The sequence below is a fragment of the Tenrec ecaudatus genome, chromosome 4 (assembly GCF_050624435.1).
Source record: "Tenrec ecaudatus isolate mTenEca1 chromosome 4, mTenEca1.hap1, whole genome shotgun sequence".
Taxonomy (NCBI): Eukaryota; Metazoa; Chordata; class Mammalia; order Afrosoricida; family Tenrecidae; genus Tenrec; species Tenrec ecaudatus.
The window spans coordinates 191,145,439-191,377,590 of NC_134533.1; the positions used below are offsets into that span (position 1 = coordinate 191,145,439).

At 43.5% G+C, this 232,152-nt stretch overlaps 4 protein-coding genes, 1 non-coding gene and 2 pseudogenes across 5 annotated transcripts; 3 read left to right on the top strand and 4 right to left on the bottom strand.

Annotated features, from left to right (window-relative positions):
* Positions 1–7,738: 7,738 nt before the first annotated feature.
* On the top strand, positions 7,739–20,149 carry SGO1 (shugoshin 1). Its single transcript, XM_075547169.1, has 8 exons — positions 7,739–7,891; positions 8,793–8,941; positions 9,033–9,229; positions 12,229–12,299; positions 13,890–13,948; positions 15,035–15,853; positions 17,688–17,880; positions 18,089–20,149. Exons 2-8 carry the CDS (start codon positions 8,800–8,802, stop codon positions 18,189–18,191), a joined length of 1,584 nt encoding a protein of 527 aa, XP_075403284.1. The 5' UTR covers positions 7,739–7,891; positions 8,793–8,799; the 3' UTR covers positions 18,192–20,149.
* Positions 20,150–36,011: 15,862 nt separating this feature from the next.
* Positions 36,012–138,070, bottom strand: KAT2B (lysine acetyltransferase 2B). Its single transcript, XM_075547170.1, has 18 exons — positions 137,747–138,070; positions 102,845–102,971; positions 87,855–88,000; positions 81,754–81,846; positions 79,658–79,839; positions 72,201–72,392; positions 67,103–67,209; positions 62,558–62,683; positions 60,666–60,802; positions 57,702–57,910; positions 55,369–55,495; positions 52,193–52,303; positions 45,537–45,680; positions 41,909–42,023; positions 39,934–39,970; positions 39,631–39,694; positions 39,443–39,527; positions 36,012–37,738 (listed from the first exon to the last, which is right to left on the bottom strand). Exons 1-18 carry the CDS (start codon positions 138,053–138,055, stop codon positions 37,545–37,547), a joined length of 2,505 nt encoding a protein of 834 aa, XP_075403285.1. The 5' UTR covers positions 138,056–138,070; the 3' UTR covers positions 36,012–37,544.
* Positions 43,349–43,782, top strand: LOC142447252 (mitochondrial import receptor subunit TOM20 homolog; annotated as a pseudogene).
* On the bottom strand, positions 110,647–111,175 carry LOC142444642 (centrin-2 pseudogene; annotated as a pseudogene).
* Positions 138,071–167,076: 29,006 nt separating the features above from the next.
* PP2D1 (protein phosphatase 2C like domain containing 1) lies at positions 167,077–192,449 on the top strand. Its single transcript, XM_075547891.1, has 4 exons — positions 167,077–167,097; positions 169,790–169,842; positions 179,392–180,437; positions 191,656–192,449. The coding sequence occupies exons 1-4, from the start codon at positions 167,077–167,079 to the stop codon at positions 192,447–192,449; spliced, it is 1,914 nt and encodes a 637-aa protein (XP_075404006.1).
* On the bottom strand, positions 181,117–181,223 carry LOC142447446 (U6 spliceosomal RNA). The gene has a single exon (XR_012784147.1). It is a non-coding gene; the product is annotated as a U6 spliceosomal RNA (small nuclear RNA).
* Positions 192,450–193,159: 710 nt separating the features above from the next.
* RAB5A (RAB5A, member RAS oncogene family) lies at positions 193,160–221,834 on the bottom strand. The gene is made up of 6 exons (XM_075547172.1): positions 221,454–221,834; positions 217,619–217,870; positions 201,116–201,267; positions 198,968–199,090; positions 196,992–197,085; positions 193,160–194,100 (listed from the first exon to the last, which is right to left on the bottom strand). The coding sequence occupies exons 2-6, from the start codon at positions 217,779–217,781 to the stop codon at positions 193,985–193,987; spliced, it is 648 nt and encodes a 215-aa protein (XP_075403287.1). The 5' UTR covers positions 217,782–217,870; positions 221,454–221,834; the 3' UTR covers positions 193,160–193,984.
* Positions 221,835–232,152: the final 10,318 nt, after the last annotated feature.

Genomic DNA, 232,152 nt, shown 5'->3' on the forward strand with positions numbered 1-232,152 from the left:
AAAAATTTTAATTCTCTTCTGTATTAAGACAATGCTTATTTTTCTTCATTAAATAAAATAGAAGTAATTTCTTATATTGAGAACCAAAATCATGTTCTAATCTTCTTCCACATTCCTGATTCTCTTTCTCCTCTCTCATTGTTGAAAATGGGGTGACATCTCAGAATTTGTCATTTGAAATATTATGCAGAAATAAGTGACATATTATTTTTTAAATACCCAGCTATAGCTGAAAAAAATCTTCAGACATCCTCCTCTCCCTGGTCCTTAGTTTAGCCCATAAGAATGGGAAATGATATAGAGTTATCACTTAGCTGCCCAATGTCCTATGATAAAAAGCACTAAATCCCCTACTGCCTCTTTGTTCAGCATTTCTGACCTTTCCGGACTGTGTTAGGCAGGGTTCTGTAGAGAAACAAGACCAGGACACTTATGATTATATACATATAATCTATATCTATCTATCTATCTATCGAGAGGATAGGTTTATACAGCAAGAAGGACTATAACAGCTACTTAGTCCACCCAGCAGTACAGAGGTTTTCAGTTCAACTCACTTTCATAGAACAGTTAATAGACTGGAAGTCCTTCAACTTACATGGGCTCCTGGGTCCAAGGTCAAGGAAGCAGACAGCTGAGTCCTCCCGCCAGCAAGGCAGGCAGGGTCTGCCTGCAGGTGGCAAACAGCAGAGTGGGTCAGCAACAGTCAGTAGCTATGGAGCTTAGAGAAGCAGCCCTGATGGGATATCGAACTCAAGCAATGCAAGGCAACAGGACCCACCGCCCTCGAGCTTAAATGATGTACGCACCAGCAGCTTGTCAAAGCAGGTTTTGAAGGAGCCTCAAGCTGTAGCCACAGGATCCATGAACTGGCTTGTCCCACAGGTAGTGTAGCAACAGTTTGAGTCACAGAACTAGCTAAAGCAGCAGCACGCTGGACTGATCACCAGAGAGCGAGGGGTGGGGTGGGGTGGGGGAGCAGGGTAGGCAATTTATCTCTTTGTCCTCCAATCAAACTACGACCTGATTAATCCCACGTGTTCCTATTAGCCAGGTTGGCACAATAAAGCTAATTCACACTGACTGATGCTGATTCACAAAAGGAGAGTCTGCCATCAAGAAATAAAGAAGGGGGATGGGTGCTGATTTGCAAAAAAGCGTACAAGTCATAAATAAATGATGTTTTAGTTGTACTCTGAAAAAATTCAAATACATTGATTCTTCTTCATATTCCTTATTCAATGTCCAATTTTCACATGCTTATGAGGCTATTGAAAATATCATGACTTGGGCCAGGCCCACTTAGTTCTTAAAGCTTTTCAACAACTTAAAGAGGCCTTGTGCATAAGATTTACCTAATGCAATGCATGATTTGATCTCTTGACTGCTGCTTCCATGGGCATTGATTGTGGATCCAAGCAAGATAACATCCTGGAAAAAATAAGGACTTGATACCAAGGGCTCAAATAGAAAGCAAATGTTTTGAGAATTATGAGGGCAACAAATGTGCTTGACATAATGGATGTATGTATGGATTGTGATCAGAATTGTACGAGCCCCTAATAAATTTTTTTTTTAAGATAACATCCTGGAAACATCAACCTTTTCTCCATCTATCATGATGTTATCTATTGGTCTAGTTGTGAGGATTTTGGTTTTCTTTGCATTGAGTGTAATCCATACTGAGAGCTGCGATCCCTGATCTTCACTAGCAAGTGCTTCAAGTCTTCCTCACTTTCAGCAAGCAAGATTTTATCATTTGCACATCACAGGTTGCATTAACAAGGCTTCCATCTTTTCTCCACTTATGTTACCTCTTGGTTCTGGGTAAGGATTTGGGTTTTCTTTACGTTGAGTTGTAATCCATACCAAAAGCTACTATCCTCAAACTTCGTCAGCAAGTGCTTAAAGTCCCCCTCACTTTCTGCAAGCAAATCTGGCTTGGAGGAAGTACAGCCAGAATGATCCGTAGAGGTAAAGACAGTGAGAGTTCTTCTCATGTACTTTGGACATGCTGTCAGGAGAGACTAGTCCCTGCAGAAGGACGTCATGCTAGGTAAAGTAAAAGGGCAGTAAAAAAGGCCCTCAAGAAGATGGATGGATACAATGCCTGCAACCCAGGACAGGCAGTACTTCATTCTGTTGTAATAGGGTCAATATGAGCTGGGACAAGCCGGATGGCACCCAACAACAACACAGAAAAATTCAAGTAAACAAAAATTCCGTTGTTATTTGAACATTACTTTTCACTAGTATGTAGCACAAGTTTCCATCATGTGGCAAGAGCTTATGTAATGCTGAAACCAAGTTGCTAAATGATATTATATCATTTCCTCACAGCAGCATCCTTTAAACACAGCCACTTCACACTGGTACCTATAAATAATCAGTCACTAAGGAGTTTGTCATAATTCTGTTGTGTGCATAATGTTGTTGATGCTGTTCTACATGCAGAATTAACTGAAAAGAGAGTCAAGCGCAGCGAGTCACTGTTCAGCAGCTGTGCTGGGTGCAATTAATGAACCATGAGCATCACCCATGTCTACTCAATCATGTATGTTCAAGATCAAGCCTCCATTCGAAATTCTTTCACAAATGTGGACAAACTAAGAATCTTAAATACACACACACACACACACACACAACCTATCACACCTGCAAGTGAAAATCCTCTAATTACAAGCAAGTAGAATGATTTGGTTGGGTCGTTAGATTGTTTATATATTTTATATCATCAGTTTGCATAATAGCATATCGATGCAAACGATGGAGATCTGAGTGGAGACACAAAGCCTACCTGTAGACAACTGGACATCCCCTCACAGAAGGGTCACATGGAAGGAACAAGATAGCTAGGGTGCAGTATAGCACCAAGGAAACACAACATTCCTCGAGATCCACAGTTCTCAACCTGTGGGTCGCGACCCCTTTGAGTCAAACGACCCTTTCATCCGGGTTGCCTACGACCATATTTCCGATGGTCTTAGGAACTGAGACACCGCTCCTCTATCCATCTCCAAGTGGGTCTGCCCACATGCAGATGTACCCACATACAGGGTCACCACAACATGAGAAACTGTATTAAAGGGTCATGGCATTAGGAAGGTTGAGAACCACTGCTCTACTTCTTTAAGGCTCCCTCCTGCCCACTATCATGACTCAAGTTCTACCTTACAAATCTGGTTATACCGGAGCATATAGACTGGTACAGACAAGAGCTCTTGACACAGAATCCAGGACATATGAACCCCTCAGGAACAGTAATGGGAGTACAGATATCATGAGGTTAGGGAGAAGGTCGGTAGAGAAAGAGACAATCGATCACAATGATCAATGGGGGGGGGGGGGGAGAACAACAGAAATGTGGGTGAAGGGAAACAGTGGATGGTATAAGATATGAAAATAATCATCATAATTTATCAAGGGTTCCCAAGGGTGGGAATATGGGGAAGGGAGGGGGGAAAAAGTTGCTGATATCAAGAGCTCAAGTAGAAAGAATATATTTTGAAAATGATGCTGGCAACATATGTACAAATGTGCTTGACACAATTCATGTATGGATTGTTATAAGAGCTGTAAGAGCCTCCATCCAGTAAAATGATTTTTTAATTTCATGATGGCTTTTCAATATACAAAATGTCCAGAGATTTTTTTGTCAATAACTATGTTTACCCAGCTATCAGAACTGGATGACATAAAGACACTCTTGAGTTATAGCGTTTTAACAAGGCATGTGGCCACAATGATGGGCCCCTGTACTTATGAAGGCACCACATAGAAAACAGCAGTCACCAGTTTTAAGATAGATGGCATTATGGATGAAACTGTGTCCTCGTAAAGTATGTGGAAATCCTAACAGTGGCTGCAACACTGGGCTCAAACACAAGACCAATCACGAGAATGGTGCAAAGCTGGGCAGTGTTTCGTTCTGTTGCACAGACGCTCACTGTGAGTCAGAACTGACTCGATGGTACCTAACCACAACAACAAACCCACAAGATAAGAGACTTAGGAATAAAGCTTACCAGGGAAGCAAAAGACTTATACAAAGAAAACTATAAAACATTTCTACAAGAATCAAAAGAGTCTATGTGGTAGTTACACAATTTCATGCCAATTTGATAAAAGCATGAAGGGTGGAGTCTAGCCTGTCAATCAGGTCACCGCTTGGTGATGCCTCCTTGTGGGCATGGCCCTCTCATGAAGATTCTGGGAACTTCCTCTGACTCCCTCTGACTTTATCTTCCTATGGATAAGACACTCCGAGACTTGCTGATCCCTGTGAGAACCTCTCTCTCTCTGCCTCAACTTCCTGCTATTGAGTCACTCAGAAAGCTGCCAGAGCCATACTGTGACCTGGAGAGACTTCCAGCCACCACAGGATCCACAAGACTTTATACCCACTGGCTTGTGATCTTCCTGCATTCGGCATCATTGCATATGACTGCATCAGTTTGAAGATGAATGTATAAGCTAATATGGGAAATATGGGCTAATATCAGACTTATGGACTTGATCTGTACTGGGCTCAGATGTTTTCCCCTATGCAATTGTTCTATGATATAAAGTTATACACAGGAGTGCCAATGAATTTGTTTCTCTAGTCAACCGAGTCTAACACTGACTGATACTGAAAGCATTCTATAAATTTAATGCAAAAAAACAAATCTTCGTGCCATTGACTCAATTCTGATTCATGGCGACCCAATAGGACATAGTAGAATTGCTCTTGTGGGTTTCTGAGACTGAAACTCATCATAGGAGTAGAAAGCCTCATCTTTCCCCCCCACAGAGCTAACCGATGATTTTGAACTGCTAACTTTTGGGTTAGTAGCCCAATATGTAGCCAATATGCCAACAGGGCACCTCTTTGATAAAAGACTAAAACACATTAAATAAGGAAGTTATAGCCTTTTCAATAAATGGTGCTGGAAAAAATTGAATCTTCACTGGCAAATGAATAAAACAGGACTCATACCTGATACCATGTACAAAAACAAATTCAAGATGGATTAAAAACCCAAATGTAAACCCTTAGAATCATAAGGATTGTCAATGAAAACATAGGTCCAAATTATGGGCCCAAATAGAAGGTATAATATACCACCAAACATAATTTTTTAAAAGGCCTACATTACAGAAGACAAAACAAGAATCTTGGGCCTTCAAAAATAGAACATTTATGTACATCAAATGGCTTCATCAAAAAAACAAAGAGAACCCAAAGAATGGGGGGAAATATTTGACAATTATATATCAGATAAAGCGCCAACATTAAAAGTGTATAGAAAGTTATGTCTTAATAAGAAAAATACAAATAACCTAATCAAAAAATGGGCACAAAGCATAAATATTTACTAAAGGTGACAGCCAGGCGGCCAGCAAGCATGTGAAGAAATGCTCATATGCATTAACTATAAGAGAAATACAATTTAAAACAACAGTGAGCTACCACCTCACACAGACCCTCTTACCAGAATTCAAAAGAATAGACCCGGATTGGAATACATGCATTGCTGGTGGGACTGCAGAGCTGTGTAACCACCCTGGCCAACAGTCTGCAAATACAAATGCTTTGTGATCCTACAATCTCTCTACTTGGTATATATCCTAAAGAAATAAAGAGCAAAACACGAATCGACATATGTACACCCATGTTGATCGCGGCAATTTCTATAATAGCAAAAAGATGGAAACAACCAAACCCCACATCTGTGTAGGAAAGGGTAAACAATCTCTGGTACACACCATGGAGTATTATGCATCCTAACGAAACAATTATGAGTCTGGGACAAACACTTCACAACATAAACAGAATTGGAGGATATTATGCTCAGCAAAGCTAGTTATGTAATCTCATAAAAATAAATATTTCATAACACCATTATTATACAGGGGGAAGACAGTTTTCACACTGAAGAAAAAACCTTTGAAGATAATGATGAGGCCAGGGAGTGGGGAGGGATGAGACAGAGAGATAAAGAGAGAGGAGAGGTGGGAAAAGAGGAAAAAACCACACCCATGGGGAGAGCAGCTATTTACTGGGCTGCTGTCAGTTTCCATGAGACAGCGGTGCAACTACGGATAGTACTGTATATACTCGATTATAAGCCGACCCGAGTATCAGCCCAGGCACTTAATTTTACAACCAAAATGGCATTAAGTGTGCTGAAAAACTCAGCTTATACACGAGGATATATGGTTTTACTGTGTTATGCTCCACAAACAAGAGGATTATAATAATGAATAAAATTAGCAATGATACTAAAGAGAAAGGGGTCACACATTAAGAGAAAGTGAAGCCATACAACCTTAAACCTCTCCAGATTCCTGACCTATCAGACAGAAAAGTAAAAATGAACCTGACTTATAAATTCTTCTGTGTCACACAAGCTAGTGCCAAACAAACAAATTCAAGGTTATCTTGGACTCCACAGGCTTCACCACATCTGTAGCTTTCCAAGCCTTCCTGAGTACTCCCTCAGCCCTCCCAAGGCCATCGCTCTATTGGGAATCCCCACCTGCTCGGGCTGAACTGTGTCCCCCAAAAATATGTGTGCTAAACTCTTAACACCTCTACATCTGGTTATCATCCCATTTGGGAATGCATTCCCTGTGTTATGTTAATGATAAGGAGTATTTATATCCATCTCTTTGGAGAGATAAAATGAGTAGATCAAGTGAGGGAGGAAGCAGACAAGCACAGATGAGGAAATAGAGATGCCAGGTAACAAGGAAGATCGTCGAGGATCCGAGGTTGAAAGAGAAAGGCAAAAGTTGAGACCCAGCAGGGAGCGAAAGCCTTCCTCTGGGGTAGGCACCCTGAATTCTGCCTTTTGCCCTCCTAAATTGTGAACAAAATAAATGTTGGCGCACACAGACACAAAGCACTCTGGCTACTAAACATATGGGAGGAGAGTTGCATCAGACTCTACTCGGCCCTGATACACTTAGAAAGTTGACAAAAGTGGGTGACTGGGCAGAGGATAAAGAATCCCTAAGACTACTGAAGGGGATATGCTGGTTCCATTTCCTGCAGATAAAAAAGCCAGGCAGAAAAGCAGAAGAATCCCCTACAAGCGGCGAATCGTTCGGGTATCTTAAATTTCCCTAAGAGCATCCTCTTAATCCAAATTTTGGTAACTGTTTCGGTTGTTAATTTCCTTTTAAGTGTAACTGGCTACCGAGGCTGGCAATTAAGATTCTTCTCATAAGAGGGCGCTCTTAAATGCCGCCTCAGAGACAGCGGAGTCTCCATTAGGATGAGCCCCCAATAAAATGATTTAATTCAAAAAGATATGAGGAACCGGGCGTTGCGCGGCCACCTCAAGGACTCCCGGGAACGCTGGGGTACCGGGGTGCAGCGCCCGGCGGCTAACCCGCAGGCCCGCCGGTCACGGCCGGAGGCAGACGCGGCAGTCCGCTTCCGAAAAGATTGGCTTTCCGTAAAGACCCTGTGGGAAATTGTGCTGCCGCACGGATTCTCCGAGACTCCAACTCGACCCTCTGCTTTTTAATCGTCCGAAAAGTCCCCCAGCCGCTTCCGGAGCGGCTCTGCCGCCACAGCACCGCGTCCCGGCGAAGAAAAGTCCCGGCCAATCACAAGACTGGATGAGTGGCCCCGCCCCCGAGCTTGGCGTGGGAATGCCCGGATGTGGAGCCGCCCAGAGAGGCGGGGCTCCCCCGGGCTTGGAGCGGCGGCGGCGGCGTGGTGTCACGTGGTCGTCTCCAAGCTAGCCAATGGGCGAGCGCAGCGGGGAATTTCGAATGTATCCGCGGAAGTCGATCGAGACCGCCGAGCCTGATCCGGGGAGAGCCCGGGTCTAGGGCTCGCGCGTGGCGGGACAGCCTCGCCGAGGCTTAGGATGTGAGGAGGGTGGCGGCGACTCAGGTACTCTTCTTACCGTGCCTGCCGGACCGCCTCCGGCACTCTTTCCCTCGGCCGCGGGGTGCAGGAGTGGAGCTGGGGCGTCGTGCGCCCTGCGCCGGCTCGCTCGGGACTCGCTGTGTCCAGCTGAGGTCGGGCTGAGCCGGGTTCGTACCTGCACGCTCAGCGGCTCATTCCTCCTTTTGTTGTCTAACTGGAGCCCCGACCCTCCCACCCCTCGGAGTTGTGTCGGACAAGCCCTGCAGCAAAGGCCCTGTCGGGTCGTCGTGGCCTGGGGCGCCCGCTGGAAGGCCACGTACGTACGTGCGACTCTGGGCTGGGAGCGTGCTTTATGGACGGACCGCCCTGACCCGCCCCCCGCGCTGTCTTAGCAGCAGGACCCTGGAGACAATTCTAGATCACTCTCGTGTTCTTACTGCCCCTTTTTACACCACACGTCCTTGAAAGGAAAGTCTTTGACTGCTTTTAATATGAGTTCGGATAGGGGGATTGTTAATAACGGATTCATCTCTGTATGCCTCTGTGATATTCCCCCAGAAGCCTTGCACACAGTTGGTATGCAATTTTTTTTATCAAATAAGTGGATTTCATCCTAAATGAGTGAAATGGAAAAGAGGAGGAAACAGCACCAACATCTGAGCTGTCTGTTTACTTTCGCTCTCCCTGCCACACCCCTTTGTAAGCATCTTGCATCGACAGGGAATAAAATTTCCTATCAACAAGTTTCTTTTTTGTTAACTTGATTAAACATCATAGGGAAGATGCTCAAGATCATCAGCATCCCAGTTCAGTCGATACTTTCTGGGTCGACCTGGATTCACTTTCTTTTTTTTTTATGTTTGGGTTTGGGTTTGTTTTTGTTTTGTTTTTTTACCTGGATTCATTTTCCTTTCTTTCTTATTAGGCAGAAGATGGCCAAGGAACGGTGCCTCAAAAGGTCCTTTCAGGACAGCCTAGAAGACATAAAGAAACGGATGAAGGAGAAAAGGAATAAAAACTTGTCGGAGATTGGCAAACGCAAGTCTTTTGTAGCAGCGCCATGCCAGATAACCAGTAAGAGATGGTCATGCTCTCCTTTTGCATCATTTTTAACCTTTTAAGTTTAGTAAGTAATGCAATTGTTGTTTTTTAATTCCTCTAATAGCCAACACTTCTTCACTGCTGAAGAATTACCAGGACAACAATCGAATGTTGGTTTTGGCCTTGGAAAGTGAAAAATCAAAAGTGAAAGAAGCCCAGAATATCATTCTGCAGCTGAGAAAAGAATGTTACTACCTTGCACTTCAGCTATACGCATTAAGAGAAAAATTCGCTTCACATCAAGAGGAAGAACTGCTTCAGGTATTTCCATGGAAAAGGCTGCTTTCTTATGGGGTGGGGGGCAGGGGAGCTAAGCCCATGAATCTATAGTTTTGATAAATTATTTGAAATCAATTCCTGATAGTCTATTATTGGTGAATTAATTCAAACAATCTCCAGAGAGCACTCCAGCCAAACTATTGTGTCTAATCACTTCGAGAGCGTCATGCATAAAGGCCTGTGGTTATCTAACTTAGTTCTAAAAGGAGATAGCAAGATAAAGTGCAGAGGAAATGGTTTGAGCTTTTCCACTGTTGGGCCTTGTGAGACAGAGAACTGGACTTTTGTATTTATTTGTTTGTTTGTTTATAATATGCCTGAGCAATTTAAGGTACATTTGTTTCCCAAACTATTCAAGCAAGTAATTAGGGGCTCCCCAGGCCCTGCCCGCGTAACATCAAAAAGAGAACCGGCATATGCATCATGCATGTTCTTTGATTGGCTAGATCATAATTATGCATTAAGGCTGTTGTCGTGCACACACTTTGAGTCCTCAGGAACGGAGGGACCCTGGGCCTTGGAGCTCTCCTTGGGACTTCCTGGAAACGTGAGAGAACATTCATGCATTAGAGAGGATGCAGCCCTTCCCTGAAGAAACTGGGGGCCCTGATGCTGCAAGTCCCAGACCTGGCCTATGCATGTCTTCACTTGTATCATGTCGGGTTGTAACAAATGAGTGACTGGAAATTTAGGTAATCATCTCTGTGAATTTTGTCAGCTACTATGTTGAGTTAACAAAACTACAAGGTTTGCTGTAGCTAATCCAGAGGAGAGATCTGGGAAGGCCATCTTAGGGACAGAGCTCTAACTACGGAGAAGCCAACTTTTGGTGACTGTTGGTCAGAGAAAGGCTACATAAACAGTTGAAGGAGAACAGTCCTTCGAATTTGGGACTTAGTCCCAGGGGACTAGAGAGAGAGGGGGGCTGACTGATCTGAAATATTGACTCTTATGCCTACACCTGCACCCCCATGACTGAGCCTCATGTGGACAGGGTTGTCTGACCCAGCTTTAGGTAGTCAGGGATAAGGGCCAGGGAGAAAACTTGCCAAGGAAGTGGCTGGCAACAAGATATCAGAGAATGTGGAGAGGTGAATCCTGAATCTATTTCTAGCTATGTATTGGATCCATGCTGATCCTTGCCATGGAATTGATGATAAAGGTGGGATTTACCCACCTAGTAAGGAACCCTGGTGTTGTACTGGTTATGTGTTGGGCTGCTAAATACAAGGTCAGCAGTTCAAAGCCACCAGCTGCTCTAAGACAGAGCTTTTTATTCCCGTAAAGAATTACAACTTCAAAAAAAAATTAAAAAATTTAAAAAAAAGAATTACAACTTCTAGAACTCACAAGGACAGTTATACCGTGTCCTGTAGGGTCACCATGAGGCTGAATGACCGTGAGTTTGTTTTGTTTGTTTATACCCACCTTGCACTTTTGAATGCTGAACTAAGTGAGTCAAAAGTAAGGCTACTATGCTAAAGGTCTAAAAGTGGTAGGCGAATTAGAGTAGTCCAAAGAGTTTACTGCTATAACCCCTAGCTTTGTTTAGTCTCCTTATCGTGTGTGTGTGTGTGTGTGTGTGTGTGTGTGTGTGTGTGTGTGTGTGTGTTGGGGGAGGGAAGGGCTGGCAGTAATATGTACATGACTTGGGGGAATCTTATTTGCATAGTATTGTTGTTAGGTGCCATGGGTCAGGTCTAACCTACAGCAACCCCATGCAATTCAGAACCCAACACTCCCCGGCCTGAGCCCTCTTCACAATTGCAATGTTCTCGTTGCTGAAATAAGGAAGGCTGGACAATGACCTCCAAACAGGCATCCTGAATCCTTTGCTGACCATATTTATTCTCTTTTGTGTCCAAGGTTGTATAGAACGGGATCACATATCTGCCAGCCAAGCACACATGGAGAAAGCTTAATTTAGGATAGTCCTTGTGTCTCGTTACACATTAATACTCAGAGGAGTAATGATGAGCCAGTTTCTCCTTCCCTTTACCCAGAAGCCTTTGCCAGGGAAATGGGTTAGGGCAGAAAAAAGGAAAGCAGTGGTGAGTGCCAGGTTTTAACAAAGTAGAATTTACTCTTCTTTCCATCTCTTTCCTCTGCCAGTGCAGACAGTTGCACTGGGCACATAGTCCAGGAGACTGGGCGAGAAATGCAGACCATAATAGTCAGGGTGTGGGGAAGAGTTGAGAATGGAATTGGAACTGCATGGCCCTGACAGGAGGAGTCAGTGACAGAGTTCATGCATCCATACAACAAAGATACTTATGTACTTTTTACTATATGATATTTGGGGCTGGGGATGTAATTTACCTTCCATTATAACACTAGTTCCAGATCATTAGCGGTACTGACTTAAAAAGGGTAAAATTTAACAGGATTACATTTCAGGTTGATTACCTCATTCAGTTTAGTGTGCATAATGAGGACTTCAAAAAGTTCGTGGAAAAAAATGAGTGAAAAGGCCATTCCCTGTATCATAAACTTTTTTAAAGCCCCTCATTTAGGTGTTATTTTTATCACACTGAAACCAAAATCCAACTCCTGGCTCTCAAGCTCCTATGGTAGCTAACCTCTCCGTGGCCACCTACCATTCATAGACTGTGGCCCAGCCAACACACACACACACACAGCACGCTCTCACGCATACCAGCAAGGTTTTCCCTACATTGTAGCTTTCCTTCTGCAGCTGCTGCTTCCCCGGCTTTCGCTTCCCTGTCCTTTCAGTGAGTAACTCCTTCATGCTCTTCAAATTTGAGATCAAAGTCACCCTGTGCAAAAGAACCTTCCAATATCGACTGACGGCCCCGTCACCCTCGGTACCGTCCACATAGCAGTGCGGCAGCTGTAGCCCCAGTTTGTAGCACAGAGGCCGGCTCCCTAGGCAATTGTCAATAGGGATTTATTGTTGAATGCATGAAGCTCTGTCCTGAAAACTTGTAACATTGGTTTCTTGTGTTTTCATACATTAACAGAACCGGGAAGTAAGTCTCGCCGGAACGGACTGTCCTAACGATGACAGCACTGTGTCTGTGATGAATTTACCGTTAGTATCAAAATTTTGTAGTGATAATCATAAATCGTGATACATTTCTGAAAGGAAATTTGCATTATGTTGAATCACCTTTGGAGTCTACTGTTCTTATTGACAAAATATGGAAGAACATTTCATAAATTGAAAGTCTGTTACAAATAGCCAACCTAAAGCTTCTTTTTTTTTTTTTCCCCCTATTATTTCTTACTGGCCAGGAATTAAAAAGGCTTGTTCAAACTGTTCAAACTTAATAGTATTTTCCTCTAGCATATTCTCAGTCTAAGAATTTGGTTATTCAAACGTTTTTTCTTGCCAGTGTTACAAATTGGGTATAAAATAAGTATTATAAAAAAATCTTTAACATAGTTATTTCACGATTTTGCTGGATCAGTTTATTTTGAATACAGTCAGACTCCCTAATCCTCATCTTCTCTTGAATGAAGTCTGTTTTATCCGTTTATGTTTTATTGGTATAATTATATATGGTAAAATGCAATTTGATTACTTTGAGTAACAAACACCCTTGGAACCAGAGCCTCGGGATCGAAGGGCATTATCATCACTGCAGCCCAGGGCTTCCCAGTCTTGGCACGTGATTTTCTGTTACGGAGTCACCGATGTATGGTGGGATGGCTAGCATTATTCTTAGCCTCTACTCACTAGATACCAGCAGTAACCCCTCATTTGTCACAACCATAAAATTTGTCCACATATGGCCCGTTATTTTCCAGGCCGCCTAATCGCCCTGAGTGAGACGTACATGGACATGTCCCTCCTGTTCTTCTGCAGTCTGTCAGCTCTCCTCACGGAAGTACCCACAAATGTGCTTTCCAGTCCCACTGATTTATTTTCATCCTGAATCGATTCAAATGATTGAATTTTTCCCCCAACAGCTTCATTGGTGTATATTTCACATATCATACACTGTAATAGTTCAATCACATCGAGAGGAGGTGTACAGTCATCACCACAAAAATGACTGCATTTTAGGATTTCCAAAGTCGTTCAGAGGTGGCTACCACAGCTCTGTCACCTAAAACGCTGTTCAATTGTTGAACAAAGAGTGAACTTTCCATTGCAATGAAGCTACCTGTAATCGTGTTAAAGCATAAAGAAATGTTCTAGTCCAATGGACCAAAGCAGGTTTTAAAGACAAGGGAGTGTTAAACAACTTCGTAGGCGCTGCGACAGCAGCACCATGAAAACATGCCACTAGCAGCGCATCGCCGTTCTGATCAGGATGGCAGCTGGCTCCTAAAGACAGAGGGTGATCAAGTGGCTTCTCTGAAAGCATTCCATACGTTCCTTTTGATTGGTGGTTTCTGCAGTCAAAAAGCCCTGGCCTGTTTTCAGGAGGAGCTGTCCAACTGGAATATCTTGGTCCATAAACTTCCAGTAGAAGTTGATTATCATCAAAGCAAACCAGCTTCTATGTAATTAGATGGTTTCTGGTTCCTTTGATACAGAACATATGTACTAATTTGGAGTAGAATTATGAAACAATATTAAAAATAAAAAGCCTTTAATTTAGGAAAATATCAAATTTGTTTTTCTTGCATGATTGTTTGATCAATTTCTTTTATTTACTTTTTTTTTTCAAAGACAAATGCCTCCTCAGGAAGCGGACCTTCCAGAACAAGGAGAATCATTTCAAATAAAAGGTAATTCAAGTGAGAATATAAAGTGTTATTAAGGTCTTTACAAATAACATGATTTAAATTACTTGGGGTTTTTTTTTTTGCTTTTGTTTTTTTAAGATTTTAAATCTGCTCAAAGAAAACCATTTTATTTCACACAGAATAATAGAATTTTAAAATGCATTCATTTGCTGTGCCCAAACTCCTCAGATCCTTGGCCATAACTCAAGCTGCAGTTTACTCAGCCTTGCATGTGCAGGTTCTGCATTCGGCATTTTACATACAGCAAACTTGAAATATAGTTCCTGTCAATCTCATTGTACATAGACCCAAAGAAAATATATCTGAAGACCCCAGCTGGTACAACCTAGGATTTCAATCCAAAATTGAACTCCAGAACTCTGTTCTTCCAGTTAGAAATCGATGTGCCAACTTAGGCTTCACTCCCCTTCACTTGATGTGAGCTTTGAAGGAGGGTGGTGTTTGAGTATGGGGAGCCAGATGCATATGCCCGCTTTTACTAAGCACACAGATTATACTTCTCATCCGAAAGGCTTTCCAACCGTTTACATCGTCCTCATTTTTCAAAGAACAACTTAGATCCCTCTTTATCTGTCCGTCTTTAGGATATGAAGTTCTCTGAGCCTATAATCACAGACACATACAGACTACTCATTTGGAAGTGACTCGTTTGATTTTCTTCATACAGATAAAGTTTATAATTCCAGTGAGATTCTAAGCTTTCTCTTGTTACCCACAGAACCTAGTAATGGAATAGCCAAATAAAATACAAGATTGGTTTTATTGAAGAATAAGTTAGGGGTTTCAATTCAATTGCTCGTTTTTTAAACTAACACCAAGTTAGAATTTTTTTTAATTACATAAGAGTCTTACACTAGTCAGATGTAAGTCATCAGTTGGTCATTGCCAAGTAAATTAAATGTTAATGTTCAAGTTTGAAGCCTTTTATTTACTTAAGTAAATGTCAGACAACTATAGATGGCTTCCTTTTTAGGCGCTCTATTTTAATGTGATTAATATTAAACTCTAAGATTCTTGTGATTACAATTTCCATAAAGTGAAAATATTATTCATTTTTTAAATTCTCAGAGCAGATGCCTCCTGTTGCTCATGAAAGACTAAGATTTGATTTGGATGCACATGGAGCTAAGTTTCCTAATGATGCCTTACCTAAAACTGTATCTCTCCGGCGAGGTTTAAAGAAGCATTTTAACAGTATACAAGAATTAGATACAGTGGGTGGCTCTGAAACCAGTCATTTGAGGGAACTTTTTGAATTAGAAAGAATGACATTTGCAAACCCAATGTTAAACATGCACATACCTGGAAATGTAAAACAAGATGTTTGTCAGTGGAAGGAGGACCTGATTAACTTATCTCCAAAGCTGACTCAACCAGGAAACCTTACTGAAACAAAAGAAGTCATTTTAGAGTCTAAATCTGAACAGATGAAAACTAAGACTAGAACTGCACAGAGAAGAAAAAGAGAAGAGAACAGAAAAGCTGAAAGAAAATCAAAGGCTGTAACAAGATGTAAAGGGAGCAAAAGTGAAAATAAGAAAGCCTCTTCCAAAAAAGAACTGGACAAATCTGTCAGTTCCAATGATGCTTATAATTTTAATCTGGAAGAAGGTGTTCATCTAACTCCTTTCCGGCAAAATGCAACAAGCAGTGATTCTACAAGAAAAGAAAGCAGCACTGAGTCTGATGTGATCAATAGTGAATCAGGTGATTCAGGAGATGATTCAGATGACTTCTATTTGCCTTCTAAAAACGTTTGCAAGACCTTAAAAAATCTCAACACCAAATCAGATAGGAGCCCAAGCACCAGACCTCAATCTAAAAGAACATTAAAATATACGGATGAAAAAGAGATGGAAGATTCCAAGCCAATCCAAACTCCTACCAGTAAGTAATCATTTGTCTGTCTGCATTTTTAATGTTTATGATTGTTCCTGATGCTTATATACCATACTGTACTTGCCATCTGTCTCTCTAGGGGAAGTTAGAGATTTACCATCTGTCTGACTTTGGGGGAAGTTAACAGACTCATCAGACAGTGGAAGGCTGAGGGTGGAAATCACAGTTGTGTTGTACCTACTTCAAGTTAAATCCTCTGTAACAACAAACACTAGAATTGAAAGCATTTTTATTTCCAAGAAATGAGTCCCCCAAAGGAGGTCGGGACTTGTTTTGCATTCAATGGAATTAAGGTATCTTTATACATATATTCCTTTGAACCCTCCCCATGAAAATGAAATCAAAATTGAATCTAGTTATTTGCCATTTTAATGACTATGCTTCGTAATTTTATAGTTAGTGAAGGTGGCCTATTGAAACTAAGAAGCTTTTTCTTCAACTGATAGCCTTAATCATATTTTGTATGATATTTCTAATCGAAAACCTGTACCTCAGAAAGTTTTTTGATTAGGTGAAAGTATGGTGCCCGACCAGGCAGTGCTTCATTGTTCTGCACACAGGGTCGCTGAGAGTCAGGACTGACTGACTGACAACACACTGTAATGCAGATGTTGATACTCCAGCCTGGAGATTCTCATCTGAGAATTCTAGATAATCTAGTAAAACTATACAATGCAGGTTCCACATTTTCCAGGTATTGTTATTTCATGTTATCCCCAGATCAACTGTATGAAGTGTTTATATCAGGATGCCTGTTTTGTTTGTAAATAAGCCAAAGCTTAAAACGGGTTACATTACTTTCCATTAGTCTGAAATCAATACAACAATAGCATACGAATATCATTTTATTTTTTAAGAAGGGAGAAGCTGTTTGTTTTTATGGCTATTTGAAGAAACTGGATTTTTGTTTTATTTTTAATATCCTTACTGTGTGCTGTGTCCTGCCACCCAATATAGATGCAATTCCAAAGATGTAATCTGGAAGCGTTTGGTAGGAAAACCATCAGAAAACTTTTCAGCACAGTAACTTCACTAACGAGAACGATCTCTTGGCGCTTTCATAGAGGCTCTGAGGATTTAGAATTCTCATGAAAACCTCTGCATTGTAACTGGGGGTCCGGAAAGAGAGAGGTCCGGGGCCTCGGTGGCTGCAAGTCAAGATGCGATTCCAATGAAGGTCTGCAGTTAGTTTAATGCATTATGCCAAGCTGACCAAAAAATGGTATTGTTTGTTTCTGCTTAAAGATTTGGCAGAGTTTTTATTAGCTCTTTACATAGATGGTATTTAGTATTTCAGCAGCATAGAGCATTCAAGAAAAGTACACGTTTTTTTTAAATCTGTATAATTGTTTAGTAGGTGCCATTAAGATTTTTTCCATTCACAGCAACAGATTGTGATGGAGTAGAACTGACCCATCGTTTTCTAGGCTATCATCTTTATGAGAGAAGCTCTCTGGACCCTGGTGATGGAGCTGGCCGGCCTCAAGGTCGACAGTTAAAACCCAGCAGACATTCCTTGGGAGAAAATTTAGGTTAACTGCTCTCATAAAGATTTACCACCTTGGAAATCTTATATAAGTTTGCTTATGAGTTGGAATCAACGATGCTAGTGAGTTCGGTTAGTTTTTAACCCTCCCGCTGAGCCACTCGGAGGGTTGGACTCGCCAGCTGTTGGTGAGCCGCCCAGTGCACAGCCATTGCAACATGAGGGTGCCTTGTGATCTGAAATCCTGGACTTTATGTTTTCCCGATATATAGTTGAGTACCACTTTAATACTTGTGACTGTCTTGAAACCATATTCATTAAAGGGTATTTTAATAGGTACTCCACTTAAAAATCAACCATCACCTCATCTTGGTCTGAAGGATATTACCAATGTTTCCATGATTCCTGTAATCAGGATCAGAAAACATTCTCTGTCTCCAAAAAAGAATCCAGGAAGCCCAGCAGCACTGCCCATGCCTAAACGCCGGTGCACTGTCAGCATGAACTACAAGGAGCCCACGCTGTCTTCGTAAGTATTGACTCGTGGGACGTCGTTTTCAGTGATCCGTTTGGGGAGAACACGATTACATGGCTTTGTTCGAGAATGAATCTTACTTGAAAAGTGAAACTTGAGAAAATCAGATTTAAAATGCTAACGCGGGCATGTTTTACAATAATTTTTTATCAAATGTTAAGATGCTCATAATTAAACTTACGATCTCTTTCTACCCTTACAGAAAACTAAGAAGGGGGGACCGTTTTACAGATTTGTGTTTCTTGAATTCTCCTGTTTTCAAGCAAAAAAAGGACTCTCGACACAGTAGTAAGAGAAAAAAGTAATCAGCCACTGCCCTGGAACCTTGGCTAGATGCCGTGAAAGTTATCCTATCCCTCCCCCTGTTGCTTGTGAGATCATATGTCGGGGGACGTGGTCAAAGTATTGCCGTAGAATATTCTCTTGACTAGCCCCCCAATCATGAACTTCTTTTCAAAACTGTACTTAAAATGTAATAAATGTAGTTAGTTTTTTTCTTTGTGGTTTTAAATATACACAAATGGGTTTAACGACTATAATAGTGTAGATTTCTTATGCTACTTAAAACCTTTCATTTTAGCCCCAAAGTGTATTACTGAAAATTAATGATGATTAAATTAAAATATTTTCATTATAAGCTTTTGGCATCCTTCGTCTTTCCCTTAAATGAGGGATACTAGAGTGAATGAATACTGAAGACAAGTTGAAGATCTTTGGAAATCTTTATAATTTGGTTAAAGTAAACCGTTCCAGTGACAGTAGGGTATACGTTGTTCGTGGATCCCTTGTTGCCTTATATTTGTCAGTTGAAATGTGTGTAGTCACGATTAGCTAGCTTATGGTTAGTGACTTGGGCTCAGGAACTAGGTACACTAACTCACAAGCCCCAGCCCTAAGTGTGCATTCAAAGTGCAGCCTCAACAAAATCACGTGCATGGGCTTTCCGAATAGCTCCTCATTTAGTCAAAAATGTCAAAGGTTAATTGTGAAAATATCAAGAACTTTTTGTGTTTGCACTTTTTTAAGTTTTTTATAAACCAATGAGAGGCAATTAGTTTAGTTAATTTGTTTCTTTAAACTTTTTAAGCATTGTAGTTCCTCCATTTTGAAAGACCAGTAAAGTTTCGTGTTAGATTAACTTTGTTTTTCTTTGGTTCTTCAAATACCAAAGATACACTGGATGTCTTACCTTCTAATTGCCGCTGTCCTCTTCCTCCTTGGTCGTGTCTGCTGTGTTCCTTGGGGCGTAGCTTCCCGTCCACTCTCTCAACCGAACAAACTGTGAACAACAGAGTCTCATTTTTAGCAGTTTTAGTGACATAAAATTCATGTATTATATATACAAGTCTGTGGTTTAAATACATGAGAGAACTGTGTATTCGTTGCCACAGTCAATTTTAGATTTGTTTCTTCATTGTCAAATTCTAATTTTTCCTGACTTTTTTTTTACTGTATCTTTATCCTCCTGCATTCCCCATCTTACTCATCCCTATCCAAAATCTTTCATCAGTTAGAATTGTTTGTTTCCTAAATCATTGATTCATACATCTTATTATCCTAGCACAGTCTCTTGTTGAACGACTCCTTACATTATTTTGGATTCATGTAAACTCTAGAGTGGTTAACTTAAATTACATAAAATTTTAAACCTCACGGTAACCACATTTCAAGTGCTCAGTAACCAATCACATGTGGTTAAACCCATTGCCATCAAGTCGATTCTGACTCCTGGTCACCCTGTAGGACAGAGTAGAACTTCACTGCCAGGTTTTGTGAAAAGAAGCACAGCAGCAGAGAGCCTCCTCTTCCCACAGTCTCCAGTGGAGCTGCCGCTGGCCACGCTTCCCCCACCAACGCTTCTGCCACCAGGAACCTACACTGTAGCCACAATTTTGCATTTTGGTTTATGAAACAAAAGACTCTTCTGGCCCTCCACAGAACAGGTGTACCATTTGCTGTTCTAGACCACTGACTGCTTTTGCTTTGTAGATGATCGTTCTTGATGCTTTCTTGGCAACTTTCATCCTCATCTTTTTGTTCTCAGTCAACCAGTATCCTAAAATTCGTCTTAATGTTGCTGTGTATTGTTTTTGTATCTCTGTCATGTCCACAAAATGTTAAGTATTACTTTATATTTTAACATTTATACCATGTCCCATTGTACATACCTTGTAGTGGCAGACTTTTAACATTGTTTTTGAGATATATATATGTATATATTGGCTGATGTAGATTATTTTCATTGTTGTATGTTTTGTAAATAAACCAGAATAAATCATTTCATCTTTTTTGCTTACATGGTTTTAAATGGAATCTATTTCACACATCATACAATTTCGTTGTTCATTCATCAATTTGTTTTTTAAGAGACAGTTTGTTTTCACTTTTTCACTACTACAAACCCATGCGACCGTGAACAGTCTGCATTTGTGTAGCAGCGTGTGTTGGTCTTGGTATGCGTTAGCTCAGATGTCCAATACCAATCTCTAAAGTCCTCATCAGACCCCCGAAACACATGCAATGATGCCGAATGCAGGAAGATCGCAGGCCAGTGTGTGGAAAGTTGTGGATCCAGGGGCAGTGGAAGCATCTCAGCGCTGGCAGGGGTCTCCACGTGGCAATTCCAGCTCAGGGCACTAGTGAGTTCCATGTGTCTTCTCAACTAGAATGTCTCCCAGGGAGTGAGCCTGTGCTCAGATGGACAACAGGTTATGTAACTACCACAGTGCATAAAGTACTACAAAATGATTATCTGGAGAAGTCTCAATAATAAAAAAATATTGACCTCTACAGCAGGTAACCAAATTGCTCACAAACAGTTGTACCAAGACAGTGTTCTGCATTCTACTTAGGTTGAGTAGTGACTGGGGCCTTAGATGCTCACAGCAAACAAGCGTCGAAGTGATAACCGTTGGTCTCAACACATCCAAAGGAAAGATAGTGATGAAAATTGTAAGAACATAAGTAATTAGTCCAATGACTAATGGTCCATACACACATCAGTCTCCCTAACTGAAGCCAAGAGAACTAGATGGTGTCCAGTTACCACTACTAACTGCGCTGAAGAAGACTATTAGGGGATCTGGATAAAGTGGCCAAAAATGTGAAACAAAACTCAAAATATACTAGAGCCCAGTGTTACTAGTCAGATAGAGAAAGGTAGGACCTGGAGACCATGACCCTTAGCATTCACGTCGAACTAAACTCGCCCCTGTGATAGAATAAACCAAATAAAATCAAAAGGCAGCATTTATCCCCAAGTCAAAGTTCAGAGTGTCAGGAAAGGAGGAATGGAAACGGTAAGCAGGGCAAGTGCAATAAGTGATCGTCCATTGAAGGGACTAGTGGATAAGGTCAAGTGCGAATGGACTGTTGAGTGTTCAGTTGATTTCTCTGCTCTAGACCACTGAATTCACAACGTTTTTATAGGTCCTAAAGAGGCAATATAAATCTGGGGTACATATCCATTGTCTATCAGTTGGTGTTACTGGACACTAAAATTAGCCAAACCAATGACTACGAAAAGATTTCTATTAGTGATGGCATTATATCAGTTTAACTGTTTAAATTGTTTATTGACCATTCTCATTCTTTGCCTGGAATATTCTTTGCCTATTTTTCTACTAAGGAGCCCTGGTAGCACAGGGGTAGGGTTAGAGATTGGGCTAGTTAGAAGCTAATGGTTAGAGATCAGATTATGACTTGGATTAGTATTGGGGTTGAGTTCAATGTTTAGTGTTAGGGTAAAAGTTAGTGTTGGGGGTCTTTTTCTTAGAATAGGCTCTTTTTTTTTTAAATTTTAACAATTTATTGGGGCTCATACAATTCTTTTCACAGTTCATACATATACATACATCAATTGTATAAAGCACATCTGTACAGTCTTTGCCCTAATCATTTTTTCTCTTTTCTCCTTTTACATTTTATTAGGGACTCATACAACTCTTACCACAATCCATACATATACATACATCAATTGTATAAAGCACATCCATACATTCCCTGCCCCAATCATTCTCAAGGCATTTGCTCTCCACTTAAGCCACTTGCATCAGGTCCTCTTTTTTTTTCCCCCCCTCCCTCCCCATTCCCCCCCTCCCTCCCCATTCCCCCCTCCCTCATATGCCCTTGGTAATTTATACATCGTTATTTTGTCATATCTTGCCCTATCCGGAGTCTCCCTTCCCCCTTCTCTGCTGTCCCTCTCCCAAGGAAGAGGTCACATGTGGATCCTTGTAATCAGTTCCCAATAGGCTCATTTTTGATACCATTCCTTTGTTGATTTACATCGGTTGTAAATATCTTTTCTGCTTTGTCATCTGTTTGACATTGTTTATAAGGTCTTTTTATGTATTGAAGGTTAAGATATTAGCATAGTATCTTCTATCACATTTTCCTTGGAGTCTTTGTCTAAAATCTTAAACTTTTGACTTTGTCTTTGAAACATGATATTTTGAGGAATAGAGATCTTACCCTCCCCCCACAGGACAGTACAAGTTGTCTCAACACGATACATTTATTATTAGTCTAGCTTTTCCTCTGTGGAGGAGTCCTGGGTTATGCGTATAAGGTTAGCTGATCGAAACCACCAGGCATTCCACAGGAGAAATATGCGGCTCTCTATTATTAACTGTCTTGGAAACCCACAGGGGCAATTCTACCCTGTTCTATCAGGTTGCTGTGAGTTGTAACTGACTCCAGCTGTGAGCTTGTTTTTTTGGTTTCCTCTCTAGTGAATCTATCTTGGTAATCCACCAACTATTCTATTGATGTATCTAACTTTCTTCTAGAACTAGATTGTTATAATTGTTTAATACATAGGTCATTTGCTAATAGTTTATGAATGTGGGTGTCATCAGTAAAAGGTACCTGCATTTTCTTACATGTTGAAGAACTGGTGTGGGGCCACATTTAACCTACTCTGGCTCCCAGGGCTGATTGTCACAGGCAGAGGTCAGACATGCCTCTACCCTCCACCCGTCCTTGCCAATTCTGACATCCCCTGAGGGGCAATTCATTGCAGTGGCCACAGAGAACTCACAGGCTATGCTCATGATTAGGGGTTTATTAGAGAAGTCAACAGGTTACAATTCAGGTGAGTAGAATACAGGTGTTCAGTCACGACACTTTCCTCTCTGTCCTGTCCACAGGTAGGCCACTCTGACCCTTAGCCACTGACCTGGCCTCTGTTCTGCTAGGACAGTGAGACAAAACTCAAAGTGCATGCTCCTCTGCTACATGCCTCAACCCAAGGGCACTCAGCTCCAGCTCCATCAGAGCAAACTTAGCTCCTCTAATTAAGTACCTGGGGGCACCCCACTCCACAAGCCAGCCTCCTACCCCAAAGCACTCAGCTCTGTTTGCTCTGTGGGTTGGAAGGTCCACCACTGTCTCATGCTCTGGCCCATGGTTCTTCTATTGCTGCTCCTCTGCCTCTCGTATCACAGCTGTCTCCTGGACCAAGGAGATTCAATGTACTGGCATCTCAGGGTCCAAAGCACAGGCTCCATTATGTTTTACTGGTAGGAAAACTCCCTCCTTCCTGCTTCTAATATAGCTCATTTTATACCCAGCAGGAGGGCAATCATAATTAATCCTGTTACTAATCACTCACAGCTGAATCATAGGACCCAATCAGTATCTTCCCACACTGTACCCTGACCCATCAGGAATGTCTGAGCCGTTAGGTGGGAGTAACAAACGCCATGGCTAGAAGAGTCATATTAAATGGTTCACGACATTGCACAGACACTGCTTTGTTGGTGTCAAAGTTATACTAACATAAAATACATCGAGAATCTTGATTTCTGGCACAAATTGTACTTACTGAATGTTTGGAGAAACTAGCCATTCAAACCACCTCATTCTGTTTGTTTAGAAAAGTGTAGATATCATGATCATATTTGTTTTATCCTTGACTGAAATGTGTAATAAAATTTTGAATAATAAATTCTGGATTTGTCCATTTTATTTTCTTAGTGAATTATTCCTTTTAGCACTATGCCTGAAATGATAATGCTAGTAATGTTTTTGCCTTGCAATCTAATATAAACATAGCTAAGTTGGCTTATTTGATGCATTTGAATTCTGTTATTTTGGAGAATATTGAATATACCAGGGAAAGCTATAAAAATGAACAAGTTTATCTTTGAAGAAGCATAAGTAGAATGGTCCTTAGCAGTGAGCATGACAAGACTTGGCCTCACTTGCTTTGGATGTGTTATAAGGAGGAATCAGTCCCTGGAGAAGAATATGATGGAGAGGACCAGACCTTCGATGACATGGGTTAACCCAATAACTGCAATGATAGGCTCACTCTTAGCAACAGCTGTGAAGATGACATAGGACTATGTAGTGTTTCATCTGCTGTGAATAGATTCAACAAGTCAGACTTGGCTGCATTTAACAGCCACAACAAGGCAGCTTACATATAGATAATATTTATCTCCATGTGATCGATAGGGCGCCTTAGTGGAGCAGTGGGTTAAACATTTGGCTTCTAACTGCCAGGTCAGCAGTTTAAACCCACTAGCTGCTTCCACAGGAGACAGATGAGGTCTTTTGCTCCTATGAAGATTTACAAGTTCAGGAACTCACAGGAGCAGCTCAACTCTGTCCTATAGGGACACTGATTCAGAGTTGACTCGGCAGCAGTGAGAGTTCGGGGGTACATGCTCTATATTCTCCTGCCTTACATTTTGCCCCTTTCTTTAAACCAACTTGCTTTATATGTGTTTCTGAAAACAGTACAGAACCAGGTTTTGTATTGCATTCCAAAATGAATTGCAATTATGTTAGCCTGAATTGACTAGAGAAACAAATTCATAGACACTCATGTGTATAAGAAAGAGCTTTAAATACAAAACATCGCAGCCCACTCCAGATCAAGTTCCTAAACTCAATATTGACCCATATGTCTGATACTAATCTATAATATCCTCTTCAAACTCACAAAACACATGCAATGATACTGAATGCAGGAAGATCACAGGCCAGTGGGTGGAAAGTCTTGTGGATCCGGTGGCAGCGGAAGCATCTCAGCGCTGGCAGGAGTCTCTACATGGCACCAGCATAGCTTCATGTGTCTTCTCAGCTAGAAGGTCTTCCAGGGAGTAAGCCTGTGTCCCCTCTCCAGCGAGCTATTTATCTCTTTAGCACCTCCAGATGAGGTCATCAAGTTGTGACTTGATTGACAGGCTGAACTCCACCCCTTCACTCTTAATCCTCTCAAATTGACAAGAGATTATATAACTACCACAGCAATTGAACCTCATTTTTCATGGATTCTATATATGTAATGTCACCTGCTCATAAAAATGTATTTGCAGCCTCCAGATTAATACTTAGGTGCTTTTGCAGGTATTTAGTGTGTGTGTGTGTGTGTGTGTGTGTGTGTTAACGGGGTGGGGTTAAGTTGCCCAAAGGACACATTCTTGGGTGAAAAGAAAAAGATAATGCTCTGGTTTTTGTTTCAGCTCTTATACTGTTAAGTATCCTTCTTGTGGCCTAATTAATCCCATGTTTTTCACATTCTTTGTGCTTTTTGTTGGTGTTTATTTTATATATATAAAATGTTCCCCAAGTCTGGTGCTGAAGTACTGGCTCATGTTCCTAATTACAAGAATGCTGCGATGTTCTTTGAAAAGAATATGGAAGTGTCAGATCTAGCAAGAGTTACAGTCCTTCTGGGCCTGAATTCCCTCTTAATGAACCAACAATATATATTAAGTAAGTTGTCTTTCAATTAAAACACATGAAACAAGCTTAAGAATTCATCAGTTGGGGGAGAGGTGAGCAAAGACTCACAGGAACCTGAGTTTGTATTTTCCTCTCTGAGCAAGGATTCAGTGTTCACTCATTCAGTATTTGTGGCAACTTTATAGAACAGACGTGCCATGAATAATGAGAATTTGCCATATCCTATATTATCTAGCAAGTTTGATCCTTTTACATTTATTGTGGTAATATGTTTTTATTTATTTTTTGTCAGCTATCTTGGAAAAGTCAAAAAAGTATTTCTACAAAATCTTCAAAAATTTTAAGAGAATATATACATTATATATAACTATGAAATTATTGTTTCTCTCAACATAACCTCTGTCAGGATCTACACGCTTCTGAAGGTGGTGTTTCCATCTCTCTATTCCCTAAAGAATTCTGTGCTCTTTATTTTCACCATGTCAAAATAAATAATAAGTTTGATATATTTGGGCTCAACTTTGTTCCTTTTCAATATTGAGTTTGAGGAAATAACATCGGATGTCTTAAAGGCTTGTTTTCAAACAAGCAGTCTCTAAGGCGAGGCATCAACTAAGTGCACATGGAAAACGCACCCTAGCCTGTGTGATCCAAGGCTTGTAAATAATATAATCCAAATCTAAAGGAGGGAATGGTGTCAGAGTTTATATTGTGAACACCTGGTTTGCAAAAGGCTCTGAGTGACAGTGAAAGCCCAAATCCATTTGCAGGGTCCACACTTGGATTAAGTGAAAGTTCTAGACAGTGAAACAAAGCAGTGTAAATTGAAAAGGAAAATTTAAGTGCCCTAATTTATAGATGATAAAATCACATGCATAAAAATTATTTTTAAATCTTCTAAGAAGTACTAGAACTAAGGTGAATATCTTTTGCTTCTCAGTCTTGGGAAGAAGCATTTGGTCTTTCAGCTTGGAAACCCTATAAGCCATCAAGTCAATGCTGCCATCAAGTCAATGCTGACTCATAGTGACCCCCTGTAGGTTTCCAAGATTTTAACTGTTTATGGGAGAATAAAGCCCAGTCTTTCTCCCAAGCAGCTACTGGTGGTTTCAAACTGATCACCATGCAGATCGCAGCCTAATGCTAACCACTACATCACCAGGGCTCCTTTGGAAACCCTGTGGAGCAATTCATTCTACTCAGTCCTACAGGGTCACGATGAGTTGGAACTGACTTCACAGCAGTAGATTTCAATTGTTTGGTTTACAATGTTTGTGTATGTTTTCTTTCTTTTTAATAGTCTTATTGGCACATTATCCACATGGCATATAATTGAATAGTGCAATCATAATCAGAAGAGTTGTGCAACCATTACCACAATCAATTTTAGAGTATTTTCTCTTCCTTGGACTTGCTGTTATTCATGTAATTTTTTTAATTGTGGCAGAAGTGTACACAACAAAACATTCTCCAATTCTACCACTTTCACACGTAGAACGACATACTTTTCTAAATTATTCCACCACCATTCACAGAAATCCAATGCCCCCTAAGCAACAACTCTTCCTCCTTCACCCATGGCAACCATTGGTCAAGTTCAAGTATGCTTTCTTTCTTTCTTTCATTTTCTTGATATAATATCAATGTAGCACACATTTCCGTAGTTAAATCGCTTTTTTAAAAGAGTTGTATACATACCACCACAATCAGTTCTGGGGTTTCCTCCCCCACTCCAGTATTCATTGTTTGTACCCCAATTCCCCATACCCTCCCCAGCTCTCCACCCCTGATAAACCATTGCATTAGTTATTTTCTCTTTCCATCCACCCCTTGTGCTTTGTAAACTGGGAAACTTAACAGAAACAATTTAAAAAGCAGAAAGAATAAAATAATAATATAAAGATTTTAAAAACACAAGAAAGAAGAGACCACCAGCAATATTTTGAAAGCCTGAGAAGAAATTTTGGTTGTGGAACAGGTGAGAAATAGTTCAGCCTATAGCACATTCAGGTTGGCACAAGAGGGAGGTCAATGAACCAAGTATCGCATTATACCATGGCTCAATCTTCATAGTCAAGTTCACAACAATCTGTCTGGTCATCAGGCTGTTCGCGTCCCTTACTTGTGGTCAGCGGGGATCTGCCAGACGCTCAATCTGACTAGCTGACTAGCAGATGGGTTTGGGCCTCCCATTCTCCTCCAGAGACTTCTACAAAGTGGGTGTTCACTGTTTAAGCTCTGGGGCTTTCCCTTTAGATTTGGATCTTGTTATCATGATCTTTAGATCCCACAGGCTGGTATGCTTCTTCAATGTGGACTTAGTTGATGCCTCACTAAGATAGCTGCTTGTTTGACTACAAGACTAAGAACCCAGACACTATTTTTTTTTAAAGACCCCCAGACACTATCCCAACTGATAACCGGGCACCATTTTCCCTCTTTCACCACACTTTGCTGTAGCACCCTGGTCTTCAGTGAGCTCTTCATGAAGCCAAGTCTCAAGCAGGGTCATGTTATCAGAACTAAGTGTTCTTGGGTTTAAATGGGAGCCCAGAATCCATCTGCTTGTCCACTGTGTATGTTTTCATAGATAACCTCCATCAAATTGAAGACGCTTCCCTTTATTCCTTGTTTTCTCATAGGGTTTTATATTTTAATTATGGATGGATGTGGAATTGTCAAATGCTTTATCTCCACCTATTAAAATAATAAATTTTCTCCTTTATTCTGCTAATATGGCTAATGGATCTTCCCATGTCAAACTAACTTTGAACTAATGGAATAAAGAGTACTTTAAAAAATAATCTTGCTGGATTTGCTTTATAAATATTTTGTTACAGAGCTCCACATCTGTTTTCGAGAGGGCTGTCGCTCTATGAAATTGGTGCATAGCTTCGTGAAGATCCACCCATATGCGTGTAAACAGGGATTCGGTCCAAATAGCTCCTTCCTTGCTACGAATCTGCTAACAAATTCTGGCTTCGCTAGCCTCACCAATCTTTAAATTCTCCAGTCTTGTGGAAAAATCCTGCAACTGCCTCAGGAAGAATTTGGAACAAGCTCACTCCTTATTTCCTTTCTCTCAGATCACGATCTTACAATTCCTGAAAATAATCTGATCATCTGATTTCTGAAAAGACTTGACCAACATATTTTGTTCTGCAGGATGTTGCTGTGGTTATGGAGGGTCGGGTGAGTCCACAGACCGAAACACCACCCACCTGCGCCAGCTTGGCAATTGTTCGTTCTTCTGTTTGGCAAGTCTTTCTGGGTCAGGCCTTCACGGGCATAAGTGGAGATACATGATTCATCCTGTTGGGCATTCACCGTGACTCTCAACAGTCACACCTTCCATCAGTGTGAAGAAGTCTTCGCTCATTGAATATGGCCTTTTCTCCATTCTCTCCTGAGGTAATTTCTAATAAGCATTGGACTTTTATTTCATGCATATGGAGTGCCCACTGTGCACTCTAAGCCGGAGGGAGGGTCAGCACACTTGTGAGGTGGAAAGAGCCAATCCGGTTCCTCACAGCGAGATAAAAATAATTCAAGAGCCCTATTTTTCCAATCAAATGAAATCACTATTCTCTGAATAATGGCCTTTGAAAGTTTTATCAGTGAAGCTGTGATAGTTTTATTTTCATTTTCAATTTTACTTCAGAGCCATAGGTACGTCCAGACCAAGAAAGCCACATTATGGCTCCTGAGCCACCCAGCTCTCAGCACTTGAAACGCCGCAGTGGAGAACAACCCTGCCCTTTGGTGGTGCCAGAGCGCAATCGGTGCCCTGCTAACAGCAAGGTGGGCATTCAGACCCTCCTCCCAGCTCTTCCTGGGCAGCAAGATGAGGCAATCTGCTCTCCCTAACACTTTACAGCCCTGGAAATGCTATAGAGGGCCTCTCGGCGTCAGCATCGAATGGCAGTGAATGGAAGTGAGTCGAAATCGGAGTGTGAGCAATCGGTCGCAAGGGTTTTTGCAGGTCCTTAGTCTCTTAACCCTTTTTTCAAAAGTCAGCACTTCCCAATTCCAATGCACGTAGGCCAAGGGCTGTATGGTCCGCCATTGGTTACTGGACGTATTGTTCTCTACTCTGAACAATCCTAGGTAGGCTATTTTCTTTCCGAAGGTTGCATTTGCTCCCCTTGGGGTTGTAATCTTGGTTTTTGCTGATAATTGACTATGAGAACTGTTGGCCCTTGTTTTGTGGTTTACTGTGCACTCTGCTTTCCGGGGAGCTAGTTTTCCCTCGGAGGAAGGGAACGTGGCCTGGACCATAAAAACCTTCATAAAGCCTGGTTTAGGGTATGCTTCAGGGGCTACCCTGGAGATGAGACCTCCCAGAGAGCCCTGCCTAAGTTTAGGCTGTGTTTGGTGAGTTAAGAAGGTCCCAACCATGGAGGAAATCACACTGGAAACACATACATACATTTGAGAATCCACACGTGTGAGGTACCAGGAGCTAGGACTTGCAGGAAGCAAGCTCCATAGTCCATGCTTTCACTGGGGTGGGGATGACCCAATTAGAGCGTAAGCCCTTAAAACAAAGATCGTGACTTCTGGGGGGAGGGGGAGGGGAGAGGAGACATGGGGATCAGAGAATCCACAGATGTGCTGGTCTCAGCATTTTGTTTTAAGATCTCTCTCCAGGCTAGAGTTACACCTTGGTCCTTGGCTCCACACGAGAAAGAATTCACGCCGAAGCCTGGCTTGTGATCCAAGTGAATTTAATGAGAGTTAAAAGCAGCTTCAGGTTTTATGCGTAAAACCCATAGGATTCCTTTCGACCATGCAGCCTGGCAGAGACTGCTCAGGTCACGCAAAGATCTCTCTCCCAAGTTCTCCTCCAAAAAGACCTGTCTCAAGTTCTCTCCCCAGTCCAGTTGTTTCTCTCTTCTCTCCCCCTGGCTCCTGCCTTTTCAAGGATTTCAGGGGGAGGCGTGGTGGACGACCCCAGATCAACCCCATTGGCTGAATTGCAATCACCTGGCCCAGGTGGGCTGATCCAGGTTTAACGCCCATCCATGCCCACTGACGGGAAAACCTAGGCCTTTGTTCTCTCGTGCTTGGCTCTCTTGGGCATGCGTCAATGGACATCCCAACCCTGCCTATCTGCCTAACAGTTTCTCCTTGGTTGTGGCCTGGAAGCTTGCCTGGCCTTTCTTGTAAGCGCAGCTCTACCCTGCATGGACGTGTCCAAGGGCTTTTGTGAGACCAGGTTTTCACCTGATGCTAGCCGGTCACATTGTGTAACCAAGCCTCTTCAATCCATTGTCAAGATAAGTCCTTAAGTCACAATTGGATCATGCCTGATAGCAATTCTTTATTTTCCTCAAGTTAAAAAAAACCCAATTCACTTCAATATAATCTGATAACGACCCTGCCCCATCCCATGCCCCTCCCTCCGTTCCTTTCCCTCCTGTCATGTTGGATCCCCCCCCCCCCTTCTTAGGTTCTTTGCCGCCTCTCCCGTTTCTCAGTCCACAGCTTCTCTGCCTGCCCTCCTCTCGGTTTACCTTCAACCGTGCTGATTTCAGGATATGAGCAAGTGCAGGCACCCTGGTGGCATCCTGGTACTAAGTCGGGCTGGTGCCACCAGCAAGGCCAGCAAGTTTGAAAATACCGCCCGATCCTCGGAGAAAGACAGGGCTTTCCACTCCCATCAGCGGTTACCACCAAGGCAGTTCTGTCCTGCCCTCAGGGTTTCATTGAGCCAGCATCAACCGATAGCAGTGGGTTTGGTTGGTTGAATGCTCACTCACCCTGCAGCAGTGTATACTTCATTTCCTTCCGCCGATCCCTAGTTCTCCTTCACGGGGTTGAGTCTTCCAGTTTCCAGCCTCCTCGTACTGCACTAGGGGCTCTGTTGGCACCATGGTTAAGCCCCCAACTGCTAACTGAAAGGTTGGACTTCCAAACACACAGTTTGGGAGGGAGCCTTGCCGAGCTGCTCCAGTTAAGACGACAGCAGTGATGTGATCAGAAACACTAATGGGGTGGCTTTCCTCCATCATATGGGGTCACGATGAGTCCCCATGTATTGACGACAGGCAACAAGCAGCACTGTCATTCTGTGCGCTCCAAAAATTCCCAATGGATAGGGCCTAGGGTGACAAGGTATTCTGTTTCGGATGGAAGTGTGTGTGTGTGTGTGTGTGTGTGTGTGTGTGTGTGTGTGTGTGTGTGTAGTTTAGCACTCAGCTGCGAGCCAGGTCAGCAGTTCAAATCCACCAGCTACTCAGCTACTCTATGGAAGAAAGATGTCAAAGTCAAGGCCTTACAGGCTTGAAAACACTGTTGAGGTAAATTCTGCTCTGTCCATGTCCAGTCGGGTCAGGAGCCTGAATCAACTCTGTGGCAGAGGGTTCCTTTGGGGGTTGATGTTCATGGGCGCGCGCCACTGCAGTGACCCCTCTTTGATGTGATACTCCGCCTGCTTGTCATTAGCCATCCAATGTCTGCCCTTCGGCCGAGAAGGGCACCTTTATCATGATGCACCTACATAAACTTAACTTCCAGGAGTCCTCCAGGACTGTTCAAGTCTGTGCTTCATGACTCCTTCCAACTTAATCCCCGCGATGCTTCCTCCATCAGCCCTCTATCAACTCTAGTGAATTCACGAATTTGTATTGTCACCCTTTACATTTCCTCTCAACCAGTAGGTTTTGGTCTTGAAAGCAGACAATCGAGTTATTTTACACAAAGGGGGTGGCTCAACAAATGTACACAAGGATGAAAACTCTTAATTGAATATTAAAGATTTGGAAAGGAATAGACCCCATGTTGTGGCCCTACTAAGCGGAGATTTCAAGCTGCAGCAAACTTGGACAAAGACTCTTTCGATACAATGTTGGTATTTCAGCATTTAAGAACAGTTCATTCTGAATCCATATCTGAGTCTGACTAAAATAGTTGTATTTCTGGACCTGTTGGGTTTATGGTAACTTTCCCCAAGGAATAGGCATTGTATCCTTGACTCCCAGGGAATAATCTCTAAACCTTGGAACATCTTCCCTTATGGCTTAAGTCTCTTCAATGGGGGCTGTCGGCCATCCCGAACACTGTGCCACTCGGTGCCTGCAGTGGAGGCTAGCTAATCTGACGGATCTCAGTTTCTCAGACCACCTCTCAATGACCAGGATGACAGGGCCAAAATCCTCTCTCCACAACCTGGACACAGACTCTCTTCCATGCTCTTCCTAATTGGGGACAGTCATATACTCTTAGGAAGGTGCCATCCCTGACACACAGAAGCTGTGTTGGGAACTACCCCATACTTTACCTGATTTAACTCTTCCTTACCTGGATCCTAAATGGAATCCCTTACAGTAAAGCTCTAGCCACACATTCAGCACTTTCTGTGAGTTCTTGCAGTGAATTACCCCACTCCAAGGTTGGAAGTGAGGGACATGCAGGACCCACACTTCCCACTCTTCTCAAGGGGTAGTGGGGAAACCCAAAATTTGTAGTGAGCAGGTCAGATGTGAGGGGAGTCCTGGCGACTCCCAAACTCTCGGCAAGCATTTGAAGTTCAGGGCCAGTCTAGCAATCCAGAGGCCCACCGTGTTGCTGGTGAAACGTGACCTAGCTCCAGGATCAGAAGGGGAAAAAAAATGCTGGTGTGACAGCGGTATCAGAACAAAAGTGAAAAGTGGAGATTTTAATGTCATTATTCTCTCAGCATTCTCACTGCAGTATTGAGGGTCAAGTGAGCCATGACACATAAAATACGGAAAAGAACACCCAGCCGAGCTGTAGGCAATTACTTCACGTAGCCTTCTAGCAGAGTTTGCTGGCTTAATCCCATTTGGGGGGTAGCTCTGTTACAGGGTTACGGTGGAATGTACCTTCAGACTCTACTAAAGGATGTGACTTAAATTGACTTTGTGGTCCTTGGGGTACAGTCAGCTGAAAGATAAAACTACATATCCACCATGCTTACCCTTTGGTCACCGGTTCCCTGGCTGGTGTTGGTAGAAGCAGGACTGGCTGGAACTTTTAGAAGTGTCTGGTCTCTGGCTCTGTCTGGCCCAGGCATCGGCCTGCCTCAGTCTTACCTGCAGGTTTAGGTATGAACGGCACTCACAGTCCCAGTAACCCATTTCCCAAAGGTGCTGTGAGTTTCTGAGTGCCACGGCAGGAACCCTGGTGGTATAGGGGTTAGGCATTGGGCTGCGTTCCACAAAATTGGCAGTTCGGAACTGCCAGCCACTCCAAGGGAAGAAGACAGGCCTTTGTACGCTCGTTAACAGTTACAGTCTCAGAAACCCACAGAGAGGGGGCACCAGCAATGACTCGATGGCAGGTGTTTCTTTTTTCAGTTTGTGAGACATTGCAGGGAACTGCAGAACCCAGGGACATGGAGGAATATACTCAAGGAAAGAGTCGGGGGAAATGGAGTGAAATGACATCTTAGGAGTGTAGGACACTTGGGACATCTTTAATCTCCCAACTCCTTGGGACCAGGCCAGTATTAATTCTTCTGAATGAAACTTATTACCACACAGCCACTGCGAGGATCATTTCTTTCAGAAGGGTCAGCAAAAGGCTGGCCCATTTTCGGTGTCTACTAAAGAGGTCCCCAATGTTCATCCTTTCCTGAAGGCTGTTAATAGTTCATCATCTCTGATATAAACTACTGACGCTCCTCCTCCGTCTCTGATCTCCTATCTTAGGGTTCTACCACTCACTGCAATATTGCACCAAATTCATGAACCATCGAGGAAATGCCTCACTCCGTTATGACAAATTGGGACAGATGACAGACCAATGACTCAAGTCCCACAAACCAACTGGAGGTCAGATGGAGGCAAGTCAGATGCAGGATCCAGGAGGAGGAAGCGAAATTTGTCAAGGTGTTAGTGCAGTTCCCCAGGTCTCACTACTCAGCACAGCTACAGAGATGCCAAAAGGCGGAAAGTGAAAGAAAACCGTATGTAGGCAGCTAGTGCAAGGAGTGCACTGGGACGCAAGTCACCATGCAGGCTGAGTGCCCAACGAGAGAGGGGCTTTCCCATGGGCATGGCTGGAAAGGGTTTGTCCTGACCAAGGAACTGTGGTCTAAGCATTTCTGACCCTGTGTTGTAACCTGTTAACTTTCTTAATAAACCTCACAAGGCTGATAATGTGACCATCAAATGGCATATTCTTTTGATTTCTCAGTTGGTTCAAATTCAATAGAGGAAAGAGGTGCGTTTTATTATTGGATCCTCTCAAGTCCCAGGAGGACATACTATATTCTCTTTCTTATAAATATCATTTCTGAGTTACATTCTAAACTCACGAGAGTTTTCTCTGTCCCTCTCTTAGTTCATTTATTTCACAGGGCCAATGTGGAAAACCTAGGCCCCAAAAGAAAATATAGCTTCTTTTGATTTTGAAACCAACAACACTCTTCTCTTCAGAGAAGTTTTTGTTTGCTTGCTTTGTTGTATATAGGCAAGGGCACGCGAGACACAGGGGATGGTTCTACCACCAGTTCTCAACTTGAGGGTCACGATCCCTTTGGGGGTCAAACTACCCTTTCATAGGGGTCGCCTGAGTCATAACTGCAAGCAAAATTACAGTTATGAAGTAACAACGAAAATAATTTTATTGTTGGGGAGTCACTACAACACGAGGAACAGTATGAAGGTTGAGAATCACTGCTGTAGCTGGTTTCCTAAAGTCAGCAATACTGACCCCTGGTGGGCGCTGGAATGCTCCTGGCAGGGAAGCTGTAAACGCAGATACCTAAACTTCATCCTGGATTACGGGCCATGCTACAAAAGGTTTTAATTGCCAGTGGGTGCTGAATAACTTTTTTTTTTTCTGAAAAGGAATCAATAGACCAACAAGTTTGGGACTCAGTACTCTAGAGGGATGGTATGTGTTTCTCGTTTTGAAGAATCTCTCACTGATGGGCTGTGTCTTCTTAGATAACTTCTCATAGAAGCAACGATGTTAAGGCATCCTCAGTGAAATGCTTCTAGCCATCAACCATATCATACATTTAACGTGAACCAGCTTGAAGAAGAAAAATTACACCACCAGATTGGGAGCTTTTTAAAATATAATTTAAAACTATTTTGTACCAGTACAATATATTAATTTTACAAATGTAAAATTTTATCCGCTGTTAAAGCATCTGCAAAAACCACACATCCTACTTCAGCTTTATTGCACAATATCTATAAGAAAATATTAATTTTTAAATTAGAAAACATAAAAATGCTTTCAATATAGAAGTGACCATCTGATTTTAAAGACAATAACTCTATAAGAATGTCTACCCAGAAAATAACAAACTTTCACAGGATACAAAGCTGGACAGATGCTTTGGCAGATACCTGGCCAAGATACTGAATCCAAACTGTATCATAACTCTTCATTAGAAATCTAGATGCCACTCAAGGTGGCTGCTTCTATTTTAAAAAGTTGAGTCTCTATTCTTTTTTTTTTTTCAGTTAAGCATTCAGAATATCCCTTCCATAGCAAAACCCACACTTTCCACTTAACAGTCATTTGCAAGTTGTTGGTTCCCTCCCCCCTCCCCTTGCTTCTCACGCATTCTTTCTGGCAATTGGTTATAGTGACTATTAATAATCATTTTAATGTATTTAGGCTGATATAAAACATCAAGTTAAATACACTTTGAAAAGCTAGTCTTTTTACAAAAATCTGCTTATAAATTTGCATCATAAAAATTAGTGTCAAGACCAGCAAGATGGCCTTCATTCATGTTTCTTTACGCGTTGTTTTTTTTTTCCCCGAGTTGAGATGACAAGAGTCCCATTTTTCTACGTAGTGTAATTAGAAAATAAAACAGCCCTAAACTGTACTCCCAAAGTAGGGTAATAGAGGCTGTACAGTGGATTGTCGAGGGACAGACTCTGGGTGTCTCTACCAATGTTGGTGTGAAAATACCAAGAGTAAACCTAACTGGGCATTTAAGTTACCTCACACAATGAGTTAAAAGGGGAGCTGCATGGGGAACTATGCATACATATATTATCCTTGGGGTTGTATGCATCACAAAAAGGGGGTGGAGGGCTCTTCATTGAGTACAAGGATTCCCCTGATTTTATATCTACAGCTAACAGGTATTTCCACCTACCTACCGGTAGGTATTAAAGCATGAGGATTCAATCTCAAGTGTTTCCAGTGTTTATGACCCTGGAAATTACCTTTTGGAACTCACGTCCTGCATAAGCACAGTCAAAAATGACATCACCTATTTGTGCAGAGAAAATAATTACGAACGTAGTGGTTATGTGCTCAGAAGGTTCTTTTAGGTAGATAGAATTATTTTTAAAACCAGATGCTTACAAAAAAAGTTTGCATTATTTAGAATTCCTTTCTTAGGAATCAAAGCAGTTGCTTTTTCAGAACTGCATTTTTCAGAACTGCTCAAAGCACCTCATCTAGCTGAGTGTTTTTGTTTCTTTTTTAATATATATATAAGTCTGTAATGAGACTTCAACCACCACTTACTTCATTCACCTTTTACGGGTTTCTTTTTTACCATGTATCTCCTTCCTTAAAATCATTCAGGAAACAATACAGATAAACTCTCACACTCCATTAAGAAAAAAGAAAAACATTCACGGTCTGAAAATGTTTCTGGAGTCCCCCAAATCTTTGAACTATGTGCATCTTCCTCAGACACAGGCTTTGAGGAAACCCCTGATGCACTATTATTGAATATTCTGGTAATGGACATGCCATAGAAATGTTACATTAATAGTAGTAAATAGATTAAAATCTATTCCATAAAATTAAAAATGTTCTATGACTTCAATTTAAATACATATCTGTAAATCTAAGAGGAGGTTTGTTTGTTTGTTTTTCAAAAGTGCTAATTATTACACTCACATCAATACATTATATCCAAATCTTTGTCAAACTCAACCATCCTTGTTTTAGGCACACTGCTTGATGAGCTTCTAAGAAGCGGGGTTTTGGGGGGACGAGGCGGTGAATCACTTGTCAATTAACCCAGCTTCCTTAATTTTACTGAAGAAGAATTTCTCCAGGATATTGGCACATTTGTAGTATTCACTCTCTGGGGGATTGTACTCTTTGCAGTTGGTGAAGACCCGCTGTAAGTCCGCCATGAATAATTTCTTAGACACGTAGTACCTGTTCTTGAGGCGTTCACTCATGGTTTTCAGATCTGTCCGGGAAGGAAAAAAAAAAAGATTAGCAATCATTGACTCCTTTTAAATGCTGGCTGATGAAAGTGAGACTTGGGAAGGAATCTACACCATCGATTTGATGATATTTTCATCATACCTATGCCTTGGCATAAGAGAAATTCATATGCGTGTTTATGTTCATTCTTATATGGGAGTTTGGGTATAAAATCCTGGTCATTTTAATTTAAAAGACCATGATTGGTCATCTGGTCTAAACTCCTATTCATAACAAAGAAGCTCAATAGTTTACCAATGATGAGTAGGTGAGTGGGAATAACTGACTACTGTTAACTATTCATTCAGAATTATATGGAAGAGATCATGATCAACACAAAACATTTATGCGGCAGGGAGAGGGAAGAGTCGAGGGATTAGCAAAGAACTTCGGAAGAAGACCAAAGGAGGAGGCTTCTCGCTTCTGGGCCTCAAAAGCAAGTGCACAGTCATAATAGTTACAACAGCTGACACTGGTATAGTGATACATGCTGTACATACCCGAGGATCAGCCGAGTGTTTTCAGCACATGTTCAATGCAGTTTTTGTGGTAAAATTAGGTGCCTCCGCTGATATTTGGGTAGGCTTATACTCGAGTGTATACGGTACATGGACCCATGGAACAGAACAGAAAACCCAGGAATAACTTCATCTGCCTACATACAACTGAGTTTTGACAAAGCGGTAGAAAACATTAAAGGGGAAAGAGAGTCTCTCTCCACCGAATGCTGCTTGCAAAGTTAGGTTCCTATCTGTACAAGAATAAAACAGTCGCCATCCTTCATCCCATGCATACAAACTAACTCAAACTGGATCCAAGATCCTAGATTTAAATCTCACAACTCTAATGACCACCCCTGAGAAAACAGGTACTAACTAAAGGGCCCTATTGCTGGGCATGGGTATACTATCTAATATAATGAAGGAAATACACAGTAGAAGACAAAATAGATGACTGGAACCTACTGAAAATAAGACATAATGTACATCAAAAGACTTCATCAACAGAGGAAAAACAGAACTCACTGAGTGGGGAAGAAATCTTTGACAAAGGACACAACAGATAAGGGACTAATCCCTAACATCTACAGGACACTGCGACATCTCATTTAGAAAAAGACTGGCAACCCAATAAAAGGGGGGCAAATAGATGAATAGATGATTCGCCAAAGAGGACATTCTACTGGCCAACCACACATGAAGAAATGCTCATAATCACTAACCGTCTGGGAGATGTAAATCAGAGCAAACATGAGATATCACCTTATACCAATAAACAGTCAAGTACAAAAGCAAATAAATGCTAGAGAAGCTCTGGAGAGATCGGGACCCTCACTCACGGCTGGTGGGTACATACAAGCACCGTGGAAACTACATATGCTAACAGTCATGACGCACACAGACGCATCCACGTTCATCACAGTACTATTCACACACTCACAGGAAGAGGGAAGCAACCTGAAACGCCCTCAGAAGAAGAACAGATAAAGGCATTCTGGCACATATATACCCCTTCCCCTTGGCCATCTCCTCTGACGTTCTTGCCCTCCATGGGCAGTGGAATACCACCACCAGTCATAAACAGTCTACCATACAATCGGACAGGACAAGTCCACCTGGGCAACCATTTGCTCTGCCCGCCACCCAGCAAGCTGGAACTCTGTACGTAGACAAGATTGACGACATACCCATGGGGAACCTTATAACTTCATAATATCCCGGAGCTTCGGTTCTTTTCACAGGTTCCATGAAGGGCCAGGCGCTCTGGTGGCTCTTGGGTAAAGAAAAGACAACAGATGAGTAGCTAATATGGAAATTCCATATATACAATTATCTCAGAACGTTTGCATGTGAGGTGTGAACCGAGAACACCCACCTTCACCTGCTGGAGGATGCTCTTGAGCGTGCTGTAAAGCTGGTCGGGGTCTTTGGGCTCTTTGCTGAAAGAAGAGTGAACCACCAAGCACAGTTAGTTTTTCACCCAGCCGTCAGCTGACTCCTATACGGCTCGTTCTTATGAAAACCTAACACTGGACTCATCCCAGAACATTTTAGGGCAACTGCTACTCCACATGTTATGCTGGAGATTATGATCACTTAGTTTGTCCTTTTTTCCTCAAAAGTTGCCGAGAAAAAGTTGCCCTTCTTCCATTAACATCCTCTCATCCACTGGGCTTACCTTTTTTCTCTTCCGCTTGGTTTCCAGCCTGTCTCTCCTAGATGTCAATGAAATTAAAGACTGAGTGAGAACTGCATTTGGTCAAGAGAATAACATCGTTACTACTGAATTTTAAATGCAATGAATTACAGCCCAGGCCTCAATACAAGTCGATTTCTGCAAGAAGACTGAAACTGGTGGCAGTTGCTCTCTAGTGTTGCTAACAATAGGACGCATCTCCAAGACTGATAACAGCACCTTATATGTCAGTGGGGTTTGTGTGTGTGTGTGTGTGTGTGTATTTTTAAGAGGCACTTCAACCTGATTGAGGAAAGCATTTAAAAAAATAGTCTGTTTTGGTACTGTGGGTTTGTGCAGTTTGCATCTGCATTTTTCAACGGCAGTGTTTGCTAGTCTCCATGTAAAAGAATTAAGCTGTTGTTTTTGGTGAGACGAGTTCTGTCCTGGTCTCTATTTTATTTGGCGAAGACACTGGTTGTGATAAGAGATGGTTTTGTGTGGCCAGAAGAGGCCACAGCCGTGGATCTGACAGACCTGGATTTGATCTCCTGCTTTCCCCTTGAAATCTAACTTAGCCTGGGTGAGTTCCTTAACCTCTTGTGCCTCGACCTGTAAAGTCGAACTCTTAAAAATTAAGTGATTAAAAAAAAAATTAAGTGATGTTGAAAAAAATAATAATTTATAAATGATCAAGGGTTCATGAGGAAGGGAGGGAGGGTGGTGGCGGAAAGGGAAAAAAATGAGGAGCTGATACCAAGGGCTCAAGCAGAAAGAAAATGGAAAATGATGATGGCAACATACGTAGAAATGGGCCTGACACGATGGATAAATGCATGGATGTGATAAGAGCTGCATGAGCCCCCAATAAAGTGACCTCAATAACTGGAATAGAATTCGGTCATGTTCTCCCGTTAGATTAGCATGTAACAAAGAGAAGGATGTCTGGCTCAAGTGCGCACGCAGCGAACCGGCTCACAGAGTTGAACCCGTGTCGACCCTCACAGGACAGGGTAGAGCTGTAGCGCCGCGTCTCCCAGTCGGTCGTCTTTTCAGAGCAAGCCCTGCTAGTGCAGTGCTTAAGTGCTCAGCTGCTATCGGAAAGGTCAGCAGCTCGAACTTCCCATGGGGGAAAGTTGGGGCAGTCACAGTCTGTAGAGACAACAGCTTTGGAGACAGGGCAGGGCCGCGCTTCTCTGTCCTAAAGCGTCTCCAGGAGCTGGGAAAAGCTCAACAGCAATGGGTTGTTGAAAATTGTACAGGAGCAGGTTGCTGGGTCTGTTCTGGCATCGCGAGTGGCTGCTGGGTCCAGCCCACTGACTTCTCTTTCAGTAGGCAGCTGGGCACTCCATCAGTGGGGCCCCAGGTGGCCTTACCATCTTACTGGAGAGTTGGTTTTAAATCTTATGATTGCCATCACACTTGGCACGCAATCTTTCTTCTTCTTCTTCAAGTTCTGAGAAACTCATTTAGCCAAACTCATTTTACAGAGCCTGAAACCGCGGTGGCATAGAGATGTTAAGCACTAGCAAGATGCCAGGGGCAAGGATGTCTGCCTGAATGAAGCTGCTCCTTGCTTCCTCACAACTGACGGGCTACTTGCCAGGTAAGGTTAAGTGACATTGCCTTTCTGAAATTCAATTTTTCCATTTATAAATGTAGGATTCGCCTTCCTTCTAAAGTGGTCCCGAGCACTGTGCTATCAACACCAGGTTCTCAACAAACAGTGGAGATTAATAGATTACACACACACACACACAGGGGTCAGTCATTTGCACTCTGGTTTGCTTGCATTGAGAAGTAAGACAAAGTCAGATAAACGGTTTCCTTTGCAGCCTCCTTAGACAATTGAAAATAAACACACATGGAGACCCAGAGGGCAATAACATGCTTCAAATCACTGCGCACTTGTAATCCTTTCAAACATGCCTCATGACAGCACCACAATATTTTCTTTTAAAAGGAGGTCTATACATACTAATTCCAGGAATGCTTTCTACAGGAATCTGTCGAACTCCATCTCTAAAACACGAAAGTCCAGGGTAGACTTTTCGAATCTGGGCTTGTTTTCTTTCTATCAGCTTTTTAATGATCTGTAAAGCAGAGGAAGACGTTGCGTTAGAGTAAGATGCCAGTGGTTACAGCTGAACCAGAAGAATCGTTTTCCTGACCAAATCAAGTCTGCATAAGAAGGGGAAAATGACAGAGAAAAGGATGAATGCGATTTAACAGGTAAGACACGAGCATTCTATGATCCCAATCCCATTTACAGCGGCATTAACACAGTCCTCTGAATGACTGCTCATATCGAGAGAACACACTGCCTCCAGAGTCCCTGTCATCTCGAGCATTAAATCCAATTGTTCTGCCCTTTCCTCTGAGAAGGGCATTACCAGAATTACAGAAATGCAGCCCCTGGGCATCAATACACAGAACACCCAGAACTTCTTCCCAGCCTGTAACCGCGGCTTTCCCTGAAGATTAGGGTGGGGTGCAGGTGACCAGGTGAACAAACCTCAGAGCTCCCCCAAAGCCTGTGAAAAAAGGCCTTTTTTCTCATTAACAAGTTTCAAGAGCCCCAGCCCAGGCCAAGTATATTAAAAAAGCAGTTCTAATGACGGTCTCACTGAGTCGGTGGCCTAGAGGGTTACATGTTGGGCTGCTAACTTTGAGGTTGGCGATTCAAAACCACTCATTGCTCCTCAGGAGAAAGATGAGGCTTTCTGCTCCAAGAGAGTTAGTCTTAGAAACCCACAGGGGCAGTTCTCCACACTCCGGCAGAATGGCCGTGAGTCAGAATGGGCCCGATGGCCGTGCGTGTGATTTACTGAGAAAGAGTGTCTATCTGTGAGGGCAACATAACTGATGAGATCCGAAAGGGACAGATGTGGTCAAACTGGCATTTTTTTTAAGAAGCGACAAAATTTTTTATTTTTAATTTAAAAAAAGGCCTTTTACTCTCTTTTACAGGAAGCCTGAAAACTAAATAGAAGGCAGTATTTAGTAGTGAGCATCCACGATGCCCAGACACTGCCCACAGCTTTCAGTCCGTCAGCATCAGCAATGCCTGATAAGTAACTAAGAACGTGGACGAAGGTGCATTAGGAGAAATCGGCAAACAAACATTAATGTAAAACAATGATCTATAGTCACGTTTCAATCAAGAAAAGCATCTTAAATCGAGTGACTAATGCAGAGTGAAACCCATGTGCCGTGACGCCTTGCCTCTGAAGGCCAGCTACCTGGCCGGAGCAATGAGGGGATCTTGGGCTTCAGAAAGTTTATCTGTTGAATCAAGAGCCTAGAGTTTGAGCAAAGCCGTCCATTTGAGGGGAAGTTGCTCCCCTCTAGGGCTCCTTCATCGGCCCACTATTACCCCCTTGTGCCCCGCAGTCAACACTCCAAAGTCGAGAAGATAATGGTGGGGCAGAACAGCGCCATGGCCGCTGGCACATGCAGGGCGCTTGTCTTCAGTACTGCAGTTCCTTGGACCGCGAGAGGTGGACTGAACCTAATTTCAAGACCAGGCTGCGAGAGCGAAGAAAGAAACAGCAGCTTGCCAGGGAGAGAGCTGGGCTTCCCAAGTTACCAGATCTTAAAGATGCTGACGCAGCTCAGAAATTCTTCCTTGAAGAGATTCCGCTGGGTGAGGAGTGACGAGCTCAGGGGGAGCATGAGGACGTGTGTGCCGTGTGACAAACGCAAGTGCTGTGTGTGGGAGGCCCCAGCAGTTCTGGCAAGTGTCACAGCGAACTGTCACCACCAATTTTCCAGATGCTTCGGACTCAGCTCCCAACCGTTAGGCCGAGAGGTGTAAGCACTCAGAGCTTGGCTAAAGATGCCGTGGAATGAGAAGCAAATTTCAACACAAGAAACTAACAATTAAGATTCTGAAGTTGGAAGATAAGCAGCTCTTGGGATATAGGGACAACAGATGCTTGTTATGGACTGTGTGCTCTACTGAAATCTAACAGTTTTACTTTGTACAGATTGATTTGTTTTATTTATTTTTTTCCCCAGTGAAAGTGGATTTCAATAGAGAGTTTTTCATTTTATAAATACACCATGAGTTGCCAAAAAAAAAAAAAAAGCCTCATAATGCTCTTTTCATGGTATTATTTTTTCTGGCTTCCCAACCAAAACCCAAACTCTCATCCATGGAGTCAATTCTGACTCACAGGAACCCTACAGGACAGAAGAGAACTGCCCCTGTGAGTTTCTGAGACGAAACCTTTACAAGAGTAGAAAGCCTCATCTTTCACCCTTAGAATGACTGCTGGTTTCGAACTACTGACCTGGGGGTTAGCAGCCCAACATAAACCCACTCTGCCACTAGGGTGCCTTAGAGAAGTTAAAAACACTATTAGTCAAATCTAACTTTTCCTTTTATTACTTCTATTTTAGTTCATATGCATAGAAAACTAACACATTACAAATAAAAAAACCACTTAATGCCTAGAAGTTTAACTTTTGGAATTTGCAAAATAAAAGGAGAGATGTATAGGCATTAAGACAAATGACTATTGTGGTAAAGTAAAATTGCTGAATAGGGCTCTTCTATCCATAGTTTTTATCATTCCCACCAAATGACTGGGGTGGGGGGCATACGAAAGTTAGGGTGGGGAAGACTCTTGACTAGGGGATTGGTGAGTTTCGCCATCACACCGGATCCTAGAGTCAGCTATCTCAGAAGCAGAAGCCATCGAGAAAGAAGAGCTGCCAGCAAAGTGTGTGTGAGCTGATCCCTGTCTGAAGTGGCAGAGGAGCAGCGCCGAGACAATGAAGCCGAGTGATGATCTTCCTGTCCCACAGAACAAGGCAGGGGCCAAAGGACCACCTGGCTGAGGCGGAGAGCCAAAGGCATCTAGACTGCCTGTAGAAGAGGCACTGTAGACAAAAGAACTACATCCTGAGCATTTTGTAGTCTGTTAGCTTTCCTGATAAACCCCATATTCCTGAGCCTTGTCTGTGAGTTCTGGGTGGGCATGGCAACACATTTTGGACCCACACAGATGCACAGTGCTGTGGGAGGGAGGGATGGTGTCAGAATAAATAAAGAAGGATGGAGGGTGGAGACACGTCTGCTCTCTGCCTTGTGGTGATTGGCCTTGGCCGGGGAGGTAGTTGGATTTCCATCTCCTTTGTGTCGCCAGAGGTCAGACACAGATGCCTTGACATTTCCTCAACTCCGTAAAACAAGGAATAATGAATACAGAAAAAGTAGATTAAATTCAAAGCTATCAGAGTTCACAGGAGGAACTGGACTGTGGACAGAAATGGTCTGCTTGCACGCAGGTGATGGGGCTGGATCACAGTGCCAATCAAGAGAGAAGAGCTCAGTCATGCCCACTGGCAATCAGTTTGAAAGAAAATAGATAAGATTTGGAAGGACGCTTTAGGGTGTTTTTGTTTTCAGTATTAAACCTCCTTGGAATAGGGCCTGAGTGAGAAGACAGATAAAGGATACTTTCAAAGAAATCTAGATAAATCCTACAAACTAAGTGTATGATCCACAGTAGATCTGTATATCCAGAACCCTCCAAAAAGCAACTCCCTCCCGCTAAACCTGGCTCAAAGAGATGAACACGAGTCAGTCGTCTGCTTACCTCCTTCTGCTTCTTAATAATGACCGAAAATTCTGTGTATGGGATTCGTGGATTTAGCTCGCATCCCATTAAAGTGGCTCCTTCATAATCCTTGATGTAGCCGACATATTTGGTTTTAGGTATTTTAATTTCTTTGGAAAAACCCTGCAGATCAAACACATGCATTCAGGTGAGCACCGTCCATCAAATATCTCTTCAGTGCAACTATATGCCAGGTGCTGGGCCAGGCACCAAGACATGTTCCTTCAAGTTCTCAAAATGTTGTCTGGGAAAGATTACTGCATACACCTCTTGGGAAGTTTAAGGAAATATCAGAAGTCAAGAAGTGTAAATAAGACGCATGACAGCCCAAACAAAACACACACACAATTTAAGTCTGAGCATAAATAGCTAGTAAGTAAAATTAAGGTTTAATTTTATGCCATTGTTTTGAATTGCATGGTAAATGTGGTTGATGTCAATTTTCCCCAAAGTGGGGAGTTGGCTCCATGATTAAAAGCAAATTAAGAATTAAAACTGATCTAAATTCTCAAAGAAAAAGTACCAACAATAAAGTATTCAGAACCTTAATGCTGTAAAAATGAGACCCCCTAACTTTATATATAAGAACTGTTTAGCCCATCACAACACATAGCTGTGCAGGGATATCCATGCTTTAAAATATATTCACATCTATCCATCATACCAATACCACATGGTGTGTATGTATGTGTGTACATACACAAATAGAAACATGCACACATTACATATTCTGAATTATAAAAATAACTTTCCTTAAGGTATCGCATTCAGTTCTCTGCAGAAAACTCACTTGGACTTCAGAACTATCATGAGTTGTTTGCTGCTTCACCTTTCAACAAAAGCTATCTCTCCAGTCATGATTTGCAACATTTTCTGACAGGACAACAATTTGAGGACCAGGGTGGAAACCTCTTGTTTTGAGATTCAAGGTCAAAGGGGCAAATGTATTGCCTGGAGTGGATTCCCACTCGCAGCAATGCTGGAGCACAGGGTATAACTGCTCCATAGGGTTAGTGTGGCAGCTACATTATCTCCTGTCAACTTGCGAAGGGGTGGAGTCTAGCTTGTCAATCAGGTCATAGCCAATGAGGCCTCTGTGTGGGCATGGTCTTCTCCTGAGGATTTTGGGAACTCCTATCTTCCTCCCTGGAGGTGGGACACACATTTTCTGCTACACATTCCTGTTGACAAGCCACATGGAGCTATGCTGATGGCAGCCAGAGCCTTGGAGCTGGAGGAGTCACATGGAGACCCACACCAGCACTAAGATGCTTCCACTACCACTGGATCCACAAGATTTTCCACCCATTGGCCTGGGATCTTCCTGCGCTCAGTATCCTTGCATGTATTCTGTGAGTTTGAAGAGGAATTCACAGACTGGTATTGGGCATATGTGCTAATATCAGACTTATGGACTTGATCTGAACTGGGCTTATTACACACATATGAGTGTCTGTGCATTTGTTTCTCTAGTCAACCTGGACTAAGGCGATTGGCAACCCTGGAGAAGAGAAACCATAGGGTTTTCAGTGCTGTAAATCTTTACAGAAGCAGACTGTCACGTTCTTCTCCCTCGGGGTGGCTGGTGGGTTCAAAGCACTGACCTTTTGGCTGGCAGCTGAGTGCTTTATCCACTGTACCATCGGGCTCCTGGTTCTATAGGTACAGCCTGGGAAAGCTGAAGCTAAAGCCCTCACTATGGAAACCCCAATGAGTTTTCTCAAAAGATCCGTATTGCAATGCAATGGCCACAAGAACATCCCAAAGAGCTGAGAATCTGACAGGAGGGCAAGGAGGGCCTTTTACTCAAATTCAGAAGTAATTTTTTAAAGTTATAGTTTAGAATAATAAAATATTTCTAATCCTGTTGAATAAAGAGTTAATCAACATGAAAGCGTATGACAAACAGAGAAGAGCAAATACCATACATCAAAAGATAATATCCATATGTGTAAAAAGTTCTATTAATGTGAAAACTACATAATGTAGCGGAAAAAGACAACAAAATATAATGAACTGGCAATTAAAAAGAATGCAAGTGTTAGTCAATGTAGGAACAAATGAAAACTCAACACGATCAAGGAAATGTCCCTGACCAACGAGGGAGTCCATGTATTTCTAAAGGCTCGGCTCCTTTGCTGGGCAGCATGCCTTGCTAGGACAAAGAGCTGCTGTTGTGATTAAAGGGCACTGGTAGTGGCGTGGGCTACTCGCCACAAGGCCAGCAGTCCCAGAGACAGGCAGAACGGTGAAGTTCTCTGTTCCCCTAAAGACTTGCAGCCTCAGAAACCCACACGGGAAGTCCTGCTCTGTCCTACAGGAACAGACCAAGCGGCAGTGGGGGTTTTGTTCTTGCTGAGCCCGCCTCCATGGTTGATGAAAACTGAAATTGTTATAATAATAGGAAGACACATCAGAAACCATTCAAATATCCGGAAGCAATTCTACATCTGTATATTCTGAACAAATCACTACAGATGAGGGCAACACATACAAAGAGTGAGCGAGAGAGAGCGAGAGCGAGAGCGAGAGAGAGCGAGAGAGAGAGACAGAGAGAGAGAGAGAGAGAGAGAGGTGCGTACTTAAACAAGATTAAAGAAAGAAGGGTTGCAACTACAGTTCCAGCTCATACAAGGGGTACCCACAAAAAAAAGATTTTTTTTCAAAGCTAGGTATTAATTTTTTTTTTTTTTCTTTTACAAACCAACCTATCACCTTCGAAGCACTCTCCATGACACTTAATACATTTGTCAAATCTGAGATTCCATTCTTGGAAACATTTCTCAAGCTCATCTGTTGGGTGGCTGGCAGCGCCTTCCTCATTTTTTTTCTTCACCTCGTCTACGCCGTCAAATCACTGTCTTTTCATGCCCCCTCTTCATTCACAAAAACAAAAAGGAGTCACTCGGAGCCAGGTCAGGAGAGTAAGGTGTGTGGGGCAAGAGAGGCATGCTGGGGTTTTTTTTGCCAAAAACTGGTGCACTGGGATGGCTGCGTGAGTAGCTGACTTACATGGTGGCAAAACCAGTCCCCTGTGTGCCACAAATCAGGGTTTTTATGTTGCTCACTGCTCGGTCTTTTCAGAACCCCTAAATAGAAAGCTTGATTAACAGTCTGACGGGGGAATGAACTCCTAATACATGCTCATAAAAACAAATGAGCATAATCTTGATCAGTGACTTCACTGGACAAGCTTTGGGGGACAAGATGACGATGGTGTCTTCCACTGGGCGTGATTGACTTTTGCTTCTGGGGTTGTAAGAATAGAACCGTGTCTCATCACCAATAACGACCTTTTGGGAGGAAAAGTCTGGGTCATTTCTGAGCTGTTCTTTCAAAGTATGACATGTTTCCACTCAATGCTCTTTTGTCTGGCTTATCAGAACCTGAGCCACAAATTTCAGAGCCCCTCTCATATTCCCAAATCTTCCGTTAGTACTTCCTGAACCAAGCTCCAAGACCGTCCAGATAACTTCTCCGTCTACTCAATGGTTCCTTGAGCCCAAGTGCATGAATTTTATTGACATTTTCTTCTGTTCGGGAAGTTGATGGACGTCCAGAACAAGGTTTGCCATCAGTCGATATTTCAACATTTTTTGAAATGAGAAAACCACTCTTACATTTGAGTTTTTCCCATAGTGCTGTCCTTATAAGTTGTGTTCAACATCACAACACTTTCTGCAGCATTTTTTCCTGAGCAGGAAACAAAATTTCATAGCCTCACACTGTTCTCTTAAATCATCCATTACGAAAACAAAACAAAAAACCTGCTTAGACAAAAAAAGTCAATGGGACCAGAGAGAACCTTCCCAGGAGACACCACTCACTGACCTAGCTCAGCGCGAGCTGCTGGATGCTCGCCTAGTGGGGAAAAATGCGTACTATGAAAGTTCCAACCAGCAGAGCTTTCCCCCTGTGCTTTTTGGGTGCCCTGCTCATATAAACATGGTTTATTCCAAACAAAATGTTTATTAAACACATCTCTGTCATCAGTGGGTAGCTGCAGACAGTTCTCTCAGTAACACACTCCTGTTCGTCATATTAGGGTGCCTTCAAAGAAAAAAAGTTCATTAAAAACAGTATCTTCATGGGCATCTGCTGAGCCAGTCCAACTCAAAACAGCGAAGCCAATTCTGCATGACGGTGGCTGTGTTTTTGATTCCCAAGGAGGTAAACTTGTTAACACAGAATGTGTTATGGACACAGGACACAGAATGATCATGGGACCTTATGGGGATGAAGATTTAAGAAAATGGAAAATTGCCCCAGAAAGAAAAATTGTTAGAAAAGTTTCTCAGATGAAATTTTTCTATCATGACAATACAACTGCTCATTGCTCAAGAGTAAGAAGGGCCATTGATGAATGGCTGGTTATAAGCTCTGTAAGAGCCCTCAACACAATGATCTTTAAAAAAGACAAAAGAGTAACAAGGGCTGTTGGATGAGAATTCCAGCAGGCACCTATCTCTCCACCGGCGGTCCTGGGTCTTCCCCTGGAGAGGGCTTCGTCTTCCCAGACTAAAAGGAGCATCACCGGAGTCCATCCAGGAGGTCAAAATGCCCGTGTCAACCTGATGTAAAGAGTGCAGCAGGGACGGCAGCGCCTTCAACAGGGCACGGACTTAGAGGGAGGCTCTGTGGACAAATCACAGCTTCCTGTTTTTCGTGTTGTTAATCCAGTTTCCAGGACTTTGTAGCATTGCTTTTTGACTTCTCCATGGGCAATAAGACACCTGCATATCCCAAAAACCTGGTAAATAAATGACTTTAAATTGCTTAAATAAATTACTTTAGAAAGGGGTCCTGGTGGCGTACTGGGGACCCATCGGGCGGCCGGTCGCCAGGTCAGCAGTCACAGCATCAGCTGCTCCTTGGGAGAGAGAGGGGATGGGCTCTCCACTCTCACCAGCCTGGGAAACTCACACGGGCAGTTCTCCCGTCCTTTAGGACCGCTAAGAGTCGCCGTGTGATGGCAGGGAGTTTGGGTTTTTAATTGTACCGGGCATTCCAGAGAACCATCAGAAACTTCACAAGGAAATAATAATATATTATGTGAACAGAATAATTAAACCCAACATCCAGCATGACCCGTGCAAGGCCAAGCCCACTGCCACCAAGCCCATTCCAATGCACCCTCACTGCAGAACAGAGTTGAATCACCCACAGGGATCCATGACTAGGATTTTTTACAGAAGCATACGGCTGCTTCTCTCTCCTGAAGAACAGCTGGGGGCTCACATGGCTAACTTTTCAGTTAGTGCTTGAGTGCTTCAACCACTGCAGCCCCGCAGAATCCTTCAAAAGGGGGATAGCGAAGTGTTGGCAGTCCGCTTCTCTGGGTGATAGGACTACAAGCGCTTTTCCTCTGCTTCATGCTTGGCTCTATTTGAAAACGTTTCTACAGTGACCACGCATGCTTCTACAGTCCAAAGCACAAAGAAAAACTTTTAAGGTTTCTAAAAATCAAACCAGACTCACTACTATCGAGTCCATGCCAACTCTCAGTGACCCTACCGGACAGGGTCAAACTGCCCTGTGTGAGTTTCGGAGGCTACGTTTTTACCAAAACAGAAAGCCTTCTGTCGCTCCAGTGGGGTGGGTGGCCTCCAATTTCTGGCCTTTTAGGGGCAGCACAACTGGTAACCACTAGGTCACCAGGCACAGTTCCCTAAGAATGACAAAGTACTATTGAAAATAATAGTCATCCAAACTGGTGAACTGGGTACAGTTTGCTGTGTGCATTCACTACAAAAACGATGAAATAAATAAAATTTCCAAACTGGAAAACAATATCCATCCAGAAACTAATCCTCAAGTAGCTAAGCTGAAAACTCATAATAGGAGAGAAACCTCCCAGCCACTTCTAAACTTCTGAACTTCCTTTTGGCTGTCCTCACTGAGGACTGCCCCACTAAACCCATTTCTCTTGTCCACGGAATGGCTAACGACCCAGGACTTAGAACTTACTCCTAAATTTCTCCTTGATGTGCAAGTATAGGCGGGCTGAAATATTATATTTAATGATGGAGGTTATTCATTCATTGATTTAGTATTTACTTAGTACTTTCTACATACCAAGAACAACTCCTAATCCAATCTGATTATTTCCTTATTCTGAAACCAAAAACCAAACCCACTGCCTTTCAGTCTGTGCAGACCATAGCAACCCTGGGAGACAGAGCAGAGCTGCCTCTCAGGGTTTCCAAGGCTGTGAATTTTCACCTGGGTTCTTAACTGTTGACCTTCTGCTTACAGTCAAGAATACCCAAGTGCTGTACCACCAGCGCTTCTACCAAAAACCCAACACACCCACGGTTATGGAATCACGTCAACTCCAAGTGAACTTACAGGCAGAACGGAACCACTATTGGGTTTCTGCAACAATAAATTGTACGGGAGCAGATAGACTTATCTTTCTCATGAGGGACAGCTCGTAAGTTGGAGCCCCCTACCAAACCATTAGCTGTCCAAAGCTTAACCCACAGTGCTAACAGGGCTCCTAATAGGACTCCGAGGGCACCCAAAGGAATTGCGTATCCTTCCTGCAAGCAGGGAACACTGGGGGTACACAGAGTCCTACTGAGGAGATATTAAGAAGTTACAAGACAGTCAGTGTTGGGTGGTGGAAAACCTACTTGTTTCTTGAAGTACCCAATTGCATATTCATCTGCATATGTGAGGAAGTTCAGGATGTCGTGTTTTATATGATACTCTTTCAAGTGGTTCATCAAGTGTGTTCCATAGCCCTGTGTGGAAGTCAGCATATAAACAAATACATTAGCTTCTACAGGGGGTGGGGTACACCAAAAACTCCTACATATTTATCAGAAAAGACTGGCAACTTTAGGAGGCTGTACATTGGCTACTTTAAGTTAGGCAGTCCCCAGGTTACAAATATCCAATTTTTTTACAACCTACAGTTACAAACCAACTCCCATAAAACAGTTTGAGGTACATACAATGTTTCATAAGAGCAAACAGGCACTACTTTACAACATATGCCAAAACATTATTACTATTGTCTTACTGTATTATTTTAATGATGTTTTTAGCATATCTGGGTTTCTTTAAAAATAGAAAGGTATACTATTCACTAAGGTAAACTATTCCCACATACTGTTCCAACTTGTGTACAAACTCTCCGTGTTACTTTAACCTTGTATAGACTATTTTGAATACAGAATAACCCAGTAGTGATTAGAAGACAAAAACATACTGAGACTGGGGAAGAAGCTTCACATAAATTCCCTTCACACATCATTTAGGTGCAACGGCCACCAATTCAGTTTGACTCCGGAAAGCAGGGCTGCTATTGTGGTGTGCAAAATGTTGAGTGTGGACGTTTAGAGCGGATCAGTCAGCCAGACTCAGTGGTCTTTATTTTAGATGACTCTGAGCCTACAAACAGGTCGAGCACTTTAAGGCAGTACCTTATCTCAGGAGTTGATCCTTAGTCCTCTACTATTTGCCAAGGACAGTAAATACACCAGTAAACTAATTAAGCACTTTCTCGCCCTTTCCTATTCCCATTCAATAGGAGGTTTTTAATAAGACGAAAGGGGTGGGGGTGGGGGTGGGGGAGGATCTGCACGTTTGGCTTTGACCAAACGTGTCCCATCTACTCAGCTTAGAATGACTATTCTTCACTTTCTAAAGCTTAAGTTTAAGACACTTTACAAGAAATGTTTTTTGTGAGTGTTTTTCAAAATTCTCCCTACTGAGTTTGTGATGTTTGGCCACTTTTCTTCAAGTCTTTTGAAAATTACATGGTTTGTGCAAAAAATAAATTGCCCAAGAAAACAAAGTGCTCGATTCATATGAAATGCCTTTAGTTTCCCTACAGCATCTCTAAAATGGTCCAAGTCAACCTTAATTGACCTTTCTAAACAAGGTGCCTGGTATAGCTATCTTTGAAAACCATTTTTTCCCCCTGAACTTACAAGCCAACTTACAAACTAAGCCCTCTCCCTACGAAAAGTGGAACAAAGTGTTCCGTTAAGGAAATGCTAAACTCTGGATATTTGTGTGTCCCGTTCTCACTTTCAGAATAAAAAACAAAACTGTGATAACCACAGCGACAGCACCATCTACAGCCATACAGTCAGAAGCCCTTGACAAAGAGCCATGGAGGAGAGCTTAGTTTCCAGTGAATCCGGGCCTTCACCTTCCTCGGCCAGAAGGGTGAATGTGAAACAGAAGGATGTCGTTTGCCCTTCGACACTTGGTGACCCCAGTCAAAGACAAAAGGCCCACTTGTGCTTTGTGAGAGTAAATGCAGGGCAGAAAGGAGAACCGGCACTGGGAGGGGAGCGTCAAGCTGTTACTAAAAGCAGAAGTGCCCACAGCCATCAAGCAGGGAAGCTTGGGTGGTGACGGAGTTGTGGTTTGGGTAATGGCCATGCGGCTTTGGAGCTGAAGGAGTGGGGCCTGCACTTGGGCCGGCAGTGGTCAATATAACAGCCACTGGCCGCATGGGCCTACCTGAAAGGTGGCCGGGCTGAATTGAGATCAATTATGTGTCAGATAGACATTTGACGTCTCTCATAAATATTTCATGACGAATTATTTCAGGAATGGTTCTTGTTTTCATTAAATACAAGTTGCCAAGGCAATGTAGGTAAGGTAAAATAAAACCGATTTAATAAATTAATTTCACTCATTTCCTTTAACTTTCTTGTTCTGAATGCAGCTCCTAGAAAATGTGCGATCCCACATACGGGTCATAAGGACAGCACACAATATGATCTCTCTCTTATGATGCTGCCCTTCCAACAATTTTGTCTCAGCAGCCTTTCGCCCTACATCTCCTGACAGCACTTCCATGTGGTTTCCTCTAGGTATTCCAAAGCATCAAGAGAAGCGTGTCCTAAGGACATGTTTCCTCGTTCCTCTTCCTAAGAGCACAGAAGGAGCAGACGGCAAAATTAGATGAGAGTACCGTATAGACTCGAGTATACGCCGAGTTTTTTCAGCCCACTTTTTATGCTGAAAAGCCCCCCATGTGTTGTGGTAAAATTAAATGCCTCGGCTTATACTCGCATATATACGGGAGGGCCTTTTGTCTGTGGCCAGTCCAGTGTATGAGGGCGCTTCGCAAAGTTCATGGGGGAAAACTCCATCATCTTCTCATGCGGTTTTCCCACGAACTCTGGGAAGCCCCATACTGCTGCTGGACTGCATCCCCAACAACCACAGTGCCAGTCCCTGCATGTGCGTGTTTGTGTGTGCGTGTGCATGTGCATGTGTGTGCGTGTGCACTCCCCGAGGGCTGGAGGTCGCTTAGACACGGATACCAAAGACAGCCGGGAATAAAAATTAGGCACACACACAGACAGCACAGCCCAAAGAGTGTGAATAGGCCTGACCCTTATCCATCGTTTTTCAATATTTTCATATTGTGAGGCCTGGTCCTCTCTTAGAGACAAAGGCATGAGAATATTTCTGCAGTGCACGCTGCTCCATTTCCTTCCTCATCCACAGCACGCCGTGAGCTTTCTCGGTGGGTCCGTGTCTCCAGCTGTGTGTGCTGAACTTGACACTGCGATTTCTTTTCCAACATTCCTTCCTTTCCCACGGACTGCACATATCTGACATGTAGCATCCCTGTCTCTCGACCGAGGCTCCCACACATCCCTGGCACAACCCTTCCTGCCCACCACCCTACTCACACACATGCACGCGCCTGCGCAGTGCAAAGTATTCGTCTCCCAAAGGCCCTGTGCGTTTGACGCCGCCCGTGGCCCGAGGCCCGCAGCAGTAGCACAAAGGCCCGCTTTCGGCTTTCCTTCTCAAAGTGTGGAGGTGCCCTTACCTTGACCTGCTCGTTGGAGGTGACCGCGCAGAAAACGATCTCAGTGAATCCTTGGGATGGGAACATTCGGAAACAGATGCCACCAATCACACGGCCATCTTTAATTAAAGCCAGGGTTTTGTGTTTCCTGGAAGAGTCAGAGCATGTCAGACTTTACCTGTCTTTATTGTACACATATGCTTCCGGGCATACCTGACGACTCAACCAAGAAGGGAGGTGACCCGTCCCATGTTTTCACGGAACCCTCCTTCCTCTAGCCACTCTGGCTAGACCCCCTTTCACAGGGCTCTGGAAAGCAAGCCTGCCTGCGTTATCAGAGTATCCTTCAGAACTCACGTGTCACATCAGCTGACAACGACAAATAGGAACCAAGGTATGGGGTGCTCTGGGAATAGCGTGCCCAGTTGTGGTACTTATATAATTGTCAGTTAAAGGATTAAGCATGTAAGGGCGGAGTCTAGCCTGTCAACCAGATCTTAGCCAATGTGGCCTCTCTGTGGGCATGGCCTTCTCCAGAGAATTCTGGGAAATCTGGTACTTCCTCCTGAGAGCCAGTAGACACCTCCCTCTCACTCCTTCACTCCTTGGGCATTGACAAGCCACATGGATGAAACCTGACCTCTGAAGCCGGAGAAGCCACAGAGAGACCCCTGCCAGCGCTGAGATGCTTACAACGCCACTGGACCCACAGACTTTCTACCCACTGGCTTGTGATCGTCCTGCATTTGGCTTCATTGCTTGTGTTTCATGAGTCTGAAGAGGACTTTATAGATTGGTATCAGACTCTGGGCTAATATCAGACTTATGGCCTTGGGCTGGGCTGGGTTAGGATGTTTTTTAATGTACAATTACTCTTGTATATGAACCTCTTCATGTGTGCCCGTGGATTTGTTCCTACAGTCCACCCAGACTAGACACCAGTGCTAGCGGACAGAGAGGGGTGTCGGGAGAGAGTGAGGAGACATGGCCAAACAGCATGTGCTTCTGAAGAGCTTAGTTTCACGCAGGACTCTTACAGCAACATTGGGAGCGGGATCCACATGGGAGCTTGATATGCGTCTCTGTATCTGAAACATCACTCTGACTGATTAGCTGCATGGAACACGAGCCATAAAGGCTCTTGCATTCCGTGTGCTGAAATGAATCCGGTTAGAGAAGCTCAGATATTTTTTTATTCTATTATTTTTTAATTGGGATTAATACATATATGAAATCATTCTATAGTTCCATCACATCTAGCAGAATTGTACATTGCTACCACAATCAACTTCCAAACAATCTTTCTATCTGGACCCCTTGACATGTTCACCTCCTCACCCAGCCCCTGGAGGCCTCTGTGTCCCCCTCCCACCAAAACCCTTACTCCGCTTGCTGATGATGCTATAGGTTCAACGGTCCTGGCTTTCATACACCAAAAAAAATGAAAAAATATATACCGAAACTTCAAGAGGGTGACACCCTACACACACACACCAAATGAAATAACACATGCCCCCTAATATGTACAATTAAAAAACAAACAAAACAACACAACCACCCCAAATACTTAAAAGTTTAGAAATTAGACCAGGTCCAGCAAGCATCCTAGGGGAAATCTGCAGACAAGTTTCCATGGTTCAAGTCAGGCTTCTGCCCTTGACCTTCTGTGCTCAGCTCTGCAGTGCGCATGCCCTTGAGCCACCACGTTCCTCTGATCCCTCGCATGAGGACAGAGGGAGTTCACGGAGGTAAAAGCCGTGGGTTTTCAAAGTCAACCTCGGTGATACCCCGACTTTCCCAGTGTCTAGAGTCCTGGGCAACAATGCTACCTAGTGAAGACACTAAGGCGGTGAATGTTTCTACTATTAAAAAAAAGGTTTAAAAAATCCCCCAGTACGACATTCTCTTGATGTGCTAAGGAATGACCTAGTGAAATAGCAACTTAAAATCCAGAGCTTCAATAAATCAAGAAAATGTGTAAATTTGGAACCAGGTAGCGAGGTCTTCGTTGCCCAAACTTATTTAACCTACTCCCCTCTCTTCAGAAAAGCACCTCTCAGCCCCTCCTAGCAATGAAAAGTGCTTGTGCCATAGCCCACAACCCAACGTTGTAGCCCCACCCCGCCCACCTGCCCCTGGAGTGTGCCAGCAGCCCCTGGGGGCGGCATCACCCACTTGGGGAAACGCTGAGCTATGTGCTTATGGATAGGCAAAAACTTGACGTAGCTCTGTATCCACAATGTGGCAGGAGGTGGTAAGACTCAGTGGGTATCAATGGCTGATTTTCATGATCTAAGCAGTGGTGGTTTCATTTTAAAGGGTCGGGGACGAAGGACAAGCAGAGCCCCACTCACGGGTCAAAGACAAGCCGGGTGATGTACTCCTTTGGCATTCGGGGCAGCTGATGCGAGAACACGTTCTGAAGGCCAACCAGCCACATCAGGATCTTCTTGTTGGGTTTCTGGTTCAAGGAATTGCCGACCACGTGGAATTCGATCACGCCTCGGCGTTCCTCCATCCTTGCTGCTTCGTCCCTCGCCGAATGTGCCGAGAGAAAATTGGTCTGGGACGGAGGACGAGAAAGGTTACATACATGGTTGCCAGTCACTTCTTCCAACAGACAATGGGGATGGGACATGTCAAGGCTTCTCTTCTGGTTTCAGGTAAGGGATACATGGTGGGCTTTCAGAGGAACCCACACAAGCATGCATGCACGCACGCACGCACACAAATGAATAAAGGTCAAACAGAACAGATAGGTAAAGCGTTTTAAGGGGTCACAAATGTACACGGATGATATCTGGTTTATGTACCTATGGAGACAGCAAACTTCCTGTGGCGGGCCAGAGTACAAACATTTCAGTCACTGTGTCAATGACTCAAATGATGTCGTGTTCTCAGCTACTCAAATGAAGTGGTGTTAGAATGAGGCAATGTCTAATCTAATAGCTTTGGTCAAGTTCAGATGCAGCCTTATTTAAAAACACAGGGGTGGGTTCGATTCAGCCAGGGGCCCGTATGCCATTCCCTGGTTTGGGGGAACCCCACGTGGCTGAGCTTTAAAAGACTGCTAGCATATCATGACAGACCCGCCTCAATGATCAGTGCAGGCCCACGAGTGCCAACCCTGTGCCTTGTCCTTGTGCAAGACAGCTTGCAGAGTTGTCCCTGAGCGGCACAAATGATTCGACACTTGGCTACTCATCAAAATCTGAAAGTAGGAATTTGCCCATAAACATCTCGAAATATCGACCCGGCCAGTTCCTTCCAAAAGGTCCTTCCTGGAAACATGACGCACCGTTCTACTCTCAAACAAGACAGGTGTCTGCAAGTCAGAACCAACCCCCGGGGAGCTGCTGTCTTGTTCCCCTGCTTTCCAGTGTGTGTCCTCACACACACTCGGGTGCAGCTGGCTGTACCCCCGCTGTGTCCTCAGGTTATGTGCTCTGGCTTAGTGATTCTTGTCAAGGGCACGAGGATAGTAAATGCTCAAGAAACAGAGAAAATAAAAACAAAAAACCCTGATGTCTAGTGTTGGCTGATTTCCATTGTCATAGCTGATGACCCAGTTAATTCTTGATCCATTTCAAACTACAGATATATTTATGGCTGGCTCCCCAAATCCTGTAAATGAAACAACGTGCTGGCCACCAGGATATGTCAACTCCAGCACAGCACATCCGCCCAACGTATTCTGAGCTGTTTCATAGCTTCATGTCCTCTGAAGCGCCCAACACGGGACACATCTGAGCTCAGCGCATCTGTAAAATTACAAAATCCTAAGTGGAGAGCAAATGCTTTGAGAGTGATTAGGGCAAAGAATGTACGGATGTGCTTTATACAATTGATGTATGTATATGTGTGGATTGTGATAAGAGTTGTATGAGCCCCTAATAAAATGTTTTTAAAAATTACAAAACCCCTGAAAAACAAGTTATTAAAACAGGCTACCATTAGCTAGAAGGAAACAGAAAGGGCTGTTGTATATTAAGATCTTTTTCTTCTCCCATCACCTCCATTCTCCGTATTATCCCCCATGCCGTACAATGAATGCCTAAGGAAACAGAACCAATGAAAAACTGGTGCTTTACTCTGGCAGAACTGCACTAAACAAAACTTATTTTTTAAGATGTCTTGAAAAATAATCTACACATCACTTGATGGCAGTTGAAACATGACTGCACTCCTTAGCAGCTGTCACAATCATCCTGAGCTGCTCTCCCAAGGTGCGATGCAATAACAGCAGTACACTGACCCCCAAATGCTCTGGAATCCAACCAGGAGAAAATAATCAGACAAGGCCAAATAGAGAGACACGATGTGGAACTAGTAACCAGGGATTCTTCAGTCCTAAAGAGAGCGGGGGAGCTGGTCTCGAATAAATGAGATGATCGAGATGAAGACATAAATCCTAAACGCTAAGGGCAACATGTGTTTTGCTGTTGTTGCTGCCTTTTGTTGAGTCACTGACAACTCCTACCCACCCTCTAGGACAGGGCGAGCTGCCTTACAGGGTCTCCTAGACGGCCATGAATCTAGGAGCTGTTGGTCAAGCTTTCCCCCATGGAGCAGCTTGATGGTTCAAACTGACCTTTGGGTGAACATGGAGCATGTATTGCACCACAAAAGATACATTTTGGGTGTAAGAGGAATTTGGGTATAGGTTGTACATTAGACCTAGCATTGGCACATTTCTCTGTGAAAGGGTGAGATAATAAATATCCTAAGCTCTGTAGCTGTGGTGCAAAAGTAGCCACCGGCCCCTGTGTTTCAGTGAAACTGTCTTTACTGTGCTCTGTAGGTTGTCCGATGGAATCGTGCTCAGCTTTCTGAGAGTGGCAATGTGATGATATGGTTTTGTAAGGGAGGTATGCTTTGGAGATACATGCAGGAACAGTTGAAGGTGGAGGGGGATGACATTTGTATTTAACTGCAATGGTTCCAAACAGTTCAGAGGAGAGAGAGGGGAAGCAAAGGTGCCCTGATGCTATTAACAATGCGTCTTTATCACTGAAGCTTTGCAATGTTTATGACGGCTTGACGATTTTCAAAATAAAAAGTTGGGGGAAGGATACAAAGGCATTAATTGTGCGGCATGATTAGTATGTGTCCCTGTGACATGATATTCATTCAGGGGAATCACCTGTCAATTAGCCTTTCCAGCCCTCCCCTCCCTGATCACCCCATAAAATGCAAATCAGGGTAGGATAGCATGCTAATGTCTCAGCATTACCATCCCCAGTTCCATTTCCGACAGCTGAAGTGGCCAGGGGAGCCGAGGGCTCTACCAGCTGGCTGCCCGGGTTTACCCTGCTGACCTCGGGTCCCAGCATCGCTGCAGGGTCTGTGATGGTAGACATGACCTCATGGATTAGTTCCATTGGAATATCTCCCGTAACTCGGGGTTTCTTGGCCTCCTCCAGAGGATGACAGTCATTCAGTTTCCTCTTTTCGCCTACGAAGACCAAACACAAAGCAAGTGATGGGTCACAGCAAACACACGTACATGCACTCATAATAGGACCCCATCCAACGCTCCTCCTGAGACCTCCAGCCAGGCCAACCCTCCGTCTCCCAGGGAAAGCGTGCTGATGAAAGGGGAGCAGGAGAAGGGAGGATAGGAAGCGGCTGTCTCACGAAGGCATGGCCCTTGCCAACTGAAGACGACTCCGTAAGTATCACGTACAATTGAACATGGTTTTGTTGGTTTTGTAATTCTGGCATTTTTAAATTGTTTTCAAAGGCGAATGGAATACTTTTTGAGTCATGTGACCCAGAAGCCTTCAAAGCCCTTGGTTCCCCAAGAGTAATGCTGAGATTTCGTTCACAGTTAAGGCTTATTCCTAATATATCCTCATCCTGGTAAGATTACTAGTGGGCCCGGAGTGTGAAGAAACCGGGTGAGGGGACATCCAAGCTCATCAGCACAGAGTCCTTGGATTGAGGAGTGATGCTGCCAGAGAGAGTGAGAGGGAGCAGGGCGGCTCCTGTGTGACATTGTTCATCTAAGGCAATGGTTCTCAACCTGTGGGTCGCGACCCCTTTGGGGAGCAAACAACCCTTTCACAGGAGTTACCTGATTCATAACAGTAGCAAAATTACAGTTATGATGTAGCAACAAAAATAATATTATGGTTGGGGGGGGGCGTCACCACATGAGGAACTGTCTTAAAGGGTTGCAGTTTTAGAAAGTTTGAGAACCACTGATCTGAGGTCTTCTTCTTTCCTTATCACAAACGTGGGAAGCATACAAGATTGTTTGATGCCAAGTCTCTGATCAGATATGCAAACTGCAAAACTTTCCATGACTGTGAAATACTACAAGGATCTGAACATGTGCTTGGGGGTTTGTTTTGCTTTTTGCTCATAAATAGATGACATCAAGTTGTTTATCCCCCCTGCTATCCACACTGTCTGCCAAATGGCTCTGTAGACCTTCCAAAAAACAAACAAACATGTTGTTGTGAAGCGCCCTCAGATCCAACTCATAGCGACCCTGTGTTACACAGAATGAAACACTGCCTGGACCTGTGCCATCCTCACAATTGTCGTTAGATTGAAGCCGATTGTTCAGCCACTGCGTCAAATACATCTCACCGAGGGGCTGTCTCCTTTTTGCTGACCTTCTACTTGACCAAGTATGACAAAAGGCGTAGTGTTCCCCACCACGTATATCTGTTCCACCATGTGGCTTGCTATGGACAACCTAATGAAGTGCACGTGGGGTCCACAGTTCCATGCTCAGGCCACCAAGGAACGTTGTGTGTATCTGCTTGGGCTCTTCTGTTTCTGCCAGGGCCATGAGAGCCCGGTCTGAGAGGACCCGTGGTCACAGGAGGAAGAGGACAAATATGCAGAGCAGAATTATTCTGCTTAGGTCCTCTCACCTAGTCATGAACAGAGTCCTAGAACCAGGCAAACACAAACCCAGCCAAGAGCCAGCGAGGCCAGCCAACTACCAAACAACTTGCAGAGTGTGTGAGCTATGGTGGTCAATGATGACTGTGCTAAGACTGTGCTTCGGGTTGCTTTGTTAAATGCTACTTAGCTGATCCATACGGCCCAAACCTTACCACAAAGCAATGGGCAGCCATTAAAATCTGAGACTCCTACCATCTGTAATTAGTTGAAGTCTAGCTTTGATGCTCTGGGGATAACAGAGTTCCGAGGCCCAGTCCGCAACCCTCTCCTGTTCCCGCCAAGAGCTCACCTGGGTTAACTTCAAGGTCAGAAGCCGTTTTACAGGCAGGACTGGTGCTTCCTGCCTGCAGCTGCTCCAGGGAAGACGGGTTGGGATTGTAGGAAACTGGCCCAGCCACAGGAGACGGATTGATAACTGTCCCAAGAAAAGAAAAAGAAAGTATTAGATGGTTCTTTCTGCATAACCAGGGACCAAGTCCATAGGAGACGGTCCGGCCATCGTTCAAAGAGAAGACGCGTGGGATAAAAGCCCAGGATCCAGTGGGATTGTCAAGGTAATAACAACACTAAGGGAAGAAACAGATCCAGTCCTGATTCGACAATAAGGGAATAAACACATAAGCAGGGAGACGCAAATGCTCACCCTTACAGGTGAACGGTAGTAAATAAGGAAGGAATGACGGAGGTTAACAATTCGCCGTTTATAGCAACCATCAAATCGTAATTGATTTGGGCCAGAGTCATAGGACAGGCTACGCCTTGAGTATACTTTTAATGAACAACAGCCTATTGACCTCGCTTTGAGTTATTTCTCCACATAAGTACCTTTGGACTGCCAAAGGGGGAAAACAGCAACTTGATATTGGAGAAGTCTGCCACCAATTTAGCCGAGTGATTAATTTCATACCCATGTTGATGAAATAATGTCAGCGACAACAGGCAGAAGCGAAAGAAAGCGCAGAGATTAGATGCTATCTTGTACCCATGTTACATTTCCTGAGTTTGATAGCTACGCCGTTGCTATGTATTAGAAGACATGATGGTGGCTTTTTTCCTCAGGAGATACCCAGTGAGAACATACCGGCGTATGATGTAAGCAGGCTGTAAACACTTTGTCCCCTTATAGATTGACACAGTGGCTGCAGCAATGGGCTCAAGCCTAACAACAATTGTGAAGTGGGCACAGGACCGGGCAGTGCTCCCTTCTGTTGTGTCCGCATTGCTGTGAGTCAGAACCAACTTGATGGTACCCAAGACAAAAGTGTGTGTGTGTGTGTGTGTGTGTGTGTACAGTGAGAAAAAGGGAATAGGTGAGTTTGGATAAAGGATATATAGTATAGAGCATATTGGATTTCTTGCAACGTCTGTGTTTCCAAATAAAAGCTTCTGCCGGCTAAATCGTCATGGGGGCAGAACACTGTGTTCCTGGCTGCCGGTAGCTGATGAAAGGAGAGATCGTGATGGGTTCAGGCGTCCTCAGAGACAGTAGTCACACACAGGACACAGTGTGGCAGTAAGGACAGATGCCCAGAGAAGAAAAAAGCTCCTCTCGGTTTCAACGCTGGCACAGTCCTGCCCTCAATAGCACCGTGGTCTGTAGAGAATCAAGGGGCTACGGAGCTTTCTTTCCAACAGACAGGGCATTTGAATTTCGAAGTACACGGGAGTGTTTCTGAACTCCGGGGATTCTGAAGAACTCAGAGTATCCTGCAAGGCTTCAGGGCCATGATTATGAGCATCCTGTATCACAGCGGCAAAGATGTGCAGACATGCCAAGGAAGGGGATGATTACACTCTTCTTCTTGCCCACCCCAAGAGAAAGCGTCACAGCTGCTGCAGTGCAGGCGACAGCCTGCTCCTGATGGCGTCCGGTAACACTGACGTGTCTGTGCCATGCTTCACTGAGGGACGGACGGACGGCCTTCACTGCAGAAGTACACGTGAAATCCCCCAAGGGTCCCAGATAACCTGTCTTCTCCATCCTGCTCTGTGACAGATGACGGCGTGGCCAGAAGCTGGGCAAGTGGGGAGGCATTTAGAACAGCAAGGAGTCACTGTCAGTTCTCACACACACAGCCGGCTCTCCGGAAACCCTCCAAAAGGAAAGCGAAGCTGTCCACTCACTCCCTTTGGTATCCCACTTCCCGAAGGACGGTTCTGTGTTCTTGGCCCAATGCCCGCAAAGCATTTGCTGTTCACTTGCCATGCGCACCAAGGCGGTGTGACACAGTGGCTGGGGGTCGCTTGCCACGCGCACCAAGGCGGTGTGACACAGTGGCTGGGGGTCACTTGCCACGCGCACCAAGGCAGTGTGACACAGTGGCTGGCAGCTGTGAAACGGCTGGGAGCTCGGGAAGACCTGGAAACGCAACTCGATTCCACCCTGACATGCTGCTTAGAAGCAGTTTTTATTAAGGGGACAAAATGGGATCTCTGACCACCCAGGAGCCACACTCGTCAAAGAAAGACAATGCACAGGGGGAGAAACGGGGGCAAGGGCAACGTGAGGTGAGTCCCATACGAGACAGTGGTTCTCATGTGGTGCTGCGCATTGGCGTCGCCTGGGGAGCTTTTGGCAGCAGCGATGCCCAGGCCTTGCCCCAGACAATCACACCACACTCCCTCGAAATGGGATCCTAAACCCAGTGTATTGTCAATCTCTCCCGGTGAGCCCATTGTGCAGCCGAGTCTGCGAACCAAGCATATGATGTGCCCAAGGCTCGGTGAAAGTTTGGGAGAAACAACTGCCATTCCTTGTTGCGGGCATGGGGGAGGGGGCCTAGGAAAGCCTCCACTGGAAATCTAGGTTAAGAGCAACACAGAGCGAGGGCGGGGGTGAGCAGCGCGCGCGCAGCAGACACTGCGGTGGAAAAGTCCGGAGCCTGCGGAGAATGTGTGCAGCCAGCGCCGACCGCTCAGGCCTGCGGCGCAGGCAATAGGCTCGCCTCTCTGCCGGTCTGGAGCAGAGAAAGAAGACCAATACTCTGGGGCTGGAGCAGGAAGCGGGGGGCGGGGGGGGGGGATATACAGATATGGTGGCATGCTTTAGGAACAAGAGTTAACACAATAGGGACTTAATCCCAACCCAAACACTTCTTCTTCATAGGAATATAATAATTCTTCTCCTTGAAACATGGCTTCTAGATGAAACAAGTTTTGAAAGCTCACCTTCTCAAATGCAATGTGCTAAGAGGTGAGGGTTTTGTTTGGTTTTGTCTTAATTCAAGGAACCATACGCCACACGAGTACACTCACATGGCATTGCGAAAAGGCAAAGCCATCAGACTAAAAGGTAGGTCATTGATGGTCCCAGGCGAGGGGCCGGGCAAAGGTGGGCTGTAAAGGGACACAGGACAAATTTCTACAGCAGAGCAATTGTTCTGTACTGCGTGGTGGTGGCTGCATAACCGTAGGACTTTATCAAAATTCACAAAATTGTATATTAATAAGGAACAATTTTACTACATATAAATGCCATCGATTATTTTAAGTAAAAATTAAATCTACATTACCTAGGTGCTCCGTGGCGCACACTGCCTAAAGCACATAAAACTCAGTAAACTACAGCTTCATCTATCAAAATGCAAGATTCTGTCTTTCCCCACAGCCATGTATACATGGCAGCTTTGACATTTCTTGACAAGCCCTTCCACTGATTCTTCTGTCAAAGGCAGGGATGGAGACTCTGCACGGCCTGGCACTCTGAAGGCATCTTCCTTCCTCACCAAATGGCAACCGGTGCCACTGGCTGACGCCAGACAAATGGAAACATGCTGTGGGAGTTGCGTAATCTGTTGTCAATTTGAGACGTAAGAGTGGAGGGGTGGAGTTCAGCCCGTCAATCAGGTCGCAGCCTGATGCCCTCATTTGGAGGCACTAAGGAGATAAATAGCTCACTGGAGGGGAGACACAGACACTCCCTGGGAAACATTTCTGCAGACAAGACACATGGAGCTACGCTAGAGCCCTGGAGCTGAAGGAGCCACGTGGAGACCCATGCCAGAGCTGAGATGCTTCCACTGTTACTGGATCCACAAGACTTTGTACCCACTGGCCTGTGATCTTCCTGCATTCGGCCTCACTGCATGTGTTGTGTGAGTCTGAAGAGGAATTTCTAGATTGGTATAGTACACATGAGCTAATATCAGATTTACGGACTTGATCTGGACTGGGCGGGGATGTTTTCTCAATATTCAATTGCTCTTGTATATGAAGCTCTTTCTATACACAGAATCTGTCTCCCTGGATTTGGGTTCTCTAGCCTACCCGGACTAGCACAGATGCCCTGATGCCACCTGGAACTACCTTCCTGCCCTGACACTTGGGGACTGCCCTCATCCACTCACCATTCTACCCGCATCCCTGACAATAGCTTGAATGTTCAAAACATCAAGATTAAGACATACAGTCAAATTTCTGGACACATTGCCTTCTCAGTGAGGCTTTAAGTGGTTTAGAAGAGTCAGGACTTGACGACAAAGCGAGGCTGCTAGTGTTTTATGCCTCTCCTCAAGAACTGCAAACAGCAAGGTAAGCAAGCTCTTGTCGCTTTTTTCATTGTTGTTTTGTAACGGTTTGTCTTGCACCTGCATGCCTCATTAATAGAGAAACAGTTGCAAGATTCTTCTTTGCATCTGTTCTCTCCTCATTAATAGGGATGCAGATACAAGGTTTTCCAAAATGCTTGTTTTTTTTGTTCTGTTTTGTTTTGGGGGCTTTTTTTTTTTTTTTGCTGGCTCTTCTTCAAATTCCTGATAAAAAGCACAAACAGATGCACGGTGGGCTTCAGCTCACACTTCAGGTTGGTGTCGCATTTCTGCTACAAGACATTTACCTGTCTGGCTTCCAAGCTGGCTGGTTCTGGAGGAGCTGGAGAGAAAATCCTGATCCCAGATGGGAGAGTTCTGACTATAAACTTCTTCTTCTAACATAGACAGAAACCTATAAACAAGAAGAAACACAATGTGAGTGCCAAAAAAGAATGTATTACTAGAAGGACAACAGCCCTAAGCACCTTCTGAAATTGTCTTAACATCAGCGTCTTACCTTTCATGAGAAAGTAGACTGCCGATTTATGACTCGTATGATGAATCCGTTGTACAGCCCTGGTATGTTCAACTGCAGAAATGAATTTCTACAAATGCAGCCTGTCATCTCCTGCACAACTTTACGAGGTGGGCTAGACAGACACGGTGTGTCAGAGAGAATGTCTGAGTGCCCTGCAGCGAGGCCGCTGGGTGGCTGTCATTGAAACTGTCGTCCGCAGCACCTTATTTAGCCAGGGCTCGCTATGTGCCTGCACTGAGCCAAAGACGTGTCACATCCTCACATCTTCCTTGTCAGTGAAAGACTTCATCATTTTGTTTATCACACAGGGATAGCTCTTCCTATATGACAGGCCTTTTCTAAGTGGTTGGGTGACATTAAGTCCCTTACCACTCAGAACAATTGTAAGACATAGAATCTGGTATTATACTCAACTGACACACACACACACAAATCTAAGACACAGAGACCCTAAAGAACTAGTTCAAGGTCACACAACAGTAAGCAGCAGGGTCAGGAGTGAAACCATGTGATTAAGAAACGTGCTACATATGTAATCACATGATGCCGATGAACCAAATGGATATCAAATTTTAAGAACCTATAGAAATCACGTGAAGGAGATCTTTAAAATATACACAAGTAGCACTTCCCAGCTCCCAGTCTTACTGAATCCATCTGTGTGACAGGTTGGATAACCACATTTCGGCAAATGCCCCCAGATAACTCTTATGTACACCAAAGTTGAAAAGCTACGTTAAAGTACCAACCCATCGACACTTCTGGTACTAACATCATTTCCATTAAAATGTCTAAATCAAAACAAAAGCCTAAGAATTATGGCAACCCTGTGTGTGTCAGAATAAAAGCATGCTCCGTAGGGTTTTCTGATGACTCTTATTGCCAAGGAGATGACCAGTCTTTCTTCTGAAGAGCACCTGAGTGGACGCCAACCTCTAGCCTTTTGGCTAGCGGCAAAGGGCATTCACCATTTTCACCACTCTCTCCCAACAAACCAATCTCACTGCCCTGGGGTCCACTGCACTGGGGGTGTTTAACACCACCGGCTACGACTGGTGTGGCCTTGGACCAAGTGCTTCACGTGCCTCTTGCTCAGTTTCCTCTTCCGTAACATGGAAACACCAGAGGGCTAAAAAGGTTTGTGGGAAAACAGAATTAAAAACTAATGAGAAGCCCCTTACAGTAATTGCCACATGGAGCAATAAAGCAGATTAAACAAGTGAATGTGCATACTCAGAATGGGGCTCCCCCCTAAGAAGGGCAGGATGAAAAAAAAAACAAAAAACATGCTTTTCCCTTAAGGAGTTGACTTCCCAAGGCTGAGCGAGGTTGGTGCTTCCTTCACCACAAATCTGAAACTCCAAAGCCCTTAAAAATGAAGGCTTTTTCTTCAGCCCTTTGGACAATAAAATATGACCTGAATGGATGTCATACTAGTTATACTCATTGTGTTTATTATTGGAGTTAATTATGGGGAATGTCCCAACCCCTTACTTAATAGAGTACATGTGTTGTATTACCTTTATAACACTTTGAAAAATTGACTTGTGAAGCATACTTAGCCCCAAGATTGGAGATAATTAGTAGAGCAATCATCCTCATCAGCATCACCACTAGCAGTGAAATTCCGACCAGTCTTCTCCTTTCTGTGGTAAGTGCTTTGGTGGCAGGAGGGAGGGAGGGAGTCTTTAGAAGTGACAATTCATGGGAAAGGTGGGGAAGAATGAGGTCAGTGTGGGGAGGCGACTGTGCTGACATGTTGCTCAGAGCCAGACCCTCTACAAGCTAAGCAGCGTCTGAGTGACTAGCTATCTATTTTGCGGCATCATTGATGGTTAATAAGAACTGTAGAAGTCACTTTCTCCTGTTGAGGCAGGCAGGATTTGCTCAGGTTTAAAAACACTGTATAGGATGTTTCTAACTAAAGTCTGACAGCAATTAATCTCTCCCTTCTCCCCTCCTCTTTCTCTCTCTCTCTCTCTCCCTCTCTCTCGGCCCTTGAGTCGATGCTGACTTACAGTGACCTGCTGTGGGTTTCTGAGACTCACTGCTTACAGGAGTAGAAAGCCCAGTCTTTCTCCTGCAGAGCTGTTGGTGGTTTTAAACCATCAGATCATGCTGCTCGCAGCCCAATGTACAACCACTCTGCCACCAGGGCTCCTGTAGAAGGCAAAAATCTACATATGTTAAGATCACATCCAGATCTTGTTGCCGGTAGATGGAGGGCTTGATACCTTGCTACTTCCTCTAACCTCACCTCCTACAGTACCAAAGATTGGCCCGGATGCCCTTTGTCAGGGAAGTACGTTTCCTTTTTTGCTCTTGGTTGCTTTTTTTTTTTTTTTTAAATAATTCTATAATCAAAACACTCTTCACAAAATTCTGCCAACACTCATCAAAGAAGAATGCTATTCATGTTTCAGAAAAAAATAAAGTGTGAGTATATACACACGCAGGTAAACTACAAACAAAGAACGATTTCATATAACAACTTGGGAAATTGCTTGGCTTATATACACTGGGTGCAAAAGTGGGGATAGGCTAAAAAAAAACAGATAAGGAGGGAAAAAAATCAGAAATACCTAAAAACGCTAACAGCAATTCAGAATGGTTTTGACTGTTTGATTCTTTATTTTCTGGGGTTTTTCTTAATCAAATTTTCTTCAACATCTGCACATCATTTTTAGAAGGAAACCAAGATGTTAAGCTTGTTAAATCTATTGTAAACAGGCAAAGGGGTGAGGTACAAGTCCAAGCCAAGTGGGAGACAGTGCCATCTATCACAAACAGATAGGAGTCAGTCTGTCTGTCTATCTATCTATCTATCTATCTATCTATCTATCTGCAATAGGACAGCAGGCTGTGAGCCCAGAAAACACATCTGAATATAACAGAGTGGGGGTTCTGATCCAGCTTGGACATGAAGAGAGTGACCAAGATTCTACCAGCACCTCCGACTTTGTCATTGGTAACTCTGCTGTCACATCTTTCGGTATCCATCTCCAGCAGCCTCAAATGTTGTCCTATTCAAGGAGAGGGATTTAATGGGAGAAGTGGGTGGTAGTTTTACTCTACAAAGGAGAAGAAAAGAAAGCAGCAATGATTTTTAGCTCAAGTGCATACGCATGCCAGAACTATGGTTTGAAGGAACAAAACACACTATAATTAGCGAATATCTGCAAGAAGCAAAATGAATTTGTTGAGGGTAAAAAAAAAAACCTGTTACTCTGCCAGATCATGAAACTTTCTCTCGAAGCGCCGTAAAGGGAGAGGGGAAGGGTCCTCCCTGTCCCTGGGCTTGGACACAGAGTGGTCCCCGCACTCTGAGAACATGAAGTGCTGCTTGTGTGGCCAATGTAACGGAGAAGTAAGTCAGAAAAGTGAGCTTTGCCCACTGACATATGTGAGCATGCCTGGAATTCATAACCCATCAGAGGTCATAACACAACGATAGTTTAAGGGCTTCTGTGTAGCTACAGGTCCTCAGGAGTGCCGTGACATCCTCTAGCTCAGGCTTAGCGTGTGTATTAAACTGCATACAGAAGTTCAGTCCGTTTCTATCAGGAAACCTGCGTATGTGTGTGGTTTGTGTTTGTGTGTGTGTATGTGTGTGGTTAATGCAGACTTAATTCATTTGTAAAAAAATAAAACTTGCCTTTGTGAGACACAAGGCAAGACCAGTTTGGCAATCCAGTAACTGCACGCCTGTGCGTGCGTGTGTGTGTGTGTTATAGTTAAAGAAAAACCCTACTTTGACCCATAAAACAAGATGTTCTCCATTATTGACCAAGGAAGCCAAATCATATCTAGAGATCTTTCAAATTATAGTTTCTATCTTCTCCCCGCAAATGCTGATGTGGGCAGTGTAACGCCTTGCCAATGAGCGGTCTCGTGCCTCACTGTCCTTGCTCTGTGACAAGTGACCAGCTGCATCTGCACTGCGCCCAGCCCTCGGCTGCCAGTCTCTCAGCTTATAGTTCCCGTCTCAACATTGAACATGCACCCCAAGATCAATGGGACAGGAAGTTGCTTCCTCTCCCTTTGACACATTTTCTTCCTTCATTTGAAAAACATTTAAAAGATGGTTGAGGGGTTTGAGCTTTGGCAGGAGCAAGCAGCAACGGGCATAAGCAAAATGTGTATTTTTCAAGGAATACATAGGCGACCTGCTCAGTTGAGTGATCACTGGGGCCGTTCTCAAAGAGGGCTCTGCTGCCATCCATACCTGCTCTTGGGGGATTGGGGGTCTGATTTGCACACTACGAGAACCAGCCTGTGAAAGCTTCGTGCTTGGAAAGGATTGAAACACCGGGATGAAGACAATCCAGTCGCTTGAGTTCTCGTTCCCCACGTCCTGAGTCCACTTGTTGGTAGGTGCCATCCTGTCAGTTCGGACTGATAGCAACCCTGCACACAACAGAACGCAGCACCGCCCTGGCCTGCGCCATCCTCACAATTGTCCCCAGGCTTGAGCCCATTGCTGCAGCTGCTGTGTCCATCTTTCATTGCGTCTTCCTCTTTTGGGGGGGGGACCCTCTACTGTACTAGACCCCAGTGGATGGAAACAACTTCTACACATAGTCTCCCCAACCCCCTGCCTGGCAAGGGAAAACACAAAACCAAGCACTGTCTGCATTCTAGACACAGACACTACGGATAACATTGGTGGCATGGGATGCGGTGTCCTGGTGGTTAAAGGGTGCGATCGATAGTAAATCAAGCGACTAGATGAAAGGGACAACACGTCAGAAAACTCATGCGTGGAGCCAGGGAGCGAGCGGGCCCTTCGTCCTGAGCCCTCCAAGCCTATTCTGTATGAACGGCAAACCCGAGACCAAAGAAGACTAGCCAACGCTCTCTCTTACTTTGGGAAATGGGTGAGGATTAGCGTTCGTTTCTCAAGAGGCAGTTTGTCTTTTTCCTGTCTTGCTTGTTCCAGCAGCTGCCGCCTCATAATGGTGAAGACTGAGCGAAGCAACGTTCTCCCAAACACCTGTGTGGTTTCGTACCGAGGTAGACTATCGCAGAACTGGGGCACATTGCAATAACACAGCCACCTGCAATGAGATGAGACAAACGCCATCAGTAAGCCACCAAAACGCCAGAGGCGTCTGAAATACTCGATTCGACTGATGCCCAGCCCACTAGCAGGCAGGAGAATCAAGGACTGCAGTGACAGGCAACGACAGGTACCACGACCGGATCATGCAACCTGCAAATTTGATTCGCTTGCCATTTCACAAGCTCAAAATTCCAACTCTGCAGTGTCACGCAACGAATTCTGGAGTCACACAGCCCTAGGTTCAAATCCTGACGGTGCTGCTTCACGGGACGCATGCCTTGGAAACGCAATCACGTTCTTAAGTCTCTATTTCCTTCCTGTCAAATGGAAACAACAAAAACACCTATTTCGGTGGTTTTCCATGAGCACAGTGTAAACCGAGTTCTTGGCACACAGGAAACAGTCAGCGGAATGGTTTAAATACAAGGAGCGATTAAAAGGGGGGCAGCAGAAGTGCCTTTCAGGAAGAGATCAGAACCACACCACCTAGTCCTAGAAGCCAACGGCGCAGGCTTTCTTCAAGATGCCGACGCAGCACTCATGTATCTCCGAAGCTTTGGTAGGAAGATCAAAACCTTCGAGACATCTTAATACTCCGTCGGAATGCAGGAAGTAGGACACTTCCACCATCGACCACTTGGGTGCACTGTCAGTGACTCCAACTCAGAGTCAAAAAACATGCTTCACCACTGCTTGAGTGAGTCGGAGAAGCCTCCAGGCAGGCCCAAGGAGAACTCGGATGTCTGCTTGAGCCCTGGAGATCAACGACTGCGCAGGGCATCTGCTTTAGGTGTTCCTGCAGCCAGTAGAACTGAGGGGATGGGATTCTGTGAAAGCACTACTCTCTTCCTTGGGGGCATGCCCAAGACTGCGGGTCTAAATTCCCCGGGAACCCAGCAACTTGCATTTCACTGTGGGAGTCACAAAGGGTGGCAAATGACACCAAACCGGCAAAAGGTCAAAGCTTCTTTTCATTGATCCTTTCCCCTTGGTAGCACATCCAACCATTCTCTTCCAGAAGACAGTTTTCTAAAAATAAGACCTTCTGTCCTCTCCTGTTCACCTTTAGAGCGAAGCACGCTTCACGAGCCTGAGTTGCTGCTGCTACTTTGAGACCGTTTATGAAGAAAGACTAATGCTTGCCTGGTCTCAGCATATGTTTGAATCTTATTCCATATCATGACCTATTTCTTATTCTGTATCACTACAGGTTGCGGTAGGTGATGATGCTTCATCACTGGGCGGGAAAGCTTCTGTTTGTCTTAGCTTCTCTGCCTGGGTTTAAATCATTTCCAATTCTTCTCTCAACTTGTCTCTCTTGGCGATTTACACTGACATGTCATTTTATGAGGGCAGGGTAGAAATGGGCACCGTAAGCGCTGTGACGGGGGTCTTGCCCCAGCTGACACTGTGACTGTGAAAGGACAAAGAGCTAGAGGCATCCATACCTTGGTGCTTCAGAGAGAAATGCATCAAGGGCCATCCTCTGCCCATTGGTACACCATTTGGGGAACTTAAAACAATATGTTGGACCAGGAGAAGGCTAGCTCCCAATACCAAATTATGACTACAAATGCAGAAAAATTTTTTACACTAAATGTACATTTTAAATCTTAAGTCCTAATCATCAGAACTTCAACCTTAGGAAAGTCAGGCAATCACAGACAATTTAGGAGACTTACACTCACCACGCTCACTCTCATCAAGCGCAGTATGACTCCCTACAACCACACAGGACAGAGTAGAACTGCCCGTGCGTTTCCAAAGCTATCAGCCTCATCTTTCTCCCTCAGAGCAGAGGGTGGGTTTGAACTACTGGTCTTGTGGTTAGCATCCCGATATGTAGCTTACTACGGAACCAGAGTTCCTTATTTGTAAGACTTAATATTTTCGTATCTTCTGCACTGGAAGATTTAAATATGTAAACCAATATTATCTGAGAGTGTCCTATGATCTCAGAAATAGTTCCTCTCTATGCTGTCCTACAGAGAAGCCACCAGTCTTGGATAACTACTGGGCACTTAAAATTGGGTTAGGGCAAAGGATAAATTTCATTTATTGGATTTAATTTTCCTCTGTTTAAATTTAAAACTAACATGATAATAATTTCTCTCATCACGTAACTTTATTCTTTGGTTGTACCCCAACAATGGCTTGGAGCCCTGTTGGTCCAGTGGCGCAGTACTTGGCTAAGAACCGGACAATCAGTGGTTTGAACGCACCAGCTGTGCTCAGTGGGAGAAAGGTGGAGCAGTCGGCTTCAGTAGACATTCAAGTTTAGGAAACCCTATAGCGTAGCTCTACTCTGTCCCTCGGGGTTACTATCATTCGGAACAGACCCGATGATGACAACAGGTTCGATGCCATTTCACTTGTCACCATTTAAAGTTTAGAGTCTGCTCTGAGCTGTGCTGAAGACACAACAAACACACTGGTCTTGGAAGACTTAGAACGACGACAGCAAAAGTAAAAGCGCCTCCCTAACAGATGACTTTCTGCACACTGGGCGAAATAAAGCGTATTATTAAATGAATTTCCTCTTTCGGTTTCATTCTTAATGTTGCTTCCCAGAAATTTTAAAATTACGCATGTGGCTCCTGTTTGCGGTTCACGTTACATTGCTATTGGGCGGCAGTGATTTGGAGTTTAAAGGGCACTTCCATCTGTGCAGGGAGGGCCTGCAGATGTGTCAGGCTGGATTTAAGACTGCTGTCTGTAGCTTCTTCTAAAGAGATGACTGCGTACTAAAAATGATCACGATACAATCATAAAATGTTACCCCAAAAAGTACTTAGTAGGTCACTTCAACCTTCCTACGGGACTGAAAGCACAGGTTGCTAATATCTAGTAAAATTTTAGAAATAATAGGTTTCCATTCATTTCCTGAGAGTCATTGTCTAGTTCTCAATGTATGCCTTTCAGTTTTGTTTTGACATTCAAGATTAACCTTGCTTTATACATCTGTGAGGACACAGAAGAGAAACATAGGAGACTGAATCATTGTGGGACTTTTAGAAGCTGTCTTACTAAAAGACCATGGTCCCTGCATGTAGTGTGGCAGAAAGACCACTCTCTATCCTGTAGAAGAGTCAATGATTACCGTGAATTGACTTAATAGCAACAGATCTGGTTGGAGCATTTAACAGCTTACAAATGCAACCTCTAATTGGCAAGAAAAATATGAACACATTACCACTTTACATGTTTACAGAAGACTGGAAGCAAGTCACGTAAAATCTTTGCCTGCAGTTATGTTGATGGGATCTACGTGGGAGATGAGGCGCTCACTTGCTAATGTCATCCTTTCTGTCTCAGGAACCCTGAATGGGCTCCAACCCCAAACCAGAGGCGAGCTGCCAACTGCACGGTCACTTCTCAGGAGTAAGAAGAGGCTTTCTACTACTGTAAGTAGCTAACGGTCTTGGAAGCTCACAGGGGCAGTTCTACCCTGCCCTATAGGGTCACGTTGAGTCAGCATCGAATGGATGGCAGTGAGTTTGGTTTTTTTTTCTCTGAAAGGTCAACAGCATTGGAAACTTGGAAAGCATAAGGCCATTTATTGGCTGGCTAGATGGAAAATCCTAAGGTTCGCAGGAATGGAATGGCCACAGGTGAATAGGCCATTGAATGGGCAAACTGTTAACGTGCGCTTCATGGCTAATGAAAAGGTTGGCGGATCAAGCCTAGCCTAAGGTGTCTCAGAAGAAAAAGCTGGCAATCTACTGGTTACACATCAGCCACGGAAAACCTCGTGGGACATAGTCCCATTTGCAGACAGCATGGGATGGCCACAAGCTGGGGCTGACTCAATGGTAACCGGCTGAGGGTTAGTTGCTACTAGAGTCCCAACAGGAAGTTCGATGACATGTCTCCTAATCCACTGTCCTTTCAGGCTTTCTGACACTGTGCCCTAAGCTGATACGACAAATTCTGAATGCTCTGTTCTCATCATGTACTGCTCAACTTCACAGAGCACCACGGACATGAAACTGCTTCCAAAATTAAACTAGCTCTACCTGACTTGCCTTGTATTCTTATGAAATCTCTCCCCAGTGTGAAGGTGACCTTGAACTTTCAGTTCTGCACAACTCAAAAATCTAGGGCTAATGATTTGCCAATTTTCTTCCATGGGTTCTGCTGGTCAGATGTATTTTAAGAAATCATATTCCCCTGACATTTATTTTCAGGTTATTTCTTTATGGAGTTATATGAAATTCTATCTGAATTTCTGTCCTGAAATTCTAGAAATGTCAGATTCCCCTTCCCCCCCCCCCCACCAAAACTCCAGGGGTAGATAGAAAGTTTATTTTTAAAGTGTGCCCCCACTCATTATTATTTTTCCCATTCATTATTAATATCAAGCATATGTTAATATTAGCATGTATTTCACACATGTAAAAATATTGACCATTTTTAACATTATTCAGGGCACAGAAGGGAGTTTCCACAGTTCTACTGGCCAACTTATTTTTAAGTTTGTATTGGTTCTGCCATCTGAGGTTAGAGCTGTAATAAACACCAGCACTTTCTGAACCCAGAGTTCTCCAGAGAGTCCGGAGACTTCATCCCTTTCCCATGCTGATGCTGTGCTTCCTGAAGCTTTCGGAGCCTTTGTTCTAATTGCTAACTGTAAATTATATGCTGAACCAGCATGACAGGCCCTGAGGTTCACTTACACATCAAGATAAAGCCCGTAGTGCTTGCAGCCTGTAATAATACCTTTTTTCTTCTTCTGAAGACCACTATCAGTGAATCGCCAGGTTGTGGTGGTGTGTGGGCTTTTCCCAAACATGGTCAGGGCAATGTGTTTTTGCTCTGAAACAATGACTGAATCTCATAATTTGCTGAGGTTTGGGACTTCTACGTCCCTCTCTTCATGACAGGGCCTTGGAGAGGGTGCTGGGTGCTGCCTGCCTTCATTTACTTATTTCTTATTAACAGAGGCCTCTCTCTTGATCTACATGCTACCTCGACATCAGCAGGGTACAAAACCCATCCGGGCATATTCATGTCAGCTTCTCTCAGCGGGCTCCCCTGCCCCGCTGTCTGCCTCCGCTCCTCCACCTTCAGCGGTGGGCTCGGGGGACTGCTATCTTTCTATCCATGGGATCTTAGTTTCTAGAGTGATATTCAAATAATTACGTTATTATTCCATCGTACATTGAATGTGTCAGGTTAACCGTTTAACAATCTCACCTGACGGAGGTTCAGTGTGGGAGGAAGATCATGCCTAGCATCTTCTGAGCACCTGTCCTGTGTGCCAGACACGAGGCGCAAACCACGGGCCGAGTACTCAGAGAGGAAGCCGAGGGCCGGGGAGGTGAACGGACTTGCCTGAAGCTCACAGAGCCACGGAGGCATGGAGTCAGAACTCACACCCTGCACTCATGTCAAGGCTAGTTCCTCTTCTGGGATGTTCCACCTACACCCATTTCATGGTAAATCCTGCATGGTGCACGGATTCGATGTTGCCCATGCATCTCTATATTAAGTTCTCCTTTTTAGAAATAAAACCGTTTCTCTGCTCTGAGGGGCCAATACTCTCAGGGGGATGGCATTGACCAGTAAATTCAGCTCTCTCAATTCTGTGCCCACCCACAGCCACGGCCAGCGAGTCCACTCCAGTTCGTGGCAAGCTCCAGTGGGGTTTGCAAGGCCTTGTCTATTATCCCTGCAGGCGCAGAGAGCCTCCTCTCCCTCCCTCCCAGCGGCTGGTGGGCCAGCACTTCCCCCATCAACTCGGGGCTCCCTCAGGCTTTCACATCAGGATTACAAGACAAATTCTGTTGGAAGAAGGGCAAACACACGTGGCTACTGCTTGCACAAAACCCTAAAATTGAAACCTACTAAAATCAAGATACACTTTTAAAAAATTCTGAATGTAAGGAAATCGGTAATTCTCCACTTTTTAAAAATTCTTACCTTTAACTTTTTAAAGGTAAAATTCTTTCGTAATTTCATTTGTGACTGCTGTAAAAGGAAGGAATGGGAGTGGGTGGGGGCGGAGGAGTATTCCTTAGGAAACTAGGTCAGTGACCTGAAAGGAAAGCTTATCTTAAATTATCCCCATTCGGAGGGACAGGTCATTTGTTCTTAAGAGGAAATGATCAGATAGAAGAGATCGTTAGTTATCAAAGCCATTGCCTTGATTAAAAACATAATACTGAAGTTTCATAATGCCCTCTGAAGCAAGCTTGATGTGCCTAGAAAGTCTAACTGAAAAAAAGTTAGTAAAAAAAGCCAGCGAATGGACGATCCAAGTCACTCTCTTATAACATGTGAAAATAGCTATAGATCATTATATTTTTATGGCCTATGCTTCACGTTTTTAAAGCCAATTCTATTATCTTAGGTTCATCAGCAGTAAAAAAATTCCCACCTTACGAAAAAAAATATTTGTTCATTCAAAAAAAATCTGCAAAATTTACATTTCCACCAATAGGAAAATGATCAGGTGAATTGGGGCACATTAACTCGAAGGAGTAAACTGAGAAGACAAAAAGGATATGAAGGCCTGTATTTTCTGACTGTGGTTATATAAACAGCTATTTAGGGGGGACGATGAAAAAAAAGATGCAGAATAGATCCATTCTATTAAGGAGCTGGAGTGTGAGCAAGCTTTCCTTCTTTAAAAATATTCTATGAAAAAAAATAAAAATTAAATTAAAAAAAATATTCTATGATGCCATTATAAGAATGGTCATGGCCTTTTTTTGAGTGGGATCTCCACACATATTAATTACAGGGCTACAGTATAATCTGGCAATTAGAAATATAATTTTAATAAAAAGAAATTCAAGCCACATTGAGATTTGAAAATTGCTTTAGGAGACACATTAGGAGACAAAGGAAACAGGTGAAATTATTCTAATGGGTTTAATTCAATTGAAGACACCTAAGATACGAATATTTTCCAGATGTGCGCAACATGAAAAACTAGAGAGGCGTTCGGTATTCTTCTGCTGTGTGTGCCGAGTCTTAGAGCTCTCAGTTGGCCCAAGCTCTCAAGGGTCCAGCAGTCACCTACAGCGCATCCCTAGCCCCCTAGAGACAGAAGTGCGCATCATCTGAATGCCTTCCCAAGGAAAGAGACTCTGCTCAAGAGAAGCAGGACTTCAGCCAGTAAATTACACAGGCAACCCTTTCTGAAAAGACAGAGTCAGCATAGCATGATCGCAGGGCAGCCCTCTGCTTGCAGAGGCAGGGGGCAATTTTATGTCTGTGCCATGCTGTACGGAGTGGAGCCAAGGGCCTGATTACCTGGTGTAGTTCTCTTTGTAGCCAGAGATGTCTTCGTTGGGAGATCGAAGTCTGCGTTGAGATGGTGCCTCCAGATGCCAATAGTTGATGCGGTTCAGGAACATTTTTGCCAGCTCCACTATAGTCTGCCTTTCTTTTGATGGGAGGTGACTAAATTTATACTGCACAAAGTTATTCACACCCTTAAAAAGAGGGAAGGCCATTTATGGACAAAGGCATGCACTCACACCTACACAATCAGCACGATTGGTGACTATTTAGCAGAAGGGCAGATATTCACAAAAACCTTGTCCTTTTCCCTCATAGAAAACAGCAGGGCCCAGAGGGATGCTTGTCCACAATCACAGTGAATGAGAAGTGACAAGGCCGAGAGGCCGGGAGGCAAGATGCTCAGCCGACTGCAAACCTGGAGCAGTCAAGAGGAATCAGAGCTACGCGCTGAAAAGGTCAAACTCCCTTCAACAAGAAAATGGACTTGGGCCCAAAAAGGCCTGCCACGCTTTCAGCATGGTAGCTCACATGAAAGGCAGCTTGGGGACAAATATTATATTTTCTTTTTTCCTTTTAATCATTTTATTGGGGGCTCACACAACTCTAGGTTTTCACATTACCCAGATTTTCCATCAAAAGCCTGCCAGCATAGATCCTACAAAACTAAGCTACGGGGAAAAAAAAACAAAAAAAAAAAAAACTAAGCTATGAGAATTTACAGTAACCCTTTACTGCTACTCTTCCCACTTGGCATGTTGTTCAAATATGTCAACACATTCTGAATTTTTAAATAAACCAAGTTTTAAAAATCGCTCTTACTTAAAATCATTGCTTTCAAATGAAGCCAAGGATTAATTCAATCTTTCTGCAGACGACTCACATCACATTGAGTTTGCACATGAAGAACAATGGATATGTATTAACTAGGCTTATGTTACTGGAAACTGACTGATAAAAATGCAATAATCATTGAAACGGCATTCATAATTACATCTCTGGAAGTCATTCTCCGTCAGGAATGTCTGAGTTCTATTTAACCCGACAAGGACAGGCTAGATTTTGATGAGTGCATCTGACAACACCCAGCCGAAGAAGTCTATATATTTTAGACTTCTTTGAGTCAAATGACTTCTTTCCAGGAGTTATAATGTGGCTGCTGTCAGTTTCTGTGTAAAATGCTTCTTTGAGGAGAGCAAATGCTTTGAGAATGATTGGGGCAGGGAATGTGCGGATGTGCTTTATACAATTGATGTATGTATATGCATGGATTGTGATAAGGGTTGTATGAGTCCCTAATAAAATATAAAAAAAGAAAAGAGGGAGGAAAAAAAAGAAAATGATTAGGGCAAAGAATGTACAGATGTGCTTTATACAATTGATGTATGCATATGTATGGATTGTGATAAGAGTTGTATGAGCCCCTAATAAAATGTTTAAAAAAAAACAAAAACGCTTCTTTGAGGGGCAGGGGGTATTTGGGAGCTTTTGCTACAATTTCATTGCTTCACTTACAATTTTTCTCACGCCGCTGATCATTTCCCTCACCTCAATAGGCTTTTGCAAAGGTGCCCAACAAAAACACCAACACAATGTTGACATAATAGCAGACACACACACACACACACACACACAAACCCACACTTCTTATGTTCCTATCAACTACATGCACACCCTCCTTTTTTTCCTCCCCAAATACACAGCATACTCTGAGTGTCCTCAAACTCACTATCATCCAGTCAATGCTGACTCATCGCCAGTGTTACAGGACAGGACCGAAGGGCCCCTGTGAATTTCCCAGACTCCTTACAAGAGTAGAAAGCCGTCTTTCTCCCAAGGAGTGACTGGTGGTTTTGAACAGCTGACCTTGTGGATTGCAACCCAACACATTGCCACTCTTCCACCAGAGCTCCTTCGAAGTATCCCGTGACCCTAAAAGCCAAATGCTAGATCATGGAAGCTGGACACTCAAGCATGATCCAACAAGTCACAATTCCCACAGACTGCTGATTATCTCTAGGCTGAACAAGGTGGGTGGAAGGGAAATGTAGAGCGAGCTGTGGAATGGCAGGTCACTGGGTTTGCTCGGCTTTAAAGCAAGTGTTTACCTGTTCGATACTAGGTTTTTCAAATGGTGGTTTCTTTTCCAAAGATCCTTCAACCACAGGTTTTCCTCTTTGTAAAATAGACTTTCTCAAGAGCTGCAAAGAAAACAAAGGAGCGGGTAAGCCAATTGATGGCAGCTCTCTCTCTCTCTCACACACACACACACACACACAGCCTATGAAGGAAAATCACTCGGTTCTATTTATCTTAACCACATGTAAGTAAATCCTCAAATCAATCAAAAGACTGTCAGGTAAGTCACACCCAAGACCAGAGGTAGCAAGAAATGAACACCCTTCATGTTTAGGGCCTCCTAGAACACCCAGGAGTTGTCTGAATATATGCATCCCTATCATGCCACTCACTGCCCCCTCCTCTCTTTCTGGGTCCCCACAGCCCCAGAGGCATAGTTTATTTACAACCCTGCACACTTCCATCTAGGCCAGAGCAGGTGCACTGAAGCCTGGGACAGTACGGGTGGGGCTTGGGGTTGTTTATTGAACCCCTGAAAGGCCGATGTGCATTCTGCTGAATAAGGACAGGGGAGGGACTACCTCTGGCAGCTGTAAGTCATGTGCAAAACCGAGAGCCAGGATCACCAGGAAGGAATTCAGGGGGGCTCTCAATTGGCAGCTTCACTGTTGCGGTGGTTTTTCATTTCCTCCCCATCAACAGAAGGCTGGCCAACCTGCTGGTATCTCATTGCCCACAAAACAAAAACACTGCTTTTAATCCCTGCCACCGGAATCCAAAGCCCTCAAAGAGCAAGCAGCAGAGAGATCAGGGCACACAGAATCACTTACCAAGGCATTAAGTGAAAGCTAATTTGATGATGAACATTTTTACCTTCAACATTTGCTGGAATCTTCTGCAGCAGGTGAGCCAGGCATGGTGAGGGCACGCACTGATTTCAGTTACACCTGCCCAGCTCCCCTACTTCCCTCTTCACTTACTGCCATTCAGAGGAACTTAGAAATGCCAGTCATCCTCTCAGGCAACAACTGAAACCGAATACACTTTCCAAGCTGAAGATGACCATGTGCCACAACTGAGCTGTCATCTTATAAAGACTTTAATTCTTTCTTTTAAGGAACCCTAGTGGCGCTGTGGGTTAGGCATTTGGGCTGCTAACTGCAAGGATGAAGTTCAAACCCACTAGTTACTCTATGACAGAAAGGAGAGGCTGTCTGCCCCTGTAAAGATTTAGAGCTGGAAACCCTCTATCGGGTCTCTAAGGAGACAGAACGGACTTAATGCAAGTGAAATCCTTCTGGGTGGAGGTGGTGGTGGTGGCGGGGTGCGGGGGGGGGGGTTACTTCATCAAGTCCATTTTGCCTTCAGTGACCCTACAGGACAGAATAGACCTGCCCTTATGGGTTTCCAGGAATACAAATCTTTACAAGAGCAGAAAGCCTCATCTTTCTCCCAAGGAACAGGTGGTGGTTTTGAACTGCTGACTTGTGGCAAGCAACCCAACCTGTAAACACTACACCAACAGGGCTCTTTAGTCCTTTTAAACCAGTGGTTCTCAACCTTCCTAATGCTGTGACCCTTTAACACAGTTTCTCATGTTGTGGTGATCCCAACCATAAAATTTTTGCTGCTTTTTCATAACAGTACTTTTGTTATTATTAGGAATCAGGTGACCCCTGTGAAAGGGTCGTTCGACCCCCAAAGGTATCACAACCGACAAGTTGAGGACTATTATTTTAGGGTGACATATAAATGATTAGCATTGGAGCATTTGCTGATCCTTTCGATGCATTCTGCTCCGCTTTCAAAAATAAATCTGTGATGAAGACAGGTCCTTGCGTGTGCTTCTAAAGATGTACAAAGATCGGTTATGCATTTTAAATATAAATAACCTCTTTAATGTGTTAAAATTCAAAGAAGTCACTTTGAGCACTAAGGTGTGCTTTACAAATGGGGGCGTGGTGTTTCGCATCTTCTGATGTGTGCGCAAAAGCTGGGCAATGAATAAAGAAGACCAGAGAACTGACGTCTTCCCATTACAATGTTGGAGACAAGCACTAGCTGCACCATGCGCTGCTGTGTTGGAAGAAAAGTACACCCAGAATGTTCCTCAGAGGCAAGGGTAGGGACTCCTTGTCTGGGATATGCTGGACATGTTATCAGGAGAAACCAGTACCCAAAGAGGGCTAGCCTGCTTGGTAGGGGCTCACACAGAAAAGGAAGGCTCCTAATGAGAGGGACTGGCACAGCGTCGGTCACAATGGGCTCAAACACAGCAATGGCGGTGAACGTGGCACGTGACCGAGCAGTGTTTCACTCTGTAGTCCATTGGGTTGCTATGGGTTGAAAACAACTCAGCAGAAACTAACAATAACTTTCTCCCAGCTAAAATAAGCCCTTTAGGAATCTGGCTCCTTGTGGGTTTTAAGTGATGGACTGGGGAGATGCTGAACCTCAGTGTCTTAGCTACAAGGTGACAGAGCTGGAGAACATGGGCGCACAACAAGGTTCACAGTGGCAGTGACCATGCCAGGCAACCGTCGTAGCTCTTTACCTTGCTGGTCTCATGCAGCACTGGAAAGATCTCCTGAGGAAGTTGTTGCTGTGTGTAATTTAAATATGAGGAAACTGAGGCACGGTGTGGCTACGATCATATTTACAAAGTGAGGAAGCTAGGTTTGAAACCCAGGTAGTGAGGCTCCAAAGCCACATTTGTAGACACTAGGACAGACGGCAAGATGCTTAGGTGGTGCTAATGGCCTCTGCTGGACTGCTAAGCCAAGTTAGAGTCAAGGTTGGAGGTTCAAAGCCACCCAGCAGCACCACAGAATGACAGGCCTCCTGCTCTTGTTCCATTCAGCTCCCCGCCAAGGAAATCCAGGGAGCAGTTCTACTCTGTGACACGTGGGGAGTCGAGAGAGTCGGAGGCAGCTCAGCGGCAGCAAGCACAGACCATGCCTCTAGCTTCAAACACTGGTGTCTGCTGACTTTCTTTGCCACACATCAAGGCTGAAGGTGTTTTTCTGCTTGTTTTGTTTTTAAGACTACTCAATTTTAAAATAACGCTAAATTTCATTACTGTGACATGAAAGGAATCTAAAGCTACTTCTAAAATGTATGATAAGTTTTCATTGAAATCTATTAAGAAGCTGTGTTCCAAATGCTAAGGAACAGAAGATTTATAAGACACTTAACTGGAAGAATTGGGGCATGGAGGTGGGGGGCGAGGCGTATTGTTAAATGCTTCGTATTTGGTGTCCACAAGCGAATCTATGTGCACTGGTATTTCAGGATGAGAGAAGAATGAAAGAAGCTGTGCTTCACAGCCGAGCTGTGCTTTCTGGCCGGCACTGGAAATCTGGACACCACCTTCACTTCCAGCGGGAGAGTAGTGGGGGGCTGCCAGCGAACTTGCTTCCAAGAAAAAGAATAGCGGCCGTCATGCAGATGTTGATTTGCTTGAACTAAGATCTTTTTCCGAAGAGGCTGTAAACAGTAAGAACCTGCCAGAGTTCAAGCGGATGACTCAGGCCTTAAGGTCAAGTCAACAAGTTGTCACTTGGACTCGTCCAGTACTGGCTCATAGGGGGGTGGGGGGAATTCAGTTGTTCACTCTCTCTCTCTCTCTCTTCCCCCACATTAACCTTTTCTGGTTAACCTTTTAACAACTTCACATGACGCCAAAATTTACAACATAATTCTCTTTCCTACATCTGTCCTCCAGCTACTCCCAAACCCTCGTTAGTTCAACAAAAGACAAAAGCTAACAGCTAAAGAATGATGGTGAAACTGTGTTAACATCCCATGGCATGGATGGATTTGGAAAATATTATGCCAAGTGGAGTTAATCAATCACAGAAGGACAAATATTGTAATGGGCCACTGTCCTAAAAGAAAAAAAAAATCAAAACAAAGGTTTTCATCCCCAAAGAAACAGACTTAGATGATTACCAAGAGTGAGAGGAAAAGGGAGAGAGGGGAGCGGGGAGAGCAATAGGCTAGAGGGTAGACAGGTATTAACTTGAGTAAAGGGCAGGTGGTATTCCACCAGAGAGAGGGCAGGCGGGCAAGGTGGGAGGGGAAGGGGGTCCAGGGCAAACTATTTGGGGAGGGGGCATTGATAAGTTTTTAGGCTGTTTAATACAAAAATGATTATCTGAAATTTAAGTACCCAAGTAACTCACAATAAAAAGGGTTTTTATTCTTAAAGCTAGTAATGGGGAAATTATGCATTTAAAAAACACTGAAAAACAAAATGATAGGAAATGGGTGCAAAATTTTATACTGAGATTCCTAGCAGTCAAGCCAAAGAGAAAACTCGGAAAAAATTTAGGTACCCTTGACATCTAATCTGGGACACTGTGCTCACTCAAAGAGGCAAGCTCTTCCCATCTTTATGTGTGGAATAGAATTTGTTTTGACTTTTAAGATCTTTGTAACAGTTATATTATACAACTGAATGAATTAAGCCCCTTATTATATATATATATATATATATATATATATATATATGTGTGTGTGTGTGTGTGTGTGTGTATGTGTGTGTATCTAGACACACAACTGTTACAGTAAAATTATATCTAATTATTCTATTGATTATAAAAATTACATCTATAAATTTTAAAATCTACATGTGACCATTTTGCTTTGTAACCTCTTTATGAATTTATGTTTAACCATCTGGGACATTTCTGTGAATTTCTACCCCCGGTCCCCAACCATGTCTGGGATCCTAGATGTAAACAGGAGTTTGCGAGGGGGGTTGGGGCACATACATTGGTGGCAACTGGATGAACATTGGCATAAATGAAGTTGAAGTAGAACCATGAGGAAGTCGCTAAGGGAAACAGTAGCAATGATCGGAAGCCGATGCCAAAACAAAGTAGAAAACTTTGAGTAATATGCTCAAGCAAATTTAGAAAGTCAATTTTTTTTAATCTTCCGTAGAAACAGAAGAGACAAGATCTGAGTGCTAACTCTTCATTTATCTCTTCTTGCAGCCTTCCCTGTGTGCCCAGGGCTCGGCCCCACAGCCCCACAATGTCCTCTATCCCCACCACACTCAAACTCAGAAAGTGCAATGTCGAAGAGGGTCTCCCCAGCCCCTTTCATCACGGCTCCTACCCACCACCCTTGTTTCCACTCATCTGAAATCTCCTCCGAACGGCCTTTCCCAAGTGTTATTGCCCTGTACTTTTCACCCACCAACAGCCCTTCCACTCTCCCTCCACGTTATTCTGCTAGGGGTTGACTGTGTCCTCCCAAAACACATGCTGTGACTCCTAACAGCTACACCTGTAGTTAAAATCCTTCATGCAAATGGCTTGCCTTTGTGGTGTTACTGAGGTGCGACTGGTGTGGGGTTCGTTTTACATCAATCTCTTATGCGATATAAAGGAGATCAGACAAGCAACCAAGCAAGCAGAGAGGAGGGCAGACAACTGCCATGCTATGAGAAGATCACCCAGGGGCAGAAGCTGAAAGAGGACGAGGACCTGCCTACAGATCCCACAGAAAGGGAATGCCCTCCCTTAGAGCCAGCCCTCCAAATTTAGACTGCTAGCTTCCCAAACTACGAGAGAGACAGAGAGATGAAAGAGACACAGAGAGAGAGAGAGACATGTTTCCTAAAGTCACCATCTGTGGAATTCCTGTTCTAGAGCAGCACTCCGTAACAACCAAGATTCGCTACTTCGTTGTCCTCACCACACTTAGGACCCACTGCAAAGACAGGATTTAGTAGTCGCGATGGTCTGCCTCTTCTACTCAAAGTTCAACTCCCTAAGCAGCAACGACTTTGCTATGTCCACGGCTCCGTTGTTCCTGCTGCCTGACGTGACTACAGAGACAGAGTAGGTGAACGATTAACACCCAGAGACTGGAGAGGTAGATGAATGAACAGGTGGATGATGAGAAACCTATGCGTAGATGCAAATGCTTGTAGAGACATGCAACTTAGCATACAAGTACCAGGGCTCTCAAGTGCATCACTTTATAGAATCCTTCATGGGGAAACACACGCTTCAGCCAACCCTAAGGGGAAAATGTGTTGTAAGGCCGGAGTCCGGCACTGGAAGACAGGGCAAATTTAAACAAGGAGAGAAAGAAGAAAGCCTTTGAAAAATCTCACCTTGAAAAGGTAGAAATAAACTTGTTTGGTGTCTGCATCTTCTTCCTTGTGGACACAGGTAAAAAGATATTCCACATCCAGCACTATTCCCAGGAGTCTGTTCATTTCTTCCTCTGACACATTCTCCAGGTGGGAAACATGAGCAGCTTATGGCAAAGAGCAAAGGAACACGTGTAAGAAGTCAGCCACCAGTCACGCACGGTCTTCTCAAATACAGTGTTCTCTTCAACCCACTAAGCCTGGGTTGTAAACAAAAGAGGACGCTTTTGAGTCCGAGTACGATCAAAGTTCTCTCACAGTATGCATTTACAATTAAGAGATTGACACGGTGGTGAGGCTGGTACGCACCCCATCCAACATCCAAAGACTAGGCCAGGGCTACTGTGGTCTAAAGCTGCCTATTTCAGAGCAGGGCCTCGTGGGACCCAATCTGGGCCATGGGAGGGTTACTCTCATCTACGTCTCCACGTACGCAAATGAGCTGCCCTTACGGAAGGACTGTGATTCTAGCGATGACTTTTAACTGTGGGGCGTCTACGGTTCAGTAGTGCAAAAATCCAAGCTGTGAGTCCTAAGCCGCATGAACAGCCCAGTCTGCCAAAAGTAGGGTAAACGATTTAGTGTGAAAACTGAGGCCCCTTGCCTCCGCCTTTCTGATCCAAACGCAGGAAACTCCACCAATGTCCAAATGATAATTATCCTCCATGGTCAAGCCCCTAACCCTACTTCTCACGTTGCTGTGAAGTGCTCCTATTGTTTAAATGCACTAACCACCCACCATCCTCCCTCCTCTCAAAACCATTCTCTCTCCAATGCAAATTTGACTATAATTTTCAAGGTTACCGCTTTTCATCCTCACACAATTCCTTAGCACAGGGACAGGGAAGATGTACAGGCCTTCCAGGGTCTGCATATCTGTCTTATGCATAATTTGTAGTTGCAAACTAGCCCACGTCGAGCTTATTATGCAGGTGCATGCTGCTTAATGTCTAACGATATATACATCCGCAGTCCCATAAGGAGTCCCTGCTCCCAAGGGAAAGGCAGCTCTCCTTCTGCATCTTATTCTCCTCTCTCGTTGTCATTGCTAAGTGCCTCTGACTCCATTCTGACCCGTAGAAACCCTGTGCACGACAGAACGGAACACTGCCCGGGCCTGCGCCATCCACACCATCGCCCTTACGCTTGAGCCCATTGGTGCAGCCCCTCTCGGTCCATCCATCTCCCTGAGGACCGTCCTCTGTGCCCCTGCCCCTCCACTTAACCAAGCATCCTGCCCTTCTCCAGGGGCTGGTCTCTCCTGACAACATGTCCCAAGTATGTGAGACAAAGTCTACCATCCTTGCTGTAAGGAGTAGTCTGGCTGTACTTCTTCCAAGAAGGTTGTTTCTTTGGGCAGTCCATGGGACGTTCAATATCCCTTGTCAGCACTCAAAATCCGAAAGCACGGATCCTTCTTTGCCTTTCCTTATTCAATGTTCAACACTCACAGGCATATGAGGCAATTGAAAATACAAATCAAAACAAATTACCATGGCTTGGGTCAAGTGCACCCTAGTCCTCAAAGTAATCTTCTCCTTGCTTTTCAACACTTCAAAGAGTTCTTCAAAGTGCAGTAGATTCAGTCAATGCAGTACATCACTTGATGTCTTGACTGCTAAAGGACACGAGAGGAACATACGGGCACCAGTGTGAACTGGGAGACATCCACATTGGTGCCCATAGTTTCCTCCGGTGGTTTGTACAGGAACCCTGTTGGCACAGTGGGTTAAGCACTGAGCAGTGTCCTGAAGTTCAGTTTGAACCCACCAATTGTTGGGCAGGAAAAAAAAATGAGAGGCAATTTGCTTTCCTGAAGAATTTATAGCCCCGGAAACCCTACAGAGCAGTTCTGCACTGTTCTATAGAGGGCCTGTGGAATCAACCTGAAGGCAGTGGGGGCTGGGTAGTGGGTTTGAGACCCCAAATGAAGACTCTGGCAGCACTGGGTCGCATGTGTAAGGTCGGAAGGGTGGGGAACGAGGACAGACAAGTGAGCGAGTGTGGACTCTCAGCTTTGTACTGCAGGCAGACCAGGAGCAGCACCGACAAATGTGCCCAGGCTGCTCCTGCTGCTCAGGTGGAGGGAGCGGCAGGCAGCACTGGGAGCACTCCCGTCCCTCCCTCCTTGCTTCCTGCCTCTGCTCCAGCCACTGTGCCGTGGTCATCACCCACTCCGCCAGCTCTGTCAGAAATACCAGCTCCAGCAATGGGGATGACTGCACGTGGCTTCCAGTAAGGTGTTCATGCAACATCCAAAACATATCATGGCCAACTTCCTAGTCCATATCGTGAGCACTCAGCCACATATACCTGTATTAAAAATTTGAGGCACATACAATGCTGTGTACCAACAATCTGTGTTTAACAGACAGACACTACTTGGCATCTCACCTCACAATATTATTATTATTCCTCTATTATAATGTAAAAGATGGCTTCGTGTATCCAGAAGTGTTGGTTTTGCACAGAGACTACACACTATACTACACGCTAATACAAACATCCAACTGGCTGGCATTTGATGTAAACTATACAAAACTGTTCCAACTTACTAACAAATTCAACATAAGAGACAGATTTAGAAACAGAATGTTTGTCATCTAGGGACTGCCTACATTTGAGTCACCACAAATCACACAACACGGTTTGGTTTTGTTTTTGTCACATCTTGTCATGACTAATATGTAGCACATATAATATTAAAATATGTCTGAAAGTTTGTATGTAATGTTTACAACTCCCAACGACAACTACAGAGCAGATATCGAGAGAGACTGATAATCAAGGCAAGATTAATGAATTACTTTCCAAGTGGGTTGTTCAGCCTGCGTCAGACCCACAGACCGACTTGCAACACAATTGTCAGATCAGAGCCCAGTCGTAAATCATCGACTGGCTTTTTGTAATCTGATTCTATCCGTGAAGAGACTGGGACTCAGCAAGATTGAATCATGTGTCATCAAAGATCACTCCACCACAAGGCTGAGCCAGGTTCGGAAAGCCAAGAATGTTTGGCCTAAAATATGCCGAAGAGTGGAGGAAGAGTGTACTTCATCTAACCCTCAGCTTCTTGTTTTCACCAGATCCACGAGCTAATCACCCCTCAGACCTGCAGGGAAAGGGCCACTGAGAAACCAAACAATACAAATGAAAGCAAACAGAACTTTTGGCTCAAGGTCTTAAAGCGCCCGTAAACTTTAAGCAATTGATATGTTTTTATTGATTCGTTCATTTCATTTCAAGTCACTTCTCACTGGGAAAGGGCTCTTTATAATCCTTTCATCACCACTAGCCAAGGAGTTCATCTAGAGTAGGGATGGGCAAACTTTGGAGACAGAAGGGTCAATCTTGTTGCTCACAATAATTTTAAAATTATTTGAGTGCCATGAGTGTATTTTTACAACCAAATGAATATATATTGAATATTAAAATATATATTGCTCTGTAATAATCTTTTAATATCCATTTAGTTCAGCTAGTAAAGAAGATCTTTTAAGAACGATCTCTATGGAATCAAAGTGACAACAGCAATTTGGAAGGTTAGATAGGAATCTTAGAGGCAGTGAGCTTATACTAATGTTGGAAGAGCAACTCAGAAAAGGAAGGTGGGATGGCTGGCACAACTGAATACCACCAATGTCACTAAATTGTACAAGTAGATACGGTTGGGTCAGTGTACGTTTTGCAATCACAGCAAAAAGAAAATAAATGATTTACAAAGGGGAAAAAAGAAAGAAAACCAACCCTGTTGTGTGTAGCTCTCGGAAGGTCAGCTTAGAAATGCTCCACCACAGAAATACTTGAGATGGTTTTTAAAGAAATTCTAAGGAATGTCGAAAGCTGGGGGAAGAGTCTAATTCATCTCTCAGCTTTTTGCTTTCACCAAATCCATGAGCTAGTCTCCCCTCTCAAACTTCAATCTCTCCCACATCCTACCTTGCAACCTCCTCACCGTGGAAAACTGGATGCTAAGCCTGACCTCCCACCGTGTCCCTCAAAATGCCACCTCCCCTTTGCAAGGCCTAGTCCTCCCAAGGAACTCAGTATTCATTCCTCCTTTTTCTTATCGCCTGCATCTTACTGAGGAAGCTCAGCTTCTCTCTCAAAGACACAGCTTCTTGCCCTCCCGCTGAGACAGCCCTCACACAGTTCATGGGGAAGTCAAAGCAGGCTTCCTAAAAGAACCGCATTCCCCACCAAATCTACAAATCGTGCCTGCTTCTTTGGGACTGCTACAGAAAACTGGAACTATTAACTTACCCCTGTGGGTACTCCGGGATTCACAATCAACCCTAGCACTTGCTCAGAGGGGCTTACAAGGCAGCCCCCTGTAACTGCAAAATAAACAACTTCACTGTATTAATTCTCAACTCACCAAAACCCCAAACCCACTGTCGAGTCAATTCTGACACATAGCAACCCTATATGAGGCTACAAATCTTTAGGGGAGCATACTGCTTCATCTTTCAGCAACGGTGTGCTTGGTAGGTTTGAACTACTGACCTGGCAGTTAGCAGTCCCACAAGACCAGGACTCCTTTAAACCCAAAAGGATCACACACTATGAAATGAAACCCCTCTTCATATTGTATTAAAGGCTCCCTTCTAAGGCAAGCAGGCGATCTTCAATCATCTAATTTTCTTTCTGAAACAGGTTTCGGCGTTAGGTATCACCAAGTCAATTCCAGCTCATTGTGACTCGAAGTGACCGGATGTAATGGCGCCATGGGGTTTTCTTGGTTGTAATAGTTATAAGAGCAGCCAGCCAGGTCTTTCTCTTCAGACTTGTGGGGTGGATTCAAATAACCAGCCTATTTGTGAGCAGCCCAGCAATTAATCCCTTATATCTGTAAGTCCCCTTAAAGAGATATGCCTCATGTGCTTTATACAATTGATGTATGTATATGTATGGATTGTGGTAAGAGTTGTATGAGTCCCTAATAAAATGTAAAAGAAGAAAAGAGAAAAAAATGATTAGGGCAAAGACTGTACAGATGTGCTTTATACAATTGATGTATGTATATATATGAACTGTGAAAAGAATTGTATGAGCCCCAATAAATTGTTAAAATTTAAAAATAAAAAAAATAAATTAAAAAAAAAAGAGATATGCCTCTAAAAATATATATATTTTTAAAGAGATATGCCTCAATTAGTTTAAACTTTCAGCAGTCTGTGAATTCTTTTGGGGGGGCTGGGGGTGGGGTGGGGTGGTAAATCCGATGCACGAATCCATTGCTGTTTACCTGCCACAGAACTCATGATGCTAAGTCACTGCTTTGTTATCCCAGCACTGACGTGGATTCTGACTCATGGCAACTCGGCAGGACAGGGTTTCCAAGGCTCCAGTCTTTCCAGAAGCAGATTGCCACATCCTTCTCCCATAGAGCAGCTAGTGGGGCTTGAACTCCAACAGCTAGTTTAGCAACCAGGGACTTAATGGTACCACTCCAAACCTCGAAACTCATGGCCATCAAGTAGATCAGGACTCATAGGCACCTGATAGTACCGTGTGGAACTGTCCCTGTGGGTTTCTGATGCTTACATCTTTACAGGAGTGGAAAGCCTCATCTTTCTGCCTCACAGCAGCTGCTGAGTTCAAACTGCAGACCATGCAGCTAGCAGCCTAATCATAGCCACGATGTCTCCATGGTTCCCCACTGTGCCAACGAGAGCTCATGAAAACTGGGCAGTGCACAAAGCACTCACAGCTAACCAAAAACATGATCTATCTGTCCATCCATCCAGGTAGAGCTCTGGGGGCATAGTGGGTTATAGACCAGGCTGCTAACTGCCAGGTCAGTGGGTTCCGGCCTACCAGTCATGGAAAAAAGATAAGGCTTTTTGGAAATAGAGGAAAGAACTAGGTGACAATGGGTATTTACAGAGTTCTAAAGACTGGAACGTACACATGTAAATATATTTATATAAGAATGAGAGGAGGAATGAACAGTGGAGAAACAGAAAAAAAAAAAGAATGAGAGGAAACAGATCTATGTGCATATATTTATAGGTTTAGTATTAAGGCAGCAGATGTGGACATTGGGTCTCCACTCAAGCACTTACTCAATGCAAGAACATGTTGTTCTATTAAATTGGCAGGATGCACACCTTCCCAACACGACTGCTGAAGAAAAATGTGTGCATAAGCAAACGTGGTGAAGAAAGCTGACGGTGCCCGACTATCAAAAGATATAGCATCTGGGGTCTTAAAGGCTTGAAGATAAACAAGAGGCCATCTATGTGAGAAGCATCAAAGCCCACATGGAAGAAGCATGCCAGCCTGTCTGACCACCAGGTATAGAAGGGACCAGTTATCAGACATCAAAGAACTAAAAATCATATCAGTGGATGCCCACCTTCCTGATACAATCACTGAAGACAAACATGTGCATAAGCAAATGTGGTGAAGAAAGCTAATGGTGCCCGGCTATCAAAATATATAACGTCTGGGGGCTTAAAGGCTTAAAAATAAACAAGTGGCCATCTACTTCAGAAGCAACAAAATCCACATGGAAGAAACACACCAGCCAGTGTGGCCACAAGCTGTCGAAGGGATCAGGTATCAAGCATCAAGGAACAAAAAATCATATCATTGTAAATGTGGGTGAGTGCAGAGTGGAGACTTAAAGCCCATCAGTAGCCAACCGGACACCCCCTTACTGAAGGGTTGTTGGGAGGAGATGAGCCATTCTGGGTGCAGGGTAGCAACGATCAAACATATAACTTTCCCCTAGTTCTTAAATGCTTCCTCCCCCCTACTCCCCTACTATCATGACCCCAATTCTACCTTACAAATCTGGCTAGACCAGAGGATGTACATTGGTACAGATAGCAACTGGAAACACAGGGAATCCAGGACAGATGACTCCTTCAGGACCAGTGGTGAGAGTGGCGATGCCTGGAGGAGGGTGGAGGGAATGTGGGGTAGAAAGGGGGAACTGATTACAAGAATCTACATAAAGCCTCCTCCCTGGGGGGTGGACAGCAGAGAAGAGGGCAGGGGGAGACGTCGGACCGTGTAACATATGACAAAATAATAATAATTTATGAATTATGAAGGGTTCATGAGGGAGTGGGGGAGGGAGGGGGAAAATGAGCAGCCGATATTAAGGGCTCAAGTAGAAGGCAAATGTTTTGAGAATGATGATGGCAACAAATATACATATGTGCTTGACACAGTGGATGGATGTATGGATTATGATAAGAATTGTACGAGCCCCAATAAAATGATTTTAAATAAATAAATAAAATTATGGGGGGAAAGTTGGCCATCTTGAAAACCCAAAGGAACAGCTCTACTATGTCCTATAGAGTCAGTATGAGTCAGGACTGACTTGATGACAGTATGTATGGTCTGGTTTGATCTGTATCTATTCATCTATCCTTCCCAATTTATCCCCCAGTAATGTTTCATCAATGCACACTATATCAACACTGTATCAACACTCCACACTATATCAACAATGTGGGGGTGGGGGGGAATACCCCTAGCCTTACTCTTCTGTAGAGAATAGAATCATTCTTAGCAATTTCATCAAACTTTTGAAAATTAATGGGGGTTCCCTGCCATTTGGATTTGCATCCAATGAAATACCCTGGAAGTCATTTGTGTCCATGCGACCGGCCAGCTGGATTCGTTCTTTTGTGTACTGCCTACATGTGTGCTTTGCCTTCCTTTTTAGGGCATTGGTCTTTTTTTTTTTTTTTTACTGCCTGAAAAGAGCTTTATGTATTACCTTTAATCTGTCACATTCCCTGCAAACACTCGTGGATTTTTTTTGGTACCTTTGTTTTGTTGGTTTGATTTGATTGTACAGAAATTCTAAATTTTCTATCCAGTCAAATCTACATTTGGCATTTCTGTAAGGTCATTCTTGCAAAAGACTTTCCTAAAACCCAAAGGTGACAAAAATGTATTTTTCCCCTAGCTCTTTAATTTTAATTTTAAAACATTTCTCCACAAAAATATCAAGGGCATAGAAGATGAAAACAAAGTGAAGAATCGTTTCAGAATAAAAGAGGAAACTAAAAACATGTGAAAATTAAATGACTATGATTCTAGACTGGATTTCTACTGGAAAGGAAAATATACAATAAAGAATACCTTTGGGGTCAACTTATTAATTGTATTATAAATGATGGATTAGATAAAAGTATTGAATTGGTATTAAATTAACTCAAGTTGATAACTAAACTACGGTAACGTTAAGACTACCCTTAATGTAGGCATTGTAGAATGAAATAATTAGGGTAAAGTGCCTTGATTGACATAGCTTATACCCTCAAATGGGTCTAAAAGTAATAGATGGTTACTCATTTGCATTATATATATTTATGCATGGTGGTATATAATATACACAAATGAAAACAAACAAATGAAGCAAAATGTTACTAAGAGATAAATCGGAATAAAGGATATACGGGATAGCCTTTGATATATACTGGTGACTTTTCTGTAAGTCTGAATTTCCAAATAAAAGATTTCAGTAATCCAATGTAAAAGACCCTACCTGCTCATATTTCAAATGGTCCCTCCCAGAAAAGCTCGGGCCTCAGCATGAGCGCCCCCCCACCCCACCCCCAATCAGGGTAGGAGGAAGCAGAGGGAAGCTGTTTCCTTTCTATCCCTCCAGGAGGGTGCACCTTGGCACCTCTCAGGGCTGTGTCCGACCTGCAAGTGGCCAGGGTGCCAGAGCCGCTCGCCAAGAATCAGGGTGCAGCTGTGGCCTTCGTGGGAACCGGAAGTGCCCTGTGGCCGTGTGCGCTGAGCCTCCCGGAGCTCGGGCTCCGCGGGTCACTTCTCCGGCGTTTCCAGCCCGTCCTTAGCGGCCCTGCCACCGAGACGGGCGCCTGGTGGGCAGGCCGCTAGCACGGCTCCCCGGACTGGCAGCCAGACAGCCCGGGGTCCACGGGGTCATGTGCGTGTGCGCTGCCCCAACACCTTGCACTGCACATGGGAGGTCAAGATGAAAGAGGCGGCACAAAATGGCGACAGTGGCACTGATGGGGGAGGAGGGGCGAGGCAGAGGCGGCAAAACGGGCGGTGGCGCAGAACGTGCGGTCGCGTTCCCCCCACCCGAGTCCGCCTGGGCAGCTGCTGCCACCAGGAGCCCACGGGGACCCCAGGCCCAGCCCCCAGCGGGCCAGCGCGGTCACCTGGGTTGAGCCTTCCTGCAGGCCTGCCTTCTGCCTCTGGGACCCCGCGAAGCCCTCTCTGTGAGCGTTGCAGACCCCAGAGGGTGAGAGAGTGTGGGGGGGCTCGTTCCGCCATGAAACCCATGGGCTCAGCCCCCAAGGCCCCGGGGTTTCCTCCCCAGAGACGGAGGGACCCCGGCCTCTGCACATTGGCGATTCCAGAGCTGCAGACACGTCCCGTGGCCACCGTCGTTCCGATCTGCCAGGCTGTACGGACCAAGTAGCCCATTAACAACTCACGTCGGTTTCTGAGTGTAAAATAAAGTCACTGTCCCAACGATTCCTATGACGTCATCAACGGCCATCAGAACTTCTGACCAGCCAGCGCTAAAGTGACCTTACTGAGTTGATAAAAAGTTTCAGCCAGCAAAGGCAGTTGATGTTTCCAAAAAAAAACAAACACAGATTAAAAGAGGAAAATGAGTGACCTCAGTGGAGCCTGTTGAATTAGCTAATGTGAGAAAGCCTTATTGTCAAGTGGTTTCCTCCTCTGTCTCGGGTCTGGGGAGAGAGCGGATTAAGAGCCCTTCCGCTGAGTGCAATCCGAAGAGAAATATAAAGCAAACCACCAGTGTATATTTTGAAAATTCTGGTAGTCAAACAAGGAAAAAAAAGGAAAAAGAAAATGAGTGAACTTCATTGTAATACGTGTTATCCCTGGTGATGCTGTGGGTTAGGCGATGGACTGCTAACCACCGAGGTGACAGTTCAAACCCACCAGCTGCCACAAGGGACAACATAGAGGCTGTTTGCTCCTGTAAAGATTTACCCTCTCAGAAATCCTATATGGTGTCCCTGTGATTCAGAATCAACTGGACGGCAGTAAGGGGGGGGGGGTTAACTTATACCCAGCATTATCATTTTAACAAATAATCAGTATGAGAATTATTAATACTCTACATTCTTTTAGCTTAATATCTTCAAAACTAGTGTGGCACTTTACACTTCAAGCACATTCCAAATCAAACTACCCATCTTTTGTGTGCCTAGTCATCATCCGTTTAGTATTAGTGAATGCATGAATATCTACAATGAAGGAATGAGCCCAATCATGCCCAGGAGAGGAAATATATTAGAACATAGTGAAAAGTTTAAGACCTTGAATGACACAAATGATTAAACATTCAGTTACTAACTGAAAAGTTAGCAGTTCAAACCCACCAGGTCTGGCAATTTGCTTCTGAAAGATCAGCGCGTTGAAAGTCCTATGGGGCAATCAGACTGTACACTGGGATCAGCGTAAGCTGGAAACAACCGGTGACAGCTAACAGCAGAGAACAAGGCAGTCAATCCCACTGCAGTGTGGGAAAGCAGAAACGGTGTAAATAATTACAGTAATACAAGGAGGAACTTTCCAATAGAGTACCGAGAAGAAGGCCCTTATTCTCTTAGCAAATGTCTACCGCAATATCAAACCACTGTGGACTGCAATTGGCAGTGAGGGAAGGCTAGATAGCAGGGGCCTAAACGAAGCTGTATGCTCAGCTAAAGACCAAACTGCATTCTGGGGATGTCCTGAAGCTCACAGCAGCCTCAGCAGGAGGGTGATATCAAATTTAATCATACTCTCCTGGGCAGCCAGATGTGCAAGAATAGAGACAGAAACTCCAGGGGCCGCCAGCCACATAGACCAACACCAAGAAATAGAGGGAGAACCTGACTTCAAGGTCAACGGGGAAGCACAGAGAGAGGGGCTCAGCAGGACTTCATGGTCAGAGGGAGGGTTAAGTAGCTTCTATAAAATGAGCCATCTTATCCCCTTCATGCCAGCTGTACCAGAGACATAGCTCTCACAACTCTGAAACCTCTCTCTGAAAGTCTACACTGTCCAACAGTGGGCACCCAGCCAAGAAGAATATGGGGACTTGATTCAGGTGGCTGAGCCTGCGTGCTAGCTGGGGCCCAGACTGGCTGTTTTGCATAGTACACCAAGCACATTGACAGTGAGTCCATTCCAACTCCTGGTGACCCAAAGAAGGAATAAAACAGCCCCGTAGGTTTCCAAGATTTAATCCATTATGGAAGCTAACTGCCACACCTTTTATCCAAGGAGCAGCTGGTAGGTTCAAGCCACTGACGTTCCAGTTAGCCACCAACCTCTTCATTACTATGCCACCTGGGCTCCTTTGTTTCAACGTATCATCACTGAGATAATATATTGAGATACTTCACCATTTGGTCTTTTCTTTTTTTGTCTGTTTATATACTAAGTCTTCAAATTCTTGTGTGCTACACAACACATCTCACATCTCAATGCAGAGTAGCCAAGGGGTACGTGCTCATTAGCTGCGTGTGGCTAGCGGCTACAATGTTGGACAGCACAGGTCTCTACCATTTCATTCTGTGAAGACACTGAGCTGCAAACAGTTATATACGAGGCTTGGTGTATTGTTAAATTGAGCCTAGAATTCTTATTTCCTAACCCCCAACGAATGCTCTTCTGTCTTGACCAGGCTGCCACATTCCTCTGTTTTTCCACAGCACACAGAAGAGTATCAATCATGGCTGCCAGGGATAAAAGAAACCTCAACAGAGCACATGAAACCAGAGATCACTGCCCAAAGGACACATATGGCTGGGGCCAAAAGGAAGCCCGCAGCTAATCAATAGGGCAGATTCTAGCTCAGCCCTTGAGCCTCGGAGAACGTTGCCTTTTGTCATTCCAGAAGCATTAGGTATTGACACATGTGCACCGTTACTGGTGACAAATTGATAGCCCCTCTGTGTACATAGAACAAGAGTGCATACAGATTAAAATGTGTTTGAGAACTTGAGTTTGCAGTGATACCAATCCCAGAATTCCCTAGACCCCAATCTCTACTTTGTCAATAACAATTGAGAATGCATTTCCATGATACGATGTCTGGAATGTGTTTAAAATACCCTGGCCAGGGAGAAGAAAAATAAACCCAAATTGGTCATTGTTAGTAGTTGTCGAAAGGTGGTTTATTAAACTATTCTTCCTACCCTTACAAATGCTCAGGACTTGCTGTAATAAAAAGGGTTTGCTGTTTTTTTGGTTGTGGTTGTTTTTAAGGGAGGAAGGGGAGAGGAAGGAGGAGGAATCAACAGACAAAATGTTTTCTAGAGCCCTTGATCCCAAGTCCAATAAATAAACCACGGCATTTGAGCAGTTGAAAATGTGCAGGCCTTTCCATTTAGAGTACATCCGGAAGTGGGGTGGGGTAGAGAGGAAGAAAGGAAAGAGGTGGGGAAATAGTGTTTTAAAACCTCTATCACCCCATGATCCTGTGAAAACTCAATCTATATCCTCTCTTTTCTTGTCCATATATATTAATATAAATGTCATATAATCCAAACTAACAAAATGGATCATGCTCAGAATGGACTCGTGTTCTCAAGTCACCAGTCGACATTTGGAGAAGAACCTCTTCTGCGTAATGCGAACAAACTCCAGGTCAAGGGCATGACAAGCACAGTCCGCCAATCAGATCCCTTCCTGGTTGGGAAGGGCAGAACCCGCTCCAACTGAAGCATGCAGGGATAGAGACCTGCACAGAAAGAAGAGCTGTGAACGGGCTGCATCTAGTCCAAACCCATTTTCACTGTTGCCAGCTAGTGCCCTTGTTACATACACACTCTTGTTACATTGTTTCCTTATCTAAATTCCACAGAACTTTTATCTGTTGTGTGAAGTAAAAGAAACTTGACATTATAGTGATACTAAGAGCAACTGCTATTAAAAACAATGTGTTAGGCATTTATGTAGGAAGTATGAGTCTAACATTTTAATATGCATTATCTCATGTAATTCTCACAACCACCCATGGGGTAGATACTATTAGTAACAATACTTAAGGGCTAAAAAATGAAGGGCAGACAGATTAAAAGATCCCAATTCACAGCTACTAGCTACATCCTACAGCCCCTCATCTTACTCTGTGAATTGCTTATTTTGGTTAAGAATTTTTAAAAAGTCTTTCCATGTTCCTTACAAATACATTATTTCTTTTCCGATGTACGTCAAGCCTTAGAACATAGATTTTCATAATTCAATCAATTCTCTACTATTTGGGGATGTTTAGATTGATGCAAAGTTATAATAATTATCTTATTTGTTTAATCTGATTAAATTAAAATACATTATGTTGTTTGAGTAGGGAAAAACTGTGGCAAAGGATACATGCACTTTTTTTGGTTTGTTTTCCTTCTTAATTATGTATTTCCAAGTAAGGACAATTGTTTTCAAAGCTTGTTAAGAAAGACAAAGGGAACAAAGTTGGCTGTCCTTTGTGAAACGCTTTCTGCCTGCGGGTGTTCATGAGTGCTTACATGCCCAGACTGGAGACAATCTGCTCAGCTACGAAAGAAGACCCCGCTTTCAAATGCTGGTTGATGTAGAATTGTGGGATTTCCCAATCAATCTGGAACTACAGTTCCAAACCAGCGCTTACAGAGTGCCTGAGCTCTGATTGCATCATATTGCTGAGGCAACTCTAAAGCGCAATCAGGCCCCATCAGTTGTGGAAAAGGTAGGTCATCGGCCAAGCTGGTCCTCTAATTGATGGACTCTGGTTTCTTTTAAAATCGGAGTTTGCCTTATTTAGAGCCGTGTTCAGTCAACACAGTGATGGATTTGGTGTGTGTTGCCATCGTGAGACCTCTCCTGCACTGTTTTTCAGCATTTCTTTTTTCAGGTTACTCCGTTGCAGTAATTTGCTTCAAAGATCCCACAATCTACATTCTCAATCTTCAATATTAGAATACAAAATAAAAACTGGACCTAGCACCATGCTGGACCTTAGAGGCCGCTGCCAACAAGTAGCTCAAGAGAACTAACAACAAGTAGCTAACAACAAGTAGCTCAAGAGAAAAGAGGATGACAACAAGAAATCACCCGCATACAAATGAGGGCTGGAAATAGTCCAACTATCTCAACTTAGGGAGAATCTTATGCTTCCGCGCTTCGTTTGCTACGCTGGGCAGTAAACTGGACTTGTGAACATTCTTTGGGAGACTGTCTGTCAGCAGGCAGGAAAGTAAGAATACTATACCAAGACCCTTTGTGGCTGAAATTTTCATATCTAGGAGCAACTGCTTCCCCGTGAATTTCAAGGAACTGAAATAGAAGGTCTCTTCCTCTTTTTCACATGTTCAAACTTTTGGCACACAGAACAGCACCGCCACGCAGTTCTCTTAAATAACTGCTGCAGGGCCCCGGGCTGCCGTGTTGACCAAGCTCATCTTGCAGGGGCAGATAAGCAAGCTAAAAGGAAAAGTGGCAAGCAAGCAAGCATGCACCGAACACAATGAGAAACAACACTGATCAAGAAATGGCTATTCCACACAGGAAAATAAGGAATATGAAGATAAAACAAGCCAGAAGGTTCAGGGGATGGAAAAATGACCATAACAATAGAAGAAATTAACTAGTTGGCCGTGGTTTCCACCGTGGGGTCAACAACCTCAGCCCCTCCTGCACCAAGATAAACCAGCACGTGCACTCAGTACTCTAACTGGCTCGTGTCCCGTTCTGGGCAATCTGGCACATTTGAAGTTCAACGAGTTCTTGAGGAAAGGGGAACGAGGTGAACAGAGAGGATGCAGACGGGCCAGTTTTGACTCTTACATGAAGCCCAGCCCAGTCGATTCCAACGAGCCTCTCTAGGCCCACTTGTCTTCTGCTTCACGTAGAAGTAAAAAGTATTCAAGTGGGGTTAACCCACGGAATTTATGTGGGCTCTCGGGCCACAAAGCAGTTGTCAGAATTCCCTGGATGGAGAAACTTACCTAGGGCATGGCTGCAACTTCGACAGGATTCGGTAAGGCTGACAATTATTTGCTGCAGGTCAGCCCTGGGGGGAGTAGGAGAGGGATTGGGGTTTTTCCAGCCATTACATTTGCAAGACTCCTCAGCCTGAAAAGGGAATAGAGAGAGAGAGACAACATTATGTAACCGGCAGCCTCAGACCGACTGTTTTGCATGACAGCAATACACACTCGTTCTAAGATAGCCCCCCCCACTCGCCACCCCCCTCACTGTAGTTTTGTACAAATGTACAAGAAACAAGAACAGAGGAAGGGGGGTGGGTGTTTGATTTGGGTGGCTTCGGCTTTTTGTCTTTTGTTTTCTGCAGGCTGAATAGACACGCAGCAGCTCAGAAAACTGGTACCCCAAAACCAGGGAATATACAGTGGCCAGCTCCGGGGGACCACCAGAAAAGCTTCCCAAAGTGATAAGCCAAGTGCCTGAGGTCCCACAAACACAGCCTGGGCCCACACCAAGACTAACACTTGCAAACCCAGGGCTCCCCCTGCAAGGTCGGCCAGTGGACAAGAAGGGAAATCATCCAAACTCAAAGAATTAACCATTTCAAGGACAGGACAGGGGGCTTGGGCAGCTGAAGGCACATTTGGAGACTCCTCCAAATCCTTTGTGGGTTCCCAGCTTTAAAAACAAGGAAATCCTCTTCACATAAATCTGGAATTTCCACCTAAGCTGAACTCTCCACTTTCACATACTGTAAATATTCCTGAACATTTCCCACAAATTCATCAGACGGCCCTGCCTACTTACAAGCCAAACGGCTGTTTGTCTTAGGTTATGAAGGGGAGGAGAAGCACAGACAGCAAGAATTACATAAGGCTTCTTTCCAGACGAAGGGGGACTAGGAAGAAAGGACTGGCGATCAACTTCCAAAAATCAGCGAAAATTCCAGGCATCTTCATGGTCTGACCCGCAACTCACCATGCAGGTGGTATGGCACAGACAGCATGCTGTTTTAGTGTGTGAGGGGGCATTGCTATGAGTTGGGGAGCAGATCAATAGCAACTTTTTGTTGTTGTTGTTGGCGGCAGCACTATCAAAGCAGTTCCGCTCAAACCACCCTCTGTACAACAGAAGGAAACCCAGCCTGCCCCGCCTGCACCATCCTCACATCTGCTGCTGTGTTTGATCCCAAGGTGGCAGCCACGGTGAAATGGACCAGTTGGTAGCATCATGATAAACAAAGATTGACCTTGTCAGTGATTCAGTCTGGATCACTGAATTGTACTGGGTCTTCCACTTTTTCGCTGCACCTGCATTTGACCAAGTATGATGTCTCTAGGAACTGGACTGTTGAATTAACATATACAATGTACAGAGTTTGAAGCGCTTCAAAAGAGCAGTCTAATTGAACTTCTTCAAAGACAGATTTGAAGTCCATGGCACGTTCAACATTCTTCGCCAGCACCCTGATTCAAATGCATCGCTTCTTCTTTAGTCTTCCTTAATCAATGTCCAACTTTCACATGCATGAGATGATTGAAAATACCACGGCTTGTGAGTTAGTCTGGGTTGACTAGAGAAACACATTCACAGACACGCATATGTGTATAAGAAAGAGCAATTGTACATTAAGAAAACATTCCAGCCTGGTCCAGATCAAGTCCATAAGTCTGATATTAGCCCATATGCCTAATACCATTCTATGAAGTCCTCTTCGGACTCATGGAACACATGCAATGACGCCGAGTGCAGGAAGATCACAGGCCAGTGGGTGGAAAGTCTTGAGGATCCAGTGGTGGTGGAAGTATCTCAGTGCTGGCAGGGGTCTCCACGTGGCTCCTCCAGCTCCAGGGCTCTAGCATAGTTCCATGTGGCTTGTCAACAGAATGTCTCGCAGGGAGATGAAGCAGAGAGAGCCTGTGTCCCACCGCTAGTGAGCTACTTATCTGCTTAGCAGCGACCTAATTGACAGGCTAAACTCCACCCCTTCGCTCTTAATAGTCCCAAATTGGCACCAGGTTATGTAACTGCCACAGCTTGGGTCAGGCGCACTTAGTAGCCTTCCAGCTTTGGGGTGGTGCACAGCAGATTTACCCAAGGCAATGTGTTATTGCTGATCTTTTGCCTGCTGCTTCCATGAGCACAGATTGCAGATCCAGACTGAATCAGTGACAACTTCAATCTTTGTTTATCAGGACGTTACCTACTGGTCCATTTGCGAGCAACTAAGAACAAGAAAACCAAGCCAGACCCAGTCAGGTACTGTCCCAGGAGGTGGTAAGGTGAGGAAGGCTAGTGTGCTCACACAGAATGACCACCCCCCCCCCATACACACTCGAAAACAACAAAAAGCAAACTCCCCGCCATTAAGTCAATTCCAACCAGAGCGGCCCTATAAGGTCTGGTTAGCACTGCCTGATGGTTTCCAAGACTGCAATTCCATACGAGGGTAGCAAGCCCCATGTTTTCCCCCTGGTTTTGAACTGCTGACCTTGTAGGTCACAGCTCAATGTACAAGCAGGACACCACCAGGGCTCCCTTATTCAGAATGGCCCGGACTGTGAAAATGCTTCTGCTGCTTCTTTGCTATCCCTTCACCCCTCTGTCACTCCCCATTTATATATATTTAGAAAAATCTGCTGTGATGAGCAAACCCCCAGATGAAATAGAGTGACGAAACTATAAGCTGATTCCTTCTCGGGGAGCCTCTCAGGGCAGATTCTTCTATTGACACAGCCCCACAAAGATCGCCAGCAGCGACTCATGGCTGCTGACATTTGAAAGGTGAACTAATTTAACTTGAAGTGTACTGCGGTGCCAACACCAGCACCAAGCTTAATTAGTGCGAACAACCCACCGCCGCCCCCAAACAATAAAGTAAAATAGCCCATTCAACATTTTGAGATGGATTCACATGTTATCACACTAATATTTTAGCCACATGAAGCTGACTAAATAAAAGATACTAAAGTTAGTCCCTGATTTTTTTCACACTTATTTTTATGACTTTAATGTAACTACCAGAATCTTTAGAATGACCCAGGTGGCTCCCAAAGAAACCAACAAAGCAAGGTTCAATAAAGCCAAGTGAAGGACGTGCTGCCTGGGTTGTGTGAGATCCTTTGTCCCTCAGAGGTGGCACTTGTTGTTCCTTCCTGCTTTTCCCCTCCCTGTGGCAGCTGGCTGAAGCTAGGAGAATCTGACTTGCAGAAAAATTAAGAGCGGCTGCTGCTTTCCCATCTAAAGCTTGTCTAAGACCATGGAACCCTGGTGGTGTGGTGGTTAAGTGTTGGGCTGTGATCCTCATGGTCGCCAGTTCAAAACCACTAGCACCTGTGAGGGAGAAAGACTGGGCTTCTCATAAGCAGGTAGAGTCTCAGAAACCCACGGGGGGGTGGGGGGGAACTCTGAGTCAGCATGGACTCCATGCAATGAGTAGTCACGGTAAGAGAGAGGCCTTTCTGAGATGTGTATGTATAGAAAAATCAAAGCCAAACTCACTGTATAGGAGAGTTTTGAAAGGAAAAAAAATAGAATAAGCCATTGGTTTAGGTCAGTCGAAGCCTGCTTATGAAGATTCCTTGAATCAAGCAACACCCCTCCCCACATTGGACCATTTCTCACATTCTCCCAGTTTCTATGGATGGGGAATGTAGGGACAGAGAAGGGAGCCTGCTACCCAGCAACTCCGATGCCTGAAACCCCCGACTCGCAGCTCAAGTCCCCCTCACTGGGCCACACAACTGCACACGGGTTTGAGATTGTCTGCAATAAGGCCTCTTCAGAGAATGGAAAGGTCTCAGAGGCCACATGCTTGAGACAGACTCTCAGAAGGACTCAATCCCAACAAAGCATATTGGCAAACTGTAAAAACTCAAAAAGCCAAACTCACGGCCTTCTAGTCGATTCTGACTCACAGCGACCGTACAGAACAGAGCAGTACTGCCCCTGGCGAGTTGCCAGAAGGTAACTCTCTAGGGAAGTAATGACACCTCATTTATCTTTCTCCCTCAGTGTGGCTGGTGGTCTAGAACAGCTGACCTTGTGGTTAGCAGTCCAACACATAACCAGTAATCTTCTTAGGAAGAGAGGAAACTGTCCTGATGGGGGACCACATCTCACCTAGTAGGAGAAAAGCCACTTTCAGGGACTCTTGGCTTTTCCGGGTCATTAGTCATTTCCAGCTGCCCTATCCTGAAGGGTCTTTGTTTAGAGAAAGAAAAATGATGGCATTTCAAGTCCCAAAAAGCTAATGAAACAGAGCCGGCCTACCCGAGAGGAGGGTGGGGACTGGGGCGGGGGACAGACATAACCAAAATTTGGGTTTGGAAAACCGTATTTCTAGTCAAAGAACTACTGTGCATATGAATTCTTTCATTCACCAAATATAGATTATATAATAGATATTATAAATGTATTTATTGAAGGCCTACTGCATGCCATATATTTGTTAGGTGTAAAAACCAGAAAATAAAATGGAATAAAAGCAACCCCCCAACTGCCATCAAGTGGATTCCCACTGATAGGGATCCCATGTAGGGTAGTTTCCGAGGCTACAAATCTTCAGAGGTTCCAAAAACCTCATCTTTCTCCCTTAGAGCAGCTGGTGGGTTTGAACCATCGACCTTGTGGTTAGCAGTCCAGCTCCACCTGACAGCTCCACCACCAGAGAGAGGTATACTGTGAACACACATCTCTGTCTTCCTGGAGTTCAATGTGGGCTGGGGTGTTGTGAGAGGGGTACATTACAGCATAGACTTGAAGGAGAGGGGCAGCTGGCTACACAGATAGCTGGTGGAAGAGTGTTCCAGGCAGAGGGAACAGCCAGTGTTTGGCTTATTCAACAAATAGCCAAGGCCAGAATGGCTAGAGCAGCATGCCTAAGGGGTTGTAACCTAGGTAAACTGAGGACAGGAGGGGTCTTAATCAGGATTTTAGCCTCACTATTTGATCTATTCTCTCCTCTCAAGCAGGACCCCCCAAGGCTGAAAATGGGGGTGAGAAGAGAGCAGATGACATGAGACAATCCTTTCTTGCTTTGGTCTTTTTCCCTGAATCCTCGGGGTCATGTATGTCCTCTTCCTTTTTCCCATACAAGCCTGCACACTCCGTGGCTACAATCTGCCTGTAAGGAGCCCAGGTGGCTAAACCACTCAACTACTAACCAAAAGGTTGATGGTTCAACGCCACCAACTGCTCCAGGGAGAAAGTTGTAGCAGTTAGCTTCCCTAAAGATGACAGTCTGGAAAACCCCATGGAGCAGGGTCTACCCTGTCCCACAAGGATGTTTTGAGTCAAAAATCAACTCAAGAGCCATGGGTTCAAATCTGCCCTTAGGTGGCACAAAGAGTTAAGTGGTACTGAATTATACAAGTAGAAGTTGTTGAATTTGAGGATGTTTTGTTGTGCATCTTTTTGCCACAATTGGAAAAATTGCATTAATAATGGTGAGTACAAGGAAGAAAGAAATGTTCTAAATTTGATTGTGGTGATGATTGTACACCTGTTCTTGATAGGACTGAACTATCGAATTATAAGATATGTGGGCGAGTGTCAATAAAATTGGTGAGAGAGAGAGATAAGTGCTAGACTGCAAAACAAAAGGCTGTAGGTCTGAACTCACCCATAGCTGTCTGAAATCTGCCCCCAAAGGGTCACTGCTGTGAACACCCTTAGGAGCACAGTGATTCTCTGCACACAGGGGTCACCAAGAGTAGAATCAGCTAGACCGAGATAACAATCTTCTTTTTTTGGGGGGGGGGGTTAAACGTTTTATTAAGGGCTCATACAACTCTTATCACAATCCATACATACATCAATTGTGTAAAGCACATCTGTATATTCACTGCCCTCATCATTCTCAAAACATTTGCTCTCCACTTAAGCCCTTTGCATCAGGTCCTCTTTTTTCCCCCCTCCCTCATGAACCCTTGATAATTTAGAAATTATTATTATGCCCTGTAAGACATCTCCCTTCACCCCCTTTTCTGTTGTCCATCCCCCAGGGAGGAGGTCACATGTAGATCCTTGTAATCTGTTCCCTCTTTCCAACCCACTCTCCCTCTACCCTCCCAGTATCACCACTAACACCCCTGGTCCTGAAGGTATCATCCGCCCTGGATTCCCTGTGCCTCCAGCTACAATCTGCACCAGTGGACATCCTCTGCTCTACCCAGACTTGCAAGGTAGAATTCTGATCATGACAGTGGGGGGTTGGGGGAGGAAGCATTTAAGAACTGGAGGAAAGCTGTATTCTTCATCGGTGCTACATCTCACCCTGACTGAGTCATCTCCTTCACTAGACCCCTCTGCGAGGGGATGAGATAACACTCTTATCAAAGTAGATCAGCAGGCCTTTCTTCCACAGCACCACTGAATGGATCGGAATCAACCACTTTTCAACTGGCACAAAACATCTGTGCCGCCCGGGGACCTAAAGCGAAGGATCAGAGCAGGAGGAAAGAGAGGGCGATGACCCCCTCAGCGTCCTGAATCCTCTACAATTTTTTAAGGGAGATCAAAGAGCATGCATGATTTAAAATTGTAAAGTTATCACTATAAACAAATGCATTATGAATAAAATCACCTTTGGTCTTTTTGAAGTCATGATACATAGCTTAAGATTATAAGCTAGATTGAAAGCAGAAAATTAAAAACCACCAGCTTACAATAGGTAGTACTTTAGAATGGAGCCAAATAGATGGTGCAGACCTGTTCTTCCTGAAACTACCTAGCAAACAGCTTCCTGGCAATGTTCCCAGACAGCCTTCTAGAAAGAGGCTGGGTCTTCCTAAGAACTGCTCTGGTCTTTGCAGCTCTATTACCTTCCTCAGACTCTGGCGGAGCACAGAGGCCAGAGATAGAGAAAGGGGGCCAGAAGATAAGGGAGACTGAACATTATCTGTCGCCGAAGGAGACTGCCAAGACTCTCCTAAAGTAGAGGCATTTCTGAGGCCCCTATCCCTTCCTCGGTTGTCCACCAATGCCCTGCCCTCACTAACCCACGCCAGCCACCCAGGAATGAAGTCAAGGGCAGCAAGGTGTTTCAACTTGCAGGGTTGTAGGTCAGAGTTGGGTTGGTAGACAGGCCTCAGTGGCAGTATTAGTGCTTGTGGCTTTGTAAGTTAGAGAACTGTGACTTCAGCTCAACTCAACATTGACTAGCTGTGTGAACCCTGGGCAGGTCCCTTAGCTAAGTTTCAGTTTCCCAATCTATAAAACAGGTATAAAGATAACTCTGCCACCAGGTTGCTTGGGTCCTTGATAATGAATGTGGGCAGGCGTTGACTACATGGACATCATAATAAGGATGATGTTGGCTCTGAGGATGAAAACACGCCAGATTATCTTCTCAGGTGAAGGCTGAGCTCATTACAGACAGCTTCGTTTTGTGCGTGCGTGTATGTGTGATTTTTTTTTTTTGTTCTTATTTTCAAAGACAAACCCAAGAGCATTGAACACCCCAGAGCACTGGGGAGAGAGGGAGGCAGATTTGAAAAAAAAGAAAATGCCAAGCGGGTTGTCAACTAAAAGCCAGAGCCACCACAGGGGGTTCTGCTGCTTGGAGAAAAGGGGGGCATGGGTTTGGAGGGCCATGCAAGGCCAAGAGGGGAGGTGGGCGTCAGCCGTCCGGGCCTCTCCGTGGCTTTCTCCACGTTAGCAAGCGTGCTCTAGTTCGGTTTCGGGAGATGCAAACCATCAGCCCAGCATTTTACAAAGATGAACTGTCAAAGATCGATGGCAAGAGAGGACGAGGGGATTCAGGGCTGGTGTTAAAGCGATACAGGAGGTTGGGGAGAGGTGGTGGAAAGGGTTGGAGTCTTCAAAGAGCTTTCTCAGCCTGGCTGGCACCTGGAGAGATGGACGCTGCGTTAGGAAAAGCTGTCTCCTTCATGCTGCGCACAAGCTCCTCCTCGCTGACCTCCCCGGTGCCATCCCGATCCGCCTCACCGACCATTGCCTGCAGCTCTTCCTCGGTACGATTCTCGCCCAACTCCTTGGCCACGCATTTCAGATCTCTGAAAGGGATCTTGCCAGTTCCACTATCGTCGAAGAGCTTGAAGGCCTTCAAGATTTCCACTTTGGTATCTTTTTCAGACTGTCTGAGTCGTCACAGCCAAAGTCACCGAAGTTCATGTTCCCTGTGCCTTCCTTGTTTGTCAACTTCATAGATCACGTTCTTGATCTCCTTCTTCTTGGGCTCAAAGCCCGGGGCCCCATGGCTCCCTTCCAGCTACATCAAAGAGATCAAGAGCTTCACGGAGCTCCTGCTTCTGGTCCGGCTGATTAGAAGTCATGCTCTTTGCCTGGGAAGTTGACGCCATGCTTGCCTTTGGAATGTTGGAGGCCATCTCGGAACAACCCCACTGAGCGTTGTCACAGCAACAAACATACACCTACAGACAGCTTTGTAAATCCTGGCAAACTATGGGAGTCAAGGGAGTCCTAATGGAGCAAGGAGAAGAGAGCTTATCTACCAAGCACAAGATCGACGGTACAAACCCTTCAATTGCACCAAGGTTCAAGATGAGGCAGTCTGCTTCTATACGCATGCACAGGCTCGGTAACCCTGAAGCCCTTCAGTGCTGTACTAGGAGCTAGAATCAAGGGGCCGTGGAGTCGGTCTTTTTATTCTGTGGAGACACTGAAGAACTAGGTAGATGATGAGAGAGGCTGGTAGCAAAGGAGGGGAGATGATACTCACAGTATATGCAAACTAAATTCTTCTCCACTGTATCTGTAGCTCGTATTCAAGAATTTTTTGCCTTTAAAAAAAATGAACTCAAAAGGAAAAAAAAAAAAAGAACTCATCTGTGGGGAGAAAGTAATTCCAGGAATATTCTAAGAAAAGCAACAGATATTCCAAATAAATCAGATAGAAAGAGGAGCAAAGCCACATCCTTATCACACACCATATTCAGGGACTCGGAGCCAGCATGGCTCCCTGGGGGCCTGCTTAGGTAACACCACTAGGCCACCCTCACTGCTCTCGCCAAGGCTCCAGCCAGCCAGTGACAAGCTTGCACTTGAGGAGAAGATAAGGAGGATTTTCAGAGCGACAGACCATGCTGGCAACAGACTGCATGCCATCAGCCAAGAAAGAAAAATGTGTGCCCTTCTTGTCTGAACAGAAAAATAATAATGGCCGTGCCCACTGGGTTGATAAATGGGTTACACATCTTATAGCGGGGAGATGTGGAATACTGAAGTCTTACCTTCCCACCACTCCATAAAAAATGTTACATCCCAAATACTAAGCACGTTAGGTGACGCGTGATAGAAGCGTGTGGTGAATTCCACCAGCAATAAACACCGCTCCTTGGAAGTGGAACTGAATAAAGGGCTGCACTTTTAAAATGGACGATTGTTGCATTCTTCCATGGCCTTCTGAGAGTCTGGGCGCTTTTCTACAGTGGATTTTTCCTTCCTTCATTCAGAAGAACAGAGACATTGCCCTAATCAATAGAAAGTTCTCTGGACACTAATTAGAGTAAAGGAGGGTGAGAACAGAGAGGCAAGAGGAAGACAGTGTGGGATGCAAATCACCAAGGGTGGTGGACATTTCTTCCAGCCACTTTAACACTTGACTCTGCCGTGCAATAGGCTGAGCCTGGGGAATGAGGCAAGGCCACATTGCGACCGACGTGGTCCAGGGAGAGAAGGGGGCAAAAAAGGTAAAATATCTCATGAGTAATTTTATTATGTCAGTTGCGTGTTGTAATGAAAATATTTTGGATGTATGGTATAAGCAAAACATGACTATCAATTTCACATTTAAAGGGCGAAACCCGCCCGCCCTTTAAATGTAGCTACTACAAGATTTTAAATTACGCATGTGGCTCATGTTATATTTTTGCTAGTCTAAAGTTGAAATGGAGTCCACCCACAAAATCTAAACCTTCACTATGCACAGAACACTCTCAGGATTCTCCAAGGGATTCTACGTGGTGAAAGGTATATAAGCCATCGAGATCTGTGGGATTCTCCTAAATTTGGCTTGTTTATTTTGGAAGGTGGGACATACAAAAGTACTTCCTGCAGATGGATTTACCCCATGGGGCATCCGCAGACTCAAGGGCACATCAAATGTGAGCAGGTGTGGAACTCACAGTCCTATTTGCTGGAGAGCACATACTCCAAAAAACCAACTCACTGCCACGCGGCACACCCAACTTAGAGCAACTGGATAGAACAGGGGAAAACGGCCCCTGTGGGTTTCTGAAACTGGTAATTGCTTACAGGAGTAGAAAGCCTCACCTCTTTCCCTGAGGAGCGGCCAGTGGTTTTGAACTGTTGATGAGGTGGTTAGCAGCTCAATGTGTTGCCCCCCTAGACCACCAAGGGCCCTAAAGAGAGCATGCATACTCAATGCTTTGCATAAAACAAAAACACACACACTGCGTGTCACTGTCCTTCACTGCTACGAGCAACAAAACATTTTCTACCAAGTCCCTCAGGCTGCTACTCCCCTGCCCTCCTCTCTGACCCTCATCGCCCACTCCAGATGCTCAGGCTTGGCCAGTGCTCTTTGAGATAAAAGGTCTCCCTTCACCATACCTTTCCAAAGTCTCTGTAATTAGGCGAGACAGCTGCTAGCTCAGGCAACTCCCAGGGGGGTTGGCCTTGCAGCTTTGACAAAGTACCAGCTGAAGGGCAACATTTTAGGGAACTGAGCTGCCAAGCTAATGACTGCAGCACCTAGCAAGCCGGGCAGGAGGAGGGGAAGGCTGCCCAGATTGCTTCATCTCCCCGAAGAGCAAGTCTCTGCAGACGTGGCAGAGCCAAAAAGGAAGCCAAGGCCGCTGCGCTGCTTTTGACAGGCCTAGGAGAGCAGGAGTTTGCCCCAAGAGCAACCAGGGTTAGAGGTCGGGCCTTTTGTCAGAATGGGCACAAGTCAAGGTGGGTGAGGAGAAAGAAGCTAAACTGGATAAACAAGCGGTCACGGCCTGCTGAGAGAGCAGAGGGCTTTCCGTTCATGTTATGCCCAGTGGGTGTAAAACCACATGGCGGACCATCCAGAAGGGCAGGAGAAAGACAGGTGTGCGGTCCGGCAGGATTCTGGCATGCCGAAAATATCAAGAAGTCAATATTTGCTAGGAATCCTAACTGGGTGACAGGGATGAGCCCACAACAGGAACATACTGAACGAAATTTATGGAGTAAAACTACGAAACCTACGTGTCCTAAATAAATGCACTGCCCAAGGGAACTTTCAAAGTTGCTCCTGTCTCACTTTGCGTGAAGAGGGTACTTAAGAGAAACCTAAGGTTATGCGAGGGTACGAGATTTGCCTGAGGGTGTTCAGAGCTACCAATAAGAACCACATAGTTTGGTTTTGGCAGACACTTGGTCCTGTAGTTGGGACTGGGGACCTCCTCACTAAGTATGTACTGCCTGGTGGCACAGAGGTTAGCCATTAGGCCTGCTCATTGCAAAGTCAGCAGTTCAAAACCACCAACGATCCCACAGGGGAAATCGGAAGTTTTCTACTTGGGTTACAGTCTCGGAAACGCACAGGGGCAGTTCTGCCCTCTCTTGTAGAACTGCTGTGAGCCGGCATCGACTCGATGGCAGGGAATGACTTCCTGCTCCAGGTTGAACTGGCCATTAGACCAGAGACCATCTGGTTGAGTCGGACTCATGGCGAGACCGTGAGTGTCGGGAGAACTGTTGCCATGGGCTTTCACAGCTGTGATCTTCCAGGTGTAGAGAGAGGTCTGTCATCTGAAAGGCCTGTGGGTAGATCTGAACCACCACCCGTGTTAGCAAGTAACCATCTGTCCCACCCAGGGACTCCTGGACAAAAGCAGAAATGCTTAATAGTCAAGGACCATAACCACCTGGAGATACTGTCGACTGGCTATAACTGAAATGTAGACGACCACAACTGTTGACAAGGATGCTTGGTGTTGGTTTGAGGACAATTCTATTATTTTGAGGAAATGGACTAAGTGGTACAGTTACCATCACAATCCACATTGTCATCACCTCCCAGAGAGATCTCTGCCCACTCAGGCTTCATTCCCATCCCCAGTGGTGGGCAACCTTGCTTTCTGCATCAATAAATTCCTTTTCCTGGTCACCCTTACCAATGGCATCATGCAATATGCAGTCTTTCCTACTTCTTATCGTAATGATGTTGAGGTTTATCCACATTGTGTAGCCTATGTCAGAATTTCGTTATCGTCTACAGTGGTGGTTATTTGATGGCTATACCACTACTTGTTCCTGTATGAATGTATATAGCAGTTGAGGACACTTGGCTATACCACTACTTGTTCCTGTATGAATGTATATAGCAGTTGAGGACACTTGGATTTTTCCCTATTCATTGGCTATTATAAATGTCTGCTGTGGACAGCTGTGTGCAAGTGTTTGGGTGGACGTGTTTTCATTTACCTTGATTAGATTCCCAGAAATGAATTTTCTGGAACATATAGTAAATTCATGTGCAACTTTTAAGAAATTTCCAAAGTGATTTTTGGAGTGGCCAACCCTCTTACCTTCCCACCAGCAATGTTTGGTGGGATCCCCATTTCTCCACATCCTTGTCAACATTTGTGATTGTCGACTCTTTCGATTACACCCATTTGACAGCGCAGAGCCCTGGTGGTGTAATGATTGTGACCTGGGCTACAATCCGCAATGTCAGCATTCAAAACCACCAGCTGTTCTGAGGGAGAAAGACAGGGCTTTCTACCCAGTCCTATAGGGTTGCTATGAGTCGGTATCAACTCCCTGGCAGTGAGAAAGTAAACTTCAATAAAATGGGTATGGTTTTGCTGTTGTTGTTGTTAAGATAGTGTGGCAGTTACATAATTTGTCAACTTGAGCAAAGGGGTGGTGTCTAACCTGTCAATCAGGTCATAGCTAATGGTGCCTCTCTGTAGGCATGGCCTTCTCCTGAGGATTCTGGGACCTCCGATCCTCCTCCCTGGAGGTGGGACACACATACTCTCTCTGCTTTACCTTCCCATTGACAAGCTACAGGGAGCCTCACCGATGCCAACCAGAGCTTCCACCACCACTGGATCCACAAGACTTTCTATCCACAGATAGATCTTTCTGCATTGGGTATCATTGCATGTGCTACGTGAGTCTGAAGAGCAATTTATAAACTGGTATCTGACATATGAGCTAATATCGGGATTATGGACTTGATCTGGGCTGGGCTGGGCTGTTCTCTCATTATACAATTAGTCTTTGATATCAAATTCTCTCAAACACATATGTGTGCTCTGCATTTCTTTCCCTAGTCAATCCCTACTAACACGGATGGCAAGAACCACTGGTAACTGATTACCACTTCAAAGATGTGTTTCCGGCAACGTTTCCTTTAAAAGTACATCCTCAAATCGAGACCTATTTTTTCCTCATTTATTAAAAAAAACATAATAAATTACATGAGCAATAACAACAAAAAAGATCATCCTATAAGCCTCTTCCACCTCCATCTTTGCCCCAAACCCGGTCCTTTTCTGAACTCAAGGCAAAGAAGTTCACCTCCAGCTGGCCACACCTCCAGTGTTGGAATTGGTTTCAGCAAAAGAGCAAAGGACGGAAATACATGAGTTATTAAGCACGTTGCCCTGTTTGGAAATTAGTGTTTGAAACAATTATACTTGCTAATAATAAAAACTGACGTTCCTGGTGTCCGTCTCGTCTCGGTCTCCCCGTCACTAAACGTCTTTGGCTTGCTGACATCCCCTCTTCATAGCACTTCACAAATACTTCTGAGCAAAATTAAACTCAAAAGAGAATTCAGGTATGGCGAGTCTAGTGCCCCCTGGAGAGGGACCTGCCATATGGCATGTCTCAAGCCTTCAGGTGACAGTGACCTGCAGGCAGGTTGTAGCAATCACTCTGAGCTGCAAACCCTCCTGCAGGATGACAGATGATTAGGGGGCTGCCTGTCAAAGCGCCTCTCTTCTCCCTGGGTTAATTTTAGCTTTCTATATCCAGATTAGATTCAGTAGGACATCCACCTGGCTCATTCCCAGTCACCCACCCACACCCACCCCACCCCCGTACTTAGAATGTGCACTTCCACCCCACATACTCAGACTCAGCATTCGAGTCACCTGAGAGCTAGAAGCATCAACTGGGGATCTGGCAAAAATGTCCATTCTGACTTATCTCTTAGGGGAGAATGCAACTTCTCAGCAAGAGGAGTGAACCAAAAATGAACAGGTTTTCTCTAGTTCAGCAACCCTTCCTGGGACATGAAGCCATCTTTTAAAGAAATATTTAACTGTGAAACAATCCACACAGACCCCAGGTCACACAGATGTACACAGGAGGCCAACAGACACGACAAAGCTAACATTAGGAACTCAGATTTTTAAAATTTGGCTACTTTCCACCCACGTCACAGTGAGAAGAAAACTGCACATAGTAGGGCGGGTAGGGGGGCTGTCCCCTTGGGGGGAGGAAAGTTGCCTGGAACTGAGTGTGGAAAGAGAAGTAGAAGAGAGACGAGGTAGCAGGTGAAGTCATTCAGTCGTGTCTCTGGAGATGATAATCCAGAGGGCCACTTGGCTCCCAAAGGCCAACTGGAATATTTCTTTCTCTCTCTCTCTCTCTCTCTCTCTCTCTGTCTGTCTCTTTCTTCTCTCTCTCTCCTCTCTCAGACACACACACCACACACACACACACATTCTCTCTGTCTGTCTGTCTCTCTCACTCACTCACTCACTCAGAGGTAAAGATGCCAAAGCAGTCAGCTCCATATTGCCAACAGTGGAAAAATTTGTCAAAATGTTTGGCTGGCACTGAGCAGCGGGGTGGGCAGGCAGCTGACGGGAATTTTCACTCCTCAGTGTTGTGTTGGCACCAACGCAGGAGTGATGCGCAGGATAAACAGTGCCTTGCAGCACTTCCCTGGACAGCTCACGTTCCCGTGGTCCCCGTCATTGTCTGGGGTGATGACTCTCAAGTCCACATAACCGGCCCGACCTGCGAGCCTACATTCCCAACTGCCTATGGCTTGCATCTCTGCCCCAAACATTTGTGTGTTTTTAATGTTTGCTTGTTTGTTTGTTAAGCATTATATTGTGGCTTGAGTGAAAGTGTACAGAGCAAGTCTGTTTCCCACTCAGCAATTCCCGCTCATTAGGTCTCTTGACATTAGTTCCAATTTCCCACTTCCTCCTTGACTTCCTGTTTCCATTTGTCCCTCTTTCCTGCCTTCAGGATTTTGTTTGGGGGCAAATATTGCACAGTTGGTCTCAAATGACTGATTGATCTGAGTGTGAGCCTCATGAGTATTCTTATCCACTTTGTACATCTTTTTTTGATGGTTTGGCTGGGAGTCCTGGGTGGCGTAGTGGTTACACATTAGGCTGCTAACCTCATGGACAGCAGTTTGAAACCACCAGCCACACCACAAGAAAAAGAAGAGCTTGTTCTACTCCTGTAAAGAGAAACCCACAGGCGCAGGCCCACCTGGTCCTCCTACAGGCTCACTGTCAATCATTATCAACTCAAGGGGGCAGTGAGTTTGGTCTCGTTTTTATTATTTGGCTGAAAGGACAACTCTAGGAGTAGGGTCAGCCCCAGAGTGAAAGGTGTGGCAGGGCCACAGTCTTGGGCGTTCCACCAGTCTCTCTCAGACCAGTAAGCCTCGTCTTTCTTATGATTTTGAATTGTGTTTGACACTATTCTCCCACTCTGTCCAGGCTTTTGTGAGGGGATTCAATCAGAACAGTTGGCAGCATTAGCCAGGTACCGTCTCGTTTCTGGTCTCTGGCTAGTGGATGCCGTGGTTCATCAGTCCTTTGAACCGTTCGCTTTAATCTTTGATTTTCTTCGCTCTTCTTTTTTTCCAGCAAGGAAGAGGATGGGTGTATCTTAGATGGCTAATTGCAAGCTTTCCAGACCACAGACTCCACTCGCCAAAACAGGGTGCGAAACATTGTCTTAAAGGACAACGTGATGCCAATTGACCTAGACGTACGCCAAGACTCCGCTATGAACCTCTAGAGTCCAGTGACTCGGCCCTCTGCCGTTGGGTTTTTGCTAATGTGCTCATAAATGCGCCCCTGTGCGCTCTACTACAGCAGTTCTTAACTGGTAGGTTGCGATCCCTTTGGGGGTCTAACGACCCTTTCACAGGGGTCACCTAAGACCAGTGGAAAACACATATTTCCACCCACATATGAGTACCTGGCGTGATGACATCATCATGCCAATCCCATCACATACACTGCATACAAATACAGGTGTATGTGACAGGGTTGGTGCCATAATGTACTTATGTGGACCAGTCACACATGTGTGGAGCGCAGCTTCTGTGTAGAGAACAGGTGCTGTGTAGAAAGCAGCTACTGTGTTGAAAGCAGCAGTGTTGGAGGTAAAATGAATCTTATGAATTATAATTACATAGTGTTTTTGTGATTAATCACTACGGTTTAATATGTTCAATTTGTAACAATGAAAATGCATCCTGCATATCAGATATTTACATTATGATTCATAACAGTAGCAAAATTAGAGTTATGAACTAGCAACAAAAATCATTTTATGGTTGGGGGTCACCACAACATGAAGAACTATATTAAAGGATCACGACATTAGGAAGATTGAGAACCACTGCTCTACTACATACCTAGACACCTGGATGTTCAAGGGGACTTCAAAAAGGTCGTGTAAAAATTCCATGGTCTTTTCATTTCATTTTTCCACACCTTTTTGAAGCTCCTTGTATCTGCAGAACATGCACATATGTATGTAGAAAGTCTCCGTCAAACCGGTATATGCTGTAGCTACGCTCCCATGCACCATCCCATGCCTACTTAACTTACATGCCTACCTAACTCCGCGCACAAATGGTTCTGCTGTCACTGCAGGACTGTATCCGCCGCAGTACCTGCTGTCATCGTCATCTGTTACTCTAGTGTACTGCGTCCTTGATCTTGGTGCACTGTGCAGCCCTTCCCTTTGTCCCAGTTAATACACATGTGGTTAGTAATTTCCCCTCTCTCTTCCCACCTATCCCAGATAACCATCAGAGAGTAGTTCTTGCATAAATCTTTTCTTGATATTAACTTGTATTGACATATCAACTTTTCTTAACATTTTATGTTAGTGGTCTATTACATTATTTGCTCCTTTGTGAGCTGTTTCACTCAGTATAATGTCCTCCAGGTTCATCCGTGACCTGATATTTTTTTTCAAATGTGTGTTATTGGCATCTCTCTGTTGATTTGTTAATTTGGCCATGAGTTTGTCAATTCTCTTAATCCTCTAAAGAATCCAATTGCTAGTCTAGTTGATTCCTTCTATTGTTTTCCTGCTTTCCTTTTCATTTGTTACAGTGATAGTCTTTATTGTGTCCTTCCTTCTGGTGTAGGTGGGCTTCTTGGGCGGCAGGAATTGGACTGTTGTGTTGCTAATCACTTGGAAGGTGGGGGTGGGGAAGGAGCTCCTCTGGTCACCAGGCAAGGGTGGTGGCTTTCCTTGTTGGCTGGGGTCAGCAATCAGAACCTTATTTCAATGCAAAGAAATGGAAATTTCAGAACCCTTAAGTGTGCTCAGGAGGAACCAAAAAGAACCACCGGGTAGTTTCAGAGAGAAAAAGGGAGTTACTGTGTGGTAATACTCCCTGTATGCGGAGCAAATAATCAGAGAGGCAGGACTAAATGGAAAAGATATGGCATCAGAATTAGAGGAAGACTTTGAGGCAACCAATGATATGCACATGACACAACCTTGCTTGAAGCACTTGCTGATAAAGATCAATGACAGCAGCTTTCATTTCAGATTACAAGTCAGTTAAGAAAAATACTCACAAGTGGACCGATAGACAACATCATGATAAACAGAGGAAAAAATTCAAAGTCAAGAATTTCATTTTGCTTGAATCTCCAATCAATGATGCTTACAGAAGCCGCAACTGAGAAATCAAAGATGTGGCGTTGAGGACTAAAGTGTGCCCAGCCCGAGCCATGTGTGATAGTTGAGTTTCATCTTGTCATCTTGTCTGGGCCAGGATTCAGTTTGGTCGTGGGGGACATGTAAACAACCCCATGATGCAATCTGCTGAGAAGCAAAGGAGTTGGAAAATGACTAGAGAGGAGTGTAGGCTCCTTCCTTAGGTCACCATCTTGGGCCAAAAGGCAAGTTCCTTGGATGGGTGTGCTACTCCCGTTTAAGTAGACTGCACCGCAACTTGCCTCTGTCTTTTTAATGATCCAGACTGGATGCATCCACTCCACAGCCTGACTTGCTGCCTTGCTGATCTTGATTCTTGGTTCTTCAGCTCCAGCAGCTACTTGTGGCAGGAAAAGCCACAAGTCTGACTTGCTGACCTTGGATAATCCACCTCTGTTTATACAGTACCAGAGAGGAGTCCTGGTGTGGAGTGGCTACATATTGGGCTGCTAACCCCAAGGGTAGCAGATTGAAACCACCAACCACTTCACAGGAGAAAAATGAAGCTTTCTACTTCTACAAAGAGTTGCAGTCTCGGAAATCCACCGGGGCAATTTCTACCCTGTCATTTAGGGTCACTTTGAGTTGGAATCAACTCTATGGCCCCGAGTTTGGTTTGGTTTAGCTTCAAACCAACTGTGGTCTTCCTGGTTCATCTGTCCTGAAAACTACTTGAGTCAGAAAAGGTCTCCAGTTGAACATCTGACCCACAGGCTTGACCAAAGTAGATTTAACCATTACTACAACTGCGTGAGCCGCATCCTCGATATAAAAGTCTTTCTTTGTACTTCTTTCTAGATATGATTCCTGGTTTTACTTCTCTAAAGAACCTAGTCGAACACACAATGATAATTTCATTCTCCTTATGTACACGTGAAAGTTGACCATGAATGACGCAGCCACAGAAGTGATACCGTTGAATGACAGTGGTGGTGAAGAATGGCGAGTACTGCTGGTGGCCCGAAGAACAAACAAAGCTGTCATAGATGTAGTACAACAAGGATGCTCCTTAGAAGTGAGGATGGCCAGAGTTGGTCTCATATAATTTGGTCATGTTATGAAAGACCAGTCTTTCTTTATATCAGGATATCAGGTCAGCAAAAACCCTTCAGGAAATGAGTTAACACAATGCCTGTAGCAAGAGGCTCAAACATAACACTTGTGAAGATGGTACAAGAACAGGTAGATTTTTTGTTTTGTTGTGAACAGGGTCTCAATGAGTCAGACCAACTCAAAAGCATCTTAAAAACAAACAACATGTCTACACAGTTACTCTACATCCTGTTAGGAATTCCACAAATTTGTCTACTATGTGCCTTATCTAGAAACGCTACCCTTTTCTGCCTTCGTGTTGCTTAATAATCTTTGGTTTCATTGGCACTGGTTTTGCTGTATTTGGGAGCCATGATATACCTCACAGTCATATTTTCGGAAGAAAATTAAGCAAAGAGATCATGACATGGGCCTCATAGACCCACGAACAAGATATGGGACACCGCCCCTCAAGTTGAAGCACACAGCCTTCTGTGGCAAACCCTTTTGTTATAAATAGGGCAAGTTCACGTTAAAATGATGATAGAAAGTACCGTAAGTGCATCCATATGCCAGAAACACGGGCATTTATTACAACTACCAACGCATGTGTATTACAGGTTATATATACATTATTCCATTGTATGCCCGGTAATGCAACTGCTTTGTTTACAAGAAACATGAGAGTGTTATTCCATGGTTTATGAAATGCTATTATAACCTTACGGGACCACAGATGTGATGGTGGTGGGACTTTGCCTGCACAATCATTGGCTCGTGACCAAAATAATTACTAGTACTGCTTTTTAACAGGTACAGTAGCTGACATCTACCAAGCATTTGGCATGTTCCACACTCTATACCAGTCAGCTAAATGGATGAACTGATTGTATTATCAAAACAATACTTGACTTCCTCCTGGACATGGCTAACTCAACACAGCACCAAAGAACTCTTGCTTCTCCCTGCCCGCAGACCAACGCCTCTCACTGTTTCCCTGCGCTTGGTCACTGGAACGACCAGACTTTGGAGTATTCGGGTAAAGAAGAAAACAAAGCCCTAGACACCACCCTTCCATCCCGTCTTTGCTTCACCCCTCGCCACGATCGAGGTCGGGTCCTTTTGCTATCCCCATGAAGAGCTATGCAGGCTGTATTCCCACTCCTGCCGCGGCTGGTCCAAACCTCCGTCTACTCCGAAGCAGACTGCAACAACCTCCACTCATCCTCTCTGCCCACTCTCCCTCCTCTGCGCTTTGTATTCCCCCCCCCCCCCCCCCCCCCCCCCCGCACAGGAGCCTGAGAAGCAATTTTAAAACACAAATAAAGGTGAGTCAATGGAGAACAGCCCAGAAGCTTCTCAGCAGGCTGAAAGGGTAAGAAACCGAGTCCCATCCAGACAGGGGAACTCGGCAATACAGAGAAAGGAAGGGCTGATCCAAGCAGCAGGGATGAATCTCAAAAGCACCATGCTGAGTGAAAGAAAGAGGACGGGCCCTTTTATGTGACATTCAAAAATGCCAAAATTAACCTACGCTGACTCAAGTCAGAACTGTGGCTGTGTCTGGGGGACGAGACTGAGAGGGTAAGAAGCAAGAGAGAAATTTAGAACGTGTTGGACGTGTTCTGTGTTTCAAGGTATACAAGGGGCCTTCAAAAATTGGAGAAAATGCAACTACAAGATAATAGGACTTCTCCTAGCCCCCCTCTTATTTCTCAGGGTTCTTCAAGCCCCTCTTTTTCACCCAAACTAACTGAATGTACTTGTTGAAATAAAAACCCATTAAATCAGGAGAGACCAGTCCCTAGAGAAGGGCATCGTGCTTGGGGAAGTAGAGGGTCGGCAAAGAAGAGGAGCCTCAACAAGACAGATGGATACAACAAGGGCTGCAGCAATGAGTGCAAATGCAGAAATGACAGGCGAACGGCACGGGTCAGGGCAGTGCTCTGTTCTGTTGTCGGAGCAGATAACACTGAAGTTGTGATGTTGGCATTTCACTGCATGAAAATGATGCTTTGGTAGCCTGGGCCCCACCCACCTTTCTCTTCCTCTTCACCTCCTATACTTGCCCCTTCCCAGCCCAATGAAGTCACACTGCCCTTGGGCAGCCCAAGCCATTTCTGGCCCCAGAGGCGTGGTGTCCTTCAGGGGAAGCATCCCAGCAGCAGGTAAAGGCGCTCTCCAATCACTGTCTTTTAGCTCTGTGTTTTTATTCTGTATGGTACCTGCCACTTTCTGTTCTTTTCTTGTTTACGATCTGCCTCTGCTAGCAGAAAGCAAGCACTTGGGGAGGAAGGGCCCGGCTGTTAGGGTCTCCCCTGCATCCCAAACAACGCTTGGCACCGTCAGTCCAGATGTGGTGAATGAATGGAGAGCAGTTGACATTACCATGCTCGTCGATTTTACAGTTCTGAAACTTTTGGAATCCCCCTCATGGTCACACAGCAAGAAAGCACAATCGATGCAAACCCAGACAGTCTAGGGCCTGCGTCCTAGTCTCTCGTTATCCCCAGCTTGGGCCATCTGCTTTGTTTCCCTCTGTTCACTCCACCTGATCCTAGTCTCCCCTCTGGATGGTCACGTGCCCCCAGCTCACCTTGCCTTCTCTCAGCACAGGCTTTCTCTCCAGATCTGTGCCTTTACCGAGACCCATAGCTTCCTGTGGCTTTGAGTTCCTTTTGCACTCACCACAATACCTACTCAATGCGGGGCTCCCGGGCCTAACGAGGACTCTGGGGGTACGTGTCCCCTTGGAGGCAGTGCGGCGATTCAGTAGCCCTCTCGGTAGGTGCGAGTCCTAGGTTACATGATGCATGCCATTTTCTCAAAGTCTGCTGCCCTTGGCTTCCTTGGCATGCTGCCATCCAATTTCAACACCAGCTTGTTGCAGCTGATGCAAAGTAGAGGTGTAACCATCAGTCACTATGATATCACTCAGATCCCACCCCTGTACTTCTGGACCTTCTCGAATAGCATGCAAACCTCCTGGCATGCTGCAAGGGACTCGGATCACGCATGAATTGGGAATGATTGGGATGATGTGAAATTTCATGGGTGCATCCCCGCACGACCAGCCCTGCGGTCACCACAGGTATTACTCAGAGTAGGTGGGGTCCGCTGGGTAGCAACTAACACAGGATCTGATGCAGCCAACTGCATCACTGAAGACATTATTCACTCGATTTCCAAAGTGTATGCATTCATCGAGTTTTAATGCTAAGCCCTGCGTCTGAACTTCTTGGAGCTACCGGAAGAACCTGACTGTCTACTGTAGCCTTTGGCTTAAATCAGGAAGTCAAGCAACAAAAAATTACAAATAGCAGCAAGGAAGCTTGACTTAGTAGGCCATTAATTTCCTTTCCCCCACCCCTAGTTCACTAGCATGAACCCTGGTGGAGCATTAGGCTGCTAACCACAAGGTCCACAGTTTGAAGCCACTAGTTACTCTGCAGGAGAAGGATGGGCTGTCTACTTCTCAAAGAGTTAATAAGGTCTTGGAAACTCACTAGGGCAGTTCTACCCTGTCCTATTGGGTCACTAACAATCGGCATCTACTCAATGGCAGTGAGTTTGGCTTTGGGTTTACAGCGTAGAAGCCAACACCTGTCTGTAATGGCTTACATGTCACCCTGCCAGTATTTCAGATGCTAGGAGGCTGATCCATGGTGGACAGGTTTAGGCACAGCGAAAGAAAGGCCTGGTGACCTGCTTCTGAAAAGTAGCCAAGGAAACCCCTATGAAGGATGTCCAAGTATAGTGCTGGAAGAGGAGGCCCCTGGCTGGGAAGGCACTTGGCATGCACAGTGGCAGCCTCCAGTGAACGGCAGCATCTCAGCAGCCAGGAAGATGACGCAGAACCGGTGATCAGCCCTTCTCTCTTATGGGGCTGCCAGGAGTCAAGTCTATTCAATGGCAACTGGCCACACCAACATAATACGGTCTTTTGAAAAGATGGGGAAAGTCCTTTTTTTTTTTCCTTTTGGACTTCATAGATTTGCATTTACAAATCTCACATTCTCATGAGACCTGGGTGAAAGCGTAACTCTAATTTGCAATAAGGAGACAGTATCCACCGATTTGATATCTGACTCGGAGAATGATCAGAACGTAGGTCGAACCTGCTCTAGGGAGGGCCCAGCCATTAGGCAAGAATGAGATGACATCAGGTCCAATGGGAGCTAATGAGAACAGCACTTAAGCTTCAGTCCGGGGACACTGTTTCCGCTCAAAATGGCTGCTGCCCAGCTGCCAACTACAGGGCTGTTGGGTCAAGTTCCTCAACCTCTGTGAGCCTCAGTCTCTTCGTTAAAACAGCTTCCTTTCCTCCCATGCCTGTGGATATGACATTACCCAGGTGTTCAACAAGTAATTGGAGTGCCTGCTCTATGCCAAGTACACACCACAGTCGAAAATGCAGCGAAACAAAGTCCCCGCTATGAGGCTCCAGTGACAGAAACAGCCATGCGTGATGAAACAAAACCAGATGACCTCCAAGTCCTAAGAAGTGAAGACAAGGACAACAAAACAAGGTACGGGAACAGAGTGATTGGGGACACTGCTGTTTTAGACTTTGATGGGGGCAGGTGGGTTAAGACCATCACTCCTATCAGACCAGGATGAGGTCTCAGAGCAGTGTCCAAAGCAGGGAGAACACACGGCATGATTGACAGGTATGAAAATCACTAAAAGTTATGAGAGTCAACACTGTTTCAGTCATAATTCAGTGATCAGTGGTCACAAGGAGCTACCTGAATAGGTACCTGGGATACCCTGGAAATATTGAGTGACTAAACTAAATGACAACAGGAACAATGCCCCCATCTAAGCGTTTAGACACAATCCTGTTTCATTATATACATCCGTTACAGAGAAGATTCCCTGACACGTGGATGGTCCCTAGGATGGAATCAAATCATCATTTCACCCTGCATTCTCGAGGTGCATTCTCATATGACAGCTGAGTGAGGGCCATGGAGAAGTCCAGCGCCCTGCTGAGAAGGTGGCTGGCACTCGCCGGCACGCGCAGTTCTAGCTCGACCTGGCTCTTTCTGGAAGACACAGGTAGCAGGTAAACCCACTCGTCCAAGCTGGATCTCCTGGATTCCGGCCAGCATTCCAGGAAGTTTGGCACAGTTCCCCACATGAGTTGGACATAAATCACAGAACATAATGTCTGAGAACCCTAGTCCTTCAGAACGAGGGCCCAATGGCAGCAGGACTTTTATCGGGTTATTTACTGGTTAAGACTCACCTATACAGGCTCCGGGGCAGAAAGAATTGTCCCAGCTAAGCATTCTACCAGCTGTGCCCCTCCCACCATTCTTCCTCTCCGTTCCTGATTTACATCTACTGGGTCTGGTGGAGCGCACCTCCTACCCTGGCCAATGCCCGGTCGCTCACTTCCTGGCAGCAGGGCTTCTCCGTGGAATAGCTGAAAATCCAACTCCTGTTCTTTCTTTGAGAAATCTAGTTCAAGTTCATTCCTTGAAATTGTCCACATCTAGTTGCTGTCTAGCCTAAAAATAGCTAACAAATTTTAACTTTTTTTAAATTTAGAAAGCATACCTTTTTTTAAAATCATTTTATTGGGGGCTAGCACAATTCTCACCGCATCCATCCATCCATTGTGTCAAGCACATATGTACATTTGTTGCCATCATCCTCATAATTCTTACATATAGTAAGATATCATCTTATTTCAAACAAGTGGCCATTTTCTCTGCCCCACTACATGATAGGACTTAAATGTTCTAATCTTTTATCCAAGTGTTCTTGATATAAGGTTTGTTTTATTCACTGGTTTATTGTTCTCAGGTACACTCCAGTGCATTCTGTTAGTGATGCCATGGGACATTAAACTGTTCCTTATGGCTTCTTGGCTGTAATCTATATGTGACCAGATTGCCACCTCATGTGATTCAACTGCTTTCATTTCATGGAGCTGCCAATCATTTAACCACCGGAGCAGTAGGGCAGAAAGCATGTCTGTATATGCTACTTGTGCACATTATCGTGGCTACATTTTGAAGCCATGATGCAGCATGGAAGAAATCAGATACGTAAGGGCTCCCGCCATGTGATTTCACGTGTGCGAAATTCAAGGGCAACAAAAATTAATCTTGGGTCATAAAAGTCAGAATAAGGCCCAGGGGGGTGGGGGGATGGTGATGGGTACTGAATAGGGGGGAACCACAGGGAGGCGATCTGAGGTACTAGAGACAGGCTACCGCTTTAGTGTCATGGCAGTCACCTCCGCATTAATGAGGAGGTGTAAAAACATCTTGTCCTGCTAGATACGGATTTGATCACTTTACTGAGAGTCTGGGAAGCATGTTAAGCTAAGAGTTTCCTATTGCTTGGGCTGAGATAATTCTCTGTGTCCCGTCTTCCAGAGACCCCTTTGAGGCACCTAAAGACCATGGAAGGAAGCCTGTGTGAGGAAGTGGGCTAGAAGTTGGGATGCGAGCCTCAAGCTCAGCAGTTCGAACCCATCAGCCGCACCGAAGGGGAATGATGAGGCTTTCTGATCCAGGAAAGATGTCTGGCCTCGGACACCCACAGGGGCAATTGGACGCGGTCTCGTTGGAATCAGTGGAGTTGGAATCGACTCTGTGGCAATGGGCTTGGATTTAGAGTTAAGAAAACAAAATCATTTGGGATAATCCTTGGTTGGGCCACAGGGTTAACTGAAAGGCACTTGGAAAGCAGGTGTGGCAATCGGCTTCTGGAAGAGTTGCTGTCGCAACCCTACCCACCACAGTACTGCTCTGACTCATGAGGTGGCCTGAGCCAGCACTGATGACACAGCAGCTTTGTTTCCCCCTCCAAACACCCAGGTCGTCAAGTCCTTGCCCCTGGCACATTGGCACCATCCATAGCCACAATAAGGTGTTGCTTTCCTCTCGCTTCCCTAGGGCACGCCATCAGGAGACATAGGGCCCGGGCATGAGTGGCAGCTGTAAAGCAATCGAGGGCACCTGCCTGCCCTGAACCCATCATAAAGAACACGTATTTTGGTTGCTTGATGGCCCACACGATGCCATTGAACTAGAAAGGCCTTTGAACACACCTCTCCATCGGAGACCAGTCCATGTCAAAGGAAAGCCACAGAATGCCGGAAACCAATGCCATCCTGTCTAACCGCCCCATGAGAAAGCGAGGAAAGCAGCAGCAAGATGGCACACTGGGACGAGAAGCCTGTGGCCTGGCTCTGTCCTGAGCACACACTATCTCGAGGAACTCCCCCAAATGACCTGCCTCCCCCTGCCCTCCACTCTGGTAAAATAACCTAAAATCCCCGTTACCAATAGAGAGCTCGAAAATGGAATGCAAGTTGAAGAATGTCTATGTTCCAGGAGCTTTTCACACCATTTGATCTCTCCATCCGTCTGTGTGGGAGGGCACGGTGAATGACGACAAGGGAGCCGAGTCCTGCCCGCGGCGGCCCAGGGTGAGGAGGATGCAGGAGTCTCCTGTTTGTGACAGCCGTGTGTGCGCGACTGTGCACGGTCATCGGTGCGCCTATCATTCTTCCACAGTGCTCCTGGGAGTAGTTTCTGCTTGTTGTTGTTGTGGCTGGTCCCCAACTCAAGGTGCCCTCATGCGCAACAGGGAGGCTTGGTCATGCCTTCAACACGTGCCTGATCGGTGGCTGATGGCTCTCTGTGATCCGGGGGTGGGGGGTGGGGGTGGGGTTAGACGTAGATTAGTGGCCCTAGTGCGCCTCCCTAAAGCTCCACTGAAGCCTATTCAGCATCATAGCTGACGGAGAGGCGGTGCCTGCCCGTGGGGTGCTTTGGCCAGGAGGTGACCTTGGTCTCCCACCTGGAAGGAGGCTGGTGGTGCAGTGGTTAAGCACTCAGCTGCTCATGAAAGGGCGGTGGTTCGACCCCACCAGCTGCTGCACGGGAGATAGATGTGGCAGTCTGTCTCCATAAAGATTATGGCCCTGGAAGCCCTACGAGAGAGGCTCTGCCCTGCCCAACAGTGTGATAGTGTCACTGTGCACTGACACCGACCCAGCGCCACCAGGTTCTCTTGCAGGGAAGGTGAGAATTCTACCACGGCATGGCTTCTGGTGGCAGGACAGCACTCGGCAGATCCAAGAGCTGGAAAACATTGATGATGCTCCCTAGAAAGAAAGGGAGTCAGAAGCCACCGGGGCTTAGGAGTTCCCGTTGTAAAGGCACCGCGCAGAGGAGCCAGCTCTTTCATCTGAGAAGCAATGTTCTTGCTGTTCCAAGACACCTCATGCAAAACTACATTGTACTCTCACACACCTCCTGGGACCCCTCATTTGGCCCTGTGGATTTTTCTGATAAACACAGAACTGAAGCCTGCCAACACGAGGGGAGGCAACTGGGTCTCAAAGCTGCTGGATGGTTTAACAATGTAAAACAAACAACAACACCAAAAGCAAGCCAGGCCACACAAAATGCTCTTTGCAAGCGCACGCTTCCTGAGAGAAAACCGTCCCCAGCAAATGTTGTTCTGCTTTGCCCGGTGCACTTCTTTCTCGGTTACAGAAAACTGCACATTGCAATCTGAAGGCTTTGCAGCCGGGAGCTGCCATCTTCTTGAAAGTTTATGTGAAAACAGACTAAACTGTGGACATGTTCCTCCCAGGCTTTTTACCCTGTGTGCCTGCCAAATGAATCGCTTTCCACGCATTCGCCACCTTTGACAGGAGTTACCAGTCATGAAATAATTTCATGCTAGAGATTTACGCGGCTAGACAACCTTTTTAAAAAACAACACTCTATCTAATCCAGCTCAATGTTTGTGTACCATTATTCCACTGCTGCTAATTTGAACAATCTCCAGGAAGGTATCTTTATTTCCGCTTCTGTTTGCAGACCAAAGATCAATGGATGGATACAAAATAACACCTTCAAAAATCGGACCCTTGATCGGAGGGAAACGTTGGGCAATGGGATGGAAACTTCCAGAAGGGGCTGTGACATCGGGAGCCTGACTACTGTGATACTCCCTCCAACGCATCGGTGTGCTTCCCGTGGATGAGTTTTCAGATATCAAAATTATGCCACCACAAAGCTGTTTAAAAATACACCCATATTTTAATTGACTGATATACCGTTTGATCTTTCAGATTTGCCTCGATATTCAGATAAATGCAAAAAGCATTCTTTTTTTTCTATGCAGTAAAATGTGTTTATTACCATAATATGACTCAATCCAATTTTCCTCTCTAACTGGGTTTCCTACTTTTCCAAAAATTAAACTCTGTCATCAAATCGATGGTGACTCGCAGGGACAGGATGGAGTAGCCTCTGGGGGTTTCTGGGACTGTAACGATTTATAGGTGTCAAGAGCCTTTCTCTTAAGAAGAGAAGCCCGGGTGGCTTAGTGGTTATGCATTGGGCTGCAATTCTCAAAGGTCAGCAGTTCAAAACCACCAACTGTGGGTTTTCTACTCCCGTTAACAGTTACAGTCTTGGAAACTCACAGGGCAGTTGTACCCTGTCTTACTATAGGGTTGCTATGAGTTGGCATTGATGGCAGTCAGCTTGGTTTGGTTTTGGTTTGTTTGGGGGGAGGTCTCCTAAGGAGCAGCTGGTGGTTTCAAACTGCTGACCTTGCAGTTAGCAGCCCAGGGCATAACCACTAAGCCACCAAGGCTCCCACCCCACCCTTGGCACTACAGATAATCACCTAGCCATGATTATCAGTAGTTCTACCCTTAGCATTACTGATACCCATGGCTAGATGACTATCTGTTGTGAGATTGTCCTGTATATTGTAAGACATTTAACAACCCCCCTGGCATCTACCCATTAATTTTCCGCTCATGCCCCTCCTTACAAATACTGACAAAAAAATGTCCCCCTGGATGTGAGATGGCTGCAGGGCAAGAGCTCCAACTCTACGTTCTCACCACTAGAAAGGAGTCTACTTTCTGTGAAGTGACTGATGGGCAAACCCAAACAACTGCCTTTGCGCTCTCTCCACTTGCTGTAATGCCCCCCCCTGCCCACCAGCGTTGGGCCAGCGAGGCACATTTTCTCTCTGCCTCTGTGCTCTGCATATTTACAGTGTGACTGCTCTGAGATTATACATTATTAGCTTTTAAATTCAGATGGATTTGATAGCCCTGTGCCCACGTAACTCTCCAAGCATGGCACTCAGCCCAGAATCCAAGGAACTGGGCTCTCATAAGTGCTTTCTGGTCACTCACTCAAATACAATGAGTAGAGCAGCAGGCAATCCAGTGTGGCCAGCGCCAACCCAGCGCCTTCATGTTCCAGGAAATCGTGGGGGCCCTTCTCGCTCTGATTTTCCAGGCTGAAGTTAGGATCACTACTTTACAGATGATGTAGTGGAGGCTTGGAGAGACATGGCTACATGAACCCAGGATGATGCAAGTGGCAGAGCTGGGGCTCGTGTCTGAAACCCACATTCTTGACAGACTGTCTGGTTAATGGTACATCTCCTCCTCTGAGCTGCCATGAGCACTTACCAAGGGCTGGTGCCTCTCAGACATTCCCCCAAACCCCGAACTCAGCCCTGTCAGTCCATTCTAACTCAGAAGGACTCGCTAGCACAGAGTCTACATAACTGCTGCCCTAAAAGCCCCTGCGGGTTTCGGAAACTGCAACTCTTCACCGAAGTGGAAAGCCTCCTCTTTCTCCCATGGGGCAGCTGGTGGTCTTGAGGTTAAGAGCCGAACACATAACCTCTGTGCCACCAGAGTTCCCTCTTGGTTTAAAGATCATGTTATTCGGGGCTCTTACAGCTCTTACGACAATCCACACATCAGTTGTATCAACCATTTTTGTACCATCATCATGTGTTGCCATCATCATTTTCTAAACATTTACTTTCTATTTAGGCCCTTCATGTCAGCTCCTCTTTTACCCTCCCACCCCACTTCCCACCCTCATGACCCTTTGGTCAATTATAAATTATTATTTTCTTATCTTACACTGACCGCTGTCTCCCTTCACCCAAGTTTCTGTTGTTCGTCCCCCTGGGAAGTTGGAGGGTAGGGGGGAAATGTCGATCGTTTCAATCATTTCCCTCTTCTTCCCAGCTCCCCTTTCCCCCTACCCTCCTGGTATCACTACTCCCATGTCTGTTCCTGAGGGGTTTAGCTGACTTGTGTACATGCTCCAGTCGAGCCAGAACTGAAAGGCAGGACTGGGGACATGATGGAGGGTGGGGAAGCCTCAAAGAACTAGAGGAATATTGTGTGTTTCAAGGGTGATATACTGCGCCCTGGTTGACTCATCTCTTCCTGGTGACCATTCCATGAGGGGATGTCCTATTGTCTATAATTCACAGCCATTGAGTTGATTGTTGACTGCTCACAAGCCTAGGTGGACAGAGTCAGACTTTATACCATAGGGTTTTCAAGGTCTGGTGGCACCGATTTTTTGCTAACTCCCCAAAAGGTCAGTACTTCAAACCCACCAGCCGGTCTGTGAAGCAAGATGAGTCCGCCCGCTTCCATAGAGATTCACAGTCTCAGAAACCTCACAGAGGAGTTTGCCTTTGTCCAGCAGGGTGGACGCCAATTGGAATCGACTCGACGGCCGTAGCTTTTGTTTCTTTGTGGTTATATTTTATATCTTTCACCTTTGGGAAGCAGATTGCCGGCTTTCCTTCCAAAGTGTCTCTGAGTGGGACAAAGCTTTTCAGTCAGGCCTTCAACTAGATGCCTCTCCTGGCAGCTCTGTTACGCCATGAGGTAGGTGACTATTACTAGTCCCATTTTACAGGAAAGAAAATAGAGGCTCAGAGGTGAAGCCTTTGTCAAAGCTAGATACCCTGGTTTTGAAATGGGGTTAGCCTGAACTCCAAAGCGCATCTTCTTGGCCATAACATGCTATTAACTCCCTTTTGTATAAGTGGCCCATTTCACTGGGAAGGAGCAGCCCAGGGTTTGGGGTTTTAAGCTAGTTAAATCACACTGTAATTTATAGGAGGCTGTGGACTTTGACCAGGCACACATGCACTTGGGCTTTCTTTGATAGCATTAAAATCCCCTGGTGGCCCAGCAGTTACCATTTGGGTTGCTAACCGCAAGGTCAGCAATTCCAACCCACTAGGCACTCAGAAAGCGAGAAAGAAGGGGCTTTCTTGAGTTAACAGTCTCCGAAACCCACCGGGGCAGTTAGTTCCATCCTCTCGATAGGGTCACGCTGAGTCAGAACGGGCTCAGTGGCAGTGAGTTTGGCTTTTTCAACAGTCACTGTGAATCATCTGAAACTGTCCTACATGGAAAATCTGCTCTGCCCACTTACGAAGAAGTGTTCAAGCTAAAATTCCACACCTGCTATCCTACCAGCTAATTACTTACTCGGCTTTCTCTTCTCTAGTTCAGTCAGTCAGTCAACAACCACACATCACTCAAGAGTATGAGCCACATACATTGTGCATAATCACACTTCACAACAAACCATGGAAACAGTACCAGGAAGGAAGTGAAGAGAAGGGGTTGGGTAATGTATCATAGGAAAGGCTGGCCTGGGAAGTGAAGGCAAGGCAAGGCACCTGAGGCCTGCAAGAGGAGGAGTTGTGAGCGAGTTCAGAAGTGAGGGGTAAGTGAACAGTGTGTGCAAAGGCCCTGAGGTGGAGGAGCAGCATCAGGAAAGGACCTGAAAACTAGCCAAAGAAAGCACTGGCCAGCCAGGTCTTGCGAGACCTTGTTGGTCCCAGTAAAGAGAAACGAATGGGTCACTTTGAGTTGGAACTGAGGTGGCAACCATGGGCTTGATTTTAAGGACAGATTTCAAACCAAAATACTGGCGCTTTGAACTCAGCCAGAGGTGCCTCGGAAGAAAAGACTGGTGAATTTCTGTCCAATATAGGGCACGATTCTGTTCTGCAACACAGAGGGTTATCATCCGTCGGAACTAACCCCATGGTTGGGCTTTGTTGAGGAGGGACTTAACAAGGTTAGATCTCCATTTATAATCATCACTCTGGTTGTGTCAGACAGGTGAGCCGAGTGAGGCAACCTTTGCCAGGACATAGTTCAAAGAACACCGCAAACCTTGAATCCTGCAAAACAAGTCTCCTCCTCCTTCCCCCCTCCTCCTCCCTCTTCTCCCTCCATCCTCCTCTCCTCCCCCACCCCAGGGTGTGGCACACCACCCGTGGCTGTAAACTCGCTGCTGCTTTTTCTGTTTCATTCTTGAAGTTTAAAAGTTAGCATCATTCCTCCTCCTTGCTCAGGCCGGGGACATGATTTTGTTCTTATTTAATAGCCCCAGTAAACCACCTCATCTCATTCCAGCTTCTCCCTATTCCCAAACCTCTCTGCTTTCTTCAAATGGCAGAAAGACCAGTAGAAAAGAAAATATACCGATCTTTGCTTTGGAGCTTTTCATAGAAAGTACAGAGACAAAGTGAGAGCGAACCAGAGTCTGCTCCTGCAGCATTTCACACTTAACTTAGCCCAGTTAGAGAAGAAAAAGGAGGAGGAGGAGGAGGAGATGATGATTTGATATGTCACTCTCCGACTTAGGATGCCCTGATTCCTCAGTACCTTCTTGGCCACACCCCCGAACCTGGTCACCTGGCCAATGGAGGCCTGCTTCTTGCTGGCCTGGCTCCAAGACCCAGAGCTGCTTTCGGTTTCTCCTTTACAAGAAGTTTCACCCCACCTCCCTACTCTGCCAAGAGCCCTGATAGCACCCAATGACACTTCCTCTAGGAAGCCATCCCCACCCTTCTACTGCCCTGTTGAACTGCCCTGCTCTGGGTTCCCACACCACTTCAATACAGTAACTTTTCTGCAACTTTATTGTAACCACTTCACTGGCCACCTTCCCAAGCCCTACCACACATGCACACCCCCAGGAGCTGACCAGGAGCACCAGGGCAGATTCTGAGTTCTGTAGATCCAGTACCCAGCACAGTGCCTCGCACCCAGGTGGGCCCTCTCTCTCTATTTACCAAATGAATGAGTAAATAAAAGTTGATGTCTGCAGAGTCTCCCAAGAGCTGGAAGGGGCAGCTTTAAAAGAAAATAAGCAAGGCTTACCTGTCCTGTAAGTTTGCTGGAAAATAGATACATGAAGCATTCAAGTTACAAACTTTAGAAAAGGTGCTACAGCTTATGGAAATTTGGAAGGATCAAAAACATCAAGAAGGCAGGGCCATTTACTCTGGTTTTCAATAGAACCAAATCATTGGGAAGTGGTCAGTGGCAACATGCAGGTGCTCGTGATGGGAACCCAATAATACACCTGGGCAGAAGCATCAAGCGGACCATGTGAACCAACTCCAGTTGCAAAATGCCTACCCCACCAAGTAATTGACCTGGTTCTTTGTGCACAGCTCTCTCATCGACCTACTACAATGAAGGGCCTGATCGCATTGTCCCATCTAATGCCTTCATACCCAAAACATCGGCCCTCACTTTTCTTTCTATTATTATTATTATTAATTTCTTCATTAGAAATACCAACCATGAAGACAAAAATAAATGCCAACCATGCAATATTATTATCTCACCATCCAGTTTCCTTGGCTGAATTGAAAAATAACATACGATCATCCCGGTTTGAACTGGCATCTTGTTCCTCGGGAGTGCGATCTGAGAACTGCCCTGCTTCTCCTGCAAGTCTCTGAGGTGTGCAGATTCTCAGGCCCCTTCAGACCTCCTTATTCAGAATCCGCATGTTAACAAGGTACTCCGGTGATTGCTATGTGCATTACAGTTCGGGAAGCACCATGTTAGATCCTACATGCGCCCAATAAATATCTATTGAGCCCATGTAGGGTGCACAGTAGATGCTCAAAATATATGATCGCTCTTAGCGGTTGGGATAAGAGCAAGTACAGACATTTCACCATAAAGGCAAACTTGCGTCAGAACTAAAAACAGCATCTTCGGGAAAGTCGAGATGTTCTAGCGGGCTTAATTATCTTTACACCAAAATTCAGCAGGGGTGACTGCAGAGTGGTTGTGGGAATCTGGGAACTTGGCCCCATTTGCAGCAGGCGGGAGGAATACAGGGGAGGCGGTGAGAACGTGAGTGCGTCTTCGCCGCCTCAGCCACAGGCCGCAGGAGCTGACAAGGCCAAGTCCCCGCCCCCCTCAGCTGTCACCCTGTCAAAACAAAGCCGCTGCTGACAGCGCAGGGCCAGCCTGCCCCTCGGCCTCGGGCAATCCTCCCTCCGCAGGAGCGCGGTCCCTACATCTGGGTCTACAGCTGGGGGTGGGGCGGGGGAGGCGTCGGGAGCGGGGAGCTGGGGCTGAGAAAGGCTGGCGAGGAATGTGTGCCCTCAAACTGAGCAGCAGCGCCCGCCGCCAGGAGCTGTCACCTTGCCAGATCCGGTTTACACCCTGAGCAGCTGGGACAGCGTTTTAACGAAACAAGTAATAATACAATAATGACAGGGCTGTCATCACGCGCAGCGGAGCACCCTCGGTCCGAGGCGCTCCAGAACCGAACCCCTCTTCTCGCACGGCGCCCACCTCCCAATCCAGCGCGTTCCGCCCCCTTTGCACTCCCCAGGCGCCTGGAGTCCGGGAGCCTCCTCCACTCTCACCCCTGCCACCCAGCCCCTCCCAACGGGGCGCGGAGAAAGACCAGGTGGAGGAGCGCGCAGGTCCCCAAGATCTTTCCTTGGCCCTGGGGCGCCCCGCCACACCTAAGCTCCGCCGCTCGCTCGGAAAGCGCTTCTGGCGAGCTCCTACGCAGCAACAAAGCCCCAGGGCAACCCGGGAGCTCAGAAACCTTGGCGACCCAGTCCGCAGGGGAGGAATGAAGCGCTCTCCTGGCGACCTCCACCCCCCTCCCCTTCTTCCGACCCTAAAGGACTCTTATCCAAGAAAGACCTAAACTGGGCGCGGGCGGCAGCAGCACTTCCGCGGTGCAGCGGCCCCAGGCGGGAGGCGGGAGTGGGGGCGGAGGGGAACGGGGACAGGGGGCCCCCCCGGGGCTGGGTCCCCCGCCCCACCCGCGGCCCGGGCGCGGCGAGGCTACCTTGCAAGCGGAGTACACTCCGAGTTTCTCCAGTTTCTTGGCCCGCGGAGCGGAGCGCAGCTGCGCCTTCTTCACGGCGATCCGGGCCGAGCCACCGCCTCCCGGTCCTTCGGCCGTGCCCGCCGCCGCCACCGCCGTCGCCGGTCCGCAGGCGCCCGAGCCCCCGGCGGCGGCGGCGGCGGCGCCCGGGGAGCCCTGCGGGGGCGCGGACGGCGGCGCGGGGGGCTGCGCGGGGAGCGCTCCGGGCCCGGCCCCTGGCCCGGCTCCTGCCCCGCCGCCGCCCGGCCCGGCCCCGCCAGCTTCGGACATGCCTCCGCGGAGCTCGGCGGGAGGCGCCGAGTGTCAGGCACGCCGCCAGGGTCTCCCTCTCGGGCTCTGGCCGCCGAGAGAGCGAGACCCTCCCCCCACGCCCTCCCGCCCCTGCGCCCACCCCCCTCCCCGCCCCCGCCCTCCCCCGCGGGCGCCGCTCGCCCCGCTAGCTCCGGCCGCGGCCCGCGCGCTGGTGGCGGCGGCGGCGGTGGCGGCGGCGGCGGCGGCGGCGGCAGCTGCTCCCCCAGGAGGGAGGGGACTAGCGGCTCCGCGGCCGCCGCCGCTGCACACGCCCTCCCGCGGCCCTGCTCCCCGGCTCTCGGCTCCCCGGTGCCCGGCTCGGCCGCGCGGCCGCGGACATGTTCCCCGGGACTGCGGGCTTGGGGGAGCGGGTAGGGAGTGCCGGGGCCAGGGATCCCCCTCGGCCTCTCCTCCGCGCCCCCTGCCCCCACACCTCCACACGGAGCGCGCACCCAGCAGGGGCGAAGCCACGACCGGGGGGATGGGGAGGCTGAAAGGGGTGCTGGGGGCGGGAGGGGCGCTGGGACCCGGGCACCTGCTGTTGGCTTCCACTGGCCGCCCGGCCGCCCACCCTGGCACCCTGGAGCCTGGGGCAGCGGCGGGCGCCTCCACCCTCCTCTCCACCCTCCCTCGGAGCGCAGCAACTTCCTCCACCCTAGCGGGAGCCGGAGGGACAGAAATATTTTTGAAAAGTACCCGTCCAGGCTAATCCTTTCTTGCTTGCTAATTCACCAAAATAAACGGGGGTGTCGGGGGAGGGGGGGGGTTAAAGCACTTTCCTCTCCTTTTCTCTGTTCTTTTTAAAATTAAGAACACTTTCTTCTAGCAACTTCTAGACCAGGTCAATGTTACTCAATGCACTCGTGGTTTGTTTGGTGTTTCTTTGGAAAGTACTGGGTGTTACAAAGACCGTTGTCCAAAACCGCGATGTCCGAGCTATGTTCTGCCAGAAGTTTGAAAAATGTTAGCACTGAAGTGGGATTATAACTCGTTGCTATTTTCTCTTTCATCATTAGCCATACTTGGCAAGCTTGATACCTCCAGCACTCACATTAAAAGGAAAAATATTATTAAACAGAGAACTGTTGATTGGGATCTCAAATTTGTTTGTTTTTGACTCACTTTCCCCCCTCTTGCTTGGGATGGCCATGAGCTTGGTTAAGCAATGTTTCGGAGACATTTCCGTTTTGCATTTGAAAGTTGTGCCTGGTAAGCCTCTCAAAAACAGTTTTTACAAGCTAAAAACTATTTCAGAAATGCCCTACTTTTTACCGGGCAAATGCTGCCATGTGTAAAATGGGTCATGATGTGCTTATAAAATTCTTGCGGCCTTCTAGCTCGCAGCCAGCTAACAACACAGGAGGCTTCTTAAGAGGCACGGGTTTTCCTCCTGGAAACATGCTCGTCCCCATTCCATTCGTTTCCAGTGAGTTTTTCCCAACCTTTCCCCTGGAATTCTTTGTTCCTTTTAAATAAGGGGAATCCTGGTGGAGCTGTGGGTTAGGCATTGGACTGCTAACTGCGAGGTTAGTGGTTCAAATACAGCAGTTACTTCCTGGGAGAAAGATGAGGCTCTTTTCAGCCACGGCTCTCTATAAAGAGGGGCAGGCTCTCAAAGGCGTGGGGCACTGAATTTGAATGTTTTGAGCTGGAGCATCTGAGACTGATGACTCCTCTGCTTCCATCAGGACCCCTGCGTACAGGGCTTGCTTTCTTGGCTCTAAGGTGCTTGCTTCCGTTGGTGCTGCTAAGGTGTTTTCAAAATTGTGTTTGCCATTCTCACCAAAATGAGATAAAATGAGAGTCTTGAACACTAGGACGCCCTGATCAAACTTTCTCACGTCATAATGTGAACGGACCCTTAAACATCTTGAGAGTAATGTGGGTTCCCAGTGTGCACAGTGTCTCATTCCAGAAATGGTCTACTTGAGTTCATCATTTGTATCATGAAAGGTACATATCCTGATAACATTTTGGAATGTAATCAGAAAATAAGATGGATTAATGCAGCCACCAATGGGCAGATGGATGGGTGGATAGACAGATGTGTGATAAAACAAGAAGAGCAATATGTTCACCGTAGAATCTAGGTGACACTTATGTCAAATTTTTCATGTTTGACTTTTTTTTAATAATACATTTAAAATTAACTTACCTCTCACACCTGCTCCTAAGTCACCCCAGGATTCAAGAGGCAGGCTGTTTCCAGAAGGCTTCGAAGCAGAAGTAACCAGCCTTCTTTCAATGCCTCCTGAAAATCTTCACTAGCTGGAGAGTGAATGGCTTGTGACATCACTATTGTGACATCATAAGGCTTGTGAATATGATTTTTCATTATTTTACTGCTAAGAGTATCCAGATGACATTCTGCCTTAGGCTGAAAGGCTATAATTTTAAGGTCTATTCAAGTGCGTTATAGGCACCAGGCAGGGAAATTTCCAGAAAAAAGAATTCAGGAGGCATCTTGCCTCTTCATCAGAGCCCTGGTGGTATAGTGGTTTCACCCATGGGGCTGCTAAATGCAAGAGCAGTTTGAAATCACCACCCGCTCCTGGGAGACAGATGAGACTTTCTATTCCCATAAAGAAAGCATTAGTTTCAGGAACCCACAGGGACAGTTCTACCTTGTCCTATAAGGTTGCTATGAATCAGAATCAACTCCACGGTAGTGAGTTTGGATTTTTAGCTCCTCTTCACAGGCAGGTGGTTGTGAACATTTAGGAAGCTCGACTTGTGTTAGGAGCATTCTATTATGCTGTCAGGTAGCATGAAAAAAGACAATGTTTCAGTTTTTAAATATCTGCAGCTCACTAAGGTAAGGATGCCATACAAACAAATAAACAAAACACAAACAAGCAAACAAAGCAAAGGCATGGAAAGTAAAAATTGTATGGGGTCAGCTTCACCACTGAGAGTTACTTGTGGAGTATTCATATAATAAAATATACAGTAATTACAAAGAATGGTCTTTACAGATCCAGTAACATAGATACAGCTCCAAGAAACACTGATACAATGTAATACCAATTATGTGTATATAGGGGGGAAATCTCACATTGACATATAAATCTATTGGATGCTCAATCTTGGTGACCATCCTTCCAGATCTGGCTCTTGCTTTACTGGATGGCAGTGAGTTTTTTAGTTTCAAAGCAAGGGAAGTAAAACAGGAGAGGGGAACTTGAGTCTCACTGACATCTTAATTTCAAATTTCCCAACGTTTTGAAAAGATGAGTACATGACCACTTTGAGATACAAGTGCCATCCCATAAAATTCACCCTATTAGGTTATACAAGTCAGGGAGCTTGGGAAGTTTACTAAATTGTACAGTCATCATCACAATCCACTTTAGGGTCTTTCATGTACCCTATAATATATTCCTGTAAAGAGTAATAGCCTTTGTGTGGCTCTGCTTGGTGCTCTCCCTCATGAGGAGATCAATGAAAAAATGGGTGATAGAGGAAAGTGCGAAGAAATAAGATGGTGCCTGGCTATTAGAAAAAAGAGCTGTGGGGGCTTGTCTCAAAACAAGTACCCATTCTAGCAGCCATCTTAGTGAGGAGTCAGCTGAATCCCCATAGAAGCACACCAGCCTGTGTGATCCAAGGATTATAAATAATAAAATCCAAACTCAGAGGAGGGAGTGGTACCAAAGCCTACATTCTAAACACCCACTTTGGGGAATGATATTCATTTGCAGGGTTTCCATGTAAACTGAGTCTCCATTGAATTCCCACTGACCACAGTCTAGGAATGTGCGCAGCTGTAGAAGACAAAGAGCATCCGTGGTAAAGTGGGTTTCACCGGTTGTAGTCAGGCTGGGAGGGAACACTTTGTCATTAGATCTCCTTTTGACCCATTTTGAATTTATTCTGAGTTTCTAATAATTTTGCTTTCTTTTGATTGAGATTTTTCTCTATTTTATTTGATCATTATTGCTGGGTCTTTTTGTTTTGTGTTTTTGGGTGTTTCTCTGTGTAGGGAAATCTGGATGGGTGGATCTATGAAGTGGATTAATAATTACCTGGGGGCGCAGAAGGGAAGTTGAGGGGGGAAAGAGAGAGTCCACAGCAATGGGTACAAGGAAGAATATGTTCCGAAGTTGATTGTGGAATAAATACACAACCCTTCTTAATATGATCTAACTAGTCAACTGCATGATATTCATTATATCTCAAAGAAACTTTTTGGTTTTTTTTTTTTTAAGAGTTTGAATCTTAGAAACCCACAGGGGCAGTTCTACCTAGGACAACAGGGTCACTATGAGTTGGAATTGATGTGACACCCATGAGTTTGGGGTTTAGGTTTTCTCTGTTAAAGGACTGGGGTGAGATGTATCCTTTTAGTCTCTACCCCACCTCCATCAGAGCGGTCCCTTGTGTGACTCCATTTTCTGACTGAGCATTGGTAGAAGCAGAGATCTGCTTTGCCTTTCAAACACATTTAGGTTCTGGTTCTAGGGCCTGCGTCTGGCTTAGAAGGCAGTTCTGCCTTTTCCCATAGACTCGCTATATGTCTGAATGGACTGGGTGGCAGAGAATGAGGAGACAGACCCAAAGGAGCCCTGGTGCCAATGGGGTTGAAGGTCTAGGCAGTAAACCAAATCACTGGCAGTTCAACTTACCAGCTTCTCTGAGGGCGGAAAAACATGGCAATCTGCTCCTACAAAGAGTTACAGCCGTGGGAACCCCGTGGGACACATGGCTACTGTTCTATGTGGCCTCTGTGAATCACAATCTACTCCAAGGCAACAGGTTTTGATTTGGGGGGCATTGCTTCTATAGGAAAACCAGTTTCCTGAATGCTTTCATCTGAACTCCTGGCTAAGCACACCACGGTTGACCTATAAGTCCAAAATTAAGGTTCACATCCTGATGGTCAAACCTTTACTCATCACTGATAGCTCTGGGTAAAAACCAAACCAAATCAAAAAAGACAGATGTTAAGTGTTTAAGATAGTACCGCATCTTGCACCAACCACGGACACAAAAAGTCTATGCTCTAGAGTATTTAAACATGTAGAGCAACACAGTGATGGATATAACATCTTTATACTCACCAAAGAGATTTTTAAAATGTTTTCATCTGCACGTTTAGATGCGCGTTTAGGAAATCCCCTTGTGTACTCTCTTTAGCTCATTTCCCAAGTGCCTGGTTGCTTCAGAGGGAAACACTCTTCAGAGGCCATGTGTATCTTGTTCATATTTTTTAACATGAAAAAAAAAAACTGTGGAAAAGGGTTTGGTGTACTTTTCCTGTGAGCATATATGTTAAGCATTTGGGGGTCATTGGGGCTCTGTCTCAACTACTCAACTCTGCATGAAAGCACCCAGAAACGATACATAAATAAATGATCAGGACTGTGTGTGTTCTCGAAATACTTTAATTTTAGACAAGGCAGTTTGAATTTTGTGTAATTTTTTCACATATCATGAAATAGTTGTCTTCTTTCTATTCCCCCCCCCCCAATTATTTAAAACTGTAAACATTTTGGAAACCTTAAAAGATAGAAGTCAGGCTATATTGAGAGGTGATTTACCAAATGTGTGTGATCATATTGATTTACAAGGTTTTCTTGTGACTTTACATGTTCCATTAAGAAGTATTCTTTATTTGAAAGTTTCACTGCTTAAAAATATCTCTATTGCATCTATTCTCATATCAGACACTTTAGTGTACTAGTAACAGGGAAACAAAAGTTTACATAATTGACAATTAAACAGTAAGAACATGTTTAAACGACTCACTGAACACTTTTATCTTGCCTTTATTCTTGTCTAGAATGGCACAAAAACAACTTCTTGGTTGATCAGAGCCAATAGCTGAGACTGCCAACATATTCCACCAGTTCCCATGCTACTTGATTCTTGACCTGTAAACTTCGCTCGGTGTTTCATTTTGTCTTCTCTTGTGGACTATATCCCATAGTAGTTCTTTCAGAGAGGATCTTATGCCATCTATGTTGCAACGATTGGTCTCTCCTCTTCGGAAGCAAAGAAGAATGAAGAAAGCCAAAGATATATGGAAGGGATGAGCTTACAGAAGGACAGACTGCCACAACCCTGAGACCAGAAGTAGAGGATTCCCAACTTTCACTGCTGACCACGCTGAAAGGGATCACAATAACCTGGATAGAGTGGGCAAAAAATGTAGACGAGTCTCAAAGTTATCTAGTTATCACAAGCACTGGGTTTACTGGTCTAATAGGGACTGGTGAGACCCCCAGGACCAAAGCCCCATGTGACCCCACAGGGCTGGACCTGACCTCACCTCTGTGGCTCAAGTTCAGCCAAACTGATCTGTAAGGTGAACAATACCAGCAGAGAGGTGCAGGCTCCTTAGAACAAGCAACACTATAAGATTAAAGGGTAGCTTTTGCCCAGGCATAAAAGTCAGTAGCCAGGGAGGACTAGGACAGAAAGACAAAGGGGCGTGGTACACTGGGAGGTCACGGGAAGGGTGCTGTGACGTTGTGGAATTACAGACAATGCCATGAATCAAAATGCATATGGAGCGCTGGATAACAAGCCAATCTGCTCTTCCACCTGATTCGCACACACAAAGGGGAAGCAGAAAACCACTAAGTGACTGGAATGGACCCTTTCACTTACCTTGGAGCCGTGGAGGGAGCCGAGCGGGCATCCTGGGTGGTATACTGGGTTGCAAAGAACAAGGTCATCAATTTGAAGCCATCAGCCTCTCCTGAGGTGAAAGAGGAGGCTTTCTACTCCCGTAAAGAGTTTGTCTCAGAAACCCAAAAGGGCACTTCTACCCGCTCCTCTAGGGTGGCCTTGCGTCACCTTCCCCTCTGTGGCATCGCGTTTTGATTCTGAGGTGTCCCGGTGGTGGGTGTTCTGATTCTGAGGTGTCCTGCTGGTGGCGTGAGGTAGAGGTTGGACTGCTGATACAAGGTTGGGATTTCTGCATCCACCAGCCACTCCTCAGAAGATTAGACTATCTGCTCCCATCAAGATTTACAGCCTCGGAAACCCAGGGTCACTATGAGTCAGAATTGACTTTATGGCACTGGGTTTGGTTTGGTTTGATGAGGAACCCTGGTGTCACAAGTTCAGTACTCAGCCATTAAGTGGAAGATTGGCAGGTCAAACCTGTCCGCTGCGCAGGTCACCCTCGTGGGTAAAGATTAACCTCCCCAAACCAAACCCTTGCTGAGGAGATAATTCCGACCCAGAGCGATCCTATAGTATAAGGTAGAACACCCCATCTGTCCTGCACTGTCATCTTGACAGAAAGGGATTGCCTAATGTTCGCCTGTAAAGTATTGGGTGGATTCAAAGGAGCAACCTTTCTGCTAGGAGCTGAGCTGTTAGCCACTGTGCCACAGGGCAAATCCCTGCAAAGATTACAACCAAGACCACCCTGGAGGACAGTTGTACTCTGTGACCTGCACTACTTGTGAATGCTAATCAGCACCAAGCAATAATACATCTTCTTAGGGACAGCCTGACATCTATAGAAGGTGAAACATTTATATCAAAAGTATTATATATCTAGTTGAGTTTAATGTTTTTATTAGTTTGTAAGTGGCATTATGAAGAGAGAGAGAGAGAAATAGATTTGAGTATATTTTCACATTTTTCCCATCTGGTTTTCTGCTCTGAAATAGTCTAATTTTGTTTTTAAAAACATGTTTTTCTTTGTTAAGGAATAGCATGTATTTAAATGTGTACTAGTCTTAATTGTCTAGCTCAATGAATATAAATATATGCACATATAAGGGGGCTTTTAAAAGTTTGGGGGGGAATCTATGATCTTTTCATTCCTTGGGCACTCAATGCCAAGATCAATCTAAAGAACACTCCTACTGCCCAACGTGACATCCTCTTGTCCCTTTGTGATCAATACCACAAGGCAAGGCCTACTTTGACTTCATCACCCTAGATTAGTTTTGATAGTTGTCCTTGGGATCCTTTTGCTGCTGGGCTCTTTGGGGAGCATCATTCCATACGGCCATTATCCTGTTCGATCGAGCCACTCACTCACACTTTTGTATTGCTCGGCCGCATTCTGTTGTTGACTACCTATTCTTGTTGATGGCCATGTCCGGTTTTCACGCTTAGGAGAGTCATCACAGTTATTCTTTTTTTTTTTTTCTTTTACATTTTATTAGGGACTCATACAACTCTTACCACAATCCATACATATACATACATCAATTGTATAAAGCACATCCATACATTCTCTGCCCCAATCATTCTCAAGGCATTTGCTCTCCACTTAAGCCCCTTGCATCAGGTCCTCTTTTTTTTTTCCCCCTCCCTCCCCATTCCCCCCTCCCTCATATGCCCTTGGTAATTTATACATCGTTGTTTTGTCATATCTTGCCCTATCCGGAGTCTCCCTTCCCCCCTTCTCTGCTGTCCCTCTCCCAGGGAAGAGGTCACATGTGGATCCTTGTAATCGGTTCCCCCTTTCCAACCCACTCACCCTCCACTCTCCCAGCATCGTCCCTCACACCCTTGGTCCTGAAGGTATCATCCACCCTGGATTCCCTGTACCTCCAACCCTCATATGCACCAGTGTACAGCCTCTGTCCTATCCAGCCCTGCAAGGTAGAATTCGGATCATGGTAGTTGGGGGGAGGAAGCATCCAGGATCTGGGGGAAAGCTGTGTTCTTCATCGATACTACCTCACACCCTAATTAACCCATCTCCTCTCCTAAACCCCTCTATGAGGGGATCTCTATTGGTCGACACTTGGGCCTTGGGTCTCCACTCTGCACTTCCCCCTTCATTTAATATGATATATATATACATATATATACATACATATGTACATATACACATATATACACATACATACACACACTTATATCTTTTTTTTGTTTTGCATGATGCCTTGTACCTGGTCCCTTAGGCACCTCGTGATCGCACTGGCCGGTGTGCTTCTTCCATGTGGGCTTATTTGCTTCTGAGCTAGATGGCCGCTTGTTCACCTTCATGCCTTTAAGACCCCAGACACTATCTCTTTTGATAGCCGGGCACCATCAGCTTTCTTCACCACATTTGCTTATGCACCCATTTGTCTTCAGCGATCCTATCATGGAGGTGTGCAGTCAATGATATGATTTTTTGTTCTTTGATGCCTGGTAACTGATCCCTTTGGGACCACTCGATCACACAGGCTGGTGTGTTCTTCCATGTGGACTTTGTTGCTTCTGAGCTAGATGGCCCATCACGGTTATTCTTATAGTGACTTTTTCATTGCCGTGTGCTGTCAGCTCTCCAGAGAATATGCTGCCTAGGGGTGCCGATAGGGCAGATAGAGGTTTCGCTTTCATCCATTCTTCCCAAAAGGATGGTATCTCTGTTTCATCGGGAGTGTATGAGGCTGACAGTGCTGCACAGCCTCCTCACATGTTGGTTCACATGGTGCTGTTGTCCACCTCTTTCATGTTCACCACTACGGTGCTTGTTTAGTGGCATCTCTTGTAGTATTCATGAACATGAGCCAAATATTGGACAACATCGAGAGCACTTTTCATGTGCTTATTTGCATTTTGAGTATCCTCATTTGACGGAGCCTTTGGCACAAGTTAAAAATCGGGTCGTCTGTGTTTCTCTTACTGACTTGTTTTTAAATTCTCTTCTTTGGGATTTGAGTCCCTTAACAGATATAAACGTTGCCAATAGCTTCTAGCGTGTGCCTGAGAAGGAGCCCAGGTGCCGTGTGGGGGACTACTTATTGGGCTGCTAATAAAAAGGTCAGCAGTTCTAAACCCACCAACCACACTACTGTGAAGAGTTACACCCACCAACCAGGCTACTGTGAAGCGTTACAGTGTCCGAAGGCCACAGAGGCAGTTCTACCCTGTGCTGTAATAGCGTCACGCAGAGTTGGAATCGACTTGATGGCAGCGAGTTTGGAGTATTTGGAGGTCTGTGGTTATTGCCCTTACTTGTATCAAAGTCTGACTTGTCAATATTTTCCTTTATGCTTCATGCTTTTGTATTCTGCTTTAAAATCCCGTGGGTTCTTTGGTTTCTATTGCTCTTACTTTTCACGTTAGATCTCTCCTCTGTCACAAACAGTTGCTGAGTAGGGACTACCACATCTCACGAATTTCCTCTTGGTAGTTCATTTTACTTTTGTGCTTTGCACGACCAATCTTTGCCCCGTGTTTAAAGCATCACCATCACCCTTTTACTCAGTCCCGAGGAGCGCCTGCTCCTAGACCTATAACTTAGAGAGCTCCTCATTTCCTAAACACCCCAATACAAAGGGGCCTCTCTGGCACTTCAGATAAACTTTGAACAGGGCAACTCTGTAAACCGAGACACGGCACTTTTCTGCCTCACATTTTTTCAGCCTGAGCTAGACGCACTTGCTCACACCTCTTGTCCTGGATCCACAAAACAAACGGTGCCAGCCCCTATAGGCATGCTAAGAGGCTTTGCGCACGAGAGAGACAAGCTTCGGAGCACAGGAAGGGTTTGAGTGGCAGAAGTGCTTAGGTAAGAGAATAGACAAATTAATTAACTTGTCAAAACCCCTGCATTCCCCTGCTTAGCATGAATGCAAAAGATTCTTGCATAACAATGTATTGTTTGCCAGAGCACCAAGCAGCCTGTTTCTTGCTTTGCTCCCGGTGCTCCAATTCACAGTTCTGAAAAGCCCCATAAATCAGCACGGTATGCTCTAATGTTGCACAGAGTGGGGCTGGAGCACTTTGTAATATTAAACAAGTTTAAAAAAATAAAAAAATAAATTAAAAAAAATTAAACAATTTCTTTTACCCTTCAGTTTATACATATACATGAAAACATTACAAATATGAGGCCTGACACCATCTTTCACTGGCAAAAAGATGAACAGCAAATGCAAGGTCTGTGAATAGTTTAAGAAAAATACTGACCAAAGGCTCATGAAATGGTAAACTTTCATCTTTATTTGATTTTGACCAAACAACTTGATAGTAATGTTCATAGATCCCTTTGAATAATCTAGGAAAACAAACCAAAACTTCTTTTTATGTGAAGAGTGACTTTAACCTTTCCATTTTATTTTTTACATTTACTTGGGTTCACTGCCTTTTGAATGAATGAATGTATATATATTCAAAATTGGTATATATTACATTACCAATCTATGCTTTAAAACATGTTCATGTATGGGGTATGATCATTTAAACCATGTGCATATGGTTTAAACCATGTATTCCTCTGAAATTTAAAAAAATAGATGAAAAAATAAAGGAAAATCAGTCCATTTAAGAAAACAACTAAGGGCTTTGAATAGTATCTGGCAAATGGCGGGCATTCAGTGACTATCAATGTTTCCCTCTGCCACTCCCATGTTCCCTCTGCTTTTAACTTCACACCAGATTAAACATCATTTACCCCCACCCCCTCCTTCTTTCCCTAGTCACTGCACTCCAAATACAAACATACATATCCTGTTTGAAATTTATTTGCTTTTTGGAAACAGGCCTGAAAATTTGTAAGAAAGCAGAGCTAGCAGAATTGACGGTAGACATTAGAGGAACTCAGCAGCGGCTAGAAAAAAAATTTTTAAACTACATAAATAAAAAGAGCAGTTACTCGAGATAGATAGCCAATACTTCTGGTACCATTCTGACATACAGCATTTGCCAGACACTTCTTGGCCTAGTGAGAAGGCCCCCGGCATCTCATAAATGTGGTTGTGATCAAAGGGAAGTTAACTGGCTCTTACTAACACTTGGGCTTACAGGTTGTGCTGCCAGCCCTCAGCAAAACCAGATGAAAGCTTCAGGAAGCTAAGTCTCCTGGCCACATCCGCCAGCACGCAGCACCGGGAATGTTTTAACAGTTGGAATCCAATTTCTACAGAAAAAAAAAATCAAATTTGTTATGGTGCTCATCAATAATAAAATAACATCTAGGAGTATGAGATAGTCACTATGTGCTAGACACTATGGGCGCACTATGGGTAAGCGTTTGGCTGTTGGATCCTCAAGGGGTGGCAGTCTGCTTCCATAAAGAGACTATTTGCAGCTTCCGAAGCCCTGGGGACAATTTTGGTCTGCCATATAGGGGCCTTGGGTGGCACTGTCAGGCAAGCATTGGACTGCTAACTGAAAGCTCAGAGGTTCAAACCCGTGGGGCAGTTCTACTTTGTCCTGTAGGGTCACTGAGTTGGAATAGACTCGGTGGCCATGCGTTGATTGGTTTTTGTGGGGTTTGTTGTTTTTGAACAGGATTAATATTCTCACTGCCATCGCGTCAATTCTGAGTCATAGCAACCCGATAGGGCGGCGTAGGAACTGCCCTGGTGAGTGACTGAGACCGTCAATCTCTTGTTTTCTTTTGGCAGTGTTTCCATCCACACTGACTGTAGGTTTTGGAAAGCGGTGGCAGGCCCGAGGTCACCCTCGGATGGAGCTTGTTGGGTGGAGCTCCGCCGTCATCACGTTTCCTGGACAACCGTCCACGGACACGGTGGGCCACGCTCCAATTCCTCAGGCCCAGGCAGCTTTGTGGAACCTGGTGTCGTCCATCCGGTGTCCCCAGCGCCACCCTGGCAAGCTTCCCAATCCCCTCGAAGCCCCGCCATGGAGGCACTTGTGATGGAGCACGCTCGTCAGAACTTCGTTGATGCCCCGCGGCCCTCCTCCTCCGTGCTCAGCGTTGTGGGGGCCAAAGGGCGGGAACCAGGTCGCACCGGAAGAGCGCAGAGCATTGTGGGAGGAGGAAAGCCCCTCTCCCGGCCGACAACTTCCGGTCGCTCGGCCGGTCACTCTTTCCAGGGCCAGAAGCTACATCTTTCCACCCGCGAGGTGGGTTCGAGCTAGTGGCTTTGTGGTTAGCAACCCAGCACAATCCCCTGGCAAGTGGAAGGAATTCATGCCAAAGCCTGGTTTTGTGATCCAAGTGGGTTTTTATAAAGGGCTGCCCAGAGTCAGTATTAGCTCCAGCCCCAACTTAAAGTCACTGCCACGTGAGTTTCCAAGACTGTGACTCTGCTAGAATCCGCTAAGGGCGATGCGTGTGCGGAGGTGGCCCGGTGACAAGCTAGCAGTCGATCTGAACGGTTAGTGGCTCCAACCTCCCCGCAGAGATGAGGCCACACCCGTGGCCCTGTGTGCCCTCCTCCAGTGAGGGGCCCTAGACACAGTGTAGTAGGTACCGCTGGGTTGTTTGATCCCACCAGCTGTGATGTATAGATTTTATAAAAGCTGTAAGAGCCCTTAATAAAATGATTTATTACTTTTTTTAAAAAAAGAGATGTGGCAGTCTGCTTCCATAAAGGTAATATTGGGAACAATATGACCACCTGCTTCGGAAAGGTCACAGCCTGGGAACCATATGGAGCATCTCGGCTCTGCACGCATGGGCTCCCCATGAAGTGGAATCGACTCCACCACAACTGACAACCGCCAGCAGATTCTCTCCTACAGAGCAGACTCCATATGGGAAACTCCTTACCTGCGAGGCCAGCCAATCCCAACTCCTGATACGTGTCGAAGAAGCCAACTGCTCGCCATAGAGTTCAAGACTGAACTTTCTTCCGAGACGGACTGAGAGCCCTCTGGTGGTTGAGTTCAAACCATGAACCTTGCAGACAGGTGTAGAGAGGAACCATTTCTGCAACCCAGGGAAGGGCTATTGTTCATTTTAGAGCAGCACTTTCACCAGAACGTAATGCTATGAGAGAGCTACAGCTGCTTGTTCAATACGGTAGCCACTAGCCACGTTTGTTCATCGAAATGTGGCAAGTAACACTGAGGAACTACATTAAATTTTTTATTTAAATACTTTAAGTAGTATTCATCATTAGTGATGTTAGGCTTCTCGGGTGAGAAATACCTCGGTCCTTGGCTTTGCAGGAGAAATTCATGCCAAAGCCTGGTTTTGTGATCCAGGTGGGTTTTTATACAGGACAGACGTTTCACGTTTGACAGTCCCCTAACACGGGACTGCACGGCCAGAGAGACCGCAGCACTGCTGAGTGAGTCGAAGACCCTGGAGCAGCTGGAGAAGAGGGCGGTGGTCCCCAGGTGGCTGCCTTTAGGGCCTTTGGCTGGGAGGCGTGGCCGAAGGTACTGGCTGACCCCATTGGCCGAATTAAGCCCATCTGGCTAGTTTGGGCCAACCCAGGTGTACTGTCCTCCTGACTCAGGCCCTGAATTGGCGCATGCCCCTTAGCCTTATTGGCTTCCAATTTCCTGTAACAGGTGGTTCGTTGGTGGGCTCGGTATGTAGAGGAACAACTGGTTGCTGTCTCTAGCTACCTCACAGTGACTACCATAGAGCACATAATTCCCTACAACAGCACTCTTCCAGGGAGTAAGCCTGCTTGGTGGCCCTGGTGAGCTGAAATGACATTATGGCTTTCCCATTCATAGCCTTGGGAACTCCCACCAAAGGACTGGGTGGGAACATGTAAATACGGTGTGTGGGATTCCTTAGTTGGCTAGATGTAAGATCATCACCTCAGGAACAGGAAAGGAGATTCCCAAGAGCACCAAGAGAGAAAAGCTGGTCTGGGATCTGTTGGTGGAGAAGTAGCACCTGCAGTAGAGGTCCCAAAGGCCACAGCACCAAGACTGTGAGCAAGAGCAGCAGCAGGAGTCATGTGAGTGCCCTTGGGCAAGAGGTCCGCTTGCAGAGTGAGGTGCCCTCTAGGCATGTATCACCACTGGAAGGAGCTTTGTAACACTTACCCAAGCCGGGCAGAAGCCAAGGGTTCATTTGGCAGAGGTCAAGGAGCAGAGGGAGAAGCATCTTGTGGTCATGACCGAGAAGAGACTGGACCAAAGACCTATGTCCTTAACATTTCGGACCCTCACTTGTAAACTATAACTTCCCTTATAAACCCCAGGACCGTGATCATTGTCTGTGAGTTCTTTGTGGTCCTTGTACCAGACTGAACCCAGCACAGAAGCAGAGGCTTGTGGGTGGGAGGGCTAGTGTCAGAGAAAGATAAAGAAGGCTGGGAGGGTGGAGGCTTGTCTGACCTCTGTGCTCAAGGAATCACCCTTGGACAGATGTGTACTTGGATTCTCCTTTCCCTTGTGTGTCCACAGGGGATCAGGTATGCATCCCCCTCCCCCCTGCCACCCGCGCCACCACGCCGTGGTGGCAACACTCAAGTTCTCACCAGAGTCTGAGCAGTTCTGATATTCCACTTCTTTTGTGCTAGCTTGTTGATTGACCAGCATCTGGGACCTGTATCTCCAGACTCAGGCCTCATGAACAAGTGAGCATGAAGGAAAAAATAAAAAGAAAGAATTGGAATTTTTCTTACTCTTTTACAGACTGAAAATTTAATTTCTCATACACGCATTCATTTATTCAGCAGAGATTTAGGCAATTCTTACTACATGCCAGGAATTTCTGTTACAAGTCTGTGTGCTGGCCTAAAATGGTCAAGAAGACAAGGCTGGAGAGGTACACATGCATGAAATAATCGCAGGAACGCAGCTCTGCACATGGAAATATAGGAGACGCATTGGTGAAGGCCTTTGACAAAGAATTGAGGTCTCGTGTGAAGAATCATAAAACACTTTTTAACGATGCTCAAGTTCAGCTTTTGGAAGTGCTGTTTTGGTCGAGAAACGAATGAGTAAGAATGTGGCTCGAACCACTGCCCTAGAATCGATTCCAACTCATAATGACCCTTCATAAAGTTTCTGAGACTGTAACCCCTTTATGAGAGCAAACAGTGTCATCTTCCCCCGTGGAGCTGCTGTTGGGTTTAATATTACAATGACAAGCCCAGTGCTTCACCCTCAGCACCACCAGGGCTCCTTTGTTGGGTGATAGGTAGCGGAAATCACAGGTACAGAGTCCTGAGGCACACAGCATGGGCACATTTAAAGAAGAGGAAAGTGGAGAGTAGAGATTGAATAGGCAAACGTTAGCCAATTCCTACAGAGGCCAGTAATAGGTCTTCTGACCTTTATCTTAAAAGCAGTGATAAGCTACCAAAAGATTTTTTAACAGTGGAGCAACACGATTAGAAAATAAACTCTTAAAAAACAAAACAGAACAGAACTTGGCTTTTTACAAGGACCTCATTGTTCTCTGTTCCTTCCTTCCTTCCTCCTCCAGCAGGCAGGCAGGTGACTTCCTAACACACAGGGCTGCAGCTGGCCCTCGAAGCCATTGCTCCCAACAGACTAGAAGTACTTGGTCCTGGGCCCAGAGGATGAATGGAGCTAAGCTGTGTTCTTTCCTGTAATGCCTTGTGTGATCTCTCTGTATGTTTCTGCCATTAAATAAATACTGGGATATTTATAAGAACTGTTAGCAAACCACCCACTCCATTTTCTCTGCCGCCGGCCCAGAAGCCCTCAAACGGTAACAGCCTGTACCAGATCCCTGTGCTGTCCAAAGAAACAGCTCCAAAATGAAGACTAAATATAACTCTCTCCCACCCAGGCTGCTGCCTGTTGCCTCCATGTTTACAATCACAGTTGTAGAACATCTAGGAAGCTTGAGTTTGATGGGCACTCTTAAGCCAAGCAAGGACAGCCAATTGGAAAGGGTGGCTTTCAGGATTTTCTAGTCTGGCCAAGTTTCCCTTGTGTACTTGATTGGATTTGGGATGGCAAGTCAAACAATTCATTGCCGAACAGAAAGGCTGAACAAGGAGAGTGTAAGTGAGCACATGGTTTGAAAATCAAGAAAGGTGGGTGTCAGGGTTTGATCCTTTTTATCATATTTATGCAATCTGTATGCAGAGCAAATCATCAGACAAGCTGAAATATATGGAAGAATTTAGCATGGGGATTGGAGGAAGTTCTAGTAACAATGTTTGATAAACAGGCCACTGCTAAGGAAGGCCGGAGAGCAGTTGAGGGGTTGAATTATGGTACTGGTGAAAAATCCTGAAAGTCTCACAGAGTGGCAAAAGAACAAACAGATCTGTCTGGGGGAAAGTACAGCCAGAATGCTCTTTAGAAGGGTGGATGGTGAGACTTTGTTTCATGTACATTGGATATATTATCAAGCGAGACTAGTCTCTGGAAAAGGACATCATACTTGGTAAAGTTAGAAGGGCATCCCAAAAGAGGAAGACCTTTGACAAGAGGGACTGACACTGTGGCTCCAACAATGGGCTCAAGTGTCACAGCATTTACGAGGATGGCGCAGGACCGGTCAGTGTTGCATGCTGTTGGGCACAGGGTCGCTATGAGTCAGAACTGACTTGACGGGCCCTGGCAACAGCAAGGAAGAAATTAAGATTTTTGATGTATTTCAACTTGAACTTAAAAGATTTTAAAGGACTCCAACTTTCAAATAAGTCGGTTGCTGGTTGTCCTTTTCATCCAAAAATGATTTTTTAAAAATCTCTGACATCATAGAAAAGTGAGATGTAGTCCATTTCTTAATATGACCCTTCCAGCCATAATCCCGTTTGTGAAGCATTATACATACCAGCCTTTATGCCTGTGGTTATTATCTCAGTTTGGAGGGAATTTTCTGGTACAAGATTGAAGTGGGATGGATCCTTGGTCTCCTGAGTAACCTGAGTCCCCCTTTATTTTCCTTGGGGATGTGGTCTGCTGACAGACCAAAACTACACCACCATATAAGAGTCATCCTCCTACACAGGAACAGAGAAAGAAATGGCAGGATCATTGTTTTTCTGTGTTTTACAAGTTTTCCACTTGGAAAGAGTTCAGTCTTACTACTTTTCTTCCACTCATTTTAGTGAAAATAGTTGAGTTTTCCTTCTCTACCGGTTTCCATCTTACATAGGTTTTGACTTTTGCAGATTTGGCTGCATTATTTTGCACTGTAAATGTAATGCATTTGTGTGTCTATCTTCCCCAAGATACTGAGCCTTTAGTTTTGGAGTCTAGTGCCCCTGGCTTCCTCCAAGGTAGATGCTTAACACCAGTAACAACTCAGAGACAGACACATCTCAAAATCTCACCTTGTCTGCTTTCCCAAGACAGCTGACTTTCTAGTTTCCTGTTACCTTTGATGTCTGTCTATTGCTTTGAAGTGGATTTTATGGGACTCACCACCAGAAAGTTATTTTCTCAGCATGTTTGCTTTTAGTGATATAGTTTTAAGTAATTGCATTTTCTTCAGAAAAATGATGCATAATATATAAAGTGACACATATGCTAAAAGTTCATTTTCCTTATGGGAAATCAGGTGCTAATCAGTAAGGAAAAGATTAACACCACAATTGAAAAGAGAGCATGTGAACCATCTCTTTACAAAAAACGAAAATCTAGTGGCCTACAAATATTTGTAAACATGCAAACTACTCTTTTAATTTAAAAAAGCAAAGAGGCACCATTAAACTTATACTTTTCACTGTCATACTTATTGATTAGGGTAGAAGAAATAAATACCTAATAATACTTAATAAATACTGTTAAGTTGTTATTGATGCAAGATATAGGTAGCTATTTCTCCATATTTAGAAATATATGCTTTTTTTTTAAAAAAGATCATCTTCTCTGGGACTCGTACAGCTCTTATAACAATCCATACAATATACACTTTTATATAGAAAGGAATTTTTATTTTTGTTTAAAGAATCTCTAGTGCCTCCAACAGCACCTAGTACATGTTAGTATATCCTTTATGAAGGGTAAGTGAATATACTTTTAAAGTTCAAAATGTACTTGGTCATTGGCAGAGGAGTCTACTCCTAGGAATTGACCTTATGGGTATGTGTGCAGGGACTGAAGGCAGTTGTTGCTGTATTGTTTTCCCAAGACAAATGCTATCAACAGACTGAGATGTAGTGGATTACTTAATATGGCCCTTCCAGCCATAATGCCTTTTGTAATGTTTGCAGATCCTAGCTTCAATGCTTGTGGCTGTAATCCTGTTTGGGGGAGGGGTTTTCTGTTATGCTAATGGACAGGATTAAGGTGGGATGTATTTTGAGTCTCCACCTTATTAGAGCGTCTGACTTAAATCCCCTCCCTTTGTTTCCTTGAGGGGATGGTCTGCAGAAGGCAAACGCCACACCTGCATCAGAGTCATTCATGTCCAGCCTCCCCTTCCTGACTAAGCATCAGCGGAATCAAGAAGACCTGCTTTGACTTTTGGACCTTGTCACAGCTGGCTCCAGACCCTGCATTGGGCTTGCCTCTGCCGGACCTCCAGGTGTAGGGACTTGAGTTGCAGTCTATTTCCTGGTCTGATTTCACCAGCTTCTGTAGAACGAGGTGAATGTGGAGGATCCTCCAGACACATTTTCAGATCTGAGACTTCACAGTGTCCTCTACCACACAAGCCATTTCCTTAATGCTCCCTGAGTTCCGTGCCACGCTGAGTTCTGTGCAGCACCCAGGGGCGGGAGGGAATACACAAAGAGGGTAATGAAGATTGACATCAGAGATAATCGAGCATTTTGGAAATGTCCAAGATTTTAGACATCTTTCATCTCCACCTCCTTGGGACGAGTTGTATTAGCTTTTTAAAAAGCAGTTATTTTTTTGCATAGACAAAGTGAGAGACCTTCAGCGGAATGGATTGGCCCAACGCCCTCAGGATGGACTCCCACATGTTGCCAGTGGGGAGAGTCACTCAGGGCTGGGGGATGTGCACTTCTGTTGTACATACGATTGCCACGAGTCAGTCAACTCCGTAGTGACCTATCTAGCTATCATCTGTCTAGCTATTTATCCAGAACCATGTCCACAATATTATTGCTAAGCAAAAAAATAAGTTACACAGCAGTATATATAACAAGGTAATATCCAAATACGATCAACTTGTTTATGGACCTCTTTGTAGTTTTAAAAGTCATTGTATTGGGGACTCTTACAAGTCTTATAACATTCCATATTGTATCAAGCATATTCGTACATGTGTGGCCATCATCATTTTCTAAACATTTACTTTCTATTTGAGTGCTTGCTATCAGCTGCTCTTTTTTCCTTCCCTAATCCCCTCCCATTCTCATTACCTCTTGATAAATTCTAAATTATTATTGTTTTCCTATCTTACATGGACTGCTGTCTCCCTTCCCCCATATTTTCTGTTGTTCATGCCCCTGGGGGTGGTGGTGGTATTATACATAGATCATTGCGATTGGTTCCCCCTTCCTTCCCTCCCCACCATCTTCCCCCTACCTTCCTGGTATTGCTACTCCCATTTCTGACCTCCTTGTATTTAGGAAGGATCCGTATCATTGGGTGAGATCATCTTTAGGAATGGCATTAAATGCCATGTGGATTATACCCATACCTCCTCTGGCTTCTCTATTGCCACGAGGCAGGGGTCAGACATGCTTCCACCCTCCATCCCTCTGTACCCCCTTCTGACCCCAACCACAGCACTCCTATGACAGGTGCAGTAACTCATCGCAGTGGCCACACTGAGCTCACAGACAATATCCATGATGAAGGGGCATGCTGTATATGTGTGGGAGGGGACTTTGAAAGTTAACAAGTTACTACAAATCAGGATCCATAAACAGTGAGGATATAGACATCGGTCTACAGCAGTACCTCTCCTCAGCCAGCAGCCAACTTTCTCTCTGGCTCGCAGCCTCTCAGCCACGTGGACCCTGGGCTCTGCCTCCATGGGCCGGAAGCCAGCCCTGCTCTGCCTCTGGTTCACAGTTTTGGAGCCGCTCCTCGGTTCTGTCTCATGGGCTCCTTGCTGTGGCCCTGGTACCTCTAGTCCTGGCCTCCACTCCAGACAGAGATCTTGGAGGTGCTATACGGGGTTTCTTCTAATGATCCTGAGATGTCGCTCTGTGTTCTCCTCCTTTAAAGACGACCCATCCTTATAGCCAGGGGATGGTAAAGAAAACAAATCAATCCTCTCCACTAGTGTTACACCCACCCTGACTGCATAGTCCCACCCAATTATTTGATCAAACTTACAGAAACATTGATAGAACAGCCATATTAGGAAATATCATGCTATCACAGCAATGGGTTGAGAAGGGGAAAAAGAACACATCCAATTCAAAACCTACTCACTTGTTTACTTTCCCCCCATTTTAACAAAAAGGCAGTTACAGTTTTATAATTTTTATTTTAAAAGCAATTATGTAAACTATGTAAAAAGGTAAAGAGGCACACATTTATTTAATTTGAAGATCAGTATTTGGAGAAAATGATACATTTCATAAGAAACAGTATACAGAAAAGCACTAATCTGCCAGTTTGTAATGCTATGACAGCAGGTGAACTTCCAAACCAAGACTAGGAAAAGGGGCCTGGAGATCCGCGTCGTAAAACTTGGCTGGTGAAGCTCTATGGATAACAGCAGAACCTTGTCTGGTACCGTGCCAGAAGATGAGTCCTCAGGTAGGGAAGCAGTCAGCACATGACTGGACAAGACAGCCTCTGCTGACTAGAGTCCACTTTACTCATGTGGATGGAGTAATGTTTGGGGAGCTTCATTTTTGTTGATATGGCAAGACTCAAAATTCAAAAAAGAACTACAAACATCCAAACAATGATTATTCATATTTACCCACCAACCACAAAGGCCCAGAATGAAGACATTGGAAAAAAATGTCCCCAACGTCTGCAGTCTGAAATCAAACATGTGACTCAATAACTACTGATGGCTGGAAATAAACACAAAAGCTCGGTGGTGATACAAACGATGCCCAAGATCGCACGAGAGTTTTGGAAGACCAGCAATGCATTCCTTGGAAATACCTAGTGTTTCATAAACAGTGGCTATAAATATAGAGCCCTAGACACGTAGCTGTTGAGCACTTGGCTAGTCCAGGACAGTTTGGTGGTTTGAACTTTCCAGTCATTTCTTGGGGGGGAGGGGGAGGAAATGTCCATTTCTGTAAAAACATAGAGCCTTGGAAACCATAAGAAAACTACAATGACTCTGCGTAGGAATATACTTAATATACTTAATAGCAATGGATTTGGGTTTTTTTTCTTTGGGGGGGTTTCTTTTTTTTCTTTTTAATTTTTGGCATACAAGTAGATCTCACTTATAAGTAATCAGTATCAACTACTTCTGTAGAAAGAGACAATAAGGCGCTCAATATCGTCAGTCTAAACAAAGCCAGCGGGAGACATTGGAACACATCAATTGTGCATATTAAAACAAAACCCCTAGAGTTGAAGTACAGCCTTGAGTATACTGCATTTGAACTTAGAGACCATTTTAAGAACAGATGTGACACATTGGACACTATGACTGAGGACGGAATGAGCTGTCAGATGACATCAAGATCATCCATGAACAAAGCAAAGGGTCATTAAAATGACAGGAAGGAAAGACCAAATGGATTATCAGAAGAGACTCTTAAATGCGTACTTAAAAAACAGACACACAAACCTTGTCTTACTGTGACTTGGGTGAAGGTTCACCGAGCATCTCACCAGCTTTACTTACCTTCAATAATTCACACGTGTTCTTTCCACTTACCATTCATCATCCTTCCCCCCATATTCTGTTTCCCTTTCTCCTCCTTTCCTAGCCCCCCGAGCTTGGATCCGGGTAAATGTTGCTCTTTCGCTCTGAAGTGATTAGTTGTTCTAACGAGAAAGAGTTCGCTTCCAGAGCTGAAGCGTGACCAAGGGGGGGACGTTGTAGGGGGAAGGAAGCCGTGTCCCACAAGTCTCCATCTGATAAATAAGCCTGGTCTCTTTTCTAGTTTTGAATCTTGTTCCATGTTCTTTTTCCATTCTATTCAGTACCTTCTAATGATCCTTTTCAGAGCAGTTCGTAGTGGCAGCCAGGCACCATCTAGTTCTTCTGGTCTCAGGGTTAAAGAGACTGGTGTGTGTGTATGTAATTTATTAGTCCACTGGACTCATTGTCAAATTTGTTCTTGGAATGGAAGAAATACTGAAGTAAAAGAGTCGAACAGTATATTTCCAAGGGCACTTTGGGAAACCAGTATTGTAATGAAATGTGTAAAGGCCTGGAGTTAGAAAATGAAAAGGAAATTATACTCTCCACGGAAGGGTCCCAGGGACGAGCTAGCCAGGGTGCAATATAGCACCAACGAAACATACAACATTCCTCTAGTTCTTTAATTCTTCCACCTCCCCCACTCTCATGACCCCAGTTCTACCTTACAAATCCCGCTGGACCAGAGCATGTACGCTGGTACAGATAAGAGCTCTTGACACATGCAATCCAGGACAAATCAACCCCCAGGAACAATAATGGGAGTTGCAATACCATGAAGGTAGGGGGAAGGTGGAGGGGAAAAGGGGGAACTGATCACTGAGATTGACGTATAACCTTCCCACCCCCACCTCAGGTGATGAACAACAGAAACCTAGGTGAAGGGAGACAGTGGATGGTGTACAATATGGGTTCATGAGGGTGGGAGGAAAAAAAAGTAGCTGATACCAAGGGCTCAAGCAGAAAGAAATTTTTTGAAAAAGATGATGGCAACAAATGTACAAATGTACTTGACACAATGGACAGATAAATTGTTATAAGAACCATAAAAGCCTTCAATAAAATGCTTAAAAAATAATAAGAAAATAGTACTCTCAGCATGTCTCAAGTTGACAAAACTGAAGAAAAATTCAAGCCTTGAGTTGTAGTATGAAAGGATTCTATGAGGAAAGCTGACTCACATAAGACGCAAACAGAAAAGATCCAAATCCTCTGTATCAAAAGAAAGGACTGCTGGTAGTGATGTGGGTTAGGCATTGGATTGCTAACAACGAGGCCAGTGGTTCAAACCCACCAGTTGCTATACAGGAGAAAGATGAGGCTGTCTGATCCCATAAATATTTATAGTAATGGAAATGCTATAAGGCTTGTCATGAGCTGGAATTAATTTGATGGTAGTATTGTGGTTGTTGTTTTTTACCAAAATAATTTGCTGATGTTCAACCCTTTCTGGAGTTAGTACATGATCAAGAGCTGATGGTACTGAAGGAAGAACTCCACGCTGCAGTGAAGGCATTGGTGGGGGAAAGGGCTCCAGGAATTCATAGAACCCCAGATGAGATGCTTCAACGAATGAAAGCAAGAGTGGCATTGCTCATTGTCTATGATAAGAAATTTGGAAGACAGTCACCTGGACAACAAACGATCCACATTCATGTCTAGAGAAAGGTGAACCAATGGGAAAATTATTGAGCAATATTAATATCACACACAACTAGATTTTTTCTGAAGATAATTTTAAAACTACTAAAGCCGTGCTGGACCAGGAACTGTCAAATCTTCAGAAGAGGACATGGAAAGAGAAATATTATTGCTGATGCCAGATGGACGTTGCCTGAACGCATAGAGTTTACTGGTGTGTTATTGACTATGCAAAAAGTCTTTGAGTAAGTGGACCTTAACCAAACTGTGAGTAACACTGGGAAGAATGAGAAGCCCCAAACACGTCATTGTGTTCACTGGAACCTGAACATAAACAAAGAAGAAATTGTTCACACAGAACAAGGGGACACTTCAGGTTTGAAAATCAGGAAATGTGTGCTTTAGGTTTGTGCCCTTTTAGCATATTTATTCAACCTGTATCTTGAACAAATAGCTTGAGAAGTTGTACAATTTTACATAAATGGGCTCATCTTTTTTGGTTGCTCTACCGTCTTCATTTTCCATCAAAGTTCAGTGTGCTCCTCTCTAAAAATACAGATTGTTTGTACAAACTGCAAAATGTGTTACTGAATTTATGACTCATTTTAGTAAGTGAATCACTTCTTTGGGGGTATTTTTTGACAGTATAAACACTGCTGGTTTATTTTTTTAAGAGGTAATGAATCGAGTACCATATGCATAAATATATATATATATATATTAATGCATGAAGAATACACTCATACTTTGAAGACCCCAGTTCTATTTCTTTTCCCACTCCCTCCAAGTTGTTGGTTTGAATTTTTCTCCCTACCTTGCTTTCATTCATAGTTTTACACATATGTCAAAATTCCTAAATAACATACTGTTAAGTTTGCAAATTTATGAACTTTACACGAATGGCATCTTCCTCTATAGACACGTTGTGACTGGCAGCTCTATGTGTCGATATATATACAACCTGATATTCTTCCCCAATCTGTGTAGTCACACTGTTTGTTTCGCTGGGGTGTGGCATTCCTTTATATGATTATACTATCACTTATCTATTCATTCTCTTTGAGGTGGTCCCTCAAAGATGATCCCGACAGTTACTACTGTCTGCTATTCACACACCTGGAATAACTTCAAGTGTGAATGGGATGTGTTAGGGAATGGCAAAGTGACATGATGTCTGCCCCTTGATTCTATATTATATGAGGCTCCATCTGGCTTGCAGACACACTCCCTCACTGAATGGAAGAAGGAAGGCCACATGGGAAGGTACATGTGGTGAGAAGCCAACACCAGTCTCTAGGAACGGGAGTTGGCCTCCAGTAAGCAAGAAGACAAGATCGTCCGTTGGACAACCACAAGGAAATCAATTGCCAACAACCTGAGAGAACCTGGAAATGGGTTCTTCCCAGTTAAGTGTCCAGAGAATACCCCAACCCTGGATGACCCCTGATGGTAGCCTGGCAAAGCAGCCAGGTAATGACTAGACTCCTGACCCACAGGGAGAGGGAAGTGATAAATATGTGTTGTCCTAACCTACAATGTCTGAAGCCACAGCTTGCACAGTAATAGATAACTTCTCGTTGGGTATTTGTTGTGTGTCTACTTTCCCAAGATAGCCACCTACCTATGCTATATACGAGGCTTTTTTTCCCATGTATAACCATGCTTATACAGGCCTCTTGGTGCACACAAACCATAGTTTCTACAGGATAGATAGCAATACATAGACTTGCTAAATCCTAGAGTATGTCAGAGCAAACTTTTTTGGTAAAAGGATGTATGGGGTAAAAGAGCCAATATTTCAGGCTGTTCAGCTCCGTAGAACTATTTGACCCTCATTTTGGTGCAAACACAGCTAGAAGTAAAATGTGAATGAATAAGCATGGTTGTGCTCCAATAAAACAGTGAAATTAGAATTTCATATAATTTTCATATGTCATGAAGTCTTGTTCTGATTTGTTTCAACCGTTTAAATGTGTAAAACCTTTATCAGTTCAGCACTGGTACAAAATGACAGAGTGGGCCAAATGGGCCCATGGGCCATCACTGGCAGTCCTTGGAATGGGTACCTCTCGACTTATGGGAATGGGCAACGTGATTTTGTGAAGTGGCTCTACAGTTTTCCCTTCCATATGCTGTGTACATCACTCTACATCTTCACTAACATTTTGGATGGTAAAATTTTGATGAAGTATTTTTTTGTTTCTGATAATTCATATTTAATCTTGTGAACGTGCCTTTGGAGGGAGAAGGTGATGCTTGTCTTTTTATTATTGATATATTTTAGTCATTTACATTTTGACACAGTCTATACCAAATACTTCTATCATTTCTCTGGGTTGTAAACATTCTCTTGTAGAGAGGCTTGCTGTGCTACCTTTTAATGGTGACAGCTACCCAACAAGGAGATTTCTAATCTAAGAACAAGATAAACATTGGCTTTTAGTTGTGTTTTTGGTAATTTTATAACTTTTTGTCTTTAGTTTTATAGCTTTAATATATGTATTTTCCCCTCATACTTTTTTGTTGTTGCTTATTCCTAGCTACTGCATTTTCTTGTTATAGTGTCTAATAATATCTTGCTTCTGTGGTGTTTCCCAATTAGTTGTATTCTTTTGGACATAAATTATGTAGCCATCTACTTTACTAAGTTACCTTACTCTTTTTCCTATTGAGCAGGCAAACCTAATACTCAGGAGCTATCATTTTATGGATACACAAGATTCTAAGGAAGAAAAAAATGAGCCAGCTTCTCAAATCACTGTACACTGCATTCCCTGCCTACCTTGTCTTTCAGTTGCTTTACGATGCGGTCACGTGTTTGTGAGCATGCACATTTGCACTCTGGGAGCCAAAGCCTGGGCCACATGACTCCAAGGCAGAAGGAGGGTGAGAAAGGGATCAGGGAGTGGAAGAGAACTTGATAGAACTATGTGGGCAAGGAGGGTGGGGGATGTGGGGTTTCTAAATACTGTCACTAGGCTGGCATTCATAATAATTATTTACTGAGCAGCTCTTCTGTACATTGTGCTCAGTCTTTGAGAGGCAGTTCTCATTTTCACACCAATTCAGCAAGGTTGCTGTAATTATCGCTGCTTTGGCCCATGCGGGTTAAATGACCTGTCTCTTGCTTCTTTTCGCCATTGAGAAAAGCCCTTACAAAGTTAGCAGCAAACTGCGATTCAAGCCCAGACGGGCTGATCCCTCCTCCTGCTCCTTCCACTCATGGTTTGGGTATTCAACAAGTTCCTAAAAAGGCCAGAATATGTGTTTCTTGCAAAAGAAATTTTCATTTCAAACCATAGTATATAAGTAATGGTTAAGCATTCTATGCGACATCTTTACATTACTACGGAATATGAGAATGCAATCGATTGATAGATGCTGGCTTGAAAAATTCCCCAGCCCATTCAGACAAGTGCAAATGAACAGTCACATTGTTTTGTCATTGTTTAACCAGTTTATTTTTGAAACGTGGCTTGAGGAAGTCGGTAGGTGTATTCTCATAACAAAACGTAAGGTGTACATTCAATGTTCATGCATTTGACTGCACACAAATTAGGCTTATATTTTCCAATGGATTGTGCCTGTGTTTGCAACATATTTGAGAAAAAATACACCATCTGGGACAAGGCATACCTTACCTACGGCGGTGGAGGAGAGGCCTATGACTTTTCTTCTACCTACTTCTGCACCCTTTGAGAAATGTTGTCATTAAATAAATATCTTGATCCATTTAATACCGTGGTTAAAGGAATCACTGAACAGCCCAGGCTGTTTTTAGGTACCATCAAGTCCGTTCCAATTCATGGAGACCCTCGTGGGTAACGGAAGGAAACACTGCCCAGCCCTGCACTATCCTCACAGTGGGCACGTTTGAGGTCTGTGCTGTGGCCCCTGTGCCACTCCAGCTGGTATAAAGACAATGAGCGAAACGGCCACAAACACACTTGGGGAGAAAACCAGCTGCCGGGAACTCATGTCAGAGAGCAACTTCCTTGGAAAGGATGTTGGGACTATGTTTTCCTTCTGTTTGCCTCTCTGGGGAAGCATTGACTTTGAGTAACTCCTTACTTTTGCCAAGTACCTTTCCACTGCCGACTGTCTCCAGCACGCTGGGCGTCTGCAAGTGAAAGTGAGATATGAGGACCACAGCCACGCTTCAAGATGCGGGACCTGCCCCAGGGAACTGGAACATGCAGAAACGTGACTTGCTTGAAAGGGTTCCTCTCCCTGCTTCTCGGACTGAAGGCACCTAGGGAGGCTGCTATTGCTAGAAATGGAAATGCGGTGTCTGCACACAACACACATGGTGTGATTTTCAAAGAAACGAGGGTCAAAGCGGTCGGGTAGCATTTCCTAGGAAATAATGAAAATATTGGCAGGAGGTGAGGAGACACTGAAGAGAGATGAAATTAGAGAAGTTAGCTAGAGGGAACCGGCCAGGTTTTGCCAAATGCGTTTAAGAGTTGACCTCCCAAACAAGGGAAAGCCAGGATAAAAAAAATAAAGAAAGAAAAGAAAATTCAGTAAGAAGGATGAAACTGTAAGTGTGCAGCCTGGTTAGCAGGCCAGCACCATCCTCGAGGCAAGAGACGTCCGTGAACGGAACAGCAAGGGAGCAATAGGGATGGAGAGGAGGACAGGGGCGGAAGGAGAGGGGCACGAGGTCCTGATACCCGGAAAGGAAGGGCAGAATGGTGGCAGTACTTCTATTAGTCAGAGCTCAATTAGGAAAGCAGAACTCGGGGGGTTATGGAACAGAAGATTTCTTTTAAAAATAAAATTCAATTGGTGGGAGAAGATGGGCAATACAAGACTCAGAAGGTGAAGTAGAAGATCAAAGTCACCGTCCAGTCCGTGTGAAGCAAAGCACTGTCCTGCTGTTGAATTGGAACCTCCAGAAGGCTAATGAGAAGTCCAAAGGAGGCCGTGACTCTGTGAGTAAACAGGAAGGTGTCTGGCGGTGATGCTGGGTCTGCTGTTGGTACAGGACCCGGCATCTGGACAAAGAGCTAGAAGCAGAATAGAGGCGAACATGGACAAACCGGAACCGGAGGTACCTCTGCATGTGGGTCAGTTCATTAAATCAGAACAACGTTCCGAGTCCAGTGGCCTAAGAATGCCCCGAGGCGGTGTCGGACCTCCTCCAATTTCGAAAGCGGGGCAGTAGAACTGCACCATCATCTGCGGCCCAAGAACCTGCTTCCATCCTCCAAGTTTCTTACCAATTCTGGTGCTTGCCCCCCCCCCCCCCCCATGCATGCAACTCTGTACTTCTCTCCTGGGTTTGATAAGTCATTGCCTTAGCCATACAGAACTCACAGGGGTTAACAGGTGATAAAGTCAGGATAAGAAAGGTTCAAGATACAGTTCTTTGGTCAGGATAGGCTTATCTCTCTATTGTGCCCTCAAGCAGGCCTCTCTCTGGTCAAGCCCTTGGCCTGCCCTCTGCCCTGCTGGGACAATATGACAAAGCTTTCAGCCTTGCCAAGAAGTGCCCAAAGGACATTCTACCGCACGTCTCAACCTGAAGGTGTTTGGTGCTAACCCTGTGAGTCAGTAAATCTAACTCCCCAATGAAGTGCCTGGAGACTCCCAGGCTGAACGTGAGTCTCCGGCTCAAAGGTATTCAGCTTGACAGATCAGGAAGCCCAGCCTCTGACTTGTGCTCCGGCCATGATTCTGCTGCCATGCTTCTGCTGAGTCTCAGCTTCCAGTCTTCTGAGTCTCAGCTTCCAGTCTTCTGGACTTAAGTTTCGCATGCAGGAATCTCAGGATCCAAAAGATGTGCTCCACTCCTGGCTCTTCTTTCTTGATGGCAGTGAGACTGCCCCTTCTGCTTCTGAGCTGGCCATCCTGCAGGACGGCCAAAGGGACCAATTCTCACATTGGAAGTTTCCATTTTCATAATTAAATTGAACTTTGTTAACAGTCCCTCACAACTGAATTACATCATTACATCAACATCGTATCCCATCTGGAAAAGAGGAAATACAGCCAATCTGCATGGCCCTACCTGGTTGGTGGGTGGGAGTTACAAAGGCTGAGGCTAGGGGAGAGCCATATTAAGTTACTGCATGGCAAGTGGCTTCTGAGTCAAAGATAACTCTAACCTGGAACCATGCAGAAGAGGAGATTCTGGGTAGCAGTTTCCAACATAACCAAGTTGATAGTAGAAGGTGAAGACTTTGAAGGTAAGATGTTTAATTCCAATCTGACTTTGTGTCAACTGTGGTACATAGCCATGGAAATGTCCAGTTGACAGTTTGGCTGGTCCAGAATTCTTCATTGGGTCAATTGCTCTGGGTCTCTTGGCCTAGTCTGGGGAAAGGAAGCAGTATGCAGTTGTGGATCTAGGATCAAGGGAACGGAAGATATTGGTCCGGGTCAAGACTGAAAAATGACAGTCTAATAACATATACTCTTCAGACAATGACTTAAGATAGCATGGGCAGGGGGTGCAGGGGGAGGGCAGGCTCCTTGGGGCAGACAGGAAGGCTTGTCCTTGAAAAGTCACCCAAAGTGCTCTATCCTGGTGGGAGGCCACTGGCCTGTGTAGGAAGGACATAACCAGTTGCCATTGAGTTGATTCTGACTCATGATGGCGCCCCGAGTGGTAGAGCAGAACTGGATCCATTCGGGTTTCAATGGCTAAGTTTTTGAAATTAGAGCACAGACCTTTCTTAAAGTCATCTCTGGGTGGACTTGAACTTCTAGCAGCTGAGTATGAATCACCTAGAGACCCCCACAGTGAGGGTGTAACTTATTGAAATCACTATTTTGAAAGTGAACCAGATACATATATACACCATAGATATATGAGTGGATTTGGGACTTGCACTTAATTCTAGTCCAAATCTAAGAATAATTAGTTCCTATAACATGGCCTTGCTTTATGCTCACACTAAGATAAGGGTGCTATAGCAAAGTATGGTGAAGAAACTACAGATGGCGCTATGCTATCAGATGGAATAGTGTCTGGAGTCTTTAAAGGAATGTCTTCAACAAGCACCCATCACAGTGAGGCATCAAATAAGTCCACATGGAAGAAGTACACCAACCTGTGTAATCCAAGGATTGTAAATAATAAATCCAAATTCAAAGGTGGGAATTGTATCAGAACTTATATGATGAACACCTGGATTTCAGAAGTTTATGGATGACAGTGGAGACCTACAATCCATTTGCAGGGTGCACACATGGGTCAAGCCTCTGGGATATCCACCCGGAGCATAGATGAGGGATGTGAAAAATCCTTCTTACTGGATTTCCTTTTATTTTTTTTATCCTGGCTTTCCCTTGTTTGGGAGGTCAACTCTTAAACGTATTTGGCAAAGCCCGGCTGGTTCCCTCCAGCTAACTTCTCTAATTTCATCTCTCTTCATTGTCTCCTTACCTCCTGCCAATATTTTCATTATTTCCTAGGAAATGCTACCCGACCGCTTTGACCCTCATTTCTTTGTTTTTAAACTTAGAGCATTGTACAGTCGATTAATCTCTCTTTGACCCATGCTAAAGTTATTTCAGTTAAAAAAAATGAAGGGGATTAAGCCTCTGATTCACATCTCCCATCTGACCAGGGATGTGAACAGTTGTCGTCATACAGAATACACTGGAAAGTGGATTATTACAGATGCAGAGAAGTTAAAATGCAGCACCTTATCATTTGGTCTCCTTTATGATCCATTTTCATTTTGTCCTAGATTTTAATATTTTTTGTTTTTTCTGTTTTACTTTGTTATTTTTAGTTTTTGTTTTGGGGTGTAAAACTGCTTTATTCTGAATATGAAATACAAGATAGGTAAGTATAGAGAGACAGTAACTGCATTAAAGCTTCCTAGGGTAGGGGTGGGGAGGGGCAGGGGAGGCTGGATGGAAGTAGGGAGCTAATCATGATGAGGACAAGAATGAAAAAAAGTGTTCTAAAACTGACTGTGGGGATGACGGTCCAACTCTCCTTGAGGGGACTGATTGACTGCATTGAATAATATGTGAATCCTATGTAGATAAAACTTTTTTAAAAAGAAAGTATTACCATTAATTTCTGGAGTTATTTGATTAATCTCCGGTCATATATCTCTCTGCCACACAGGCATGCTATTATGTGATTGGGGCTGTGAAGCCCATTTCGACTCTCAGTGATCCCATTTGACAGAGAAGACCTGCCCCATAGAGCTTTCTAGGTTACATTTAAAAAAAAAATAGGAGCAGGTATTTCACAGTTTATTTAATGCATTGGCCTTCTTTCAGAAATTCCAATAGTAAGTTTGTTGCTTAACACAACTGGCTACATGATTGCTTCACAGTCTTGCAGCATCACAAAGGGCATTCTAAGTGAGGTTCCAGTTGAGGTAGTGAACATTCTACCTTCACTCAGTGGTCCCACCACCACTGTTGCCACCACGTCCACCACTGGACTGAGCTCTGCTTCAACCAGCACTATCACCACTACCTCCAAAAACATCCATACCACCAGCTCCACCACCACTGCCGCCACCACCTCCATCACCACCGTAACCACCTAGCCAAGCTGGAGGAACAGAATGTGGGGAAAGACAAGAAACAGGAAGGCAAAGAAAAGTCTATATTGCAAATAACCACCCAGCTTAATACTGCTTTAAGGTAAATTTTCTTAACATTTCTTAAATTAGTATATGTTCATTTTGCTCTTCTTAGTAATTACCTAAAGATTGTGCCATCGGACCATCTGTGCACATTTGAGAATAATTAGATGCCTCTGACCAACCGACACAGAGGAGGGGCCTATTCTGCTGTATTGTGCACGATAACGCTGATTTCCATCTGACATTCTATGCTACTGTATCTGTTGAGTGAGCGGATAAATTAATCAATGAATGAACAATATTCTTAGAATTATATTCTAAGACTATCTTTCAAGTGTGAGAGTTGTATTATGGCTATTCAGAATACACTGAAAGAGAAAAAAATCACGGGAAATTTCTGATATAAGGCATTGACACAAGGTTAAATCATAGTATCATGGTGTGATTCATATTTTGTTCCAGTAGTACATCAGACCTCAGGAAAATACTTGAATAAAAGAATGTAATTTGTCCAGTCATTTATTCATCCATTCATTCCTTCTTATCTGCTTGCTGATCCATCTATTTTGCTGAGACCCTAGTTTCTATCACCCAGGACTTGTTTTTAGGTCAGCTTTTAAGGCTTTGTGATGTCATTCTTTGCTAGATGAAGGTTTCAGGGTCTGGCTGATGGGGTTCCCATCGGGACCCTTCTGACCCATTTAACGCTCTTCTTGATGACTTGGATACGCACCTGGATGGCACTGCTGGCCGCTTCAAAGGCAGGACCCTGCCTTGTCCACCTGTGCATCGTTAGCACCTTGTACAGTGGCTGGCCTGATGTATGAATTGAAATAAATAGATAGTGATCACATTTGTTAGAAACACTGAAATCTATATGAGTGACATTGATGGGGATCTGGGACTTGTTTTAAAATACCCCATAAATAAATAAAACAATTTGGATAAGGGAGCAGATAAAATAAGAGTGTGATAATAGAAGTGATCCTTGAACTTGATGATGGCTATGTGGGGGCTCATTCTACTCTGCTTATACTTCTGTATAACTTTGAAATTCTCCATTTAAAAAAAGGGGGGTATGATAATACACATTCAATGGGGCTGGCTAATACCAATAAAGTCTAGCCTGATTTCAGAAAGAATAGATCTTGAGGCAGGAAGCTGACATTTTAGACAAGAAATGCAACTTCATTATTGCCGATGGTTTAGCGTTTTATTTTCTGCGCTTAAGAAACCATTTTCCCCTTTCTCCTGAACTATTTAATAAATCTGGTGTTGTTTTTAACCTGCACGTTGAGCTAGTTATTTCTACATATTTACATGTGATAAATTAACCAAAAGGAAAAATAAGAACTATGAGAGGAACATGAAGACCAGAAAGGCAACTTTAAAAGGACTGTAAGAAGAATTAAGAGGCGAGGGAAAGCTGTACCGCAGGGTACGGTACGTTGTCATGGAGAGAGCTACTTCTTGCATTAAAAGAAAACCACCAGACTTTCCGTCTGCTCAGAATTGTAACACTTGAATCAGAAATTTCTATTGCTAAGCTAAAGACCGTAATTAGAGAGGCACCTGACATTTGGTCTGACTTTCCACAATAAAATAGAATTCAATTCTCTGTTAGTCTTCCAAAGAGGAGGCTGTGCTGAGCATTGTTGGGCCCAGGTTTAATAGCACAACATGTGAAGTTTTGTCGGTGATTGTTACTGGGCATAGGAAAATCCATTACTGATGCTGCTTAACCAAATCCCTCATGGGATTTGTTTCATTGTTTTGAAAACTTACGGTCATGGTTTTGTGGATTCTTTCAGCCAGTGTCCTAATACTGTTTTTAGTGTCTCTGTTCTGCCTCCAAGTTCATGGTGTAGTCTTTGGGATCTGAAAAGGTGCAAGTCACCATCCAAGGTGCACAATCTGTGTTCATCTAAAGCAGCATCCAAAAGGAGGCCCAGGTAGACGCGGAACTTACTTCCAGAAACAAATATCGTCTTTGCTATGAGGCCAGACCAAATAGACTAGTGTTTGGCTACCCTGCTCGAATGCTCTTGACGAAGGATTCTACAGTAGAATCCCGATCACACTGGAGAATACTGATAAACTCTTTTAAACATAAACAACAACTTGTAATCTGTTTCTGGGGATCCATAGAGTTGGGGTGACATTCTTTAGATGTCCTTTGAACCATGAGCCTTGAAGAGAGGTTTCTAAAAGTCACTTTTGTGTCAAACAGGGGTCTAGATAAGTTAGGCAATTTTGTTTTCCGAATTGTACTGTCTTGAAGAATTCAGGCAGTTTTGATAAACAAATTCCACGGGTCAGATTAGGAAATACATAGTAGGACAATGTTGCATGAAATTCTTCCTGACCACAGAAGCGGGGTCAGTTCCATCCCAGCCCCTTGCGTCTGGCAATGACAGTAAGATTGGGTATAAGAACCTGAAGAGTCTCTCACGTTTGGAGCAACTTTGACACCTGAGTTGAAATGTTACCTCAATTTTCCATTCCTTTATTAAGTGAATGCCAACAAGTTTTTGAAATAAACAACAAAAAAGAAAGCCTTAGGGAGCACAGGTCGATTCTTACGCAAATGGGGTCTCATACGTTGAAATAGACTCCACAGCAATTAGGATAATATATTTTCATATTTGAGAGGAGAAACATACCCTAAAGATTTGTAATTTCCCCAAATCATTTATGAAGGTGAGACTTGTAAATAAGATCTTAAAGTAAGGATGACTAGTTGCATCCAATGTAGTTTGCATTTTAAAAACTTAGATATGTGATTTAAAAAATGGCAAAATTCTTTAAAATGATCAGAATTTGGCTAGCTTCTTTTATCTTCAATTTTATGGCCATATGTAAGTCATATATGAAGTTTGCTAGAGCCTTTAGGCCTACCACACATTGTACCATTTTATCATTCATCAGAGAAGTCTTGCCTTCCTAAGAATAAGATTTTTGAATTACCTATAGGATGGCAATACTGTCAAGAATCCTAAATATGTTTATCTACTTTCTATAATTATTATATTATTTGACTTAGGCAGTCATTTAAAATTTTTATTCCCTTCTGGGAACTGTCCTATATTTCATTACTTGATTATTATTTGTTAACATGTGCAGTATAACTGCACTTAATTGGTGGAATATGTACTTCGCCACAAGTTGATAAATGCATATTACACAATTCTGAAACACTCACAGGTGGGTTCTGCTCTCCCGTTGACTTCTTGACTTTTTCTTCAATTATTTTTACATAGAACACATTTCATCCAAGCACTTCAATTTTGCCTGGCTTCATTGGGTGGATTTTTTTGGGATCCTTTTCCCTTAGGAAATAAGGATCAGGCATCTTTGTTATTTTTTTTCTTCCAAATTTTATTTCTTTCTTGTTGATAGATAAGAGTGTCTAGAACAAAACATAGACCAACCTTTCCTACATGTACGAATCAGTGACACTTATTACATTGTTTCTACATTCTTCCCGCTGTGCGTTCTGCCTGAGTCTGCCTCCATCACTGACACACAGCCACTGCCCTGCAAGTTCCCGTCTAATCTTCCGAGTCGGTCCTGTCACTTCGCTAGCTCTTAAAAGTGCATAAAGCTCCAGGCAGACGTTTTTAGTTAAGCTACACTATTGTCTTTCGGGTTTTTGTTAAGCTTAGATTTTTCCCTGTCCAGAGGGAAGAAGAGTGATGGGAATGGAAAGATATAGGGAAACATTCAGTCCAATGGACTAATGTTGTTGCTGGGTGCCGTAAAGTAAGTTCCAATACAAAGCGACCCTATGAACAACAGAATGAAAACTGCCCGGTCCTGCGCCGTCCTCACAATTGTTCCGATGTTTGGGCTCACTGTTGCAGCCACTGTGTCCCTCTTTCTCGAAGAGGGTCTGCCTCTTTTTCACTGCCCCTCTACCAAGCATGATGCTCTTTTCCAGAGACTGATAACATGTCTCTCCTGATAACATGTCCAAAGTCACAAGCCCAAAGAATGCTTCATGAAGCCTGCCGGCCGTCCCTTTGCCAAAACAGATTTTGTTTATTCTTTGGGCAGTCCATGGGACTTCCCATATTCCTCCCCAGCCTCAGAATTCACACCTAGGACTTCTGGCTGTGTCGTACATTTTATGTTGGACTGCTAATCACAAGGTCAGCACTTCAAAACCACTAGCTGCTCTGGGGGAGAGAGATGAGACTTTCTATTCCCCTATAGAGTTTCAGTCCCAGAAATCCATAGGGGCAGTTCTGTCCTGTCCTATCGAGCCACTATAAATTCGAATCAACCTGATTTTGTATTGTTCTGTTTTTGTTTTCTTTTTGAGTTTTATAATGAGGTCACTGTAAGTTGGAACCACTTTGATGACACTTAAATACAACAATAAGAAGCCGTCCTAGTAGAAGGAAAAGGCGTCTCATTGTGATTTTGACTGCATCTCTGTGATGGCTACTACTATTGAGCATCTTTTCACGTGTCTGGTGTCTATCTGGATTCCCTTTTTGGTGAAAGGTGTCTCTTTAAGTCCTCTGCTCATCTTATGATTGGGTTATTTGTCTTTTTGTTTTTAAGTTAAAAAGTTTTACATATATTTCGGTATTCGATTATTTTAAAATATGGCTTCTAGTCTCAGAGACTATGACTTCTCTTGACACATTTTTGGTAAAATTTTTTAACAAAAGTTAGCAATTTTTGTTTACATAGCAATTCTGTCTTTCACTATTTAGGCTTTTGCTAGTACATTAGCTAATTTATTGGCAAAAACTAGCCTGGCAGCATTGACTCTGCATGTTTTTTTCCTAAAAAAAAATTATGGTCTTAGTTGACCCATTTAGATTATTACTCAATTTTGAATTTGTTTTTGTGTATGGCAAGAATCTTGCTTCATTTTTATGCATGTAGGAACCCGCTTTCCCCAGCACCATCGACTAAAGACTCTTCCTTCCCCCTCAAATGGACTCAGCACCTTGTACAGAATCAGTTGACCATGTTGTGGGTTTGGTTCTGGACTACCAATTGGATTCCAATGGTCTGTGTGTCTGTCTATTGGTACGCCAAGTTTATGTGTCTGCGGTGACGGTAGCACCAGGCTATTTTTACTATTCTCCATCTATTAAACGTTTTCAAATCAGAACGTGTGAGACATCTCACTTGCTCTTCTTCTTCACCACTGCTTTCGTTCTCTGGGACTTCTTGCCAACCCACAAAAATATTGAGGATTGTGTTTTCATTTCTGTAAAGAAAGCTGTTGGAATTTGGTTGGGATTACATTGAATGTATGGAGAACTAGTTAGTATTGACATCTTAATAATAATAAGTTTTCCAACCCCCAGACACAGAACATATTTACATTTATGTGTCTTCTTTAGTCCCTCTCATCAATATTTTATAATATCCATTGTATAAATCCATTAGGTTTCTAATCTTAAAGCTAAACCCACCAGGGTTTTCATAGCAAATATCTGTTTTCAACAACTTTACACATGGATTTCTCCCGATGGAATACAAAGAAAGCAAATTGACAATATCTGTCTTTTGGAAGTAAACACTGGAGATGCTCAATATTCGCAGCTGAAACCAGGCCAGGGCTGACTGTTGAAAACACCATCAATTGCTCATATGTAAGTTCAAGATAAAGCTGAAGCAAATGAAAATAAGTACAAAATACAACAGGAGCCAAAAATACCACCTTGAGTTTATTCCACCTGAATTTCAAGAATATCTCCAGGATAGGTTTGTTGCAAGGAACAGTCAGGACAGAAGACCTGGCGAGCTGGGGGAGGACAGCAAGAACATCGTTGATGAAGAAAGTAAAAAGACAGGAAAGAAAGAAAAGATAAAAGTGGGTGTCAGAACTTCCATGTATTTAATGAAATAAATATAAAATTTTATTAATTATAATAGAAAAGTGGATGTCAGAGGAGACTCTGAAACTCACTCTTACCTGTAGAGTAAAGCAAATGGAAGAAATGATGAAGTCAAAGATCTGATTAGAGGATTTCAAAGGGTAGCTAGAGAAGACAAAGCCAAATATTATAAAAAATAGCGTGCAAAAACCTAGAATTAGAAAACCAAAAGGGAAGAAAGAACACCGCATATATTACGCTGAAAGAACTCAAGAAAAAAAACCTCAAGCGCAAGTTGTAAAATTGAAAGATTCTACGGGGAAAATATTAAATGATGCAGGAAACATCAAAAGAAGATGGAAAGAATACAAAATCACTGTACCAAAACGAACTGGAAGAAATCCCACCATTTCAGGAGGAAGCATCTGAGCAAGAACCAATGGTGCTGAAAGAAGGTGGTTAAGCTGCGTTGAAAGCAGTAGGTGAAAAACAAGGTCTAGGAGTTGATGGAATGGCCATTGGGATGTTTCAACAAGCTGAGAAAGTATTGGATGTACTTACTCGTCTATGCAAGAAAATTTGGAATACGGCAACTTGGCCAACTGACTCGGAGAGATCCCTATTTGTCCCTATTCCAAAGAAAGGTGACCCAACGGAATGCTCAAAGCATAGAACAATATCATAGATATCACATGCAAGTAAAATTTTGCTGAAGATCATTCAACAATGGTTGTATCAAGAGATTGCCAGGGGCTGCATGAAATCCAGGCCGGATTCAGAAGAGCGTGTGGAACAGGGATCTCATTGCTCATGCCAGGTGGATCTTGGCTGAAAGTAGAGAATACCAGAAAGACATTTACTTGTGTTTTATTGACTAGGCCAAGGCATTTGATTGTGTGCATCCTAACCAATTGTGGATAATCTTGAGAAGAATGGGAATTTCAGAACAACTCATTGTGTTTATGTGGAACTTACACATGGGTCAAGAGGCAGTCATGTGAAAAGGACAAGGGAATTCTGTGTAGTTTAAAATCAGGAAAGGCGTGTGTCAGGTTTGTGTCCTCTCACCACACTTATTCAATCGGCGCAAACAGAGAAGCTGGATTATACGAAGCAGAATGTGGCATCAAGTTTGGAGGAAGGCTTTATTGACCACCTACACTATGCAGATGACACAGCCTTGCTGGCCGACAGGGAGGAGCACTGGAAGCCCTTGCCGATGAAGATCAAGGAGTGCAGCCTTCGGTATAGGTTACAACTCAACGTAAGAAGACCCAAATCCTTAAAACTGGACCAATAGGTACCATCCCGAAAAATGGAGAAAAGATTGAAGTTGCCTGGATTTTGTCTGCCTTGGATCCAATCAACGCTCAAGGAAACAGCAGTGAAGAGCTCAAACGACGCGTTGTAGGCGAACCTGCTGCAAAAGGCCTCCTTGGAGTATTGAAAAGCACGAACGTTACTTTCAGGACGAAGGTGTGCCTGGCACAAGCCGTGGTATTTTCTGTTGCTTCGTATGCATGTGAAAGCTGGACGTTGAATAAAGAAGACTGACAAAGAATTAATGCATTTGAATTGTGGGGCTGGAGAAGAATATTGAAGGTACCATGGGCTGCTAAAAGGACAAACTGATCTGTCTTGGAAGAAGTACAGCCAGAGTGCTCTTCAGAGGCGAGGACAGCAAGACTTTGCTTTACATATTTTGGACATGTTGTCAGGAGAGACCAGACCCTGAAGAAGAACATCGTGTTTGCAAAAGTTAGGGGCAGCAAAACATAGGCAGGTCCTCAAGGAGATGGACTGACACAGCGGCAGCCAGAATAGCTCAAATATAGGGCAGTGTTTCCTTCTGTTGTACATAAGGTTGCTATGGGTCGGAACCAACTTGATGGCACCTACCAACAGCAACAACAACAACACCGGGGCTCCTGAACACTTCCAAAGGTACTGGGAAAGAACGCATGCCCTACACATTGTCTGTAGCCTAGAATAGATGCAAAATGCTCTATGCTAGATATTTCTGATCGGGAGCATTAGAAAGGGGGAAGGGTATCTGTGCTCTAGGAATTTGTCATCCAGCTTCACATCTTTTCACTGTTTTCCTCAGTTCCCTATTGTTAGAAACAAAACCCAAACATCCTATGTCTACTATGGGTTATGTTCGTTGTTCTACTTATATTTTGACACGGCCCATTCATGTCCTTGCCAACTCCTTAACTAGAACAAAAGTCTTTCAGGACACAAAATACAGTACAAAGTAATTATCCCGTGCTTTAAATCAGAATCCGACATCTAAGCATAGAATTTCACATCCCTGGGATTAGATAGTCTACAAATTCGTGTATACATTCTTCAATACCTAGCTGACTTTGTGGAGGCTCGGCCTAAAATTTAACTCAGACACACACAGACTAATCATCAGATTATTGATTCATTGATATTTGTTTCAAGGTGATTTTGGTCAAATAGCTGGATCTAAATTTTACATCTATATAAGCTCCCTGTCAAAACATTACCTCTAGATACTTTGAAAAACCCTACACCACTGACATTGAGACAATTATGACAGAGTGATGCTATCTAGGGTTTCTGAGATTGTCACACTTTCTGAAAGCAGAAACCTCCTCTTTCTCTGATGGACCCATTGGTGGACTTGAGCTGCCGACCTTGAAGTTAGTAGCCCAATGACTAACCTACAGCAACACCAGGGCTTGCCTTTGTATATGCAAAGGGGCATAAATAATTTTGTGGAAAATTTTCATTATCTCTTAATTTCATTTTCCCAGGAGTTTTTAAAATCACTTTCATTTAACTGTAGAGCTCCGTACCCCATGAAAAACCAAAGCAAATTGCAATGGTAAGAGTCTGCTTAAAGAAAGCTTAATTCATTGTTCCTAGCATGTAAACATCTCTCTCTCTCTCTCTCTCTCATCTTCTTTGCAGAATATTTTGGAAATCAAAAGCATGGAAAAAGAAAACGCTTGATTTAAAGAAGAGGACCTCAATTTTAAAAAGAAAACGTTTGAGAAAGAAAAGAAAAAGGTTATTAGATAAAGACCGTGATCAGACGCAGACCTGTAAGCAAGTCATCACATTTCCCTGTTCCATATGCAATAGTGAACTTGACCTACCTAGCATTTTCCCCCATAAGAGACAACACAAAGCTCTGACCTCCTTGGGTTTTCATTATTTGAGTGAGTTCAGACCACAGCGACCAAAGATCATTACTCAGAGACGTACTTTAATCATGAAACTACTGTCTGCTTCTCTGTTCAACGAAAAAGCTCTACAGAGCATTAATGATGCGTTTGAGCTACTATGGAAGAAAAGCATACCAGCATATTATAAAATCATGGAAAGCACTGACATGAGTTCCGTACATGCTGGAAACATAAACCACGTATTGGTTAAAGGTATGGCCACCTGTGAAGACAGGAATTCGACATGGAGAGATACCATGGAGGACAGATTCACTATCGTGAGTAACTTTGGCAAGAAGCCCAGCGTGTGCCTCTTTGGTTTGTTTGATGGGCATTATGGTGCCTCGGCAGCCAATTTGGCATCGGAAGAACTTCCGCTTTTACTTCTCCATCAAATGTCCATCATTGATCCCTCCTACCGAATGACCCCTGAAGAGCGCAAAGTAATCAAGTCTTTTCAAACAGTGTTTAATGAAGAATACATGAAAATTGAAAACAATTTCTCTTCTGCACAGAAAAGGGAAAAACTGTTATTCTCGGACTACGAAAGCATACACAAAGCCTTCGCAAAAGCATATTGCAGAATGGATAGGCTTTTGTATCTTGGAAGGAAAGAGGAGTCCAGAGTCCACTGGAGTGGCTGTTCTGCGCTTACGTGTATATTGGAAGGCAAGATCAAAGGTCCTTTCACCCACTGGAAAAGAATCCTTGGACGTAGTTCAATGGACGCCATCCTGCTTAGGCAGATGCCACCATTAGTCTCTGGAGCGCTCCACATTGCGAACACTGGTATGTACATGAACCGGTGCCAGAAAACCCTGAGCAGTTTGCACTCAGCAAACCTCCCGTGGCCACCAAAAGTATTTAGTCGCTCATTACTTAGTGCCCAGGAACCGTACTGACTGGTCTTAGAAATTATGAGTAAGCACAGTTTAGTATGCACATTGCAGGTACAACAATAAGTGTGATTTCTCAAGGAAGCAGAGATATGTAATAATGTAACAAAAACATTAAACTTTCCTAATGGACCATCCAGACAGATATTCATAAAGACAAGAAGCAAATAAACATGGTGACATTTGAATGAAATGAAAAACAGTGACACAATTCCTTTTTCAGGACAATGAAAAGTTCTTGATAGATTTTGGTATAGTTGTTCAAACCGGTCAGTTATACCGGTCAGTTAATGGATATATTCTCAATATGTCTTACTCATGCCCAATGGACACACACCATCAATGTCATCACAGAAATCAGCGGTCCCTCCCTCAGTTTTACGAGTGTTTTCTTCCTCTCCAAAAAGTGGGCTGTGTTCTTTCGATTTATTTCAGGAATGATTTGTTCTGGATTTTTTTTTTTGAGTGGGATGATGTAACGTTATTTTATTATGATTATTATGTTGAGATCTCTCTTCAGCAAACAAAGCCTTTTCTCTTCAGGTCATGGGAAGGGGAGTTCAGCAGCTCATAAAAATATGGAACACTTCACGAATTTGCGTGTCATCCTTGCGCAGGGGCCATGCTAATCTTCTCTGTATCGTTCCAATTTTAGTATATGTGCCGCCGAAGCAAGCACTTGTTCTGGCTTTTAATGCTAAAATTTTAGCATAGTAATTTGCCCCAAAGGAAAAGACTAGAGGAATATAGGTTTAGGGATAAAATTAATTCACACAAGATGCTAACCTAGGGTTCCACCATTCCTTTCTTGGAAAGAATATTATTAATATTCTCTACCATATCACTAATAATATTAATATTTAATGATCATATTAATAATCTTATTGTAACTATTGTTACCATTATTGTGATTATTATTATCCTCCTAAGGTGCCCTGGTGTTTTAGTGGTGACACTTTGGGCTGATACCTGCAGGTTCGGAATTGCAACACCACCGGCCACTGCAGGACTTTCACAGTCATGGAAACTCACAGGTGGAGGTTTTACCCTGCCCGGTAGGGTTACTATGAGTTGACATTAACTCAGCCATGAGTTTGGTTTTTGTTTTCTTGGGCCACTGTCTGAGCAATGAATATAGAATAAGTTCTCATTTATTATTTTTTTTCTGACTTGAGTACTTTATTGTATTACTCAAATCCAAAGATTCTAATAGAACGATGATCAGATTCAAATCTTAAAGCTTGGTTCATGGAAGTTTTAATTATTAAAATACAGGAAAATCAATTTTGCCTTTTGAGGCATAGTTCTACTTTCTAATTGAGGAGTATTATGGGAGTTGTTCTTTTTTTAAAAAAAATTTTATTGAGGGCTCTTACTACTCTTACCACCATCCATACATACATGAATTGTGTCGAGCACATTTGGACATTTGTTGCCATCATCATTGTCAAAACATTTGCTTTCTACTTTAGCCCTTGGTATCAGCTCATTTTTCCCCCTCCTTTCCCACCCCCTCCCTCATGAACTCTTGATATTATATAAATTATTATTTTGTCATGTCTTACACTGCCCGACATCTCCCTTCACCTACCTTTTTTGTTGGCCATCCCCCAGGGAGTGGGTTATACGTAGATCCTTGTAATCAGTTCCACCTTTCTACCCCATCCTCCCTCTACCCTCCTGGTATTGCCACTCTCACCACTGGTCCTGAAGGGATCATCTGTCCTGGATTCCCAGTGTTTCCAGTTCCTATCTGCACCAGTGTACATCCTCTGGTCTAGCCGGATCTGTAAGGTAGAATTGGGATTATGATGGGGGGTGGGGGGGGGAAGCATTAAAGAACTAAAGGAAAGTTGTATGTTTCATCGAGGGATTGTTCTTATCTGACCTGATCAGGGATTTTGCTTGGGAAGCGAATTCCTTGTGGTCTTAAAAATTCTTTTGATGAGCCTTTCTGAATAAAATTTCATTGTTTTTGTAGGGACTGCCATGGCAGATTTCATGAAGCTTAATTATTAAACATGTTTATCTGAATATTCACTAGGGTGAAGAAGCCTTGTTCAAGTACGATTTCTCTTACTGTTAAAGAGCCTCACACAGATAAATCAGATTGCTTCCCTTTGAAGTGTTGACCATGTGTCACACTGAGGAGACATCTGATCACAATGTTCATCCTTTACCATCGCCCGCTCCAAAATGTCCCCAAACCCTTCCCAGAAGCTGGCTGCGTCCCCTTTTGTAAGTCCAGCTCTCCCCTCCCGCCTGTTCTCCCCTGGTAACCACTTGGGTCTCGCTGTACTTTTATTTCAGATCATTTTATCGAGTGGAATCATGAAACATTTGCGCATTTGGGACTAACTACAGCATAATGTTCCCAAGAATCAGACAGGCTGCAGCACGTATGAGGAGTCTGTTTCTCTTTGTGGATGAGTGATAGGCCACTGAGTGCAGGGGCCACACTGACTTCTCTGTTCCTCTGGGACGAACACATGGGTTTCTGCCAGGTGGTGGACGGGATGGTGCTGCAGTGAACTTTGAGTGCGTGGGTCTGTAGCCCTGGTCTCTGTTCTTCTCATATGCACTGTACCTAGATTTCCCATCATTTCTTTACTGTTTCTCCAGTTCTGTTGGTAAGTTTTTTTTAAATCATTTTATAGGGGCTCTTTTTTAAAGATCATTTTATTGGGGGCTCGTACAGCTCTTATCACAATCCATCCATCCATCGTGTCAAGCACATTTGTACATTGGTTGCCATCATCATTTTCAAAACATTGTCTTTCTACTTGAGCCCTTGGTATCAGCTTCTTATACTCCCTAATGAACCCTTGATAATTTATATTAGTTTTTCATGCCTTACACGGACCGATGTCTCCCTTCACCCACTTTTTTTGTTATCTGTCCCCCTGGGAGGGATGCGGATCATGTTGGTAAATTTTTATAACCTTTAAGTGTTTAATTTTAAATTGTCCCTAGTCATTCTTTTCAATTGGATACTCTGCCATCACTTGAAACTTACTCTAGCCATCCACTCTTATACAGTTCCATTTCTGATGATTAGCTCCTGGTTCCCAGCTCGACTCTCAAATTCCCACCCCAACAATCCCCTCATCCACTTCTCTGACCACCTTCTCATTGTCTGTTGGTCCACCCATGTCATTGCCTCCCCTCCTTCTTTTCCATACTCTACTACCTTGGAAAAAACTTCGAGACCTAATTTTACCTATGACAATGAACATGTTAATACTGTCTAGTTAGTAGCCACATATTTCCAATATAGTATTACTCATCTTATTGGAACCCCTATTTTCTGGGTCTGTTCCAACCCTGTGTACAACAGAATAAACGCTGACCGGGCCTGCACCATTCTCACAATGGTTCCCGTGCATGAATTCGCTGTCGTAGCCAACGTGTCCATCTTGTTAAGAATCTTCTTTTTCATTTTGCTTTATCAAACATGATGTCCTTCTCCAGGGATTGGTCCCTCTTGTTATTACAGCCAAAGTGTGAGTTAAGAACTGATATATCCTCCTTTCAAAGGTGCATTCTGGCTGTATTTTTTCCGACAGATCTGTTTGTTCTTCTTATAATCCATAGTATATTCATACCTTCTCTATCCTCAGACTCCGAACTCACCTCTTGTTTGACTCTGGCATCATTCAGTCAGTCAGAGCTGGGTGGGATGGATATCCAGACTTCCCTTGGGACCACAGGTCGGGAAGAGAGCATTACTTTCAGAGGACAGGCAGTAATGTCCATGAGAACAACCAATTCTCATTTAACCTTGCAAAAATCCTGGTATCTAATGATAACTGAATATTGTTAACTCCATTTTATGAGATGAGAAAAGAGGACGCTTGGACAAGCAAGATAAGTTATTTAAGGTAAATCAAGATGGCAACATGTGTCCAAATGTGCTCGACACAATGGACTGATGGATGCATGGTGGTTAAGAACAACCCTCTATAAAAAGTATCAAAAGTAACAGGAATTGGAGCTGGAGCGTAAGCCTACTGCATCACGGAGCCTCTCAAGGGGATTCCTTCCAGTAAAGCCGGAGGAGGTTGGGATCAAGCGGTCAGTTTTGTGCCAGAGAGGGTGTTGCAAAGTTCCGATCGTCATGAGGACCATTGCAATGTCAAGATTCCTGGATGATAGATGCCCTTCTGATCGAGCTGGGATTCACACGTTTCTATATAAGCAGTAAGCCTACTCTTTTCTGCTTCTACATTTTGTTCTACACATTTCTTCCACAGTCCTCTGCACTCTCCAGCATATGCCTCCACTCTCTTTCCTACACCTGCTAGACTGCATGTCTAGTCCTACATCTGCCCTCAGACCACTGTTATTGCAGTAGTGTGTATAAATGACAGTGTTAATAACACGAGCAAACCACCTGCACATCTAACACCAGAAAAAAGATGTAAATAGCACCCATAAAAATAGAATGGGTAACATCCCAACTAAAAAGAAATAGAAAAGATAATACTTGAATGCTATGAAGAACTATCTCTAGCAAATGTGAAAATCCAGAATATACAAATTTATACACACTACCTACCTAAACAAATATGAACTCAAGTAGGTAAATTTAACACACCATAACAAAAGTATATTTCTTTTAGTATGAAAACCTTTTTTGTTTCACTTTTTAGAGTACTGACCTCATATAAATTTTGTCCTCTTGTGATTGGCTAATTTCACTCAGCATAACATCCAGTCATGTTATGAAGTGTTTGATAGATTCACCAGTATTCCTTAACATTACCTTATTATGTGTAAGTACCAGAGTTTACTTATGTATCTTTCCACTACTGACATTTAGGTTGTTTCCATCTTCTTGCTATTTGGAATAGTGCAGGAACAAATATAGATGTGCACTTACCTTTTAGTGCCATACCTTTGGTTCTTTGGGATAGATATCAACTAAAGAGACTACTGGGCCATATGATAGGTCTATTTCAAAAATGTGAAGGACAACCACACCATTTTCCCAGCGGCTGCACCATGTTACAGTCCCACCAGCGGTGTGTGAGCTCCCCTGTTCTCCCCATACCCTCACCAGCATTTGTTGTTTTCTGCATTTTTTTAAGGTTTGCTATTCATGCTGGGGTGAGATGAGATCTCATCGTTGTTTTGATTTTGCTTTCTATTGGCTAAGGACCACAAGCATTTCATTTCTTCATGTTTGTTGCTCATCTGCATGTCATGTTTGGTAAAGTATCTGTACATGTCCTATGCACATTTAAAAATTGGGTTATTTATCTTTTTCTTGCTAAGGTATTGAAGTTTTCTATTCTTCTTTGGTGACCCTTCAGGCCTATAGTTCAACTCAACCCCAGTGCTCAATTTTCTACTGACAGAAAGGCCTGTGCGATGGAGCATAGCTCCAGGGTGGCAGGTATCCACTAAGTACAGGCCTCTATGAGATCAAGAGGGCAGAACTGCCCAGGGATTGAGCTCAGAAGGCAGGAGGCAATAGGAATGGGCAAAGAAGGGACACGGGAAAATATAGGGAGGCAATAGGAAGAAAGCTGGTCCACAGTGAAGATTGTAATCAATGCCACAAAATGTGTACAAGTTGAATCGAAAATCAATTTGCTCTGTAAACTTTCACCCAGATCACAAAAACTACAAAAGGCTTGAGAGGCACCCCAGAATTTTTAATCCCTATGTATAATTACAGTCGCTAACTACATGGCTCTTCTAGTAACCCTATTCGTTTCCGTCAAATAACTGAAGTGCATAAATTTGCTTCTAGAAATTTTGGATTTTCCTTTAGGCAGATTCATCACACAGTTCACTGCTCCGTTAGCTGTTCTCATCTACACAGAGGCAACAAGAAACTTCCTTTTGAAGGTTATCATTATTCTTAAAACTATTAAGGATTGGCTTCTCTCTTTTCCTTCAGGCCACCAAATTACTTACCAGTGATTATTTGTAAATCGTTCCCCAATTTCCTATCTCCCTTGTTGCCTACACTCATCCTACTAGCTTTCAACCTAGCAGAGTACTTTGCCTTCAACACCCCAGGTATAAACCCGTTTTCGGCAAGCCAAACATCGGGAAGGAAATCTAATCCTGGGCCCCTTCTCGAGCCTCCTACAAGCAGAAGCATGAGCTTGGTGATGTCGTGGGTCCCTGTGGTGCCAACTCTAAGGGAAGCCCTTTGAACCCACCAGTGTCTCTAAGGGAGAAAGATAAGGCATTCTGCTCCCATGATTTATAGCCTCAGAATTCAGCAGTGGCAGTTCTACTGTCCTAGTGTCTCATCAATTGGAACAGACTTGATGGTTTGTACTCTGTCCAGGGCCTTAATCCTATTTATCCTGCACTTCGAGGGTTTATAGGAGCCCTGGGGCAGTGTTCAAGTATTTACCTGCAAGCGGAATCCACCAGCAGTGCTGCCCTGCAGAAGAAATGGCAGTCTCTTTCGGTAGTTTCCAGCCTTGGAAACACCAGGCAGTTTGCTCCATCCTGTAGGTTAGGTGTGAATTGGAACAATGGGTTATATGGCCCAGGATAATATGCACGCCTAGTTGAGAAACTTCTAGCTATGTCTTCTTTCTTTCTCCCCCACAGGATTAACTATTCATTCCTACATGAAGTTACAGACCACTTTGAAGTTGTAGTTGGGGCAGCTGTCATCTTTTCCTATCACCATTACAAATCTGATCTTTATTTTATTTTAGATGTACTAATATATACAGTATATACTCAAGTACAAGCTGACCTATTAGCCGAAGCACCTAAATTTTACCACAAAAATTGCACGCAAAAATGTGCTGAAAAACTCGAGTATATAGGGTACTTACAACTTCAATGTCTACTTGCTCTATTTATTTATTATTTTATTGGGAGTACTTACAGACGTAACAATCCATAATTCAATTAGATCAAGCATAATTGTACAATTGCTGCCACCTTGTTTTGGTTTTAAAAAATAATTTTATTTGGGGCTCATAATCACAATCCATACGTACATACATTTGATTTGATCCTTTGATATCAGCTTATTTTCCCCTCTCTCATTAACTCTTGATAATTTATAAATTATTTTTTCATGTCTTACACTGACCGATGTCTCCCTTCACCCACTTTTCTGTTGTCCATTCCCCTGGGAGGTGGTTATATATAGATCATTGTGATGGGTCCTCCTTTCTCCCCCTACCTTCCTCTTTGACTCCTGCTATCACTACTCTCATGATTGGTCCTGAGGGGTTTATCTGTCTTGGATTCCCCGTGTTTCCAGCTCCTACCTGTATCAGTGTACATGCTCTGGTCTAGCTGGATTTATCAGGTAGAATTGGGGTCACGATAGTAGAGGGGAGGAAGCATTAAAGAACTAGAGGAAAGCTGTTTCATGGGTGCTCTACTGGATGCTGACTGGCTCATCTCTTCCTTGTGACCCTTCTGTAAGTGGTTGTCAAATGGTCTATATATAGGCTTTGGTCTCTACTTGGCACCCTCCCTCATTCCCATTGATATTTTTTGTTCTGGGTATCTTTTAATACCTGATCCCATCAGCACCGTATATCACATAGACTGGTGTGCTTCTTCCATGTGGACTTTGTTACTTCTCAGCTAGATGGCTGCTTGTTTATCTTCAAGCCTTTAAGACTCCAGACACTTTATCTTTTGACAGCTGGGCACTTAATTTACATTTGCTTATGTACCTATTTTGTCTTCAGCAACTGTGCCGGGAAGGTGAGCATCATGGGATGCCAGGTTATTAGAATCTTGCATTGAGGGAGTACTTGAGTAGAGGTCCAATGTCCATCTGCTACCTTAATACTTAACATAAATATATGTATACAGATCTATTTCCATCATTATATAAAAATATTTACATATGTACACACCTATATTTAGACCTCTATGATTGTCCTTTACCTCCTAGTTCTTTCCTGTTTCCTTTTACTTTCCACTTGTCCCACTATCATGTTCAGCCTTCATTATTCAGGTTTCAGTAATTCCTCTTGGCTACACTGCCCTTAATCAAGCCTCACCAGGCATCCAATATCCTCACTGCCACAGATTTTAGATTTTTTTTTTAAAGATTTTAGATAATTTGTTGTTCCCTTGTCCCTGGATTGGTTGACACCCCCCATCTTTTCCCCTGCCTCCCCCTCTCCATTGTGGCCCCCCAACCCCAACCTTCGGTCGTTGTTGTCTCCTCCTGTTTATCCTATCTAGATAGACATGCAGAGACAATAATAAGCACACAAACAAGACAGAACAAAAGAAAACAAAACCAAAACAATAAAAAACAATGACAAAAAAGCCTACCGTATATACTAGAATATAAGCAAACCCGAGTATAAGCCCAGATACCTAATTTTTACCTGGGAAACCAGAAACACTGATTGATTCGTGTATAAGCTTAGGGTGGGAAATGGAGGATGTGAATTAACACAGAAACCAGAGGGGAGAGACAGAGCACAGCCACAGACATGTCCTTACCAGTTCAGCTGTTGGAGTAAGTGAATCACTACGGGTGCTTCTGTGAACTGGAACCGTCCACATCATAGGACGGCTCTGATTGGTTAGGTGTGAGTAAACAAACATCGGGGCTTTGAATGAACAGCGGAGGAATGGCAATCACCTGCATGATGTTACACCTCTCTGGGGTACCACTGACCCGTGTATAAGCCAAACTCCAATTTTTCAGCACATTTCTTGTGCTGAAAAATTAGGCTTATATACCAGTATATACTGTACTTAGTCCCAGGTTTGTTTGTTGATCTTTAGGAGTGTTTTCCAGTTGAGTCTGATGGGGTGCCATGCCCTGGCTCCAAAGTATGTTTTTGATATACCCTGGGGACCTTATTGCTTTGCTCCCCTTGCTGCTTTGTTGAACACCCTTAGCATTTTGCCCTGTTGTGGTGGGGTCAGTGAGGGATGTCTTGTTTCGTGGAGCGGGCCCTCTGGTCATCTATGCATTGGCTGCTCTGGGCAGGAATATCGTCCCCGGGGCTTGGTGGGCCAGGATGTGCTCCAGTGCTGTCCTCTGAATTCTTCTGGAGGGAGAAGGGTGTGTGTCGTTTCTTTGTGTTGGGATTGCGGCCAGCCCCAAGCTCTTTTTAAAGTGATAAATTATAGTAAGTAATTTTAAGTCAGACAAGCCAATGATAAAATATGAACTCAACTAGGATTTAATGTCCCTTCTAGTAACTTTTATCAAAGGGGGTGTTCAGAAGTGGTAAAGTGAGCAAAAACGGCATTTTCTATTCTCTACTACTCTGGAGACATAGTGGATTACATATTGGGCACTTAACCACAATGCCAGAAATTCAAATCTACCAGCAGCTCCTTGGGAGAAAAATGTGACTTTCCACTCCTGTAAAAAAAAAAAAAAAAACAACAAAAAAACCCCAAAGGGGCAGCTCTGCTCTGTACTATAGGGGCACTGATTTAGAATTGATTTGATGGCAGTGGTTTTTGCTTTTACATGAGAAAAAAAATAGCCAATATTTGAAAAGCTACATTGATCATGTTTCTACAGTGGTAACAATTAAAATAACCATTCCTATCATTCCACTGCAACTGTTTAAACATATTAACAACAAAAAATTACACATCAGGGAAACAATGTCTTCTTTTTGCTGAATGGGCTGTTGACTTGTCATATACAAATCTTTTTTGAAAGTCAATGGATTTGATTATTCTCAGAGCCAAAGTACATGCACTGGGGTTTCAGAACTATGGCTGCACTGTTCATACGCATATACACATTCACAAGGCATTTTCTTATTTAAAGAGGCATTATATCATATGTCGGTGTACAACAATTTACCTTATTGGCATGTTAAATTCCCTAAAATTTTGCAGTAGCAATTGGAAACTCAGCAAAAATGTTAAGGATGTTTTACGTAACACACAAATATAAAATATGATCAAAGTCATGTAGTTTTAGGACTGCCATTTACATAGTTCTCAAGTTTCCAAAAATTTCCCGCTATGCATCATTGTTGGGTTATAACCATCTAAAGCAATACTACTTTGCATGTGAGTCAATCAGTTGACTTAAAAAAATTCAGTGATTTTAAGTGATTCTGATTTCAGTTACAAAATCATCTTTGAAACTGGTTACATTCTATGTATGTACTATAACTTTAATTCTAAAATAAAGTGACTATGAATAGTTAAATATCACTAACTCCACTCTACAAAAGACAAATAATTCTACATCAAGAAAGACTGTAATGGAACATACAATTATATTAATAAAAATAGGCAAAGTTTTTCCTAAAAAATGAACAAAAACCTAAAGATAGCTTTACGTAATATAATCACTACTCAATTACTGAAAGCATTGTTCAGATTTTCTTTAAAAACTTCTATGGAGCACACACCATGATTTGAGTAAAGAACAAACTACAACTTAAAATTTCAGTGTTCAACTAAATGCTTTAATTTCATGTTACCTAGCTAGTATTCATTTAATACATAATTAATACATTATTTTAAATCAAAATGGAAATCAATGTAATTTTAACCACACATTACAAGAGCCTAATGGCTGGCATTAACAATGATAATTCTAAATTTTTTCATCACTAATGATCAAACTGAGTTCAGATCTCAACTTTTACCAGTGCTAAAATGGCTAAAATATTTTTAAAGCTCAGTCTTATTCTTATTGACAAGTTTTGATTCAAATGTTTTTATTTAGCTACTCTGATATATAAAGACATAAAAATATCCAATTATAGGCTAGTTAATAAAAGTCATTTCAACTAAAGAAAAATATTTTGAATGTTAAAATATTTATTTAATTTCTATTTTTTCTAACTCATACTTTAGTTAGTAGAGTCCTGTTCGGGCTGTCAGGTAAGCACTGGACTGAAGGTGGCAAAGTCAGAATTCCAAACCCAAGGTCTGCTGTGTGAGGGAAACGGTGAGGCTCTCTGCTCCTGGAAAATTTTAGTCTCAGAGACCTAGTTACAGTAAGTTGGAATTCATTTGATGGATAAAAGGATGGTTTTACTTTATTATAAACCCTGCTTCTTCTTATACAATGAAAAATAGAATTGGTAAAATTAACAGCATACTCTTGATACAATTGGTTATTATATCGTTAGGATAAAATTTTCTTCTTAAACATCTTTTAGGGAATGTGCAAGGAGTTTTGTGCAGAAATGGGAAGGGATTTTGCCTCACCAAAGACCACACAACGCACAATGTACTGGAGAGAAGGAGAGTACTTCAGATGGGCGCCACCATTGATGCCAATGAGCCCGTGGGGCTCCTGGAAGGGCAAACAAAAACCACACGAGGACTTGGATTTCATGGAAACTTCAAACTGAAATATTCCCTGATTCCAGCCCCTCAAACGATCTCCATTCCGATAGATGACTTATGCCAATTCCTTATCCTAGCGACGAATGGACTTTGGGAAGTTCTGGATAAAAAGGAAGTTATTAACCTGACAATGACAATTCTTCACACATATAAGGAAAACTACCTGGCTGCACAAAACAAAATTTCCTCATGGAAATTCAGTGAAACAAGTATTATGGAACCAGAAAGCAGTATCCACGTATTGTATCAATTTAAGTCTTTTTCTAAAGAACTTGTGTCAGCAGTCAATTTAGCAGACAATTCAAAAGAAAAGTCTAAAAATTTTGAGAAATCCACTTGCAACTTTGAAAACTTAGAAACATCTCTACCAATATTAACTAAGCATAAACCTTTCACAAGGAAATCCACTCGTGGAAAATTCAGTGCACTTGGAGTGAGAAGAGAACCAAATAAACTAACAGAAGCACAACTTGAAGCGTTCTATGAAAGCGCAGCTAAGCATGTCAGCCAGGAGCTTGTCAATGCTGCATTAGCAGCTGGCTCCAGAGACAACATTACAGTCATGGTGATACTTCTCAGTGGAAGCGAGTATCAGCTTATATGACGTTCGGATTATCCAGAAGGCCATGATGTAAGGAGAAGTCTCCAACGAACCAGGTATTAGGATACACTGATATTATGTAAGTCATGTTTAAGAACAAAGTAATGAAAATATAAAAGCAGATTTTTAAGTTACAAACCACGCGCATGCATGCTCATTTTTTCCTGCCAAGAATGAGAGGAGAAACAATACTTGCTGTTTATACCACTTTATTCAAACCTGAGCACCTCAATATAAAACTAAACACTGGTGAACTGTTGTCCTTACTAATTCTGAATTACTGTAAATGTACAAGTTCTGCTAGCAGTTCATCACTTAAATAGATTAAATCATCTCTGACACATGGTAGCTTTCATACAATGAGAATAACTAAAAGAATTAGTGCAACATACTGAACTGATCAAAGTAAAAGGAACTTTGGAAAACAAAGCTGGCTGAAGGAGCTTTTACTAACATTGCAATACTTATGTTACAACTTGCAGATACCTTGTTTATTATGGTTTTAGCAATGTGTAGGAGCAATTGAAGCCCCTCCCACTGAAAGGGGGAAGAGAAGGAAATAATTAGCTGTTTTAGTAACTGTACATTTGTATGCTTGTAAGCAACCCTTAAATATTACAGAAAAGTATTAAACATACATGGAGGCTACAATGCAGTACCCTATTTACAGTACATCTGAAGAATGGGTTTAAAATAATCAAGTTTGAATGTACATAATTGTTAGTGCATTGACTATATTATGTCCAAAGGGAACGAGCTCCCTCCCTGCCCTCAGACAAAACCACCTACGTAAATGGCCAGCAGTGATTACACTGAAATCACAGACACCTGGTCTGTTTCATTTCTGTTGACGGGCTCACATGTTTGAAGGGAACACTATCCGTCAAACTGCATTTATTAGCTCTCATGTTTCTAAAGCAAGATGGGTTTACATTTGACTTTTTTAAACCACCATTTAAGAAATGACGGGCTATAACTTAAACACAGTATGCCATCAGTGTGGGCTTTTCCCACTGAAGATGTGGGGCTGTGTTCTTGTGGCTAATTTATTAAAATGTGGAATGTGTACTTTAAATACAGATACCAGGAGAAATGATCAATTGCCTGAATACTGTAGCTAAGCATAAATATCTTAGTCTCCTAAAATGAGAATTTTTTTTTAAAAGCCCAAATTAGTTAAGTTCCAAATCTTTCTCCAAGACCACTAGACGGTACCAGTTTGCAAGAACTGGTTGGTTAACTGTGGGTACAGATAGTCATATCTCTCTTTGTCCCCACTGATAAATGATCCCCCATCATCTTCCAACAAAACAAGTGTACACACCGCTCTTACTTTCCCTTCTATTGCTGAAACTTTACTCAGAGGGACACATGCATGTTATTAAAAATTAAGTTCAAAACACTTAAAATAATTCTGTATTAGAAATGACTCTATCATAAGTCTCTTCTTTTTGGAAGTCATACTGGGCTGGTTAAATGCTCCAATTCCATTGTTAACATTTAGGAAGCAGATTATTCCACCTCGTTTGGATGAGATGTTAGTTACTACAACACTGACTCCTTGTTGGCTGTGTGGGTTCAGTAAGGTCTACTCCTCTTCCTCTGGCAGAAGTGGCTCCTGGATTTTGTGGTTCATTCTTTGGCAATTTTTTAGCTGACAGACAAAGCACCAAAAAGAAATAGAATTAGAATACATTAAAACTCCCACCTGCTCGTCTAAAACAGCCTCTCGGTACCACTAGGTCACCTCAAAGTACCATAGTCTTTATATTCATTCTCCTCCAATGCTGACTGAGTATCTGTAAAAGCTGTTGTCGGTAGGTAGTTTGGTTTGAGGGGCCAGTTATAGACACACGGGTGAATGTGAACTTGATTAGAGGTATAAGGAATTAATTTTACAGATATGCTGCTGATTCCAGATTATCATAAAAGTTGTACTTTATTTGATAATACATTAATGTTTCCACTCTAACAAAATCTTAGTTAACAAAGACATTTTTTTTGTTTTCATTATATGTAAACCAATAGATTTCATGTGCTGATAATGCAAACGCCACTTTAAATTGGTTCACCAAATTACTCTATTAAATCACCCTTATCTTTTAAAAGTTATTTATTTTGGTGATGTGGCAAACACATACAGCAATTCAACAGGTTCTCCATGTAGAGTTTGGTGCTAATGATTACATCCCTCGAGCAGCGCACCCATCGCACATCCCTATTAACATACCATTGCCCTCTATGGGCCCCAACCAAGGTTCTGATTTGGTGCTGTCAACTTGATCCTATATAGGTTATTTTTTAAAATGAATAGTCCCCTACAGATAGTTCTTAAAAGGGCACAATGCTCTTTTCAAATGTTCATGGTCAGTTGCTCAGAGGATACTGGCTAATAAGGAGGCTGAGAGAGATGTGGAGCGCAGACCAATGTCTTGTCTTCTGGTCTGCCAGAAACACTTTTCAGAACCAATCAGGATATAACCAGATACCATAACCACTGCCACCACCAATCCAGCAGAATCAGTCTTCTTTGTAACCTGATTATCACTCAAAATTATGACAGATGACATCTCCTACACCCTTCCTGGATTCCTCTTGCCTTTCTCCCATCCCTTAAGTATCTACTATTTTACCCTTTTATGACTAAGACTCTAATAATCTACTTCATCAGTGGTCGTGCCTAATTTATGTACTTGATCCTAAATGATCACAATCCTTTTTCTATTTTTTTTAAAGGATCTCAATCTTGAATGAGCCTGGTTATTCAGATTCAGCTTTGCAAAGCTCTACAAAACTTTATTGGCTGATCTCTAGTCTTCTCAGTCATTAAACTTTATCTGGTGGGTGTAATCTGCTTTGATCCTAAATACCTTCAGTATGTTGGACTAATTTTTGAGAGTAGTGTCATATTAATGATCTCTAAGAGCACTGATCATAAAAGTGGCTAGCCAAGCTGGTCTGTTTCTCAACTTTGGAGGTACACGCTATAGTTTCACATTAGCAATGATCATCTTTTTGGATGCTAGGAGCTGGACAACGTGTCAGAGAAGTAGGAGCACTATACAATGGCAAGAAGGCCTTCAGCTTAAGCCTCCTCTCTAGGAATTACTCTAAGGCAGTGTGGTAATGTAATAGCACACTTCCAAAGCAAACCCCAATAAAGTGATGAATACTGGTACCCAGGACTGAGTGGGCTAACCTTACACACAGCATTATAATTAGGGTATGGGGCTGACAATCTCTCCCTCTGCCAAAACTCTTCAGTGATGTAAACTAGAATAAGGAACTTTAAACACTTGGACATAGTTTTACTGTGAAAATCAATAGGAAAAAAAAAAGACTGGCTATTTGTTCTGCAGATAGGTGACTGCAGTGATTTATTTAGTTCCTCTGATAGCTTGGGCTGTGTTGCTCCTCTTCCCCCAAAATGTGTCTTGTGACTGGGGCTTCTTTCTTATATTAAAGAGACAGCACAAGCGAAGGGTGGGTCTTCGTCTGGTCACATTTGGGATAAAAGGGAGCCAGCCAATTAAGTGCAGAAGCAAGCACACAAACGGAAGGCACACCACTCAGAGATCTCCAAGGAGCTCCAGAGAAGCTGAGGCAACAATTGTCCCCAGATTGGACAGAGTGCCTTCATTACAATGCTTGCACTAAAATAAACTGCCATATCTATAGACTTATCTATTATATATTTTTTGGTTAAATTTCTCTGTAATAGGTTTAATTTCAAAATTTTGAAAACAAATTTTTAATTTGTTTGGGTCAAAGAACATAAAAAATGTTACTAATCAGTGAGAAAGAAATCTCATTACATCAACATGTTACACTGAAAAAATACTGCTTTGAGTTTTATCTTTCTATGATATAAAAATATAATCAAGTAGAAAAAATTTATTCCAATTCTTCCACTAAACTTTCAGAAAATCTGTTTAAACCATTAGCTCAAAGCCAACGCTTTGAGCGTTGTTAACTCACAGAAGGTAGCTTAAAGTCATGACAACCTAATTGTAAAGATCTCTCAAATGTAACAATATTATTAACAGGGTTTCCACGTAGGAGGAAGCTAAAACAGTTGTATAAGCATGAAAGTCCAAGGAACAAATTTTTTTGAGTCACCCCAATTGTCCATAAACAGATGGATAAAATGTAATTACCCAAGATAAACTATCTTTCAGTTATGAATTTTAAAAAACATTCTGCTATGTACTACCCCATTGAGGAAACATGAAATCATGCTGAATAAAATCATATGTCAGTCATAAAAGGCCAAATGTACAGAGGCAAATGTTAGGGGTTCCCAGGCACTGTGGGGGGTAGGGAAATGAGGCACCACTACTTAATGAGCACTGACTTTATATGAAGAAAACCACGTGAAAATGCATAGTGGTTGCATGAATGTAATGAAGGTCAATGAATTGTACACTTTAAAATGGTTAGAGTAGCAAATGATTTGGCTTACCTACTTCACTTCATTAAAAAAATTAAATGAAATGTGTCCCTTGTTTTGCTTGTATTTATCATTTGAAAACAAATTACTCTTACCTATTGCCATAAATATTTCATTTACATTCATTGATGTTTTCGCTGATGTTTCCATGAATAATAAACTGTTATCATCTGCATAGGACTGTGCTTCCTGTTTAAAGAACAAAAAAGATTAAACATATTCACTGAATATAATATATTCCCTCTTTTGGTTTCAGGAAAAATAAAGATGTTTTCTTCTTATTACTATTCTAATTTGGATACTTAAAATTAACCACTGTGCAATAATAACCAATTACTGAGTCCCTGGGAGACATCATACTAAACACTTTATTGGTTTCATCTACCCAGAGATGCTTTGGAAGAAAGGTTTGGCAATCTGCTTCTTGAAGACCCTATGAGATGCATTTAACACTGATGGGGCTGTCATGAGTGAGCATCACCATGGCAGCAACTGAAATTTGGCTTTTAATATCTCCTTGCATCTCTCCACTGTGATGAATCTGGTCTTTCATTACACTTGCTTTCAACTGACTAGTTCTAGAGGGGGAGACAATTACCACCCTATTCTAAATATTCGACTCTCAATGGTAATTTTCACTTATGCCCATTTTTTGCATTTAAAACAAAGGGACACCTTTCATTTCAATGTGACTGGACTCTGTACCATTCTATGCTACACACATAATTATTTTGGAAAGACAAATCATACTTCAGAGATGGAATCAGGTAAAAGATTTCTGGTGTATGTGCCCTACATGCAGAACATAGTCCCACTGGGGAAAAAAACATGATGTCCATGTCACCAATAGTATGGTCTAATGTAAAAAGTGATACTTGGGTCTAATTTCAAATTCAAAGACCAGTCATATAGCCTTCACTCACCTAGATCTCACAAGGTTGTCACAGAATGAAATGAAGCCACATGTAGGAAGTGTTTGGCTTTAGAAATAATACTGCAAGAAATATCAGGTCCCTTTACAGGTACTCTACCCTTGTGTAAGCCACTCTCCAAAAAGAAAACTAGTCCATCACTGATACAACATACATAATGACTACACCAGACTTCTCTGATAGAAAATTTGACAAATGAGATAGCAGCGTGGTTGAAAAGAAGTGGAAATACTTTGTTTTGTAAAATTAAAAGATCAGTACCTGAGATTTGCTTAGTTTATTCAAGAATATAAGAAAAATTTACTTTTATAAAGGAGACTTCTTACTGAAAAAAAAAGTGTAAGTGTTTGCTTTTATTGGGGATGGTGGTGGTAGCGCTTCTTTTTAACTAGTGTACCTTCTCTATTCTGGATGTTATAGTTAGAAAACAGATACAAATTGGATATTTGGATTTTGCATTTTTGAATGCAATGCCAAGAATCATCACATGGTTATGAGCCCCTTTATGTATGTTGATATGTACTGTACACATTCAAAACTAAAACTCACTGCCAACGGGTCAATTCTGACTCATATGACCCTATAGGACACAGTCGAACTGCCTCTGTGGGTTTCTGAGGCTGTAAGTCTTTCCGGGAACAGGAAACCTCATCTTTCTCCCAGTTGATTCAAACCGCTGACCCTGAAATTAGCAGCCTGATGTGTAATCCACCACACCCCCTTATTAGTAGATGAATAAAAACGGTTAGAAAAGACATTTGTTAAAGAATGTCTAAAGTGGGAAGAGTAGGTTAGGAGATCATTCATTTTGTAACTTAGTTTGGAAGGAAAGACATTTCCCGCAGCTTCTTGAAGCGCCATTATATTTTTCAGCACCTATTTTCAAGCAATTATTTCTTTGGTAATGATTTAGATAACCACAAACTTTGAAATCCATGAATACATTATGGTAATTAAAAGATTTCAACATTCAGGCTTATCAGGAGAAACATTTCCTTATACATACTAGAGCACATTTGTCTAGCAATAAAAATCTGTTTCCTACCATTCATCTAGTTTTTCTATATTCAAGTGTACATGAGAAGAAAACATGGCAATCACTATGCGTCCACAAATAAAAATAGAAAATGTCAACATACCTGGAAATCTACTGCTCTTTTATTTGCTAGGTCAGCCTTGTTTCCTGATAAAGCTATTACAATGTTAGGACTTGCTTGCCTCTGAAGCTCTTTAACCCAATTTTTTGCTCTTGCAAAGGATTCCTGTTAATACAAAGGAACAACTATTTAGCATGGACTCAAAAGATGATTAGGGAGCATCTTTTGAGATAAATTTAAAAGATTGGTGAAATGGGAAAGACATTCTTAGGATTATTCTTTGAGACACTTGGATTCTATCTTTTAAAATCAGTTTTTCTGTTAACTTATAAAAAGTCCTATTAAGTCCCAGAAGAATTTATTTCAGAGGACATCCCTCACTGACCCATAGCCCTACAGGGCACAACACAGGAGACACAGTGGAATTCCACCCGATGTGATCCCACCGCACTGAGGCAAAACACTAAGGGCGGGGCAGAACAATGAAGTTCCAAGGGAATACCAAAAATAGACTTTGGGACCAGGGCTTGGCACCCCATCAGACTTGACCAGAAAACACTCCTAAAGGCCAATAAACAGAGCTTGAACTAACTACAAGCTTTTCTTTTTAGTAGTTGTGTTTTTGTCATTGGATTCTTGTTGTTGATGTTGTTTTGTTTTCTTTTGTTGCTTGGTTTTGCTCCGTCTTGTTTTTGGGCATGTTATTATCTCCACAGGTCTGTTTAAATAAGATAGGCTGGATGAACAATCTGGAGTAGAAAACTATAGGACCGACAGTTCCGGGGGTACATGGGAGACGGGGAGGTGGGGGGAAAGGAAGTGGTGTTAACAAACCCAGGGACAAAGGACAATGTTAGTGATTCAAATGAGTGGCGAGGAGGGTGTAGGAGGCCTGGTAGGGCATGATCAAGGGTAATGTAACCGAAAGGAATTACTGAAACCCAAATGAAGGCTGAGCATGGTAATGGAAAGTAAAGGAAATAGAGGAAAGAACTAGGAGGCAAAGGCACTTATAGAGGTCTAAATAAAGGCATGCACATATGTAAATATATTTATATGTGAGGATGGTGAAATAGATTTATATGTATATATTGATAGGTTTAGTATTAAGGTAACAGATGGACATTGGGCCTCCACTCAAATATACTCCCTCAATGCAAGAATACTTTGTTCTATTAAACTGGCATTGCATAATGATCACCTTTCCGACACAATCACCGAAACAAAGCAAATGCATAAGCAAATGTGGTGAAGAAAGCTGATGGAGCCCAGCTATCAAAAGATATAGGGTCTTAAAGACTAGAAGGGAAACAAGCCGCCATCTAGCTCGGAAGCAACCAAGCCCACATGGAAGAACCACACCCAGCCTGTGTGATCACGAAGTGCCAAAAGGATTACTTATCAGGCATCAAAAAACAAAAAATCATATCATTGCGAATGAGGGGGAGAGTGGTATGGGGACCGAAAGCCCATCTGTAGGCAAATGAGCATCCCCTAATGGAAGGGTTGGGGGAGGAGACGAGCCAGTCAGGATGCAAAGTAGCAATGATGAAACATACAACTTTCCTCCAGTTCCTAAATGCTTCCTCTCCTCCCACCCCCTACCATCATGATCCCAATTCTACCTTACAAATCTGGCTAGACCAGAAGATGTACCCTGGTACAGATAGGAACTGGGAACATAGGGAATCCAGGGCGGATGATCCCTTTAGGACCAGTGGTGAGAGTGGCAATACAGGGATGGTGAAGTAGAAAGGGGGAACCGATTACAGGGATTTACATACAACTTCCTCCATGGGGGATGGACCATAAAAAAAGTGGGTGAAGGGAGACAGACGTTGGATAGTATAAGATATGAGAAAATAATAATTTATAAATTATCAAGGATTCATGAGGGAGGGGGGAGGGGGGAGGAAGGGGTTAAATGATGAGCTGATACCAGGGCTTTAAGTAGAAAGCAAATGTCTTGAGAATGATGAGGGCAACAAATGTACAAATGTGCTTTACATAATTGATGTATGTATAGATTGTGATAAGAGTTGTATGAGCCCCCAATAAATAATTAAAAAAATAAAAAGTCCTATTTGGTAAAATGAAATACACTTTTCATAATCTTTTTTCACATCTGAATCCTGAGTATCAGATATGACAATAAATTTCAATTCATTGCAGAAGCAGCCTTATACTTACCTCATTTGTGATATCATACACGACTATGGCTGCTTGTGCTCCTCTGTAGTACATTGGGGCGAGGCTGTGGTACCGCTCTTGACCAGCTGTGTCCCATATTTCAAACTTTACTGTTGTGTCATCAAGACACACCGTTTGGGTTAGAAAAGCAGCTGAAAGAAGAAAACGTCTGCAATAAGTTCATGTCATTCTACCCTTTAAGATGTTTATAGTAGACAAGAACTGAAAAACTTAATAACCTGCATACCCGTAGTTATTAATGGCTTTAAGATCTGTTTCAAAATAGAGAGTAAATACTATATCTAAGGCCTTCATAGTGAAATCAGGGATTGAAAAAGCTGCTTTCCCACATTAAAAAAAGTCTGTTATAATAGCAAATAAAATTAAACCTTTATCTATAGCTACCATCTATCTGTTTACAGCACTGTGCCCTGCTCCTCTATTGATTTTGATAAGCACACTTGGGCATTTAGTCCCAAATCGTTAGCATGGAGTTTGTATATTTTGTTATGTTACTCCTTCAAAACATTATGACACCTTAATTGTGTGGGCATTATTAGCTCAGCGTAGGCTTATTTCCTCGTTTTTTTTTTTTAAAACCCTAAATGTGCATCTCTCTTAACACTTAAAGTAAAAGGTCAAATCTTAAAATTACTGCATGAATGATTTAAAAATTTTTTTTGGCTTTTTAAGAATATAAGGTTAAAAAAAGCCTTATTATAAATATAAGTCTTTGGGTTCTAAGAGACACATTGCTAAGGGGCTCTTAGGGGAAAAAATAAATTTAAAAGATTATAATCACATGACGTGATGTTCATCGACGACACTACGTGTAGTTAGCTAGACTACATGCCTATTTCGTGAAATGGCTGCCTAGAACCATTTTCAGCAGCATGCCGCTCACAGTTCCCACACTGCAATTTCCCCCTCCACGAACTTCATGGGTCACCCTCTGCTGTGGCCCTAGATAATTTATCATAGCTGGTGTGCTTCTCTCTTTCACTGTATACTTTAGGTGTGCTACGGAAACCCTTTCCTAGACTGGCATGGTCTTGAGTGCACCAATAATCCAAGCCCAATTACCGTATAGACTCGTGTATTAGCCGAGTGTCCAGCACATTTTAATGCAGTTTTTGTGGTAAAATTAGGCGCCTCAGCTGATACTCGGGTCGGCTTATACTCGAGCTTATAAGGTACATACCTTTTTTAGATTAGATGTAACATGCATTTCTCATGTTATTTTTTAAAAGTTAACTGATTGCTGGGGCTATAATGTGGACTTTACAAACACTGTAATGGAATACATACAACTTTATTTTGAACTAAGATCTAAATAATAATTCTGTTAATTCTCATGTGACTAATATTTCATGTAATTTGAATTCAGCTTAAACTTCTTTTACAATATAAAATTAATAATACCTATTTTAAAAAATTCTGTACCTATGTTTAATTCTATACCTCCTGGGGTGGTGCAGTTAACTCACGCAGCTGTTACTGAAATGTTCAAGTTTACCCAGTAGCACCTCAAAAGAAAGGCCTGGCAATCTACTGCCCCTGCAGCAGCCAATGAAAACCCAAGAGCACACTTTACTCCTACACACCTGGGGCTGCCATATCAGAACCAGCTCCACAGTAAATGACATACCACGCTTTATTGTCATGAAGGGTTCTGCTGTAGAATCACAATGTATTTTTAAACATCTAGAATTAATTCTCTAAGACAGTACTACTTTATTTAGTAGAAAAGTGGAAAGGTTTGAGGGTAGGAGGAAGGTGGGGGGAGAAAGTGGGAACCAATCACAATGATCGGTGTATAACCACCCCTTTCCCCCAAGGGAGACAAACAGAAATGTGGGTGAAGGGAGACAGCAGTCAATGTAAGGTATGAAAATAATAATAACTCATAAATTATCAAAGGTTCATGAGGGGGGAAGGATTAAAAAAAAAAGCTGATCCCAAGGGTTCAAGTAGAACGATGGCAACATATGTGTGCTTGACACAATGGATGCATGGATGTTATAGCAGTTGTAAGGGCCCCAAGAAAATGATTTTTTTTTTAAAGCGGAAAGGAATGGCCATTTAGTAGTAATGGATCATAAGCTAAGTCTTTTCAATAATATTTTGATGCAAACTTACAAGAAAGATTAAAATTTATATTCAGATTTTGTTTTCTCTTTTAGACACACTACTAATACTGGTACTGAAAACAGTTTTTTATGCTTCCAGAAATCCACTCTATTCCCAGAGAAAGGTGCTCTTGTAGTACAGTGGTTAAGCCCTTATCTGCTAACTGAAAGGTTATCAGTTCGAACCCAGCAGCCTCTCTTTGGCAAAAAGGTAAGGTGACAGCCTTGGAACCCTATGGGGCAGCTCTACTCTGTCCGACAGGGTTACTATGAGTTGGAACTGAAGTGACGGAGGTGACTATGTTAGTGGAAATAATTAAAAACTAAACTACCTTAAATGAAACGGAATCTGATACTTGAACCACATAAAAAGATCACATGAACATAATGGACAAAAATGTCCAATTAAATACAAGCAAAAAATTCCAACAAATACATTAAAAGAAAATGAAGAGACTCAGAATACAAAGCCACTACCAAAAGACAAAATAAAGTCATATATAATATTATTTAATTACAATTGGGCACGTGATTCACACCATTTCTAGCAAGCACACAGTATTCATCCTTAAAATATAACAAGTATCTCACCCTTACATCTGAAATAAGTATTATGGTTAATAGTAAAATTCTTAGGCATGTCCTCTAAACCTAGAAACAAAACAAGAAAGTCTACTATCATCGTAATTATATATTTTAGCTATCCTTTTAACAGTAATATTGTAACAAACTACTCAAAAAACCCCTCACTGACACGGAGTTGATTCTGACTGATAAGGACATAATGGTTAGGACAGGGTAGACTGTCCCTGTGGTTTTGTGAGACTAATTCTTTGAATAGAAAGCCTCATCTTTCTACCACAAATACATTAATGGCAAAAAAAAATTATTTGGAATAAGCAAGACTGTGAGGAAAACCCAAACACATTAGCTAACATAAAAATGATAGTCAGTTACTTGAAATGGTTCAACTCATGTCAACAGTCTTACTATATTCTTGCAATAGTCAGGTGAGAACTTGATGGGAGTGGAGTGGGTCACCATCAGTTCACTTCTGAACTCATTCCTCTTGGAACACCCCTGCTTGGGTCCAATCACTAGCTCCTATCAGTTTCTAGAATTCTATGCTATCTAATAAATAGAACACGTTTTATACTTTCAATAATCACTGATCCAACATAAATTTATTCTTTTAGACTTCAAGTTACTTGAGACAAGATTTTAAAAGGGGACTTCAAAAAGTTTGTTGAAAAATTCCATTATCACTTAATTTAATTTTTCCACAAACTTTCTGAAGCCTCTTCATATGAGTCCTTCAAAACCAGCAACTAATAGAAATGCCAATTCATACAGAAGTTAAAAAATGTTTACAGAGAGAATGAAGTTCTTAAAAGATACACTGAACAGTTTGGGGGTAATTTAAAGTATCATCTAAATAGTTTCCAAATGGGAATTGTTTCAAAAGCCTAGTCCCATTTGTTACAACATAACTTCACACAATCTCAAACAAAATACCATCAAGATCTATTTTACCTTAATACCTCGGTATTACTGTACTATTACTGATGTGGCAGGAAAAAAAGGGCCAGTATCACAGGTCCAGGGAAAATGGTCAATACCAAAACCAATGAAACAATTAGAAGTGTAATAATGCCACAAAGTCAGAAATACTACTGAAATAGAATGACTCAATATTATAATCGACCTTTCATATACACAATCTACCCTATAACTTCATTATTCCCTGAACAACCGAAACTTTCAAAATACCACATTATTTAATTTCCCCATAACATTCAGTGACACACCTGACATTCAAATGCTATCTCAAAGCCCTTCCTTCTTCTAAAAGTAATTACTGGTAATTTGTATTTAAAAAATAAATTCTACCACTCAAAACAAAAACTCCATCAATGCTGTAGCAACAAACTTACCTGAATCCGCAAAATCACTTTAATTTATCCAAAATGCTTATTTGCTGCTAAGAACTATCACTTTCTTAGACCTCTTCTTTTTCTCGTCCATGACCAGCACTAGGAGATGGTTTTCTTTTCAGGCCCACATTTCACAAAGAAACCCCCTTTATCACTTTGAGAGTTACTGTGTCCGCGACAAGTAGAGAAAAACAAAGTTGTGCTGAGATGCAGGTGCTGGCCTGTCTGATAGGTTCTCTCTGAGCTCTAAGATCAACTCCTACTTGCGAGTCAGGCAGCAATAGTGCATCAGTAAAACTGGAAATTATTATAGCACAGACCATTTGTGGTCAAACTGACAATAGTGGAAAATGTAAATGTTAAACCTGCAAATTCCAAGGGACTATAATATATGAGTCTGTAATAAAACATGAAGAAAAGCGGCAATATACCAGTCAAGAGAACTATCTAAATAAATGGCATTAAATCAAGGTTAGCAACTCAAGAGAAAAAAATTCCAATCCCCTAAAGCTAAAATAATTCTACATGGATTCAGCAGAAGGAAGAAAACTAGAAAAACCAAGAAGTTAGCACCATACCGATCCCTAGCTTATTTATCAAATTTAGTAAGGAAGGATTACTTTATTGGGATCACCAAAAATCCTACCTAAAATGATCAGGTTTGATCAAACAAAAATCAGACACTTTTGGTTTGCAAAACATCTATGACACACACAAAATGTGCGGCAAAAACACTGAGGAAATCTTTAAAAGTGGGTAACAAAGGACTTTATTTTTTTTACAAAGGACTTTATATATAGTGCTTTGAAATACTAAGAAAATTGCTTAAAATCCTCAAGGAGGTGTAAAGACATTGCATAACAAAAGGAATATAGCACAGAAAAATATTCAACCTGGGTGTAGGGAGAGGGGGATAAACTATTGAACACCTGGTGGTATTGAACAACTCTTTTAGAAAGCAATATGGCAGCTTACATACAGCAACACCACAAAAATGCTGATAATTGTTCATCTAATGTCATTAAATTTCCAAATGATAAATGTAAGGGAAGAGAGAAGGGTGAACAAACTCTTAAGCTCAGGGAAAAGTTTTTTTTAAAATCAAATTTAACAATTAGAAGTAATCTGAATGTGTAAGTGAAAAAGCATTGATACAAATTTAATTAAATAAAAAACGGTTATAAAATCTAATGAACTAAATAAAATCCCTAGGAGGGATGGAATCTCATGAGCATAATAAAAGCAGAGACATGAAGAGACTAAATATAGTGTCCTCACAGCAGGACCATGACTAAATGCTCTCCTTTCTGTCCAACTTTCAGAAGCTGTGAATTTGGGGCCTTATTAAAGCTTCAAGGGAAGGCTACGGTGCCTTCAAGAGGGAAAGGGACCTCAGGAGTAGACTCGGGGCTGTGATCAGAAAATACGCTGTATATACTCATGTATAAGCCGAGGTTCTCCAGCACATATTTAATGCCATTTTTGTGGGAAAATTAGGTGTCTTGGCTGGTACTCGGGTTGGCTTATACTAGAGTATATACAGTACATAAGTTGTACAGGAGAAGCAAAGTCAATCTATTTAACAGGATCATCTATAAATACTGATTACATAGATTTAGAGCAACATTTTCTAAAGCTAAATGCTGCCAATCGAATTACCAAATTGGAAAAGACATACATGGAGTGAAGACCGGATGAAGACAAGAAAAGGATGAAATGAGTGTAAATTAGTATTTCTCCAACTATTTTTTTTCCTAAGAGGTTCTCTATCTCCAACTATTTTTTTTTTTTTTTTATCTCCAACTATTTTTTAAAAGACAGTTTCATCTAATGGTTTTTCTCTTCCAAATAACCCAAGGATAAAGTCCTTTTTTTTTTTTACTATCACAGCTTGGCAGCTACTCTTAAAGGGCACCCAACAACCAGAATATAAAGTAGTTGTATGTCACTTAGAAGATATTCACTATTAGTTGATTAAGGAGCAAACACAAACATTAAATGCCCAACAATAAAGGACATGGATCAAACCCACTGTCAACACGACGACACAGGACAGAACTACGTCACAGGGTTTCTAAGACTGCAAATCTTTACATGTTCATCTTTCTCTCAAGAAGCTAGTAGGTTCAAACCACCACTCTGGGGGCAGCAGCCGACATGATATCCAGGGCGGCACCAAGGTTCCTTTAATGACATGCAATTTTATTGAGAACCTACAAGAGGCAGCTTCAACAAGATTGGGGAAAACGAAAAAGCAACAGAATAGTCAAACTTTTTGAAAGCCCCTCCTATAGCATAAATGAACACAGAAGTAGGTCTCTATAAAATATGATGTCATCTCATTCACAAAGGAAATGCACTGTGTGGAGATAGTCTCACCCTACGGTCACACATGGTACAGCACAACAGTGCTCTGAGCTTGGCAACGTGGCTTAGTAAGCACTCTGCATAGCTGGTTGCAGGGCAACTGGGAAGCATTTTTCGGAATTATAAATACATTTAATTTCTAACCCAAGAATAGACTTCTAGGAATTTACACTGCAGATATATTTGAAATAGGTAAGAAATGACTATGAATTGAGTTATTCACTGCAGGACTTACTCAGATGAAAATATAAAACTTATAATTTAATAACGATATTCTTAGCAATGGAATTCTGCTATCAGTTAAGAAAAATGAGGGAGCTCTTCATAAAAGAATATAGATAGATCTGATAGTGGATTTAATTTTCCAAAATGGGCTGCAACAAGATTTGCTATAGCAATTCTTATCACTTGACACTAAGACTTCTTCCTAAGAAGAACCAAGGTCTGTATCCTCTCCCTTAGAATCTGTGTAAGCCTGTGACTAGAACAGAACTGAGGCGATCTCTGTGACCTCTGGACCATTCATCCTCCCATTTGGTACTTCTGAGAACCTCACTCTCGAACCCAAGCATCATGCTTGATGTGAAGAAATCCAGGCCCATTATGGCAAGGCCATGTAGAGGCGCATGTTGAGATAATTCCAGCCCCAGCAAGCACATGCGAGATCCACAGATCCACCTTGCTAACAAGCTCATTCCTGCCCCAGGATCATGAGTGAAAAAAAAATGGTTTTAGGGCATTAAATTTTGGGGTCATTTGTTTCTAAGCAACAAATAATTGAAACTGTATTAAACTGAAAATCCTAAATATACACATACACCGGGTAGTACAGATCTGGTCTTTCAAATTATGTAAAAAGACTATCTAGGTTTGCATATAATAGAATTTTCCAAAGATAAACAACAAAAGTGGCTAACATTGCTTCTGGAGAGAAAACCTGTGTGGCCAAGAGATGGGAGGCTTGTACAAAGGGTACCTCAAAACCAGAATTGCACTGGGCAGAGATTTTGTAGTACACATTTTTCCCCATTAGGGAAGCATCAACCAACTCACTGTGAGTTAGTGTACCCAGTGGCATAGCCTGGAAAGGTTTTCTCTGGTCACAGGGAATTTTTTCATGAGAGCAGTTTCATTCAAACGTCGCTTTTTGTGATGGCCAATTTACGAGAATAGCATGTGGCTGTGAAACTTTATTTCCTGCTTGGGAAAAACACTGCAGAAAGTGCTGTGATGGTGAACACAGCATACAAGGCCAGCGCTGTGGGGAAAGCACAAGTGTACGAGTGGTTTTCTCGTTTCAAAAAAGGTAAACTGTCGATTGTTGATAAACCTCATTTGGACATCCTTCTACTTCCCCAAGAAATGAAAATGTTGACGCATAGTGCATTTGGAGTTCGTTCCGGTAGGTCACACTGATAATAAAGCTTTCTATTTAGAGGTTCTGAAAAGAAAGCATAACAGTGTACAACAAAAAAGATTTGATTTGTGGTAGACAGGGGACTGGTTTTGTCATCCTGAAAATGAACCTGCTCAGTGTTCCAGTTTTGGGGAAAAAAAAACCAACAGCATGTCTCCCTTGCCCCATGCACCTTACTCATCTGACCTTACTCCGTGTGACTTCTTTTTGTTTCTGTAAATGAAGAGGGACATGAAGGACAGCAATTTGAAGTAGAAGAGGTGAAGTAAAAGACAAGGGAAGAGCTGTCAGCCATCCAAACAGATGTGTTCAAAAAATGTTTCCAAAAAATGGAATTGCAGATTTGACAAATGTTTTAAATGTAATGGAGAGTACAGATAAGAGCTGGAAACACAGGGAATCCAGGACAGATAAATCCCTCAGGACCAATAATGAGAGTAGCAATACCAGGAGGTTAAGGGGAAGGTGGGATATTAAGGGGGAACTGATCTCAAGGACAGGCAACAGAAAAGTAGATGAAGGGAGACGTCGGACAGTGTAAAACATGACAAAATAATTGATAAATTATCAAGGGTTCATGAGGGAGGGGGGAATGGGAAGGAAGGGAAAAAATGAGGAGCTGATACCAAGGGCTCAAGTAGAAAGCAAATGTTTTGAGAATGATGATGGCAACAAATGTACAAATGTGCCTGACACAATGAATGTATGTATGGATTGTGATAAGAGTTGTACGAGCCCCCAATAAAATGATTTTAAAAAAAGAAAATAAACTTCACAGAATTAAAAAAACAAAAACAAAAGAAGACACAGCTTTGGAAAAAAACTCCATGTGGGGGGAAGGTACCCCCTTGTAAATCTTTTTAAAGTTTTCTAACTTAAAACCACGAAATAATTAAAATACACAAGGGCACGAGTGTAAATGACGTAATAAACACTGGTGTAAAGACTAGATTAACTTGGCAACATGGGCAAGTTGCCAAGTTTAAAATCTCCCCTTATACTTTCAACAAAACTTTCCTTGATAAATAATGACTTCCACATCTGCCAAGGATTCCCTGCGTGGTTAAAGTTCTGGGCTGCTACCCCAAACTGAGAAGTTCGATCCTTTGCACAGGCACTGTGACAGAAAGGTGTGGGAATCCTTACGGAAAAGCACCCACTGCACACTCTCTGGAGGAGTTCTACTTGGACATTGGATCACCACGAATCTGAACCCAGTGGCAACTTGATTTCTCTCGCTCAAATACCGCACCTTATATGACAGAAAGCTTGTCATTGCGCACCTTTCAAAATTTTAACCTTTCTGCTGTAACAACTTCTTCAGCAAAAAATTCAGAGGAAAGGGAAAAAATTCTCTCACACACTCTCATACTCCCACTTTTGAATTCTGTAACACAGATGCATAGTCCTGAAGAAAAATACCTTAAACCCAGTTGTAATTTAGTTACAAAACTTTAAGTTACTTAAGCTTCCTTGTCTTGGTTTCTTCATGTATAAAAGAATTATTTCCACCAATAGCATAGTACAGGCTATATGACACTTCTGACACCTCCCAACGCCCTGCGTAGGGAAATAAATGGGGCTAGTGGAGGCATTTCACCTCCCACGCAGCAATCCTGGGCTTAATACCAAGTCAATGCGACCGTAGGGCAGCCGCCACCCATCTGACTTGCTGTGAGACTGAACAGCCTGCAGGAGTGACCAGGCTCAGACAAACCAGGATGAAGCAACTGACAATCTACTGGTAAAAAACAATCAGCCAATAATAACCCCATGGATTACAACAGTCTGATATGTATGAGTCTGTCACGAGTTGGGCACAGCCAACCACACATCTTATAACCACCATTTATGTTCTACAAGTCCCACTTGTCTAACATTTACAAATTACTTGGGTGCAACATATGAGAAAGGTAAAATTCTCAAAGCTCCATTCAAATATTAACGGAATTTATGTGCAAAGATTATACATATTATACTTCAAAGAGTTGAAAGCAGCTAAATGGGACATCCTACTTTGTACAACAAAGAACTATGCCAAATAAAGAGCTTTATGGGGGGAGGGGAGACTGTGGGGAAGACAAAAAAGGTCAGTGGAGTATTTCACTCTCTGCAAGAGAAATCTTAAAAATATGGCTACTTGTGATGGTAAAGGAACCCTGGGTGGTAGAATGGCTTGAGTTCGTTACCCACAAGGGCAGCAGTTGAAACCTACCAGCTATTCCAGTGAAGAAATGAAAGCTGGCTGCTCCTGTAAAGATTTAGTCTTAAAAACCCTATGAAGAATTCGATTTCATTATATTGGGCTCTATGAGTTGGAATTACTTGGTGGCAATTCATGAGGGACACGCTCATGTTCACAATGATAACTTGCCGTGGTTGACAGGTTTGGGACTCAGCCTCAGTGGTTGAGGGGCTAAGCCTTGGCCTAGTAACCACAGAGTCAGCAGTGCAAACCCACCAGTCACTCCTCAGGGGAAGATGAAGCTGCCTGCTTCTGTCAAGATTTATAGTTTAGGAAACTCTGAAACAGAGTCATTGAAAGTCAGAATCAATTTGGGTTTTTATGAGTAACTATGACGTCATGTGCCTTTTGTAAGGACTGAGAAAAGCTGAGACTGTCTGTAGGGGAACAAATGGTTTGAGGAGTAAATGAAAGATTAGCTGTTTGAACCAACTCAGAGGCATCTTGGAACACAGGCCTTGCGATCTCCTTCTGGGGAAAAAAAAAAAAAATCAAACTCACTGCCATCGAGTCAATTCCAACTCAAAGTGATCTCGCAAGACGAAGTAGAAGTGCCCTTGTGGGTTTTTTACAGGTGTAGAAAGTCTCATTTTTCTCACAGGGGCTGGTGGTTTTGAACTGCTGTCCTGGGGGTTGGCAGCCCAACACGTAACCAGGGTTGCTTCCTGCTTCTGACAGGGGCCTAGAAAATCCTCTGGAGCAGTTCAGCCCTCCACGTGGAGCCACTCTGTGTTGGCATCAACTGGCTGGGAACTAACAACAACGGTCACACAGCATCAGACTCCTCTTTTCTTTTAGACTCCAGTAAGCACGTGCAGTCATCCCCTCCTGTCGAAACGGAGGCTAAAAAGCCATGAGAGACTAACTGGCATCCATGCTTCCCCACCTAGATAATCTTGAATATTAATAAATGCCATTTAGCAACATTTATTTAAATATGGTTTTGCCACATTGATAAAAACACTTAGGATTATTCTCATCACTTAATATATAATTTAAGTTATACACATTCTCCTCCTAAGGAACTTAGTAATGACTGTATTTTCACACAAGCTGGATTATGCCTTTTGCGTTTTTGTGTGTAGAAGCCAATAGTGCCCTCTCATCACAAGTTCGTTTTTACTACAACATGCAGGGGGGAGCATAGCATGCTTATGAAAACATCTTATAAGGCTATTTTCCAAAAAACACGCAGATAGTTTTAGAATGTCATTGATGAGTTCACAATAAAATCCTTTTAATATATATTTATTATGTATTTACTATTTGTCTTGTGGAGAAAAAATGAGGGCAGGAAGATCTGCTGGGAATTTAGGCTTATTTTAGCAAGTGGTAGGTAATACCACTTTTGCATACCTTTAGTAAATACACAATCAGAAAAGATTGCAATGTTTAGTGCCTCCTCTCTAAGCCATGAGGATATATGTGATACAGTGTCAGAAATGTGGCACATTTGCTGAGGAAATCATTGAGAAAGTCTGTTGCCCAGTTTTTAACAGAATAAAACCAGCAAATTAGTGACTCCATAGAAGCAGTTCATAAGGTATGATGAGTATCTCAAATACCCTTTGTCTCATAAATCAAAATGCATTACTGATATATATAGCTTGTTCACTGCGTCTTCTGCTCTTTCTCAGAAGTACTTTTAATTTAAAACAATATTCAGATACAGAATAAAGGCACATTAAGTAAAATGAATATAGAGAGGACAACTATATAAGCAAGTCTTTCCGAAAGCTAAGGAAGTCTTTCTGAAGGGTGATATTATATTAGAAAGTTTTTAACTACAAGGACAACAAGGTATTGCATCAATTCAATTTTTTGGCTGGCTATTTTTGAAGTCGATTTTTGTAATCTGCATACATTTCAGAAAACTTAAAAAAATAACTTAGTTAATGTGGACATCAAACATTTAATGTAATGTACATGGCTACCCACAGATAGGCAAGGACAATATTAAGAATCTGATACAGGATTTTAAGAAGCTGGCTTATTATCAACATAAGCAAATTTGCAGAACTTCGTTTATAAATTCAAACTCTAAAAGCAAGTGCTATTCATCAGGTACAATAATCACTATTTCAAAGTAATCACATGTCACAACAATACGAAAATTATCAAGTGATAAAATGACTCAGCGAAAAGTAAGGGTGGTGATGATAAGGATAACAGCTAATATTTAATATGCATTTTTTCTGTTCTGAGTATCCTGTTAAAAAATTACACGTATTATTTCTTTTCATTCTTATGAGTTAGGCATATTTCATATATTCGGAAAGAACCCTGGGCGTGACTTCCTTAAACTCATGCATCAGGAACAAGCTAGAAACTCATTACTAAAAACAATTCTGAGGCAGAGTCCTCTCTCTTAACTACATTGTAAAAATCTTCACAAAGTACTGGCCATAAATTAGTAAAAAGTAAAATAATGTGCTAGTAACTTAAAACTCGATAATAATTTTTAAAATTCCATTAGATCTTGAGTCTGAAAAGGAAACACACCAGACTTGTGCGGATGTTGTATGTGGAAGTAGAATGAATGAACTTTCTTCTTCCAGGAAAAAGTCAAATAACCGACTCAGAACTGTCAGTCACTGACACAGTGGGAGTGGTCTGATGTTGACAGAGGAGGTAAGGGCACACGGGGGACCATGGGAAAAGGCTCGGCCCTCTGCTTCGGAGAAGTCAGACCCTGGACATTCTATGGAGCAGAGCTCCACTCTGACGCACATGGAGCCACACAACTGGTGGGACAAGTCTGAAAAATGTAGGCACTCCAGTCAGGGGTAAGAATGGCTGACGCTTAAATTCCTAAATTTTGTGTGTAAACACTAATACTGAAAACTATGGATCCTCTAACTTCCTTAGTACAGAAGAGCAAAATATTACTGATGGCCCAGAGCACAGGTTGGAGCTTTCTTACATCAGCCCCGCAGAGGGGTAACAGTGTAGCAGAAAAGGGTTCCCACACAGAGATACAGGTAGATAACATGAACATACTAATATCGGCATTAGTTCTCAGGTTGCATGAAAAGTTATGCTCAGAAAAAGCCTAAAAAATCATAAGTTAGTTTAAAAACTGATCATGGAGATGATTATACAACTCTTTTTGGTGAGACTGAACTATTTAATTGTATGATTGATTGATAGTTGAATTATAAGCTAAGAGAACTGTTGGGGGAAAAACAAAAAAAACTCATAGTTCAAAAATAAAAAAGAAGAAAAGCAATTATTCTATTTGTGGGAGAACCAACTATGTCATAAACTATATCATATGTGAAATCGACTACTCAGCGCATGTAAAGCACAGCTCAAACTGTTAAGGTGTGTCAGAATCCCATGGATTTGTTCAAACTTCAGATTTTTGACCACTGGCCCCACTGTGAGTGGTTTGACTCAGTAAAGGAATTTGCATTTCTAACAAGTTCTCAGACAATGTAGATGCACCTGGGCAATACTACCCCCTGGGGTGGGGACACTAGACCAATTCTGGATTATGGTTTATAGTACAAAGAGTAACTGAGCAATCCCTTGCAAAGAAAAACTTTTGCACTACAACCTATAGTCCTGGATAGAACATTGTTATCTGCTTTTGCAGCTCTGAGCCATTCTAGCATCCCACAGAGAGCAGTTTGACAAACTATAAACTAAGGCTCCCAAATCACAACAATGCACCAAAAAAACCTCAACACTATGTTAGCAACACGGCCCTGAATAGTGCCCCTGAGCTAGCTTTAGCTCAATAGCAGCAATTCCCAAATTGCTAAATGGCAAGTCTTCCTTCCTTCAGAGTGCTAAGAAGCAAAGATGGGGGTGGGGTAAGAGACCAACAGCTATTCTAAATCAAGTCGGATGAGTATGAGAAGGCACGATGCTGTTGGGGAGTGCCCTCAGTGGTTCCGACTCATAGCAACCCCGTGGGGTTTGTTTTGTATGAGGAGCCACACAAACCACAAGAGACCTTTGACATTCTTGATGAAGGCATTAAGAATGGAGAATTCACAAATTCACTCTCAAGAATGTAAAGCATATCATTTCTACTCTAGTACACAATCAAACAGATAAATTAGTGCACTCCTTAGAACTCTAATGTAGCTAGATAAAAGAAGTACAGTAAAGATAATGGAAATACAAGTACTTGGCCAGGTTCTTTGTCAGAAAACTTCCACCACACATCAACCAAAATACTTCTTATTGTATTTTTATGAAAATCACACACGTACTATGCATTTCCTGCAAACCAGTCAGCTCCCGGGCACATTGTTTTTCTATGCATCCTATGTGCGCAATATAAATGTGAGCTTATTAGTTATAAAAATGAGGTACTTCCAAGTTACGGGCCTCTGTAGTCAAGCATTAATACATAGGTTAAACTTTGAATCCATAAATGCTTAGTTTTACTTTAATTCCTCAGAGTTAAGAACTGTCAGCAAAGAGTTTAACAGAACAGTGCGCACAGCTACAATCATGGTGGCACTGTCATGCCTCCTGAAGAAATTACCATCAGGAAGATTTAACCCATGCAACCAGGAAATACATATGAAGACAACTTTTACTACAGAAAAAATAGACAATCTAACTGGTGTTAACAGAACTGGAGATACTATAACCATACGCACACAATTATAGGATATGTCTATTTATGATATACTAATAATAAAAATTAAATGTCCTTTTAAGTTATCATAAGGAAAAAAACTACTGCAGAGCCTTAGTTATTTAAGGAAGTATGGTGAAAAGAGGGTGCTGGGAGAGAAAGTTGTAGCTATCTGCTCTTGAGGAGATCTACAGGCTAAGATACACTACATAGGGTTCGCTATGAGCCAGAATCTACTCAACTCTAATGGGTAGATTTGGTGAAAAAGCGGAGACCAGCAAATTGAAATCCTAAACTTACTTGGCCGAAGTACTTTGGGAAATATTGCTACTAACAATAAGCTCCCTAGAAGCTTTACAATAATGTCCACTTTCTACACCAATTTAGTATGAATGGATATGACCGAGGAGTATTTTAAATGGCCCAATTTGCTTTCTGGGGGCTAAACCTCTTCAAGAGGAGGTGTAAGTTTCATTACCAAAGGAGAAACATCAAATGTATCAACAAAAAACTACAAAGAAGGTAAGTTATACCATACAGTAAAATAATTTTAAGCACCAAGACGTCTGATTCAAAGTAAAAGAAGTTTGGTGCATTTGATAGCTCATCAGGCAGAAGGAAAAAGATAAAATGTATGCACTGAAATGATAGTTAAGAGGTCACCAATCACAATTATGAAGGCGCTAGAAAAAGTTTGTGGAGAAATGAAATGTAAAGATAATGGAGATTTCCCACAAATTCATTGAAGCCCCTCATTTTCTGCTGAGATTACTAAAGTACACATACCACTTTTATGTTTCTATATATAGGAAACAGCCAGGGAAGTGTTACAATTCTGTACTTTCTATTTTTGTAAGCATCTAATACTAATAAAATCCCAAGTGCTAGCTTGAGCATCAATACTTAGATGCACAGTAATACAAAATCAGACTCTTAAAAGATGTGTTTGAAAGTGTCAGGCTAAGATATACATACTTAGCGGGGTGGGAGTGGGAGGTAAGAGACCCCATGTACTGTTTCATTACATCTCTTGAAAAATACTACGGAATTTTAAAATTGTATGGTTCCTCCAATATCACCTAATTCAAAGCTTCATTGGAGATTAAAAAATGAGTTATGATTAATTTCTAGATCTCATTCTTCTGCCCACAACACTGTAAGTTCCTGGTCTTTTGTCATACATGTTACCAACCCACCCCCTATTTCGTTCCTGCCACACTTTACATATTCTTCAATTTAGCCCATCTCTTCACCTTCTTCTTTCATCTTTCTTTCCAGGAGTCCATCTCCGTTTATGTCCCTTTCCAGCAATCACACCTTTTTATTTTAAACCCTATCAACATTCTTAAATAATGTTTCATTATTTCACTAAAATATTTATGAATTGGTAGAAATTAATTGATTAGTCCAGTTATGCAGAATTAGGATGTTATAATTACGTCTTTTACTATTCATTTGAAAGCCAATATAGTACCAGTATGTATTCATTTGAGGCCTCTAACCACTGTCAAGACATAGACACAAGATCAAATCTTAATTCTTGGGAGACTGACTCTATTCATGTTTGTATTTGTATTCTAGATACAATAAATTCATACACACTAGGGCTTAACTAGGAAACCACGGAGTAAAAACTACAAAGAGGTCACTTCAACAAAAATCAAGATAGTTTTTAAAGCACTATGTTTGTTCAATAGATTTTTTCTTCACTGCTGTAACCGACTTAGGCATACATATTCACAATTGTTAAGAGAAAAATATCTTTGTTAATATATATATTAATCAAGCGAAGCAGGGAAAAACAAAAATCTCACCCCCAATGGTACTCTCCTGAAATTCATGAAATTGGCCCTTCACAAAACGAAGCACTAGGCTTGATTTGCCAACAGCAGACTCTCCCAGAAGTACTAGTTTAAACTGGCATATTTTATTTCCAGTATTTGGCCCGTTGGGTCTTGTTGCTCCTCGATTAGCCATGTCCAAATTTGATAAAAGTCCCTAATTTCAAACTTTAAAATGAACGTCCAGGATGCAGGGTGCCGAGTTTTCTTGTTGGAGGTAGTAACCTATAAGGAAACAAATACCAAGCAATTAAATACAGAAATTAGTAAAACAAGGCAAATCTAATATTAATTACCTTAAGTAAATTTTACCTCTTTCTGGACATTCAATGTCATTTAGTTGTAGCCATCAAACTACCTTTTAAATAAAATAACGTAAAAACATCAAATTTGAGTCTAAAAAGACAAAGCGGTGCATAAGGAAATGCGGTAGTGCCCGGCTGTCAAAAGATATAATCTGGGGTCCTATAGGCTGGAAGATAAACAAGGGGCCATCTAACTGAGAAACAACAAAGCCCACATGGAAGAAGCACACCAGTCTGTGAGATCACAAGGCGTGGATGGGATCAGCTATCAGGCATCAAAGACTTAAAAAAAAAAATCATAGGATTGTGAATATGGGGGAGTGAGAAGTGGGGGACCCAGGGCTCATCTGTGGGAAATTGGACATCCCCTTGCACAGGGTCTCGGGGAGGAGACAAGCCAGTCAGGGTGCATATGCTGTGCAGCAACGATGAAACATACAATTTTCCTCTAGTTCTTCAATGCTTCCTCCCCCCACTATCATGATCCCAATTCTACCTTACAAATCCGGCTGGACCGGAGGATATACACTGGCACAGATAGGAAGTGGAAACACAGGGAAATCCAGGACAAATGAACCCCTCAGAACCAGTGGTGAGATGGCGATGGAGGGAAGGTGAGGGAGAAAGGGAGAACAGATTACAAGGATCTACATATGACCTCCTCCCTGGGGGATGGACAGTGGAGAAGTGGGTGAAGGAAGACGTCGGATGGTGTAAGATATGACAAAACAATAATAACTTATAAATTATTAAGGGTTCATGGGGTAGGGGGAAGTGGGGAGGGAAGGCAAAAATTGAGGAGCTGATACCAAGGGCTCAATAGAAAATGTTGTGAGGATGATGGCAACGTATGTACAAATGTGATCGACACAATGGATGGATGGATGGATTGTGGTAAGAGTTGAGTACAAGCCCCCAATAAAATGATTTTTAAAAATTCAGTCTAAGATCATGTCGCAATTTTCACTATTCTCTAACACTAACATTTATTAAAGGCTCAATTCTGTGCATAGTTAACACAGCAGCTCAACAATCCAATAACAATCCTTTTATGTGAAGATACAAAAGCACAGAGGCTAAGCATCTTGATTTGGGTCACATGTTTATTGTGAAAGAGCTACGAAAGAGGCTTCAAATCTAGGCACAGCTACAGAGGTGGCTCACAGTTGAGGTTTTGGGCTAAAAATTTTGAGAATAAAGAAGCTAATAGATGGAAATCTAGAACAGTTCCCCTGGTACTTCAAAACTACGTGTTTTTATTAACATTACATTTTAAGGTCTGACACTGTGTCTAGTGGCTAAAAGCCTTGAAACTTGTTTCTTCATCTGCCTAGGAACATCACACAAACATATTACCAGTGGTTCTCTGTCATAGGATTATCAGTTAGTTATTTGCTGACACTTCCCTAAAGCGTCATTAAAATGAGAGGGGCTTCAAAAAGTTTGTGGGAAAACGGACTTAAAAGGGAATGTTTCCACGAGTTTTGATGCTCTTCCTTTTTCCACTACTTCCTACTTAGCAAATCATTAAAAAAAAATTCTCTGGGTGGCAAGTTTCTATGTCTTCTCCTATCATTATCTAATAATGTTAGTTTTCAATCTAATAAAAACTAACGATAATACTTTCATAAGACTTTTTTGAAGATGATCTCCTTCCTAAAAGCCCAGTTCTACTTTATTTAGCCACCCCACATAGGAAATTTCACTTTATGTAAAACTGAATTGATACATCACACATTCTTGATAAGGTCATTAACATATCCAAGAAGGACAACTTTAAAGAGCTCTTACCTTTAGTACATAGTGAAATATTTACAAATTTTATGACAGGATGTCTGAAAGTTGCTTCCAAATGAGGGTATAAATATACTTAGATGGCTATTAGACAGCTGAGGCTTGTAATGGGTTCATTATAGTATTCTCCTTACTGTTGTATTATGTTTAAATTTTTCCACAGTAAGAAACAAACCAAAAAACCACTTTGAGAAATACAAAGACTGAGGGCCAATTCCGGTCATATTAATTCAGGACTGGGTAAGTTCTTTCATTTCCGAACCATTGTTTCTGAAAAACTTATGCATAACTGGTATGAAAATTAAATGAGACAATATATCACATGGACTGTAAAGGCATTAGACCTTTAAGTAATATTACAGGTAACAGCAAGGGAAACTCGCCTCAATTGTTTGTTCTGTTACCCATTGAGGAGCAAACAATTAGTTTCAAAGGACAGCATGCTGAGAATTTCTACGTTATTTCCCCAAACCAAGGGAAAACACTAGTCTTAGAAGACTGATTTAGCTCTGCCTTGAAAGGGTTAAAGTTGCTGGACTATGGTTAGCCCATGGGTCGCAAATAGGAAACAGCAAAATATATTCGATTATAAATACACACTTGATGTAACATTAAGATAAAAAATTACTTCGTCTGCGTTCATTTGGGTTCACTACTGTTCGAACTTTTGTCTGTATTGCGAAACAAGGCATTTGGTATTAATATGCACTTGAATCATCTGAAAATACTTAGCATTTCAGGATTGCAAGCCCTTCCGGGGGCTCTTTGATTAAAAAAGTTCTACAACTAACAGCTAACACCGAACGGGCAATCTATTTTTCTTAAGGGACCGGTTTATGTACTTCGCTCACAACGACCCTGTGAGCTCTATATGACCCCAGTTTTACATTCCGCAGAAAAGCCTCTGCCCCGTCCTGGGGATCCTGTTAACGAGGGGGAAAGCAGCGAACTCAACACTCAGGTTCCACTTAATAAAACAAAAGCGCCAGAGAGATGCATTTCGAAGTCCTGAGCTTCTCAGAAAAGTCTAAACGTCCCAGGGAGGTAAGTAACCAGCGTCCAGGGGACAAAACACGGGGGCAGGCTTCGTGGTCTCTACCCACGGACGGCAGTCGGCGTCCAGGTGATCTTGAGTGGCTCCGAAACTGCGGCTCGCCACACGCTCCAGACGAGACAGGCGTCTCCAGACAGCCCGTTCGGCGGAGCTTCCCCACCGCAGCCCTAACGTGACTCGCCGGTGGAAGTAGAAGGTGGGTGGAGCTCGCCCACAATCACACCTGCCGTAGGCCCGGGTCCTGCCCGTGGAGCACATCAGTAGTTGCTACCCAAGTCCAGAGCGCGGGACCCACGGGGCCTGCCAGGCCCCGCGGCGGTCGCCTCCACCCGCCGCCCCGACAGCCCGGCCCGCCTCCCACCCGGACCTCCCGGGCGGCCCGGACAGACGCCAGGCGGAGCCGCGGCCTCCAGTACTCTTTCCACGTCGCCATCTTGAGAAGGGAAAGGGTGACACCCGTCGCTCCCTCAGCCAGTCCCCAAATCCTGGTCCATGGCGGAAGAGTCACCGGAGCAGACGCCAGGGTACCCCGACTGTGGGCCACAGCCCCGGCACGCTGGAGGGGCGGGGGGGGGGGCACGGCCAGCAGGGGTGCAGGCCGACTGGCAAGCCGGGGTCCGAGTGGCGCTGACAGGGAAGGGGTCTGTTTAGTTACCTGAGAGTGCAGCACGGGGTTCGTGGGGCCGGCGCTTCCAAGCAGCAGATCCTCAGCGCGGCCCGAAGGATGAAACTGAGGTCGAGGCTGGGCCTTGGGTGGCAGCGTCTCCTCCTCGCGCCGCTCCCCTCAGACTGGACGGTGCGGGGCTCTCGCCGCTGGTGTCGCCCCCGTCGGGCTCCGTCTCCGCCTCTCCCCGCTCCGCCTTCTTCTTTCCTTTCTCCTCCTCCACCGCCGCCGGCGATCGGGTTCCGACGACTTCTTCCTCCTCTTCCTCCTCCGCCCGCCTCTGCCTCCTCCCCTTAGGCCGGCCGCCGGCTCCTTCACAAACCAAAACACAAACACTCAGGTCCCAGCCCGGGAACCACTTCCGCCGACCGGCGCCGGCCCCGCCGCCACGTCGCTGCACGTAGAGAGCTACGCCGAGGCGTCACTTCCGGTCGCCGCCAGGCTGCCTTCTCCGTCCGCTCTCCCGCCTCCTCTCAAAGCCCCGCCCATCCCGGGCACGTTCGCGGGGTGGATGTGTCACGTGATGCCCGCAAGCGGCTGGTGTCCAGTCTGGCTGCTTCTGACCCTCCCCCAGCCCAGGCGCGTGTGGCCCCACCCTCGCGCTGGCGCCTTTGTTATCTGAGCTGCGATGGCAGGCTCCCTCCGTGGGCGGAGGCGGGTGTCACTCCCTTCTGGCCTGGCTGGGAGAAAGGCCGAGGGAACTGAATTTGTTCGAGCCCACCCTGGTTGCGTAGTGCTTCCGTGTGGGTTGCTAACTGCAGTGTCAGCAGTTCGAAACCATCAGCCACTCGGTGGGAGGAAGATGAGGCTTTCTACTCCCATAAAGAATTACAGTCCCAGAAACCCATAGGATCATTATGATTCGGTGATGATGACGGCTCCTGTCGCCTCCTGAGCAACTAGGTTAAGGGTTTTTTTGGCTTACCGCCTCCCATATAAGATCATTATGATTCGGTGATGACTACGGCACCCTATTAATATTAACTTACAGCCTGTCACCTCCTGAGTAACTAGGTTGGGCCTTTTGGCTTACCGCCTCCCTACTAAGTGCTTCCAGGAGTTATCCCATTTAATTCTTTGACTACTTGGTTTTCATTTTGATACGAACTTGTTTCTCTGACCTCCCTACATCAGAATATTATTAGTTCACCAGAGAGTCCCGTACAACTGTAAACCGGGTGTCTTTCCCTGTGCTTGGCACCCAGGTGTCTTCATTCATGGCTATGGAATGAATGAGGCGGGCCTGTTCAACCAGTGAAGAATTTGAGTCACAGACACTGAGTAATTTGTCCAAGGTGGCCAAGTTGTTGATGAAACTGTGTTCTAATCTGCTGACTGGTTCAGAACCTGAGATCTTTAACAGCTCTTGAACATTCCCTGGGAAGCCCACCTGAGATATCCACAACGTCCATAGATTTTTAGGTTGCTGAAGGGAAGCTTCCATTTCAAATCCATCAGAGTGGAAAAAAGAAGCAGTCAGCTTCCATAAAGATTAAAGCCTTGGAAAGTCTTATAAAAGGACATGCTATTGTCTTTGAAGTATACCAGTCTTTCAGATCAACAACGCAGTTACTAATCAGAAGAACATAATGTATCATCCCTAAATGGTATTTGTGGCACTTTATTCCAAAGAGGCTGTTACATTATGCTGTTACTCATGGTAATATCTCTAGGACCGTCCCAGGGACAATCAGGAAGTAGGATATGTCACATCAATTTTGGCATGTCAACAGATTGTTCAAAGCCCACATTTTTCTGCCTGGTACATACTTCTTTGTAACTGGCATTAAGAGCTTCTCCGTTTCCCCAGCCTTGAAACTACATAGTTACTACACAATCATCTTCAATTCTTTTTTGTTTCCCTAATAAAGCATTGTCCCTTCTATCAAACATTCTCATCTTAAAAGCTTAGCTCTAATCCCCAAACCTGGGCCCCAAACCACACGTACTGCCACCAAGTCCATCTTGATTCATAGAGGCCCTGATTCCTAGGACAGAGTAGAACTGCCCCCTGTGGGCTTCCAAGATAGTAAATCTTCATGAGAGTAGAAAATAGCATCTCTCTCAAAGATGGTTTTGAACTGCTCACCTTGTGGTTAGCACCCAAACTGGCATCCGTGCAGTCTCGCCTTTTTAAGGTGCCCTGGTAGCAAAGGGGAAAAATGTTGGGCCTCTGTCAGAAGGTCAGCAGTTTAAACCCACCAGCTGCTCCACGGAAAGAAGATGAGGCGGTGTACACTGTAAAGATTGGCAGTCTTGGAAACCCAATGGGGCAATTTGATTCTGCCTTACACTGTCTGTAAGTTGGGATCGACTTGACAGCAATGGGTTGGTTTGATGGCATCCATGTAAATCATTCAGATAGTAACGAAAAGGCCCGTGGCTGCTCCAAAAAAGAAAACCCAAACCGAAAATAAAACAAAGTCAACGGCCCTGGAGTCCATTCCCACTCCCAGTGACCCATGTGACAGAATAGAACTGTCCTCGTGGGTTTCTGAGAGTTGAAAATCAGAAATCATTATCAGAGTTGAAAGCCTCATCTTTTTCTCACAGAGTGGCAGTAGCCCATCATGCCAGCTGGGCTCCTTTAAGGGAGAAAAGACCTGGAAGCATACTCCCCCAAAGATTATAGTCTAGTGTTATGTGTGCAGTCAATTAATATGGTCCTTCTAGAGTAACTCCTTATGTGATGTATTATAATTCTGGACGCTGTGCTTGTGACTATGATCCTATTTTGGAGAGAGTTCTCTTACAAAATTAAAACTCATTACCACCAAGTGGAGGATGTCAACTCAGAGTAACCCTACAGAACAGCGTGGAACTAACTGCCCCTGTGAGTTGTCAAGACTCAACTGCTAACAGGAGTAGAACGCTCTTTCTCTCTCTCTCTCCCCCTCCCTCTCCCTGTCTCTCTCTTCCCTTTCCTCATGCCTTTACCAAATAACTCCTACAAAATAAACCAAAAAAGGAAAGAAATAGTCATACTCTTTTAACAGTTATATTGGCATATAATTCACGTATCATACAATTCTATAGTTCAATCATACCAAGAAGAGTTGCACAATCATGACCAGAATCAGGTTTAGAATATTTTCTTCTTTCTTGCGCTGTTATTTTCTCACCATTTCTTCCTAACCTCCCCTGGCACACCATCAACAAACCATTTACTGTCTCCATAGACTTACCTATCCTGGATTTCATATGAAAAATATACCAATGAAAAAATAATAATAATTTATAAATTATCAAGGGTTCATGAGGGAGGGGGGAGCAGAGAGGGAGGGAAAATGAGGAGCTGATGCCAAGGGCTCAAGTAGAAAGCAAATGTTTTGAGAATGATGAGGGCAACAAATGTATACATGTGCTTGACACAATAGATATATGTATGGATTGTGATAAGAGTTGTATGAGCACCCAATAAAATGATTTAAAACAAGAGGTGTAAGAGCACCCAATAAAATGATTAAATAAAAAATATTGACATAAAAAAGAAAAATGTACCCCCAAATCCTAACAACAATAACAAAGTAAGACAATATAACAACAATAATATATAATCGATCACGGATTCTTGAGGGTGGGAGGGTGAGGGAGGGAGGGGAAAAAAGAGGAGCTAATATCAAGGGCTCAAGTAGAAAGAAATTGTTTTGGAAATGTGATAGCTACATATGTACAAGCGTGGTTAATACAATTGAATGATGCATTGTTAGATTTGTAAGATCCTCCAGTGAGATTATTAATTTAAAAATAATTATAACAAAGTAAAACAGAAAAAATCAATCAAAAAGAAAGTTGACAATATCAAAAACTTAGGAGCAACTTGAAGATAACTAGAGAGTGTGGCTTAAGATCTCATCCTTCTGTGTTAGTGTGGGTACTTTAGAGAAACAAATCCACAGAAACTCATGTATAATAAGAAAGAGTTCTATATAAAGGTTAAGTGTGCATCAAAAAAAAAAAAAAAAAGGTTAAGTGCGCATCCCAACCCAGTGCTGCCCAAACCCACAAGTCCAACATTAGCGCATATGTCCGACATCAATCCACAAAGTCCTTCTCTATCTCACAAAACAGACGCAATCATGCCGACTGCAGGAGGAAAGCTGATTCAGTGAACGTGTAAGCATCTCAGCGCATGCAGGGGTCTCCACATGGCTGCTCCAGCACCCAGGACTGCATCGGGTAGGTCCATGCGGCTTCTCCTCAGGGATGTGTCACAGGAATGAGCCTTGCCAGCTGAAACAGGGAACTGGCTAAGGCCTTACCTTCTATTTTCCTTGGAGGTATGCTTGGCTAAAAGGCAAAAGCCATACCTCCACGAAAGCAATTCCTCAGTCTCTAAGAGTCATCCATGACCCCTGGTGGCTTAGTGGCTATGAGTTGGGCTAACTGCAAGGTCAATGGTTTAAAATCACCTCCCCACTCTCCCCCACCCCCGCTGTGAGACAGAACGATGAAGTTTTCTACTCCCATACAGGTTACAGTTTGTGAGATAGTTAACGTTTATTGTGCCAACTTGGCCAATGAACACATGTGGGATTAAATGAAAGGTGGAGAGATAAATGGCTCCGTGAGCCTCGCCTCACTTGTCTCTTGATCTTTGATCATCAGACCAGTGTGTGGCTGCCTTGCTTGTTCTCTGCCTCCATTTGCAAGCTACACATCTGTGGGACACCTAACCCATGGACTGTGTCGCTATAAATTGAGGTTCCTTCAAGACATGCTTTGTCACACCATTAGAATTTATATCTCTTGAGCTGGGGACGGTCGGACCCTGTCATCTGGCTGACTGTTGGTGACCCGCCTTCCTGTTTGCTGCCTGTGGCCGGATAGCCTGAATTGCTCTTCAGAGTACTACCAGAGGTCCTAAAACTTGAAGGACTGCCAGTGTCTCACAACTGTCTCACGAGAGTGAGTTGCACTGAACCATTTGTATTACTTGATAATTTAATTAATTGTCTATTTCTTATGTTATATATTTATCTATCTGTATAAATATATAGAGAATTATTAGCGTTCTGGTTTTGTTTCTCTAGAGAACCCTATCTAACACAGTTTGCAAACTCATAAGGGCAGTTTGCATTGACATCGACTCAATGGCAGTGAGTTTAAGAGCCATCTGGGACACAGAGAGGAAATCCCAGGAAAGTTGGAAAAGCAGATCCAAGATGTTTATGTCTCAACCTTGAGACTCTCAAGTGGCAGAGGCCACCAGATTCAGAGATATGCCAGAAACTGTCACAGAGGCTCTGCAGAGCAGTGCTGGGAATATGAGGTAACTTCTCCTTATTTGGCCTGAGCCCAAGACTATGGGACCGTGAGACTGAGCATCAGGCAGGCTGGCTTCCTGGCTCACAGAGGCAGCAGCTAGGAGACCACATGACTGAGAGGCTGAAAACCACAGAGAGATTCGGTGGTTGGCTGGAAAGAGGTGTTTCTGTGGACTAAGAACTGCTCTTACCATTTGCTGATTTTGACTCGTGCTAACCTATGAACGTCCCTAATAAGCCTCTTTACTTGTGGATATTGTATCTGTGTGTGTGTAGTCCTGATGAATATTAGAACCTAAATGTTTTCATTTAGTGTGGTCTATAGTGTGGTTTGAGACGATGCACTAGGGAATCATATGGGGCATTTCGATTCTGCTGATAGGGACCACCAGGAGTCAGAATCTATGCAAAGCACAGAACTCCAACTGGCTTTTAAAACCTACTCTTCACTTGCTTCTCTTCAAAACTGCTCCATGGGTTCTCATTGCTCGATAAATAGAGCCCGAACTCTAGCTTTATTCCCAGCCCACCTTGCGTTTTCCTTCTGTATGTTCCCTTTCCCTCCAACCCTTGCTCTGTGCTTGCTAAAAAAAAAAAAAAGAGAGAGTGGACTGTACCAAACCTAACCAGCATCTGCATCACTTGATGACTTAGGCTTTCCTGCCTTGGGACCTTAGCTCACTTGTGCTCTCTATAGACCGCCATTTTGGGGCCTGCCATTGTCAGTTTCACTTCTGTTTGGATGCCAGCTTCAGTAGATGGTATCTGTGTTACTTGTGCCACATCTAACTCTCCTATTTTCCCTTGGAATTTCATAATCCTTTGCTTTACTCCTTAAAATATTTCTCCCAACATTCTACTTGAGAAAGTTCCCGGACCTTTCTCCTCAGCCCTCTATTTGCCTTAGAATTATCAAGTTCTTATGGGCCAACTATTTATGAATGCATGTATAAATAATGTAAATGAACAAATAATTTATTCATTTCAGTCCCTTACAGAGTCTAAGAGGATCTTCACGGTCACCCCCAAACCCACAGCTGTAGCGTTGATTCTGATTCAAAGTGTTCCTAAAGGCGCGATCAAGGTCAATGTCACCGAAAGGAATTACTGAAACCGAAATGAAGGCTGAGCATGATGGTGGGACAAGAGGAAAGTCAAAGGAAATAGAAGAAAGAGCTAGGAGGCAAAGGGCATTTATAAAGGCCTAAATAAAGGCATGTACATATGTAAATATATTTATATATGAGGATGGGGAAATAGATTTATGTGCATATATGTATAGGTTTAGTATTAAGATAGCAGATGGACATTGGACATCTACTCAAGTGCTCCCTCAAGGCAAGAATACTTTGTTCTGTTAAACTGGCATTCTATGATGCTCACCTTCCTGACATGATTGCTGAAGACAAAGTGGGTACATAAGCAAATGTGGTAAAGCAAACTGATGGAGCCTGGCTATCAAAAGCTATAGCATCTGGGGTCTTAAAGACTTGAAGGTAAACAACCGGCTATCTAGCTGAAAAGCAACAAAGCCCACATGGAAGAAGCACACCAGCTTGTGTGATATGAGGTGTCGATGGGATCAGTCATGAGGCATCAAAGAACAAAAAATCATATCATTGTAAATGAGGGGGAGTGCAGAGTGGGGACCCAAAGTCCATCTGTAGGCAACTAGACATCCCCTTAAGGAAGGGTCTTGTGGAGGAGATGAGCCAGTCAGGGTGCAGTGTAGCAACGATGAAACATACAACTTTCCTCTAGTTCCTAACTGCTTCTCACCCCCCACCCCCACTATACACTGGTACAGGTAGGAACTGGAAACATAGGGAATCCAGGATGAATGATCCCTTCAGGACGAGTGGTGAGAGTGGCGATACCGGGAGGGTGGAGGGAGGGTGAGGTAGAAAAGAGGAACCAATTACAGGGATCTACATATAACCTCCTCCCTGAGGGATAGACAACAGAAAAGTGGGTGAAGAGAGACGTCAGACAGTGTAAGATATGACAAAATAATAATAATTTATTAATGATCAAGGGTCCATGATGGAGGGAGGAGCGGGGAGGGAAGGGGAAAAATGAGTAGCTGATGCCAGGGGCTTAAGTGGCGAGCAAATGTCTTGAGAATGATGAGGGTAACCAATGCACAAATGTGCTTTACATAATTGATGTATGTATGGATTGTGATAAGAGTTGAATGAGCCCCCAGTAAAATGATTACAAAACATCACCTCATCAGATTTCCAAGGCTGTAATCTCTACGGGAGCAGACTGCCACAGCTTTTAAGAAGTCGTTGAGCACCAACCACTGTGCCACCAGGGCTCCTTTCGCTGAGAGAGAGATGACACAAACACTGTGACCTGAATTACATTTAGAACGTCTGAAGGAAACCTCGCAAAGAGCACACGAGATGCTGAAGTTTACATGGTGCCAGAAGCATCCATTTCCTCCTCCTCGGATATTTACTTCCTCATTCATTTCTGTCTACACGTTCTGTCTCTTCATGCTTCCTTCATGAATGTCATCCACGATGTCTTACAGTTTAGTCATAATGTTTACCTGAGAGTGTTCGCCCCAGTGCCTGCAACTGCTAAGGTCTAGTAGTAAATCTAGAGATGTGGAAAAGCCATAGCAAAGCTTGGTGCTTGTATCGCCTCTTTTTCCTGACACCAGGCAATGGTAACGGAAAAGGACTGCATTAGTCATATTTTTTTTTAAGTTAACTTTTTGTTTTTCTTTTAAACAGTTTATTGGCACACCATCCACAATCGTGCAATTCAATAGTTTGATCCTATCAAGAAGCGCATCCAGTCATCACCCCAATCAAGTTTAGAACATTTTCTTCTTCCTTGTGCTCATTGTTATTTTCTACTTAATTCTCCCAACCTGGTCTGTTATACCCTCAAGAAATTATTTTTTTGGAGGGAGGGGGGGTGAGCACAGCTTGGCTTGTCCTCCTAGAGAAAAAATTATATGTATATTTTCCAGAGGGGAGAAGTCCCTACATGGGTGCTCCCAGCTGTGGGGAGAGAGCCCTAGAAGGTCTTGGCCAGGGTGTGGGTGTGTGCATGTTTAATCATTTGTCCTGGCGTGCGGCTCCGGTCTGATCCACCCAGCCTCTTCGCTTTGGGGTGAAAGAAGGGCTCAAGAAACTATTAATCCAGTGAAAGTCTCTTTAGATTTACCGCTCCTGGATTTCATACGACAACTATAGCATCAACAACAAAAGTCACAACAATAAGGGAGTAAAAGAGAAAAAAATCAATCAAAAAGAAAAGAGAAAATGTTAAAAACTAGAACAAATCTAAAACGAGTCAAAAAAGGAACTCAAAGTTATCATTTGTAGCAAGATTTTACATTTTAACCTACCTTTGTCTTCCATGTGACTTTACAATGCTCTGCATGATACCAAGATGATTCACATCCCTAGTCTGTGGTCAAGGGAGATTCACCAGAGGCTTAATCTATGCACGGACCCTGCAAATGGATTATGGACCTCCATGGGTGCCATAACCTTCTGAAAACCAAGTTTTCATCATTTAAGCTCTGATGTCATGCCCTTCTTCACATTTGGTTTCTATTATATGTAGTCATTGGATCATACAGGTTACTGTGCTTCTTTCGTGTGGACTTAGTTGGCGCCTCTCCTGATTTTAAACTATGCAGCATCTCCTTGATCTCATGGAGCAATTGCCTCTTGTTCTGTGCATAGGCTCCCCATGAGCACAATGAAGTGTTCTGGAATTGCCATTTTTTGCAATATTATCCATATATTTCTTATGATATAGTCAAATGCCTCCCCAAACCAAGCCAAACCAAACTTGCTGCCATCGAGTTGATGCTAACTCATCATGACCCTGTAAGGCAGGTAGAAGTGGCCCTGTGATATTCCAAGACTGTAATTCTTTACAGGAGTAGAAAGCCCTAACTTTCCCCCAGTGGTTTCAAACTGCTGACCTTATGGATCACAATGTGTATTCACTACTCTGCCAGGGCTCCTTTGATCAACTCTCTTTACATAGTCACTGAGACACAGGTAAAAGTCTTTCTAATAGACTCATCCCTCAGCAAAGGTGCATCTGTTGACAGCAAGACTTCCCTCCTTCCCTGTCCTTTTCTAAATTCAGCTTAAACTTCTGGCAGTACCCTGCTGCCTACTGCTGCAACTGCTTATGAACTATCTTCAGCAAAATTTAACTTTCATGTGCTATTCATGATATTGTTTGATCATTTCTGTTGCCTGTTGATTCACCTTTTTTTTGGACGGGTTCACATATCTCTTCCAGTTGGTTTGCCAGGTACCTGTTTCCTAAATTTCTTGGTGAAACTTAATCTTTCGGTGCCCGCAGCAGTTGTTGAAACATTTCACTTGGGATTCTGTCGAGTCCTGAAGCACTGCTTTTTGCTAACACCTTCAGTGCAGCTTGGACTTCTTGCTTCAGTGTCATTTTTCCTGATCATGTTATCCCTTGCAAAATGATTGAATGCCAACCAATTCTTTTTGCTGTAAAAACTCTTACTATTCTCTAAAAGAATCTTTTTAAGTGTATTTGATGGTCGTTATCTCTACTAGAATTTAACAGAAATTGACGTATTCTCCATTGCATTCTCAGCTTTGACACACAATAGGGACTGGAAGAACTGATTTATCATTATAGACAGATGCATTAATGTATACACATGCATGAATGCCCTTAGCTATGTATAAAATCATTTAAAACAGATTTTTAACATGTGAAATAATATAATGTACTCATTTTGAATTTAGCAAGGCTGTCATAATGTTCTTACCAAAAACTATAAATTCCATTCAAATTCCATGCTAGGTGTTATATCCCCTCTAAGTGTAGAATATGACAAATATTGACCGTATGTATATACTACCACTGAAGTGTGACAGAGTAGTCTCCTGCACACACACACACACACACACACACACACACACACACAATTCTTGAAAACAAAAGTTTTAAGCCTGTCATGGTATTAAAAACCAAAACACCACCATCACTCTGCATGCTTATGTTGTTACACAGTGTGATCACAATGTTGAATTTCTTTTTAAAAGTCTAGGTATTACACTTGAAGTGTTCTCAAGAACTTTAAGATGCTTCTAGAGCACAACTGCCGAGTTATAACTTTGTAGAATTTCAAGCAGTTCTTTAGTGGTTAACAAACCAATGCACCTGGGATATGCTTCCCACGGAGGGGAGACCTGGAAGTGGTAAGCGCCAGGAAGAGTTTGCTTATTACCCGGTGACCAGCAAAACGAAGATGCCAGTGCGCAGGAAGAAGCCAGTATGGGATGTCATCCTAAAGGGACCGCGTTGCTTGGGAAATCAAAGAAAAACTGAAGAGCATTTGGTCTCTTGCCCAGCGTTCGATTGTTCAACTTATCTTGCCCCAAATTGGCCCATTTCTGGCT

Excerpts from the sequence above, each read along its gene's own strand:
- SGO1 (XM_075547169.1), top strand. The coding sequence starts at position 8,800 with ATGGCCAAGGAACGGTGCCTCAAAAGGTCCTTTCAGGACAGCCTAGAA. Across the intron at positions 9,230-12,228 it reads AAGAGGAAGAACTGCTTCAG|AACCGGGAAGTAAGTCTCGC; the intron begins GTATTTCCATGG and ends ATACATTAACAG. Across the intron at positions 17,881-18,088 it reads AAGGAGCCCACGCTGTCTTC|AAAACTAAGAAGGGGGGACC; the intron begins GTAAGTATTGAC and ends CTACCCTTACAG.
- KAT2B (XM_075547170.1), bottom strand. The coding sequence starts at position 138,055 with ATGTCCGAAGCTGGCGGGGCCGGGCCGGGCGGCGGCGGGGCAGGAGCC. Across the intron at positions 55,496-57,701 it reads ACCCGGCTTGTCTTTGACCC|GAAACACAAAACCCTGGCTT; the intron begins GTGAGTGGGGCT and ends TGACTCTTCCAG. Across the intron at positions 45,681-52,192 it reads TTGGGTACTTCAAGAAACAA|GGTTTTTCCAAAGAAATTAA; the intron begins GTAGGTTTTCCA and ends TTTGATCTGCAG.
- PP2D1 (XM_075547891.1), top strand. The coding sequence starts at position 167,077 with ATGGACAAACCGGAACCGGAG. Across the intron at positions 169,843-179,391 it reads GAATATGAAATACAAGATAG|AATATTTTGGAAATCAAAAG; the intron begins GTAAGTATAGAG and ends TCTTCTTTGCAG. Across the intron at positions 180,438-191,655 it reads GCTCCACATTGCGAACACTG|GGAATGTGCAAGGAGTTTTG; the intron begins GTATGTACATGA and ends AACATCTTTTAG.
- RAB5A (XM_075547172.1), bottom strand. The coding sequence starts at position 217,781 with ATGGCTAATCGAGGAGCAACAAGACCCAACGGGCCAAATACTGGAAAT. Across the intron at positions 201,268-217,618 it reads TCAGGAGAGTACCATTGGGG|CTGCTTTTCTAACCCAAACG; the intron begins GTGAGATTTTTG and ends TTCTTCTTTCAG. Across the intron at positions 197,086-198,967 it reads AAAGAGCAGTAGATTTCCAG|GAAGCACAGTCCTATGCAGA; the intron begins GTATGTTGACAT and ends TTCTTTAAACAG.